Source organism: Pteronotus mesoamericanus, unplaced genomic scaffold (genome assembly GCF_021234165.1).
Source record: "Pteronotus mesoamericanus isolate MK-2021 breed Mesoamerican mustached bat unplaced genomic scaffold, CSHL_Meso_final contig_40, whole genome shotgun sequence".
Lineage (NCBI taxonomy): Eukaryota > Metazoa > Chordata > Mammalia > Chiroptera > Mormoopidae > Pteronotus > Pteronotus mesoamericanus.
In genome coordinates, this window is record NW_026555150.1 from 9,173,073 (window position 1) to 9,461,430 (window position 288,358).

At 40.2% G+C, this 288,358-nt stretch overlaps 5 protein-coding genes across 6 annotated transcripts; 3 read left to right on the forward strand and 2 right to left on the reverse strand.

Annotated features, from left to right (window-relative positions):
• Positions 1 to 35,247: 35,247 nt before the first annotated feature.
• Positions 35,248 to 128,496, reverse strand: SMARCA1 (SWI/SNF related, matrix associated, actin dependent regulator of chromatin, subfamily a, member 1). Of its 2 annotated transcripts, XM_054577000.1 has the most exons (25): positions 128,200 to 128,496; positions 123,020 to 123,106; positions 120,990 to 121,156; positions 120,573 to 120,673; positions 120,360 to 120,460; positions 117,656 to 117,835; positions 115,777 to 115,932; positions 114,532 to 114,663; positions 113,536 to 113,604; positions 109,537 to 109,646; positions 107,760 to 107,986; positions 106,637 to 106,758; positions 103,970 to 104,005; positions 102,873 to 103,025; positions 99,865 to 99,997; positions 99,123 to 99,271; positions 96,534 to 96,653; positions 83,293 to 83,403; positions 82,877 to 82,990; positions 74,441 to 74,563; positions 63,272 to 63,404; positions 60,943 to 61,061; positions 60,619 to 60,831; positions 36,486 to 36,596; positions 35,248 to 35,389 (listed from the first exon to the last, which is right to left on the reverse strand). In XM_054577000.1, exons 1-25 carry the CDS (start codon positions 128,374 to 128,376, stop codon positions 35,318 to 35,320), a joined length of 3,216 nt encoding a protein of 1,071 aa, XP_054432975.1. In that variant the 5' UTR covers positions 128,377 to 128,496; the 3' UTR covers positions 35,248 to 35,317. The 2 variants fall into 2 exon arrangements, with proteins under 2 accessions (XP_054432975.1, XP_054432976.1); XM_054577001.1 differs by lacking the exon at positions 103,970 to 104,005.
• LOC129073360 (trifunctional enzyme subunit alpha, mitochondrial-like) lies at positions 52,312 to 54,981 on the forward strand. Its single transcript, XM_054577003.1, has one exon. It carries the CDS (start codon positions 52,866 to 52,868, stop codon positions 53,367 to 53,369), a length of 504 nt encoding a protein of 167 aa, XP_054432978.1. The 5' UTR covers positions 52,312 to 52,865; the 3' UTR covers positions 53,370 to 54,981.
• LOC129073359 (trifunctional enzyme subunit alpha, mitochondrial-like) lies at positions 52,338 to 54,981 on the forward strand. Its single transcript, XM_054577002.1, has one exon. The coding sequence runs from the start codon at positions 52,338 to 52,340 to the stop codon at positions 52,812 to 52,814; it is 477 nt and encodes a 158-aa protein (XP_054432977.1). The 3' UTR covers positions 52,815 to 54,981.
• An 18,307-nt stretch (positions 128,497 to 146,803) lies between the features above and the next one.
• On the forward strand, positions 146,804 to 192,812 carry OCRL (OCRL inositol polyphosphate-5-phosphatase). Its single transcript, XM_054577004.1, has 24 exons — positions 146,804 to 147,007; positions 147,275 to 147,354; positions 151,721 to 151,800; positions 154,453 to 154,491; positions 160,350 to 160,460; positions 161,075 to 161,161; positions 161,859 to 161,979; positions 162,066 to 162,227; positions 163,703 to 163,804; positions 164,328 to 164,442; positions 165,682 to 165,798; positions 165,899 to 166,086; positions 168,105 to 168,216; positions 169,499 to 169,608; positions 171,332 to 171,467; positions 175,314 to 175,424; positions 176,024 to 176,189; positions 176,440 to 176,675; positions 184,229 to 184,252; positions 186,946 to 187,062; positions 188,667 to 188,751; positions 189,328 to 189,455; positions 190,205 to 190,316; positions 190,509 to 192,812. Exons 1-24 carry the CDS (start codon positions 146,969 to 146,971, stop codon positions 190,631 to 190,633), a joined length of 2,703 nt encoding a protein of 900 aa, XP_054432979.1. The 5' UTR covers positions 146,804 to 146,968; the 3' UTR covers positions 190,634 to 192,812.
• A 41,459-nt stretch (positions 192,813 to 234,271) lies between these two features.
• On the reverse strand, positions 234,272 to 240,118 carry APLN (apelin). The gene is made up of 2 exons (XM_054576953.1): positions 240,035 to 240,118; positions 234,272 to 234,424 (listed from the first exon to the last, which is right to left on the reverse strand). The coding sequence occupies exons 1-2, from the start codon at positions 240,116 to 240,118 to the stop codon at positions 234,272 to 234,274; spliced, it is 237 nt and encodes a 78-aa protein (XP_054432928.1).
• Between the last annotated feature and the right edge of the window lie 48,240 nt (positions 240,119 to 288,358).

Sequence of the window (288,358 nt, forward strand, 5' to 3'; positions counted from 1 at the left end):
AACTGCCTTTTGACCCAGCAATTCCACTGCTGGGAGTATACCCTCAGAATCCCAAAACACCAATTCAAAATAACCTATGCACCCCGATGTTCATAGCAGCACAAAGGACAATAGCCAAGTGCTGGAAGCAACCCAAGTGCCCATCGGTAAATGATTGGATCAAAAAAATTATGGTACATTTACACAATGGAATACTACACAGGTGAAAGAAAGATAGAGCTACTACCCTTCGCTACGGAATGGATGGAACTGGAAAGCATTATGTTAACTGAAGTAATCCAGGCAGTGAAGGACAAATATCATAAGATCTCACCTATAAATGGAACCTATTCAGCAAAGCAAGCAGGCAAGGAAAATATGACTGGCAACATTGAAAGAAAGAAGAAACCGATGGGAATGGGAGGGAGGGAGGGGCATAGCAGGGAATGGAAGGGTCAGATCAAGGAACAGGTGTGAAGGACACATGGACGAAGGCAAGGTGAGGAAGGATGGGGGGGGAGGTGGATGTGAGTGGGGCAGGGGAAAGTCATGGTGGGTAAATGGAGACAAATGTATTTGAAAATTTTTTTTAAAAGATAGAAATTTTTAAACAAAGAAAGAAAAAATATCAAAATCCATTATAAAATATTTAAAAATGTAAATCCATTATAAGGTCTCAGCAATTAAAACATTACACCAGCACAGAAATGATCAAGATCAATGAAATAAAATGAGCATTCTATTAACAAATGTATATATCTATCTAACAATGTAGTATATGATTAAATTGATATTTGAATATTTTACTTCCTGGTAAGAAAAATATTATTTTGTATTTTCTCCTAAAACTCCTTAGATTTTAAATATTGATTTTTAACTCACCTGAATTTTTGTGTATAATGTGTGAAATAGGGCTCTATATTTGTTTTATTTTAAGTAGTGAGTGTTCCATGCACCTCATTTGTTGAATAAGCTTTATCTTCCCCATTGATTTGAAGAGGTTTCTAGAAGATAGATGGAAGAGGAGGAGGAAGAGAAAGAAAAAAGAGAGGGAAATAGTCTAACCATAAAATGGTACTAAATGCATATCTATCAATAATCACCTTAAATGTAAATGGCTTTAATGCCCAACCAAAAGACAAGGGTACTTGAATGGATAAGAAAACAAGATCCAAAGAGACCCTCCTAGAGACTCACCTCAGATTGCAAGATACATACAAACTAAAAGTAAATTGATGAAAAGACATTTTGTGCAAATGGAAGGTTAAAAAAAAACCTGGGGTAGCAGTACTTATATCTGATAAAATAGGCATTAAAAATCAAAGCTAAGTAAGAGACAAAAGACACTACATAATGATACAGGGAACAATCCAACAAGAGAATATAACCCTAGGAAACATTTACACACCCAACATAGAAGCACCTAAATATGTAAAGCATGTTTTGATGAACATAAAAGGAGAGATCAACAGAAATACAGTCATAGTCTGAGATATTAGTACCCCTTTCAATTTAATGGATGGGTCTTCCAAATGGAAAATCAATGAGACAGTGGCCTGAAACAGAACACTAGATCAAATGGATTTAATTGTTATCTTCACAGCATTTCACCCCAAAGCAACAGAATGTACATACTTTTCAAGTGCGCATGGAACGTTTTCTAGGATAGACCACATGTTTGGATACAAAACAAGTCTCAGTAAATTTAAGAAGATTGAAATCATATCAAGCATCTCTTCTGACCACAATGCTATGAAACTAGAAATCAATCACAACAAGAACACTCAAAAACACACAAAGACATGGAAACTAAATAACATGTTATTAAACAATGGATGAGTCAACTGCAAAGTCAAGGAGGAAATCAAAAGATTCCTTGAAACAAATGAAAATAAAACACAACAACCCAAAACCTATGGGACACTGACTGGGAAAGCAATCCTGTGAGAAAAATTCATAGCATTACAGGCCTATCTTTAAAAAAAAGAAAAAAAAAGCTCAGAAAAATCGATATAATTTTACACTTAAGGAACTAGAAAAAACAACAAACAAAGCCCACAGAGAGTAGAAGGAAGGAAATAATAAAGATCAGAGCAGAAATAAATGAAATGGAGTCTTTGATACAAAATATCAATGAATCCAAGAGTTGAGTCAATAAACAAGATGGACAAACTTTTAACCAGACTCATAAAGAAAAAAAGAGAAAGGGTCCAAATAAACAAAATCAGAAATGAAAGGAGAAATAACAACACCAAAGAAATACAAAGGAATAAGAAAATATTATGAACAAATATGTGCCAACAAACTGAGTAACGTGGACAAAATGGATAAATTCCTAGAAACATACAATCTTCCAAAACTAAATCAGGAAGAATCAGAGAAACTAGACAGATTACACCTAGTGAAATTGAAGCAGTAATCAATAAACTCCCAACAACAAAAACCCTGGACTGGATGGCTTTACAGGTGAATTTTACCAAACATTCCAAGAACTAACACCTCTCCTTCCCAAACTATTACAAAAAATTCAACATGAGAGAAGGCTCCGAAGTTCATTTTACAAGGCCAGCATTATCCTAATTCCAAAACCAGATAAAGATTCTACCATAAAAGAAAATTATAGGCCAATATCCCTGATGAACATAGATGCTAAAATCCTCAACAAAATATTAGCAAACCAAATACAGCAATGCATCAAACAGATCATGCACCATGATTGACTGGGATTTGTTCCAGGAATACTACGTTAGTACAGCCTTTGCAAATCAAAAAAAAAGTGATTAAACATATAAATTAAGGATAAAAACCACATAATCAGCCCTGGGTGGTGTGGCCTAGTGGATTGAGTGACAGCCTGTGAACCAAAGGGTCAAAAGTTCAATTCCCAGTCAGGGCACATGCCTGGGTTGCAGGCCATGTTTCCAGTAGGGTCGTGTGAGTGGCAACCACACATTGATATTTCTCTCCCACTCTTTCTCCCTCCCTTCCCCTCTGTCTAAATATAAATAAATACAATCTTTTAAAAAACTGTTTAAAAACAATGATCATATCAATAGATGCAGGAAAAGCATTTGATAAAATACAGCACCCATTTATGATAAAAACTCTCAGCAAAGTCGGATTAACTGGAACATACCTAAACATAATAAAGGTCAAATATGATAAACTCACTGCCAGCCTCATACTCAATGGACAAAAACTATAAGCGTTCCCCTAAAGGTTGGGAACAAGACAGGAATGTTCACTTTCACCTCTCTCATTCAACATAGTACTGGAAGTCCTAGCCACAGCAATGAGACAAGATGAAGAAATAAAAGGCATCCAAACTGGAAAGGAAGAAGTAAAACTGTCTTTATTTGCAGAAGACATGATACTGTACATACAGAATCCCAAAGATTCCTCCAAGAAACTATGAGAAGTGATAAGTAAATTCAGCATATTAGTTGGATATAAAATTAATATCCAAAAATCAGTTGTATTTTATATTCAAATAACAAACAGACATATAGGGAAATTTTTAAAAATTCCTTTTACACTGTTTCAAAAATAATAATATACCTAGCAATAAATCTAACCAATGACATAGAAGACCTTTACTCAGAAAATTGTAAGACATGAAGAAAGAAATTGAAGAAGATACACCTAAGTGGAAGCATATACCAAGTTCATGTACAGGAAGAATTAACATCATTAAAATGTCCATATTGCCCAAAGCAATCTAACAAGTCAATGCAATTCCTATCAAGAGTCAAATGATGTATTTTACAGAACAGAAAAAAATATTTCATAAATGTATATGGAACCTCAAAAGGCCCTGTATAGCAACTGTGATCTGGAGAAAGAAGAACAAAATTGGAGGAATCATGCTACTTAATACCAAACTATAATATAAAACCATAGTAATGAAAACAGCATGGTACTGTCATAAAAACAGACACATGGATAAATGGAACAGAATAAAGAGTCCAGAAATAAACCCACACCTTTAGAGTCAATTAATATGTGACAGAGGAAGCAAGCACATACAATAGGCTAAAGACAGTCTATTCAATAAAGGATTTTGGGAGAATTGGACATATATGTGCAGAAAAATGAAACTGAACCACCATCTTACTCTCCCACACAAGAATAAATTCAAAATGGATTAAAGACTTAAATGTTAGACCCGAAACCATAAACATCATAGAAGAAAGCATAGGCAGAAAAATCTCAGACATTGCTTGTAGCAATATTTTATCAGATATATCTCCCTAGGAAAGAGAAACAAAATAAAAAATAAATCCCTCAATCCTTCCCAACTTTAGCTTTGTCCATGGGTTTTTATACATGCTCCTTATTTGACGTTACCCCTTCTTTTCCCCTTTCCCCCCTTCCTCCTCCCCTCATTACTAATGGTTTCATTTTTTTTTCAATGATGCTGATTATATTCCTCTTGCTTATTTGTTTTGATGATTTGGTTCCACTTATGGGTGAGATCATATGATATTTGTCTTTCACCTCCTGGCTTATTTCACTTAGCATAATGCTCTCCAGTTCCATCCATGCTGTCGCAAAGGGTAGTAGCTCTTTCTTTCTTGCTGCTGCATAGTATTCCATTGTGTAAATGTACCATAGTTTTTTGATCCACTCATTTACCGATGGGCACTTAGGCTGCTTCCAGCACTTGGCAATTGTAAATTGTGGTGCTATGAACATTGAGCTGCATACGTTCTTTTGAATTGGTGTTTTGGGATTCTCGGGGTATGATCCCAGCAGGGGAATTACCAGTTAAAAAAGGAAGTTCCATTCTTACCTTTTTGAGGAAATTCCAAACTGTTGTCCACAATGGCTGCACCAGTCTGCATTCCCACAGACAGTGAACTAGGGTTCCATTATCTCCACAACCTCATCAGCACCCATTGTTTGTTGATCTGTTTATGATGGCCATTCTACTAGTGTGAAGCGGTATCTCATTGTGGTTTTAATTTGCATTTTTCTGATTGCTAATGATGCTGAGCATCCTATCATGTCTTTGGGCCCTGTGTATGTCCTCTTTGGAGAAGTGTCTGTCAAGTCCTTTGGTCATTTTTTAATTGGATTGTCTTCCTGGAGTAGAGTTCTCTATATATTTTGGAGATCAAACCCTTGTCTGAGGTATCATTGCCAAATATATTTTCCCATACGATTGGCTCACTTTTCATTTTGCTGATGTTTTCTTAGCCATACAGAGACTCTTATTTTGATGAAGCCCCATTTGTTTATTCTTTCCATTATGTCCCTTGCTCTAGAGAACATATCGGTGACAATATTGCTGCATGGAATATCTGAGAGTTTCCTACCTATGCTCTCTTCTAGGACTTTTATAGTATTGTGACTTAAGTCTTTTATCCACCTTGATTTTATTTTAGTGTATGGTGTAAGTTGTGGATCAAACTTCAATTTTTTGCATGTAGCTGTCCAGATCTACCACCATTTGTTGAAGAGGCTGTTTTTACTCCATTTTATACTTCTGCCCACTTTGTCAAATATTTATTGACCATAGAGACATGGGTTTATTTCTGGGCTCTCTATTCTGTTCCATTGATCTATGTGTCTGTTATTATGCCAGTACTGGACTGTTTTGATTACAGTGGCCTTGTAATGTAGTTTGATGTCAGGTATTGTGATCCCTCCTACTTTGTTCTTTCTTAAAATTGCTGCAGCTATTCGGGGTTGTTTATGGTTCCATGAAAGTTTGAATGTTATTCTATATCTGTGAAATACATCATTGGTACTTTAATAGGTATTGCACTGAATCTATAAATTGCTTTGGGTAGTATGGACATTTTGATGATGCTAATTCTTTCAAACCATGAGCACAGTATATGCCTCCATTTATTTGTGTCTTCCTTAATTTCGTTCTTCTGTGTTGTACAGTTTTCTGTGTAGTTCTTTTACACCTACTTGGTTAAGTTTATTCTTAGGTAATTTATTTTTCTTGTTGCTATAGCAAATGGGGTATTTTTTTCCTGATTTCTGATACTGATATTTCACTCTTGGTATACAAAAATGCCTTCAATTTCTGAATTTTGACTTTGTATCTTGCTGTTTTGCCAAATTAACTAATTAGGTCAAGTTGTTTTTTGGTGGAGTCTATGGAATTTTCTGTGTACACTATCATGTCTTCTGCAAACAATGATAGTTTTACTTCCTCCTTTCCAATTTGGATGCTTTCTATTTCTTTTTCTTGTCTGATTGCTGTGGCTAAGACTTCCAATACTATGTTGAATAGAAGTGGTGAAACCAAACGTTCTCTTTTTCCCAATCTCAGTGGGAAAGCTTTTAGTTTTTGCCCATTGAGTGTGATGTTGGCTGTAGGTTTTTCAAATATGGCCTTTATTATGTTGATGTATGCCCCCTTTATTACCACTTTGCTGAGTGTCTTTACCATAAATGGGTGCTGTACGTTATCAAATCCTTTTTCCACATCTATTGATATGATCATGTGGTTTTTGTCCTTTCTTTTTTTTATGTGATGTATTATGTTTATCTATTTGTGAATATTGAACCACCCTTGCATCCCTGGGCTGAATCCCACTTGATCATGGTGGATTATCTTTTCAATGTATTGCTGGATGAGGTATGCAAATATTTTGTTGGGGCTTTCAGCGTCTCTGTTCATCAGCAATATTGGCCTGCAGTTTACTTTCTTTGTTGTGTCTGTATCTGGTTTTGGGATTAGGATGACAGTGGCCTCATAAAATAGTTTGGGAATCTTCCCTTTTCTTAGATTTTTTGGAATAGTCTGAGGACAGGGTTTAGCTCTTGCTTAAATGTTTTGTAAATTCTCCTGTAAAACCATCTGGTCCAGGGCTTTTGTGTGCCAGGAGTTGTTTTGATTACTGCTTCCATTTCACCAGCTCTTATCAGTCTGTTCAGGCTTTCTGTTTCTTCTTCATTCAGTATTGGAAGGTTATATTTTTCTTTAAATTTATCCATTTCATCGAGGTTTTCCAATTTCTTGGTATATGATTGATCACAGTAATTTCTTACAATCTTTTGTATTTCTGTGGTATCAGTTGTAATTTCTCCTCTTTCATTTATATTATTTACTTGTGTCCTTTCCATTCTTTTTGATGAATCTACCTAAAGACTTGTCGATTTTTGTTGGGAAAAGCCCTGGGACTGTAACCCTGCTGACAGGCAATAGGGCCCCAAGGCTGAAAATAATCAAGGAGGCCTTGGGAACACAGGCCACTGAGTAGACAAAACCTGTCCCTCTACCTCTCTCACATCATCCTGCTCGGCCCTGTGATGGTCGATTAGTCAAAGATGGATAAGATCTCTCAAGAGGAGGGACAACGTAAGCTGGACATGGTCGGTATGGGCAGCAGACCAGGACTTGGGGGACACGTGAAAGGGCAAAAAGGCCTGCACCACTTGGCTTGGCTTAGACATGGCTAGAGTCATCGTTCTATGTGAAAGTAGACTCCTTATCTCTTTGAGGCTCTACCCTGCACGCCTAGATCAGGCTTTAAACAATACTAAAGGCAGGTATAGCCCTAAACTGGATTGGGCAGTTCCTGGGGACAATCAGGCCTAGAAGTTAGTTCCCCTAAGCATGCTTTTTCCTTCTCTCAAAAGCTATGATAACCAGCTAATACTGGAAAGGAGATTTACATTATTCATAGACCCTGACCTGAGGCAGATCTCTTGTGTTCCTTCAATTTTTGTCTATGACCTCTATTTGTTTTCTGTAAACATAGCCTTTTGACATTGATGAGCTTTGCATCCATACCCCTGTACATATGGTTCTCAATAAAAACCTTTGGACAAAGGGGTTCAAGGCCTTCTCCACTAGAGGGAAGTTGCCATGTCCTCTCTCCTGGCAAACAGAGAAGTGTGTGCGAGGACTCATGTTTATATCCCCCATCCATGACAACCCCGGGACAGGCTCTGCAGGATTGAGAGCCCCACTCCCGCCTCAGCTAGCTCTAGAGAGTAACCCTCAGATCCAGGAGTGCCCCATGCTCCTGCAAATGCATCGCTCTGCACAACAGGTTTTGTTTATCTTTTAAAAGAACCACCTCCTGGATTTCTTGATCCTTTGAATTGTTCTTTTAGTATCTATGTCATTCAGTTCTGCTCTGATCTTATTTCCTTCCTTCTACTCGCTCAGGGCTTTGTTGTTATTTCTCCAGTTCTTAAAGAAGTAGGGTTAGGGTGTTTATCTGAAATGTTTCTATAATTTTAGGTACGCTTAAAAAACATTGACTATTGCTATGAACTTTCCTCTCAGGACTGGTTTTGCTGTGTCCCGTAGGTTTTAGACTGTTGTGTGTTTTCATTTGTTTCCAGAAACTTTTTGATTTCTTCTTTGACCTCATTATTGACCCATTCATTGTTTAATAGCATGCTACTCAGTCTCCATGAGTTTGAATGTTCTTGAGTTTTTTCCTTGAGGTTGGTTTCTAGTTTCAAACCCTTGTGGCCTGAGAAAATACTTCTTATAATTTCAATTTTCCTGATTCTGTTGAGGCTTGTTTTGTGTCCTATCGTGTGGTCTATCTTTGAAAATGTTCCATGTGCATTTGAAAAGAATGCATGTTTTGCTTTTTTGGGATTAAAAGTTCTATATAGGTCAGTTAAGTCCATTTGAATGATAATGCATTATTCAACTCCACAATATCCTTGTTGACATTTTGTTTGGAAGAACAATCCATTGCTGACAGTGGGGTGTTAAAATCCCCTACTATAAGTGTGTTGCTGTCTATATCTTTCTTGAAGTCTTCCAAGGTTTTCTTTATATATTTGGGTGCTCCTATGTTGGGTGCATATATGTTTAAGTCTTCTTCATGGATTCTTCCTTTGAGTATTATGAAGGGTCCTTCTGGGTCTCTTTGTGGCCTTTGTTTTGCAGTCTATTTTATCTGATATAAGTATTGCTACCCCTGCCTTTTTCTTTCCATGTCCATTTGCTTGTAATATTTTTTCTCATCCATTTACTTTCAGTCTGCATAGGACCTTTGTTCTGAGGTGGGTCTCTTGTAGGCAGCATATCTGTGGGTCATGTTTTCTTATCCATTCAGCTGTCCTGTATCTTTTGGTTAAAGCATTTAATCCATTTACATTTAAATTTATTATTGATAGGCACTTATTTGTTTTTTCCCTTTGAACCTGTGATCCTCTTTCTCACTCTTTCTTCATCTCTTAAAGCTGTCCCTTTAGCATATCTTGCAGTACTCGTTTGGTGTTTGGTGGAGGTCTACTCTTTTAGTCTTATTTTTTCTTCGGAACTCCTTATTTCACCTTCCATTTTAATGGAGAATCTTGCTGGGTAGAACAGTCTTGGTTGCAGGCCCTTGCTTTTAATCTCTTGGAATAATTCTTGCCATGCCTTTCTTGCTTGTAGTGCTTCTGTTGAGAAGAGAGCTGCTAGCCATATCGGGACTCCCTTTTATGGTACTACCTCTTTCTCCCTTGCTGCCTTAAGGCTCTCTTTGTCTTTGATATTTTCCATTTTAATGATGATGTGTTTTGGAGTGGGCCTCATTGGGTTCCTCTTGAATGGGACCCTCTGTGCTTCCTGGACTTGTGTGACTTTTTTTCTACTCCATTGAGGGAAGTTTTCCATCATGACTTTTTCAAAGAGGGTCTCTTTCCATTCCTCCTCTTCTTCTCCTTCTGGTATCCATATTATATGGATATTATTACGTTTCATTTTGTACTGCATTTCCCTAAATGCCTCTTCATTCTTTTTTAGTCTTCCTTCATTTTCTTGCTCTTTCTGGGAGCTTTTTTTCTACCTTGTCTTCCAGCTTGCTGGTTCGATCCTCTGCTTTATCTAGTCTGCTTTTGATTTCTTTTGCTGTGTTTTTCAATTCAGAAATTGTATTCGTCATTTACTCTTGTGCATTATTGATATCTTCTATGTCCTTTTTCATGCCAATATAGTTTGCAGTAAGTTCCATGTAGTTTCTCTGTAGTTTTTTGTAATTCTCTCTGAGCTCACTGAGCTCACTGAGCTTCCTTAGAACCTTTGTTTTGAACTCAATACCTGATTGTTTACTTGCCTCTATTTCACTTAGTTCTCTTTCTGGAGATTCCTCTTTTCCCATCAATTGGGCAGGGTTGGGGGTTTGTCTTGCCATTATTTGCAAGGCTCTTTCTTTTTTGCTTCTGCTTCTTAAATTGATCTGTCTTGATTTCCTGACTTTGTGGTGTGAACTTCTATGGTGGGAGACCGTTGTTTTGTTTTTCCTGATCTGCCTCTGATGATGTCAGTTGTTTACCCTGTCTGAACTTAGGCAGTTTGTTTGAGACTTCCAGCAATCTACTGTCAGTGGCTGTCCTTCTGTTGCTAATCTAGTCACTCTGCACTCAGCAATCAGTCTTATGCACTGCAGGGTGGGGTGGAGTCCCTCCTGGGGGCACAGTTATTGTGACCTCTCATGCTGTTGCTGCTCAGGGGAGTGGACTCTCTAAGCAAGATGACTGCTGCCATATGGGGGAGTCAGCACTGGGATCCTGCCAGCTACTATCTCAGTTCTCAGAGCCTCCATCTTGTCTCTCAAGTGTCTCTGGACTATTCTTCCCCCCTTTAGCAAGAGATCTCCTATCTGTGACTGCCACTCTGTACTCAGAAGTCAGGCTTAAGCTCCTCTGGGCCAGGGCAGAAACCCTCCTGGGGCTGGGTTATTATGTATTCCCACGCTGCTGCCCACGTTGGCCTAAAAGTGGCTCTTTGCATTTCCAGTGCCCATCTCTAGCAGAGAGTAACCTGGCTGCTTTTTGCAGGTGGCTGTTATCTGTGTAGTTTTTGGACTTTGTGCTGTAGGCTGGGGATCTCTGATTATGGTTTAAACCCCACTCTTGTCATGAGGACCTAACTGGTTATTTAAATATCTCTCTGGCACCACTGCCTGTGGGCACCAAGCCACCGTTCTCCAGTCTCCACTGCACTCCTTACCAGTCAGGTTGTGTTAAAGCTGATTCTTCTGTATGTCCGAGATTATAAGGCTTCTCTCTTACTATTGTTCACTTATTTGCTCTGGGCGATATCTCCACAATTTAGTTGCAATACCAGACTTTTCCTGGGAGGAGGTCAGTGTGGCTTCAATTCACTCCTCCACCATCTTGAAAAATCCTATTTATTTTTTTAATAGAACTTGTAACTTTTTATTTATGTATATTTAGATGGAGGGAAAGGGAGGGAGAAAGAAATGGAGAGAAACACCAATGTGTTGTTGTTTCTCACATGCCCCCCACCAGGGACCCTCCTCACAACCCAGGCCTATGACGCAACTCGCAATCAAACCATGGACCCCCCCTGGTTTGCAGGCTAGCTTTCAATCCACTGAGCCTTACCAGCCAGGACAAGAACAATAATTTTAAATAGAATCCCAAGAAAGTTCCAACTATTCAGAGAAAAAGAAGTTGTGTAAATTTAAAACGTGAGTTTCAAACAATATTTACTGACAAGTTTGAGCATAAAGGTGAAGCAATTTTCCAGAAAATAAAATGAAGTGACAAAGATATAGGGAATCTGAGAAAAAAAATAAAGAGACACAGAGAATCAACCCATATATTCTAACCCTTATTAAAGGAAGTTACAGAAAAGAAAATTTATAAAGAATAGGGGAAGAAATCATCAGAACGATACAAGAAAATTTTATAGAGTTTCATGAAGAACAGCATTTCTAGATCAAAAGAACCTCCCCAGTGCAATAAATCAAAAACACTCCACAAGCCACATCATTGTGAAATTTCAGAATGTCAAAAGTCAAGAGAAGATGCTAAAAGCTTCTAAAGAAAATAAAACTGATCATCGACAAAAGTACAAGAATCTGACTGGCATCATATTTTTTTTATTGATGTTCAGTTAGAGTTGTCCCCATCCCCCCTCCAGTATATTTTTCCTGCCCCATTCATCCCCTGCTACCAAAGACAATACCCACCCTATTGTCCTTGTCCATGGGTCCTTTGTATGTGTTCCCCTTTTTCCCCAGTTATCCCCTTCCCCTCTCCCCTCTGGTCACTGTCAGTTTGTTCCCTATTTCCACGTCTCTGGTTCTTTGTTGTTCATTTGTTTGTTTTAATGATTACATTCCACTTATAGGTTAGATCATATATCATCAGCCACATTGGATGCTAGAAGACAACTGAACCACATCTTCAAATTCTGAAAGAAAACTACTTTCAAATGAGAACTGTGCATCTACAAATTTATCAATCATGAGAATAGAATCAAAACAGTTTCAGACACTTAAAACTCAAAAAGTTCATCTTTCACAATTCTTTCTTAGGAAGGTACTTGAGGATCTATTCTAGCAAGAAAAAGTAATGAGTAAAAACAAAAGACATTAGGATTCAAGAACCAGTGCATGCACCAAAGGACTGCAGTGAAGAGGAGTCCTAGGATGACTGCTGTTTATCAGAACTGGGGAGCAATTAGGCCAGAAAGAAGCCATGGAAAATAACAGGAATCAACAGATGTTTATACTATCCTTAAAAAAATTGGAAGAGGAAGTAGGTGGAAACTATACTAACCTCCTCCCAGGACCAAACTGGAACTAAACTAAGTTATATATGCACATCCTTAATAACCAATTGAACACTAGCTGGAAAGAAGCCATATAACCAAGGACTTACAGAAGAATCCAAATCTCCACAATTAGACTGGTAGGGAGTGTGGAGGAGGTGAAAGAGGGCTAGCTGGGCTCCCATGGGTGGCAGCTGAAGATCCAGAGGGATATTTCAGTGGCCAGAGGGTTCCCCCTGAGAAGGGTGGGGTCTAAACCCCAAGCTGAAATCTCCAGCCTAGAGCACCAGAGCTGGGAAGGAACCCAAATAACATACAACCATGAAAAGCAGTGGTGTTTCTCTCTGCCAAGGAGAGATGGCTGGAGACTCAGAAAGCCTCTTAAAGAGCCAATACACAAAATTCCACTTGCAGCCACTTACCCAGAGATCTGGTAGACAGAGGGCAGAGTCAGAGTGGACTAGAGCTGTAAGAAGAGAGTCTGGGGTTGGTGGCTCTGGGAAGAGGGCTGTAGGGTCAGCCACAAGGATCCCTGTGCTCAGTCGTCCCCTTATACTGCAGAAGCCATCTTTATCAGGCACAGGTCTACTCCCCAAGTGGCATCAGCCCAAGTAGAAGCAATAGCCTCACCCACAGAAATCCCTCTAGCTCAACCCTGCTGAGATTAAACTGGGCTGCTGGGAAGTACTCCTGGAGGCAATTTCAGTGATTTAGCCTAACAGAAAGCCTGAAGGCAGAGATGGATCTCTGGTGGTTTTGAGACTTTTACTGACCCTCCTGCAGAACCAGTACTGGTAAAAGCTGGCCTTGGTGCACAACCGGGTTCTTTATGCACATACCCATGCCCAGCAGAAGGATCTACAAGCTATGGATCACTGATAGCTCCAAACAGATTGCCCAGAGCCAGTCACATACAGCGTCTGACATAGGACCAGAGTCTTTACAAATCTACCTAATACATAGAAACAAACACAAAGAAGCAGCCAAAATGGGAAGGCAAAGAAACAGGTCCCAAATGAAAGAATGAGAGAATTCTGCAGAAGAAAAACTGGAAATGAAATGAAATGGAGGCAATCAATTTCTCAGATATAAAGTTCAGGGTAATGATTATAAGTCTACTCAACAGCATGAGAGAAGACATAGAAACTATTAAAAAACGGCCTGTCAGAAAATAAGGATGCAATATCTGAAATAATACACTGGAAGGAATATATAGTAGGTTAGATGAAGTAGAGGATCGAATCAGTCATTTGGAGGACAAGGTAGAAAAAAACACCCAAGCAGAGCAACAAAAAGAAAAACGAATTTTTAAAAATGAGGAGAGTTTAAAAAAACTTTGGGACAACAACATCTGCATTACAGGAATGTCAGAAGAGAGTAAGCAAGGGATTGAGAACCAATTTGTAGATATAATAACCAAAAACTCCCCTAATGAGATGAAGGATAAAGATACGTAAGTCCAGGAAGTGCAGAGTCCCAAACAAGATGGACTCAAACAGGCCCACACCAAGATGCATCATAATTTAATTGGCAAACTTTAGAGAGAATCAAGATGGTGGAGGAGTGAGTGGAAGTCACAATGACCTCCTCCCACAACCAACCTGGGATTACAACTAAACTGTGGAGAAATCACCTGGAATAACTGAACAATAGTGAGAGGAGCCTTATAACCTCAGCGAGAGAAGAACCAGCTTTAGCGCAATCTAACTAGTAAGGAGTGTGATAGAGACTCAAGAAGGTACTTAGGGATCCCACAGGAAACAGCACCAGAAGGATATTGAAAGGGCTAGTTGGGTCCCCCTGAGAAGAGTGCAGTCTAAATCAAAAGCAGGGAACTCCAGCCTACAGCAGCAGAGCCCAAAAAGTACACAGAAAACAGCCAGCTATGAAAAGCGGCAGGGTTGCTGTCTGCCAGAGACAGGCGGCTGGAGATGCAAAGAGCCATTTAAAGGACCAACGCATAAATTATTTTTTACAGCCACTTACCCTGGTCTCTGGCAAAGGCGGGGGCAGAGTGGGCTAGAGATGCCTGCGGAGAGACTGGGGAAGGAGGCATTGGGGAGATAACTGAGAGTAGCTGGCAGAATTTTGGTGCTGACTCATCCCCATGCAGCAGCAGCCATTTTGCTCAGGCAGAGAACACACCCCTTGAGTGGCAGCAAAGTCAGAGGACCCAATAGCCTCTCCCCTAGGTGGGATTCTGCCCCACCCTGTGCTGCCTAGCTGCCAGCTGAGTGCAGAGTGGCAGCCACAGATAGGAGATCCCTGGCTAAAGGAGATACAGAGTGGTTTGGAGACACTTCAGGAGAGGCTAGGGACAGAAGCTTTGGGGAGAGAATGGACAGAGTAGCCAGCAGGAACCCAGGATTGACTCATCACCAATAGGGCAGTTGCCATGTTGCTCAGGCAGAAATCTCTCCCCTGAGGGGCAGGACCATGAGATGACAGAATAGCTCCACCCACAAGAGGTCACAATCAGGTTAATATGTATTAAAAATATTGGTTATATCAAGTATTGGTCACTGTGAAAGGAACTGAGTATTCATAGACGCTTTTTCTTCATCTCAAAGACGTCCCTTTAGCATATTTTGCAGTGCTGGTTTGGTGGAGGTGTATTTGTTTGGCTGCCTTTTGTCAGGGAGACTCCTTATTTCGCTTTCCATTTTAATTGAGAGCTTTGCTGCATAGAGCAGTCTTGGTTGCAGACCTTTGCTTTTCTCTGGGGACTCTGCCCCATTCCGTGATATCTGAGCGTGACTGGTGAGTGCAGAGTGACTAGATTAACAGCTGAAGGAGAGAGCATATTCCTGAAGCCTCGAAGAGACTGCATAAAGTCAGACAGGGGCAATATCTGACATTATCAGAGGCAGATCCAGAAAGTAAAAACAGCGGTCTCCTACCATAAAAGTTCACACCACCAAGTCAGGATATCAAGACAGATCAATTTAAGACAAAGAAGCAAAAAAGAAGTCTCACAAATAATGGGAAGAGAAAGAAATATCCTTACTCGAAGGGAAATGAGGAATCCCTAGAAAGAGAAACAAATGAAATAGAGGCAAGTAAACTATCAGATATTGAGTTAAAAACAACGGTACCAAGGAAGCTCAATGAGCTCAGTGAGCTCAGAGAGAATTATAAAAATCTACAGAGAAACTACACGGAACTTACTGCAAACTATATCAGCATTAAAAAGGACATAGAATCTATCAATAAGACACAAGAGAAAATGAAGAATACAATTTCCAAATTCAAGAACACAGTAGAAGAAATCAAAAGCAGGCTAGATGAAGCTGAGGACCGAATCAGCGAGCTGGAGGACAAGGTAGATAAAAGCTCCCAGAAAGAGCAAGAAAATGAAAAGACTAGAAAAGAATGAAGAGGCATTGAGGGGAATGCAGGACAACCTGAAACGTAATAGTATCTGTATAATAGGGATACCAGAAGGAGAAGAGGAAGGGGAAGGGATAGAGGACCTGTTTGAAAAAGTCATGATGGAAAACTTCCCTCAATGGAGGAGAGAAAATGTCACACGAGTCCAGGAAGCACAGAAGGTCCCATTCAAGAGGAACCCAATGAGGCTCAGTGCAAGACACATCATCATTAAAATGGCAAATATCAAATACAAAGAGAATCCTAAAGGAAGCAAGGGAGAAAGAGGCAGTACCTTAAAAGGGAGCCCCAATATGGCTAGCAGCTGACTTCTCAACAGAAACACTGCAAGCCAGAAGGGAGTGGCAAGAAATATTCCAAGTCATGAAAAGCAAAGGCCTGCAACCAAGACAGCTCTATCCAGCAAAGCTCTCAATTAAAATGGAAAGCGAAATAAGGACTCTCCCTGACAAAAGGCGGCCAAAAAAATACACCTCCACCAAACCAGCACTGCAAAATATGCTAAAGGGACGTCTTTAAGATGAAGAAAAAGCATCTATGAATACCCAGTTCCTTTCACAGTGACCAATACTTGATATAACCAATATTTCTAATACATATTAACCTGATTGGGACAATGATATTTTAATTGTTCCTTTATTATTTGTGAAACTAAACCTGTTTTTGTTTTTGTATATTTCTTGCTTATTTCTATTATTTTTAAAAAGTTTTACATGACTTTTTGGTATTTTTTATCCATTTATTATTGCAGAATTTTTTTTCCCTTAAAAAAAGTATTAACCTTTTTTTCGATGAGGCAAATACTTTCCAATTGTATTATTTGTCCTTTAACTTTTTAATGTGTATGTTACTATATAGTCTGAAATGTTTAACACAGTCATATTATCAATACTTTATAGCTTCTGGGTTTGAATATTTTAGTTCAGGGTAAGAAAAAATTAGTTTGTATTTTCTCCTAAAACCTCTTATATTCTACATATTGATTTTTAACTCACCTGAATATTTCTTGTATAATGTGTGAAATAGGGCTCTATATTTGTCTTATTTCAAGTAATAGTGCTCCATACACCTTGTTTGTTGAATAAGCCTTATTTTACCCATTGACTTGAAATATCAATTTAGTCATATATTACATTGTTAGACACATACGTTTGTTTCTAGAATGTTCATTATAGTTCATTGATCTACTTGATTATTTCTGTGCTGGTGTCATTAATTGCTGAGACTTTATAATGGTTTTATTTTTTTTAATATTTTGTAATGGACTTTGACATTTAAAAAATAAATAAAATATGCAGTAGAAAGAAAGAGAAAGGAAGGAAGGAAAGAAGGAAAGGAAAGGAAAGAAAAAAGGAAAAGGAAGGAAGGAAGGGAGGGAGGGAGGGATGGAAGGAAAGAGAGGAAAGAAAGAAGAAAGGAAACAAGGAAACAAGGAAGGAAGGAAGGAAGGAAGGAAGGAAGGGAGGGAGGGAGGGAGGGAGGGAGGGAGGGAGGGAGGGAGGGAGGGAGGGAGGGAGGAAGAAAAAGAGACACTCCTACCTTTTGCAACAACATGGATGGAACTGGAATATTATGCTCAGTGAAATAAGCCAATCGGTAAACGACAAATACCATATGATCTCACCTGTAAGTGGAATCTATTCAAATAATAAACTAACGAACAAAATAAACCACAGGCATGGAAACATGGAGCAGACTGAAAGTGACCAGAGGGGATGAGGAAAGAGGACATTGGTGTAAAGAAGGGGAAGGGACTAAACAAAGAACATATATGAATGACCCATGGACATGGACAACAGAGTGGGAATTGACTGTGAGAGAGCGGGTCAGGGTAGGATTGGTGGAGGGGGTGTAAGGGGAAAAACTGATACAACTGTAATAGAATAAACATGATGTAAACATTTAAAAAATAATAAATTTTGAAGTTAAAAAAATAAATAAAATGGCAAAGTCTAAAGACAAGGAGAAAATCTTAGAATCCACACGTAAAAAACTTAGGACTACCTAAGGAGATAATAAAGGCAGGCAAGTCCTGGAAATTAAAAAAGCAACCAAGGAAGCAATACAATGTCAATGGATGTTCTGGAAAGAACTACTCAAGAATAAAATATATGCAGGCAAGAGACATGAGAAATAAAAATCTTATAAATGGAGATTCTTTTGTAAAAACAGACTGGTGTTCTAATCATTAAATCCCTGTAAATATAAAAATAAAAGCAAGCAACTATGCAAATTAAGGTTATGCAAATTTTCCACCTTAGGTTATGTAATGAGTGGAAAAACTACCATATTTTGCTGTGAATAATGCACACTCATGTTTCTGTGCGCATTATACATGGGATTATTATACCCATGGTATGTAATCATTATACTCATGTATAATGTGCATCCTTATTTTTTCCTCAAAAATTTGGGCAAAATGTACGCATTATACATGGCAAAATATAGTACATTCCTCAACCTATCCTATATATTGGGGGGGCGGTGCTGGTGAGGTTACAGGCAATGGGAAAAAAATGGAATAAATGTTAGTTGAGCTTCTGAAGGAGTTGTTTGGTTTTTGTTTTTTGTTTTTTTTACCTACTCCCGCCTCTTCCTGCTTCTTGCCTGGAATATAGATACAATGACTAGAACACCAGCAGCTGCCTTATAACCTTGAAATGAAAAGTCACACACTAAATTTGGCAAAGCAGAAAGACAGAGCAAGCTCAGTTCCTAATGAGTTCATAGAACCCTAGCCATGTCCTGACTGCAGTCTTCGCGAGGTGAGAGACTAAATCCATATTTAAAACACTATAATAAGTTCTCTATTATCCAGCAGTCAAACAATTTCTAATCATCATTCCTAGAACATAAACTATTACAAACCTTGATGATGTGCTATATGATTATTGCAAAAATTGGAAGAGGAAAAATCGTGTTAACTTCATCTTTCATGACAGAAAGTCAGTCAGTATGACTAAAATTAATGACAAGGGAAAAAGCTTAACACCAACCTCTTGATGTGTTTTTCCTTTTTTTAAAAAATTGTTATTCTATTACTGCTGTCCCAATTTTTCTCCCTTTTCCCTCCTCCACCCAACCCACCACCCCACTCCCATAGTCAATTCTCACACTGTTGTCCATGGGTCATTCATACATGTTCTTTGACTAGTCCCTTCCCGATCTTTCCACCATTACCCCCTCCTGCCTCCCATCTGGTCACTGTTTTTTCGTCGAATTTTTTTCTTCAACCTTAGAAGGATCTATTAGAAACTGATATTCCCTGTGGTAAACACATATTTTTCCAAAGTGTATAATTTCTTCAGTTTGACTTCATTTTCTCATTATAATGTTAAATGCTAGTAAATGTAAAATGAATAGTTTTGATTAACAATATATATGGTCCAAGTTTTATCAAAAATTTGTCTGTATGTGTGCAATGAGCTATCTAGAATGCTGTTAACTTCATGTTACTAGTAGTTGTATCAAGATGGTGAGAATTGAGGTGGTTTTAGCTCTCAATTTTTTTACTTTGAACTTGTGGGGTGGCTCAGTACATGGCCCCTCCACAACCTCAGAGAACAGGTGGCTGCCTGGCCAGCATTCAGAAGGAGCGAGGAAAACAGTCTATATCTGTAGTCTCAGTCTTCTCAAGGCCCCTATGTTTATTACAACCCTGTAGCAGTTTCACAGGTACAGTGGCTCCCTCCCCACTGCCACTGGTCCCTCCTAAACCAGATAAGTAGCACCAAGACCAGAGGCGGGAAGCGGTCCCTCACCTGATCCACCACAATCAGTGCACTTCCCTGTGAATGAGTAGTAAACAGCATGTCCACAGCATGTCCTCATCTGCTGGTCCTTCAGGTGTTTTTTTCAGAACATCACAAACACAAGTACAGCTCCCTGGTTTGGAACTCCTGTGTTATAGAACTGCTTAAATGTTTTATGATGAGTATGTATCATTTTTAGGAGAATAAAGTCATTTTGAAATGAAGGGATTAGACTCAAAGATCTCCAAAGATCTCCAAGCTCTAAAAGTCTATGATTTAATAGTCTATGTAAACATATCCATAATTCAGTGATAAAGTCCTCCACATTTTAAAAAATTGTATCTCACTAAATCTTCAAGTCTCCCTTTGATCACTGATCTTTGTCCAGGCCCAATGCCTATTCAAAAAGCACTAAATGATGTCAAATAATTAACCTTAAAAGACAGTGTGTTATTTCATGAATCAAAAGCAACTTTTTTCAATAGCAATAAAAATTCCAAAACAGGAAGAATGCTACCTAATCCAAGAAAAATGAAGAAACATCAATTTACACATAAAGTAGTTTTAGTATTTAATTGTAATGATAGTAAATTGTCTACTTAGAGGTTGTCAATATAACTTACATTGGCATCCCTTTCTTCCAAACGAGGATTCCAAAAATATCTGATAGGAACATCCACTACTCTCCTAATCTTGCATGTCTTTCAAACCTGTGTCTTTGCACACACCCTAATGCTTTATACTTCATCTATAATTTGGACAAATGCCATTCACTTGACTAAACTCAACCCATCCCTATTATTACATGCCTATAACACTTGGTATTTACCTCTGTTTTAATAGTTCTTAAAGCCAATGTAGTGCAGGTTGTGCACTGCACAAAAGCACATACCCCCAGATGAGGGGGTATACGGGAGCTAAAATTCTTCCTGAGCTCAGCTGCCAAGCCACGCTGTACCTAGCTAGAGGAGTCTCCATTAAATTTTCACAAAAGCATGTTATTGGTTCACATTGTTACAATTGTTTGGATTGAAATCAGAGTTTATGTATTACTCCTCCTAAATTGTGAATTCATCAAGGACCTGGCACAGAGTAAGAACTTAATGTTTGTTTAACTGGTCCTCAATAAATATAAGATATAAACAATTGCCTTACTCTCTTGACATCACAGTGAAAACAAGTATCAGGCATTTTTCTCTATCCCCTTATTCAGGTTGAAGAAACTTTTTAAAAGTTGTACAGAAAAAAAAAGAAAATAAAACTAATATTTCATGAATAGCTACTATATGTCATTTTATATTCCAGATAACTCTATGCATTGTCTTATTAGGAGTGATAACCAAAATATTTACCAGCCTGTACAGCATTGGCACCCACAAATCAGAGGGAACACTGGCCTGATCAGAAAAAAAGCCCATCATGAGCCCCACTCACGCTGGTAAATATGAGCGAGATGTCAGCCTTGAGTATATTAACCCCACATTACAGATGGGCAAATAAATGCTCAGAGGTAAACTAATGTGTCAAGTTCACATAGCTAGTAAGTGCAGAAGCTAGGACTAAATCCTGGATAAGTCTAATTTTCCCTGGTTTCTAGAGCTCAGCAGGAATGTAGGTATTTGGATCTGTTTCCAGATGTCTAACTCAATGTTTATTCACTATATTTCACTTCCCCAAAGAGGAATAACCATTGTTTGTGACTCTAAAGTAATTACCCTCATTCTACAAGTCACACAAAACAAATAGTCATTTTGCTTTAGTGTCACACTTCATACTTTAATAAATCTGAATGGGACATTTTTATTACTTTATACTTTGAGGGGGTTAGTAAAAGGAGATAATTCTTAAATAATGCTCCTGGCCCCCTTTGCATTTTTTAAAGTCTGTAGTCTTTTAAATCTGAACTACATAATGCAGTTCCTCTCAGCAAATACACTTCATCTGCTGAAGAATATACCAAATGTAATTTGTTCTGTGAAAGTTCAGGGCAATACTTTTCCCTACACATTTTATTATTGGTTGATGAATTCTAGCTTGTTTCAATACCTCATATGTTCTCTTAAAATATGCTCATTTCAGGATCCTGTTATTTACTCAATCCTTGATCAACCATTGCATAGTACTATGACCAGAAACTATGCATCATGCCAAATCCCTACTGGGAATAAAAACATTCAACAATGTTTGGTTTGCTTTGAGGTTGTTTTCCATTACAGCCCTGTAGGAGATTCTAATAAATTTGTTTCTACTATGAAATCATTTCTTCTCTGTAAGGAAAGGGGATTTTTTTTCTACTTAGGTCAATTTTATTGTAATATAATACTAACCTATAGACAATCAAATCATTCTGATTTGTGACCAAAATTCATTGTTTTAGCAATTAAAAAATGAACCTAAGGAAAGATTATCACTTAAAATGTCTTTTTAAAGACATAATTTATTCTTTTTTACAGAAATGGTGAATGTTTTAAAAATTCAAATGTATAGAAAGATGTGTTGAAATGGCTTTAGAAGAAATAAACCAAACTATGAAATACATTATCTACAACAACACTGATGCAAATACACATAGAAAACATTGTACATATGCCTTTTGTAATATGGATTTTGTATCCTCCTTCCATGCAAGTCATGTGAATGGCATTCAAAATATTAACAGCCTGTATGGCACAGACATGCTAATCAAAACAGAATATACTCTGGCCTAGAGCAGAGCCCCATTATACCACAGATTAACCCTTTAGTTGCTGGGTAGTCAGAAGGTCTTGGGGTCCCCAGGGTCAGGTCAGCTTGTATGAGGCAAGGGGCTCAGGTGAGGAACTATTTACCAACCACTAAGTATTCAATATTGTAGTAACCAGTACAACCAGTTATTAATTACCAGGAGTATATTTTAATTTCTATTACATTTTAATATTACATTAAATATTACCATGTTATTAAAAATAACCAGTATGGGAGGCATCACATGAAAATCAACTATACCAGTCAATATACTATACTCAACATGCCCATGTATGCCTGCCTTGCCCCAGGCCCCTTGTCTAACTACCCTACCCTTAGCCCCTGCTTCCCAAACAGCCATGTTATATACCATGTTACTCAGCCCTTCACTGACCACAAATAACAAAATTCAATCAGCATTCACAAGGGCTAAAAATTCATAGGTCAGCCAGCAACCGTTTTGGGCCTGATAAAAAAAAGATGACCTAGCCAGCCAATCAGATTCCCATTCTTAGAAATTTGAGTTAGGAAACACAAAAAGACTAATCCAAGTAGAAGTTAGTCCTTTCCTGGCAAGAAACGAGAATGGGAAAGTTGATAACAAAAGTATCACTAAATACACAGATGAGAGAAGCCAGGGCTAGACACAAGCGGCAGCAGTTAATCACAGAAGTGAGTATAGCAATCAATACATCAGGAAGGGTGGCAATCCAGGTGCCAGGAGGAGCAACACGGGGAGACCTCCGTTTCGAGTTTACAAACTGACAGGTTCCCAGGAACACAACTGATAGATGACCTAGAGACATTCTCCTGGATTGAAACTACTAACAAAAGCCCACTTCTACTTGACCACCAAAGATTTGATTCAAGTACCCTAGAACAGCAGTTTTTAAAAGTGTGATTCCTGGACCAGCAGCATCAACATCACCTGGTAACTTGTTAAAAGGCAAATTACACTGAAGCAGAAACAGTAGCGGTGGATCTTAGCAGTCTGCATTTTAATAAGCCCTCTAGGTGATTCTAATCCAAGTTCAAGTTTGGGAACTAATCCCTTAAAGTGGCTTGGCTCAAAGTGTCAGCATTGACAGTGTACTGCTGCTGCCCTTAGAACATCTCAGTAGTAATCCTCCCAGAGGCAGATTCTCCAGTTGGGTCAGATTTGCTAACGAAGGCACACACTTCTCTACAATACATGTATGCCTACCAGTTCCAGGATATAAATCACCATCCTCAAACAGTTTCAGGATGCAATATATACTCTGAATCTGCAACCAGACAAGCACAGGGATTCAGGTCAAGTTTTATAACACATGACCTTGCCCTCTAGCCAAAGGGTATACCCTTGACTCATGTGCAGACAAGTCAGTTAAACCACTTACCTAGTGTACAATGTGGCCTGATGCAGATGATTTGTACTCCTCTGATTCTCCCAAAAATCTGAAGTTTGCAGCAGTTAGAAATGAAAGCTAGAGCTTATCAAAAATACCCTCAGGAAGAGAAGGATCTGTTAAGTATCATGGTAAGGCAAAGTAACAATAAAAGCAGAATGTATCACACAACATGGGGTCTCAAAAAATAAAATCAGTAGGCTATCCATTAAAGCTAGAGACACATATAGTGAGAAGCAAAGCTAGTAAGACAGAATGAAAATGACAGGGACATTGAGAGAGACATGTAGTCTTAGAAATGGAAAGCATAACTGCCTGTATTCCTGTTGGCTGGTGTCCCTACAATATCCACCTTTTCATATGTTAGTTGTTGGAGTTACTGGAATGTCTGAGGAAAGAGCTATTTAGAGTAGCTTGAGTGTGAGCAGGTGAGGGCAATTAGCAATATTAGCATGACCCAGAGTCAATGGGAGAAACTGACAATGAAAGAAAGAAACAAAGAGCTAACACACAAACCAAGGGAGACAGAGAAAGACAGTAGGGATACAAAGCTTGAAGGGCTGTGTGTCAGAGAATGGGTCATGGCCAGAACCCCTTCTCCAAGGAATTTAACCTGAAGTCTAATTAAATGAAAATGAAAGAAAGAATGTATGTACAAGTGAATAAATAAATATATTTTACATGAATACATACAGTTAATGACATTTGTCAGGATGGACCAAAGTAACTCCTCTGGCCAAAGCCCAGTGGTAGAAGGAGGAACAAAGCTTATAAGATCAAACCATTATGAGATGAGAAAGAGATGGCACCATGGGCCAGTCCTCACCCCAAGCCATGCAGTTTAAGAGGAACAGAAGGACTAGATCTGTGGGGTAGCAGGCCCTGCAACTGATCCCACCCCAGCCCTTCTGGTGTTCTGAAGAAAACTTAATGTTTCTAAGAACTCAAGTGTTTCAATTCCAGGCCAGTTTTTGTCAGAGCACCTTTGCTGGGTGGTGGCCTGGGAGGGGATCTCATTTAGGGTCCTGAAAAGTGATGGCAGTGGGAGTGTTCTAGCCCAGACACATCAATTCAGTCATAAGAGGTAGCAATGCGCAATCCAGCACCAGCAACGGCAACAGGGGCAATGTTATAAATCGTGTCAACTTCAATGGCAGCATAAATGGCACAAAAGCCTGTTCTGAAGCAAACCACCAAGGATGGGAAAAGTGAAGGTATTCGGTCTCGAAAGGTCTGGTCTAAGTTTTGACCCAGTGCCAAGAGAGAAGTAGCAGGACCAGCACATGTTGGACCTTGGGGCATTCCCAGATAACACAGTACATTTTGCTCATACTGCATATTTTCACCCCCACCATTTTGACCACAAGGACATTTTTGTTCCTCATTTTGCTCTTTTCTCTACCCGTAGTATGGACAACTCAGGTTAGAATTCAACTTCTTCTAACCTCTACTTTGACTTATAAATTTCTTTGACTGTATAAATAGGGATTTGACACCTTGAAAATAGCTGAGCCCATGAGAGGAAAGACACAATGTGTTGATCTTCCCAATTATAGAGCTGTCAAATGTTTCATTAGGTTCACTTCTTACAGTACTCCTGCTTTACCAGTTTATACCTGGAGCAGACTGCCCAAGAAAGAAAAAAAAAGCTGCCCCTGAAATCTGAAATCCAGTCTGTTGCTCACAGCTAAACTGCATTATTCTATTGGACATTAAAAATTTGTATAATACCAACTTCAAACACGGTTACTCTGCAGTACATAAGAATGTGAGATGAAACAAGGCCACTTCATAATTTTGTCTTAAGCACAAAATCAAGGCCAGTGTGCCTCCAACAAACTACTAACCACCACTCCCTCTCAGCTAAAATGAGTAACTGCTACTTATTTACCAATTATTGCTTTATCGGCTATCTAGCTGGACTTCCCTATGAAGTTTTATAGATACCAAGTCATAGAATCGTCCCTGATTTCAGACAGCATCCAACCTAAACTGAACCATCACCTCCTTAGGCCCTCAATCACCTAACCAAGCCCAAATCCTGTAATAGCTTCTTTCTACTATCCTCTCATTGGGAGACCACATGTTTCCCCATGGTGTTTATTCTCCCACCCTGGATAAGTAATAAAACGCCCTTGTTCCAGCACAGGTGTGGTCCTGGTGAGCTTTAACTGAAGAGCATTGGCATGCCTCTAAAGTGTATTCTTTTATTTTTGTATTGTTGTGCGTTTTGCATTAAAGGTTGAAGGATATAAACTTTCAGTATCATATTTATAATCTGGGGTAACAGAGTTTTATATGTTGAGCATACCATAGCTACAAATAGTTTAAGGACAACAGGTAAATAGCCATAATTATATTAAGAGAAAATGCCTACAGGTTGTATTACAATAAGTAATGGCAATTATTAAATAGAGAATCCATTTTAATAGAAACTAGGTAGTGTTTTAACAAAATAAGTGTCAATTTGGGAGTTCAGAGATGCATAAGTGGAACCTAACCAACAATACAAAGATGCAAGGAAAATAAGACCAACAACACTGAAAGGAAAAGAAATCAACAGAGACAAGAGGGAAGGAGGGAGGCGGGGGCGAGGGAAAAGGAAGGGAAGGGGAAAGTCAAGGAACATATAGCAAGGACTCATGGACAAAACCAAAGGGGAAGCGTTGAGGGAGGGAGGGGGCAAGGGAAAGTGGTGGGGGGTAGGCAGAGACAAATGTATCTGAAAAAACAAACAAACAAACAAACAAATAAATAAATAAATATAAAGTAATGGTGCCCTGTCCAGGCAGCTCAGTTGGTTAAAGCATCATTCCAATGTGCCAAGGTTACAGGTTTGATCCAGGTCAGGGCATGTACAAGAATCAATCAATGAATGCATAAATGGGTGGAATGGCACACTGATATCTGTGTGTGATCAATAATTTAAAAAAATTAAAAATGTTTTAAAAATTGGTAATTGCCAGTTTGATGTATGAGGATTTGCACTAAAGTCAAAATTGCCAGGAACAAATCACAAGAGGAAAGATTATATTCTTAAGTACTAGATGGGAAACAGCATAGATCCATCCTGAAGAACGGGAAAATTCTGGAACACCTGAGGGGAGTCAACCACAATGTCTTCATGGGATCATCAAGAAATTAATATCAGTTTCTAAGTAATAATAAATATAACTGTTAGTGCTAATCAACACAAAATAAAATGATCAACATCTAAAACAGCACATAGTAAAATTTATTAGAAAGAAAAAACTGAAAAACTGCAGGTCATTTGTAACGTTGAAAACTGTAAGAACTAACCTGAGAAAACTCAGACTTGATGAAAAATAACCACCATGGGAAAAAATGACAAGTAGTGAAACTGCTCAAGATAAATTTTGTTGTTGACCATAATTTTACAGAAAAATTACATGTTCTTGAAAATATTATATCTGTAAAATTTGAGTCAGGAAAATACACCTTGATAAAAATAATGTCTACTAATAAAAATTATAATTCAAGGTAAATTTTACTATGAAAATAACATTGATAAAGCAAATCTTTTCTGTAAAGTTAAAATGAAACTAATCAATACCAATGAAAATACTGTTGGTACATTAAAAATACAAGTGGAAAAAATGGAAATGGTTTATCTGTACAGTTTAGAAAATGATCAAGGGCCTTTAGTTGGTTTAAGGGAATCTGTTTTAATAAAAATTTGCTTAATTAAAAAAACATCAAAGTTGAAGTAGTAGGATACAGTTCAGTATATCAATGACACAAAGTTAAAAACAATAACAAATTAAAAACAGATGGAAAATTGTTTCTCTCTCAAGATGAAAAATTCTCAAACTGAAGGCATCCCTGGGCTGGAAAGGCAGTTCCGTGGTCATTAGCAATACAGGCTCCTTCTCTCCAGCTGCCACACTATCCTTGATGTGCATCCACATAATTCAAGGCGGTTGCTCCAACACCAGCCATCGAGTACACATTCCAACTAGCAGGAGAGAGCAAAGCATGAAGAAAAACTCTCCTTTTAAGGATACTTTCCAGAAGTTGCAATATCAATTGCATTTACATCTCATTGGCCAAAACTTAGTACTGGTAGTACCTTACTACAAAGGAAGCTGGATAATGTACTCTGTCAGCCAAGTGGCGATGTGAACAGCTGAAGATGTTCTTATTACTAAGCAAGAAGTAAAAGATGTATATGGAGAGGCAATTAGAAGTCTCTGTCTCTCTTACCATAATTGTGATATATCCTGTTACAGGGAGTCCCAATGTTCTTGTAGCCAAAATATATGGGGGATCCAAACTGCGGGAACAAAAGACTACTAGTTCAAAATGTTAGTAAAAAAAGCAGCTACAAAATACCTTTGTGCTCTTCATGGACATATTGGGAAGACTCAAAAGTGACAGACTCTCAACTTTCCACTGAACTGTGTACATGGGGACTCACAGGTTGTAATTTGGCATACTAGTAGAGGACTGTTATTCTATACTAAGTATAAATCAGGGCACCTGAACAGAAAAAAACCTGTGGTAGGTTCCCCTCCACTCCCATCTTGCATCCCGGCCTTGCGATGTAAATTTTCAGCATCTACCATCAAGAAATGGAGTCAATTTCCCTACCTGCTGAATCTGGTCTGCCCTTGTGATTTGCTTTGATCAGTAGAATCTAGTAGAAGTTGTGTGAAATCCAAGCCTGGGCCTCAAGAGACCTTTTAAGCTTGTGTTCTTTCTTTCAGAACCCTGCCAACCTTGCCATGTGAAGAAGCCCAAGCTAGCTTGCTGGGTAATAAGAGATAAGTGGCTGAGTTATTCCCCACTGCTCAAGCCAACAATAAGTCAGGTCCCCACAACCAGGAGTTACCTAGCTGACCAGTAATTGACCACAGACAGAAAGCCCAGCCAAGAATAAAGGAACCACCCACCTGAGCCCAAACTGAAGTGCCAACCCACGGAATTGTGAGTTAAATAAATGGTTGTTTTAAACCACTAAGTTTTACAGTAGTTTGTTATGCAGCAAAAGCTGATAGAGGATACAGAGCCTAAACAAAGTAAACTCAAACTAAGATTAGCTGTCTTCAAAGCCTGAAGCTGGCAATTCAGAATATAATTCTGAGTATTTTCCTTCAGCATATAAAGTCCAAATCCCTACATCCTGGGAGATACCATCCATTAATTATGGTTCTAAGAGGCTTGGGCAGAGAAGCTTGCCATACTCCAGCACCAACCTAGCATTGTCAAAGATCTACACATGAGGAAAATTATGGCATGCAAATTATTCACACATAGTTTACATTGCTTTGTTTTAAACTACAAAATAAACGCAAATCTTTTAAAAACATATTTCATCCATACTCAAATTTTAGGAGATGTGCACTTATAATAGCGTATGAAAGCATCACTTTTTCTTCTACTATCATGACCAGCAACAGCTGCCATATCCCTGAAGAAGACTCAAAATACTGTGACACTGTCGTATAGGAAACAACTGTTCTTAAACTGGTAAACTTAATCTCACCAATAATCACAAAATATGGTAGGTAATAAGAAATCCCAAATAGGTGATGTAATTCTCATGAGAAGTTATCAAGTTTGCATTCTATAATGGTACCTCTTGTGATACCTTTTGTTAGTCAATGTTCCAGCCATATATCAACATGTAATCAACCACAAGCTGTAGCAAATGACCTGGCTCCAGAAGCTGAGCATCTAAGCAGTATAAGCATAGTGCCCATATTGGCCTCCAGAGGAAGGGGATCAAAGCTTCCCTCTGGTCCTCTCCCTATCCCCCTAACACAAGTAATGGAGAACTGCTGAACTGATGGGTAAGATTTCCAAACACTTGTTGAACCAGTGTATAGTGGGTGGAACCTTGGGAATATAAACAATTTCCTATTGGTAAAAAGTCTCTTTTTGGATTCATTCCCTCTGGAGCTGGTAGCTGGGAGGGAGGGAAGAAGGGGTGGGTGGATGGGGGCGGGGGGGGTTGTGTGTGTGTGTGTGTGTGTGTGTGTGTGTGTGTGTGTGTGTTCTCCTCATTGCAATGGAAAACTGTGAGCTTTGACTTTGGCTCAAGGGAAATGCTAAGCTATTCATCCCACTTTGGTTCTGAGTTCCATTGTGGTCAGTAGAGTGCTGAACCGGGTTATGGGGGTTTGGAGTCAATATTACGGTTAATAAAATGTTACCTTGCCTTCTTTTGCTACTCTTATGCACATGTGTCCTTTTTGGAACACACAGGATGGTAGGGCTAAAGCAGGATTTAAGTCTTCCTGAGTCCCCTGACCCATTACAACCATAATTGCATCTTTTAACAGCACCTGGTTCTCACCTTTCCCCTAATGCTGTCATGGTGTCAGCAGATAGAGCAAATATATGCTCTGAGAACTGACATATGGAGAGCGAAGTCCCACAAAAGAGGCTGAGGTTCAGTCCTCAAACTTGAAGCTCTGCTTCTATAGGTTTAAAACATCTCCTATGTAACAGGCAGGTGTTGGTATTGGTGCAAACATTCATTTAGAGCTGGGGTAGCCTTGTCTGTAAGTTCAAATCGCAGGAGCAGCAAGGTCTCCAACATAACCTAGATCTCCCTCAAGTAAGCAGTGTGACATTTTTAGCCTACTAGATAGTTAGATCTAAATAGTCATATGGCAAACTAGGCAGTAGGCCTAGATTCTTTTCCTCTTAATCTTGTTCTAATCTGTATCCAGGGAAAAAAAGAATGATGGTGAGATAAAATTCTGGGTGTCATGTGCCTTCTCTAAAGTTTTCTGAGTCCCACCATAAGTTCTCATGTTGACTCTGATTTCAACATTATATAAATCCTTATCTACTTGTGGATTTATCTCCATTTGTGGAAAGAACATAATGGGATAGAGTAACAAAAAAATAACCCTTAATGATTTGCAAGGCCTAATTAAGAGATACTATATTCCTTGCAATGGATCTTCAGTAGGCACTGCCAAGCATCTAAACATGGTTGTGATTTCAGACTTTAGCATCTGGATGTGATCACTGCAGGGAGGTACCATTAACTAACAAAAAGGAATGGAGGTCTTTACTGCATGGGGAAAGTAGCCTCTAGGACTGAGGTAGAGAGGAAAGCTTAGTGGGAAAAAACAAGTCAAAAAGTCAAAAAAGCATTCAATAATGCCTGCACCCAGAAAGCCTTGGCTTTCAGAACTAGTCTGGCCTGAAAACTGTGGAGTGTCCTTGGCCAACAGGTGGAATGATTTCAGGATATTTCACATGAACTAAAAACTCTTGTCCAGGAGTTAATTTGAATTTTAAGAGCAATGGGAAGCAAACTAGGAAAGAATTACAAAATGAAGGAAAACAAGAAAGCTGGAAATCTTAGAAATCAAAATAGACATATATAAAGGAAAAAGGACATGCTTATAAAGATACACCCAGACCTAATTGCAATCAGCTCTCATGTAGGTAAGGGAGGCCATCTACCAACTGTAAACAATATAATTAACACACACTGGGAAACAGTATATGGAATATCATGACGATCTTTGTAGAAAATGAGTAAATTGTCATATTTCAGCAATGCTCTCATATGGCTAGTACAAAAACTAAATGGCATTTTGGAAACTTACAATTGATTCTAGGAGAAAAATGAATATGGTATCAATCCCAATTGATGATAATGGTCACACATCAAACATTCTAGCAAAGATGGGACTTTATGCAAAGAACTTTTCCTGTCCTGGATATAGAAAATAGGTTTTGTTCTCAACCACTGAAGGAGATATGTTAGTTCAAAACTGTATTCATAATGGAACATAAGACAGCTGGACATGAATAGTACTTACCATCAACCTCACATAGATATAAGGGGACCCTCAAAAATAAAACACATAATTTGCTACTCCTACATACAGACAAATTCTAATATCCATATCACAGGAAGATGATCAGACATTAACCAAGCATGTCTTAGGGGCACTAAGAAAGGAAAGGTTGAAAGTCAATGGAAAGATATAGCTTGAATCTGACCACAATGGCCTCGATGAAAATGTCCCTAGTGGGAAAACAATGTATCAGGAAAGGGACAAATAATCATGTGTCTACGACCACCGATGGTAGTGGTGGGGAGACCTGGTATAACCAGGTTTATGTAATGGTTATATGCCACAATACACAGAGAAAGGCCACCACTTTGTCCAATTACCTAAATGAACCACTGATACAGGAAAGGGGCACATAACTAGCATGGAGCACACTTAATAGCCCATGCACCAACTAGCATGGAACACATTTAATAGCCTGTGCAAAAACTTGGGAACCCTTTAACTTCTGACTAATAATAATGCCCATGATCATAGCTATTACTGATAAAAGTCTCATTTGTTAATGGAGAGGAATCAGAACCGAGTAGTGTACCAGTGCAGACTATCCTGATCCATTCACATCACCCACTAAATATCCACAGAGGGGTAAATTTTCTAAGAACAGATCAATGATACACTACCCAATCATTATTCTCCTTAAACATCCCACACCTTTATCATGAAGTAACTAAGAGTTTAAGAGAAGCTATGTATACAAGGTTAGTGTCTTAATTTGGGTTTCCTCAGAAGCTGACCCTAAGGCAAAGGTTGTAATGCAAGTTTATTTAGGAGTTGACCCCAGGAAAAGCCCATAGAAAGTAAGGAAGTGATACACGGAAAGGAAAGCAGTTAGTGTGTTATCAACGCATCTACTACTGTGGGTGACTGGAGCTTAATCTGCGGGGAACCATATAGATCATATACCTTAAAGTGATCATGCTCAAGAAGTGAGAGAGCTGTGTTACTTATACACCGACTCCAATCAGTTTTTGGTTGAGATCCACTTTCTATCTTTTCCCAAGACCTCTCTCTGATAAAGCCCTAGGTGCACTGCAGCATTATACACAGTAGCCAAGATACAGAAACAAAGTGTCCTTTGATGGATGACTGGGTAAAGATGTGGAACATATATACAATGAAATACTCAGCCATAAGAAAAGATGAAATACTGACAAACAGCAAATGGATCTTGAGAACATCATGAGAAACGAAGTTAACTCAGATGGAAAAAGACAAGAACCATACTATTTCACTCATATGTATAAAATAAAAGAGAAACCAATCAACAAACAAATGAACAAAAACAAACTCATATACACAGACAACATAAGGGTGGTTACCAGAGGGGAAGGAGGTGGGGGAAGTATGAAGAGGGTGAAGGGGGTCAAATACATGGTGGTGGAAGGAGACTAGATTTTGGGGGTGAGCACACAATGCAAAATACAGACATTGTATTATAAAGTTGTACACCTGAAACATATAATCTTAGTAACCAATGTTACCGCAATAAATTTAGTAAAAATTAAAAAAATAATAAGACAAAAACCTTAAATTTTTTCCCAAGTTTTTATTCATTGTCCAGGTTTCTTATTGCTTACTGACATGTTCCTGATTGGATACTTTTTCCTGTATTCAAAAAAAAGAAAGAAATACTGAACTGACTGACCAGAGTCCAGAACCCTCACTGTGCTGTTTTTCAACACATGGAACTTGGGAGTAACAACATCCTCTCTGGTTGTTATTTCTCCCACTCAGGTGACTGTAGCTTTTAATATCAATGGTGTGGAAAATTCCAAGATTCTGAGTTTAAGAGCTCTGGATTGAAGTTTGGAGCCACAGCACCAGCTACTGAAGTAGCACTTTGCTTACCTTCACCTCCTTTGTAGGTCTTACAGAAAGGGTAGTTAAGCCAAGGATGAATCTGGGTATCTCTGGGTCCTTTGATCTTTTATCATCCTAATCACATCTCCTACTAGCACCCCAATTTCACCCCAACCTCCAATAAAGTACAATAGTCTAACTCCTAATAGTGAATACAGGAAAAAGTATCCAATCAGGAACATGTCAGTAAGCAATAAGAAACCTGGACAATGAATAAAAACTTGGGAAAGTCCAGCAGATAGTGGGCTGATTATAAATCTATTCCTGTTTCAGAACCCCTATGAGAAGATTGAGGATGTGAAACATGTTGACTAGCACTCAGAGGTAACAGAGATTTGCCAGTGGTACACTAAATAGAATCTGATAAGAAATCCAAAAGACCTTGATAGGGGAAAGGAGCAACTCTTTATTGGCCCAAATCTTGTTTTGAAAACTAACACCACTGTCCCATATTCTCAGATTTTCTTATTGTGTGTTGCACATTAGATTCTGATCCATTTTATCTGTTTCCTTACAAACTAACCTTGACTTTGATTAACCGCACACTGTTTCAGGTGACAGACCCAGGTTCTTTCCTGAATAGAAAGCCCCTGTAGTTGAGGCAATAATGTATAACATTCCATTCCCCCCCCCCTATATTTGCCAGACCACTTGCACATATACAGGGCCAAATGACTAGTTTTGAACAATGAAACTAGTGTCACTTCTGGGTTGAGGCAATAAAGTGCCTACATGAGATTCTCCAGCCTCTCTTTTTCTCCTACAGTGGCAACTGAACAGGCCGCATGTCTCGGATGGTGCAATTACAAAACAGTGGAGTTTCAGTCACCCTGAAACCTTCAGTGACTGTATGGAGCAGATTCTCTTCCATTCTCACATCCCTCTCACCAGCAATGGAATCTGTGGTGTGAGCAAGAAATAAACTTTTGGTGTGTAAAACTTCTAACACTTTGAGATTGTTTATTATCTGAACATAATTGTATTCCCATAGGAGGGAGCCCTCCTCCTTCTGCATGCATAGTGCTTATTTCATACTCTTAATTTAGTCATTAATACATCTACATGTTAAACCCATACTCCTCTGAACTGGCTCTATTGGAGATAAGATCATGCACAGGTCAGCAAGCAAAGCTTTAACTCTCAACCAAATACACAGTAGTGAAAAGTACAATTTAGTAAACACAAATATTTTCTGCTGCACAAAAAACAGGAAATAATTAAATTTCTTATAGACATTTCTTTATTATATTTTCCCACTTGAATAGAGAATAATTTAAATGTGATTCATACTGACAGCAAGCATGGTATCAAATATTAGGGGTATTTTTCAATATTTTTCTGTTCTCACCCTTGATTCCTTTAGGAAAAAATATTTAGATGACCTCAAAGGAACAATTATTATGCTAATCACAGTATGCAGTAACACAACAATCCCATACTCAATAGAAAAGAAAGCAACAAAGAAGTGAAAAAGTCTTTCTCCTCAAATCATTTTAATTATTTTTCCACAGCCATATAAATTTAAAGTATGAAACAACAATAATACAGCTATAGAATCTAGGTTCTCTTTCAAAGCAGCGGCATATAAAACATAGAAAAGCTAAAACCTCAGCATAAGCTTCAAAAGAACAAGGACTGAGAGGATTTTGATGAAGACATGAAATGCACAAAATACAGTACACAAAAATACTAGAATGCATAAAATATAAAGCTACACATTTCAAGTAGAAAGCATTGTAAAATATATAAAATATGCAAAAAATCAAAAAGAGAAAGATTTTTCTTAGAGTACCATGAATACACTGGAACTGGCAATTAACATTTGAAGATGGGAACAAGAAAATAGCAGTTTCCCATTTAAAACTTTATTTCTAGGCTTTAGGATTTCACCTTCTTGACATCCTTCTTTCCAGAGCTCTCAGTAGCTGACTCTGCTTTTCTTTTCTGTGACTAAAATGGAAACAGATTTAATGTTCTGCTCCAATATGGACATTTTTAAATGGCCCAACAATGTTAAATCTAGGATGTAAATGCATTAAAAAAAATTTTTAACATGAATATTCACTTAAATGTTATAGTCACAATTAATGTTCTATAAGCCCAACAAACTATGTTACCCAATGTAAAATAACCTTAAAAGATGTTTGTTTTTAATAAAAGACATAAAATATGAAATCAAAAATAGTCATCAAGTGTCTACTTACACATGGTTCTATAAACGTACTCTTATCTTAAAGAACTACTTAATAATTAAAGTTGTGTGGGCAAAATATTATTTGAGTGTATTATTTTTAAAAACTGTATGATGGAAAATACCACATTTCATATATTCTGTGATGCACATTTCTTTCCATGTTAGCATCTCTGAAATCAGGATGCATCTTACAATTGATGACAAGTTATAGTTACTTGACAACAGTTTTTCTCAGTGGTACATAAAACAATGCTGTGTCTTAGAGTGGAAGGCATCTGAGACTTGATGAAATATGGTAGTTTACATGACCACACTCAAATCACATGATCTATTAAAGACTATTTTAAATTGTAGTTATACAAAGCAACCTGACTAGATTAAAATAAAGCCATCTTATTATTCAACAGTTAACTTATTAGCAATTAAACCAAAGTCTGCTTAAAGTTCTCATTTGAACTCATAGTTCCACAAAGATAAGAAAAGCTTATGTGATCAAATCGGAACTCCCCATTTCAATTTCAGCCCATCCCATGCCAAACCCCTCTTCCTCCTCCTCATGGCAACTCCAGACTCAAGATGAAGGACTTTATTTGCATTATACTTTTCTTTAAAGTTATGAGGAATGATTTTTAAATACTGGTCCCTGTTACTAGGGAGCTTCTATCCATATGTTCTATAAACAAATAGGAAATGTGGTTGTAGTGTAATTCCTTTTCTGTCAAAAACAAATTAGCAGTTCATAAAACTGGTTTTTATAATAGGTATCACTAAGGCATTAAACATAATATAGGCATTTAAATTATGTAAAAAATGGGATCTACCTAAAAGTTAGGAAAATGCTGAAAATTTTACCATTGGAGTTTTAGTTGCACGTTTCTTCTTTTCTGCTCTCTCTCTTTCCTCAATTTCCATGTTTTCTTTCTCAATCAATGAAATAAGAGTATTACAGCGTCTCTGGAACTCCTAAACCAAACAGTAAAAGATTAATTTCTGTAACCCACTTAAAGAGTGATAGTCCTTTAACTGTATCATCTCTATGGTACAGAGTTCTAAAGTTGGTACTATTCAAAATAATATTCATACAGGATATTAACAGATTCCACCAAAAATACATGGAGGGGGTAAATGTCAGTCAATGAGTGAATGGAGGAAAAAAAACTGTGGTACATCCATACCATGAAATACTACTCAGCAGTAAAAAGGAAAGAAGTCTTGGTACACACAATAATCTAGATGAATTTCAAGGGAATTATGCTGAATGAAAAAAGCCAACCTCAAAAGGTTACATACATATTCCATTTATGTAACATTCTTGAAATAACAAAAGTTTAGAAATGGAGAACATATCAATGTTTGCCAGGGGCTAGGAAAAAGGGGGAGAGTGGGTGTGGCTATAAAGAGCTAGCACAAGGGAGTCGTGGTTGTGCTGGTTACATCAATCTACATGTGATACAACTGTACCGACCTATATTCACCTGAGTGCATGTATGATCAATGAAACCTGAATAAGCTCTGTTCATTGTACTAATGTCAATTTCCTGGTCATGACATTGTACTATAGTTATGCAAGAAGTTATCATCAGGGAGGACTGGGTGAAAGGTGCATGGGACCTCCCTGTACAATTCTTTACAACTTCCTGTGAATCTATAAATATTTCAAACTAAAAACTTAAAATCACATAAACAAAAAAAATAAGGGAATATCTTATTGCCAAAACAAGTTTTGGGAGTACTCAGTTTACAAAAGTGAAACTGACTGTTTCAGCAGAGGGCTTCTCAAAGCCTTCAAGTTCCTGACAAGCACTGTCAAACACTAGCTAAGAGATATAGGATAAAACAATCTCCCAAAGCTATTTAACCAACAGAACTCTCTTCTCACAAACATATTTTGGAGTCAAAGTTCTGAGGAGCACATCTCAGGAAAAACTGCTGCATTTGTTAGTTTGGAGCAAACAATAGCCAAAAAGATTTTGCATTAGCCTTGCCACTACCTATATTTCACTGCCAACAAATCAGTGCATCCAACTATAATAAAAACAAACCATTTTTATGAATGTATGGTGAGCATCAAACATATAATTCATTAATATGAACACTCATATACATTAACCCCGTATACTTTTGCTGTAGTTTAAAGGTAAATAATGGTTTAATATTAAATAATAAATAACATTTAAAAATATGATTCCTTTTTTGTATGAGCAAAAATTTTCTGATAGAATACAAAATAGTGCTCTGGCTGGAGTGGCTCAGTGGATGGAATGCCAGCCTGTAAACCAAAGGATCGCTGGTTCAATTCCCAGTCAGGGCACATGCCTGGGTTGTGGGCCAGGTTCCCAGTTGGGAGTGTGTGAGAGGCAACCACACACTGATGTTTCTCTCCCTCTTTCTCCCTCCCTTCTCTTCTCTCTAAAAATAAATAAATATAATCTGTAAAATATACAAAATACCTCAACATTCAGATGAAAATGTATGTTATTGACAATTAAAATCCCAACAAAAAATTGTCAAAATACGAGAATAGAAAACTCTTAAAAATTTAAATATCCAAATATTTTAAAAATTTTCACTTAAACTAATGACCAAAGCAATACAAAGTAAAACAATACCATCTTTATCAAATTAGCAATAGTATGCGCATGTATGTGTGTGTGGTCTATGTATCCGGTGTCATCAATTAAGATGGTGAAATGAGAACCCTAATTCACTAATGACAAGATGCCAATGTTATGAAATGAACTGTGAATGCTCAAAATTCTTATGGTGAATTTAAAACCCCACATTGTGACTGGAGGAAGGGGGCTCTAGGAGGTAATTAAAATTAAATGAGGTCATAAGGGTGGGGCTCTAATCCCACAGGATTTGTGTTCTTTTAAGAGGAAGAGATGTTCAGAGCTATCTCTCTACACTCCAACAGAGAAAGGACCATGTGGTACACAATGAGAAGGTGCCATCTACAGTCCTGGTAGAAGGATCTCACCAGAAAGTAACACTGCTAGCACCTTGATTTTAGACTTCCAGTCACCAAAACTATGAGAAATTTCTGTTTAAACCACCTGAAAACTAATACAGTACCTTTCTAGAAAGTAATTTGGGAATATCAATGAAGCATCTTATTATTTAAAAATAACTTAATATATATAAAAAAGAAATATACACAAAGATTTAAAAAAGAATGTTTAGAGTAGTGTTATTTATAGCAGAAAAATACTGGGGACTAAATGTCTGGTAATTTATAAATACACAAACATGATACAGAGAAATAGCTGTGAGAATATTAACTACAGCGTTACTAGTAGGTTAACAGCAGAGTGTAGGACCAATGGTAACTTATATTTTCTTCTTTATACTAGTCTGTAGTTTCCAAATTTTCTGCAATGAACATTAAGGTGCTAGGCAATCTGTAACATTTTTAAGAAATGGAAAGTGGTTTTCTAAAGACAGTTTTATCTGTCCAAATAAAAGCCAGAAAAATGACATACTACTACATACAGAAATACTATCAACTATCCAAGTATTTTTTACTCTTTATAATGCAAGCCCAAAAGGAGGAAAAATACCAAAGACAGTTTAACGAGAAAAAATTCCTCATTACAAATTATTGTTTATTAAAAATAACCTTACAAAACACTTTAAGGTACATTCAAGTCTCTAGTACATATTCAATTACTCTAAATAACTCAAGAAAAATAACACTGAAATTTCCCTTACTTACTAAAACAATACAGGTATCTTTAATATGCAGACCGAATACTCTTCGTAGCTTCATTCAATAACACACATACAAATTAAACAGCATGTTATTCAATTTATCTATTATAGAAAGGGCTAAGTTGACCCTGATGAGATTTGATTGTTAGTTTCTAGGGAGACTACATTGAGTCTTTATTTGAAGCTTATTCTTGAACCATTAAGCTATACCCTCTGGCTATTATCATTCTCAATAAGTAATAGTTGCCTGTGACTGCAGATATCTTTAGATACAGATTCATGGTTCATATGGGTGATTCAGGTAAAAAATACTTTTGAGATGGTCTCATATGCAGAGAAGTAGAATATCTCAAAATAATTATAAATAGACTGTATAATAACTTCCTACCTTCACTCCTTTTAACCTGTCACTAACTACTCCAGACATAGAAAAATAAACTCACTAGAGAAAGGTACCAAGGAATGGGAGAGTACAAATGTTGCTTTTCTAGACTAGGTATTATCAGTTTCTCTAGAATTACCAAACCCATTTTTTATTCACATGTTTAAAGACTGCCTAACTAAACATTAGGTATCATAAAAAGAACACTAACTAAAACCAGAAATTATAAAAAAGGCCAGGTTACCAATAAAACAATGTTGTACGTTTTGGATAACTAAGTGACTATGAAATGACTATGAGAAATTACATGACGTAGAATGCACTTTCATCTTATGCACTTTTTCATTTTATTTACATAGTCTCCTTATTACTCTTTATCCCTATTTTCCTGGGGTTATAGGAGTTGCTCCTGTGGTCTCAAACTGTTTTTACAATTCTCTACTCTGATTATCTCTTTCTTGCACCATTTCCCCATGCTGGATTTAGGAATGAAGTTGGAGGAAGAAAAATAGCACACAAGGGGAAGAGAGACGCTAAACTAATAAAGACAACAGGAAAATGACAAAAGGAAAACAGTTCTGCAATGTTAAGAGCTGTTGTAAAAGAAGAAAGTATTTTGTGTTCACACATGTGTGGAAACACTGGATTTTAAAAAGGTTAAACAAATATCTTCAAGGCAGGACTTCTCAGAGCAGGGTTCAGTATCAGAATTTCCCAAATCTATTTGAACACAGAACCGTTGTTCGGCATATCATCTATTTGCATATCCTATTACAATGCTTTGCAGAAACCAACTGGGGAAATGCTGTGTAGTCAGGCTAAGTTCAGATCAAAGTACCAAAAAAAAAAACAAACAAACCTGAAAACGAAAAACCGAGAACTAAGAAATTTTACTTACTTCAGTTGACGATAGGATCTCACTGACTATTTTTGAGCTGGAGGAGTACTATGTTAGTCCTTTTAGATATAACTAATTGCACTTAAAAATTAAGAGAGCAGTAGTAAAGAAAAATGCAGGTGGTAATACATTAGCCAAGGGTAAGAAAAAAAAGATGAGGAACAGAGAAAAGATAGAGATACAAATGTGAGGATTATCAGCCTATAGTTGGTAGCTGAGGTAGACATTTGCCCACATATGCAGAACAGTATTTCTAAAATGTAAATCTGATCATGTCACTGATCTGTTAAATCTTTCAATGGCTTCCCACATCCTATAGATTAAAGACCAAAAATTTCAACATACCAGACAGGGGGGGCTCTTTGTAATTTTGCTGTCAGCTATGTCCTCATTTCTCAGTACTTCCCTACTTACACCCCACCATACCAACCTACTTGAAGTTTTGAATATGCTCTGCTTGTTTATACCTTTGCATATACTGTTTTCACAACTCTAAAAGGAATACCACAGACAACTCCTTCTAGTTTTTTAAGACTTGGTTCCAAGAATGGTCCCTTCTGAGAAGCTATTCTTCTAATCTAACCCTCAAGGCAAAGTTAAACACTACATTCTCTGTATATTTCTCTATATAGAACCTTTTCAAAATTAAGACTGAGAACCAAGATGGTAGAGGAATGAGTGGAAGTCACATTGACCTCCTCCCAGGACCAACCTGGAATTACAACTAAATTGTGGAGAAATCACCTGGAACAAACAACTGAACAATAGCAAGAAAGAAGCCTAATATCTCGGACAGACAGAAGAATCCGCTTTAGCACAACGTAACTGGTAAAGGGTGTGGTAGAGACTTGAGAAGGTGGGCAGGGTACCCACGGGTGGCAGCACCAGAAGGATATTGAAATGGCCAGTTGGATCCCCATGAGAAGAGCTCGGTCTAAACCATAAGTGAGGATCTCCAGCCTATAGCACCAGAGCCCAAACAGTACACAGATAACAGCCAGCTGCGAAAAGTGGCAGGGTTGCTCTCTGCGAGAGACAGGCAGCTGGAGAAGCAAAGAGGACCATTTAAAGGACTACACATAAATTTTTATTAGCAGCCACTTACCCTGGGCTTTCACAGACGCGGGGCACAGTGTGCTATAGATGCCTGAGGAGAGACTGGAAAAGAAGGCATTGGGGAAGGAACTGAGAGAGTAGCCAGGGAGATCCCAGGGCTGACTCATCCCCCATATGGCAACAGCCATCTTACTTGGGCACACCACTCTCCTGAGCAGCAATAGCATGAGAGAATCCAATAACCCCAACCTGAGGAGGGATTCTACCACACCCTGTGGTGTCTCTCAGCTGGCCTGCTGAGTGCAGAGTGGCAGCCACATGGAATAAATCCCTGGCTAAAGGGGGGACAGATTGGTCTAGAGACATCTGAGGAGAGACTGGAGATGGAGGTTTTGGGGAGAGAACGGAGAGAGTAGCTGGCAGGATTCCGGTGCTGACTCCTCTGCCACATGGCCACAGCTCTCTTGCTCAGGGAGACCACTCCCCTGAGCAGCAGCAGCGTGAGAGGACCCAATAACCCTGCCCCCAGGAGGGACTCTGCCCTGCCCTGTGGTGTCTCTAAACCAGTCTGCTGAGTACAGAGGGACTAGGTTAATAGCTGAAGGAGACAGCCACAGACAGTAGATCCCTGGAAGTCTTGAACAGACTGCCTAAGTTCAGACAGGGTCAACATTTGACATCATCAGAGGTAGAACAAGAGCGAAAAAAAAAAAACAAAACAGCAGTCCCCTCCTGTAGAAATTCACACCACAAAGTCAGGAAATCAAGACAGATCAATTTAAGAAGCAGAATCAAAAGAGAAGAGTCTCACAAATAATGTAATGAGAAAGAAATACCCCCCCACTCAAAGGGAAAGGCAGAATCCCCACAAAGAGAACTAAATGAAATAGAGGCAAGGAAACTATCAGATATTGTGTGCAAAACAACAGTTCTAAGGAAGCTCAATGAGCTCATAGAGCTAATAGAGAATTACAAAAAACTACAGGGAAACTACGAGGAACTTACTGCAAATTATATCAGCATGAAAAAGGACATAGAAACTATCAATAAGCCACAAGAGTAAATGAAGAATACAATTTCTGAATTGAAGAACACAGTAGAAGAAATCAAAAGCAGGCTAGATAAAGCAGAGGATTGAATCAGTGAGCTGGAGGACAAGGTAGCATAAAGCTCCCAGAAAGAGCAAGAAAATGAAAAAAGACTCAAAAAGAAAGAAGAGGAGTTAAGGGAAATGCAAGGCAACCTGAAATGTAATATCCATATAATAGGGATACCAGAAGGAGAAGAGGAGCAAGGAATAGAGGACCTGTTTGAAAAAGTAACGATGGAAAACTTCCCCCACTGGAAGAGAGAAAAAGTCATACAAGTCCAGGAAGCACAGAGGGTCCCATTCAAGAGGAACCCAGTGAGGCCCACTGCAAGACACATCATCATTAAAATCGCAAATATTGAAGACAAACAGAAATCCTAAAGGAAGCAAGGCAGAAAGAGGCAGTAACATGTAAGCGAGCCTTGATATGTCTAGCAGCTGACTCTCAACAGAAACACTACAAGCCACAAGGGAATGGCAAGAAATATTCCAAGCAACGAAAAGCAAAAGCCTGCAACGAAGACTGCTCTACCGAGCAAGGCTCTCAATTAAAATGGGAGGCGAAATAAGGAGTTTCCCAGACAAAGGTAGGCTAAAACAATACATCTCCACCAAACCAGCATTGCAAAATGCACTAAAGGAACTGCTTTAAGATGATGAAGAAAAAGATTCTATGAATACCCGGTTCCTTTCACAGTTACCAATACATGATATTACCAATATTTTTAATACATATTAATCTGATTGTGACAATTATGTGTCATTTTAATTGTTCCTTTATTATTTGTTGAAACTAAACTTGTTTTTGTATATTTTTTGCCTATTTCTATTAGTTTTAAATAGATTTAAATGGCTTTTTGGAATTCTTTATCCATTTTTTGATTAAAGGTTTGGAGAATTTTTGCCCTTAAAAAAAAAAACACCTATTAACCCTGTTTTAGATGTGTTGCCAGTACTTTCCTATTCTATTACTTGTCCTTTAACTTTTTTATAGGTATATGACTATATAGTCTTATGCATTTAATATAGTCATAGTGTCAATATTTTACTTTATAGCTTCTCGGTTAAAATATGTTACTTCAGGGTAAGAAAAATATTATTTTGAATTTTCTCCGAAAATTTCTTAGGTTTTACATATTGATTTTTAACTCACCTGAATATTTCTTGTATAATGTCTTAAATAGGGCCCTATATTTGTCTTATTTCAAGTAATAGTGGTCCATGCACCTTATTTATTGAATAAGGCTTATTTTATCCATTGATTTGAAGTATCAATTTAATCATATATTACATTGTTAGACATTTGTTTCTAGAACGCTCATTATATTTCATTGATCTACTTGATTATTTCTGTGCTGGTGTCATGTGGTTTTAATTGCTGAGCCTTTATAATGCATTTAATTTTTTTAATATTTTATAATGGATCTTGATATTTAAAAAAGTAAATAAATACAATCAATCTGCATTTTAGAAAATAGAAAGAAGGAAGGAACTCCTACCTTTTATGACATCATGGATGAAACTGGAGAATTTTTACTAAGTTTAATAAGCTAGTCAGTGAAAGACAAATACCATATGACTTCATCTATAAGTGGAATCTATTCAACAAAATAAACTAACGAACAAAATAAACCACAGGCATGGAAACAGGGAGCAGACTGGAAGTGACATGGGGAGATGGAGGAGGAGGACAATAGTGGAAAGAAGGGGAAGGGACTAAACAAAGAACATGTATGAATGACCCATGGACATGGGCAACAGAGTGGGAATTGACTGTGGGAAGAGGGGCGGGGTGGGATGGGTGGAGGAGGGCAAAGGGGGAAAAATTGAGACAACTGTAATAGAGTAAACATGATTTAAAAATAAAATCTATGGTAAAAAAAATTAAGGCTGAAAAGGGATATTTTCATCTTTTAAATACAGGAGTTAATAAAATATCTCTATGAGCATTACCATATTGCATTTTTAACATTTTAATAATTCTATAGTGAAGAGCAGCTCATCAATACACTTTACAGTATACCAGTTTTTTAAAAAGATTTATTTATTCATTTCTTTATAGAGAGGAGAAGGGAGGGAGAAAGAGAGGGAAACATCAGTGCCTCTTGTATCCCCCTACTGGGGACCTGGCCCGCAACCCAAGCATGTGCCCTGACTGGAAATCAAACTAGCAACCCTTTGCTTCGCAGGCCAGCACTTAATCCACTGAGCCACACCAGCCAGGGCTACAGTTTACCAGTTTTACCAATAATATATTAATGCATATTTCTCATATTTCATTAATATAATGCTTTAAAATATTAATGTTAGCTGTTAATCTACAATTAACTACTGACACGTAAAATCAAAATCTGTGAGTGGCTTGTTTTATGAAATTTTCTAGACCATGCTGCATAAGCAAAAAACAAAAATATTACTGTGACTATAAGGTGGAAATTTTCCAATTTGACTTTCATTTTTCTAAAGTACCTGTAAAGAAAATCCTTCTCTAACTGTGATAAACTAATAACCTAACACTTACTATCACTAATATACCTATAAAAAGCTGTACTGATATTTTCTAAGAAGTATTTTTCTCTTAAAATTCTAATACGGAATTTAATTTTCTTAATTTTAAATAACACTTTAATAAGTTGATTTAAAAGGAAACAGTAATAACATGAAATTTTTATTTCATTGTATACAACAGTATGTGATTCTCCCTAAGATGCTATCAGAAAAAAATCATTTAAGTTATTATGAAAGGCAAGGTAATTGTAATAATTACTGATACTTTGATTCAACTCCAAGGTAAATGGCCATAGGCAATGCGCACACAGCTAGTTCCTTTAGCTGGTTAAGAAAAGAAAGAAAAAAGCTCCCCACAAGTTAAAAGATAAGAATTTGCCCTGGCTGATATGGCTCAGTAGACTGAGCACTGGCCTGTTAACCATAGGGTCACTGGTTCAATTCTCAGCCAGGGTACATGCATGGGTTGCGTGCGAGAGGCAACAACACACATTGATGTTTTTCTCCCTCTCTTTCTCTCTCCCTTTCCCCCGTCTAAAAATAAATAAACCTTTTTTAAGAATGTAAGAATTTATTTTTACTAAAATTAAGAGTCAAAACAACCCTAGAAAGGATACAATAAATTATTATGTGAAGAACTTGTTCTTTATCTCAGAGAGTTAAATTCTGCTTTTCTCCTAAGTACTTAGAAGGACCTAAGCATATCCAAAAAAGTACTGATTAGGCTTTAGGTGCTTTCCACCTGTCCTTTCCAGTAAAGTGACTAATGTGCTCATTCTTCTGAAACCCAGATTCTTCTCAAATCTCCCAGTAACATTAGTCTATCAGTACATGAATGGACACAATATCCTGACATCCATTACCTAAAAAAGAAAATTAATAAGCTAATGTTGATAAACAGACTGGTAAGCATTATATAAAAGATAGTATATAAATATGTAGTATTATCATTTCTTCTTATAGTCATTTGGTAAAAGTCCTTCATTCTGATAGTCTTGGAATGTCTTAAGATTAAGACCCCATTTAAAGATATTTTTCTTAGGAGGAAAATGGTAGGGACTATTCATATGCTCTGAGCTTAAAAATCTAAAATGATCATATCCTTCCTACTTGTTTATGTAGTTCAACAGAGACTGATGACTTAAAGACTACAGAACTTTTCAGAGAAAGAAATCATAATCTTTTTAGCACAGAGAAATGAAACTAAAACTCTTTTTTTCTTTGTATAGCAAGATTTTTCAATGGAGAAGGGTGTCAGAGAAATCTTCAACCTTTAGCTGAAGGTTTTCAAAGTACAACGTATTTATAAATGGAGATTCACGACTTTAAGTACTTTAAAACTGTTATTTAACTCAGAAGCCATGAATTCAATAGAGATCTCAGAATAAAATATAGCTACCAAGGTTTCTACTTTTTTTCTAAGTATTTCCACACTATTTATTGGTATCTCTGGAAAAGAAGAGAGACATCTTTAAGCAAGATTATGTTTTTAAAGATAGCTTCTTCAGTAAGATATGTTTAAAGTTTAAACATCAATAATATTTTAGTTAGGACAGTGACACACATAATGAATCAAATTACATCCTCTGTATTTCTAAGATGGGATTTTTCAATGAAACCTATTATTTTAACTTTGGAAATCACAGCTGCCTCTTTCAATCTTCCTAGACTGTGATGAGATTCACTATACAAGAACAATTATTTCAAAGGAGGGGGCAAAGAGGTCATCTAGGAATATTAATAATCTATTTCTTTTTTTTTTAAGTTTTCTTTTTATTTTGGTTTTGTATCCTTATAGAATTCAGAGGTTGTGCTTTGCAGATAATGAACTAATTTTTTTAAATTTTATTTTAATTTATTTTTTCAAATACATTTGTCTCTGCCTACCCCCCACCACTTTCCCTTGCCCGTCCCTCCTTCCCTCCCTCAGCTCTTCCCCTTTGGTTTTGTCCATGAGTCCTTGCTATATGTTCCTTGACTTTCCCCTTCTACTTCTTTATCTTATTTTTTCTATTACAGTTTACATTTGATATTATTTTGTATTAGTTTCAGGTGTATAGCATAGTGGTTAGATTATATTTTAAATTGTTCCCCTGAAATTTCCAGTACTCACCTGGCAATACTGTAATGCAGTTATAATATTATTGACTATATTCCCTATGCTGTATTTTACATCCCTGTGACTATTCTGTAACTACCAATCTGTACTTCTCAATCCCTTTACCTTATTAATCCAGTCCCCAACCCTCCTCCCATGTGGCAGCCACCGATCTGTTCTCTGCATCTATGAGTGTATTTGTTTCATTTATTCTTTTACATTGTTCTTCAGATTCCATATGTAAGCAAAATTATATGGTATTTGCCTTTCTCTGACTGACATATCTCACCTCCCTAATAATTGATATTATAAAAAATATTCCAAAAAATATGGTCTAAATATATGCACATTTAAAAATATATTACCTGTACTCTAAATCCAGATATATAGGCAAAAATGATCCATTACCCAGAAGGAAAATAAAAACTATATGATAGAAAAATTAACAGTTTGTATTATAGTATTTAAATATGAAATAAACTATCATATATTTTAAAAGATTCATTAGAAATCATAATTCTACCTTGTAGAAGGTAAAGACAAAGATGTCTTTATTTTCAAAAGACAAAATGAAGGTTTCATTTTGCAGTAACCTATATAGTTAATATCTGCTCTTTGAAAAATACACATTAGAGGTAAGTATCTTGGTAAAGAAAGAGGTAATATTTTGTAGAAAGAGGATGGAGGAAAAAAAGATTACTTACAAGGGAGTTCGGAGACATCTAGTGGTTGTTAATAATACACTTGGCTTTTTCTTGGAAATGAAATAAGGATATATAGTTCTACAGTCATATTCATATTACAAAAAACACAAGATTTTCCTTGAACTTCTGAATCTGTTTCATCCTACTGTTTTTGCTTAATGATTAAAAAACTGAAAACAGCATTAAACTCTCAACCTTCTTAAAAATAGTAAAACATCACTGAAATAATACTCAAAAGTCAGCAAAAGTTCCAACACATAAAGGGACATATATGATCTAAAATATGACTCACCAAAAAATGCAAGTAGGCATTTGTCTTTTACAAGTTGTAAAACTGTTATACATCAATTATAACTTTAAAAATACATGGCTTTTGAAAGGAGTTCTCTGCTAAAGATGGTCACAGATGCACTGAGCTAAAAGGCACCTTAAAAGGCTAAGTAGCTCACTGCCAAAGTCTTCAGACAATAAAATAGAATCTCATTTTCAAATCTAATAGAAAAGCTATTCTACATTCTTCTTCAATAATCTATGTCAATGATTCAAAAAACCTTGTCAAGCAATTCTTCCCTACATCCAACCTCAGCTCTTTATTCTACAGATTCTTACCTTTTTTATTCTTTTTTCAGTACTTGCTATTGCATCTTATTAACACATGCACCTCCTCCTTTTTTTAAAACATGTATTGTGCTTTACATTTATTTCCATTAAATGTCATGTTGTGAGATCCAACGAATCCATCATTCCAGTCTCTCTAGTTCCTTTTGCATTCTGGCTTCATCCAAAGAATTTGCTAGCTCTCCCAGCATTACATATTCCATAAACTTGATAGGCATGTTCTAATAACAATCCAAGAACACTCTAAATTTATGTTAAAGTTTTAAGAAATCTCACCTATAAGTGGAACCTAATCAGCAAAGCAAACAGGCAAGGAAAATATGACCAGCAACACTGAAAGAAAGAAGAAACTGACAGGGATGGGAGGGAGCAAGGGAAGGGGGTAGTAGGAAGGGGAAGGGTCAGATCAAGGAACATGTATGAAGGACAAATGGATGAAGCCAAGGTAGGGAAGGATCGAGGGGGGAGGTGGGATGGGTAGGGCAGGGGAGAGTGGTGGTGGGTAAATGGAAACAAATGTATTGGAACAATAAAAAAATATTCATAAGCACAAAAAAGAGAAATATCTGATCTTATCAAGCACCTGCCAATATTAGCATCTTCAATATAGCAACTCAGATTTTTTCTTTTTTATTCCACTTGAACTGTGAAAATACAAAATATCTGCACCTCTCTGAACTTTTGACCAAGAAAATATTTATGGAATACAGAAACTATTTAAGGAAAATTCTCAATGTTTAGATTGTTAGTTTCTGTTTACTTTTAATTTCTAGGCTGTATAAAGCTATTTTTGTTTTAATTACCTCAGCTGACAAAAGACTACTGACATTAAAAATGTGTTGCATTTATTTCAATATCATCAGAACACTGCTAGCAGCACTAGAATTTAACAGAAACACAATTCACATTAGAAAGTATCAGAGTAAATTACAGGTAGCTAAAATAAAAATATCTCTTCTACTTAATTATTCTCTGTCACTTAATATTCTTATAAAGATTCAACTTAGGCAACAATTCCTTCTCATTAAAAGTAAATTCTTCTTCTCACTGGTGTGGCTCAGTTGGTTGGGTGTCATCCTGCAAAGTGAAATGATGCCAGTTCAATTCCTGGTCAGGGCACAGGCCTGGGCTGCAGGTTCAGTCCCCCAGTGGGGCATGTACAAGAGGCAAACAATGTTTCTCTCTCACATTGGTATTTCTCTCCCTCTTCCTACCTCCCTTCCTCTCTCTCTAAAAATAAATAAAACTTAAAAAATAAATGTAATGAGTCCTTAAGTTATACACACAGTCTCAAGTATCATTGCCTAATTACAAACTGGAAAATGTACCTCTAAAATGGAGGGCTCTAAGGTCACCATATTAACCAAGTAATCAAACTTTTACCATCATTGACACTAACATCCTCCCAGGACCAATCTGGAATTACAACTAAATTATAGAGAAATCTTCCTGAATAACCAACTGAACACTGAGTGGAGAGAAGCCTTATAACCAAGGACAGACAGAAGAAACCACTTCACGACAAAGAGACTGGTAGGGAGTGTGGAGGAGATACAAGAGGGCTGGCTGGGCTCCCACAAGTAGCAGCTGAAGTTCCAGAGGGACACTTCAGTGGTCAGGGGGCTCCCCCTAAGTGTGGGGTCTGAACCCCAAGCTGGGCTCCAGAGCCTATAGCACCAGAGCTAGGAAAGAAACAAAGATAACATCCAGCTGTGAAAAGCGGTAGAGTTTCTGTCTACCAGAGAGTCAGTTAGAAACTCAGAGAGCCTATTAAAGGGCCAACACACAAAATTTCATTTGCAGCCATTTACCCTGGGCTCCAGCAGAGGGAGGGCAGACTGGACTTGACACACTTGAGAGCCTAGGGTTGGTAGCTCTGGGGAGAGAACTGAAGGAAGAGCCACAAGAATCCCTGTGTGTAGTCATTCCCCATACTGCAGTAGCCATCTTTCTCAGCCACAGCACTGTCCTCCAAATGGCACAGGCCTGACAAGAAGCAACAGCCCAACCTGGGCTGCTGATTAAAACTTGAGGCTATATCACTGAGTAGTTTAATAACTAAGATGGATCTCTGGGAGCTCTGAGACTTCAGCCGGCTCTACCCCAGGCCCATTGCTGAAAAAAGCCAGCCTTGGTGTGCAGCCTGGTTCCTTAAGCACACAAAAAGGCAAAGCAGAGGGAGCCACATGCTATAGATCGCTGAAAGCTCCAAAGAAGTTGACCAGGACCAGGCACAAGCAGTATCTGACAAAGGCCTACTCCAGAGTCTTGATCTATGTAATACATAGAAACAAATACAAAGAAGCAGCCAAAATGGGAAGACAGAGAGACAGTACCCAAATGAAAGAACAAGAGAATTCTCCAGAAGAAGAGTTTGATGAAATGGAGGCTAGCAATTAAACACAGAGAGAGTTTAGAGTAATGATTATAAGGATACTCAACAGCATGAAAAAGACATAGAAACCATAAAAATGGACCAGTCAAAAATAAAGAATACAACATCTGAAATAAATAATACACTGGAAGAAATAAAGAGTAGGTAAGATGAAGCAGAGGACTGTCAATGATTTGGAAGACAAGGCAGAAAACTAAATACCCAGGCAGAGCAATAAAAGGAAAAAAAGAATTTTAAAAAATGAGAAGAGTTTAAGAAACATTTTGTACAACATGAAGTGTAACAACTTCTGAATCATGTGAATATGGGAAGGAGAAGATAGCGGGCAAGGGAATGAGAACCTGTTTGAAGAAATAACAACCCAAAACTTCCTTAGCCTGGTGAAGGGAAAGTCACACAAGTCCAGGAAGCTCAGAGAGTCCCAAATGGGCCTACACCAAAACACATCATAATTAAAAATGACAAGGCTTAAAGACAAGGAGAGAATCCTAAAAGCCACAAGAGTAAAACAGGTAGCTACATACAAGGGAGCACCAATTAGACTGTCATCTGATTCTTCAACAGAAACATATCGGCCAGAAGGGAGTGGCATGAAATATTCAAGGTGATGAAAAGCACGTTTTCTAGGAAAGACCAAATGTGAGGACACAAAACAAGTCTCAATAAATTTAAGAAGAATGAAATCTTATCAGGCATCTGCTCTGACCACAATGCTATAAACTAGTAATCAGTCACAAGAAGAACACTGAAAATGCACAAAGACATGGAGCTAAATAACATGTTACTAAACAATGAATGGATCAACAAGATCAAGGAACAAATCAAAACATACCTTGAAACAAATGAAAAAATGAGGACATAATACTCCATCTTTGGGACACTGGGAAAGCAATTCTAAGAGGAAAATTCATAGTATTACAGGTCTGTCTCAAAAAACAAGAAAAAGCTCAAATAAACAATTTAACTTTACGCTTAAAGGGAACTGAAAACCAACAACAAGCAAAGCCCATAATGAGTGGAAAAATGGAAATAATAAAGATCAGAGCAGAAGTAAGTTAGACAGAGTCTTAAAAAATGATACAAAAGATCAATGAATCCAAAAACTGGTTCTTTGAAAAAATAAACAAGATTGACAAACCTTTAACCAGACTCATGGAGAAAAAAAAAGAGAAGCCCAGAGAAAAGTCTTCTGCCCGGCCCCTAGCACTTGAACCTTATCCCACTTTCGTCCTCTCCTGCTCAAGATGGTGGCCTCTCGGGCAATTGGCAGCCTCAGATGCTTCACGAATGCCTCCAGGACGCTCCGTAGCCCAGGTTATATTTGCCGCAACTTTACAAGGTCCTCTGCTTTGCTGACCAGAACCCATATTAACTATGGCGTCAAAGGGGATGTGGCAGTTATCCGAATTAATTCACCCAATTCAAAGGTAAATACACTGAATAAAGAACTACAATCAGAGTTCGTAGAAGTAATGAATGAGATCTGGGCAAGCGATCAAGTCAGAAGTGCTGTCCTTATCTCATCAAAGCCGGGCTGCTTTATTGCAGGTGCTGACATCAACATGATAGCCTCTTGCAAGACCCCTCAAGAGGTAACAGAAATGTCACAGGAAGGACAGAAAATGTTTGAGAAACTTGAGAAGTTTACAAAGCCTGTTGTGGCCGCCATCAGTGGGTCCTGCTTAGGAGGAGGACTTGAGCTTGCCATTGCATGCCAATAGAGAATAGCAACAAAAGATAAAAAAACAGTATTAGGTACCCCTGAAGTCTTGATGGGACTCTTACCTGGAGCAGGAGGCACACAAAGGCTACCCAAAATGATGAGTGTACCTGCTGCTTTTGACATGATGCTGACTGGTAGGAACATTCGTGCAGATAGAGCAAAAAGAATGGGACTGGTTGACCAATTAGTGGAACCATTGGGACCAGGACTGAAACCTCCCGAGGAACGGACAATTGAATACCTAGAGGAAGTTGCGATTACTTTTGCCAAAGGACTAGCTGATAAGAAAATCTCTTTGAAGAGAAACAAGGGATTGATGGAAAAATTGACATCGTACGCCATGAGTATTCCATTTGTCAGGCAACAAGTTTACAAAAAGGTGGAAGAACAAGTACAAAAGCAGACCAAAGGCCTTTATCCTGCACCTCTGAAAATAATTGATGTGGTAAAAACTGGACTTGAGCAAGGGAAAGAGGCTGGCTATCTCGCTGAATCTCAGAAATTTGGAGAGCTCGCGATGACCAAAGAATCAAAGGCCTTGATAGGACTGTAACATGGTCAGGTGCTGTGCAAGAAGAATAAATTTGGAGCTCCGCAGAAGGAGGTTAAGCACTTGGCCATTCTTGGTGCGGGACTAATGGGAGCCGGCATTGCCCAGGTCTCCGTGGACAAGGGCTTAAAGACCACACTTAAAGATGCTACGCTGGGCAGCCTGAGCCGAGGGCAGCAACAGGTGTTCAAAGGATTGAATGATAAAGTGAAGAAGAAAGCTCTGACGACATTTGAAAGAGACTTCATTTTCAGCAACTTGACGGGGCAGCTTGATTACAAGGATTTTGAAAAGTCCGACATGGTGATTGAAGCTGTGTTTGAGGACCTTAGTCTGAAGCACAGGGTGCTAAAGGAGGTAGAAGCGGTGATTCCAGATCATTGTGTCTTTGCCAGTAACACATCGGCTCTCCCAATCAATGAAATCGCTGCTGTCAGCAAAAGACCTGAGAAGGTGATTGGCATGCACTACTTCTCTCCTGTGGACAAGATGCAGCTACTGGAGATTATCACAACCGAGAAGACGTCTAAGGACACAACTGCTTCCGCTGAGGCCGTGGGGCTCAAGCAGGGGAAGGTCATCATTGTGGTTAAGGACGGACCTGGCTTCTACACGACGAGGTGTCTCGCACCCATGATGTCGGAAGTCATCCGAATTCTCCAGGAAGGAGTTGACCCCAAGAAGCTGGATTCCCTGACCACGAGCTTTGGCTTTCCCGTCGGTGCTGCCACACTGGTGGATGAGGTTGGCGTGGATGTAGCAAAACATGTAGCAGAAGATCTAGGTAAAGCCTTTGGGGAAAGGTTTGGAGGCGGAAGCCTAGAACTGCTGAAACAGATGGTATCCAAGGGCTTCCTGGGTCGCAAGTCTGGGAAGGGCTTTTATGTCTACCAGGAGGGTGTGAAGAATAAGAACTTGAATTCTGACATGGATAGTGTTTTGGCAAGTCTGCAGGTGCCTCCTAAGCCTGATGTCTCCTCTGACAAAGATATCCAGTACCGCTTGGTGACCAGGTTCGTGAACGAGGCCGCCCTGTGCCTGCAGGAAGGGATCTTAGCCACCCCTGCAGAGGGAGACATCGGAGCAGTCTTTGGGCTCGGCTTCCCCCCCTGCCTTGGAGGGCCCTTCCGCTTCGTGGACCTGTATGGTGCGCAGAAGGTGGTGGACCGGCTCAAGAAGTACGAGGCTGCCTACGGAAAACAGTTCACCCCATGCTAGCTGCTCATGGATCATGCCAACAGCCCAAACAAGAAGTTTTACCAGTGAGCGGGCCCCATGCCCCGCTCACTCACGCACAAACCCCAACTGCTCGCCGCGCTGGTTCTCCGCCAGACTGGCATCTAGATATTCAGTAACCACAGGAAAACAAACTCTGACCTTGGGTGTGTGCCTTGATTAAAGTGCCTTCAGCTCTGACGGTCTCTCCCTCTTGATGAAGTCTGGCTGTGTTTACACTTCGTGTCGGCAGGCGGAACCCACCGTCCTTGTGAGTCTGTTAAGCCCCAAGACCCAGAGTGGCAGCATCACTCCCAGGAGGCCAGTAGTGGCCAACGGTGCTGAGGGCAACTATGCACTTGGCCAAACACAGGATAACAATAAAATCCAAATGTATTTATCAGCCAAAAAAAAAAAAAAGAGAGAGAAGCCCAAAATAAATAAAATCAGAAATGAAAGGAGAAAATAAAAACTGATACCAAAGAAATAAAAAGGATTTTAAGAAAATATTAAGAATAACTGCATGCCAACAAACTAGACAACCTAGATGAAATGGATATATTCCTAGAAACATACAATCTTCCAAAACTAAACCAGGAAGAATCAGAGAATATGAATACACAGATTACACCTACCGAAATAGAAACAGTAATCAAAAAACTCCTAACAAACGAAAGCCCTGGACCAGATGGCTTCACAGGAGAATTGTACCAAACTATCCAAGAATAACATCTCTCCTTCTCAAAGTAGTTCAAAAAAATTCAAGAGCAGGAACTTCTGGCCAACATGGAGGCATAGGTAGATACATTTTGCCTACCTGCACAACCAAAAGAAGAACAACAACAAATTTAAAATAAATAACCAGAATTGCAAGAAAATCGAACTGTATGGAAGTCTGACAACGAAGGAGTTAAAGAAGAAACATTCATCCAGATTGGTAGAAGGGGTGGAGACAGACAGCCAGGGCAGAGAGGACACATGGCAAGGCAGCGGCTGGAGGACCAGGTAGGCGAGATGGCAATTGGTGGTCCCACATTTCCATGTGGATAAAGGGAGGAACAGCTGTGGAGCGAGACAGACCAAGCAATCCAGGGTTCTAGTGTAGGATAAAAAAGTCCCGAAACCTCTGGCTATAAAAATCTGTGGGGGATGCAGCCGCAGGACAAACTCCCAGCCTCACAGAGTTCATTGGAGAGACCCACAGGGTCCTAGAACGTACATAAACTCACCCACCCGGGAATCAGCACTAGACAGGCCCAATTTCCTTGTGCGTAACAGGGTAAGTGACTGAAAGATAGGCAAGAGCCAAGCAAGTGGCATTGAGCCTTCTCAGACCCCTCCCCCACATACAGCATCACAACACAGTGACCTGGTTTTCCCCACCCCTTACCCCCATGAATACATAGGCTCTGTCCCTTGCAATGTAAGGGCACACCGAGACAAATAAATATGGCCCAAATGAAAGAACAGATCAAAGCTCCAAAAATAGAACTAAACGATGAAGGGATAGCTAACCTATCACATGCACAGTTCAAAACATTGGTAATCAGCATACTCATAGAAATGGTTAAGTATGGTCACAAAACAGAGGAAAAAATAAGACTATGCAAAGTGAAATAAAGAAAAATATACAGGGAACCAACAGTAAATGGAAGGAAACAAGGACTCAAATCAACATTTGGAGCAGAGGGAAGATATAAACATTCAACAGGAACAAAATGAAGAAACAAGAATTCAAAAAATGAGGAGAGGCTGAGGAACCTCTGGAACAACTTTAAACAATCCAACATCCGAATCATAGGGGTGCCGGAAGGAGAAGAGGAAAAGCAAGAAATTGAAAACTTACTTGAAAAAATAATGAAGGAGAATTTCCCCAATTGGGCGAAGGAAACTGACTTCCAGGAAGTACAGGAAAGCTGAGAGAGTCCCAAAGAAGTTGGACCCAAAGAAGCACACACCAAGGTATATCATAATTACATTACCCGAGATTAAGATAGGGAGAGAATCTTAAAAACAACCAGAGAAAAGGAGACAATTACCTACAAATGAATTCCCATATGACTATCAGATGATTTCTCAAAAGAAACCCTGCAGGCAAGAAGGGGCTGGAAAGAAGTATTCAAAGTCATGAACAGCAAGGACCTACATCCAAGATTACTCTATCCAGCAAAGTCATCATTTAGAATGGAAGGGCAGATAAAGTGCCTCCCAAATAAGATCAAGTTAAAGGAGTTCATCATCAACAAGCTCTTATTATATGAAATGTTAAAGGGACTTATCTAAGAAAAAGAAGATCAAAAACTATGAGCAATAAAATGACAACAAACTCATAACTACCAACAACTGAACCTTAAAAAAAATTAAGCAAAAAGCTAGAACAGGAACAGAATCACAGAAATGGAGATGGGGATGGGGAGAGGGGAGAATGGGGGAAAATGTACAGGGAATAAGAAGCATAAATAGCAGGTACAAAATAGACGGGTAAGTTAAGAATAGTACAGGAAATAAAGAAGCCAAAGAACTTATATGTACAACCAATGGACATGAACTAAAGGGGGAAATGCTGGTGGGAAGGGGACATAGGGTGGAGGGGAATAAAGGTGAGAAAAAATGAGACAACTGTAATAGCATAATCAATAAAATATATATTTAGAGAAAAGGGAAAATATTCAAGAGGAGGGAAGCCTTCCAAGCTCATTTTACAAGGCCAGCATTATCCTAATTCCAAAACCAGATAAAGACATGACAAAGGAAGAAAATTATACACCAATATTCCTGATGAACATAGATACTAAGATCCTCAACAACATATTAGCAAACCAAATACAGCAATGCATCAAAAAGATAATACACCATGAAGAAGTGGGAAAGTGGGATGTATTCTGGGCATGAAGGGTGGTACAACATTCACAAATCAATAAATGTAATTTGCCACATAAACAAAATGAATGATAAAAACCACATGATCATATCAACAGATGCAGAAAAAGCATTTGATAAAATCCAGCACCGATTTATAATAAAAACTCTCAGCAAAGTGGGAATAAAAAGAACACACCAGAACATAATTAAGGCCATATATAACAAACCCACTGCCAGCATCATATTCAACAGGCAAAAACTACAAGTATTCCCCTTAAGATTGGGAACAAGACAGGAATGTCCACTTTCACCTCTCTTATTCAACATAGTAGTGGAAGTCCTAGCCACAGCAATGAGACAAGAAGAAGAAATAAAAGGCATCCAAATTAGAGAGGAAGAAGTAAAGCTGTCTTTATTTTCAAATGACATGGCACTATACATACAGAATCCCAAAGATTCCACCAAGAAACTACTAGAACTGACAAATGGGTTCAGCAAAAGTAGCAGGATACAAAATTAATATCCAGAAATCAGTGGCATTTTTATATGCCAATAACTAACGGACAGAAAGGGAAATTTTTAAAAATCCCATTTACAACTGTTTTAAAAAGAATAAAATACTTAGTACTAAATCTAACCAAGAATGTAAAATTCCTGTATTCAGAAAATTGTAAACAACGAAGAAAGAAACTGAAGAAGATACAAATAAGTGGAAGCAGATACCATGTTCATAGGTAGGAAGAATTAAAATATTCATCCTACCTAAAGCAAACTAGAGATTCAATGCAATTCCTATCGAGAGTCCATTGATATATTTCAAAAATTTATATGGAACCATAAAAGGCCCCACACAACAACAGCAATCCTGAGAAAGAAGAACAAAGTTGGAAGGAAGAATCACACTAATTAGTATCAAACTACAAGGCCACAGTAATCAAAACAGCATGGTACTGGCATAAAAACAGACACATAGCTCAATGGAACAGAATAAAGAGTCCAGAAATAAACCTACACCTTTATAGCCAATTAATATTTGACAGGAAGCAAGCACATACAATGGACTAAAGATAGTTTATTCAATAAATGGTAATGGGAAAATTGGACAGACACAGGCAGAAAGATGAAACTAAACCACCTTTTTATACCACACACAAGAATAAACACAAAATGGATCAAAGACTTAAATGTTAGACCCAAAACCATAAAAATCGTAGAAGAAAACACAGGCAGCAAAATCTCAGACACCGCTCATAGCAATATTTTATCGGATATATCTCCCCAGGCAAGGGGAAACAAAAGAAAAAATAAACAAAAGTGCCTATATCAAACTAAAAAGGTTTTGCACAGCAAAGAAAATCACCAACAAAATAAAAACACAACCCACAGAATGGGAATACATACTCACTGATACATCTGATAAAGGGTTAATATCCAAAATTTATAAAGAACTTACAAAACTCAACACCAAAAAAACAAATAAAAAATTTGCCCAATTAAAAAATGGGCAAAGGACCTGAATAGACACTTCTCCAAAAAGGACACACAGATGGCTAACAGACATATGAAAACATGCTCAATGTCACTAATCATCAGAGAAATGCAAATTAAAACCATAATGAGATATCATCTCACACCTGTCAGAATGGCTCTCATCAATCAATGAATAAACAAGTGCTGGTGAGGTTGTAGAGAAAGCGGTACCTTTTTGTACTGTTTGTACGAATACAGATTGGTGCAGCCACTGTGGAAAGCAGTATGGAAATAACTCAAAAACTTGAAAGTGGATCTGCCTTTTGACCCAGCAATCCCACTTCTGGGACTATATCCGGAGGAACCCAAAACACAAATTCAAAAGAACATAAGCACCCCTAGGTTCACTGCAGCATTATTTACAATCACCAAGACATGGAAGCAGCCCAAGTGTCCATCGATAGATGAGTGAATAATACAACTGTGGGACATTTACACAATAGAATACTACTCAGCCATAAAAAAGAAAATTTTACTCTTTGTCACTCTGTGGATGGACCCGGAGAACATTATTCTAAGTGAAATAAGCCAGTCAGAGAAAGACAAATAACATTATTTCACTTATATGTTGAATCTATTGAGCAAACTGAACTAACAAAGAAAATGGGGACAGACTCATAGATGGAGAGCAGGCTGACAGTTAGGGGAAGCGGGGAGGTAAGGAAGTAAAGGGAATGAGCAAAAAAGATACAGGACTCATGGACATGACAACAGTGTGGTGACTGCTGTGGAGAGGAGGTTATAAAGGGACTAAATGGTAATGGAAAAAATACAATAAAGATTAAATTTTTAAAAAACTTTGCATTATCAGCCCTGGCTGGTATCCCTCATTAGATTAAGCGCCAGCCTGTGAACCAAAGGGTCGCTGGTCCAATTCCCAGTCAGGGCACATGCCTGGGTTGTGGGCCAGGTCCCCAATAGGGGGCATGTGAGAGGCAACCACACATCGATGTTTCTCCTTCCCTTCCCCTGTGTCTAAAAATAATAAATAAAATCTATAAAAAAACAGCATCATCAAAAGAGTGACAACCCATCATGTACTTCCTGATATGATACAATTAAGAAGTACATACCACCTACATAGCATTCTTGCCAAAAATGCTTAACCTAAGTCTAACAATGAGCAAACAAAAAATTGTAATTAAAAGAAACTAAAGAGACTCAACCACCAAATGTAATATGTGAACTTTGGATCATCAACTTTAAACAACTATGAAAGATACTTTTAGGACAATTGAAAATTTTGCTCATGGACTCTATACTGGATAACATTACTGAATCAATGTTAGCATTTCAGAATGATATTGTGGTTATGTAGGAAAATGTCCTTATTTTTAGATGAATGCTGATGTATTTAGAAATGAACACTAATGATGTGTGCAACTTACTTTCAAATGGTTCAGTAATATGGATATATTTATGAAGTACAGATATGCATATCCAAATTCAAAATATAGATTCTACATTTATATAGAGATTCTAAGTGTGCACATGCACACGCGCACACGCACGCACACGCACACGGTCAGGGGGAGAAAGCCATTGTGGCAAATGTTAACAATTAGAGAATCTAAGTGAAGGATATATAATATATGAAATTTCCAAAATAAAAGTTGGAAGAAAAAAGTAAGAAAGGAATACATACCATAGCAGTTCTAGACTTGATAAACCAGTCAAATCTAAACTGAGGAGCATTCCGTACACATTGTCTTAATTCTTCGTACACGTTTTCTCTATCAAAGCCCATTTTGTGTAACATACAAATCAAGAATCTATCTTCTTCCTCAGTATAATTCTTTCCTTTGCTGGTTCCATACTGAATACGTAACTGATGAAATGGAGCCTTATATCTTGCAATCTGTGGATTTAAACACATTATTGGTTTGTCTAAATGTACAATAAGTCAAAGCTAATCACCATATCAATTAAAACAATCTAATAATAATTTTACAATTATGAAATATAGTACTTTGGCATCCAGGGCTTTCTTGATACTGATCCTTCGTTGAATTCTTGCTTCCCCGCGTTCAATTTGAGCCATGATTTTCTCAATGTCCTGTAATTCATTGCAACGCTCCCAAAATACAGCTGAAAAACAGTTATTACTTTAGAATGCTATCATCTTAAGAAAAAGAATCCAAGGAATTGCAGAATAAATAATTAACAGAAAAGGATACAATAAAATTATGTTTAAAATTAAGATTCAGATATATCTGTATAATATATGTTCAATTATTAAATGCCCTAACTTTTCATTTAAAAGTAAGGCCATGGACAAGGAGGTTTTAGGTTAGTGAGTTTCCTTTCATGAAATATTATGGCATTTTTAATTATCTATCCAAAACGATAGGATTTCAAGATACTACAGATACTGATTTAGGTGATGCTTTTATTCAAGCATGATATAGAAGGGACCAAACACATAAAGTGAAACAGGAGCAGAGAGAGGGTGACCATACTAACTTAGAGAATACACTTTCCTAGCAAACAAAAGCAAAAACAAAACCATTATCAACAGATTATTCAAACATCCTATGAAGCAGCAATTCTACTGAAACCATTGCTTCACTTTTGGAACCACTCACTGACCTCAGAATATTTCCAAAGACCTGTATGTAGCTTTTTTTTTTAATTACCTGGAATAGTCTAAACAATACAAAACACTAAGCCACCCACATTTTATTAATGAGGTAAATAGCCTGGCTGCATTAATATGACTTTAGTAAAAAGCTTTTTTTAATGACAGACTCTACATTCTCTATTTTTTTTCTTTTTAAAGTCTATCAAGAAAGAAATGTTAGCCCACTCTGATTTTTATAAGCACCTGCACTCATTCATTATTCATTCTCTCATTTATTCATTCAATACATATTTAAATACCTGCTATGTATAAGATACTCATGAACAGCCAATTGTACCCATTTCTTCTCTTATTGCAACAAACTACATTAACCCATTCCAATCCCCCCACCCTCTGACAGAGCCCCAATTAAGCTGTCCTGAGTTAGTCATGCCATTAGACCTGGAGTCAAATTTGAGAAAACATCTGACATGCTATCTTTTTTAATTGTTTTCTTCCAATCTGATATACACTGATGCTATTCTGAAGAGAATTCTACTTCAGAAAATCACTTTGCACGTATCTTTTTCCACTCTTTTCATTTACATCTTGCTGCTAAATGTTCTTCCTTTCATCTATTTTTCCCCTCTCTAAGCCCTCAAAGTCCTAAACTTATATGATAAAGCTTAAAAATAATAGAAATAGTATGCTGGTATCAAGAAAAAGGAAGTTCATAAACTTGACTTATATTACATAAACTAAAACCTCAATATAATCAACCTCTAAAGTATTCTCTAATTAAACCTGGCTTTCTTCAAACACTAGCACTATAGATAATTTAAGAGCTGGTCCCAGCCTGTATTAATCCTTGATATATTTATTAGTATTGTAATGTTTCCTATAGAATTTGAATTAAGCTAAGTAGGATTTGAGGGGCTAGCATAGAAACCTAAACCTACTTTGTAACATTGTTTCTATGAGGAAAAAAAACATGCTAAACAGCTAATACTTAGATTAAAATTGAAAGCTCAACCTATTTGAAAATTAGAGACTTCCTATTTTACATATAGAAAAATTCCTAGACATAATTACCTTTTTAATAAAGTTTCAGAAGCTTGAGGTTAAATATGCTGTAATGTAGGAATTATATTAACTCTATGTGCTTCAGCAGCTAATGTAGTTCTGATCAAGACCAAAGACCCAGCTGAGTAAAAGAGGGACATGATTCTACAATCAATCAGCAGATTTATTCAAGCAGTCTTTCTAGATCTATTCCAGCTTGCCTGGAGTTAATGGAACCCACATGACATGCCTGGATTTGACTGGAAACCTGACAGTGTCTGAGGACCTAAAATGGCCTAATTGGAATTCTCTACTTAAAGGATGACCTAGAAAGACACTAATTCAATCTGCTGAACCTGAAGTCGCGGACTTACTCAGAAAAGGACCAAATTCCAGAGGTGGGAAGGCGAGAAACATATTTTGTCAATGCGCATCAAATAGCCTTGTTTCATCAGGGCTTATTTTGCTGCATTAGATCACTACTATAGGCAACAGCAGTCACTTTGTTTTGGTAAGTCTTAAAATCTTTTCATAGAAATATAATTATATTTTATACTCTCACATGCACTTTATTCATAAAAGTTTAAAAGATTTCTGAACAATGGCACAGTTAAATTGACACTAAAGAAATTAATAGGATCACAATTAAATACCACATTTGAAGTTATATACAAACCCGAATACTCCATGACCTCCTCAGGGGATTTGCCCTCCACCTCTCGAGCTATATTATCAATGTCATCTCTTCCATACTTCTCATTAGCTTTAATAAATTGGTTAAAATCTCGCTTAGTCCAATTTGTGAATCCCTGTTAACAAAAAATTAAGAATCATCAATTAAGGTTAAATTAACAAATCCATTTATTGTTCTATTTACTTCTATACAATGATACATTAAAACTGTTTAAAAGACTTAAAATGCTTCTCCTCATAAAATCCCAGATTTTTTATGTTGGAATCAAAAGTTGAGTGAGTCTTATTTGTAAGAATAACTGCTTTTCTATCATGAAGAGAATGTACTTCTCCCTATGTACTAAAAGCTGATTTATAGTTTCAAGATATTGTACAGTTTTTAATTCCATATTTTATAGATTCCTATTACATTAAAATACAAATGCATTAAAATACTAACATAAATGAGGTCCTGATATTCCAGAACTACAATTTTTTCTTCTCATTTTTTTTTATTTTTAGAGAGGGGGGAGGGAGGGAGAAAGAAAGGGAGAGAAACATTAATGTCAGAGAGAAACATTAATTGGTTGCCTCTTATGCCACCACCAGGGACTGAACCCACAACCCAGGCATGTGCCCTGACTGGAAATGAAACTGGCAACCTTTCACTTTATGGAATGATACCCATTATAGAATGAGCCACACAAGTCAGGCCTCAATGTTGTGTTTGTTTGTTTTTTTTCCCCCACAATTCCATTCCCATGTAAATTAAGGGAGAAATGTGGATGCCTTAAATTAGAAAAACATGGAGAAAAAAACAGAAAAAAATTTATAGCTTTTTATATCATTCCAAGCATCCAAGTAATTTCTCTCAAAACTATTCAAACTGGAATTCCTATAAACAGAATTGTACTGTGCCCACTCAATTTCTTTACTAAAGGATAAACCAGTTTAACCAGTGTTTTAAAATTCATCAGTATTACCAGCATGTCATTGTCAAGTCACAAGACCAATATCCTTATAATTTGTTTTCCACTCCTTATGTCCCAACCCACATAAATGTGATATCCTTGACAGTGCAAAACTCTATCCCTAGCCTTGAGTTGATAACGATTTCAGATAACCTCACATTTTTTCTTTGTACTGCCATGAGGTTTTTTTTAAAGATTTTTTTAAAATTTATTTTTAGAGAGGAGAAGGGAGGGAGAAAAGGAGGGGGAGAAACATCAACGTGTGGTTGTCTCTCATGCACCACCTACTGGGGACTTTGCCTGCAACCCACACATGTGCCCTAGACTGGGAATCAAACTGGCGACCTTTTGGTTCACAGGCTGGTGCTCAATCCACTGAGCCACACCAGCTAGGGCTGTACTGCCATGAGCTTTAAAACATGCATATATGGTCAATTTATGACAAGTCAAGGATATGGAATGGGAAAAGGACAGTCTCTTCAATAAATGGTGCTGAGAAAATCAGACAGCCACAAGCAAAAGAATGAAACTGAACCACTATCTTACACCATATACAAAAGTTATCTCTAAATGAACTAAACACTTGAACCTAAGACCTGAAACCATAAAACTCCTAGAAGAAAATGTTAAGTGGTAAGCTCCTTGAAATGTGTCTTGGAAATGATTTTTTGAATCTGATACCAAAAGCAAAAACAGCAAAAATTAAAATAAACAAGTGAGACTACATCAAAATAAAAAGCTTTTATACAGCAAATGAAACCATCAACAAAATGAAAAGGAAACCTACTAAATGGGAGAAAATATTTGCAAATCATGTATCTGATAAGAGCTAATATCCAAAATTTATAAATTACCCCGACAACTCAATAGCAAAAAAAATGATTAAAAATGGGCAGAAGATCTGAATAAACATTTCACTAAAGAAGACAGAGAGATAGCCAAAAGGCACATGAAAAAAAAACACTCTACATCATCTTCAGGGAAATGCAAATCAAAACCACCATGAGATACCAACTTGTACCTGTCAGAATGGCTATTATCAAAAAGCGTATTGTAGAAATAAGTGGTGATAAGGAAGTGGAGAAAAGAGAACCCTTCTGCATTGTTGGTAGATATGTAAGCTGGTGCAGCCACTACAGAAAACAGTATGGAGGTTCCTCAAAAATTTAAAAATAAAACCACCAAATGACCCAGCAGTTCAACTTCTGAGTATTTATTTGAAGAAAATGAAAACATTATTTCAGAAAGATATATGCACCCCCATGTTCATCACAGCTCTATTTACAATGGAGGAATAGATAAGGAAATTGTGATACATACACACACACACACACACACACACACACACACGCACACACTCTCTCTCTCTCTCTCTCTCTCTCTGAAATATTATTCAGTCTTAAAAATTAATAAAAACTTGCCCACTATGACAGCATGGATGGACCCTGAGGGCACTATGTAAAGTGAAATAAGTCAGACAGAGATCAATAAATATTGTATGATTTCTCTTATATGTGGAATCTTAAAGAAAAAAACTAAGTTCATATAGATAGAGAACAGTGGCAGTTGCCAGAGGCACTGGGTAGGTGGGTAGGAGAAATGGGTGAATTGTTTGGGGTTTTTTTTTAGAATAAATATTTTTTTAAAAAAAACAATTATTTATGGCAGCAGGTAGGGGTCAAGTCAAAGAACATGTATAAAGGACCCATGGACAAAGACAATAGGGGAAGGATTGAAAGTAGAAGGTTGGGGTGGGAACAACAGGGGAGAGTAATGAGGGGAAAGTGGGGGCAACTGTAAGTGAACAATAAAAAAATGTTTAAACATAAAATATCAAAACAAAAAAGATTAATTCAACTACTAAGAGGGACAAAAAAATTTATTTTACTTCTAATTAAAACTTCAGCAATTACTCAGTTAAGACTGTATATTCACATTATTTTATATAATCACAATATACTACAAAGCAAGTAGCATTCTAAGACCATAAATTTATTTTTGTGTTCAGGAAATAAATTTTTAAAATAAAACATGAATTTTTAAATGTTTTATTCTATGGTAATTCCTAATATTCATCCAATTGCAATAACATTTCAAACTTAAATTTATGACTTCCAGGCATCTGGTTAAAAAGATTATGAATATAATTTGTGAAAGTGTATTTAATGAAATTACAAGACATGACAAAGAAAAGACATATATAATAAATAAGATATAAATATAAAAACTATATTTGAATAATTAATGTGGAACATTTCCTAGCACTGTGCCTTCCATATTGTTCAAAGGAATTTGTTGAATAAATAAATCTTGCTGTCAACTTTTTTATTAATGTGGTATCACTCAGTACACATTTTTGTTTATTATTTTCCAAGATTTTTTTTATGCTATAACTTTCTAAACGTCTACAAATGATTTTGGAAGTATGACACTCATAAAACTCATTAAAGCTACAATGACCAGAAAGCATTAATATTTTGTTCAAATGGAAATGTGCCTATTTAGGGAACATTAGCTTTTATTTTTTTTAATTGTATTTTATTGATTATGCTATTATTGTTGTCCTGATTTTTCCCCTTCCACCCAAGCACCCCCTACTCCCTCAGGCAATCCCCACACCATTGTTCATGTCCATGTATCATGCATGTAAGTTCTCTGGCTACTCCATTTCCTATACTGTACTTTACATCCCCACAGCTATTCTGTAACTACCTATTTGTACTTCTTAGCCTCCTCACCTCTTCATCGTCCCGCACACTTTCTCCCATCTGGCAACCAAAAAGCACTCTCCATATCAATGATTCTATCTCTGTTGTCATTGTTTGCTTAGTTTGATTTTTAGATTCAATTTTCATAGATATGTATTTTTGCCATTTATATTGTTCATAGTTCAGATCTTCTTTTTCTTAAATAAGTCCTCTTAACATTTTAAATAATAATGGTTTGGTGATGATGAACTCCTTTAACTTTTTCTTGTATGGGAAGCTCTTTACCTGCCCTTTGATTCTAAATTATAGCTTTTCTGGGTAGCATCATCTTAGTTGTACATCCTTGCTTTTCATGAATTTGAATATTTCTTGCCAATACCTTCTAGCCTGCAAAGTTTCTTTTGATAAATCAGCTGAAAGACCTATGGGAACTCCCCTGTAGGTCACTTATTTTTCTTCCTGTTTTTAAGATTCTCTCTTTAACCTTTGTCATTTTAATTATGATGTGTCTTGGAGTGGGCCTGTTTGCATCCATCTTGTTTGGGACTCTCTGTGCTTCCTGGACTTGCATGGCTATTTCCTTCACCAAATTAGGGAATTTTTCTTTCATTATTTTTTCAAATAGATTTCCAATTTCTTGCTCTCTCTCTTCTCCTTCTGGTACCCTTATAATGTGCATGTTACCAACACCTGAAGTCGTCCCAGATGCTGCTGACACTATCCTCGTTTTTTTGGCCTCTTTTTTCCTTCTTCCATTTCGGATTGGGTGTTTCTTGCTCCCGTATGTTGCAAATCACTGATTTGATTCTTGGCTTCAGCTACTCTACTCTTGTTTCCCTATAAATTGTTCTTGATTTCATTAGTGTATAATTCATTTTTGACTGGGTCTTTTTATGCTGTTGGGATCCTCACTAAGTTCCTTAAGCATCCTTACAACCAGTGTTTTGAACTCTGCATCTGACAGATTGATTATCTCCATTTTGTTTAGTTCTTTTTCTGGAGTTTTGATCTGCTCTTCCATTTGAGCTGTGTTTGTCTCTTCGTTTTGGAAGCCTCCCTGTGTTGATTTCTATGTATTAGGTAGAGCTGCTATGTATTAGGTAGAGCTGCTTTTACTCCCTGTCTTGGTAGCATGGCCTAATGTACTAGGTGTCCTGTAGGGTCCAGTGGCACAGCCTCCCCTATCATACAAGCTGGGTACTCAAGGGGCACCCTTTGTGTGGGCTGAGTACACCCTCCTCTTATAGTTGTGCCCTGGTTACTGTTGGCATATCAACAGTAGGTATTTACTCAGGCTGGTCAGTAGCAAGGATTGGCTTTGACCACTCATCACCAACTTCTGCCTTCTGTGAAGGATCAGCAGTGCAGAAGCAGGGTGGTAGAGTTTTGATGTGGTCTGTAGCTGTCCACTGGGTGCAAAGGCTCTGCGGTTTCCCTGGTGGTGCAAGCCAAGGTCAGTCCCCACCTATATTTTGCTCTTATTGTTTAGCCTTGGTTACTGTTGGAAGGTCAATGCAAGGGATTTACCCAGGCCAGTCACAGCAAGGACTGGCTGTGACCACTATCAACTTTTGCCCTCCGTAGAGGATCACCTGTACCAGGTCCCATTCCATAGAGCAGGACTTAATTCCTCAGGGCTATGGTACCTGCTTAGTCCACCCCTTCAGTGTTGCTTGTGGAGGTTGTTGAGTAGTGGTGCTCCAACGTGGTTTGTAGCTATCCACTAGGTGAACAGGCTCTGGGGTTTCTGGGTGCAGTTCAGGGTCAGCCACTGCCTGTGTTCTATCTGGCGCCACTTGGCATGAGGTATAAAGCAGTTTACAGATTGCTGCTGCATGTGCTGGGCTTGGAGGTGCCTGAACATGTCCAGACTGTGAACCAAGGCCAGCTACTTGTAGTGCTGGGCCTGGGCTTGTTTATCAAGAGGTACAAGGGCTCGCTGAGGCCAGCTGCTGCTTGTTAGAGAGGATTAAGGAAGACCTGAAGCATGAACCATGACTAGCCATTTGTATGGAAAAGGCACTGTTAAAAGCTTGGGTGGGCCCATAAGGTGGGTGGGTCAGGGACTCAAGGAATCACCAGGTTATGGCAAACAGTGTTAAGACAGACTGATGGAGTCTCAGATATGGTGCCCACTTTCTCTGTGGCTCTGGGGGGCGGTCAGGGTTCAGAAAAGGAACAGTGACCTCTACCAGCAGTTCTCTCTGTGAGAAAGCTGTGTCCCAAGTCTTGCCCTGCTTCCAGACACTTCAGTTCCTCCCCTTATACCACTGGTGCCTTTCAAGCTGCTTCCCTGGTGCTGGAGCTCAAAGGTAGTGAGTCTGTGTAAGTGTGTGTGAGTCCTTGAAAAGGAACTGTCTGGGAATCCAGAAGTTTTTTCCATTGACTAAATCCTCACTGGTTTTTGCAGCCAGAAGTGTACAAAGGGTGCCCCTTGAGTACCCAGCTTGTATGATAGGGGAGGCTGTGCCACTGGACCCTACAGGACACCTAGTACATTAGGCCATGCTACCAAGACAGGGAGTAAAAGCAGCTCTACCTAATACATAGCAGCTCTACCTAATACATAGAAATCAACACAGGGAGGCTTCCAAAACGAAGAGACAAACACAGCTCAAATGGAAGAGCAGATCAAAACTCCAGAAAAAGAACTAAACAAAATGGAGATAATCAATCTGTCAGATGCAGAGTTCAAAACACTGGTTGTAAGGATGCTCAAGGAACTTAGTGAGGATCCCAACAGCATAAAAAGACCCAGTCAAAAATGAATTATACACTAATGAAATCAAGAACAATTTATAGGGAAACAAGAGTAGAGTAGCTGAAGCCAAGAATCAAATCAGTGATTTGCAACATACAGGAGCAAGAAACACCCAATCCGAAATGGAAGAAGGAAAAAAGAGGCCAAAAAAACGAGGATAGTGTCAGCAGCATCTGGGACGACTTCAGGTGTTGGTAACATGCACATTATAAGGGTGCCAGAAGGAGAAGAGAGAGAGCAAGAAATTGGAAATCTATTTGAAAAAATAATGAAAGAAAAATTCCCTAATTTGGTGAAGGAAATAGCCATGCAAGTCCAGGAAGCACAGAGAGTCCCAAACAAGATGGATGCAAACAGGCCCACTCCAAGACACATCATAATTAAAATGACAAAGGTTAAAGAGAGAATCTTAAAAACAGGAAGAAAAATAAGTGACCTACAGGGGAGTTCCCATAGGTCTGTCAGCTGATTTATCAAAAGAAACTTTGCAGGCTAGAAGGTATTGGCAAGAAATATTCAAATTCATGAAAAGCAAGGATGTACAACCAAGATGATGCTACCCAGAAAAGCTATAATTTAGAATCAAAGGGCAGGTAAAGAGCTTCCCATACAAGAAAAAGTTAAAGGAGTTCATCATCACCAAACCATTATTATTTGAAATGTTAAGAGGACTTAAAAGATTAAAACTATGAAAATAAAATGCAATAAATCAATAAATATATCTATCAACAACTGGAGAGAATCAAGATGGTGGAGGAGTGGGTGGAAGTCACACTGATCTCCTCCCAGGACCAACCTGGAACTACAACTAAATTGTAGAGAAATCAACTGGAATGAACAGCCGAGCAGTAGCAAAAGAGGAGCCTTATAACCTTGGACAGACAGAAGAATCAGCTTTAGCACAACCTAACTGGTAAGGACCTCAGTACAGATTCGAGAAGGCAGGCAGGGCGCCTACAGGCATCAGCACCACAGGATATTGAAACAGCCAGCTGGATCCCAATGAGAAGAGCAGGCTATAAACCACAAGCAGGGATCTCCAGCCTACAGCACCAGAGCCCAAAAAGTATGCATACAACAGCCAGCTGCGAAAAGTGACAGGGTTGCTCTCTGACACAGATGAGCAGCAGGAGATGCAAAGAGCCATTTACAGTGCCAACACATAATTTTTTGTTTGTAGCCACCTACCATGGGCTCCGGCAAGGTGGGGGCAGAGTGGGCTGGAGACGCCTGGGGAGAGACTGGGGAAGGAGGTTTTGGGGAGAGAACGGAGAGAATAGCTGGCATGATCCTGGTGCTGACTCCTCCCCCACACAGCAACAGCTACTCTGGCTCAAGTAGACCACTCCCCTGAGCAGCAGCAGCCGTGAAAGGACCCAATAACTCCGCCCCCAGAAGAGACTCCTCCCTGCTCTGACCAGTCTAAGCCAGCCTGCTGAGTGCACAGTGACCAGATTGACAGCTGAAGGAGACAGCCACAAACAGTAGATTACTGGAGGTCTTGAACAAACTGCCTAAGGTCAGACAGGGACGACATCTGACATCATCAGAGGCAGATCCAGAAAGTAAAAACAGCGCTCTCCTACCATAGAGGTTCACACCACAAAGTCAGGAAATCAAGACCAATTTAATAAGCAGAAGCAAAAAAGAAGACTCTTACAAATAATGGGAAGACAAAGAAACACCCACCAGTCAAAGGGAAAGGAGGAATCCCCAGAAAGAGAACTAAATGAAATAGAGGCAAGTAAACTATCAGATATTGAGTTCCAAACAACGGTTGTAAGGAAGCTCGGTGAGCTCGGTGAGTTCAAAGAGAATTACCAAAAACTACAGGGAAATTACAAGGAACTTACCGCAAACTACATCAGCATGAAAAAGGACATAGAAACTATCCATAAGAGGAAAAGGTGATGAAGAATACAGTTTCTGAATTGAAGAACAAAGCAGAAGGAATCGAAAGCAGGCTCAATGAAGCAGAGGATTAAATCAGCAAGCAGGAGGACATGGTGGAAAAAAGCTGCCAGAAAGAGCATGAAAATGAAAAAAGACTCAAAAAGAATGAAGAAGCACTTAGGGAAATGCAGGACAACCTGAAATGTAATAATATCCATATAATAGGTATACCAGAAGGAGAAGAGGATGAGGAAGGGAGAGAGAACCTGTTTGAAAATGTAATGTTGGAAAACTTCCCTCATTGGTGGAGAGAAAAAGTTACACACGCCCAGGAAGCAGAGGGGGTCCCATTGAAGAGGAACCCAATGAGGCCCACTCCAAGACACATCATCATTAAAATCGCAAATATCAAAGACAAACAGAAATCCTAAAGGAAGCATGGGAGAAAGAGGCAGGAACACATAAGGGAGCCCTGATATGTCTAGCAGCTGACTTCTCAACAGAAACACTAAAAGCCACAAGGGAATGGCAATAAATACTCCAAGCAATGAAAAGCAAAGGTTTGCAACCAAGACTGCTCTACCCAGCAAGGCTCTCAATTAAAATGGAAGGCAAAATGAAGAGTTTCCCAGACAAAAGAAAGCTAAAAGAATACACCTCCACCAAACCAGCACTGCAAAATATGCTAAAGGGACTGCTTTAAGAAGATGAAGAAAAAGAGTCTATGAATACCCAGTTCCTTTCGCAGTCACCAATCCTTGATACAACCAATATTTTTAATACTTGTTAATCTGATTGTGGCAATGATGTGTTAATTATCACTTTATTATTTGTTGAAACTAAACTTGTTTTTGCATATTTCTTGTCTATTTCTATTTTTAAAAAAAAGCTTTAAATGACTTTTTGGTATTCTTTATCAATTTTTTGACTCTATGTTTGTAGAATTTTTTTTTCCCCCTAGGGAAAAAAAGAACCCAAAAAGCTATTAACCCTTTTATAGATGTGTTGCAAATACTTTCCTATTCTATACTTGTACTTTAACTTTTTTATATGTATATTACTCTATAGCTTTAAATGTTAAATGTAGTCATATTGTCAATAGTTTATTTTATAGCTTCCAGGTTTGAATACGTTACTTCAGGATAAGAAAAATATTATTTTTGTATTTTCTCCTAAAACTCGTTAGGTTTTTTTAAATTAATTAATTTATTTTTTCAAATACATTTGTCTCTGCCTACCCCCCACCACTTTCCCTTTTCCCCTCCCTCCCTCCTTCCCTCCCTCCCTCCCTCCCTCAACTCTTCCCCTTTGGGTTTTACATACTGATTTTTAACTCGCCTGAATATTTCTTGAATAATGTGTGAAATAGGGCTCTATACTGGTTTTATTTCAAGTCATAGTGGTCCATGCACCTTATTTGTTGAATTAGCCTTATTTTATCCATTGATCGAAATATCAATTAAATCATATATTACATTGTTAAAAGATATATGTTTGTTTCTAGAATGCACATTATACTTCACTGATCTACTTGAGTATTTCTGTGTTTGTGTCATGATTGCTGAGACTTTATAATGGATTTAAATTTTTTAATAATTTATAATGAATCTTGACATTTTAAAAAATAAATAAATAAAATCAATGTGCATTTTTAAAAAAGAAAGAAGGAACTCCTACCTGTTGCAACAACATGAATGGAACTGGAGAATATTGTGCTAAGTGAAATAAGCCAGTCGGTGAAAGACAAACACCAAATGATCTCACCTGTAAGTGGAGTCTATTCAACAAAAAAAACTATCGAACAAAATAAACCATAGGCATGGAAACAGGGAGCAGACTGAAAGTGACCAGAGGGGATGGGGAAGGAGGACAATGGTGGAAAGAAGGAGAAGGGACTAGACAAGGAACATGTATGAATGACCCATGGACATGGACAACAGAGTGGGAACTGACTGTGGGAGAGGAGGGTGGAGTGGGATGGGTGGAGGGGGGCAAAGGGGGAAAATTGACAGCTGTAATAGAATAAATATGATTTAAAAATAAAAATTTAAAAAAATTAAATCTAAAAAACTAAGCAACCAAGGAAAACAGAAACAGAAGCATAGACAGAACATTTTGATGGTTGCCAGAGGGGAAGGGGGCCTGAGGGAATGGCCGGAAAAGGTGAAGGGATTAAGAAGTACAAATTGGTAGTTACAGAATAGCCCTAGGTATAAAGTACAAACACGAAATGCAGTAGCCAAAGAACTTATACCCATGGACATGAACCATGGTGCAGGGGATTGCCTGGGGGAGTGGGGGGGTGCTGGGTGGAGGGACAAAAAGGGGGGAAAATTGGGACATCTCTAATAGAATAAACAATAAAATATAATTTTTAAAAAGTTTCAGAAATCTCTCTTCATGGTATTAAATTTCTTTCCAAGAAAGGATAACAGGTATTTTGAGAATTATGACATTATTACATAAGTAAAATATTAGTAAAAAATATAATTTCAGAGGATAGTTCATACACTCAATAAAATAAATGTAAATTTTCAGGAATATTCTAGTATTTACTGTCAGGATTCATAAGTGAATTAAATACTTTATTACAATTATTAAAATACATGTCTTGTTTCTAACAACTGACACCTACATTTTACATTTACGTATTATTCCCTGTTATTTCCAAAAGGGTGTATTTTGTGGAGAGGATATTTGGTCTAAACATTTACAAAATCGCCCTGAGTTTTGTTAATGTGTTCAATAAAAGTACTAAGCTTATATAATAAAATGTTATGTGTATTTTCTTTTTTTCTATTTGTTGACTAGAAGTATTTGAGCCACTTAAAATATCTTACTTGTGTTAGAAGTTTTTCCTTTTCTTCAATCTCTTCTGCTGTAAGAGGTTCAGCTCCATCAATTTTTTTTTGCTCCTCTCTTTGAGCCACAGCTGGATTTGGGATATCAGTATTCTTTGGGACCTAAAAATTAAGAAATGAGTTATTAGTAAACTGTTCAGAAAAATTAAGGGTATATATATACATAGCAATCTTTAGTTATTTCAAGAGTAAACAATACAAAGTATGACAGAATGACACATGATCTGCTCCACATTCCTAGTACCATGTTATTACCAAAATAAAAACCTTAAATGTGCCACATGGTATTTTAAAGTTAAAGCCCATTGCTAAGTGCCACATTATATTCTAGATTTACTTATACTGTAGAACAAAATATATCCTTATAATATTATAATACATGGTAATAATAATAATATCATTATCCCCAATACCAACATTATACAACAAAGTCTCAAGCCCAGAAGAAACAAATTTGGCAGTACAAAAAGAGCCCATATTCACCTGGCAATATAGACAGCAGTAGAGAAATGGCAATGCACCTGAAGATTGCATCCAATGCTCTGATCAGTTCATTGTGCAAGAGGAAAGGCATGTTTTTATTGCCTTCCAGGGTTGGAAAGGGAGAGCATCTTCACATAAAATGCAACATGTCTAGAAGAAGTGACAGGATAATGGAGAAGCAAAACTAAAACAAAAGATAATATACACGGTGGGACAAAAGTAGGTTTATAGCTCTAAGTACATGAAACACAGAGTTTATTCTTGTATTGTTATTTATTAATTGTTGTATTATTTTCCATACAAACAACTGTAAACCTACTTTTGCCCCACCATGAATATAAGAAGGTAGGGGTAGTAGAGCACACAAACATCTGTGATTGGACCTGCAGTCAAGGAAAAAGGACTACAGTAGTAGTGACTAACAGAATTATAGTTTTCTAGGTAAAGAGCTATAAATACACTTACAACTAAAGAGAAGATAGCTCAAGTTCAAAAGACTAAGGACAGAAGCTCAGCTCTGCAAGGAAGCAGTCAGTCACCTGTATCTCAAAACAATAGCCACAGGGGCCTCAGTGTGGCACAGTGAACATAGAAAATCAGTATGGTTCAGCAACATGGAGCAGCAGTCATTGTATGAAGTGACAAACTAAGTCACTCAGCCCAAAGCCTCCCACCATTTCTATGTTCATCTGCAGTGATGACGCAGCACACTGATTTAAAAGGTATGTACATAATGTATGTATTGGTACACTTTTACAGCATGCCATTAAACATGAAAAGGATTGACAGTAAGCCTTCTGCTGTTTTGGAATGCACACCTATAATAAATGACTCATTTCCTAGGGATAATAGATGGTTTTACTACAATGTAATTATAACACATATTATTTTTCTAATTTTGATCCATACTTCATATAGATTGAAACCATATCATTGTAACTTAAAATAAGTATTTTTAAAACTATTATATCTAACAGTTGTTTAAATATAAAACCTATGAACAGGGCATTAAAAAGAAATACTGAAAAAAACAGATTGATTTGTAGTCATCAATACAATAAAATTATTAAGTATTGCCTAAATGTCTATTATGTCCATAGCACTACGATGGGTATTCAGTGAAATACAGAAGAAGTAATGGACATGATCCTTGCCCTCAGAGAGCTCACAACCTAGTTGTGAAGTTTTGAGGTGTACCTTAAGAACTCAAAAGATGTGGGGAGATGGAGAGGAGGGAAAGAATATTCTAGGTGCGAGCAGCAAAAACAAAAAAATGAAGGAACAAATGTACAGAAAAGAAACACATGGGGTTTATGTTGAGAAGGGATAACAAGGCTAGGTGGAGACAAATTTAGAAAGCTTTTTGAAACTACAGAGTAGGCAACAGCAAGCCACTGAACAAAGAAGTAAATTGTCAAAACAATACCCGCACCTTTTAGCTTTGCGCTGGATGAAGTGGGGAAGTGACTAGAGGCAAGAGAACCAACTAAACTATTGTAATCTAGTGAGGTATGATCACTTGGCTTAGCATAGTAGCAAATGGAAATGAAAAAAAAGAAGGCATAAATTAAAAATTAAATATATTCCAGTGGTAAGCATGATTAAAAATAAAATTTTTCAATAATTCAATTTTCAAATCACAGACACCAGTAATTCATTCCTATCTACTCAAAGAAAGGAAACAAATCTACACAAAGACTTTTATTAGAATGTTCTCAGCAACTTTATTCACAATAGCAAAAAACCAGGGGAAAAAATGTCCATCAACAAGAGAATGGATAAGCAAACTGTAGTGTATCTTTACAATGGAACAGTACTCATCAATAAAAAAAGAAATGAACCTCTAATAATGGAGCAACGTGAATGAATCTCAAAAACAGGATGTTAATTGAAAGAGCCTTACACATATGTATGACTCCATTTATGTGAAATTCTAGAACAAAAAAATCTAATCTATAGAGGAAAATAACAGAACAGTGGTTGTCCTGGGGTTTGGGTCTGGGGATTGACTGGGAAGGGGCACTTTCTGGACTAATAGTAATGTTGTATATCTTTATATGGGTTTCAGTTATGTAGATGTAAGCATCTGTCAAAATATATCAAATGATACACTTCACTGTATGTAAATTTTACCTTAAAAAAGAACCACATAAATACTGAACTCTGGCTAATGATAAGCATGTTGAAGTGTTTCTGGGTAAAATATATTTATGTCTGCAAGTTTTAAATGCATGAAAAAATAAGATGGATATTGATTTGATAGAAGGCTGGAGAATTGGACAAATAGGTGATAAATCAAATACAGTAAGATGTAAATTGTAAAACATATGTGGTCTGTATATGAGTGTTCACTGTACAATCACTTCAACATTTTTGTATGTTTGAAAATTTTTCATGAAAAAATGTTTGAAAAAAAATTACAGACATAGCTTTACAAGTTTAAAAGACCTTTAAATTGCTGATATGTGAAATTTGGCTTCAAATGTTAATTGAGAAAAACCTCTTTAATCATAAGATATTTATCTATAAAATACCTTTGAAATTTCTATGTCCAACAAACCATATTTTAAACAAATAAAATATTTTATAAACATCTAATTTTAAGACAGATAATGGAAAATAACCACACAAAATAAACTATGCCTAGACAGATATCCCCAACACTAAAATATCCTCTCTTGAACTTCAATGAGAACAAAATCAGAATGTTATATTATATCATTAGATTTTAGGATCCACTACAGACGACTACTTCTTCCATAACCATCAGTCATATTTTTAATACAGCAAAATTTTAGAATGCCTTCAGCAATGGCACATGTACTATTACAATTCTAAAAATTACTCAAATACCTAGTTGCTAATTTTTTTTTAGAATTATAAATGACTCACCATTCCTAGATTCCTAAATCTCCTACGAAAACATCTTCTTAATATTCATCACTTTAAAAAGGTATTCAATTTTTACCTCATGATGTTCTTATCAACATTAACCTTCTTGGAGTTATTTAAAAGTCCTATATAGTAATTAAGTATAAAAATTATAAATCAATAGTACTAACCAGATACCTCAAAGGTCTCTATTACTTGCACTGTAATTCTTACTAGGCCCCCAACAACACTTAATATAACCACAATATACAAAAAGTTACCTTTCAAAAGGAAGCACCTCAACTACTATATGGATTTCTAGTCAGACCTTAAGGAATTTGTACATAAGAGCTGTGTTCCATTGAGAACGGGAAAATTTTTTTTTGGTCTTGTTTCTTAGGAATTTTAGAAGCACTTCATAGAAATATGAACAACTGAATCAAATGTGACAGCACACAAAATGAAAGCAGTAACCCAAAATCAGCTCACTGCATTTTAGTTCTACCACTGCAAAACAGGTGGCCCACAATGACATACCAAGGCTCACAAAGATTATGAAATCTCCCTCATGTGTCAAATGTTTATAACTATTCCCTAAAGATTTTTTTTATTGAGGATAAATATTAGAAAGCTCTATAGCTCTCTTCAGCTTCAAATACGGCAAAACACTTTCAGTCCAGATCTTAGATTCAATGTAATTTCTAAATACTCCGGATTTTTTTTGGTAGTTTAGTTCTTAATTTTTTTTTTATTTATTTTTTCAAATACATTTGTCTCTGCCTACTCCCCACCACTTTCCCTTGCCCCCTTCCTCCCTCCCTCCCTCCCTCCCTCAGCTCTTCCCCTTTGGTTTTGTCCATGAGTCCTTGCTATATGTTCCTTGACTTTCCCCTTCCCTTCCTTTTCCCGGCCCCCCTCCCTCCTTCCCTCTTGTCTCTGTTGGTTTCTTTTCCTTTCAGTGTCGCTGGTCTTATTTTCCTTGCATCTTTGTCTGGATTTTTTATTATGCAATTGAAATTTCAATTAAGTCATCTCTTCCCATGTAAATATTTTAGTGAACAAGCAATTAATGAATTAAGTAACTCCTTTGAGTTGCAAGAGAAATGAAGCTTCTGAATATGTCTATCTTAAATCAAGGTCAAGGCTAAAGCAGCAGAAAGAACTGGCACATGCGCACTGTTATCCACCAAGCAGTTAGGGGGAAAAAATATCTGTATTTCATTCAGCCTCAAATAAAATAAAACTCTTTAACTATAGATATTATCAGCAATATTGCTGTTATGTTGTGCTGAATGTGTGGGGGTTGGAGAACAAAATAAAAATTCAAATAAGTAGCTCCTCAAGAGAAATGCTTTTTCCCACCTGCTTCAAAACTACTGAACCCCTCACTAGCCCCACCCCAAACTACTACAGAATTAGACTCTGAGGGACTCAAAATGGACCAAACGGTACCATGCACCATAATGCCCCACCTATAGACATCACCTCTCTCCCTTGGGCAAACAATCATTTAAGCAGAAAAAGGGGAAGGAGGGGAAGGAGTCCCCTTTTGAGAACCTTTAACTGTGTGTAGAGAATACCGGATAACTGTACCATGGCAGTTCTGTCCATCTGAGAATAAGTTATTGCTCTGTTCATTTGTGGCTCTGTTGAGTTTTCTGGAGGTATGGGGCAGGGGGATCAATGCTGGATATTCATGAGAAAATAGGTCTAACAGTTATCAATATCACACTGTCCTTGAAAGGAAGCTTTTGCATATGATTAACATGCCATGCTCTTCTCTCTCTACTCTGAACTCAAACATGAAACCCACCCAATTAAAGCACTCACCTTAGTTTAGGTCTGTAGCTTCTGGTAAAAAATAGAAGAGACAAGGTTCAGAAAGAACCAACATCCAGAATGTATTCTTATTTGTCTTATAAATCCTCAGCTACAGATGCATACAGAGAATCAAGGTAAGTCTTAAGATGATACAGAAGCAATTCAGGATGGGGCTGAAGAGAATACAGGCTAAGGGTAGAGTGATAGGGGATGATTCTCCTTCCTCCTCCTCCACCTCCTCAACATCCTCCACATCCCTCCACCACCACCGCCACCGCCACCGCCACCGCCACGGCAGCCACACTCCAAGCTACCACTTTCTTCTCTCATCTTCACACTTCCCTGTGGCTGATTTCCCTGAAGAAACTCATCATTCTCTGTGTCGTAGCCAGTGATCTTTTAAAAGTACAAATCTTATGATACTCTACTACTTACTAATAAGTTGTTTGATCTTTAGCAAATTAGTCAGACTCAACCTCTCTATACCTCAGTTTTCCCATCTGTAAAATAAGGATGTAGTCCCAGGGCTGTTATGAGGAGAATAAGCTAATCTTTTTAAAGAACTGAAAACAGTAAGCATCACAAGTAAGGATTAAATAAGTAGCTGCTATTATTATTTCACCATTAATCCACCCTTCTGTCTTAAAAAACATCTCAATGGTTTTCCTTTGCTCTAAAACTAAAGTTCAACCTCATTAATATGACCTGTAATGGCTCCACGTGATCCAACTGCAACTGCTCACCAGCTGCATCTCAAGTCATTCTCCTCACTGGCCTTCTTTCAAGTTTCTAAAGGTACAACCCTCCTTCCTACCACACCTTTGCAGATATGGTTCCCCTACCTGAGCTCTTCTCTCCCACACTGCACTTGGCTAACCCTTATACATCTCTCTGATCTCAGCTTAAATGACCCTTCCTTAGGAATCACTACCTTGGTCTTGCAGTCCACATCAGATATCCATGTTATGCTCCCTTGTAGCACCCTGTGTTAAGCATTGAAACACACAAATAACAATGTCATTACTCTGTGGCATCTGCTTAATATCTGTCTCTATTAGAATGTAAGTCCCATGTGCTGAGGGACTTTGTCTCTCTCACTCACCACTTTATCCCCAGTGCTTGGCACAGAACCTGACAGAGAAATACTCAATAAATATGTATTAATTTTTAAAAATCCCTCTTTTCATTCATTCTCCCTGTCCTATTGCTTCTTTCTGGGAGGTGAAGAAGAGAAGATAGTAAGGTGCCATAGCATGGATTCCGTATCATCTTCCCTCTCCTCATTCATCCCTTTCCTCTCTTCTTACACCTTCTTCTTTCCTATCACCCTTTGCAGCTGTCCTTTCATTCCTCCCTCTTCTAAGATTTCCTCTCTCTTTCATCTCCTTCCAGTTGGCCACCACCCAACCAGTCATTATGAGACCTCACCCCTAGCCACAAACTGCCTGTAATGAAAAGCACTGTTTACATTAAAACCAGAGCTGTGAGGAGAATGTGGTGGACACTGTGTTATCACAGGAAATAGGATTTTAGTATCTCCAAAGAAAGAGCATAAACAGTTCTATCAGCAAAGATTTCTTTTATGACTGCTCCTTGATTACCACTTGCCTCACCTCCCAAACAACATGTCATACCACTGTAAACACAGTCCTTATTTAGGGCTGCAGAAAGAAGCAGGGTTATGTCACATGCAGAAATAGCCCAGAATGTCTGAGTGGAAAGAGCATAGCATTTCAACATTGAGAACCTGGGTTTGAGACCAGCATCCTTGGCAATTCTGTGAACTATGTAAACAAGTCATTTAACCTCTCTTGAATTTGTTTCCTCACCTATTATATAGAGGTGATAGTAACACCTATTTCACAGGATTGCTGGTAATCAAATGAAGTATGAGTTCTAATATTTCAATTAATTTTTCATTAAAGTCTCACCAATAACAGTCAATAAAAGTAACCAGAAATACTAATCTAAATGTAAAATAAAATTTTATAATCTTTAGTGGGAATATATATACACACATATATATATGTTTACCTCATGAAATCTTAACTACTTTATTAATTTTACTATACTATTTTTATTTCACATTTTGTACCTATAACTTGCCTGTTTCTCTTGGTATATTACCGTTTTCATTTTCTTTGAAACAGTTTTATGCCTGGTCTGAATGTTCAACCACGGTTACTGTACTCTTCTACAACTTCCTAAGAAGGATTTTATCCAGTCCTGTTGGTTAAATACATTCAAATTTAATCATATTTCCCAAACCAGATTATAACTAACTATTTACATTCACCTTAAGCTTCTTACCCCTATTTATATATATTTAAACTTTGGTACATAAAGAGCAAGCAAAGCTTGTTTACTATTCCAAATGGCAATGCTCCCATTCTGTAATAATAGTGGAAACACTCTAGACATCCACTCTAGCTCTGAAATATAAACTAAATACCTTATATAAATGGAGCTTTTCTAGGTTCACAAAATAAATTTTAAACACAGCTTCCAATTCATAAAACTGAAAATTTTATAAAACTATCATAGTGTTAACATTTTAAAATTTTAATTTATACTATTGGTTATTATACTTTTGGTCATCCCTTTTTGTTCACTAGGAAGTCAATTTCACCACTGAGAAATAACCTTGTACACTTAATCTCTCAATGTGATAGCTTTAGTGTGACAAACATTAAATTTCATTCACAAAAATGGGTTCCTATCCACCTATATAAATAAGAATTTTGAATTCCAAAAGATCATTTTAAATGATGTAATTCATTATCATGTTTATTATTAATACCTAAGTGACCACAGTCAAATAATCACCAACAGGGCTTTTATCAACCTTGAGCGATAAACTCAAAAATATTATTTTTTAGTCATATTAAGGAAAATGATCAAACCTTCCCTATCATCTATCATATATTCATTTCTAACTAAACACATACTTAATGTTCTCTCTACACATTCTTTAACCATTTGAACACTAACATTAATGTTATTATAACTATTTTGAGATACTAAATAATTCTCCATTAATCTCATACAGTGATGATCCTACTCGTGATTCGGTAGTGTGATACTTTACTTCTAGTTACACCTCTTTGGTTTTAAAAGCACCTGTATTTTGATTTACTCTTACGCCCTCTTACATTAAAATGGAACACCTTCTAGTCTAGCTTAATAGATTATATTACCTTAAAAGATTACATTATACTAGTCTAAAAATTGAAATGTTACCTTATAGCCTATTGTCTTCCTATAATAAAGAATTTCCTTTTCCAGGAGCTCAAATAAACGTGGTGGGAAAAACTGAAAATCCTGAACATTTGGCTGTTTTGAAGGTCGTGGAGCCTGTGGGGGAAAAATGCATGATATACATATACACACACACACACACACACACACACACGTGTGTGTGTGTACATATATTTTCAGTACATAAAGTGAACATGTTTATCTTTTGCTATTTCTTTAATATATAGAAAAATCAATACAATGAAATCCATTGATATGGCTGGGCCATATCAAATACTCTTCTGTATTATTGATATAGTTTAGGTACTAGCACTAATATAAGTAAATCTGAAACACAGATCATGTTACAAAAGAATTCTGCTATAGGACATAAAAACTGGCCTCATACTGTTTTTTACCTTTGGAACCTTTGGCTCGCTGACACGTAAAGCCTCTCTAAAGTAGGCATCCACTGCGTAGTTTGCTTTGCGTTCTCGTTTAGGCGGTTCAATCCATTCCACCGTCCCGAGCTATACACAACAAACAAGAACAAGGAGTTTAATTTCCATGAACTGTTTTATAAAAAGCAAGTACATCAAGGCTGCAGAAGCATGAGAAAACCAAAACCCTTAGGAAGAATCAAAACACACAATTACGCATCACAAGTGCTAAAACCAAGTTTAGGTGCAAGGACAGTTTCCTTTTCTTTTCTTTTTCTTTCTTTCTTTTTTTCTTTCTTTCTTTTTCCTTCCTTCCTTCTTTCTTTTCTTCTTTCTTTTTTTCTCTTCCTTTTTTTTGAAGTACATTTAAAAACTTGGTTCTTCCTTACTAATTGAGAAGAATTTTCACAATTTAGCTAGTGTTTTTTGCCTAATAAATAAATACAATCTAGTGAAGAAAGAAAATTAACATTGATTCTGGTGACTGCATTAAAATAGCTGAAAAGGGTAAATGATAACTATCAGTATGACAGGCATATATCCTTACAATCAAGATAAATTTTTAAATGAGACCTCTTGGTAAGGTAGCAATGGATAAAAATCAGTGAAATCAGAATAACCTAAGTTTGAAACCAGGTTCTGCCACTTTACCAGTTTTATAACTTTGGGGAAATTATTTTTTCCACCTGTAAGATGGGAATAATAATACTTACATTAAGGATTAAAGGTGACCATATATGTGAAAACATTAGGTAAAATGCCAAGAGTCCAATGTAACTTATTATTAAACATCCAAAGTGGGGTAAACAGTGATTTGGAAGCAACACAAAACTTTATCCTAATAACAGCTAGAAAATACAATTTAAAAATAGACAGACAAAAATGAAAATACAAACTTATGGAATCTGTAGAAATGGTTTTCTTGTTCAGACATTCAGACATTTTTCTTGATTTCATAGTGCCTAGTCTAGTGCCTTTACACAACAGAGGCCATTGTCTACAATTAAGGATCTCACTCTATTTGATCTTATCTAAGGGTTGAGCTCCAACCTTTGTATCATATCTAAAGAGTGGATGACAAATTAAAATTACTCGGATGGTTAGAGATCTACAAACTCTCACAGTGTATAAAGAAGGAAAAGCTAAAGACAAACATAATGGTGGCATCTACATAAATAAAAGCCTATGAAACATAAAAGAATATAGTTCTTCATTGATAAGATTAAAAATGTGGAAATTCACAGCAAAGTAGGCTGCTACTCAATATAATTTAACAAAAATGTCTTCATTACCTATTGCATTATTTGCAAATCAGTTTCAAGGATACAAAGATAAATAATCTCTTCCATTAAGAAGCTTATAAATCAAGTAAGAAATTTTCTGAGAACCAGAGAGTACAAAACAATGAAATGAACTATACTAAAAGGAGTAGGATTCTCAACATGACCACATTCAGAGGCTGGATAACTTGTCCTAAATGCTTTAATGGAACTTCTTAATTACATAAAAAGTTAGAGTAAATAAACTTTAAGGTCTCTTTTAACTTTAGACTTACGAGATATGTAAGTCTTATGTAATGTGAATTTACATAAAATGAGAACTACCCAGGGCAATGAAATGAGTTTTGGTTCCCCCCACCAGATAGATTAATGTGGGCTAATAGTAATATTTGATAAATAATCAGTATTTTGTTTGTCTCAATTGGGGTGAAAAAAATAAATCAATAATTTAAATTAACTTTCTAAAAGTAATGTGTTTGTCCATTTAACCTACTTGTTTAAAGGTCTAGGTATTCACATTTGAAATAAGCATTAAAGGCCAATTCCTAAACTTCCAAAAACAGAATAAATCATGCTGAATTAGTTTGTTTTAGACAGGAGTACATAAATATAAACTTTTTCAGGTTAACTTATTCAGTATCAATGCCTGTCATTTTGACTTAATCTACCAGGTATGGTAGTAAAGTACTGCAAGTGGTCAACAAATCATATATGAAAATCTACCTCACTGTGTAACTCCCATGATTTATGTATAAACAATATTCTTGCAAGTCTTCAATCCCTTCAAAGGAGAGTGTGAACCTATTTTAAGAACCTATTTAGGGAGTATGAAAACAGAAGTAAAATATAATCTCAATTCAGATGTTCAGAAAAAAATCTGATTTGTCAGACATTCAATTATAAAAATACATCACCATCATTATTACAATTTCTCTGTATCATTATTTTGTTAGAATTAGAAACACAGGAAAGCCGGTTGTATTAGAAAAAGATAAGTACTTTACTAAGTCTAATTTACCTCTAAAAATGTAGAAAAGCTCCAATGATATTTAGTCTCTTCACTGTTTAATATTTTTTCACTTTGTAAAACACTCTTAGTAACAGTAAGTCCATGGGAATAACTACAACACTTATAAAATTCACACACATAATGAGATCTAAAAAGCATATTAGAAAAGCAATTTCCACCCTGTGCATGTAGGCCATCACCTCTATCTCATCACAATAAAATGTAAACAGTCAGAATTAAGGTTATAGATACAACTAAATAGACTTAAGTCAAGACACTAAACACTACCAGAAATAATGAGTGTAAAAAAGCACTGTCAGCATACTAGTTGCACTGCAAACTAAAATGGCACAACTCTCACTTTTTCATTAAAATCAATACCCAAGAATAAGTGTTTTTAAAAATAAAATTCTCTTATGTCAGTTAAAAAAAAATAACAGCTTGAAAAAACAATTTTAGCAACAAAATAATAGAATTTTAAAGTAACTCAAAAAATAAAATAACTATCCTTGGGTTCATGTTGATATAAAATAAGGACAGTGTAAGCAACCAGTGGGACAACTTCAAGCATCCCACATTCGCTTCATATGGGTGCCAGAAGGAGAAGAGAAAGAGCAAGAAATTGGAAATCTATTTGAAAAAAATAATGAAAGAAAACTTCCCTAATTTGGTGAAGGAAATAGAAATGCAAGTCCAAGAAGCACAGAGAGTCTCAAACAAGATGGATGCAAAGAGGCCCACTCCAAGACACATCATAATTAAAATGCCAAAGGTTAAAGATAGAGATGGGAGAGGGGGTTTGGGGGAGTGGGTGACGAGGTGAGGAGATTAAGAAGTACAAATAGGTAGTAACAGAATAACCATGGGGATTAAAGTACAGTATAGGACACAGAGTAGCCAAAGAACTTACATGCATGACCTGTGGATGCGAACAACGGTAGAGGGATTGCCTGAGGGAGTGGGAGGTGATAAGTGGAGGGGGACAAAGGGGGAAAATCAGGACAGCTGTAATAGTATAATCAATAAAATATAAATAAATAAATAAACATATAAATAAATGGCAAGAAGGGACAGCTCTTCCTTACAAAATCGCATTAATAAATGTAGATTTGTAAATGAAGAAAAAAATTTTAATTACCAGTAGGCAAACACAACAATAACTGCTGCAGGCAAACTCCACCAACAGATGCTAAAATCAGTGCATAGAAGTTTGAGGACTATCATTCCCCAAGATATTTTATTGTATTATACAAAAGAAGAAAGGCTTACCCTATAGTGAAGAAACCCAACAGATACCACCTCAACTAAGTGATAAAGTCATTAACATCCCTAGTAATAAGATGTAGTGACCTTTGTTCCCTGGTATGATATACAGAGAAGGACATCATATTCCTTCCATGGTATTCTTGCCAAAAATGCATAGTTTCAATCAAAACACAAGAAAATATTAAACAAACCCAAAGTGAAAGACAAACTACAAAATGACTGACAAATACTCTTCAAAAGTATCAAATTTATGAAAGACAAAGATGATCTGAGATCACAGACTAGAATAGACTAAGGAGACATAGAAACAAAAAATGCAGTGTGGATTAGGACAATGAGAAGAGATGCCACAGCCTGAGAGAAAATAATTGCAAAAGACACAGCTGATAAAGAACTATTACCCAAAATATACAAAGAACTCTTAATACTCAACAGTAAGAAAATAACCAATCTTACTACAAATAGGCAAAAGACCTGAACAGCCACCTCCCCAAAGAAGATATATAGATGGCAAATAAGCAAATGAAAACATACTCTACATCATATGTGATCAGGAAACTGCAAATTAAAACAACAAATTACCACTACATAACTATTAGAATGGCAAAAATCCAGAACACTGACAATAGCAAGTACTGCTGAGGAGGTACAGCAACAGGAACTCTAATTCATTATTCATGGGAATTCAAAATGGTACAGCCACTTTGTAAGAAAGGTTGACAGTTTCTTGTAAAACTAAATATATACTTACCATACATAAATCATGCTCCTTGGTATTAACCCAAAGGAGTTGAAAATCTGTGCCCACACAAAAACCTGCACATGGATGTTTATGGCATCTCTGTTCAATAGTTGGCAAATCTTGAGAGTAACCAGGACATCCTTCATTAGGTGAATGGTTAAATAAACTGTGGTACATCCAGACAACAAAATAGTACTCAGCTCTAAAATGAAATGAGCTATCAAGCCATGAAAAGACACGGAGGGAGCTTAAATGCATATTACTCAGTGAAAGAAGCCAATGTGAAAAGACTACATACTGCATGATTCCAACTGTGTGACATTCCAGAAAAGACGCATGCGCGCACACACACACACAAACTATGGAGAAAGTACAAATATCAGTTGCTGCAAAGATTGAAAAGAGGGAGGGATATATAGGCAGGGCACGGAGGATTTTTAGGACACTAAAACTATTTTGGGATTAAGATGGCGGATGAGTGAATGGGAGTCACGCTGACCTCCTCCCCCCAAGACCAAACTGGAATTGCGACTAAATAGTGGAGTAATCACCTGGAAAACAATGGAATGATAGTGGGAGAGGAGCCCTGGTGCCACGGACAGTGGATTCTACTCTCACACAACCCAATGGGTGAGAAGTGAGGTGGAGACTCGAAGGGTGCACTGGGTGCCCACGGGCACTAGCACGAGAGGAACATTAAAACGGCCAGTTACCTACCGCCCAGAAGAACGGGGTCTGAATCATAAACAGGGACCCCTAAACTACAGCAGCTAAAACGAAGAACATACAGACAAAACGCAACCCCAAAAAGCTTAGGGGTGCTCTCTGCCAGAGACAGGTGGCTGGGGATGCAAAGAGACATTGAAAGGGCCAACGAAAAAGTAGCAGTGGCAGCCACCCTCCTTGATCTCTGGGTAGAGGCGGCAGCAGGGGGGGCTGGTGCCTGGGAAAAGACTGGCGAGGAAAACTTTGTGAAGAGAACTGAGACAGCGGCAGTGTAGCCACGGTGATAACTCACCTCCCACTCTGCAGCTACCATCTCGCTCAGGCATAAGGGAATCAATTACCCTGCCTTTTGTGCACTCCACACACAGTTTGTGCGCCTGTGAGCTATAGGGCTGAGTGCAGACTGGCTGGGAGAGCCTTGAGGAGAGACTGGAAATGGAGGCGTTGGGGAAAGAACGGGAGGAGGAACCGGGGAGCCCCGAATCCCTCTCGTTCCAGGGTCTCCATTGTGGGCTGGAAAGGCGCGCCCGCAAACAGGAAGAAGAGGGGCGCGCATGAACCAGACTGCCCACGATTGAAACGCAGTCTGCACAGGGGGTGGGATCCTTGGCCAAAGGGGTCACAGAACTGCCCAGAGACTCCTGAGGAGAGACTGGAAACAGAGGCATTGGGGAAAGAACGGGAGGAGCTGGGGAGTCCTCACTTCTCCTTGCCGTAGTCTCCATTGTGCGGGGAGAGGCCTCACCGCCAAAGAGCCAAAAGCCGAAAAGCACACACAGAAACCCCAAAACCACCCAGTGCAGGTGTGCACACTTGCGCCGAGTGGCCGGCGAGGGTTGGCAAGCGAGTGTGTGACCCGGGCGGGGGCTCGCACTGCCTGGCAAGGCCTCCCACAGATTGGCACCGATATGGCCTGCGAGGGAGTGTACAGAGCGGCAAGGGCAGGCGTAAATTGACCCGCATGGCCCGCGATTGCAGAGCCGCTCACAGAATTAGTACATCCCGGCCAAAGGGGTCACAGAGCTGCCCAGAGTCCCTGCAGGAGAGACCGGAGACAGGATTAACCAGAGAATCCTGGAGGTGACTTCCTCCCATTTGCGTAGTCTCCATTTGGCTAGGGCAAGCAACGCACCCAAGAGCCAAAAGCAGGGAAAGCACACAATAGAAGACCGTAAACTGGCCAGTGCCGGGGAGCCCACCGGCCAGGGGTCCAGACGAGTATGTAAGGTCGGGAATAAGCCCCGGGTCTCGGGCAAGCAAGTGCAAGCCCAGGCAGGCGGGAGATCCTGCTGCGCCAGGGAGCGCACTCAAGGAGCCGCCGTGAGAATGCAGAGCGGTCCCAAAAAATAGTCCATCCCTGACAGAAGGGGTCACAGAGCTGCCCCAAGCAGGGTTCAGACACAGACAGTAGACTCCTGGAAGACTCAGACAAACAACACAAGGTCATACAGGGTCAACAACTGACGTCATCAGAGGCAGGCCTAGAAAGAAAAGTAAAGGGAAAAATAAATAAATAAAAAGACCCACCTACTACCATAGAAATTTAATCCACAAAGTGAGGAAATCTAGAGAGCCCAATTGAAGCAGAAGCAAAAATAAATAAATGAATAAGTAAATGACTTAACAGACATTCACAAAAATGGGAAGAAAAAGAAGTTTGTCCCAAATGAGTGGAAAAGGGGACTCCCCACAGAGAGAGCTAAATGAAAGAGAGGCAAGGGAACTACCAGATACTGAATTCAAAACAATGATTCTAAGGAAGCTCAATGAGCTCGGCAAGCTCAAAAATAACTACAAGAAACTGCAGAGAAACTATCAGGATCTTACAGCAAACTATATCAGCCTGGAAAAGGACATAGAAACTATCAAGAAGACACAAGAGGATACGAAGAATACCATTTCTGAATTGAAGAACACAGGAGAAGGAATCCAAAGCAGGCTGGATGAAGCCGAGGACCAAATCAGTGAGATGGAGCACAAGGTAGAAAAAAGCTCCCAGAAAGAACAAGAAATGGAAAAAAGACTCAAAAAGAATGAAGAGGCATTGAGGGAAATGCAGGACAACCTGAAACGTAATAATATCCATATAATAGGGATAGCAGAAGGAGAAGAAGAGGAGCAAGGAATAGAGAACATCCTTGAAAAAGTAATGATGGAAAATTTCCCTAATTTGAAGAGAGAAAGACTCTCATGGATCCAGGAGGCCCAGAAGACCCCACTCAAGAGGGACCCAAGGAGATCCACTCCAAGACACATGATCATTAAAATGGCAACTATCAAACACAAAGAGAGAAATTTCAAGGCAGCAGGGGGGAAGGAGAAAGTAACACACAAGGGAGCCCCAATACAGCTAGGAGCTGACTTCTCAACAGAAACACTACAAGCCAGAAGGGAATGGCAACAAATATTCAAAGTCAAGAAAAGCAAGGGCCTACAGCCAAGGCTACTCTACTCAGCAAGGCTCTCAATTAAAATAGAAGGGGAAATACGGAGTTTCCCAGACAAGAGAAGGCTAAAAGAATACATCTCTACCAAACCAGCACTCCAAGATATGCTAAGGGGACTAGTTTAAGCAGATGAAGGAAAAGAATGAGACAGAGAGGAACACAAGTACAAAGAGAAAAGATGAGTAAGTTTCTATCAGTAATATCTCTCAATGTGAATTGATTAATGCCCCAATCAAAAGACACAGGATACCTGAATGGATAAGAAAACATGACCCACACATATGCTGCCTACAAGAGACCCACCTCAGAGCAAGAGACCTACAAGGATTGAAAGTAAAGGGATGGAAAAAAATATTCCAAGCAAATGGGCAAGAGAAAAAGGCCAGGGTTGCCCTGCTTGTATCAGACAAAGTAAATTTCAAAACAGAGGCTATAAAAAGAGACCCAGAGGGGCACTTTATAATACTTAAAGGAAGAATCTATCAAGAAGATGTAAACATTGTAAACTTATATGCTCCCAATATAGGAACCGCCAAGTATATAAGGAATTTGTTGGACGACTTCAGAAAAGATATAAGACAGCAACACACTGATAGTAGGGGATTTCAACACCCCACTGTCAGAAATGGACAGATCTTCCAAACAAAACATTAATAAAAATATTGTGGCGCTGAATGACACTGAATCAAAGAGATTTAACTGACATATACAGAACATCACATCTCAAAGAAGGAAAATACACATTCATTTCAAATGCTCATGGAAGTTTTCCAAAGATAGATCACATGATAGGACAAAAGCAAACCTCAGCAAATTCAGGACAATGGAAATAATACCAAACTTTTTATCGGACCACAAGGGTTTGAAACTGGAAATCAACCTCAAAGAGAAACTTCAGAAACTTGCAAACTCATGGAGACTGGAGAGTAGTCTATTAAACAATGAATGGGTCAATAATGAGATAAGATATCAAAAAATTTCTGGAAACAAATGAAAATGAACAGACAACAGTCCAAAACCTATGGGACACAGCAAAGGCAGTCCTGAGAGGGAAGTTCATAGCAATACAGACTTACCTTAAAAAGATAGAAACATTTCAAATAAAAGACCTAACACTACAACTTCAAGAACTAGAGAAACAACAACAAATAAATCCCAGAGCAAGGAGAAGGAAGGAAATAGTCAAGATTAGAGCAGAACTCAATGACATAGAGACAAAAAGAACAATTCAAAGGATCAACCAAGCCAGAAGCTGGTTCTTTGAAAAGATAAATAAAATTGACAAGCCTTTAAGCAGACTCATCAAGAATAAAAGGGAGAGGACCCAAATTAATATTATCAGAAACAAAAGAGGAGAAATAACTGATACCACAGAAATACAAATGATCATCAGAAACTACTATGAACAATTATATGCCAAGAAATTTGAAAATCTTGATGAAATGGACAAATTTTTAGAAAAGGATAATCTTCCAACACTGAAGGAGGAAGAAACAGAAAGCTTGAACAGATCGATAACAGCTGTGGAAATTGAAGCAGTCATCAAGAAACTCCCGGCACACAAGAGTCCAGGGCCGGACGGTTTCACAGGAGAATTTTACAAAACATTTAAGGAAGAGCTAATCCCTGTCCTTCTCAGACTATTCCAAAAAATCCAAGAGGAGGGAAGACTCCCAGACTCTTTCTATGAGGCCAGCATCACCCTGATCCCAAAACCAGATAAAGACCCTACAAAGAAAGAAAACTACAGGCCAATTTCGCTGATGAACATAGATGCTAAAATCCTCAACAAAATATTGGCAAACTGCATCCAACAATATATTTAAAAGATTATCCACCATGATCAAGTGGGATTCATCCCAGGCAAGTCAATAAACGTGATACATCACATAAATAAAGGAAAAGACAAAAACCACATGATCATCTCGATAGATGCAGAAAAAGCATTCGATAAGGTACAGCACTCATGTATGATCAAAACACTCAGCAAATGGAAATAAACAGGGCATTCCTCAACGTAATAAAGGCCATATATGAAAAACCTACAGCCAACATCATACTCAACAGGCAAAAACTGAAAGCTTTCCCACTAAGATCAGGAACACAACAAGGATGTCCGCTTTCACCGCTTGTTTTCAAAATGGTATTGAAGTCGTAGCCACAGCGGTCAGACAAGAGAAAGAAATAAAAGGCATCCAAATAGGAAAGGAGGAAGTAAAGTTATCATTGTTTTTAGATGACATGACAGTGTACATAGAAAACCCTGTAGACTCTACCAAAAAACTCCTCAACCTAATAAGTGAATTTGGCAAAACAGCAGGATACAAAGTCAACATTCAGAAATCAAAGGCATTTTTGTACACCAGCAACGAAATAGAAGATGATAAAAGAAAAAAAATACCATTCGATATAGCAAGAAGAAAAATAAAGTACCTAGGAATAAATTTAACCAAAGACGTAAAAGACCTGTACGCAGAAAACTATACAACATTGAAGAAAGAAATTAAGGAAGACACAAATAAATGGAAGCATAAACCGTGCTCATGGATTGGAAGAATTAATATCATCAAAATGTCCATACGACCCAAAGCAATTTATAGATTCAAGGCAATCCCTATTAAGATATCAATGACGTATTTCACAGAAATAGAACAGACATTTCAAAAATTTATATGGTACCATAAACGACCCCAAATAGCTGCAGCAAATTTGAGAAAGAAAAACAAAGTAGGAGGAATCACAATACCAGACATCAAACTCCACTACAAAGCCACTATACTCAAAACAATCTGGTACTGGAACAAGAACTGATCCATACACCAGTGGAACAGAATAGAAAGCCCATAAATAAGCCCTGGTCTATATGGGTATCGAGTATTTGCAAAGGGGGCAGAAGCATAATATGGAGCAATAATAGCCTCTTCAACAAATGATGTTGGGAGAGCTGGACGGCTACATGCAAAAAACTGAAATTGGATCATCAGCTGACACCATACACAAAAATAAACTCAAGGTGGATAAAAGACTTAAATATAAGTCGCAACAGCATCAAAGTCTTAGAGGAGAACATGGGCAGGAAACTCTCAGATATCCCACGCAGCAATTTTTTCACTGATGTGTCTCCTAAAGCAAGGGACATAAAGGAAAGTATAAACAAGTGGGACCTCATCAAAATAAGAAGCTTCTGCACGGCAAAAGAAAACATCAGCAAAATGAAAAGGGAGCCAACCATATGGGAAAATATATTTGCTAATGATACATCAGATAGAGGTGTGATTTCCAAGATATATAAAGAACTCACTCGACTATACTCCAGGAAGACAATCGATCCAATCAAAAAATGGGCAAAGGACCTGGGCAGACGCTTTTCCAAGAAGGAGATACAGAGGGCTCAGAGATTTGAAACGATGCTCAGCATCACTAGCCATCAGAAATATGCAGGTCAAAACCACCATGAGGTACCACCTCACACCAGTCAGAATGACCATCATAAACAGATCCACAAACAACAGGTGCTGGCGAGGCTGTGGAGAAAAGGGAACCCTAGTACACTCTTGGTGGGAATGCAGACTGGTGCAGCCACTGTGGAAAGCAGTGTGGAATTTCCTCAAAAAGCTGAAAATGGAACTGCCTTTTGATCCAGTGATTCCCCTGCTGGGACTATACCCTAAGAATACCAAAACGACAATAGAAATGAACCTATGCACCCCAATGTTCATCGCAGCACAATTTACAATAGCCAAGTGTTGGAAGCAACCTAAATGCCCATCAGTAGATGATTGGATCAAAAAATTATGGTACATAGACACAATGGAATTCTTCGCAGCAGAAAGAAAAAAGGAACTACTAAACTTCGCGACAGCATGGATGGAACTGGAGAGTGTTATGCTAAGCGAAAGAAACCAGGGGGTGAAAGACAAATACCATATGATCTCACCTATAAGTGGAACCTAACCAACAATAGAAATAGCAAGGAAAATAAGACCAGCAACACTGAAAGGAAAAGAAATCAACAGAGACAAGAGGGAAGGAGGGAGGGGGGCGGGAAAAAGGAAGGGAAAGGGAAAGTCAAGGAACATATAGCAAGGACTCATGGTCAATACCAAAGGGGAAGAGCTGAGGGAGGGAAGGAGGGAGGGGGCAAGGGAAAGTGGTGGGGGGTAGGCAGAGACAAATGTATTTGAAAAAATAAATAAAAATAAATAAATAAAACTTTTGTATGATAGTGTAATGGTGGATACACGTCATTATTCATTTATCTCAACCCATACAATGTAAAAAGTGGAAGATTTGTACGATCTGAAGAGATTCCAGAGTATAAAACTCATAGAATGTGGAATACCAAAAGTGAACCCTAACATAAATGTGTCAGTCAATATAGGTTTGATAGTATCAGACATTCCACTATGGTGGGGGATATTGATAATGAAGAAGGTTGTGTTTGTGTGGGGACAGGAGGAACACTGGAACTCTATTTTCTGCTCAATTTTGGTGTGAACGTAAAACTGTTCTTAAAAATAAAGCTCTGTTTTTTCTTCAATTATATTCAATATTATTTCGCATTAGTTTCAGGTGTATAGCATAGTGGTTAGACAATTATATACTTTACACAGTGTTCCCTCTGATATTGCTGGTACCCACCTGGCACCATACAGTTATTACAATATTGCTGACTATATTTCCCACGCTGTACTTTACAGCTCCATGACCTAGGGGATACTATCCTAAGTGAAATAAGTCAGTCAGAGAAAGACAAATACAATATGATTTCACTCATATGTGGAATCTAAAGAAAAATATAAATGAACAAACAAAACAGAAACAAACTCACAGATACAGAGAACAGACTGATGGATGCCAGAGCAAAGGGGTAATAAGGGCACTGGGTGAAAAAGGCTAGGGGATTGAGGAGTACAGACTGGTAGTTATAAAATAAAGCTCCATTTTTAAAAATTGCAATGTGCGATCCCAGACTGTATCCCCTGGAACAGGGGAAAGGACATTAGGGGAAAATGTGTTAATTTCCTGGATTTGATCATTGTACTATAATTATGTAAGTTGTCGACATCAGGAAAAGCTGAGTGAAAGATATAAGTAAACTCTGCAGTATTTTTTTGCAATAAACTCTAAAGTCATTTCAAAATAAAGTTCTAAAAATTACAGCCACAATTTAATTAAACAAACAAAATAAATAAAACTCCCATTTCTTCAAAGGACTCTTGCTGTCCATGCAGTATAATATAAGGCATTATTTCATAAATGACACCACCTTTAACAAAGTCCTTGTATCATTTAAGTAACTATGTTAATATTATCACTAATATTTAGTATTAAGTGCCATGCATTGTTCTAATTACTTTATGAACATTAACTGATTTAACTTCAGAATCATTCTAAGATGTAATTAGTATAATATCCATGTGATAGGTGAGAAAACTGGGTACCCAAAGTCACTTAGTGACAGAGTTGGGATTTCAGCTTCTGAATCCAGGAATTCAACTACCCTCCTACAGTGCTTCTCAAAAATAAAAGTAATAGTCATAGCAGCAACAGCAGCAAAAATGACAATAATGGTAATGATAATAAACCAGCAAAACATATTAAAGATAGCCCTTGCATGAGGTCTTTTGACCTCCATCAAATTTCACTATATAGCAGAGTATTATAATAGGTAAGTGCCAATGAATTTTGTACTTGTTATGGGAAGAAATGCTAATTTCAGAGTGTAATGATTAAGGATAAAAAATTACCTTCTGTTTTTCTCTATAATCTTCTCCTTCAAACTTGTACAAACTTTGTTCAGTGTCCATTCTAAAATTTCTCAGAGAAGACTCTCCCATTTTCTGCAAGCGTTCATTCATCTCTGCGGTCTAAATTTGAAGGCATTGAAAATTAGAAAATCATCACTAAAATTACGTATAAATATCTGAGTATTTTCTATCTTTTTAAAAAGTCAGGTCTTGACATGAAATACTCAATGTGTTCATTATAAGATAAGGATGCAATGCTAATATCAAACTTGAATATAAATTTAACAGGTCACAAGTATTTAAAAAACTTAGATGGTTCTTCCAAAGTATTCTTCAATTAGGCTTTCTTTAAAATCTTTTGTCATTGAAGATATAGCCATATTATAGTTTCTACTGCATAACTTTAATGGGACAAATAGCTAATACTAAAATAAAGGAAAACATTGTTTAAACAATACATTTTGCATACTAACACAAGATGGCTCAATATTCAAGATATGACCTCAGGCACATGGAAAAATGCTCAACAGCACTACTCATCTGGGAAATGCCCATTAAAACCACAATGAGATTATCACCTCACATTTCTCAGAATGACTATGATAAGAAAAAGACAGGAGATAACAAGTGTTGGCAAGGATGTGGAGAAAAAGAGAATCCTTGTGCATTGTTGGTGGGAATGCAGATTAGTGAAGCCACTATGGAAGACAGTATGGAGGTTCCTCAAAAAATTAAAAATAGAACTACCATACAACCCAGAATCTGGGTATTTATCTGAACCAAAGACAGTAACTCAAAAAAATGTTTGCATCCCCAGGCTCCTTGCAGCATTATTTATAATCCCCAAAATGTGGAAACAACCTGTGTCCATTGATGGATGAATGGATAAAGACTGTATGTGTGTGTGTATGTGTATATATACACATACATACATACAATGGAATATAACTGGGCCATATAAAAGGAAATTCTGCCATTTGCAACAACATGCATGAACCTTGAGGGAATTATGCTAAGTGAAATAAGTCAGACAGAGAAAGAAATACCATATGATCTCACTGGTATGTAGAATCTAAAAATAAAAAAAAAAATCCTCATAGATATACAGAATAGAAAAGTGGTTGCCTGAGGAAAGGATGGCAGGTTAGTTATAAAACAAGTAAATCCTGAAAATAGAATGTAAATATAAAATACATATATAGAAATATAGTAAATAAGTGAACATGGAAAAATACCCCATGTAAATGGAATCAGCAAAATCCAAACTGTGACCAACACAAAAGGGAAATAACCCAGTTTCCACACCAAATAAATTACATGGGATATAATAAATAAATGGAGGGAGAGCTACAGATTTTAAAAGATACAGATGACACATCAACCAATTGCAATGCGTGGACCTTATATGCATTTGAATTTAAGAAAACTTTTTTTAAAAGTATAGCTAGGAATGAAACAATTGGAAATCTGAATACTATCTGGATATTTGATATTATTAAAGAATTATTGGGGGTTTTCAGGTGGGACAATACTATAAAAATTATGTTATTAGAAAGGGTCCTTACATTTTTTAAAATCCTCTTTACTTTTTAACTTTTTTTATTTATTGAATTTATTGGGGTGACACTGGTTAATACAATTATATGTTTCAGGTGTAAAATTCTGTAATACATCATCTGTATATTGCATTCTGTGTACACCACCTCAAGTCAAGTCTCTTTTTATCACCATTTACCCCCTCTTTACCCTTTCCTACCTCCCACCTACCCCCTTCCCGTCTGGTAATCACCATGCTGTTGTCCATGTCTATGAATTTTTTTCCTTTGCTTAATCCCTTCACCTTTTTCATCCAGCTCCCCTGCAAATCCCCTCCCCTGAGAGCTGTCAGTCTGTTCTAAGTATCTAGTCTGTTTCTATTTTGTTCATTAGGTTCCACATATAAGTGAAATCATATGATACTTCTCTTTCTCTGACTGGTTTATTTCATTTAGCATAAAGCTGTGGTACCTTTATACAATGGAAGACTACTCAGCCACAAAAAAGAAGGATATTACATTTTACAACAGCAAGGACAGATCTATCTACTTTAGCTTATGTTTGAAATTATCCAAAATAATTTGTGATAAAAAGCAAATTCAACACAAAACCACAATATTCGGAAACAGCTTATTATACCGTAACAAATAATGCTTTAATGTTTCATGAAATGTTCACAAAACATTTTCAGGGAATACAATTCTTCAGCAAACAATTTTTAATCCAATGCAAAAGATACAGTCCTGATACATGTGATTAAACACAAAATTTATTTGGGTTTTTTACATAAAGTAAACACCAACATTATTTTCAATAAACATGCAGTATAAGGTCATTCAATATTAAACTTTGGTTCTTAGTCTTTCTCACCAAAAAACTAAAGAAACCTAATTACTCCTGGATGTAAATCTACAAATTCTTAGAGAGAACATGAGTCTTTTGAAGCATGTGTTTTAAAACATGCATTAGAAACAACACAAATACAAAAAGCATGCTAAAGCACATGGATTTCAAAAGAATCCATCATCAAAACGAAATGCCATTTTAACTAACCTTCTTTTCCCCTCTTTCCAGAAGAGTTGTAATATCTTCATCTGTCAGCTCACTTTCTTTAGAAGCAAAAACATGGGTGGCTCCATGGCGTATCATTTGCAACATTTCCTCTTTTGCCAGCTTGTTAGACTGTTGGTCAATGAGTCTTCCTAACAGTAAAAATAAAAGTTTTATATATGTGATTGTACCTCAGAGAAGCATGGCATAACAACAGTTCTAATAAAACACTACTACATTTATCTATAAATAAAGCTTTATAAGAACAGAAAATTAGTGAGCTTTAAAGTTATTTTTAATGAATAGCCCTACAAGTTTTTCTTCTACCATACCTTCTATTTCAGTATGGATTTCCTTCTGTAAAATTCAGTTAAAACTGAGGACAGAAATATTTTTTTCAAGTACAAACGTCACTTTCTTAAATCAAATTTCTCTGTGTGGAAAGGCACCTTTGAGTACATGTTTCAAGTTTTTTTTAACTAGACATTTTGTCTGGTAAATAATATCAGGTACTTCAGGTGCTTCAAAAAGCATACATTTGACATTCAGCTCTAAGCCAGTAATGTTTAACTAGCGGATAATGAATGTAAGATTTTAGTTTAAGATTTAAACTAGCATTTTGTTTTAAAAATTGCTATTTTTCTGTTTGCAAATTTCTGTCAACTTTCATTAAAAGTAATCTTTCTTTGAAGACAACTGCATGTGTTTTTGAAAAAAAACTAATTAATTTTATACGTATAAATACCTTGTTGTATAACAATTGAGTCAAGTCTCAGTTTTATCTCAGCTCTTTCTACAATCCTTTCTTCAACAGTGTTGTCGGTGATGAGACGGAACACACGTACTGGCTTCTTCTGACCAATACGATGTGCCCGATCCTAGAAAAAATTATATTGTAAGATACTGGGCATTCCGGATAAAATTCATATAGCCACCATTTGCTATAAAATTCTGAAAATAAAATTAGTTCCTGATCTCTCTATACCTGCCACTTTTGAAAAAAAGGATGATGACTATGAAGGGATTAAGAAGTACAAATTGGCAGTTACAAAACAGTCATCAGGATATAAAGTACAGCACATAGAATACAGTTAATAATATTGCAATAACTATGCAGGGTACCAGGTGGGTACTGGAAATATCAAGGGGAACACTTTGTAAAGTATATGACTGTACAGTTACTATGCTGTACACTTGAAACTAATATTAAATAATGTTAAAAGTAAACTATAAAAAAATTTAAAGTAATACCTACAGACCCCTAGAAACAAAGAAATCTGCAAATATTCTATTGTACCATTAATGAAAAATTCACAGAAGGACAAAAGGCAAACCCCTACTATATGATCTAGCAAATCCACTTCTGTGTATTTATCCAAAGAAAACAAAAATACTAATTTAAAAAGAAACATGGCCCTGGTTGGTTGGCTCGGTTGGTAATAGTGTCATCCTATGCATTGAAAAGGTTGTGGCTTTGATTCCTCTTCAAGACACATGCTTTGTGGGTTTAGTCCCCGGTCAGAGCACATACCAGAGGCAGCCATTCAATGTTTCTCTCTGGCATAGATGCTGCGCGCTTGTGCCCTCTCTCTCTTTCTCCCCTCCCACCCCCGTCCCTCCCTCCCTCTCTAAAAGCAATAAAAAAATGCCCTCGGATAAGGATTAAAAAAAATTTAAAGAAATATGGACCTCTATATTCAGTGCATCATTATTAACAATAGCCAAGATATGGAAGCAACCTAAGTACCCATCAATAGATGGATAAAGATATGACATATATATTCAATGAAATATTACTTAGCCATTAAAAAATGAACTCTTGCCACTTGCAACAACACAGGTGGACCTAGAGGGTATTATGCTAAATGAAAAGAGTTGGACAGAGAAAGATGTTTGTATAATTTCACTTATATGTGAAATCTAAAAAACAGAACAAATGAACAAACAAAATAAAACAAAAATAGACTCATAGATAACAAAGAACAAACTAATAGCTGATGGGGGAAGGGATGAGCAAAAAGATAAAGTGGATTCAGAGGTGCAAACTTTCAGTTATAAAATAAGTCATGGGGGTATAACGCATAGTATAAATTGTGGGGGTATAATGCACAGATAATATAGTTTTAATTACAACTTTATAGACTTATCATGGTGATCACTTCATAAGGTATACAAATATCGAATCACTGTTGTATACTTAAGACTAATATAATATTGTATGTAAACTATAAGTTAAAACATAATTTTTTTAAAAGATAAGGACTAGGGGGAGCTGAAAGCTTCTAGATTAAGTTATTAAACAACCTGAAGCCACTAAATCCAAACATCTTCCACACAAGCAAGTTTTGTAAACTAAGAGACAAAGTAGTCAACAAAGGGGTAGTGTTTTTTTTTTAAACACAGAAGCTGATAGAGCAAATCGGTGAAGGGAGGAGGGTAGTTGAGGAAAAAAAATAAAAGAAATAAGGTTCAATACAGCCTTGCAGGAAATATAAAAGCACTAGAGCCCAGTAACACCTTCAACCCAGAGCACTGAAAGAGAATGCAACATCCCAATGCATATTTAAAATTTCAAATTCAAATCAGTAAATCATGAAACAGCCACACTCTAACAATTTTATGGAAATAAAAGTTATCGTCAGTAAGTTTTCCAGGTCAGTAACACTGTAACTTAAGAGGGCTCACTTCTACTTAGTCCTATAAAACAGGTAATTCAGTACCATGCTAAAATAATAATTATGCCAATGCATGTTGATTTTAAAATGTCCAAATGGTCACTATTTTTCAATTCTCTATTATAAAAGAAAATTAAGGACTTCTAAGCCATGCCTCATGTGCATATGACTTCCAAAGACAGTTCCGTAACTTCTTACAATTCTGAATAAACAGCTCTTTTAAATCTTTTTCCTTCTGAAATTATATTTATCTTAAAATGTGTCACATTCACAAAAATATAGATCTAGCTGAATAAATGACAACATGATGAAAGGTAAGAGAAACAGCTCCCAGGAAAAAAATTTTAATGGTAAAATAATTTCTTATACTGTCCTTAGGAAACAAATGTTTTCCTGGAATATTTTCCCTTTTTACCTTCTTACCTTCTCTCCCTAAGTTTTTTTTTTAAGATTTTACTTACTTATTTTTAGAGAGAGGGTAAGAGAGCGAGAAAGAAAGGGAGAGAAATATTGATGCAGGAGAGAAACATCCATTGATTGCCTCTCCTATGCGCCCCAAGTGGGGACCTGGCCCACAACTCAGGTATATGCCCTGACAGGGAATAGAACCAGAGACCCTTCACTTTGCAGGAGGAAGCCCAACCAACTGAGCCACACTGGCCAGGGCCCAAATGTTTTATTACAAAAGTTAAAATCCCACCTCTCCCAACTTCTTTACTGAGGATTTTAATACATTTCATTATTAAGCAGAATAATATTGAGAGACTTTTTAACCCTCTTCAGTATTTAGAGGTGGGAAAACAATGACATTTCTGTTTCATAATAAAAAGCCAACATGAACACACAAATGCTATAGTTGGATTTGGAGTATGTTTGTTTTCATTATCTTTGTTTGTTTTTGCAATTAGCACATCAATTGCAAAACTGTTTCTTTTCCAGGATAATCTATGTTAACATCTACAAAACCTTCCAAAAATTGTTACGCTTTTATCATAAACTGCCTTTGTCCTATAGCTATATAAATAACCATAGCATTCTGAGCAAAGATAAATTTCTGACATAATTAAAGATTACTAACCATAGCCTGTAGATCAACCTGTGGATTCCAGTCTGAATCATATAATATAACCACATCAGCACTGGCCAAGTTAATTCCGAGACCTCCAGCCCTGGTACTCAGCATAAAGATGAATTTGCTGCTATTAGGAACATTAAAGGCCTCTATTGCTTCCTTTTTTAAATTGACACAGGAAATGGAAGAAAAAGAAAGAAAAATCAAATTATATTGCCAGAGTTCTTAAAAAATAAACTAACATGCAGGGTGAAAACCCCACTGTATAATATTCTTCTACCTTCTAAAATATTTAAGCATTTATCTATCTATATGCTGGACTGTGTGAATTGCTACAGAAAGTACATTACATCAAGTGCCTAATCTTTATAAGCTTACATCAATAGAAGCAACCTTATAACAATCATATAAGCAAAATTAATGAAGCAAGTAATAAATCACTCAAATTATTTTAAACAATAATAGTGAAAATGTTTTAATTGAGTGAGAGCTGACATATATCTAGGGGGCAAAGCGTCAAATATCTCAACTTCATTCCCATTAGTTTATGAAGGATTAATAAAGAAGGTATAGTTTAGGAGACCAATCAGGAGGAAAAAAAGGTTTAGAAATGGGAATGAGAGCAACAGATATAGAAGAAGGTAAGTAGATTTATTTCCACATGGTGAAAAGGGGCAAAGAGAGAAGTAATGAAGAAAATCAGGAAGGTAATTATGGGATATTTAGTAAAGAGTTTAAAAATTAATGGGATATTAACATCCTTACTGTATAAAGATTTCATGCAAATTAGTTTAAAAAAAAAACACCAAGACCCCCAAAAGAAAAATGAGCAAAAAAAAAAACCCCAAAAAACAGACAATACAGAGTAACAAACACAAATGGCTAATAAACACAAGAATAATGTTCAATCTGCTAGTAATCAAATAAATACAAATTAAAACATAATACCATTTTTTGAAGATTAAAAAAATGATAATACTCAATGTTGACGGGGGGCGGTGAGACGGGCACTCTCATACATTGCTGCTGGGAGTGTAAATTGGTACAACCTTTCTGGAAAGCAATTTGGCAATATGCATCAAGAGTCTTAAAAATGTTCATACCCTTTGACCCAGTAATTCCACTTCTAGGAATTTATCCTAAGGAAATAATCAGAGATGTGCACAAAGATTTATGTATAAGGACTTTCACTTTACCATTATTTATAATAGTAAAAAATTGGAAACAACCTAAATGATAAACAGGGGGATAAATTATTTATAGTACATCCCAAGATGAAATGTTACACTAAAATTATTTTACAATGATTTTTTTACTGATATAAGAAAATATAATTTGATGTTGAGTAAAAAGTGTCAGGATACTGAACTTTATATATAGTGTATATATTATATCAATTATAATCTTTTAATGCATATTTTATATATACATTTACATTTATATTTATATATTTAATATGTACATTAATATATACATTAAAAGATTGGCCAAAAATACTTTTCTGTATTTTCCTAATTTCCTTCAGCAATTGACTATTATTGTTATAATCACAAAATACAGGAAGTTACATTTTTAATGAATGAAATGGCATGGTCAAAAGTTGCAGGCAGAAAAGGTGACTCCCACTGCCACAGTCAGTACAGCATGTAGAGGGGGCAGTATAGAAAGCAGCATGGTGTAGTGAGAGGCAATTTGGTGTAGAGGAAATAGCAAAAACCTGAACGTGAATCATAACTCTACCATTTATTACATATGTGAATCTGAGCAAGCATTTAACCTCTCTGAGACACAGTTTCAAGTAGAGAAAATTCTACAAATAAGTTACTGAACTGCCAGAAGAATTCAATTGGAACTATAAGTTGCCTAGCTTATAGTAGTTGCTTGACAAATGTTAGTTCCTCTCCCTATAAAAATGAGGATGCCAATTAAATGAAAGTTACAGGAACTGCGTCAGAGGATAAACACAGACTTAGATGTAGCAATGGAGAAAGGGCAAATCTGTGAGCTGTTGAGAAAGAATTGTTTATTAACAGCTAGTAAATGATTAAAGTAAGGAATCAAATATAGTCTTCCCCTTCTTATTGGAAAAATAAGAAGAAATGATTGTGTGGACAATGGGAAAGCGGGGGCATTTCCAAAAAATAAAATGAACAGCTCTGACTTTGCTGTATCTAAAGTGGATACATGCAATTTACATTCTCTGAAGGGAGAACATTATTTGAAGTTTTTAAAAAAACACAGAAGAATTTGGACATAATTAGGTAAAGTCCATGTTACTTATGAGCAGAGATATCAATTGTAAATGCAAATTTGACTAGTTGAAGTCAGAAAGCACTCGTCCTTTTGCCTTGGTAACATCTTTGTTCCAGGAAGAAGGGTCATCTTGAATGGTACTATATGGCTTATGCTTAAAGTGGATTTGGAGAAACCCATTCCAGGAATAAATCAGCAAAAGCCCAAGTTACCATTACAGAAAGAGTAAAATACTATAGAGCAAGGAAAAGTGTAAACTTTGAAATGTCCCACATTTGTAAATGTTAATCCAAGTGTTTCTCCAGAGTGGGTAGTAGGTAAACCCTTAATATGAAAAGGGCCTATGCTCTAGCCCAGTTTCCATGAGGCACACAATGGAGAGAGCATCCAGTACAGCTATGGGAGGAGAGTGCCATGGGCTGAATCTGTGTGGCCTAAGAAGGGACCCTAAAGCTGAGAGGTAAAAAGGCCTGTGTGCAATTGACATGAGGTATATAACTGCACTACACAATTTAAAACTGTATTCCTACCTATTATATCCAATGGCCCTCACAACATTATCAGGAAAAAGCCTAGGTATTAATATTACCCTATAATACAGTTAAAGATACTGAGGCTCAGAGAATTAAATGGCTTGCATACACTACAAAGTGGTGGTGTTGGTGCTAAAATTCAGGTCTTCTGAAACCAAGTTCAATGCATTTTCCACTATACCATGAAATCACGATCTTTGCCCAGAGCATGAGTACAGACTTAAAACAGAGGCCAAAGACAGTCCTGAAGAATCACAGAAAAGAGAAGATAAATTAGCAAAGCCCTCCCCAAAAAGTGCTTTAAAGGGCTTAAACTACATTAGACCCATGACATTCGTGAGGAAAAATCTAAGATATACAAGAATTTCCAAATTTGAGAAAGATACTGGGTGCTAGGTAAGCTTCCTCACTAGCTAAGTAACTCTTTTCTGCACACCAAACTTTTAGTATTTAAGATCCAAACACATGATCGGCACCTATACCTGTGTTATCCCATTTCAGTTTTACAAAATCTCTGTAAGACTGAAATTATTCCCTTTACAAATTACTGTTTCTCATGAATCTTTAGGGTTGCTCATAACGTGGAAAAATCTCAATTGTTAAACTCCACGAACAGTGAGGGTCTACTGTAGAAGGCAAATAAAAGAAAATGACATAAAATCAGAGGTCAAAGAGTTAACTGAGAAATAGTTAGTAATCAAAAGGTCAGAGATAGGAGTGGTTAAAGGAAGTAAGAATGTAATGATGTAGTATCCTTTAGATAAGTGAGAATGTCTTTAAAGACCTTGGAAAGAATGATTGGTAAAGAGTGAGTGGAACCGAAGCCAAAGTGAAGATCTCAGAGAGAGAGAGAGAGGAGTGGCAGTGAGAAATTCAATGCACCTAGCTATAAGCAAAGGCCAAAGTTCAAAACTACATAATGATGAAAACATGGCTTAATTGAACTCTAATTTTTGAAGTCTTATTTTATTTTCTCATCCTTACCTCTCTTTCTTCATGTGGGGTCTGTCCATCCAGTCTACAATATTCATAACCACGCCACATACAATAATCCTCCAAAATGTCCAGCAAGCGAGTCATCTGGCTAAAAATGAGAACCCTTGAACCTAAAACATTTCACCCAAAAAAGCAAGTTATTCAACTTGTGTAAAACTGACTTGAAAGTTACAAAAATGAAAGTAAACATCATATGCAATATAAATATATAGCACATGAACACTCCACTATACAAACACACACACACACACACACACACACACACACACACACACACACAGCCCCCCTTCAAAGGATGCTATACAGAATTATACATTTGTTGAGTTATGGATTTTTAAGGGCTTCAAAATTCTCCTCACATACTGAGATGATTTAAAGTCTGCCTTTACTCTGTCCTGAGGATGAGCAATGGGTCCACACAATCTTTCACTGCAGTACTCCAGTAGTCTCCCAAATAGTCTCCTCTTCCTAGTTTCTCATCCTTATTAGATTCCCCCATACTGCTGCCAATGTTCTCTTCTGAAAATAGAAGTCTGACCGTGTCACTTTCCACAGCCAACTCTTCAATGAACTTCCCTGCACCCCATTCTACCTTCAAAATATCCCAAATTTCTTAAAGCATGATTTAAAAGGCCTTTAGTAATATGACCCCCATCCATCTTCCTGGATTCATTACTGCCACTCTACCCCAAATACCATAAGCTCCACATTCCCTTCTTTCATACCTGCTTCATTGCTCTGGAAAACCCTTCCCTTCCTATTTCCCAAGGGTTACTCCTGTACATTCTCCATTCTCCAGGTGTCACCTCAAATGTCATCTCTATAACTACTTCCTCAACTCCCAGTTTCTCAATAAATCAGAGCACTTAACACAATGCACTGCAACTATTCTTCCTCACTACACTGTGAGCTTCTCCAAGGCAAAGACTGCTGTGTGTGTCTTATGCATCTTTGTATACCCAGTCTGTAGGACAATTCCTGGCAAGTAGTAAGTTCTCAACAATGTTTGCTGAATGAACAAGTGAATGAATGATGAGTGATTGTGCAAAATATTATTCATATACAAATCAATAATATTGTTTTCATGTTAATAGAAAGATTTGTAACTCACCCTGTTCTTTGAGTTTGGCCAACAGTTTATCAAGAACTACCATTTTACCACTATTGCTGACAATGTGCTCATCAGTAGTATAAGGTGGACCAGGTTCAGCACCATCAAACAGGTAAGGATGATTACAACACTTGCGTAGTTGCATCAGAATGTTTAAGAGTCGCATCTTGTCCATCTTGCCAGCAGAGTTTAAAACATCAATATCTTTCATCAGGATTTTTGTATACCTAAAATTTTAAACTGTAATTAATCACTGATTATTAGAAAGGTTTAATGCCATCAAGAAATGTCCCTTTGGAGATCGGTTTAGATTCCCATTTAAAGATAAACAAGATTTGAGAGTAAATCTGGCAGCAAAACCAAGGAAGCAGTGAAGATTGAACATTTTAACTTGTCGGTTACCTATAAACCTGTTTCCTCCTACTCTTTTCATTACCAGAAATCACAATCAGCTGATAACTATTCTGAAACTCTGATAATTATTCAATAACTACAATTGTTGCTGAAAATTGGCATGCAACCTTTACTTGTTTGAGCTAAAAACAATCACAATTTCTTACACTTGTCTTCATAGGTCATTTTTTTCTGATCCTATAAACACTTTTCATTATCTTTTCTAGACCTATATCCAGGTGAAAATAAACCAATGTATCCACTGGAACACTAAGAATATTTAATTATAATAAGCGCCAACCTGTACAGAGTGCAAGTACCAGGTATCATGCCAAGGGCTTTATAGGAATCATCTTGTTAAAGCTTCACAAAATGCTGAGATATGTAGTAGTTTAACCCCCATTTTATAGATAAGAAATTCAGGCAGCTAATTCAGGCAGAAGTGAAACAACCTACTCAGGGCCACAGAAAAGGACAAAGCCAGGGTTTCCTCTAATGTTTGAGTCCAGAAAAATACCTATTTCACCACTACCATATACTGGTTTCAATAATAGAGAAGTCATTACATATGATGTTATCTAATTTTATTTATATAAGCTACATGTTGCCTCTCTTAGCAGCATTATTACACTATTATAACATGACTAATTTATGATTCTTTGTGCCTCCTCTTACCAATTTCCTGGTTTACTTGTATTTATCAAGCCATTCCAGCTTCTATTTTTGAAATATATACAATCACTGATATTTACACCCATCTTATTATTACTGATTATTATAGTTACTACTATTTTCACTGATGGAAATAAAACTAAAAAATGTGTCAGTGACATTATCCCCTTTAACCCTTATATCATCTTGATAAACTAAGTAATATCCTCATTTTACAGAAGGGAAACTGAGGTCACATAACTTGCCCAAGCTATATAGCTACTAAGAGAAAAAGCACAGGATTCAAACACAGATTTATAGACCCCAAGGCTAATGCTCTTTCCCAAATGTTAAATAAAATACTAATTTTCTTGTTGAAGTATTTGAACTACTTAACTTACCATTTAAACATAAAATGCAATTTCTCAACTAAAGGCATAACTGAACCACTACAAATTAAATTTTTAATAACTCTTTATACAACTATTGCCCTATTTTCCCCCATTATGCCCCTCCACATCCCCTCTGGTTACTGTCAGTTTGTTCTTTATTTCAAGGAACATGTATAAAGGACACATGGACAAAGCCTAGGGGCAGGTTCAAAGGTGGGAGGCAGGGATGGATGGGGCAGGGGGAAGTGGTGGGGAGAAAATGGAGACAACTGTACTTGAGCAACAATAAATAAATAACTCCTTATACGTAAATAAATTCTAATAAAAATAAAATAGCTCACCATTCTCTCTGCATTTTACTCAGTCCCAAGTAAATCTTTATTTCCTTTTTAGGAGGCAGGCTCTTCTCTACATCAGTTTTTATACGACGTAACAAAAATGGTTTTAAAACCTAAAAAGTTATAGTTTTTATAAAAGTTTATCAGACATTTAAAACTTAAACCTAAATTAGACATGCATAATCTCATGGCACAAAATACATTAAAAATTAAGACAAGATTACTGCCTACTGAATTAAGTACAAAAGAGCCTTTAATAACTCTGCTGCTATAAAAGATTTTTAAACCTTATAAGAAACTGAATTCAGAGTATGGATCGAAGAGTCTCTAAAAGTGAAATGAAAATTCAGGCAATTTCAAAATGATTAAATATATGAATGAGGAGGAAATGGTTCAATGTTAAGGAAGATATGAATGAACAGAGAAAAAAGATGAAATAATGAGTATATACCTGCAAGGCAAATTCTATCACGAGAAAATAATAGTGCTACCATCTAAATAATAGAGTACCTGCAATGTGCCAGACACTGCACCATGAACTTCACATAACAAGTATTGAATTCTTACAATAAACCTTTCAGGGAAGTATGATTATTTTAATTTTAAAAACATCACCAAAGTTGTTTGGCTAGTAAGGGGTAGAAGCAGAATTCAAACCTAGGGTAAGCTGATTCTACAATCAGCTCAGTCCCAGATTAGCTGTGGTGAGCTGGTCAAATCCTTAACTTTTCCAAGCCTGTTTCTTCATCCATTCATCCAAAACATAAATATTTATGGTGTATATATATGCCAAGCATTTTTAAATGGGGATAATGATACCTATTTCTAGGGCTGCTGTGCCAATTTGTGGTAGTACATGTGTAGAATTTAACCACAGTAGACATTAAGTAAACTGCAGCTATTATTAGAAATCTATGGGAGGTAAGGAAAAAGAAGAAGTAAAAGCAGACTTCTGGTTTCCGATTTTAATAATTTGTCTCAAGGAGATTTTTTAAGAGTTTCAAATGCCTGTGAGATATTTAGGCAGAAGACTTAAAAGGTAGTGGGCTGTATAAGTCTAGAGCTTAGGACAGCGATATGGAGAGATAAATTTGGGAGTTATAACTATGTAGATAGTAGCTGAAACTATAGAAATGGATCCCCAGGGAGAGCATGTATGAAAAAGAAAGTCAAAGACAAAGCTCTACAAAACACTAATTTTTTAGGGACAGAGAAAGAAAAGCCAATAAACAGGATTGAGAGGAGCAAAGAGGTAAGAGAAGAGAAAATCCATCCTGTGTCCCAGAAATCAAGCAAGAAAGAGTTTCAAGCAGGAACAATCGTTAGTTGTGCTAAATTTTACAGGAAGCCAGCATACTGACCAAATGGTGCACCCTGAATACAGCAACATGAAAATCATTGAAGACTTGCGAGGTAAGTTTCAGTTGTGTGGAATGGATAGAAGCCAGTGATCAATGGATCCAGGATTGAATATGACCCACCACAGACAGAATAACCAGTCCCCAGAGCTGACCAAGTTTGATATCTGAGGCCCAGTTGTACTACAACTTATATGACAAGATTCTTGGAAGATTTGTCTTGTACTCTTCTTCTGCATTCTTACAATAAATGCCTCCACTACTTAAGGTAATATGTTTCTGACTTGTTCTGTTTAACTCTGAACAAATATTTACAGCATGATGACTGTTAGGGATTCAAGTAAATGAACGTTTAATGAGCAGTTACTCTGGACCAGGTACACAGGGCATAATATAGTGGAAAATAGACAAAGTTTCTGCCACATGAAGCTTCCATTTTGCCAGGGTAGGCAAAGAGAGGGAGAGGTGGACAACACATTTTTATTTTTATTTTTTAATTTGTGAAGAAGGCTTGAGATTCTCATTAAAAAAAGCAGACAAAACAATAGCAAACATTCACCTGTATCCACTTCCTCATAAAATTCCACTAAGAGTGTTTAAAAAAATTTAGAAGGGTACATAAAAAAAGTGAATAGGAAATTAGGTGGTACTAATGAAGAAGATAAACTATTCTTTCAAGAAGCTTAGTTATCAAGGGGGAAAATGCAGAATCACAGAGAGGAATGTAGTGCTGACAGGGTACTATTGTATATATGTGTGAGGGTGGTTAGGTATGGGTGTGGGTTTGGACTTAATAAAGGAGATATGAGGGGGGCTCCAAAAAACCTGGAATTATATTCTGGAGGGTGGGCCCCTTTTAGTAAAGGCTTTCCCTGCCAAATGAGTGTTCTAGGAACATACGTGTGTCAGTGTACCAGCTGGCATTATTGCGAGAAGCTGCATTCGGCTTCAGTGAATTTTTTTGGAAGACCCAACATGTTTGCCCATTTCATGATGGGTAATTTACCAACGCACCCGCCCACACCACTCTGAGTGTTAAGTAGTTTTTGACCAAAAACAGCATGACCTCATGCCCCTCCTTCCCTATCCACCCTATCTTGACCTAAGTGACTTCTTTTTGTTTCCCCAGATGAAAAATGTCTTCAAAGGGAAACATTTTGCCAATGTGGAAGAGGTGAAACAAAAAACAGCAGAAACACTAAAAGGCATCAAAATTGACAAGATAAAAAACTGTTTTGACCAGTGGGGAAAAAGTCTCGACAGTTGTATTGCATCAAACAGAGAGTACTTTGAAGGTGACTAAAGTTTAAACGTGTAAGAATAAATACACAATTTTTTTGTAAACAAATTCCAGGGGTTTTTTGGGTCCCCCTTGTACTTGAGAATGTTTACATGTTGAGGGAAGTGAGCCAATATGGAGGGAGAGATAGAAAATTGAGTCAGTAAAAAGGATAAGTCATGGGAAAAAGTCCATAAGGAAGCAGGAAGAGATGAGATCCATGGTTCACTTTGGAAGAATTAGCCAATGCCCAGAGAAAGAACACCTATTCCACTTAGAGAGAAGATAACACACATGCAGATATCCTTGGAAGATGGATATCCTTGAAGAAGTTCCTACCCTAATTATTTCTATCTTCTCTTTGAGAAGGAATATGTCACTTGCTGAGAAAGGAGGAAGGCATGGAATACGTGGGACAAAAGTCTTGGGGAAATTTGGTAAGGTGTGAAATAGCTGTTATAGAAAATAGGAAAGAATGTTGAAGGATCACTAGTCTCATCAGACCTCAGCTTATGCTACAGAACATTAAATCGTAGTGGCTCCTGTTGAGCAGTTCCAGCACAGAGCAGGTCACTCTGCTAGTAAATGGTAGAAGCAGAATTTAAACCCATAGGGCAGAGACACAGTTACATTATTCCAGTATAGGGCTTTCAGGGCAGAAATTGCAGATCAAAAGAGTAAGGAAGTTTGGGAGTATTGGCAAAAAATCAGGTTCAAGTGATAGAAAATGGGCTCATGACTGGATACAGAAAAAGTAACAACAGAAATAGGCTGATAGATGAAAAGAAAAAGCAGGAGTCCAGGGACTAGAGGTCTCTATAAGGCAAGAGAATAAGTACAAAAAGAGTTACATGAGTGAAAGTGTTAGAAGAATATGAGAAGTTATCAAAGAATGTAAACATACAATCAAAGAATTGAACATACATGTGAGGCGGAGTCAGCTGGTGATAAGCAGATGACAGAGAAGAGAATGGGTAGAGGATGGATCTGCAAGATAACTTGAGCCTCAAAGGAAGAGTTCTACACATGACAGTGGAGAAGCAGTGGCTCAGAAGGAGCATTGGAGAACTAGGAGAATACTGATGAGCTTTTGAAAACCTGAGGGATATATAGAATGAATAGTCTGTACTGCAGAGAATCACATTATCCATTGGGGCGAGCAGAAGCAAAAGAGCTATTCCACAGAGAGGCTGAGAAAATAGTGCAGTTTGTTTCCCAAAGAAGTTGTCAGAAAGTTTGAGAAGGAGAAGCGGTGAGATTGAGCCAAGAGGCAAACCCACAGTTCAAAGAGATTCTATGGCAGTTTGTTTTCTGGCTTGCTAATATATACTGAATTACTAACTTTTCTTATCTGCTATTACTTACTGCGTGAAGTCTTTCCACAAGTTTTTGATCACCAAGACAATTTTTAGTGTCAAACCAAGAATCAAAGTCCTGTGTAGGGGTGAAAATTCTGCAGTAAGTACACAGTTTCATTTTTTAAACAAACTCAATATTCTGTAAATTCTTATACAATTGATATAGCAATAATTCATTTTAAAAGCACTTTCAAAATGTTAACTGTAATGGCCAATATTATTTATTTCTGAAAAACAGATAAAATACTGGAGTAGTTAACAAAATTTGAAGCCCATTATACAGGAACTCAGTTAGCAATTTTTCCTTAAAACACTTTTATTAGGCTTCCCGTACCTTAGTAGCGTTATATCCAGTAGGAGGATGAATACAGACTTGAAAACATATAGTGGCAATGAAAATCGTAAACAATAAAAAACCAAACAAAAACAAGATAAGGAATACAAACCAATGGATAGCTGAACTTGGTACCTTTATGATCAATTAGTATCAGTAATGAGGAAAATCAAGCTCCAAAGTTATTAAATCATTCAATTCATAACCTTGTGTTAATGATAAAAATATAAATCATACATTTACAAAACTTATTGTTTTCCAATCACTCACTATGAGCTCTTTAGCACTCACCAAATGTTAATCCTGCAATAACCAAAGGTCATTTTAAAGACTCCATCTGCCAAACCAGTATACAGAAAGCCCTTCCAAACTAATTAAAAGAAAATTGTGGATGCACTGCTCTGAACTCAGTCTATCTCAAAGGTGTGGCAGCAATGTTATATAGGCAAAGTTTAACAGGCAGGATAATCTCAAAGAAAAACCACATTATTTCTCTAAATATTCTCACTTGAAAAATTTGTACTTAAGAGCTCTTTTCTGAGAAAACCGAAACACACAAATAATCACAAGTGAAAAAGAATTATAAATTTTCATATACATTCTATGCTTTGAAAACATATACCCGTGAACATAAGAAAATTATACTTAAAACATATGACTTGAACTTACATCTGCAGAATTAAAGACATCAGGCAATAAAAAGTTGAGTAATGCCCAGAGTTCATGCAGGTTATTCTGCAAAGGTGTTCCAGTTAGGAGCAAACGGTTAGTTGACTTGAATTCACGAACAATCTCTGAAAGCTAGACAAATAATAGTTACATTAAAATTGTTTTATTTATTAGAATACTCGACGTTCGGGTCTGTATCCAAACACTTTTTTAAAATAAAATAAAACTTAAACATTTTTCTATGGAAAAATATCCTAGTTTAGGTGACATTACTTCAGTAAAGCAAAACTGAACAAAATATTCTAGGCATTTCTACACTTTCAAGGATGCAGATCATACTCATACCTGAGACCTTTCCCCACCTCAAAAAATTTACTTTCTTCATTTGGAGTGCACAGAAACAGTGGAATTCAGGCTAGTCACTTTACACAATAATATCTTCTTCACCCTGTCAATCACGTCATGCCCAGCCAACCTAACTTCACAGTCACAAATTTTAAGCACCAGAGTTGAGCCCAATTTCCCTGATGTCTTTGATTAACTTTAAAAATATATCACCACAAAAATGAAAGCACAAAAATTGTAAGAGAACAGTAATCCTATCAATAAAACTACACATTTTTATAACGCTCTCAAATAAACAATTATTCTCTAACATGTATCCTTTTATTGGGCATTAGTCATAATTTGAAATTACTATGATACACCTGGTGATTTAGTTCCAGTTCTGTCCCTATTTCCCCCAAAGTAGCCCAGTGACCCAAAGAGAGGTTCATCATAATAACTGATGCTTTGCCAAGTGTTGATGGAGTTGAATAGCAAGACATATGGTGTTATTCAATGTTAACACCACACTCTAATTCACACAAGTCAGATAACTCGGGGAAATGATTTTTTTCTAATCCATGTGAACACAGAAGTACTCCTCAATAAAAATAAATCAATGCAAATGACATTTGCATGCCAACTATTACCAAAATATCAAAATACTGTTGCAGAACAGGTAGGCTGAAATAGATATAGCAAATAAATACCCAATTTTCATTAAATTAAAAAACTAGACTCTATTTTCATTTGTCTTGTATTCAGTATTTTAAACTTTAAAACCATTTTAAAAACTGATTTTCATTCATATTCCATGAATAAAATCACAATCTTCCAGTAGTTCTTTATTTTGAAAACAGAGAAGCAAACAAACATACATAATAGTTAAAACTTTAATAAATGTACTGAGAACTGGCTTACCTTAGATTTTTCATTCTTTATTCTGTGAGCCTCATCAATGACTAGGTATCGCCAATGAAACTTTTTAAATACAGATTTTTCTTTAATTACCACCTCATAAGAAGTAACACAAACATCCCACTCTCCTGGCATCATTTCATCACGAATAAAAGCAGCCTAACACAAAATAACGTTCCTTATATTAGAGTATGCTGACAAGATTATCACAGAATTAAAACATTAGGAGAAGATTAAGAATTCTACAAAACGCTGGGAATCATCTGGACTCATGCATTTTTGATAGGAAAACTGAGGCTCAAATTGTCAATTATTGGGATGAGATGCTAATATATTCATCAACAAAAGAGAAACAAAGGTTTATCTTAAACAGTTATAGCATATTCAAAGAACTGGGGAAGTTCATATCACCAAAAGATGACTAAATTAGTAAGCTCTCTTTTCATACCTCAAGGGGTCCAAAAAGACATGGGCAAAGTAACTGCTTTCTGAATGCTATATTCTTAGCAAGATCTAAGTATTACCAATATGCCATAGTTTCAACAAATGGAAAGAACTCAATATACATGAGTGATTGCAACCTTCTGAGATCTCTTCTATGTCCTTTGTTTCTAGCAGGAACAAGTCATATATTTTGTTAAGGGGTCATAAAAGCCTATTCATGTTTTTGTGAGCTTCCTGATGTTGTTATGAGGCTATCAATGTGATTTTATAAAGGGAACCTACTCTATCTAGTAACAATTCTATTTAAAACCATGAGACTATTTAAAACTATTTTTAAATCTTCACAGGCAGTGGCTGACATGGTAGCCAAGTGGACTTACAGCATTTTAACTTGTATAAACTGAATTCCAGATGTTATGGATGAAAATAAAATCACAGACGTTAACAGAGAGCAGCAAAATCTATTTGAGGAGGAGCTGATTAGTATTATCAATCTGTAAGTACAGTACACAAAACTGTTCACTGCAAAGTCTTAACTTCATAAATTCACAGTTATGTACCAACACATTGTGAACTCATTCAACAAATATTCAGAGTCCCACTATGTATAAAAAAGGATTGTATGGACTGAAGTTGAGGAGAGGGGGAAAAAAGCCTTTGTAGAGATGTCAGTTGCACCCTGGGAAATGATCATATTTAAAAAATTAAGACATTAGGGAATTGGAGACAAAAAATAAAGGGGACCAGGGGGCCAGACCCCATTCTGTCCTGCAAACACCTAATCCTTGTTTGATTTTGTGAAACATGCAGTTTAATGTTTCCTTCTATAGCCTACTAGATTGGCAAATGGCTAATTTAAATAAGATCCCAGAGTTTCTTATATCCTCTAACAATGCATGCAGACATATTTTTTCCATTCAAAGACCAAACCTGAAAGCTGTGTCTATGCATAAACACAAAACACAAGGCACTCTGTACAAACAGAAAAGGTTCTATTCATGTGTGTGTCCATGCATGCGTGTCCATATATACAAGACAAAGTCAAAAGTCAAAAAGTTAAACGTAAAACATTAAGTCATGCAAATTTACACATTTCTGGTGTCAAAATAGCATAAATGATAGTTATTGATGATACACTGTCAATGAGTAAGTTTTAAATGAAAAGTCACCTAAAAGTGCAACTCAAACATGCTACTTAAAATAAGCATAATAATGGATTGTCTGTTATTAATATGTAACACATCCACTACACAGGAGTGTTGTGAGAGTGAAATTAATATATAAAAAGCACTAAAACAGAGCTTAACCTAGAGTAAGCACAAATTATGTGCTGTTTAATAGTAGTAGTCAATTTAAATGTCTTGTGGCAATAGCATGCAACTTAACCTCAGAAATAATGCTATTCTTGATTGCCTTTTTAAACCTGTTTCTCACTTACTCTTGCATCCTTGTCTCCAATGAAACAAATAACACGGAGAGATGGGACCCATCGTTTAAATTCATTCATCCAGTTGTGTAAAGTAGACTTTGGAACTAAAACCATGTGAGGTCCAGGAATGTTTCGGTAATGTTTCAGGTAACCAAGCAGAGCAATCGTTTGTAAAGTCTTACCAAGACCCTGCATTATCATCACAAGGGGAAAAAATCCATAAACATTTTTACTTAATGAAATATTTTGTTAGTAACAAGGACGTTACAAAAGACATTTGTCAACTATCTCATATAGGGAAAAGTTAAAAGACTGGTTTTCTTTAATAAATAACCATCCCAATAGTTACTGTGAATACAACAAGAAACCAAGAACTTTCAATTAGAAAGTTGCTCAACAAAGCAATTCTCTACTTAGGAGACTTTTACTCCTAAAAAAGCAAGCAAACTAGTGTACTATGTAATTTTTTCAGCTAGTTGCAAAATTAAGAATTTTGAGTGTGTAGTTCACAAAGACACACTTCTTTTGCCACCTTTAGATACCAGTCTTTCTTTCCTATTGTCCCAACATTATAGCACAGGCATGAAATATTCAGACTATGCATTTCAAGGGGCATGTGGCTCTGTATGAGTATCTCATATCCTTGAAGACCTAAAGAACCATAAAAGAACAGAACATAACAGAACTCTTAAGCCATAAAGGACATTAAAGATTATCCAGTCCAGTAGACTTTTAAAAATAATACATTTACCACCTATGAACCCTCCACCTAACCCATGGGAAATGGAGCAAAGTCCTATGCTGGATGGCCTTTTAAAACAATTTCTGGCTTTATCTCTATGCAAAGGATATTAGTTTATTTTATAAACGTAAACTTAAAGCTATTTTTATAAGGTTTATCTTGGTATTGCACTTAATGAGATGGGTTTTATGTATATTACACATCAAAAGCTTAAAATACTTGTAATCCTTACCCAAATAACTCCACTTCTAGGAATCGTATGAAAATAATTTGAAAAGTATAGAATAACTAAATTACAAGGGTTCTCATAATAGTATTATTATATGCCACACATAGACATACACACAATATATCAATTGATCCAAATAACCAGCAGTAAAGGAGGAGGTAAATAAAATGATGGTACCTCCCTAGGATTAATTATTATGCAGTAACTGACAATTATTTTTTTAAACGTTTAAAGTATATGGAAAAAACATAAGAATGTGAAAAAATTAAAATTCCCAATTATATATACAGTATGATCCTAACTATGCAAAATAAATATATCTCAAGGAAAAAGATGAAAAAGAAATATGCCCAAGTGTTAAATTAGGTTAGTTTTAGGTAGCACAATTATAATTTACTTATAACACTTTTCTTGGGTTTTTTTCCAATTTTTCCATACTCTTTAAAGTACCTTTCCTTTTTTAGTAAGTCATATCGTGTGTCAGCATAAATTAAATGTTTAAATATTTAATCTGAATATGAACATATTTAATATGAATATGTTTATGTTCAATATGTTTCAGCATGAATTCAATAAATTCATGTTTAGGCAGGCTGTAGCCAAGAGCAGTAACATAAATGAGCCTCACTGGGTCATATAGATCTGGAACTCCCTTTGCCCCCTCTTAAATCCCATCTTATTCATTTGGTCTTAAAATACCAATCTAGGCCTTCAAATACTCCCCTGATAGGCTGAATAAGCATCTGAAATAGCCTTATTATTTTCTCTTTGATAATTTTATTTATATAATTTCTTGGCTTACTTCCTGACTCCTACCTGGTGCTCAAATGTCAAGGCTCAACATTGCTCTTTACTAATTTTTCTTTATTCTATCCATTTTCTGGTTGCTCACACAGGGAGGCACTTACATTTATTCACACATGCATTCATTTGTTTATTGCTTGTTTTATTCATTTATTCACTTAGTATTTGGTTTTTACATACTGCCTCATTTCTAAAAGGATTTCAGGTAGCCTACAATGAAAACCTATTTCAGATGGCCTATGATGAAAACATGGGACAAAAATTAATGGCAAAACAGAAATTAAGAGAGATCAAGGAAAGTAAGACTAGAAGATAAACAATAGGATAAGGCACAGAGGACACAATAAACGGAGTATTAAAAGTTAATGCGAATGCTCCATTTTGACATTCATTTTGGCTCTGAGCTTCCTCGAAGCCAAAGTGCAAACAAAAGCAAAAATACAATGTTTTTTTACATACCATTTGAAGAAATCTCAATTAAGAATTTTGTGGCTCAGCTGGTTGGAGCATTGGCCTATAAAAAGGTTGCTGGTTCAATTCCTGGTCAGGGGACATGCCTAGGTTGCAGGTTTGATGCCCAGTCTGGGCACATATGAGAAGGCAACTAATCGATGTTTCTCTCTCACATCAATGTTCTCTCCCTTCCTCTCTTCCTCTCTGTCTGTCTCTCCCCACCCCCCCCCCCCACCACCCGCTCCCTTCTCTCTTTCCAAGCAATGAAAAAATGTCCTTGGGTGAGGGAAAAAAAAGTTTTTGGCCATCAAAAGTGTATCTTAGAGGTTACTTAAAGAAACAATTCTAGATTTTACAAATGCCTTTTATGTTACAATAACTAAGTAAAATTAGCCTCCAGGCCTCAGAGGGGCAGTGCAGCTCGGTTATTTCAAATTTATAAAAAAATTACTGATAACTGACAATTTTGGCTACCAACTCCTTACCATTTCATCAGCCAAAATACCATTGACTCCATTTTCATATAAAGAAATCAACCAGTTCAGTCCTCGAATCTGATAATCTCTCAGTGGTCCTCCTTTCACATCTGAAAAAAAAAATCAGTAATGTCAATGATGTCTCATATTTCCATTAATACAATCAAGTAAACTTCTTCTAAAACGAAATTGAAAAAAACACCAACATGATAAAGTACTCACATGAAGGTGACACCTCAAATCTAACACACACGTTAGATGTCTTCCGACTCTCTGAGAGCAGCTCTTCATCTTCTTCCTGTTCCGTGCGCCTGTGGCGGTAGCTGAGGTGAAAAAAGAAACACCTTCTTATTGAACCCAAATGCTAAAGTGCCAATTAAGTCAGTATACATTGCCAATATATTTTATGGAAAAAAACAAGTTATCTAGGGTCTTGCTCAGAAGTTTGTAGAATCAGCCTACATTTTTACTAATTAACTGCTAGTGAGAAAAAATATTGCCTACAAAACACACTTGCACTAACAATAACCTTATTTTTTGAACATAAAATTATACTTAATATATGAAGAGTGTATGAGGAGAGGGAGAAGGAAAGACAGGAGGAAGAGAGAGGGAAGAAAGAGAGAGGTGCCAACATACTCTCCAGCAGAAATTAAGCTCTGTTTGTCATCTTTCTTTATTCGAGGACGTCCCAATTTCATGTTTAGAGGAGATGTTGGAGATTTCTGTGCTGAAGGTTGAATAAAATGCGCAAAAAGTTCTGTTTGCTTCAGTAAAAATTCAAATCTCTTCGCTCGGTCTGCTTTCTAGATCACAAAACAAAATAAAAAGTAATAATTTTCTTTTTCATGCATTCAAAGTTATTTAACAAACACTTATATTGTACTTAATTTGTACTATGTTCTAAGCTTTAACCATACTAACCCATTTAATTTTCTTAATAAACCTGTAAGATAGGTACTAGTATTGTCCCCATTTTACATATAATAAAACTGAGGTACAGAGAGAGTGAATAACTTGGCTCAAGCTCCCACAGCTAGTAGGTAGCCAAATCAGATGGTTTGAATAAAACCGAAATGATCTGCCAGGCTCAGTAAATACCCCAATAAGTGGTACCCTGCTTAAAGAATTGGGTTCAAAAAGCAAATCCCTCTTACCGAACCATAACAATTTTCTTTCCTAAAAAGTTTACAAAATTAAATGTATCATGCACCCCAGATATAGAAATATAAATTAACTATGGTATACATATATACACATCATAAACTGAACTCTCAAGAATTTTCAAGTTGCATTTAGAAACAATTGGTATCTTAGAATAATGTGTCACCTTGTCTCAAAATATTTTCAATGTTATGGTGCAACAGTGTAATAAACATTTATCTCTTCAATTACAGTGATCTGGATATTTATGATAACAGTATACAAAGTTTCTCCACAAAGTGAGCAGGAATTTGGAGGAAAATGCACACATGCACACACACGTGAAATAGTATATTAACTATTGAAAATTGGTATATAATTTCTCAATAAATTGTAAAAGGTCATATAATTTGTACCACATAAATGCAATAAAGTTTTTTTCACTAAAAAAACTTACAAGACCAAAAGATGTATTTATTACTTCATTCTAGATAAAGAAAGGAAATGAAGGGTTCTTTTTATTCACAGAATAGAGGATATTTGATTGCTAATGAAGAATGCATAATTAATAACACCAGAAACTTACAAGAGTTTATTAACATAAATACAAGAATTAGACAAAATATATTCAGACCAGTAGCTGGAAGGAGGCCAAAACCTTTTCGTTTTATGTTACCATCCCTGGAATGCTGTTTTTAGAGCTGTTAAAACATTAACTATCTATGTTAGATGTGGCATTAAACATTAAGGCATGGAGCTCTGTAAAATCACTATGAACCCAAAATATACTTTATCACTCTTTATTTTCATAATATTACCACAAAAAAGAAACCCTCAACAAAAAACCTATATTTTAACTACCTGTTAATTTTTCTTTTGAATTGACCAAGTTCACTGGTCTTAAAAAAAATCCCAAGCATAAAAATCTATAGTTAGATTAAACCTAAAATATGGACTTTAGTAACTAAAAATTAAATAATTAAATCTATAGCAAAGCAGTAGGTGTGCATAACTAAGATTATACTACTAAACACATAATATTTTCATGCACTGGGCAAATGTCCTTCCCTCCAAAAAACGTATTACCATATTACGTTTCACAATATGTAGCATTCATATATCCAAAGCAAGGAAAGAGGGAGAAAAATATATCAGTCTAGCTTCATGACCTGCTTTCTTTCAGCCAAATTGATATTGCCACAGGTATTTCATTTAGTTGATAAAGTATTTCTAGCACAAAACACCTTATTATGGAGTAAAAAGCGCTGAAAAAAATGAAGAGATGTGGCTTCTAGTCCCAACTATTCCATAGTTTCTCTGCTCTTTTATTTCCTCATCTGAAAAGAGGAGATTCATTTATTCAACAACAACAACAAAAAAACCCTATTACGATATTAAATTGCTTTCTAATTCTAAAATCTATCATTCTGTAGTCATTATATATACACATGTATTTTTTAATCCTTCATATCTCCTCTATAAAAATCAACTACAATATTCACTATCCTACCCAAGAATATATTTACCATTTTCTCTTCATATTCTGGGTCCATTTCCTTTTCAGATTTAGAAGCTTTAGCAGCAAGTTTGAGTTGAAATGGAGAAACGCTTTTCTAGAATTTCAAAGAAAACCAATCATCAAATTGCAAAGCAAGGTCTTAAAAGTGGTCAACATTCTCATGTAAAGAAATTAAGAAGTAATTAAATGTAAAATAAATAAATCAACATGGGCCATGCATGGATCAATGATGAGAGCATGCCATGAAGCAGGGCTTATGATTAATCCAGTTCTGTGCACCTGAGGTCCAATAAAAAAAAAAATCCAAAGAATTGTGAAAGCCAGAGAAACAACATTAATTGAACCAAAACCCAAAAGAAGAAGCATTGAGTCTTTTGCCTATTTTTTTAACTTAAAGTGTAAGAAAATGTGTAGCCATTGCATAGGAGATTTTAAATCTAAAATACACTAAAAACTAATAAAATTTTAAAATATAGAATATACTAATACTATCAACCACGAACCAAAAAATTAAAGGAAAATAAATATTAATACTAACACTTTATGTAATGGAAACAAGCCAGAGTTTCAGAAGAATGTGATTTCTGTTCCTGAAAAAACACTGTATTTTACTGTTTCCATATTCTAATTAGAACATTTAAACTTTTTATGTAATAAAGTGTGATCATTTATATTTAAAATAATGAAATAGTAATTTCAAACTTTTGGCTTATGTTAATTTTCTCCAACCAGGAAGAAAACTATTTTAACTATTTATATTACATAAATATTTTGTAGAAGCAGTTTCTCAGAGCTAGTAACTATTAACCTTTGGTATTTAAAAAGTTGTAATTTAGCCCTGGCTGGTGTGGCTCAGCAGATTGAGTACCGACCTGCAAACCAAAGGGTCACTGGTTCAATTCCCAGTCAGAGCACATGCCTGGGTTGCAGGCCAAGTCCCCAGTAGGAGGTGCATGAGAGGCAACCACACATTGAGATGTTTCGCTCCCTCTCTTTCTCCCTCCCTTCCCCTCGCCAAAAATAAATAAGTAAATAATAAACAAACAGTTGTGATTTAGCGAAAACTTTAAAAATCAGCTACTTAGAAACACTGAAATTATCTGGGGGCTTACGTCATGCATTCTATCCTTTATAAAGACAAGCTTGTACTTGTAAATATAAATAAGTATATAGAATACAAGTCCTTCCCTGTAAGAAATCAAGAAAGAAAAGAGTAAAAACAAATATACCCTTCAGTACCAAGGCTGAGAGGGTATTTCAGCTTTAACAAAGACAAAATACAAATCTGTTTGTGAAAACTAAAGAAATTATGTTCATTTTTATCATGAATTTTGTCACTCTTCTCTTGAAAACTTAAATCATTAATCAAAAACAGAATGTGATCTTAAACATAAGAAAAACATGGCTCCAATAGTAAATGTATTTATTTCCAAGATTTACTAAAATTTCTATTCTGAAGAAATCCAAACTAAGATCAAGAAATTTGACCCTGGTCAGAGTTCAACTTTGGGCAACTGATCTGATATTATTTAGTTATTCTTAACCCAAATAACAGGCGTCTTGATTTGCAGAATCTCAAATGTATATACCATCTATGTAAAATGTTTTGAATGTAATCCTGGGTGGATGAGAATAGAAAACTGCTGAAATCCTCTCAATCCCACACCTTTTTTAATCCTCACCCAAAGATATGTTTATTGATTTTAGAGAGAGAAGGAGGGAGGGAAGGGGGGAAGAGACACAGAGTGAGAGAGAGGGAAACATCAAGTGGCTGCTTCCTGCAAGCACCCTACCGGGACAAACTGAAACCTAGGTATGTGCCATGACTGGGATGGAACCCATGACCTTTCAGTTTACTGGACAGGATGACGCTCAAATCAACTGAGCAGCCCACCCAGGGTTCAACCTCAAACTTTTAAAATGTCACATATACTATAAATCCTATTCTATTTTCAAAACAACAATTAAAGGAAATTTGGGTATCAAACCCCACACCTTTATTATTCCTTGAAATGCTATATGAAGTCTAATTTTCAAATTTCAAAACAGTGAAAATTACCCCATACACACAAATATATATGTAAGAATGTGGGACTTATAGAAAACTAAGGCTTTAATATTAGGAAAAAACATTTTACTCATTACTTTTTTAGCTTACCTTGCAGTAAAAGCCGTAAAACTTTAATTATATGCTAATTAAAATTCCTAATCTTGAACAGTACTATTAAAAGCTGTGGGCAATTACATAATTGGCACTATCTTCCACAAGAAATTTTAAACCTGCCCTCAAACCTTCTTATTTGCATACATATGTTTTCAAAAATACACTTCTCATACAAGAAAAGATAAAAGGTGCCTATGCTATTGTAATAAATTCCTCACGGGTTTTATCATCTGGTAATCTAGATACCATGAGAATGTAGCACAAAGTCATCAAGATGCCCTGTCTTAAAAGACCATGACCTTTTCCTTGATGTTTTTATTACCAAAAATACCAACTCCAGTTTACAGATAATCTAACACTGAAGTTACACAACTATTACTTAAACCAAGTAAGTTTAAGAACCAGAAGGAAAGCAAAAATGCCTTTCTGTAGCTAAATATCAGAAGTTAATTCACTAAATCTCACCTACTTTACACATCATTGAAATACTCTTTCGGAGCCTATTGTCTTTTATTTGATATACAATTCTTAGCAAATTTAATAATCTGGCTTCCCATACTACAGAGGATAAAAACAGCAGCAAATGACATGAGAAAGACCACTAGAAGAAGCACACAGTCAACAGCAAGAAGGGATGGCAAAACCCAGGACTAAAATGTGAGAGTTCCTTCCACAGCAAGTCCCTTTTCTCTGGTATTCTGGTGTAACTATTTCCCTCTCCCTGCTGCATCACTTGTATTTTTGTATTTTACAGTGTTTTTGAATGATATTATGATTTTGTTTCATCTATGTCCATTATTGTAAACAAATTTTTCTAATGAAAGTAGGTGAAGTATTTTTAAAGTGATACAAAACAGCCTGATAATTGAGGGAAGAGGCTGAGAAATTATTTTAACATCAACACACTAGAAGTGTCTGGGAGGCAGTTACTTAATTGAGGGTAAACAACCTCCTAGATCTCAAATGCCTTTGTAACACTGTCAGAGTAGAATAATTGATGGATATGAAGAAAAGGTTAATCTGCCCTTTTAGTACATCATTTAAAGGGTCATGGTAGTGTACAATGTATTTAGTTTGTTTGTGGTTTATTTGTTTGTTTTTGCCAGCGGGGAGAGGGTATCAAATTAGTTTATCTGAAGGAACGGTACAAATGAAAAAACTTAAGTAGATGTTGTGCTACTATTTAGATTTTAAAGGAAAAAAATTACAAATTAAAAAAGATGTAATGAGTAAAGTAGTAAGTTTCAGATACCCAGAAAGTTCCTGCCACACAGCACTTCATTTCCTTATGCTGATCGGACAAATGAGATACTATTATTATTATTAAGGCATTTTCTGATGAGGCTACATAGTTCATGAACATATATGTATCAACTCAGTGCTTATTATGTAGGGGGGGGGTTATTGATTCCCAGTCTTTTCATAATTCAAAAAACTTATACAACCTGGAAATTCAACAACCTTTACTGTCATACAAAAGACAGGTTAGCAGTGACATTTGCCCAGTTTAGGGACTAAAAGACACATAGATGTGTTTCTGAATTTCCCAACACTTGACATATACTGACAAATGGTATTAGGCCCAGCTTTAATCACCAATATTGTCTTACTGGTCCAAGTTTCACGTGGATCTTAAAATGCGTGTGTTTTCTCGTGTCCATTTAGCACTACAGTTATCTTTCTGTTTAGTAAACCTTGTAACAGTAAAATATGTCACTTAAGCAACTGCTGAATTTAAAATTGCTCTAATTCACAGCGAAAGATGTTCCTTCAAAAGCTTTTTATTTGGTTGTATACTCTCATATAATAATTCCAACAAAGCCACTTGAGATCACTTAAGCATAATTTTAATTACCTACCTTTTTTTAAATTGTAATATGTCTATTTATAAATGGGAAAAATCCACCTGTGCATACATTTTTCATTCTACAATTTTATTATGTATCAAAAATCCTTATGCCCCATCCTATTTTTATCTCAATTTTGCAATGTGCTTCATAGTTTTATTAGCATGTCTTGACGCACATGAAATACGCCTTATGGAGATAATATATATTTTCTACATTTGTCTTTAGTAAGTGTCTGAGCAGTCTCCCTATGTACGTTTGCAGCAGGTCATCCTGGCGAAGCGGAGTGAAAAAAAAATTAAACGTGCCTGTTTCCAGGAGCCAGCAGCGCCTACTAGGAGAGGAAGGAAGAAGCCTGAAAGGCTTGGGGGCCGGATTGGGGGACCATTTGGGTGGCCCTGGAGTGAAACACTATACCGTCGGGGGCGGGGCAGAGGGGTAAGGGTGCACACGTTGGAAATTTTCCTGAGCCAGATTCTATCGTTCCTCAGTATGGGGCTTGAACTGGGGGGAGGGGAGGGAGTACGACGCGGAGAGTTCATTTACTCGGGGTGACACCCCCACCTCAGCAGGCGAGGACCCAACGAACAAGGGATCTTTTCCCTGCCACCCAAAAGGCCGACATTGCCAATCAAAGCTGTAGAAGACTCTGCTATCGCCCTCCGCCTCCCAACCACCAGCACCTTGAAATTCAATTTTAAAAAATAAACCTCAGCAAAACCCCTCTTGCGCGAGTGTGGGATTGAAGGGCCCAGATTTCCCAGGCAGAGGCCGACGGGAAGAGGGGAAGAGGGAGTGAGAGGAGAGGGAGAGGCGGAGGCTGATTCCTGCACGGCCCCATCCCCCACTCTGCGCGTTACCCCAGTTCCGGGAATGTGAAGGGGGCTGGGGGCTGCCGAGGGATTCTCAAGCCCCCAAGCCCCCGGATAACGGGCGCCCAGCACCCCGCGCCGCGCCCGCGCCTCAGCCCCGCCCCCGCCCTCCAGGCGGTGAGAAGGAAAGGGGGAGGGGAGTGAATGCTAGACTGCTCCACCGCCCCCCAACTCCGCGCGCCCGCGGCCCCCATCCCCGCCAAGCTTGCGTGTACCTGTCGGCGCAAAAAGGTCAGGATTTGGATCCCCCCGAGGGATCCGATACAGGATTTGTCCACCCCACACACACCCCCTTCCGATTTACCTCCTTCTTCTCGCCTTTCTCCGTGGCCACGGTGGCTTCGTTGGCCGCGGCGGCCGATCCCTCCTCCTTAGAGGTGGACGGCCCCGGCCCCGGCTGCTCGTTCTCTAAGACCACGATTGTGGCGGTCGCATCAGCGGCTGCCACGGTGGCTGCCACTGCGGCGGTGTCCTGCTCCATGGCGTTGGAGCGGGAAAAGGAGAGGGGCGAGAAAGCGGACGAGGGCTCCTGGGCGGCGGCAGCGGCTGCACTGGAAAGAGCTAGATGGGGCTGGGGTGGAGAATCACTCCGCTTCCAACCCCTTTGCTCGGCCCCCCTTCTTTAAATAACCCTCAACCCTGCCCCACTTCCGTCCACCCACCCTACGTCATGGCCTCCCCCGTCACGCTCCCCCCTTCCTCCACCCCCCCCGAACGATCGCGAGACTCCCCCTCCCCACTCAGAGCCCGAGCTGGCCCCGCACGACCAACTGTTGCCTGAGTGTTGGGCGCGGACTGGAGTGGAGGCGGGAAGCCAGAGCCCCCGGCCCTGTGCAAATATGCTTTCCCACACGCCCCCAAGAGTCAGCTTGAGCTCCCCTCACAGATGTATGCACAAGCAATCCTCTTTCCCTTAAATCTACTCTTTGTACTTCGGTGCTTTCCTCTTCTTGCACAAAGAACTTTTCCTCTGCTTACAACTGTACTGTAAAAGGTCTTTCTCACCATTTGCAAAACCCAGACACACACACACACACCACCAGCAACCCCCACTCTCCGCCGGGGACTGCCCTTTCCCAGGTCTCAGGGGGACTGACTGGTGGTGCTATTCCCTCTTCATAAATTCTGCAGAAGGAAAAGCACTCCTTGAATCTCGATTGCAACTGCAAAAATTCTCTTACAAGGTAAATCGTGACTGTTGGGCTTTATGTATGTTTTATTTTCAATTCTCAACACCTCTCAGATAGCCAAGAGGCTAGGAAGGAGCCTTTCTTTGGCCATAACGACTGAATTGTAAAAATCCTGGGGGCAAGGTCAAGGTCCCCACAAAACCTGGAGTAACTCATGGTAAGTTACTATGCTGGTAATTGCTGGTAATTGGATTGAATTACTGTGATTTTTTTGGTGTGTGTTCTGTGTGTATCATCCTTATTATTTAGTAAGAATTCAATACCAATAATATCCATGATAATGAATACAATAGCATTTTGTGAAGGGTGCAACAGTGTACAAATGTCAATTCTCAAGTATTATATGAGATTCTATTTCTCCTCACTCTTTATTTTGATCAATAACGAGAAGATTTACCTCCTAGTTTTTAAATTTCAAGGACAAAAGATAACAAAACATAAAGCAAACAGAAATCGCAAAATCTACAATTTCTGAAATGAAGCAAATACTTTCCAAAGTGTAAAGAAATCATGATTAATTTCCCTCAACGCACCTTTGTAAATTATCAATTTGAAATCAAGTGTGAATTCTGCAAAAAGCAAGAAGGCACACAATCCCCTCCCCCCTGCAAATATATCCCTTTTCCTGGGGATAATACCCTAAATTTCTTTTTGTTTTAAAGTTGTATGTTTGCCCTGGCTGCTGTGACTTAGTGGATTGAGTGTCCACCTGGGAACTGAAGAGTCACCGGTTTGATTCCCAGTCAGGGAATATGTCTGGGCTCCCAGTCAGGGCATATGCCTGGGTTACTGGCATATGCCTGGATTCCCACTTCAGGGCATATGCTTGGGTTGCAGGACAGGTCTCCAGTAAAGGGGCATTCGAGAGGCAACCTATTGATGTTCCTCTCCCTCTCTTTCCCCCTCCCTTCCCATCTCTAAAAATAAATAAAATCTCTTTAAAAAATAAAGTTGTACATTTAATATTCTAAAACCTTGTAACATTTTAGGTATTATTGTTCATTTACACCTTAGTATTAGTGAGTGTGAGATCCTGTCCAGGGGATTGGTTTTGAACACAGAAAAAGAGGCAAAAAGCAAGACACTAGTGACTGAAGGAGCGTGTCACTGGGAACGGAAAGGAGGGGCTGGCGGTGCTAGCTAACTTTGCTCTGATTTTACTCTCATTATGTTCTCATTTACTTTAAATTTTCTCCCTGGTGGCCTTGTTTCTCATCCTTAAGTATACAGGTGTACTATCCAACAGGTATAGGGAGTATCAGTATAAAAGTGATATATATTACTGGAGCATCAAGTTTAGTAAAAAAGTGGGACAAAATTAACTCACTTAACTTATCATCTTAAACATCATATTTTCTATTAAAATGTGCAGACGTGTTAAGGAATGACCTGCCCACTTTGAAGTGTCTCCAGATAAGAGCTTGAGACTTCCAGTTAGACATCCTATCCCTTCCCTACTACTTGTTCAATCTTCTCAGTCATTAAGGGTTCTTTGGTGAGAAAGTTCAAGAGCACGGAGAGAGGGATGCTGAAATGCATGCATCCACCTGACTTGAGAAGGACCCTTCCAGACAAAGGTAGCGGAGGATTTCTTTTTCACCAAAGTGCAGCTATGGGAGGATAGAATTCCCCTTTCATTGTCTGGGACTTCAAAGGGAAAGGCTCAAGAAATTTGTGTATTGATATGTTCCTGATTGCAAAGGTACTCTGTTCCATTGTATTTCTCATGGCCAATGTACATTATTTCAGTTACATCATGGGCTAAACACATTTTTGTGAGGAAATCTGGAAAAGTCACATCCCTTTATAACACCTCTTCTGTGCGAACATGCGTTCCAAGTTCCAAAAAAGAATTTAGAAATTAATTTCGGGGGCAGAATATATTTGTACATTGGCAATGTTCTATGTACATATAATGCGATCCTTTCTTTTCAAGAGGACATGGCTGAAAGTGCTACCAAGTATATGAGTTTAGCTGGAAAGGTCAAAGCTTGATCCATAGACCTTGCCACAGGTTTCATGTAAATATTGCCCTTTGGCTTGTGGCAACAACTGCTATTTACAGAGCATGTGCTATCCTTATTTGCAAATCTGCCTAAAATTCACGATCTGTAGATTTTGTTCAACAACAGTTGCCTGGTTTCTGATTCTTCTCAACACCTTGCTCTATCTGCTACTACTTGCCCTTATTGTCTTTTCATTTGAAATGGTCTTTAATTGCTCTACTCCATTGAGGTTGGAGAACAAAGGAAAATGAATCCTAGTCTACTGAACAATACATCCATTTTGTCAGATTGTGAATATTTTAGTAGTCATTTTTGTATATCCAAACTTGTTTGGTAGCTATCAGAATGCATACCTAATGGTGGTCTTAAATAATTTTATAAAGTTAATAAAGGCAAAGTCAAGGGCTTGGTGTTCCTTCTCTTATTCTGCATCTGAAATTTATCATTGAAAACACAGTATGGCTTACAATCACATTGTGATCCCACTGATCAGTGTTCTTCAGAAATTGGTACAAAAGATTCTGGTAGCAGTTTCTTGCTTACAGATACTGCTATAGTAATCATTCTGCTCATGTCAGTAGCTTTCTCACCATTCTTTTCAAAGACATTCATAATAATCGCATTTTTGAAAAGGTGATGTTTCCTCAATGCTCTGTATATTAAGGAAAAGGTAATGGTAATACTTTGTGTACCTCTATCATTTTTTGAGCACCCACTATTTTGTCAGGCATTGTGCTAGATTCTTTACATATGATATTGCTAATCCTGGTAATTTTATGAAATAACTATTGTTACCCCTATTTTACATATCAGAAAACAGAGTTTTAGAGAGGCTAAACAAGTCATCTAAGGTCCCACAGCTAGTGAGTGACTGAAGCCAGATTCAAATCTCAGATTGTCTGATCCAAACCTTATCTTCTCACTTCACCTTTATTAAGTTCTCTGTCATTCACAGGGTTTTCTCCTTGACAGTAGAAATCATATATTGAGAAAACGACTGAGAAATATTTTTGCCATTGTTTCTATGGCATTCCCTCCGGGTTTATAAGGAAACATTGTCACTCTTAAGGCTCTGGTAGTAATGTATAGCCAGATAATTTTTTTAGGTCTACATAAAAGCTATTATAAGGTGGAAGCTGGAGAATAATTTGAGATTCTTGCATGTACCCAAAGTAATTATTGGAACACAAATGGGACTCAGAACAGTTAGAATGCAGGAAGGGGAAAAACCTAACAGAAACAACTTAGATGTCCAAGAAAAACTCTTTAGCAAAATATTGTACAGTACATCTCTAAGTGGAATACTGTGCAGTCATTATGAATAATTTTGTAAATATATATATAGATCTGATGACACGCAAATATGCTTCTAATATTTTTGAGTGAAAAAAGGCAAACAAGAAAATAGAATGTCCCATTTTTGCAGAAGAGGAAGGAGGAGGAGGAGGAGGAGGAGGAGGGTGAAAAACTATTTACATGAATAAATTTCCACAAAGGAAAATGTCTGGAAGGTTCTACTCCAAATATTAACAGTAGTTACAACAAGGTAGTAGGATTATGAGTGCCTTTTTATTTTTGATTTTATATTCTAGTTTTCCTTAATGAATGTATGTATACTTATATAATAAATAAATAACATTTTAAAAGATTATTTGAAAACTGTTGCTCAAAAATAGACCTGTTGAAATAGTCCCAACAGACGGAAACAGTAGAAGCAAGTAGAGTGAGTCAAAAGAAAAAATAAAGGAACAATTTTATACTGAAGAGATACTGCAGTTATTTAATGTGTAATATAACAAAAGAAATATAAATCACAGTGGTGTTTACAATGTTACTTGGTTAAGGAACTGTTTATGACATTATTATGTTAAGTTGTGTGTCAGAGGGACTGAGCCCACACCCCAGGCACGTGCTCTGACCTGGAATCCAACTCATGACCTTTCAGTTTACCAGATGACGCTCAACCAGCTGAACGACGCCAGCAGAACTTTTCTATTTTAAAAATTATCACACAAAATCTAGCTCAGGAAAAGAATATGGCTTATTTTTAAGTATTTCCCTCCATGAAATGCCACATACCCATGCATGCCCTACACCATGAAGCACATGCTAAGTAATCTGAATTTGGTTTGCATTGTCTTGCAATATTGCAAATGTTGAATATTATTAGAGGCACAATAGCACATTTATTACCAGCTTGGGCTCTACAGTCAAAAAGATTTGGGGGAAGGGTGGGAGGCAGGCTTGGGTGGGGCAGGGGAAAGAGGTGGCAGGAAAATGGAGACCAATGTATTTGAACAATAAAAAATAATTTTAAATTAAGAGAAAAAAAGATTTGGCATTCCAATTCTACCAAATTATTTAACCTCTCTATGCCTCAGATTTGCATCTGTAAAATAGATATAACGATGCCTAACTCAACGTGGTTTTATGAGGACTTAATGTAAAAGTATAGGCAAAACATTTAGCATGGCCTTGACATGTAATATGCACTCAATGGATGGTAGTTAACAACAACAACAACAAAAACATGGTAATGCTTTGAGCTTCAGATTGAGTGAGCCAAGGAAAAAGCCAGGATATGAGAAAGTCACTCTGGAAATCAGTCCTAAACTAAAATGGAAATAAGGCAAAACTGTTGTTTGCCAAGTTAATTTTTTCTGTTCATTTTCATTTATTAGGGTCAGCAATTTGGAGCAATTACACTTCCTCAAAGGTAAGCAGTAAAGAAAGGCAGTAAATGAGAGAGAAGAGGGATGACAGGATGCATCCCTACTTAGACTCTGACCTGTTAGAGGACAGGGACCATATCTGATCCATCTTTTTAAAAAAGCTACATAAAATGACATGGAAGGAAGGAAGTCTGGGGGTTGGCTCCCAAGCTACATTGAGTCTTCCACCCTCCACACATACCCTTAGATTTTATGTTGCCCCCTGTGGCTTATCCCACTTTTCTTCCTTAATTTTATCCTAGGTGTCCGTTTTTGCCAGATTTCACATGCATAGTCATACATTCATAGAACACTTTTTTAAGACTCTTTTGCAGCTTACCCACTACACGTAGAACAAGATATCAAGGACTATGATGATTTGCAAAGAAAATGGATTAGGCCCTTGTCCTCAGCCTACACCAAGAGTCTCAGACTTTAACACATCAGCATTGCCTGGAGGACTTGTTAAAACACAGAGGGCTAACCCCACTCCCAGAGTTTCTGAATGGATAGGTTTTGGGTAGGGCTAGGAATTGCCCTTCTAACAAGCTCCCAGATGATGCTGATGCTGATGCTGGTGATCTGGACCCCACTTTAGAACCAGTAACCTCGAACAGGGATCAGCAAACTTTTCCTGTAAATGGCCAGATAAATATTTCAGGCTTTGCAGACAGTAAGGTTTTTGTCACAATGACTAAATTCTGCTGCTATAGGATGAAGGTAACCGTAGAAAATAGATAAACACATGAGCATGGCCAGGTTCCAGTAAAACTTTACTTATGGACACCAAAATTTGAATCTCATATAATGAAATATTATTCCTTTTTTGATCTTTCAACAACTCAAAAATACAAGGTCTGTCCAGAAAAACTGCAGCCATTGTTAATATAACGAGAACAGTTTGTGCGACATTGATGTAATGTGCAGCCAAGAAGAGTGGACTGGAATGTGCATGCATGAACAATGACAACTTCACTGTATTACTCAGTGGGGGTGGTAGACATCATTGAGTAAGCATGTGTACTGTGTGGCTGTCACCTTCAAAATGACTGAGCAAATGGCCCTAGCTGGTGTGGATCGGTGGATTGAGTGCCGGCCTGCAAACCAAAGAGTCACCAGTTCAATTCCCAGTCAGGGTACATGCCTGGGTTGCAGGCCAAATCCTTAATAGGGGCACAGAAGAGGCAACCACACATTGATGTTTCTTTCCCTCTCTTTCTCTCTCCTTTCCCCTCTGTCTAAAAATAAATAAATTTTTAAAAAATAACTGAGCAAATAGAGCAACGAATCTGCATCAAATTTTGCATTAAGCTTGAACATTCCTCCGTGGAAACTATCTGGATGATTCAGAAGGCTGCAGCTATAGGCAAATGGTGATTGGCAGCTTCATCATGATAAAACACCACTCATGCATCACGTCTCGTGCACAGTTTTGTGGCAAAACATCAAATCACCCAGGTGACTCAGCTCCCCTACAGCCCCTGATTCGGCACCCTGTGACTTCTGGCTTTTCCCAAAACTAAAATCACCTTTGGAAAGGAAGAGATTTCAGACTGTCAATGATATTCAGGAAAATACAATGGGGCAGCTAACGGTGATTGGGAGAACTGTGTGAGGTCCCCAAGGTGCCTATTTTGGAGGGGACTGAAGTGTCATTGTCCTATGTACAATGTTTCTTGTACCTTCTATCTTCTATAGTAAATGCCTCTATTGTTCATATTACATGGCTGGATACTTTCTAGGCACATTTTGTATAAGAACTATTCTTAGTTTGAGGGGCATCAGGCTGTGTTTGCTGACCCCCACGTGAAAGAGACTCATTATCTAAAGGAAACAAAGCGAACACAATTTAAAAAATAAAAACATACAGCAATAAACACACGAAAAAGTGTTTGACCTTAATAGTCATCAGGGAACTGCAAATTAAAACCACAGTGTGTCCTAGCCAGGTGGCTTAGTTGATTGAAGTGCCGTCCCACACACCAAAAGGTTGCAGGTTCAATTCCCAGTCAAGGAACATACCTAGGTTGTAGGTTCAGTCCCTGTTCAGGACTCATACAAGAGGCAACCAATCAATGTCTCTCACATCGCTCTCTCTCTCTCTCTCTCTCTCTCTCTCTCTCTCTCTCTCCCCCCCCGTCTCTCCCCCCTCCCCCTTCTCTCAAATCAATAAACATACCCTCGGGTGAGGATTAAAAATAATAATAAAATAAAATCACAGTGAGATACTTCTACACATCCACCAGAATGGCCAATTGTTTAAAAAGATTGCCAGTACCAATAGTTGGTAAGGATGGAAAGCAATGGGAATTCTAATATAATGCACATGAGAGTGTAAATTGCATACCCACTTTTGAAACCAGTTTGGCATTATTTACTAAAGCCGGATACATCTGTATCCTATTGTGGTAGAGAAACAGAGATGTGCCACCCATATTCTCCTTCAAGAAAGGCCACTCTGCACAGATACAAGGAATACTAGCAATAGATAGCCTCCAGGTGCCAGTTTCTTGAGGGTCTGCCTTAACTGCAGAGAGTTGCTTTACCCAAGGTCACACTGTTCCTAAGGTGAATGAGCAAGGTAGGAGTGGAAATGAGTGAGGCGTGATTGCAGAACACAGGACTGCTTGTTCTAGCTTCATGTCAGGTTGACCCAAGCTTTGTCAGATTTGTATCACAGTTCACCCTTTCCCTCTGCACAGTTGTACTTCCTTTGCTTTACATTTATTGATTTTTGGTCCCTAATAAACGTACTGTACTCAACACTCCATTTCAGCTTTTGCTTCTGGAGAACCCAATATGCAACATCTTTGACTCAGTAATTCCATTAAGATAATATACCCTAGATAAAATAATTCATATGTGCACCAAAAGCTATGCACAAGAATTTTCATAGCAGCTTTTATTTATAATATCCAAATACAGGAAGCCACCCAAATATCCATCAATGGGAGAATGAATGAACTATGATATATTCATATGATAAAATAATACACATAAATGAAAATAGCAGCTATATACAACTACATGCATGACATAATATTCAGTGAAATAAGCAAGATGTAAAAGAGTGCATACTGTATGTTGCCATTCATATAAAGCTCAAAAACAGGTTAACAGTATGGCTGTATTCACAAGTGATAAAACTGTAAAGAAAAGCAATTAGGTGATTATCACAGAAGTCAAAATAGTGATTAATTTTAACAATCAGTATGACTTGAATCTTGACCAATCCAAACAAACAGAAGTTTTATACTTCATCAGAGTATGCTGGCTCAATATCAGCCCTGGTTTAATTCTGGGTGGGGAAAGAAGGGGTGGAAGGCACCTGAGAGGGAGATTTCCAAAATGCTAACAATGTTCCATTTCTTGACCTGGATGAAAGTTACATGGGCATTCACTTTATTACCATTTGTTTATATAAAATAATTTGTTTATGGGTGTGTATCTATACACACATATATACACATATAATACATATATAATATGCACATTGAAAGAAAGAAATACAGACATACTATAAAAAATATAAATGTTTTATAGTCATTTTAATTTTAAAAGTATAATTATAAAGCCCTGAGGAGATTGTGGGGGAGTAAAGAGTATAATGATCAGAGTGATCATGTACTTAAGCATTCTGTAACAATATGATAACAAAACAAACCAACCTTGAAAAATTCCAAGAGGTTCTACAAGAGGTACACAGAGACACTGTTGTTCAGAAGAGAGAGCATTCTTTTGCAGCTGAGAGTTGACAGGACAAAAGCTTCACAGAGGAAGGACCATTTGAGGTGATCACTGAAGTATAGAGAGGATTCCAGTGGGTACAGTTGCAGAGGAGGTTGGATGAAAAAATGACATTAACAAGATGGAAATAAGAAAAAGCATGTGATCAAGAAATTACATACCAGTCAAAATGATTACAGTAGCATCTCACAACTTGTTTTGCTGCTTAACAACCTTAGGAAAATTCTAAACCATGCATTATTTTCTCTAAGGAATAGTTACAGTTTCCACAGATACCTACTGAATAATTACTCTGCTAGGTGCTAAGGGATACAGCCATCCTAACAAGTCAGACAAGGTTCCAAAGATTATACTGCTTATATCAGGGTTTAATTTCACCATTCTTCCAGAGAGCAGAAAACAATCTAGGCTCATCCACACAATGGGTGTGTGTGTGTGTGTGTGTGTGTGTGTGTGTGTGTGTGAGAGAGAGAGAGAGAGAGAGAGAGAGAGAGAGAGAGAGAGATTTCATGATTAAACTCAATCAGATTTAGGGTCACTCTCTCCCTCCTTCATGACCCTTGTATTGATTTTGAACACCAGACTTTATGTATGATTAAAATAGTCATAGTGAGAAACTGGTGTCCACTTCTTAGGCTTATAATATATTCTACACTGGCCTCCCCTGAGATGTAGTCACCCTGTCATCCCTCCACACTGCCATCCATTAAAGTGGCCACCTCCTCATCAGAACTCTAATGGCATGGTCCTTACTGTTACCCAAAGCTGCTTCCCCTCATCATGACCACAAGACCCCAGCTTCTAAGTTCTCTTTTTCTACTTTCCTCCTTCTTCTAGGTAGGAGGCTCTTACTTATTAGGGTGGAAGAATGGGATGAATAACCTAACGCGTCTTGCCCAGCAATCACTCTTCCCTAAATTTTCTTGTTACACTCTGGACCGAGACAGAAAACAACCTAAAATCCAAGAGTGTTCTGCCTTTCCTGTGTGACACCAACAATGGAGGTGAGCCAGCCTCATGTGTCACTGCCTGCCTTGATAAGGGTCACAGTGTCAAGGGTACAAGGGAGTTCAGCTCATCTTCATGGATTGTCTCACTGGATCCATCAGTGTAGATTAAATGTCACAAATAAAAGCTGTTTTTAAGACCTGATTGTAATTTTTTTATTTTCGTACTTTAAATAATATCAGCTTACTTACTTTAATAATTTCTCTGTTTTGCTTCTAAATGATGAGATTAAAGATATGGTTTTGCTTGGCAGATATGGATAATTTTCATTCCCAAATAAGTGAAAAACTGGGTTGAATTTAGCCATAAATCTATTTTCTCTTTTAGGATTTTCAAATTACTAGGAAGATCTTTATGTGCCATGTAAGAATTTTGATCAGATAAATGCAGCTTATGGGTCTGATGAGTAGCATCTTGAGAATTTGTAGAATTTTTATCATTTTTATGGCTTATATTTCAACATCGGCATCTCCTTGATTCTTTGTAGATAAATATTAAACAACTTATGACCAGTTTTTTTTTAAAAATTAGCAATTTGTAAAGATCAAGACAAAGATGGCAAGTTAGCACTACTCAACTGCATGGTTAACAAAGTATCTGAGTCATGAGCACACACATCTGATTGCCACTAACCACTGCACATGTTCAATTTCTAAGGGAAATAAATGCTAGATAGAGCATAGTATTTTTGAAGAGTGGTTTTGGGAGGCAACTCTGAAATGGTTTGTTCAGGACAGACTCCTTGGAACATTAAATGCCAGGCTAACCCTGTAGTCTTTCGGTTCTTATCTCCAATTTCTGAGGCAAGGAGGAAAGTAGGCCTGGGTAATTACAGACTTGGCTATGGGATTCACTAAGCAGACTGGAGAGCCTATCCTAGGAGAGTGACATAGGACAAAAGGAATTAAGAAACTAGCCAGGGGAGAAACACAGTAACAAAGGGAAGGTGCCTGTCACCATCTAATGAGCCTTTCCCACCCCAACTTCTATAAGGAATGAAAAACATTAATGGAAATATGTAACTAAAAATGAGTTCTTCTTTATGATTTTCTGTATGGAAAGAAATATCTACATTGGACTTTTGCATATGAAAAGCAAGCCTTTTCAACTAGTGGTGGTTTAAAAATCAATGAATCATTTATGCCTCTGCCTGGCCTGCCTTCCAGGCTCTGGCTGCTGACTCACCTATGCAAAATCTTCCTCCCCAGCCCCATCTTTGTTAGGCAGGCCTGTTTTTGCCTTTGCAGGCCCAAAGCTCTCTTATTTGTGAAGGCTTCAGCCTGCATTATATTAAACATATTAAAATACATCTAAATCCTGCATTAAAAATATTTATATTTTGCTATAAATTTTTGAAAGGGCTTTTTAAAGTTTGCTCTTGAAATTATTTGTGCATAAGTAATTTAATTGATACTGTGATTTCTCTATAATCATTACACATACTTGGAAATTCTTGAAGAGTGAAACAATCCAACCTAAAACTTGTTTTCAAAGACAATAATTTTTTTAATAAATATAAAATTTAATAATTAATGAACTTGGAACAATGTTATATTTTGTAACCATTTAATTATATCATTATTATTTTTGAATTTACTATTTTACTACTTTATTGTCTCTTTTTAAGATCTAAATTTTTTAAAAAAATTATTTATTTATTTTTAGAGAGAGAAGGAAGGAGGGAGAAAGAGGGAGAGAAACATCAGTGTGTGGGTTGCCTCTTGTGCACCCCCAACCAGGGACCCCGCTGACAATCCAGGCATGTGCCCTGACCAGGAATTGAACCAACAACCCTTTGGTTCACAGGCCAGCACTCAATCCACTGAGCCACACCAGCGAGGGCTAAGATCCCAATATTTTATTTTGTCTCTAAAAAGCCCATAAATGCTAAGCACTTAGTGATAGTTATCTAATGGATAAAAGACAGGCACTGAGCACCCATTTAATTGTGTGTGTGTGTGTGTGTGTGTGTGTGTGTGTGTGTGTGTGGTGATGATGGTGAAGGTGGTGAGCTTTGTGTTTTCTTGAAGCTAGAGTTTCATTTATTTGTGTTTTGTCTAATGACCATTTGTTCTTTGCATTGGATGACTCTTGCATGTAAATATAAAGCATAAGACCTTTATTTGGTTAAGGCAAAATGCCATCTGATAGATGAGAATGATCAGAACTACGAGGGAGAACCCCCCCAAAACAGAATTTATTTGTTAAAAATTGTGTATTTATTCTTATATGTTTAAACTTCAGTCACCTTCAAAGTACTCTCCATTTGATGCAATATACTTTAGAGACATTTTTTTCACTGCTCAAAACAGTTTTCAAAATCATTGATGTTGATGCCTTTTAGTGCTTCTGCTGTTTTTTTGTTTGTTTGTTTGTTTGTTTTACCCCTCCCACATCAGCAAAATGTTTCCCTTGAGGACTTTTTTCATACAGGGAAACAAAAAAAAGTTGCTAAGGGGTGAGATCAGGTGAATAGGGAGGGTGGCGCACAGGGGTTATGCCGTTTTGGATCAAAGACTGCTGAACACTCACTTGGCAGATGGATAGCAGGAGTAGAGAAAATATACCAAGAAGATGTATATAAATATACCAAAAATATGCATCTGTGGTGTGGGAAGGCACGCTCGTAAATCACCCATCATGAAATGGGCAAACACATTGAAAAGTTCTTCAAAAAAACATTCACTGAAGCCAAATGCAGCCTCTCACAACATTGCCAGCTGGTGCACTGATACAGATGGGTTCCTAGAACACTCACCTAACAGGAGAAGCCTGTACTACAAGGGGCTGCCTGCCAGAAGGTAATTCTGGGGTGGGAGTTGGGTCCCTCCTTGTATACGTTAAGGAATTTACTATAGAATTGACAAAATTTAAGTTATGGAATATAAAAGGTGAAGGAGAAGCAGAGTTCATGGATAAACCTGAAATTTCAAACTTGGATACCTAGTTAAACAGTGGTATCATTAACAACCACAAGTAAGCCAAAAGGCAGTTGTGAATAAAAAATGATTTTTGGCAACTTACAAAAACGAATTCACACATACAGAAGCACATAAGTAAGTGTAGCCCCCCCTCCAAGTGATTCCCCCCAATGGAGATATAACAACTTGCCACAGGATCGGGCCTAGGGAAGTGACTAATTTTGTCAAGGTTGCCTTTGTCCCCTCTGCTAGCTTTAGGCTGAGGGGATTCCTATCTTCACCTAACTTTGACTCCAGCTGTTTCAGTGCATCCTAAACACCACATTAGACTCCCTCACCCCATGACCTTCTGCTGTGCCTACTATACTAATTCCCAAGCCTGGTGCATTTTCTCTACCCCTGCTTTCCATCTGCCAAGCATTGCCAAAGGAAGTTACAGACGCGTGCTCATTAGGATCACTATAGAAATTCATGCCATCTGCCTCCCATCAGCCTCTCTCTGTTGCTCTAAAACCCTTTATTAACTGTCCTGCATTCACTATCACTCTCATCAGTGCCTTCCCTCCCTCTCCGCCTACTTAAATTCTCAAACCCTCCTCTACTCCCAACTTCAAATTCATCAGATTAAATGTGATAATTCAGGTATCGCAGGTACCATAGCATCTGGCACATCAAAAGTTCTAAATAAACACTTACTGCCCTGACCGGTGTGGCTCGGTTGGTTGGGCGTCGTCCTGAAAAGCAAAAGGTTGCTGTTTCAATTCCTGGTGAGGACACACGCTGGGGTTGCAGGTTCTCTCCTTGGTGGTGCACATACGACAGGCAACCAATTGATGTTTCTCTCTCATATTAATATTTCTCTCCCTCCCTTTCTTCCTCCCTTTCTCCCTCCATTCCTCTCTCTCGAAAAATAAATAAATAAAAATTTTTAAAAAGAAATTAATAAATAAAATAAACACTGTTATTACTATTAATACTGAATGAACAGCAAAATATGTTGGTTAAAAAACTCAGGCTTTGGATTTAGACAAACACCAGTTTGAATCTCGTTTCTGTCAATTACTAGTTGATGAGCAAGTTGCTAAAACTCTCTGAGTCTCGGTTTTTTCAACTTTAAAGTGGAAACAGTATCACTACTTTATAGAGATTTAGTAAGAATTAAATGAAAGTATATATGTAAAGCCAGGAGGAGAGTGTCTGTCACATGAGTATCCAATGTTAGCCACCAGGATTAGGTATTATTGTTGTTATTACAACATCCACTTACTACTTTCTTCTGAGAAAAATCATCATTTCCCCTGTGAGAGACCACAGTTTGTAGTGTCCTCACCTCCATTTCTTCACAACCTCTTATTATTTACAACATGAGCAGGACACTGTTTTAGGTGTTGGAGGAGGGAGTGTCCTCTTCTCTAAGGTTGATACCTCCATCTCCACCTTGGATCCTAGTTCTTCCTAATCACCAAGGAGTTTTTCTTGCAGCCTTTCTGTTTTCCTCTCCTCTTCTAATATCTTAAATGTCCTCCTTTTCACTGGCGCCTTCCCCTTTGCTTTAAAGTGGCTTCAGGCACCCTGATCAGGTGGTTCAGTTGGTTGGAGTGTCCTCCCATAGGTTAAAAGATTGTGGGTTTTATCCTGGTCAGGGTGTGTTTGGCAGGCAACCGACCAGTGTTCTTCTCTCACATCAATGTTTCTCTCTCCGTCTCCTCTGCCCTGTTCTTCTCTCTCTAAAAATCAATAAGCATATCCTCGGGGAAAGATTTAAAAAATAAAATAAAGTGTCTTCAGGTTTTCCCAAGTATTTCTGTTTGACCCTTCTAACTAATTCAATTAAATTTTATTTCACTCCTTTTCATTTCCAAACTTCTTCAATAGGTGGTCTCTCATCTCCATTTCCTCATGACACAGTCCCTTCTCAATTCTCTGTCACCTTGTTTCTACCCTCACCACTTATTGAAACCACTTATTTTGTGGTCTCCAGTGAACTCCGTGACACTTCATAAGAAAGTCTCTCAATCCTTATTTTCTTTGTTCTGTTTTCAGCATTTGACATTGCTAACCCTCCCTCACATATTATTTCTCTGTTTTTCATTCTCATCAATTGCAAACAATTTAAAATACAGGAAAGGACATGAAATACAAAACCAATATATGTAGCAACCACCCAAATCTATCAAATCTTGCAACATCAACTTTCATATCATGTTTGAAAAAATAAGTATTACAGATATAATTGATATTCCCTGTATGCCTCTCTCCAGTCTCAGTACTCTACCTCTGTCATATTTGGTGATGATTATGCCCTTTCATGCTTTATATACTTTTACTATTATATCTATGTAGCCATAAGCAACATACAATATTTTCAGACTTTATATAAATGTTATATCGTACATGTTTGCAATTTTCTCTTTCTGCTCAACATTGTACTTTTGAGATCTAACTCTGTTAATATATATAGTTTGAGTTATCTATTGTAATTTCAAAATAGTAATCAACTTCATGATTATTATGATTTATTTATCCATTCACCTGCTGATGGACATTTAATTTGCTTATGTTTTTTTTTCCCTGAGATTGCAGATAATGCTGCAATGAACATTCTTTTACATGTCTCCTTGTGCACAAAGTATAGAATTTTACCTGGATCTGTAGCTAAAAATTGAATTTCTGGGTTGAAGTGTATTACACACAATTTTATTATGTCACATCAAATTCCTTTTTATAGCGGTTCTTCCAACATACACTCCTTGCAGTGTCCAGAGTTCTATCTGTTCTACATCCTTAACAACAGTTGGTTTTATCTAAATTTTAATTTTTGCCAAGCCAATGGTTGTGAAATGGTAGCTCATGCTTTTAATTTTCAATTTCCCTAAAGAGTAATGATTTGAAGCATCTTTTTGTGTCTTTATCGGCTTTTTGGGTTTCCTTAACTATGAGTTTCTTACTCATGTAGTTTATAGATTTTTCTGCTAGTTTTCTTTTTTTCTCACTGATTTGTAGGGGTTCTTATATATTCTGGATACTAATTCATTCATTCATTTAATCTATATTTTTCTAGCATCTACTTTGTTATAGAAATGGTTCTAGGCACTGGGAATGGAATAATGAACAAAACACACAAAGATCTCTGCCTTCATGGAACTTACATTCTAGTTGGGGGGAGGTAAACAATAAACAAAATTAATAAGTAAAACAGGTAGAATAATGGATACTGAAAAATCCTCTGGAGAAAATAAATAGGGAAGAGTGATAAGGAGTATGTGTGTAAGGGATTGGAAAAGGAGATTGTTGAACTACAATTTTAAATAAAGTTGTCTAGGAAAGCCTCACTGAGAAAGGGATATTTGTGCAAAGACCTGAAGGAAGGGAAAGTGCAGGCAGGATAAACAGCAAATGCAAAGGCCCTGAGGCAAGAGTGTGCCTGGCAACAGTAAAAGACAAATACCATATGATCACACCTATAAGTGGAACATAATCAACAAAACAAGCAAGCAAGCAAAATATAACCAGCAACATTGAAATAAAGAACAAACTGACAGTAACCAGAGGAGAGTGGGGAGGAGGATAAGGTCAGAAAGAAGGGGAGGGGTCGTCAAGGAACATGCATAAGGGACCTGTGGACAAAGCCAAAGCAGGGTAGGATCGAAAGCGGGAGGTGGGGATGGGGGGGAGCAGTGGGGGGGGGAAATGGAGAAAGCTGTACTTGAACAACAATTTAAAAAAGAGTGTGGCTTGCAAGTCCTAGGAATAGCAAGAAGCAATGTGACTAAGCAGAGTGAGTTGGAGAGAATGGTAGAAGAGAAAGTCAGAAAGGTGATAACTGGAAGTATAGAACCTCCCAGGTTATCCTTTGTCAGTTATATGTATTGCAAATATCTTCTCCCAGTACGTGGCTTGTCTTTGAACTTGTTTAGGTTGTCTTGGAGTGCATACAGTTTGGAGTGTAATATAGTTAAATGTGTCAATCAATTTCCTTATTGTTTGTGCTTTTTAATATCTTTTAAAAATAGTTATTTTTTAGAGAGAAGGGAAGAGAGGGAGATAGGGAGGGAGATAGAGAGGGAGAGAAACATCAATTGGTTGCCTCTTGCATGTGCCCCTATGGGGGACTGGGCCCACAACCTAGGCTTGTACCCTGACCAGGAATCAACAGGTGACCTTTCGGTTCATGGGCCAAAGTTCAGCCAACTGAACCATGCCAGCAAGGGCTGTGCTTTTTAGTATCTTAAGTAATCATTCTCATTCCCTATCCCAAGGTCATATGGATGTTCTCCTATTTTCTTCTGAAAGTTTTAAAAGGTCTGCTTTTTCACATTTAGATCTTTAATCTACTTCGAATTGAATATTCCCCTCTATTGTGTGAGGTAGGGATCTAATTTTATAATTTTCCATGTGGAGGATCAATAGTCCCCTCACCATTTAGTAAATAATCCATTTCCTCCCACTGATTTCAAATGCCACATGCTGCATATCATCTTTCCATATAAATACGATCTGTATCGGGGCTCTGTATTCTGTTCCATTGGTCTATCTACTTCTGTACCACACTATGTTACTGTAGGTTTAAAATATATAGTCCATTGTAGATTCTTGAGCAAATTAGTAACAATTGAAGCATTCCTCTGGGAATAATATCCTTACAACTGCCAACAGAATAAAATGGTCAAAGGAAACATCTATAACAAAGGCTTACAGTAAAGCGATGGTGATGCGAATAGAGAGAAAACACAGAATCTAAAGCTAATTCCAAAGAAAATATTAACAAGGTTTGTTGATTGATTGGGTACAGAGAAATGAGGAGAGAGGAAGAAAGCATAAACCTTTAAAATTTCAAGCCTGGGTGACTGTGAGAAATTATGATGAGTTAGTTTTGTTATTCAGTGCTGTGATAACAATGGGGTATATTAGGCAAGGGGTCAGGGCCAGGGACATAAAATTGGTCGCTGCTTGTATAGAGGTGACCTGTAGGGGGCACGAAGGTCTGAGCTTTGGGAATTTTTCCGATTTAGAGGGTGGAAGGAATCAGGAGAGGAAGGGACATCGGAGAGATAAGATAACCGGCGGGGTGCATTATAACCGTAATAAGGATATTTTGAATGGTTGGCTCAACACCTTTCAGTTCCCTCGTAGGCATGACTATGTTTTGTTTCTATGACAATCTTCAAAGTCTCAAGAACAATTTTGGTGTCACGGGCAGCATTTAAAATGTATCCCTTGTTGGACGTGGTGGAGACGCCTCCTGTCCGTCGGGTCTCTTGCTGCAGTTCCTCAGGATGGCCGCAGGGGGCGGACTCTGGGGCGGCCTGGAAAACTGGGGGGGCCTGAGGCGCCGCTCTCTCTCGGGTCAGGCTCTCAGCTCCCGGCGAGCGGCGCGGAGCTTTCCCTAAAACGACGAGCAGCCGAGGCGCGTGGGTAGGAGGACGTGGGAGGCAGTGTCGTCGGATCCACCGGCAGTCTGCAGCCACACTGAGACCGGAGGCCGCCGGGATGGAGCCGCCGCTCCCAGCCGGAGCCCAGCCCCTCGCAGTATCCGCTTGAGAGAAGGGGGAGGGGAGGCCGCGCTGGGCGGGGGTAGGGGGTCGGGGGTGAGGCGACTGCGGAACGCAGCTGAGGCGGGAAGCGGTAACGGTCAGGCCCGGAGGCCGAGCCTAGCCAGGGAGGGGGTCCTCGCAGGAGGCAATGCCTCCGGCACAGGGGAGGGTGCGCAGAGGGGCGGCAGCCTCCCCCGACTCCGCACCGCGCCACCCCTCTCTGGCAGCACTCCTAGTGCAGACCCTTGACTAATGCCCACATACTGTCGAGGGTGTAGAGATGAAAGGACCTGTCCGAGAGCCCTGCGTCCTGACCCTAGCTCAGAGGAACGGGCAATATGAGTAAGTAACCGCCTGATTCCCTCAAAGGAGGGGAGCCTGCCATTACCTCCCAATCCCAAACCACGAGGAGCCACCCACCCTTCTCCCCCCCGATGCCGCGTGGACAGCAGGTTAAGGGCCAGGTGTGAAGTGCGAGTACTCTAACCGCGGGGCTTTGTCCCCAACTTCCAAGCCGCTGGATTGCTGCCGGCAGTGTGGCTCAGTGGAAGGACTCAATGGGTGGGGAAGCAGGAAGCCTGGGTTCTTAGTTCCTGCCCCTGCAACTGACATGTGTTGTGTAACCTTGGGCAGGTCAATAAAGCGTTCTGGGCCTTAGTGTCCTCATCAGTTAAATAAAAACATTAACTGCTTACCTTATAGCCTTTGCGGTTGGAACTGAGAGAATAATAAATGTGAAAGTGGTTTAGAAAAAGTAAAAGTGATGTAGAATCACTTCATTGTTAACCTTAACAGAAGTGCCTTTTCTTAACCCCATTCAACTTGTTGCTCTAGTCTTCCCACCCCTTTAGTCCACTTGCTCGAAGACATAGTCATTAATTCAGTAATGGTTTACTGTAGCCCAGTAACTGCCTCATTTATTGACCTGTTAGAAAAAGTCATGAAATGTCCAGAAATATAAACGACATTTGGCATTTTATCTTCCTTCCACTCTGCTTTGCACATAGAAGCTCAGTAAATACTGTTGACTGATGGATCAAAAGATTATTCTGATAAGCTATCACTGTAGCTGCTGGTCTCACTCCCTTGCAAATGATGCCTCATTTTAAAGGTATCTATGGTGACCATTACATTTCATAGGCCCCTAACTATCCCTGTGTGATCAAGCCATCTCCCTTGGTTGTTCACAGGTTTCTTGACATTAGAGTTTATAAATTGTTGATCACTTAAATCCTGCCAATGCCTAGCATTGGATTCTACCTAAAAACAATTTTTCTCAGTCCCTGCTTTTAGATGGTCCAGACTCAGTCTATAACTATGATGTCTAATTATACAGGAGAAATTCCCACTGGCCTAGCCTGCCCTTTTCTGAGACTCTTGGTGCCAGCCTAACTGGACAATCAGCTGGTTCTATGAAGTAGCTCTCCCCTAGGTCCTACTTGGTCAGTCCTGTTGATGTAAGAAACTCCTATTATTTTTCCCAGATTTCATCAAACCTGGGAAGGCCAATTTAACGAAAGTCAATTTATAACAGGAAAGTGGACTGCCACTGCCAATTCCTAAGGCTGGAAAAGGGTGGAGAGATGTGATTCTTGGGAAAATCAGTAAATTATTTGTGTCTTGGTTTCCTCCTATGTAAAAAACAAAATTATGAGGATTAAACAAAATAGTTACATTGTTGAGATCACCACAGTCCTGCATGTACTCCCTTGGTTCCATAGTTTTGGAACTCTGTTCATCTAATAAGGGAGTGAACAGCTGGCCTTGAGATAAATGCCTCCATCTGACCTCTTGTACTAAAAGAACTTTCAAACTTGGCAGTGGTAGCTCTCCTGACTACTTGTGTCTTTCCCGCATAAAATCAAATTTTTGTGGTCTATACCTGTATAAGTCACAGGGGTATAGCAAGAACAAACACTTAATGGCTTGATCTGTACCAGGTAGTCTTCTAAGCACTTTTCAAGAATTAGTTCACTTAACCATCATGTGAGCAGTACTGTGAAATAGTAATATTTTCATCATCATCCCCCTTATATAGATAGAAAAATAAAGCACAGAGAGGTTAAGTTACTTGGTCACAGTTGGGATGTAGAATAGCCAACATTTAAACCCATGTAACATAACAGAATTAAATTGTCTGAGAAGTTTCTTTAGAAATCATTTATTAGAGACACCTAATATTATCATACCATCTGTAACCCTCAAATTCTTATCTCTTGGGTTCCTTCTCTGAATTGGGTGCCTGGAACTTTTTTACCTTTGGCTTATTTTAATCTTTACTTCTGTAGTTATTGCTGTTGATCATGGAGAAATTTACAAAAGAGGCTAACATTGTAGTTAAAAATAACATTTTTTTGTAAACAAACACTTTTATTTTTTTCAAGAAAAATAGATTATGATGCAACTTCCTGTTTCATCTTTAACCTTTCTTGAACAAATCAAAATATTTCCTAGGGATAATGCTGAATAATCCATATTTACAATTTGTCACTCTCTTCTGTTTGACAACTACCAAATTCTTGTTTCCATTGTTTTGCCATGTGCCTATTATTTTTTATCTTTCTGTTCTGAAAGGAATTGTTAGGTAACAATTTTATGATTATTCTTAGCCCTACTTTCTACAGTTTATTTAGTGACTAACACATAGATAGTCAATAAATATTTGTGGAATTGACTTAAATTCCCAGTGTATCTTTGTTTTCAGACAGGCTTTTTTTAGGGGGTTGCATTTCTTTTTTTTAAATTGAGATATAACTGACATACAACATTATATTAGTTTCAGGTGTACCAACGTAATGACTCAATGTTTGTACATGTTGATAAATGATCACCACAGAGTTACATTAAAAAAAAATAAGTCATGGGTAATGTAACATATGTTCCCCCCCCATGGCTTATTAATTTTATTACTGGGTTCCTGACCTTTTGACCACCTTCACCCATTTTGCCTACCTCCTGCCCCTGCCTCTGGACCACCAATCTGTTCTATATGGGTTTTTGTTTCTGTTGAGATCATACAATGTTTGTCTTGCTCTGTCTGATTTATTTTACTTAGCATAATGCCTTCAAGGTCCATCCGTGTTGCCTGTATTGTGATGGTTTTTAACAACACATTCCAGTTGAAGCCTTACTGCTAATGTTTAACACCATTTCTGGTCTAGTTACTTTAAGATTGCATTGGTATGTGTTCGTTTTCCTGAAAGTAAGTTCTTCCTCCTTGACCCTTGCTTTGTCAGCCTTTATCTAGTTTCTGGTCTCCATCTGGGTTTATAGGACTCTGCTCAACTCATGAACTTTGTAGATTGAAAGAGTCACGTATTCCCCTAGTCACCTTGAAATACAAATGCCTACAAACTAGGATCATAACAGAAAGACAGCATTATTTTTCTTAGTTTATTTACCTTAATTCTGTCTAAGCAATTTCTTTCCCCCGGTTATCTCCTTAAAAGTGAACGCATTTGAAAAACTTCATAAAGCTAAAACAGCAAGTCCCCCAAAAGATAACAAATAGAAATCAAACCCTTCAAAACAATGTCATTTTTAATGTCAGAAGTTGAACAGTTATATTTAGAAATTCATCTCTGTTTATAGCTTAATCTAGTTGTTTTATTCAACCACTATTTATGTATTAGGCAGGAGATAAAAGTGAGTATGACAGGATCCTTGCTTTAAAGGAGCTCACATCAGTTTGGGAGATAAATATAACTATAATGGAGTGTGTAAGTGCTCCCTGATGGGCAAGTAAAGGAGGGGACAAGGCCTCTGGCTCTGCTTGAGGGAATTGGAGGAAGTGTCACATAAGAGGTGATACCTGAAGCGGGTCTTAGTAAGAAGAATGTTCCTGGCAAAAAGAACCCCCTGAAGAGGGCTAAATTTGGGGGAAGCAGGGATGTGTTCAGAATGGCCATTTACTATTAGGTTATACCTTGATTCTGGGCTACAATGGATAAGTAGTAAATGAGAATTAATTTCTTCAGGAGTACATAGGAATTTGAAAGTCTCACTTTTATCCTGGAGGGCCAAGTTTTTCAGTCATGTTTACCTAGAACTACCAGCATGAAGTTGGAAAAGCAGAATAAAAAACTCAAGGGATGTAAAGACAGTCTGGTGATATCTGCTACCTTGTTGGTCACTGGGGTTATTTTCACCAATCCACCTGGCTAGGCACCTCCTCTTAGTCCTCCATGAACCTGTATTGTTCGAAGAGAGAACCATTTTTTGGTCAAAGCCATGGAGATATCATTGGAAAGGTAATTTATGAAATTTCTAATTGATTCATTCAACAAACTTGAGTGATTTAGGTGTCAGGCACTGTGCTAGGTGCCAGAAATACTATGGCAAAAACATAGCTGTAGTCCCTGCCCTCATGGAGTTCACACCTAACTATTAGTTCTTCTCTCTGGTATGCATACTCCGAAGGTATGTGCTGTATTTCATGCTCCTAAGATTGTAAGTTGTTCTTAGGATATAGACTATTCTGTGTTCTGTATGGCATCGAACAGTGTGCGTATTTAGTTATCGATCACCACAAATATCCTTTTAGACATGGAGCAATATCTAGCTGTCATGATGCTCAGATCCAGGGACCAAGTTACAGCAAGCCTAATCAATACAGACTAGATTTGTGTAACAGCACAGCAGTGTATTTTGTTGTTAAATGTTTGGATTTTTCAGTAGCTATTCGTTGATGCATTCTTCTGTTTCCTAGGTTAATAATCCAGTTGCACGCGAAGGAACAGCTTGTTCAAGATATCATTCCTATAAATAGCCACTTTAGATGTGTTCAAGGTACTAGCTTTAATTGCTTAGCTAGATTTATAATGTTTTTCTATGGTCATTATCGCCTTGTATAATACCATACGTATTTAAATTTGTCACTCTGTGAAATGAAACATGTTACTCTTTGCATAAATCTACCATTGAGAAGATGATAAATGCATTCTCTAAGAGAGCTGAAGGGTTATATTGAAAAAAATATATATGTAAAATATATATTCTCAACTGCTTCCCTGACTAGGGATTAGAAATGTATGTAGTCTGTTACCTATGTAGGTAGTCTTTTATGCTGTCTGACTTATATGTGGATCTAAGTGACATTCTTGGGTTTAACTGACACACTGCTCATTGTAAAGTATCAAGGTTGTTTGGATTCACACACATTCAGAACTTTATCCCCTTGCTGTTTGAAATTAAAACATTTGGCAATATGCCTTGAAAGATCATAATACCGTATACTCAATTGTGCTGATTCTCAAACCTTGGCAATGGTAAATCATAAGAAAAATGACTCAGGGGATGATATATTTGGCTTTTTGCCCTGAAATTTAGAGACAGAGAACAAAACATCTGCTATTTCATCTGCTACAATGAGAATCAAAAAGTTGGGAGGTTTGTGTAGGAGGTGTTGCTTCTGTCTTCTCACATTGCTCTTGAAAGGAAATTGATTACTAGAGAAAAATGCATTATGTTTCCAGTGGATGTGTTGGCTTCATCAGAAAGAAGCATTCTCTATCAGCTGTAGCTCCTTGGAGAACTTGAATTCTACCTTGCATGGATCCTTTCTTAAACAACATTGAACTTTTTTTGATCACAAAAGTGATGTATGTACTATTAAAAACTTTAGAAAGAACAGAAAAGTATAAAGCAAAGCAAACTCCCATCCTTTAGAGGTAAACACCTGACATTTTCCCTTTTCCTACACATACAACTTTTAGAGTGGGTGGGACTCAGACCATATATGGTTTTTTGTCTGTTCCTCAAGCCATCGTATTATAAGGGCTTTTCCATTCCATTAATAGCTGTATAGTATTCCGTTTTATGAATGGCTCATAATGTAATCCCTGTGTTTGACAATTGGGTTTTTTCCTGCTAGTATAAATAGTAATGTAATAAACATCTCTGTACATAAATCATCCTACATATCACTTATTTCCTTAGGATTTATTCTTGTAAGTAGAAATACTAAGTGGGTGTGACGTTTTAAGAGAGCATGTATTAAGAATTAAATATACCTGCAATAAATGGCATCCATATTGTATAGAAGAATGAAGCCTTAGCCATTCAGCTTGCCCTGTGTGAGAGAGACATATTGAACAAGGCACCTGCATACCTCACAAGTTGCGGTTGTCACTTCACTTTTCATGGTGTAGCATCCCTTGTTACATACCCAGCCCTTTAAGGAGGAGAAAAGCCAAAGAACATGACTTTAGATTAATATCCCATTAACTCTATACCTTTTTGTACTACTTCTAGAGTCTCTTTTACCCTGCTCTCTTAGTATTGTTTTTAATAAATTACACAAAACAGAGTATTAGGGTAGAAGTTTGGAAAACATGCGTGCTCACAAATAGTAGTTCCCCATAACAAAAGAAACAGTTACCTCGAGTTTTCATGTATTTTGTTTCCTGAGCTGTGCCTCTATTTTGGAAAGTCTAGAGATACTCAGGAAGAACAATGGTAAACATATAATAGCTGTGTCCTGATACCCTGTTGTCCCTTGCTTCATCATGCTGGTGAAAGTATTAAGACTGTTTTTTAATGTTAGACAATTTAGGTCCTTACCAGTTGCTTTCGTTATGCCTGACAATGGAGCTAAATACACAAATACACGTATCTAGTAGGAACTAGAAAAGGCTGAGACTACTCCATATGGCCATAGTAGATCTAGGCTAATCTGAAGGAGTCAGTATCCAGAGTGCAGCTAGCCAGGGAGGTCTGGCAGTTGCTGTTGGCCAAATTCAGGGAAATCAGAGAGGAAGAGATGGATTGGGTCTAGACGCTGAAGGTAAGGAAGGAAGTCCAGGAGAGCCATGGAGGGAAAAGAGAACTCTGAAGTTCAAGACTATGCTTTGCCCCAATTTATACTTCCTTGTTGGGCCTAGGAGGTCTTGCAAGACCCATATGTATTAGTTACAGCCTGAAGGTAAAGGACTTTGTGTATTCTCTGTTCCTATATGGGGCAGGGGTAGAGGTAATGGTATCATTGGGAAATTTTGAGAGACTAGAACTGAGTTAAGAAAGTAATTCACCTCTGGGCTTTTGGGGTCACTTCCTTGGCTTCTTATAAGAATTATTTAAATGACACAAATTATATGAAATTTGTGTGTCATAGTTGGGGGCATTTAAACTTGTCTTCACTTGAAATAACATGTTACTTTGCCTACTGTTCTAATTCCTTGACTTGCCTCGAGGAGTTCCATTCAGTTACTTGTTCAGTTCATTTTTCTTTCAGTTGAATTGCTCATGATCTTTAGTAACTTAGTGCTATTATAATCGTTTTTACATGTTAAACCAAAAAGCAAAGGATTTTTAAAAAACGTGTTCTAAGACCTAGGAGTGGTGATTGAGAGAAGCAGTTATTTAGTTAGGCATATACCGTACTCTTGGTTATAATGACTGGTTTTCTCTTTCCTGATCCTGTGCTTTCTTCTTTTCCCTCAGAAGCAGAAGAAAATCTTTTGATTGATATACCTTCAAACAGTGAGTATCTTTCTGAGTGGAGTTGATTTTCATTCAACAAACATTTACTTGAATACCCACTATATTTAAGACACTTCTTTGGCACATTTCTTATCTTGCCATCTTATCCTGTATTCTCCACTTTCTTCAGGCAGCAATGCAAATGACCATTGCTTCACAAAAACATTTAAGCTAAGCATGAGAAAAAGCAGGTAGCTGGCAATAATCTTTTAAAATTTGAAAATATGATGTGTTTCTCTAATGCTGAAAACTTTTCTGAGCTACCAGTATTGGTGCTATCAGTTAAATCATTGCTATGGAATTGATTGTAGGAAGGGCCAGAAAATGTTTGAAGTACATAAGGTTTATGAGTATTTTTTGTTGTTTTTTTTAAACTGCTGTTATAAGATTTTTCCTACCCGTTTATTATTTTTGCATGTTAAGTCATAATGTTTTCCTTTATTTGTTATATTATTTTGGAAGGCTATAGAGTCCCTCTTGTACCAGGCATACCTGTTTTTTTTCTTTTTAAATAATTTTGGGCTTTTATTTAAGCTCCATCCCCTCAAGGCATCCCTTTATCAGAGAGAACATCATCTTCTCTCTGTTTTCATTCTTTCATTTATATCTGTTTGAAGCAAATCATCATTGGCTTTCTGTGCAAGCTGTTCTTTGCTTATCTAATTGTAGTCTGTTATGGGGAGGAGAAAATGGACACTGTATGGCTGCTATGGAAAAGAGTATGTGACCACATGAATCTGAATTAAACTGGTTGCCTTAGCTTGGTTGAGTCCTTGGATGAGTGGATGAGTAGGCCTTGGATCTTATCTTGGGACTGTGGATTATACACATTTTTGTTTAGACGTAGTCTCTGTCCTTGGTACCATTAATTTGCACTGAACAGTTTAGGTGAGCTTTGCCTGGATTGGGTTATGTTATTCTTTCGTCATGGAGTTTGGAAGTCTTAAGGGCTGATCCTGAAAGGCTAAGTAAACTCAGTCCCTGGTTTCCATAACTTCTACTGCAGGTATCCAAGAGAGCAAATAACTAAATACTGATGTCTTCTCATGCTTAGAAAGAAGGCAAAAAGAACACTAAAAAAGCAAAATTTGAGCAAAGGTAGTTCAGCAGTGACTGACATTGATGCTGAAAGAAAATACTGAAATATCCTGTTCTTGGTGTGGAAGTAGGTATATTATCCAAAGCTGAAAAGTTAAACTGAACTGTGCCTTGTCTCTTATAAACACCTAGTCTGTGGCATTAGTTTTGTTGGCCTCTCCTACATAGAAATTAACCATGTGTTACTCTGTCCGGAGTTCAAGTTACTGGATCAAGTTACTGGAAATAGTTAGGTAAGCATTTGAATAAAAATCCCTTTTTATTTCTGCCCACTTGGTAATATTTGCACTCAAACCAAGTTTTATCCTGATCCTTGGGCTTTTACACATAAACTTTAGAGCACACAGTATGTTGCAGGAGGAGGACCCTGGGTTTGTTAGTGTAAATATATATTCATCCAAAGCTCAGAAGAAAGGTTTGGGTCACTAGCACATAGATGATATTTGAAACTGAGAGAGATGATGTGATTGCATGTAGAGCTGTGCTATTAGATACAGTTGTGACTAGTTACATGTGCCTATTTAAATTAATTAGAAAAAATTAGAAATTCAGTCCTCAGTTGCACTAGTCACTAGTGCGGTTATAGAACTTGCCCATCATCACAGTAAGTCCAATGGCAGTGCTGTTATAGAGTGAGAAAAAGGTTTAGGATTGAACTCTAAGGAACTCTACTTTTTAAAGGTCAGACAGAGATGGAGATACCTCACAGGGCACTGATAATTCGTGACCAGAGAGAGAAACAAACTAGCTAATTGTGGTGTCATAGAAGCTTTTGGAAGAGATCATTTCAAAGAGTGGTCAACCATTGATTTCTGTTAATAGGTCAGATGAGATGACGGAAGAGTACTCATTAGGATTTACCAATGAGGTGGTTATTGGTGACCTTAACAAAGCAATTTCATAGGGATGGTGGGAGCCAGTCGTATTGGAGTGAATTAAAGAGAGAAATGGGAGATGAGAAGTAGCAACTTTGGTTTTTTGAAGGCACTTGACTGTGGAGGGGAACATAGATATAGACTAGAGTTAGGGAAATGTGGGGTCCAGGAAGGTATTTTTGTTTTTAAAATGGGGAGGATTTAAAACATGATTTAATTTAGTGCTGATGGGACGTAGCCTATGAAAGGAACAGGTTAATAATACTGGGGTAGGTATCTAGGAATGATTGTGAGTGTGAGATTCCTGTGAGAATCAGAGGGGTTGTAATTCAAAGAAAAGGTGGCCTTTGATAGGAGTACTTTTCTTCTTTGTATCAGAAGGGAATAGAGAAGGTGAGTGCAAATACGGGTAGGTTTCCATGTGATGTCCTCCATTTTCTCAGAAATATGAGGTAAACTAATCAGCTTGGAATGAGAGGGCTTGGGAAGAGGGGGATGCAAAGATTGAGGATAAATGAAAAGGTGTAAAACAGTTGTTCTAAATAGTCATAAGAGACTAGTTGACCATGGGAGCTTAGATTTGCACCCTATCATAGAGTGCCAAGTTGAGGTAGTAGTCAATTTATACCGGCGGGGGGGGGGCTGTGTGTGTGTGGGGTGTGTGTGTGTGTGTGTGTGCGCGCGCGCTACTCCCTCTGGTTGCTCAGATAGAATTAAAGAGAAGAAACTGAGTTGGATTTCTGGGGGTTGGACGTTAGCCAGATAGGCGCTGTGGAGGAACAGAATGGTACGGCAGTTCTGGGCTTTTGGAACAGCATAACGATGGCATTTGTTTGGTAAAAAGGGAAGTGAAAGCAGGAGGCAGTGTGTGAGTGGGTGCTGAGAAAGTGGAGGGATCAATGGTCTGGAGGTTCCTGTACGAGCAAGTAACCTAGAAGGAATAACAGGTCAGAGTGGTATATTTGAATTAAGAGATTTATGAGGCGGTGGTGTTTCTAGGATGAAAAGGCTCAGGGTATAACTGAGGAAGTCCCAGTAGGGACTGAGAGAGTAGTTGGCTGAGGTAGAGGGGCAAGGTCATTGGGTAAGGAAGTTGAAGGCATTGACTGTGTTTTCTGAGCTAATTTTGAAGGGACCCAAAATCAGGGTAGGAGTTTGAGTGGAGAGGAAGTCTTATGAGTCAAGTATTGAACCCTGGATTCAGAAGTTTCCAGGAAGATGGTAAATGATATCATGGCGTAAAGAAGGAAAGACGCTGGTATAGCCCAGTGGGTAAGCCTCAAAGGAGACAGGATTTTTCCTGAGGAAAGAGAAGGAATGGCCTAGAAATAGCATTAGGACAGATGAGGACACCAGTCTTAAACCACAGAGGGTGTGAGAGACTCCATTTCAGAGGGCTACAGATGGTGTGCTGTACTCAGGGACCAGCCAGTTTGCAGGGGACTCTGATTCTCAATCTGGATGCACACAGAGTCACTCAGGGAGTAATTAAAAAGCTACCAGTGCTTGGGCTTCACCCCCCAGAGATTCTGTTTTATTGGCTTGGGGTGGGGCCCAAGCATCAATATTTTCTAAAAGTGCCTCTGGTACTTCTAATGCAGCCATAGTTGGAGACCACTGAGCACTGCAGGGAATGTTCAGGAAAGTTGAGATTCTAGGAGTGTTTCCTGATCACAAAGAGTCCAGAGGGTTTTGGAAGGGAGCCAGGTAAAAGGTAGGGTGGTGGGGTAATTTGTCCACTTTCTTGTGGTAAGAGAGCATCTAATATTATTTTGTAAGCAATTTCTGGAATCTTCTGCCCATTAAATGGGCTACTTTATTTTTTATCTGTGCTAAAATATATCTGTCAAGGATTGTGGGAGAGAGACTGTATGTTCTTGTTCTATGTTTCTATCAGATTGAAACTTTTCATTTTTATTTTTTTACTGCTTTTAGCATAAATTATCTGAGAAAGAAAGGACTACTGGTGCCCTGAAGGAGTTTTTCCCTGTATCTCAAGGCTGCTCTTAATTGGCCATCTTTATTCATATGCCCTCTTTTCTTCTTCTCCTTACAGTGGCACTGTCATTAATTTTCTTATTTTTGATCCACTTGGGTGCCTTCTTTTTTATTTATTTCTCTATTTTTATCTCTTTTCTTTTCTGATCACTTAATCTATGGAGATAGAAACTTAAGGAAATGCAGAGGGAAACAAGAGAATCAAAGGTTCAGCAGTGGATTTCCACCAAAAGAAACTAGGATTTTCATTTCATTTTCTCATCTCTCTGTTATTTACATGTGTGAAAGAGTCCAGTTAAATGCTCATTTAAGTAAATAAATATTAAAGTAAATATTAAATACCTTGTGTGTGTGAAGGCTGTTGTCATGTCGTTGCCAGCAAAGTGACCAACCGTCCCTGTTTGCCTGGGACTTTCCTGGTATTAGCTTTGAAAATTCTGAGTCCCAAGAAGCCCCTCAGTCACAGACAAGCCCCGGAGACCACCAGAAGTGTTGTGTTGGGTAACTGGTATGTGTGTGCTGCCTCTTGCTCTCAAGGAGCTTATAGTTTCCAGGGGCATGAGAAAGCAATACATGTAATAAATCAGTTAAAATAAAAATGTAAACAACTGCATAGGTCTCCTAGATCATCATATCCAGAAGATTGATATAGAAGATAACTATAGGGCATCAGAAAAAGGGAGATAGTGTGTTGTTTACATAAGAAACTAAAATCCTAGATAACTTTGCTGTAATTATACTATTTTCCAATTGGTTGTACTTGAACCATACCACTCTTGGACATAGGTCATTATATTGTTTTGGTAAGATTATTCAAGACACGCATTTTTCACTAGTAATGAGGTATAGATGCTGCTTTTCAGAATAATTCAAACTAATCCCGTTATTCTTTTCTTTTTAATTAGTTCGTAAATTTGATTGCCTAGGTACATTCTGCACCTAGGAACAACCATCCTATTCTTTTTTTTTTAATTGTTCAATTACAGCTGTCCCCATTTTCCCTCCATTACTCTCCCCTGCCCTGCCTCCCCCACATTCAACCCTCCCTCACATTGTCCTTGTCCTTGGGTTCTTTATACATATTCCTTGACTTGCCCCTTCCCCTTCTTGCCCCATCATCCCCGCCTCCCTGCCCCATCGCCCCTCTGGTCATTGTCAGTTTGTTCTTCATTTCCATGTCTCTGGTTCTATTTTGCTCGCTTGTGTGTTTTGTTGATTAGGTTCCACTTAATAGGTGAGATCATATGGTATTTGTCTTTCGCCCCCTGGCTTATTTCACTGAGCATAATGCTCTGCAGTTCCATCCATGCTGTCACAAAAGGTTTCTTTCTGCTGTGTGGTATTCCACTGTGTAAATGTACCACAGTTTTTTTGATGCACTCCTTTATTGATAGGCACTTAGGCTGTTTCCAGCACTTCGCTATTGTAAATAACACTGCTATAAACATTTACTCTCTTCACACTTCAGATATTCTTACTATATGAACTGGATTTGAAATGGTAGGAATTTCCAGTTAGGAGATAGGAGGAGGGTGGTTTGAGAATTGATCTTTTGCTGGAATTTAGAGGTCCTTGCATTGACATCTGAGCGATATATCAGAACATAGGCAACTATGATTTTAGTGTGTATCATATCACTATATTGAGCTTCTCATTGACAAAGTTCACCAGCCCCTTAGATTTCCCTCTCTGCATTGCCCCTCACCCCACATAGCCCCCACCACCACCATACTGAATCCCTTGATCTTACAGACATGCGTCCTACATTAGAGGTCTGGAATATTTGTGATCTGGACCTTCTGCTATTAAACTGGTAAACTGAGAATATGATCCCAAGGAAGCAGTGTATTCTATAGCTATACGTGTACAGATTTCGATTCTTTTTAGGTGGCTGCAAAATTCGGGTTCAGGGAGACTGGACCAGAGAGCGCCGCTTTGAAATCTTTGATGAGGAATACTGTTTGAAGTTCCTGTCACAGGTCCATGCTGCTCAGGAAGGTAACTCAAGACGTAGCAGTTTTCTTTCTACTATTTGAATAGGAATGAAATTCTGACATGCTGATACCGAGGCAAGCAAACATGAGCAAAGTACCTCACCCAGTGAGCCTTGATAGCTGAATTTTTAAAATTCAGGAATGAATGCAGGGATGAGTTAGGGAACAAATCTATTCAGCTTTAAGGATACTGAGCCCGTTTTTAGAATCTTCAGTGTCAGGGCATGACAGCTTACTGCAGACCGTATTCTGCCTTCTGCCCCCAGACAATCCCTGAGCTGCCCTCATTTTCATTTTCTTTTTTTTAAATGTTTTTATTATTAATTGATTTGAGAGGGGGAGAAAAAACGGTATGTTGTTCTATTTATGCATTCATTGGTTGATTCTTGTATGTGCCCTGACTGGGGATTGAAACTGCAATCTCAGTGTATCAGGGTGGCGATCTAACCAACTGAGCTTCCCAGCCAGGGCTGCCCTTATTTTCTTAGTCTCTTCCTTTATATTCAAGAATGCTCCTAGCCCTTGGATTTGAGAAGTGCTGAGTGAATGGCTTTGGTTTTGATAAATTCCCTCAATGAAGGGCTCCCCAGTTTCTAACCATGACCCTTCTCTCTCCAGCACAGTCACAACTTTTTGTTCCAGAACAAAAGGACTCATCCAGCTGGTACCAGAAATTAGACACAAAGGACAAACCTGTTTTTTCAGGTACCAAAAAGATTCCCCGCCGCCCCCGCCCCGGTGCATTGATCATTGCAGTCGGTAGATTTTATCTCGACAGATAATATAATGTGGATTAATGGTCAGTGTTAGGCATCTTCTGTGGAGTGGTTTTGTGGAGTCTGTGTCCACTATACACTTTAAATCCTTTCTTCGTTGCATGTTAGCTCTTCAGGGGCCAGCTTAACAGTGTAATTGAAAACAATGCAAGCTCCAAGGCCACAGTGCCATGGTTTGAATCCCAAATTCTACAGCTTAAGTTATATGACCTTGGTCAAGTTACTCAACAACTCTGAGCTTCCTGTAACCTGGGAAGATTTTTAATAGCACTGACCTCATGGAGTCTCTGTGATGATTAAGTGAGATAATGATATAATCCCTTACTATCAACCAGGCATAGTGCTAAGTCTTCAATAAATGTTAGTGTTCGTTATTTAAGGTTAAAATTAATGTAACTTACCATTCTAGTTAATATGTCAGTGCTTCAGGGACAGATGTGCTTCTTTCCCCAATGTAAGTTATCACTACCTTTTTGTTTGGAATTTGCCATTGAGCAAGTAGTGATCAAATAAAAAACACTGTTCAAAGCAAAGCCCTATTTGTCCTGGATAAGTTGGACGTTATCACTACCCCTGACCCCTGGCCCCTGCCCCTGCCCTTTGACTCTGGGTTCTGTGTCCTTCAGGGCTTCTTGGATTCGAGGACAATTTTTCATCTATGAATTTGGACAAGAAAATAAATTCACAGAATCAACCTGTGGGGATTCATCGGGAACCCCCACCACCACCCCCTTCAGGGAACAGAATGTAAGTCCTATGTCAAAACATTTCCCATGGGAAAGATTTTTCTATTTTAGACAGTTTCACTTTTGAATTTCTCATTTATTTGCTAGGCTTCCACGTGACAAAGAAGCTTCTAACAAGGAGCAGCCCAAAGTGACCAACACCATGCGGAAGCTCTTTGTACCAAATACCCAGTCTGGGCAGCGGGAGGGTCTCATCAAACATCTCCTGGCAAAGCGAGAGAAGGACTATGTCAACATTCAGACTTTCAGGTTAGTCTCTTTTGTACTACTGAAGTATAGCACAAAAATGGCCTTTCAATATTTAACGTATTTGTTTAATTATCTTAATTAAGAGTCAAAGCATAATAAAAAGGAATGGTAAGCTGGTTCAAGCCCCTGTCTCTATCCAAAATAATGCAAATGCTACAATTTCCCTTGGATTTACCAACTACTAATGATACTATGTCTACTAATGTTTCTGTCTACTCTTAGGGAACCAGATCAAGCTCACATATACTAGAGCAGTGATTTTCAACCAGTGTGCCACAAGAATTTTTAAAACATGAATACCTGACTATTTAGTCAGGGACGCTGACCTCTTTTCCCTTAGATTGTCAAATAATAAAAATGACAACAGCCATTTCAACAATAGTCTTCCAGTGTGAATGATTCAAAATTATACCTGTTTTTTGTCAAATTGGCAAAAAAATAATTTTTTGGTATGCAGAATTTTAGTAATTAGTTTGTGTGCCATGAGATAAAAAAGGTTGAAAATCACTGTAGTAGAGAATTGTATCCTAGCACAGTCCATAAGCAAGTGTGTTTATTTATCTGGCCTGCTGAATTTTTTCCCACCAATATTGGAAGATTAAAGTGCACCGTCACCACTAGACCTTAACTTACTTACTTTGGTAGTTAACTAAAGAAAATGTCACCTAACCCTCTTGCTGGGGAGGTCTGTATTAGAATCTTTCCTCTCCTATTTTTCATGTCGCCTTTACTTGTTGATATCTTCTTTTCTGGACCCAATCTGTGTGGTGTGTTGTGGCCATGCGTGTATCCCAAAGTACAAAGCAGTAACACTTTTCTTTGTTATTTGTGAACAGCATGTACCCTTCTACTCCAAGATTCCAGTCCCATCTGTTATCCCATTATGCCTCATTTATTTTAGTTCAATCATAACTATATCCTTATTCTAAAATCAGTTCCTCGTATTCCCCATGATGCTTACATTTGTGTATAAACAGTTAAGGCAATCAGGAGTTTTTCCTTCTGCTTTCTCCCTTAAAACTATATCTGCCTCAACAGAATTTTCTACACAGATGTCCTTGTAATCCTGAAAGTAAGTTTACAGATTCAACTACAGCTCCTTACAGAACATTTATCCATGGTAGACACGCTTGCCAGCATGAAGATACCTCTTTCCCTCAACAAGCTCTCCCTTCAAGACTGAGTTTGGATGGAGTTCAATTAATTAAAAGGAAATATGGTAGAGCAATTAACTTTGTGTTTTTAAAATAAAGACTTGGTTCCTTTCTGTAGGTTCACCTAATGTAAAACTTAGAATAAGTTCACTGCCTTTGTGTTCTACATGCAGGTGTTTTTTTTTTTCTTATGTGTGTGACAAAACATTTGAGAAATTATGTTGGCTTCTTGTGAACATACCCTTGTATAGAAGTGATCAGAGACCTTTCACTAGTTCGTCCTTGACCTTTGTTTTCACTTTTTTTTGTATTATGTATTAGATTTTTTGTTGGAACTTGGAACGTGAATGGCCAGTCTCCAGATAGCGGGTTAGAACCTTGGCTGAACTGTGATTTGCATCCTCCCGATATCTACTGCATTGGGTAAAGAACGTGTCTGGAATTTCCTTTTAGCTATATGTTTGGTGTTAGTTTATGTGACATTTTGCCTTCCTTTAAAATAAAGACTATTTAGTAAAAACCTAGTGTAGACTATAAGTGAGTTAACTTGTGGGTCAAATTTGTGAGATCAAAAAGGAACAGATACCTAAAATGGTATAAGGAAGCATCTAGTCCCCTCGAAACACATAGAAAACAATATTCTTCACAGAAACTGAAACATGGAGCCAATTATAACAGTGACAATTCCTAGGATATGTAAGCAAAGCTCTACTGTTATCCCCTGTGGAGGCTTTTTTGTTTACATCTTGCATAGTCCATGTATACACTTGTGGGGAGTCTTTTGAAAAGAAAGCTACTTGCCCTTACTGATCACCGGGGCAACAGAGCAGTTCTCCAGAATCTCTCTCTCCCATTCCTTTTTTCACCCAATGTCTCAAAACTGGGGAGGAGGTAGTCAAAGATAATTATGGGATACATGTAGATTTCACATCCTCTTGTTTCTCAGATTCCAAGAGCTGGACTTGAGCACTGAAGCCTTTTTCTACTTTGATTCCATGAAGGAACAAGAGTGGTCCATGGCTGTAGAAAGGGCTTTGCATTCCAAAGCTAAGTACAAGAAAGTAAGTCACATTTAATTATCTTTTTTCAGTATGTGACTAAATAGAACTCCCTAGAATTTATTGTTATGTATAACTTTTCCAAATGAATGGTTTAATTGAATTGTTTCCCTTGCGTAATACTGGAATAGGGGAGACTATTCCTTTTTATACTTACCTTCTAGAAAAAAATTCCCTGAGCTTTCTCATCCTATATTTTCGTTGCTCGGGTAGCTTTTAGGAGAAAAGAGAACTTTGTTCTTATAACAATAATTAACTCAAAATAATTACTAATAAGGTCATTGATTTGTGCAGCAGGAGTTTGAGATTGAAATTGTTCACTCACGTGGTCAGAAATGGAGGCTTTACAGAAAAGCAGTTAGAAGCATGTGGGTGCATAGGGTATGTTTTGGAACAGAGCAAGAGTACGAATGTAAGAGAATTTCAATGAGTTCCAAATTTGGTTGTAAGTCAAGAGTACAGTTGACTTCAGCAGGGTGGGCCAGTTTGTTGGTCTTTAGAGGGCATAAAGTAGACACTACCAGAAGAGTCATTTCATTTATTTATTTTTAATATGAAAAATAGAGACATTTATTGAAGAAGATACAAGATAAAGAAACATTGTACACAGGACAATGACACGTCAATCCCCTTCAGAGTATCATTTTAATTGGAGGGTTACCACACTGAGTCCTTTAAAAGGAGTCATCTGCCTGAGTAATTTTTACCTATATCTTCTAACAGTTGATGTAGATAATAAAAATCCTGATGATGTTATTTTCATATAGATCCCTGGCTGATACATATTTCAGAGATATATCTAGCTGTAGTTCATAGACTTAAGATAATCAAAATAAAAAGGACGGATGTTTTACAAATGTTCATTTCTTAGGAAGTCAGAAACTAGGAAGGAGGGCAAAAGGAACAAGCTGGGATAGAGGCTTTCTCTTACCTATTTGAATTTTTAATGCTCCCTACTCCTGATAGGCTAAAAAAGTGATGAAAATACTGGCTCTAGAGCTGAGTTCACTTATTGTCTCCTGAAGACTTTTAACTCTTACTGGTCAGAGCCAGATTAGAGCTTCCCCAGAGAAAGTTTATTTCCTCCTTTTTGGGGTCCACTGGGAAATTAGAGGATTTAGATTCAGATTTAGGCATTAATTATGTCTTCTTGGTGGAAAATTAGTTGTGGGAAGTTAGATATGTGGTATCTAAAAAGAGTGGTATTAACATGAACCTTTTCTAACTCCCTGGATCTCATAGGTTCAACTAGTTCGCCTAGTCGGGATGATGCTCCTGATATTTGCCAGAAAGGATCAGTGGCAGTATATCCATGATGTTGCTACAGAAACAGTTGGAACTGGAATCATGGGGAAAATGGTGAATTCCTTTGGAAATGAACTTGATGATTATTTATGTCCATGTGAAGTTCAACTGTGATTCGTGTCTTTGTACTAACAGTAATTACTCTTGCCAACAGGGAAACAAAGGTGGGGTAGCTGTGAGATTTGTATTTCACAACACTACATTTTGCATTGTCAATTCCCACCTGGCTGCGCATGTGGAGGACTTTGAGAGAAGGAATCAAGATTATAAGGACATTTGTGCACGAATGAGTTTTGTGGTCCCAAACCAGACCCTCCCACAGCTGAACATTATGAAACATGAGTAAGTGGTTAAGCCTCTTTTAGCCTTTGAACAGTGGGGCTGAGGAAAGAATAAACAGGGGAAATACTGTAGAACCATGAAGAGTAAGGGGTTGCCATCGAGGGATGGGGTCACAAAGAAGAGAGGGTTGGAGGAATAGCAGATTCCTTGAGGCAGAGAAATTAAATGTGCTAGCAGAGGAAAGGTTAGTTCTGTTAGAGGACATCTAGAGTAATGCAGGAGAGGTCTGTCAATTGGAGTCAGTTTTTACTGTTTTTTAAAATTATAAAATAGAAATGTTTGTTCTAAAATGTTGTAACAGATAAAATTAAAGGTAAAAATCCCTGATGTCTTATCTTCTACTCTTCCCAGCTAGTCCCTCTCTCCAAAGGAAACCAGTGCTAACAGTCTGGTGTGTATCCTTCTAGGTCTCTGCTGTCCAGTATGACAGCCAGTAGCCATGGGTAGCTGGGGTACTGAAAAGCAGCTCGGATGAACTGGGAGGTGCTGCAAGCATAAACTATACAGTGGATTTCAGAGACTTGGAAAAATGTGAAATATCTAAAATTTTTAGTATTGATTACATGTTGAAATGATAATACCTTGCCTATTTTGAGTTAAATGAAATTTATTATTAAAGTTATTTTCACTTGTTTCTTTTACTTTTTAAATGCAGCTGCTAGAAAATACAAAATTACATTTGTGATGTGCTTTGTATTTCTTTCGAATAGTGCTATTCTAGACTTTTCTGTATGCACGTGCATAGCCCCACATAGTTGTTATATGGGGCTATATTATCCTTTTTATTGTAGATCTCTTTTGAAGCCAGTATATATAGATCTACATTATTCTTTAATAGCTGTAAATCATTAAGAATAGGGGTGGTGAAGATTTAAAGACCCCGGTGGACCAATATGAGAGAAAGATTAGTGAAGAGTGGGACTTAATAAGGATAGAAGCAGAAATCAATTGAGGGGAATAGGTTGGGTGGTAGAAAATGATTGGTTGTAAAGAAATTAATACTGGTAATTGAAATTCTGAGAAGGCAATGTGGTTTAGAATAAATGGTTTGAGATGGGAATTGTAGGAAAACAAAACATAATTTCAGGGTATTAGAATCAATGGAGAGTAGGGCAATTGAGGGGAGAGCAGGGAAAGATAGTGATGTTGGCCTGTTTCCATACTGTGTCAACAATTAGGGACATAGGAAGTTCTGTTTCACAGTGGTAAAGTCAAGGCCTTGACATTAGTGGTCATACAGTTGCCCGGAAGTTCGATAAATTTATTTCCCCAGGATTTCAGAAATTTCGTGTCGCACTTAAGATGTGCAAAGAGACTCATTTACTGTTTGAGATAGCTCGCAGGAGAATCTATTTTGGTGTGGTAATTTGAGAGAGGTCTTACCTCTGGGGTTCTCAGTACCGCTGGGGGGCTGTTGGTGTGATTGGGAGCCTGAGGATCTCATGGGAGCCTGTAGATCCCACCACATTCCAGCCTCCTTTCTGCCTGGGGTTTGGAGTGCAGATCTGGAGCAGGGGTAGACAGATGGGCTGCAGCAGAGAGCCCTGGACCCACTTTTCCTAGTGAGCCCTGCCTGGAAGAGGTGTCATTCAGACCACGTAGACCTTAGTGGAGAGTCTGCAGAATATCAGGGCTCATAGAGGCAGAACACATTCAGATTCTCTTCCCCTAGAGACCTGGCAAGGAGCCAGGCAAAATTTTGAAGCTAGTCCAGCAAATAAACTATATACTCTTCTTAGGCAGTTAACTCCTTGGCTTCTGAATCCCATATATGTACTGTGTTATTGCCCCATCTTTGTTCTCCATGTTTGGGGTGCCTGTCCTCCCACTAACTTTTTAATCTCTAGTCCCTCTCAGGTGTCGATAGCCCTTGCCCCAAAAGGGTCATTACAGCTTCAACCTCTGGTCAGATAGTGATAAACAAACCCTTATCAGTAATCCACCCATTTTTCTTTTCTCTGCGATTGTTTTTTATGCTAACTATGGCTACTTCCTTTCATATATTTCTTGATACTCAGTGTTGTCATCTGGTTGGGCGATTTGAACTATAGACTTTGCATGCCTGATGCCAATGAAGTAAAGAGTCTTATTAACAAGAATGATCTTCAGAGACTCCTGAAATTTGACCAGGTAAGTAAATTTTCATTTTGTACGTACTGTCCTAGATAGCAGATAAAATTGTTAGATTTATGAGATAGACGTGTGGGAGGTGAGTCTTACTCTAGGAATAGATGGAAAGGTCTCATTGTGTTGGGAAACAGTGTGACTAAGTGATGCAGTGAGTACACACAAGGTTGGTACTGCTCTAGAAGAGATTTGTGTCGGTGATTTGGAAGACAGGTGGGATGAATTGGAGAACAGTTCCTCGAGGAAGTGGGCCTTAGGCCATGTCGATGTGGTTTGGCAGATGGAACAGGGAAAGCTGCTCTATGATTATTTAGCACACTCAGCAACAGCTTGGAGATAAAGGAGGGAGGCCTGTGAGGGGATTGGGAAGCACAAAAGAGAAGTTTGTCTGAGACAAATAACAGAGACTGTGGTTTAATGGGAACTGATGAGAAGTTGGAGCAAACTGGGTTATCGATGTTAAAACCTGTGGGGAAAGCATTGACTTGGTTAACGTTTATAGGAAACTTGACATTCAGGGACCTAGTTTTCTGTAAATTTACCTCAGAACCTAGCATATGACTTGAATTTTTGTTTTGCCTTATGGATACAGGATGCTAAAAGTGAATGCTTCTTGAAGAAAATGCTTCAACTTGATTTGAATGTCTTTAAATCGTTATGAGACTTTTTCTCATATAGTCAAATTTCAGGTGTCTTGGAGTAGAATTTTTTTGTTGCTGGTTTTTTTTTTTTTAGTGAGCCTTCCTTGGTTGTGTCTTCCTTCACATTGAGGTTGGCTAGTGGATTTCTGTCCATGGCTTCCTCTATTCCACCTCCAAAGTGGGTACAGTTGGAATAAATTGTTAGTCCTATATCTTTCTGGTAAAATATTTGAGTGAGGATGACTTTCAAATCAATCTGTGGCTATTCACTGAATTTGACTTTTGCAATTATCCAGTCGACATTTGTGTGCTTTTTTTTTTTTTTTAAAGTAAAATTGTGCTAGCTGGTTCTTGTCCAACTTCAGGGAATTTAGGATTATTCAGATTTGATTTTTCCATTTTCCCTGACTGCTACTACCAATAAATAATTAGCAATGTGCTCATAATGAGCATCCTATCTGTTGGTGAGTTTGGGTTCTATGGAAATGGTGTAATGTAATTTATAAGGTATAGAAATTTTTTATATACTCTGACAGTTGCAGGGGTTATTATGGAAGTAGCTACTTAGAAATGGCTGATCAACCCAATTGTTACTTTTATTAAGCGTGCTCCCCTGCTTACATGATGCTTCTTTCTATTTCTAGCTAAATATTCAGCGCACACAGAAAAAAGCTTTTGCTGATTTCACTGAAGGGGAAATCAAGTTCATCCCCACTTACAAGTATGACTCTAAAACAGACCGATGGGATTCCAGGTAATGTGGTAAGAATCTCCTCACGGAGTAGATTAAGGCCTAATCTTTGTTCTGTCCCTCAATCTTGATGAAGGGCTAGGAACTTTTTAGGTCATGCCAGAAGGAGATATAAAAAACCTGATGGTTCACTGCTATTACAGAAAAATTTCTATTCATGTGTACTCAAAGGTGAGCATATCTTTAAAAAGCATCATATCTATATCAGGACTGTTGAAGTTTTACAGGCTGTTTGCAGTACCTTATTTCTGTCACCCTAGCAGACTTGCTTAGATTTTTGACCTTCCTGATCTTACCCCTATTTCCTTACCTATTGCCCTGTTCTGTTTTTTTCTAAACTATTTGTTAACTACTTGACTCAAGACACCAGAAGATGAAAACAAAGAGCAATGAAAGTTCTTCAAGCGCAGTGGTTCTCAATCCTGAATACACATTAGAATGTTTGGGGGACTTTAAAAAATACTGATGCCTGGGCCCAACATCTGCAATTGCCAGAGAACCCTAAGACCCACTGCCTGGGGACCCCTTTGATTTCCTAATTACCTCCAGTAAAGTGCCATTTGTACATTTTTGGTAACTATTTGTTTTCCACTTATGGTCTATTTCTTTGTTTCCTATGGTTTCCTAGCTGGCTGAGCCCAGATGCTTGAAGGAGAGAATCCCTGGGCATGTTTAGCTTCTTTACACTCAGAGAACACTAGAATGGGGTGGGAGGAGTCTGTACTCCATGGGAGCTGGTCAGAACATGAAAAGTGACACTGACAGAAGATCTGTACACTTGGCCTTGTTTTTTCCACTCACCTGACTTGAGAGTCAACTGTAGAGTTGCTGATAACTTATTTGTGTCACCTTCTGGATAAGGCGTACAGGGTGTTGCTTATCTTAACAGAATGCTGAGTGGGCTTTTCCCCAACCCTTGCAATTCTATGGGCTCTTATGTGTTCAGACTTCCATGCTTGGATGTTAGTTCATTTCTGTTAGAAGAATTTAGACTTGTCCATGAGAGTCCAGGTTTAACCCTAGCTGGTGTGGCTCAGTGGATTGAGCACTGGCCTGCAAACCAAAGGGTCGCCGGTTCAATTCCCAGTCCAGTGTAGGGCACATGCCTGGGTTGCAGGCCAGGTCCCCAGCATGGGGCGCATGAGATGCAACCACACATTGATGTTTCCCTCTCTTTCTCCCTTCCCCTCTCTTAAATCACATAAATAAAATCTTTTAGAAAAAGAGTCCAAGTTTAAAGGAGAAATCCAATTATGCATCTCCAGAGATTAAGCCCAGCCTAGGAATATAGGATTGGAATTTTAGATTTTATTAGTTGCCTATCTGTTGTGAAGTGTCATTGCAGTTTATAGAGCAAAGAAAGCGGACATTTTCTGAATATAATTCTGACCTTCTGAGGATATTTAAGAAAGTACTAATATACTTTCCCTCAGGACAGTGTTGTTGAAGATGTAATCCTAATTTTAAGAGCACTGTTTATTTCATCAGATAAGTGTTCATTGAACACCTACTTTGCAACTGATACTGTGGTACAGGCTGGGAATACAGTGGCAAACAAGCAGACACAGTTCCTTCACAGAGCTTGCAATATAGTAGGGAAGATTGTGCTTGGGTTGTTAAGGAAGAAGTGTATAACAGGAAGGCCTAACCCAGGTTTGAAGCAATGTGGTAGGTATTACATTCTTGCGTGGTATGCTGTCATTATAATTCCTTCCTTTATTTGCAGTGGGAAATGTCGAGTTCCAGCCTGGTGTGACCGAATTCTTTGGAGAGGAACAAATGTTAATCAGCTTCATTACCGGAGTCACATGGAGCTGAAAACCAGTGACCACAAACCTGTTAGCGCCCTCTTTAATATTGGGGTAAACACTTGTTTGTTCGTTCATTTGTGTGTTAAGTATCTATTCTTAGGGCACTATTTAAACTCAGAACAGATCAATAATTCCCTGAGTCATAAATGTTTCCGTAACCAAACAGTCATTTGCAGTATCAAGAAGTTAGTACCCTCGACCCTCCTAAATGCTGTCTCTATGGCTCTTAAATGACACAGATATTTCTCATGCTACATAATGTCTCGTTAGTAACCTCAGCCTCTTAAAGTCCTTATACATAAAAAAGAGAAGCTAGGTTTTAAAGGATGAATAGCTTTTCATCAGATATATAGTGAGGAGCTGAAGCAGCAGAAGAAAGGTTCCAGGTGGAGGGGTGGGAATGGAGGGGCAAAAGCACAGACTGGTCAGAATACAGCCAATTCTGTCTATACCTTAAGAAGCACGTTGTCAGCCCTGCAGTGAAGTCTTCCCATCCAGGAACACAGGCTTTACGTTCTTCTTTAACCCTGTTGTATCCTGGGCTGGATTAATGGCCACTTATTTATTTATTTGTTTGTTTGTTTTGTTTTGGTCTCTTGTGAGGAAAGTTTTGTTTTTACATTTATATTCTAGCTGTGTGTTATTAGTATGCAGGTTTTATCTTGGGACCATGTTGATTTATTACAGCTAGTACATTTAGATTATTTCTTGTAGATTTTCCAGACCTGTGGTCATGTAATCCGTCAGAATCTGTATAGTGCAATGCTTGATAGGATGGACTTTATAGTTAGACTGTAACTAAAGTTAGATTCATGTCCCAGCTCAACCACTTGCTGTGTAACCATGGGAAATTATGTAACATTCCTGTGCCTCAGTTTTCTCCTCTACAAAATGGAGATAAAATGTACATACTTATGAGGGTTAATGAGGTTAAGACATTCTACATTTTATTGAGGCACTCATGATTTGACTTTTGTGCATTTTGAAATTTTAAAATAATAATAGTAAATGTTCCTCAAATAGTAGGTAGTATGTGCCAGGGACTGTGCAAGGCAATTTACACACATCTCATTTACTTCTTCCAACAATGCTTTGAGTTAAATATTTCTCATTTAACAGATGAGCAAATGGAGAACCAATGCATTTAAATAGCTTCTTTAAGAGCATTCAGCTAGAAGAATTGCTGAGATTCAAATCTTAAGTCTGTTTAACTCCCAGGCCTTATAGATGTTCTTTCTACTACCCCCACCATGCTTCTATAGTTCTATAGAACTTACTGAGTAGAAATGTCTTCAGATATGTTTGTATTTTTTTTCAGAACTTGGGACTACTCGGAAAACTGCATACATATTAATACAGAGCCCCCAGCAGGATATTTAAAATTTTTCCATGCTTCCTGTGTATTTTTGTGTATCTTTAATAAAGTTCTATTTTTCTAGTTTTTAATACTTTTTAAATTACATAGGAATTCCAAAGTGCTTTCTCTTTAAAATTAAAAATATTTAAGCAAAATTTACAGATAAGCCTGAAGTTCTTCAGTTCCTATTCTAACACCTCATTCCTACCTTTGCCCAAACTTCCAACTCCCAGCTAGGGCATCTACCCCTTACGAACTTATCTTTCTGGACCAGCACTGTCTAATAGGTCTTTCCGTGATGCTGGAAATGTCCTAGATCTGTCTTGTCCAGTACAGTAGCTACTAGCTGCAGGCAGCTTTTGATCACTTGAAGTGTGACTAGCATGACTGAGAATTAAATTTTCAGTTCTGTTTACTTTGAAGTAATTTAAAGGTCCCTATGTGGCTACTGGCTATTATATTGGACAGCACAGTTCTAGATTTTTGCATATACTATTCTGTTTACCTGCAGATAACATAGTATTGTTTGGTACATTGGAGTGTATATACCATAAATGGTCTCATACTGTATATGTTGGTATGCAGCGTGCTTTTTCGAAAAAAAAAATTAATGGTGTGTTTTGGAGAGCTGTTCATGTTATTATATAAATATCTAGTTCATTGTACTTTCTTCTTAATTCCTAACTTTGTCAATAATTTCCTTTTCTGAAATGGATTTATCAGGTGGTAGCATTCTATTGTGTTTTCCCCTTCATTATCTGTAATGTGCCATTAAAGGCTGCGATCATGATAACCCACCGAGAAAAGCTTTGATTTTATTGAGTAAACCACCCCATATTTTGGGTTCTTACGCATGCTATGATTAGAGGCTTTAAAAACCACATTATAATTTTACCACCATTCACATCAATAACTGTTAACAAAGGGACCAAGTACTCAGTGGCCAATTAATTTCAGAAGACTTGCTGTGGGCTGGCTGAGACTAAGCTGAGGTAGGGTTCCCACCCTTGCGCTTGGTAACGGGATCTGTTGTATTGGCTCTCAGACTTTGTGGACATAAAAATTGCCTGTAGAGCTTTCTAAAATGCAGATGCATGGATGCCAGCCCCAGAGATTTTGATTAGTAGCCTGAGGTGTCTGCATTTTAAAGACCTACCCGAGTTGAGCCTGTTGCACACCTGGCATTTTGGAAAGGGTCTTACACTAGAAGTTCAGGTATCACCTTTGTCACCTCTGATATTAACTGGCAGTGGGCAGATTAGTTGATCTCTTGGTATTGATGTTCTCAACTCTCAGAATCTTTGCTTTGGTAGCCTCACGGGTTATTGTGAATATAAGATGACACATGTAAAATAGTTTTTGAAATAAAAAGTTGTAGAATTTTGTGTAGAATTTTGAGGAAAAGGTTCCCTCCTTCCTTTTGTGAAATAAAAAGTCGTAGAATTTTGTATTAAAAAGTATAACATTCCTTTGAACCTAACAGTGTAGTATGGACCCCCGTGACACTAGTGATTGCTTGCTCCTCAGTTCTCAAGTGTTCTGGTTCAGATATGTAAAAACTTCCCAAGCCTTTGAGATGTTTGCTCAGCTTTGATGTTTGTATTTCCCATGTTTGGTTTACAACCTTTACTGCATTCATATTGAATTTTTGAAGTTTTATATTCTAAAAAGAAACTGGGGTCTCAAGAAGTTAAAATGCTGCATTACTTATGTTCATTTTTGGCATTGATTTGTATGAAGTTTTACTAGTGAGAAAACACAGCTCTATCAGGAAGCTGAAAGTGCTGTATCACGTAGATGGAGTTTTAATCTCTTGGTCAGGATGACTTGTCTGTCCGTCATTATGCTGTTAGTCTAGCCCAGGATATTTTGGGTCAGCCCTTTTCTAAAGTGGCCATAGGCTCCATTTACCAACCTACATTTATCATTATGTTTAATCTGAGCATTGATGTTATGGTTCTTGGTATTGTGCATAGCAATTAATAGAGTTAAGCGCTTTAATCATTTTTTCTGCCTTTTCAACACTTTATGATCATTTTTAGAAACAGTAAAACGTATGTTTTGACAATGTCCTTTTGTACAATATAGGAAATGATTTCACGGAATCATCACATTTTCTTCACCACCAAATAACCATGGAATGAGAAAATATTCTTCCCAAATATTTATTATTATTGCCAAGCTTCTTAGCATGGAGGTTTAACGTTTCCAGGAAGTTAACCAATTAACCTTACCTCTATCTTAAAGTGTGCGACTCTGTAATGCCTAGTTTAATTTATGTTTCCTTTAGTGACCTTGTAAAATTGTTAGACTTTTAGAGATATTTAAGGGGAGAGCCCATAAGACTAAAACAAGGGTCTGTTTTCTCTCAGGTAGAAGTTTTAGATGGAGTGAGATAGCAGAAAGTGTTTGAGGATGTTGTTTGAACCACAGTTCATTTTAAATGATTGCTGTAATGACCAGTTTTAATCGTTAGGTAACCTCAAAAGAAGATGAGCTAGGAGCATGTAAGACTGAAAAGATGGTTTGTTTTCATTCAGGTGAAGGTTGTCGATGAAAGGAGGTATCGGAAAGTATTTGAAGAGATTGTACGCATCATGGACAGAATGGAAAATGATTTCCTTCCTTCCTTAGAACTCAGCAGGAGGGAGGTGAGCAAAAATACACCATGACACCTTCTGCTGCCCATCATGGTTAGCCCAGGAAAAACCATGTGACTTAGATAGGGCGACACAGCAAAGTGGTGAAGACTGTGTCTGCTGAAGTCAGACTGCCTCCATTCCAATCCCAGCACTTCTGTCTAGTAGATTTATGACCACAAGCGAGTGTCTTATCCTTTCAGAGCCACAGTTTCCTTTTCTGGAGAAAGGGGGTGGTTGTGAGGATTACACAAGTTAATGTAAACATGTGAAGCTCTTAAAACAGCACCTAGCCCAAAATAAGCCCTCAGATTTTAGCCACTCTTATTTAGTATTTTAGAATTCCTGGCTAATTCATATCTCAAGAACCAGAAACAATCAGTATAGCCTAGAGAAGTAGCAAAAACTGTGTAACTTCTCCTCTACTTGTGTGAGTGTAATAATATACGAGAGGGGATGGCGCACAGCTGGCTGAATTGATGAGTGTGTACGGCGGTTGTTCATCTGGTTAATAAGTACCTCATTCTTTATTCCTATTTTCTATGGAATAATCCAACTGACTTACTTCCCCTACTAGTGATGCATGTTTGTGTCTGTCTGTTATTCCCCAGTTTGTGTTTGAGAATGTGAAGTTTCGCCAACTACAAAAGGAGAAGTTCCAGATCAGCAACAATGGACAGGTTCCCTGCCATTTTTCTTTCATCCCTAAACTTAATGACAGCCAATACTGCAAGCCATGGCTTCGGGCTGAACCTTTTGAGGGCTACTTGGAGCCAAGTGAGTTTTTCCTTTACTGTTGCTTGTGATGTACTATCTCCTGATATCTGCTCCCTTTGTTTAACTTCTTGTTTTCTAACCACATGTCTCTTACCTTCACTGTTGTTATATTGGAGGTACCTCTTTTGTGTGTCCATTCTCCCCTTTGTCCCTTGATCGTTTCTTAGAGGACACTTCTTCTGTTAGTTCTCATCCCCATTTTGTTTTTACATTGGATGTTTCTCTTACCATGTGTCATCTCACATTTCAGATGAGACAGTGGACATTTCCCTTGATGTGTATGTCAGCAAAGACTCTGTGACCATCCTGAACTCAGGGGAAGATAAAATTGAAGATATTCTTGTCCTACACCTGGATCGTGGCAAAGATTACTTTTTGACCATCAGTGGAAATTATCAACCAAGTTGTTTTGGTACATCCTTAGAGGCTTTGTGCCGAATGAAAAGACCAATCCGAGAAGTTCCTGTTACCAAACTCATAGACTTGGTAAGTGACATCCTAAGACATGAACCTCCTTTAGATATAATTTTCACAATACTTAAGTAATGTCCTCATTGTCTCTTTGCTTTCTTTTTTGTCAGGAGGTGGGTGGGGTGGGACTGAGGGGGAACTTTCATGTGATAAATAACAACAAGACTGTCACCTGCTCTAGTTAACTTTCATTAGATTATGCCTAAAAGGAAAGAGGAAAAGGTAATCTGTTACTGGCTCTTGGAAGGAATATAATAGGTAATATTAAATTCACTGAATTAGATGAAAGGTTCCCTTCTTGAAGACAGAATGCTTGTTTGTTACGTTCTTCATACTTCCAAGCCACTTGTATAAAGTGGCATGTATGCAAGGTACAGTAGGTGGAAGAGGCAGGATTATGCTCAGTAAACAAGGAGAAAACTGAGGCACAGAGACAGGGACTTGGCCGAAGGGGAATAATTTAGTGACACATCTATTACCCAGATTCTCTGACCTCTTCTCCACTGCTTCTCATTATGCCTTATCTACTCTAAGTGAAACTTGGCTGCTTATTGCAGCCTAGACCTATTGGTCAGCCGCAGAGTATCTGCCTCAGAAGCCCTGGGGGTCATTACGCAAGTACAGGTCCCTCGCCCCACCTCTGGCAACAGAATCAGAATCTCAGGGTGTATGGCCCAGGAATCTGCACATATAAGTATTCCAAAAGATTATAATGTGCCCAGAAGTTTGATAGATGTTTAATGTGATTCAAGAATGGAAAGAAGGAGGATTTTCCTTCCCCATCACTAGGCCGTAATATTTGTGCTCCTATGGAAGAAATGCTTGTATTATCTTTAGTAACATAAATTGATTTAGTAACAAGTTCATCCTGTTTTCTTCTAAATGAATGTATTGTTGGATTTGTATGCAGACCTCCTTAGGCTATTAAAGTATATTCTTTATGTCTTACCAAAGAAAATTAGGTGACGTGATAGCCAAGCGTTATCACTACCATTATAATTCACTTGATCTTTTGTCCTGGCCAGAGCAGTGATTTTATCATCTAGCCAGAGGGCTGGGCCAGCACGCAGGCTGCTGGCTTGTCTGAGTGTGGTCTGTTCTGTTGCCATGGAATTGTTTTAGCTATGACTCAGAGGGCAGATTAAAACACTTGAGTCCAGCCCCAGCATTCTTTCTTGGAATTATGCTTGTTTCCCTAGAACCGTCATGGCTGAGCATATTACCTCTTTTCAAGAGAGAACCATTTTCTTTAGAAATTCATATGCTGACATTCTGTTATTTTTTTATGGTGCTTGTTTTTTTTTTCTTCTACCACTATATACCTGTCTTTCAAATTTAATATTTAACCTTTTAGAATATACTATAAATCAGGAGCCCCAACCCCTAGGCCACAGACCACTATTGGTCTGTGGCCTGTCGGGAATCAGGCCGTACAGCAGGAGGTGAGTGAGTGAAGCTTCATCCCGCTCCCCATTGCTCGCATTACCACCCTGCCCCATCCATGGAAGAATTGTCTTCCATGAAACCGGTCCCTGGTGCCAAAAAGGTTGGGGACTGCTGCTCTAAATGAAGTTGTTTTTCCTTTTTTTCATACCCTAACACCATTTTACAGCTTTTTTTCAACGTTTTATTATGAAAATGGCAAATGTGCAGAAAAATTGAATGACAATACCATGAACGCCCACCCTCCCACATGCCTTATTTACATATAGGGGTAGGCAAAGGTAGATTTATAGTTGTAATACTAATAAATAATACAATAAATAGTAATACAGGGATAAACTGTGTTTTGTGTATTCACAATTGTAAACCTATTTTTGTCCACCCCTATAGATAGAGATAATTTGTTTTGGCTGTATCATTTGAAATTGAGTGGTGATAGTTCACTTTCACCAGTGAATATTTCAGCATGTTTCTCTTAAGAAAAAGGACAACTTCTGTTATACACAGTATCATTATTATGTCTGAGAAGACTAAGCAGTCCATATCTAGATTTCTTCGGTTGTCCCAAGATTTTTTTTTTTTTTTGGTAGCTTTCTTAAAGCTAAAATCCAATCTGAATTCATACAATACATTTGGTGAGGTCTCTTCAGTCTCTTTTAGAGTAGAAGAGTTCTCCCCCTTTTTTCTTTAATGGCATTGAATATTTTTAAGAGTCTAGGACAGTTGTCCAGTCAAGAATATACCATTTCCTATATTTGTTTGTTAACCTCTTGCTAATTTTTTAAACTTATCCCTTTAAACTTCCTCCTCCCACTTTATTACCAGTAGACTGGAATCTACCTTTACTTTTGGTCAGAGTTGACAAAAGCATTATAATACCCTTTACTGTAATTGTCCCATATAAAAGTAACTGGAGCAGGCTCAACCAGCAAAAAGTTTTTAATTTTATTTAAAATATTACCAGGTAATTGAACCATGTTTGACCATGAATAGGAAGTAATCAAACTCTTTAGTGAAGTTAATGGCCCAGCCTTTTGTGCACAAATGATTTAAGGTGTAAAAAAAATAGAGCCCTGGTCATTTTTTTTTTTTTTTACAAAATTGCTGAGTTCTTATTAAATTGCATGTGGGTGGTTCATCATTTATTGTTTTATTTTGTAGGATTTCGGGCGCTGATTCTTTTCACAGCCTGTTACATTTTCACATTATTAAATTCCTGTATTTCATTAATGAGAAAATTGACCATATTAGTTTGGGGCAGTAAGCAAGAATCTAACATTATCTGTACCCCCTTCATAATATCTTTCCCACTTTTGATTTTTGCCCTTCTAAAATGCTTTCTTAGTTTTTTTTTTCTTCCATGATCCAAGATATTTCAAATCCCCTGAGATGATGCTATTAACAATGGCACCTGTTGTACTCTTTGTATTACTTACTCTAAATTTTTAGTGAAATCAGAACCCAGTTCAGTGCCTGTGTTGACTGTCCATATACCGATTCGGAAAGACTCCTGTGCCACACCCTCTTCCCACCAAATACAGAATTCAGTGGCTGGCATAAGTCCTCTTCATTTTTCCCGCCCATCTCAGTGACAGTGACTTTGCCACTCTTAGAATAGTTGGGATTAGTCTGAGTGGCAAACAGGAGCATCTGTAATTATCTTTATTCTTTTCCAGAATTAAGATGGACTTTTTTGGTTTGTTAACTAGCATATAATTAGCATATACTCATCAATATTTATTCATTACACATTGGATATGAAGTATTATGGAGTTTATGTGGGTTCTGAAATTTAGTGGTGATGAAAGTTCACTTGTATGTACAGTATGGCTAAATTCTCAATCAAGGTTAATAGGGAGTTTGGTTAATCTAAACATTAACCACCTTTACTGGCTAATGTCCAATGCATTTGGGAAGTCAATATTTTGGAATGTTCATTTAGAATGGGAGTTATGGAGCTTGTAATTTGTATTAACAATAGATTCCTTTCCTGTGCTGTTTACTCAAGCTGTTATATGCTATAAAAGCTTATTGATTAACCAGCTAATCTCTGTAAAAATCAATCTCAGAATCAGGCTATTTTGGCTTTAATGAATATTTCATTCATGTAGCATTAACATAACTAGAAATTAGTTCAGCACTTAAGAATAAAGTGGACTAGGAAAGCGTTTTGAGGTTTGTCATAGAAGTATTTTGAGTCAAGTTCAAGTATTTAAGAAATGTGTATTAATATATTAAGTGAGCAGGCTCTTTCAGGTATATAAGAAACATAGTGAATTAATGTTAGAAGGTGAAAGTGAAAAGTTGTAAGAATTCCCTGGGAAGAGTGTATATTACCAATAAGAATGTGTGAAGCTGGGTAGGCAGGGCCGGGGCAGCAGATAGAGTGTCTCTAAGTCAACAGAGGAGTTTGTGCTACATCCAGAAGGCATCTAGAACCAGCAGGAGTGGTATGAGCTTGTAAAGTGACACACTGGGAGGAGTGTTCCAGTATTGCTTGTAGACTAGACTAATGGAGAGGAGACCAGATTTGACTGTGCCAGATCTGGTTAAAGGCTTGACTTGTAAATACAGGGATAAGAAAAGTTGAGGGATGGGTGGACAAACTGCATTTGCTTGGGGACATGTCTATTAGGAAAACAGTCAAAAATTTAAAATAACAAGAATAACAACTTGGTAGTTAATTCATCTCCAGTGATTTCTGTACTGGGTATTTTCTTTGTCTTACTGATCTAACCACTCATTTCTTATCCTGTTAGGTGTATGGTTTTTGTTTCTTTTCTTTAATTTCACATGAAGTATTCCTTTTGAGAACTTTACTATCCATTCAGTTTTCTGCTTTTAATTTTTAAATATGAACCTGCCTCTAAATGACATTATTTTAGCTGCATTTACTACTGGGAAAATTCCTCTAAGGATCAATGATGGAGTACAGAATGATTTGCTATACATTTGCAGTGTGCCAGTGTTGCCCCACTGGCAAAATCCTGAACTAGATTCCCTTTTTTAATGTGATCAATGGTGTAGCGCTGTAGCCTTTTGCAGAGAGTGGGCAGGTCAGTTGAACTAAGTAATTAACAGTAACCATAGACTCCCTTAGGAGTATGCTGTTTATTAGTTGGGGCTAAGTGGTGCTATTTTCAGACTTGAGCCTAGTGTTAAAATACCTGTAATTTATATCTACTTTATGCCTATAGCCAGCTCACAATGTAAATTTACTGACCATCTAATCAAGGTTCTTTTGATTCTTCTTTCAGATTTTTCTTAGAGGTATACATTCATTTTTTTAAAAAGATTTTGTTTATTTTTAGAGAGGGGAAAGGAGGGAGAAAGACAGGGAGAGAAACATTAATGTGTGGTTGCCTCTCATGTGCCCCCTTCTGGGGACCTGGCCCACAACCCAGGCATGTGCCCTGACTGGGAATTGAACCAGCGACCCTTTGGTTCGCAGGCCAGAGCTCAGTCCCCTGAGCCACACCAGCCAAGGTTACATTCATTGTTTTTTTAAATATTATTTTCTGATTTTTATTTAGCTGTTTACTGTCTCCTGCTTGGCATACCTTGTTAGCCTTTTGACATTCTTTTTGCCTCTATATCCCTACCCTTGCATTTTTCTTCTTTGGAGCTGTCAGATTAGTCTTTCTGTAATACAGCTTTGGGGCCTGTCACTTCCTTGCTTAAAGGTAGTCAGTGTCTCCCCCATACCTGCTGAATGCAATCCCAATTGCTTTACCTGTTAGTCAAGGTCCCCCAAAATCTGACTTCCACATACCTTTTCAGATTTATGTCCCACTGTGTTTCTCAACACGCCCCCCCCATATTCCCCACAAACCCAATGACTAAATGTTCCCTAATCACACCTCATGATTTACCTTCTCTGCACATTTGTTTATTTCTGCCTCCTATATTTGTAATGTGTAATGTCCTGACCCCATTGCTGTGAATCTTTTAAGGGCTAGTTAGGTCCCGTCTCCATTGTGAAATGTCCCCTGACAGCCTCAAGTGAAAGCTCTCTCTCCTTCATTTGAACCCTGTTTTGTTTGAACATTTATTGAGAACTCATGTTTGTGAATTACGACAAAATCAGGCCATAAAGTCTGGACTCCTCATCCCAAGTCAGTTGCAAACTCAAGTCAGGGACTGTGTCTTTCTCCTCTGTAACCTCATTTCTCATCCTCTCCCCCCACCACAAAGGCATTAGTACAGTACCTTGCACTGCTAGTGGGCACTGTTCAGAGAAAACTGCTTTGAGGGCCTGGTTTGACAGGTTAGTATATAGAAACTCTACCTAGCTTTACTCATCATATCCTGTGGCATGTGTGGGAGGGAAAATTGAGTTTGTCAGACAGGTTGGATTCTCCATTTAAGTAGTCTACATTTTTTAAAAGTCCGTGCTCCAAAATTGTGTTAAATGAGATGTGTGGCACTCAGAATTAATTTTGACATTAAAAAGTATTGTAATTATAAATACTGTATACTTTATAAAACACTGTTACTCTTATTGTTATTATTTAATTTTATGTATGGTATTTAAAAGTCCAGGTAACCCACAAAGGGATGTTTAATTCATAATGTATCTAATAAGAGACTAAGAACCTACGCACCATATATCATAGTCATTTGGGGAAAATGCACTCAGCGTTACCACTCGAATGGCAACAAACACATAACTCCCCCACTCCCTCAGCCCTCAGCACATCTCTTGACAGCAAGATCAGAGTTCTCCTTTTACTCTCAGACCTTAGCCGTGTGATTTATATTCAAGTTCTTGGTGTCCCGTGGCAGGTTTGGGAGGATTCCAGATGGGAGTTGCTGGGGAGTGTGAGGAGCTTGGAGAGACCCAGGCCTTTGGCTGGCCTACTGTCCCACCACCCCTGGGTTTAGCCTGCCTCTCTGACCCTATGAGGTAAATATTGTTGTCCCCATTTTAGAGACGAAAAAACTGAGGCTTTACAATGTTTAGTAACTTGCTTAAAGTCTGTACAAAATTAATAAGGGGCAGAACAGAGATGTATACCCAGGACTGTCTAACAGCAATGCCTTTACACTTTCCGCCAACTCTGCTGCTTGTTGCTGGGGTTTCTCACTGTCTTTAGCTTGCTATGGAGTTGAATACATTCTCACAGCTTTTCCCTGCTTCTCTGGCCGGAAAGGAGTCAGATTGTCTTTTTTAAGTTGTCTAAGGGAGCACAGTGGTAATGACTGTGGAGTCGGACCTGAGATCTAATCCTGATTCTGCCACTTATTACCTAATAATGTGACCTTGGGCAAATAATGTAACCTCTCAGAGCCTCAGTTTCCTCATCTGTAAAATGGGAATACTACTACTTTGCACTGTTTCCAATACATAGCAGAAGGCTCCCTAAGTGATGGTGGTATAGTTACTGTTGCTGCTGTTACTGGATTTAATAATAGCACAGAAGACAGAGATGCTTAAAGAGCTTAATTCAATGCTTCTTCCCTCTCCCCCTGCTTTTCTTTTTTCTCTTATGCCCTATAGGATAACACAACAGGGGATAAAGATGGATGTTCTGGCCCACAAAGATCTGAAATGAAATTAATGTACATTTCAGAGGGACCTCTGTATTTGGGGCCTTTGAGGCGGGGAGTGGGTATGGGAAGATGGAAGGAAGTGTGGCTGCCAGGGTGAGAGGAACGGCAGTTGCGAGGAGAGAGACCTGCCATCTCCCTCTGAATGGCCACCATCGGGCTCACAACCAAATTCTTCCATTGAAGTGGCATTAGGTTGCAGCCACAAGCTGCACAGCACAGCAGCAGTGCCTGCCTCCAAGCAGCACGTGAAAAGGAAACGTCAGCGGGCATTTGGCCTGGTCGGCTGGCAGCTGCCAAAGGACACGGAAGTCTAGGACTGCACATGGATGTTTCTTGACTGATACTCTCAGCAAACTGCACAAAAATTTAATGTGTACGTAACAGAACATGGCATAGGAGAATGTGTTCCATCTCGACAATCATGATTTATTTGAAGAATTTAAAACTGTTTAAAGCGTATGTATCTAGTAAGCTAGTTGAGTGCTAATAATACTGATCTGTTTCTAATTCTGTAAATTAATTCTAATCATTTTCTATCTGTCAATTACTTTCTTTTCTTGCTCTGCTCTCAGGAAGAAGACAGCTTCCTAGAAAAGGTAATGCAATCTGTTGGTGGTTATGCATTTCTCTGCGCTTGATTAACATTTAACTGTGGTCCTTGGAATTTGTCCCTAGGCTTTCCCATATCAGAGACCTCTGACTCTGTGAAAATCCCCCAAATTTAGTTTGTCTAAAGTACAGGAAAGATAATTAGTGTACTGGTCAAGTCATTAAGACCCACGACATAAAAGCAGTAGGACTCAGGGTCCAGACTTGTAGGTTTGAAATGAGAAAAAAACTAGAGTCATCTGATGTATCTGAAAGCTCATGAGATGGAGGAAAGATACCATTTAGCTGTCCTCCATTTCCAATGATGGTAAAACCAGAAGTGGATTACTCGTGCATTAAGAGTGATTTGGGGTTAGTGATAATAGTGATTAATTCCCAAAAGAATGCCCTAATATGGTCAAAAAATAGAGCATAATAAAAGAATCATAGAGCTGAATGAGCTCATAAGGGATCATCTGCTCCACCTCTCGTCCCTCAGACAGGGTCAGGTGTTTTCTGCATTCTATTGATTAGGCAGCTAAGGCCCAGCACAATGGAAAAACTCACTAGAGTCCTAATGCTCCTAACATCAGGCGTGTGAGGAGTGTGGGGCACAGGGCACTGGAACCCAGGTCTGCTGAAAGCCTAGTAAAGGAACCTAGTGAAATGCTCCCTCCGCCTCTTCTAGCTGGAGAGTGCCTGGCTCCACACGGGGCTATCAGCAGAGAAACACGGGCTTGCAAAACATTGCTAAAGCACATGCATACAGTAGCTAATGTGACCTCCCCATTTGGTGCAATTAAGGTGTTTTCATGGTGGGGAGGGTATGCTGGTTTTTGTGCTTTGGTTATTAGCACTAAGGTTGCAGTGTGTGGGCTTATCAGGCAGCAGATGAGTCTTGTTAAAGGAAGACCACGTGTGCCTGGTTTCCTTTTGAAAATTAGAGTTTGGAATAATTTGTGGACTTTTTAAAAAGTACTGTTTCTTGTGCATGATCTCTCTCCAGACTTCAGAGACACCAGTGTGACATTTCGTATTATCATACATGAATTTGAAAATGCATAGTGGATGGTGTATATAAGCTACTGACATTTTATTAACCTTTTTAAACCACTAAGGATTGTGAAGGTTCAGCTTCCCAGCCCACTTCCTGTTAATAGCAGGTCATGTTCTGTCTTTTCATCTTGGCCAGTACTTTGTGTGGCCTGAAGGCCTTTGTACAGGAAAAGTGCCAATTGGATGTCAGATTTTTTTATAAGTACTTGAATAAATGCTGAATAATTTATATATGGCAAGTTTGGTGGCATCTGCTAAAGAATTTGTACATGTGTTGAATTTGGTCTAGAAAATGAGCAGAGCACATTATGGACAGTGTTTTGGTTCAGCTATCATGTGGATGCCTGGATTTAATACTCGCAACCAGAAAGAAGTTAGAGGATGAGCCACTGGTAGAAGTTCTGGTAGCTCTAGGAAACATGAATATCAAGTAGTAGAAGCCTGGGGAAAGAAAGAAAAGAAGCAAAATAAGTGTGAAAAAATAGATTTTTAAATGGTAACCAGCTGTCATACTCCTTTCTCTTTCTCATTCCCTTAGAAAGACAGAGTGGCTTTAAAAGGTCACCAGTGCTTACTGAAGAACGTAATGTTAAGAAGAGCCCTTAGCCCTGCTGTAGTGTACACAGTCTCTGGAAGTAGTAAAATGCTTCTTTTCTTTCCCTTAAAGCTACACAGCTGGGGGTTGTGCATGGAATTTGCAGAATTTCCTAAAGTTAAACATATAATATAGGACCTTCAGCTGGAGGTGGAGGATGGGGGGGAAAGACGCAATAAAATTGGTCACTGTTTACTCCACTAGGATTTTTCTGAAGGCTGCCTTCAGATGCCTTTTAACTCATTTCACACATCTTTTTCATATAATTTATATTTGACAGTATAAACATAAGATAATTGAATTTATTCCTCCACTATCTTCAAGGTCAGATTTAGTTATTGAGCCAAATTATGTCACTTTAGGGTTTTCCTCTTAATTCTCTTAGGAGAATCTAACACTTTTCATAGTGTTTCTGGCTCTTGGTATGCTGTATGCAGTTTACTATTTTTGGATCTTAAGGCTTATATGCCTTAAGTGCCTTAAGATTATGTGCCTTAAGATTAGACTTTCTGTCAAGCCTGAAATAATTCATACATGTAGGTCTAATGTGGAGAATTGTCTTTAATTGCTGAGGACCAGTGAACCTCATTTAAATCAACAGTGAAAATTGTAATATTTGTGGTAAAACCTAAAACAAGAATAAGTTAAAAAGTCAACAGAAACCTAAGCAGATTCTGCTCTCTCAGAGTACTGTGTTGCCAATTGTCATTTAATGGTCCACAAGTCTCTGGTGGTGTGTGGACTCTATGGTGACTGAATTGCTGGAGCGCTGGCTCTCAGTGTCATCCTTGAAAGGATTTATAACACACAATGCAGCCAAGTGATAAACCTAATAAACCCAAGTGGGATGCTTAATGGTGAGGTGAAGCGTCTAGAAAAGGAGATCCTTTAACTGTGGGAATTAGTATCAAGTACCTTCCGACCAGGGGTGTTCCCGGTGAGAAGGAAAAGAAAAAAACAATCCAAAATCTTAAGAGATATAGATCAAGTTGTACGCATATAAGCAGAATTTGAAGGAGAGTAAGTTACAAACAGAATTTCATCTCTTAGGAGAAATCCCTTCTGCAGATGGTTCCCTTGGATGAAGGCACCAGTGAGAAACCCCTTCAGGTCCCCAAGGAGATCTGGCTTCTTGTAGATCACTTATCCAGAAACGCCTGTCACCAGGTAAGTGAGAGTGGGCTTGCCCTGCATCTTCGGAAGGTGTGTGAGTGCAGTGGGAAATGATAATACCTCACATCTGTATAGAGCTTCCAGCTTTCCCGAGCTGCCTCCACACAGCAGCACTGTCAGATTGCCTGGGAAGATAAAAGAATCCCTGTTAAATGTGAGAGCTAAAGCCCGCAGGCCAACTGATTTACCTAGGATCAGGGCATAAGCGTAGTGGCAGAGCTGGGTCCTAACCTAGTACACCTGCATCCTGGCTACAGATGCTTCCCCTGGACCACTGCGTCCCTGAGTCAGCTATGCCCACTTTAGTTATGCCCACTTGCACAGGCAGTGCAAGTTTTAAAGTTCAAAGCAAACTTCAAGCCCATTTTCTAAATTTGCTCCTCATTTTTCTTTTACATTCTATGTAATATACTAATCACCCCCAACCCGTTCCCCGCAAAAGAAAAATTTCTTGGGACCAAGGAGAGGGGCAATGTTGTCTGTCTTACTGAAGATAATAGAACCTGAGAGCAAGGTTTGCTGTGGACATGCCATTTACTCCTGCCCCAGCATTCTGTAATACAGGTCTCCCCGTTCTCCGGAAGTAGAGCATTCCTAGGAAACCTTTCTTAAGCCAAAATGGTGTAAAGTGAAGAAGCATTAATATATATAAAAATATTTTTGTTGCTAGACCCCCAAAATGACACAGGGGTGTCCAGCCTTTTGGCATCTCTGGGCCACACTGCAAGAAAAAGAGTTATCTTGGGCCACACACTAAATACATGGTGACATGAAATCACACACACAAAAAATCTCATAATGTTTTAAGTAAATTTACTATTTTGTGTTGGACCGCATTCATAGCCATCCTGGGCTGCATGTGGGCTGCATGTTGGACACCCCTGATACCAAATCCTGAGAAATATCATGTAAAACCTAAAATAGCACTAATATATAGTAAAATCAGGAATGCATAAAATAAAGAGATAAAGCAGATGCTCGCAGACACAGTTCAAAACTATGGTGGCTTTAATGCTTAGATGCCGAGTGCGGTGTCTGGGGAAGGAGCTTGGCGAGGCCGCTCTTCGCTGCTTGGGGTGTGCCCTGCCTGTATAATGTCTGGCTGCAAAACAATCCCTGAATGCTGTTTTTGCCTTTTTTCATAAAAACAAAAATTCTCTTTGGATTGCTTTGGCTTAGCAAAAACGGGTACTTACGGTAGGTCTTTTGTGAAAGCAAAGTGGCATAACATGAGCTTTCAAAAAGTGGGGGATACCTGTATCAGTGTTTGAATGTGGTTCCACTGTTTGGATTCTGCCTTCTACCTTGTCAACAGGCTAAAAGTGGGAACACCCGGTTTCCCGATCTAACCATGCAGTCCCCTGCCATATCAAGTACAGGCTAAAACCTTTGAAGATAATTTTCTGGTTTGAAATAAAGTTTTACACAAATTACAGAGATAAGAATACAGGCATCGTTGTCACACCTCCATTCCTAATCATGAATGTGCACACCATCCTTCCCTTTACTTCCTGTTGTTCTCCTGATCCCTGGGAGGTCTTCAGAACCTTAGGACCTTTTATCTTGCCTTGTTCCATTCCTTGTGACCTCTTTGGTAGGAGGATCTGTTTCAAACCCCTGGAATGCAGGAGGAGTTACAGCAGATCATAGAGTGTCTGGATACCAGCATTCCTGAGACAATCCGTATCCTTTTCGACAAAGATTTATGAAGCTGGATGAGTACTTAGCCAAGCTCTTCTTCCTACTTACATTTGACTTTTTGTGCTTCCATCTTTTCTTCATTACTGTCTTTTATTATAAGGTAGTCATTTACTATACAATTGTTTCTCAGTTTCTTTTAGGAAATTTTGACCTTTCTTTGTATCAGACTCTTACTGAAAAGACGGGATACGTAACAATGACTTTTAATAACTATGGAAAATAGGTCCCACAGCACGGGCACTGTTCTGCTTTGGGCAGTTGATCACTCCTGCCACCCCATGTGCTGTCACTGTGAGAAGGAGGAGGACGGGACTAGTTTCCAGGACTGATCCAGTGTGGACTGTCATTCTGCAGCCTGTAGTCCCCTGAGACACAAGTTGGGCCTAACCTCCTAAGAGTCTGATCAATTTCATAACAATTCAGCTGCAACAAACATGGACCAATAAAATAATCAAACCCCGATTAGGATCAGTGTGGGAGCCTGTGGAGGGGAGCATATCAGGTATCTGTGTGCCCTTTTTTCCCGGAGCTCCTTTCCCTTGACTGAAGTCTCTCCAGCTGGCAGTAATCACTCTGTGGCTGAAGCACTGCTCATTTTCCTGGAAGCTCTGCCAGAGCCCATCATCTGTTATGAGCTGTATCAGCGATGCCTCGACTCTGCTCAGGATCCCCGGGTCTGCAGACAGGTGAGTTTTATTGCTCTGAAGATGTGTTTGGGGCAGGTTCCCCCACAGAGCAATCATCAATTTACAAAGCCAGATGGGGAGCCAGCTATGTGTTAGGATGGGTCTGGATCTGTTTTTCATGGCTTGACACCAGCATTGAGAGATAGAACCCTTAAGTTTTAGGTTGCGTTATTTCCTATTATATTTTGAACCCTTTCAATTGGCCAGTTGAGTAAGGTGGATACCTCTTCTCTGGTGTAAGATGGCTGAAGCTGATCACACATGGGATTCTGGCTAACACTACATGTGAGCCGTTGTTCTTTTTGTCTGCTTGGTGTTACAATAGCTGAGAATACCTCTGAATTAGACTAGTGAGTATTGGGAGGAGCTCCTACCCGTGCCTAATGACATTGCAGAGAAAACTATTCAGCTAGGCATATGCCGTGGGTACCTGCTACTTTCCCATTGTGGGAAATGAGAAAAAGCCAGATTAATACCAACCTGCTTATGACGTGAGGTGTACATGTGAATGTGTGATCATGACATGGCCTGGTCATTGAGTGGAGGAAGGCCAAATAGTACGACCCTGATAATTTCTGACTTGGAAATTATCATCTGGCAGGTACTGCGTTGGTCATAAGTAAATCGAGAGGTGTGGCAGATGAATGGGTCCTATAAAGGTTGGATTATAAACTAATTTTATGGCAGCTCTAAGCTCTTCTTACTCCTTCCACCTATTCTCACTGCCTACCCCTCTTTTTAAATGGCAGGTGATTTCCCAGCTTCCAAGATGCCATAGAAATGTTTTCCGTTACTTGATGGCATTCCTTCGAGAACTCTTAAAATTCTCCGAATACAACAATGTCAGTGCCAACATGATTGGTAAGACTACTTACTAAGAATGGCCACAGCGGGTGTTGGTCAGCACAATCTGTGTATGGTGTGCGCATGTCCAAGAACAGTCACTTCCTTCCCACTGCCCTCGTCTACAGGCCCCCCACCCCCATCCCTGAGGCTTTCCTTACGTTGTGTCTGACAAGCGGTTTTTCCCTTTTTTTTTCTCTTACCCTCCAGCTACTCTCTTCACAAGTCTTCTCCTAAGGCCTCCACCTAACCTGTTGGCAAGACAGACTCCAAATGACCGCCAGCGTGCTATCCAGTTCCTTCTGGGTTTCCTGCTTGGGAGTGATGAAGACTAATAAGCCCGTTTCTCTTAACTACCCCCGCCCCAAGCTTCTAGAGGTGGAAGGTCTTGGGCACCAAGTATTTTAGAACGATTTGCCAAGTTATGCCACAGGAAGGGTCTGTTGCAGAATTTTGAGGCTGTTGGCATAGAAAAGGAAGAGTTTCCTAATCCCTCCCTTACCATATATGCTACACAGCAAAATACTTTTAGACTTATATTGCCAAGCCAAAGTTACCATGTTTTGGTGTTTTCGTGTTCTCTCTTTATAAGGCAAAGAGATCTGTATTTACACTCCTCTACATGAGGATGTGTTTGTTGCCCTCTGCCCAACTGTCATGATTGTCCTTAGCACCCTAGGTCTAGATCCTGAGATGTTCCTGTTCTAGGCCTACAAGCACTACTTGATGTAGCTCACACTCGAGTGTAGTCCTTCCTCTGAAGCACTTTTGCCCTGCCATCCCCGTATCACCACTTTGCACTCCACCTCACTAGTACTGTCACATTGAAGGAAGTCTGAGTGAGGCTAATGACTCCTTAGACATCCCCAACAGTGAGTTGACTGTCTACATGTGATTGTTACATGCATTTGCATATTTCTACTACAGTGGTACCTGTATATCTCTGTAACATTGATCTTCTCATGGATCTGCACTGGGTGGAACTGTGTTCTCTTGTCTCAGACCACATTTATTAACAAACTATTTCAGATGACATCCCACTGATGGGAGAGAATCATAATCAGAATGGAAGCACTTTGAGTGTTCAGGAGTGAAAACGTTCATGTTTGGCAGCTCCTGCTTCCTACTGCCCCTTTCTCTTTTTCAAATTTTGCATTAGAACTAATCCTGGGTGTCTAGAGGACCCATCCGCCACCTAGAAAGCCATCTCTGGGGCAGTACTTGCACCACAGTCAAAAAGCAAGTCTGCACCTCAAGCAGGTCTTTCTAGAGATACTGCTCCTTGCCCCAGCAACAGTACTGAACTCCCTTCTCTGGTCTACTGACATACAAGGGGTCAGATGTCACCCCCTTCCTCATCAACATTAACTGGGCTGTACAGCCAGCTCCCTTTGGCTCCCAGCCACTCTGTCCAGTGCTGTGTAAGAGATTGTGCAGTGGGACCAGCCAAGCACCTTTCTCGCGCACCTGAGACAAACCCCTGAGCTCTTCATTTGCTCAAGGTTTGTGGGGCAACCTCTAAAAAAAAATTAATCTCTCTTGGTTGGCAAACCAGCCACTAACTGCAGAACTGCCTGATGCAATTGGCTTCCTCTTGGTTTTCTTTCGTTAAAATCTCCACTTATCCTTGCCTGTTACCATTCAATCCAAGTTGCCGAACAGGCAGGCACTGTGTCAGGTCTTGGGCATTGACTCCTGACTCTTCTGGTGCATCAAAGCAGAGAGCCAGGAGAAACACTACAGCTGAATGGTTCTCTGGTTCCACCATCTCTTACAAGTTGAGTTTTGGGGGGAAGAAAACGCATACATCCTGCGATAGATTGGTTATAAACCCTTCCTAAGTGGGAGTTACGGAGCTAGGAGTCAAGTTATTGGTGCCAAACTGCTACAGATCTGATAGGTTAGGGGCCGGGTGTTGACTTAGTCCATGAAAGACAGAACAACACTTTTGTCATCTCCATTAGGCCAGAAAGTGATCATATGTAAGGCAGATTATAGAAGCCAGGCAAGGTCATAACACAAAGATAGGGCACTGTGCTGGGCACATTTTCTAGTATCTTGCCAACCGGGACCTTTGGGTGGTCAAAGATGTGGTCAGCGGGGACTGTGTGCAGCATTCTGGCTCTTTCCTGATAAGGTAAATGCACTAAGTTAGTTCATTGCCTCAACCTTTTTTCCAGCTCTGGTCCTGGGATGTACGTGGGGTTGAGGACTTGAGACAATCTCTAGGCAGGGGAGACAAGATGTAGAGCAGACATAAGAGACCTGCCTCCCTACTGTGCCTCCGGCACCACGACCTCTAATTCCTAAGTACCTCTAATGTGCTACTCCACAGCAGCTCTGAAGTAAGGAATTCAGATCCAACTGGTAGGGAAGGACTCTGCATCTATGGTTTTAGGGGGGAAAAGTAGTTCAGACTCATGTGGTAATGTTACATTAGTCTCCCGTTCACTGTTTTCTGGTTCTTACTCTGTAATTGTTTGTTATATTTCCCAAAAATGTCTTGGTCACTAAGCAAAGCTGCTAGTTGGATTCTGTATTTTGTGTTATCTTTTTTTATTATAATTTATTGCAATTTTTTCTGAATAAATGTATGTTGTGTGAGAAGTCAAAGTGTGATCTTGCTGAAGAAGACGGGAGGAGGGAGGCTTATGTCCCTGGGTCCCAGTTGACTGCTGCAGTCCCCCAGCTATACCTGTACTGCCGTTTCCTGTCTTACAGAGAAATATCAAGAATTCTCACTATATTTTCCCTTGGACAGGGGAAGCAGCCACATATTTTCAGAGGCCAATAAAGAAGTCACAGTGCTTTCAGAGGCCAGCCAAGGATCCTTATTGTAACCCTAGGGATTCAGAAAACAAAATAACATTGTTAGGAAAAGAATGTTGATTCTTTTTAAAAAAAGATTTTATTTATTTAGTTTTAGAGAGGGGAAGGGAAGGAGAAAGAGGGAGAGAAACATCAATGTGTGGTTGCCTCTCACGCGCCCCCTACAGGAGACCTGGCCCACAGCCCAGGCATGTGCCCTGACTGGGAAGTGAACTAGCGACCCTTTGGTTCGTAGGCTGGCGCTCAATCCACTCAGCCATATCAGCCAGGGCGAATGTTGATTCTTAATACATGTAACTGTCTCTCTGGATCAAATCCATGAGCACTTCATGCCCATAAATCGGACAAAGTCTAACATACACGTTTTGGGAGAACCCAGTTGTCCTTGCCAGTGTAGCCTGAGTAGTTGCAACATGCCCCCTAAAGAGCCTGTTGTCACCTAATTTATTTTGAAACTTTTGAAAACCAGTTTTGAACTTTTATTACCTTCTTGGGGTGACAAAGTCCATAAGTTCAGTACTTGTGGGGACTCTAATATGAACTCTAGCACTACAGGAGGAAACCCCCAACTTGAGCATGATACAGTTACTCCCCCGCCATTTCTGTTAGGAATTTGCACATTCTGATTCCATTCCCTTTGAGACTGAAGAGGCCTCAGCTGGAGGTTTCTTTTCAACGAGGGCCCTCTCCCAGTTCAACTGTGAGCTCGACCCTAATGAATGTGCTGATTCAGTGTTGTCATGAACAGTGTTTCTAGCCTCACCCAAAGACTTGGCAGAAGAAGATGTGTTTTTTTCTGAGAGTGATTTTCCCCCAGTGGATGCAGACTGACACCCGGTAGTTTTTTTACATGGCAGCAAGCAATGTGGCAGAGCAGCCTCAGTGACCACCTTTCCAGAGTTTCTAAACTGCATCCCTGGCTGCTGTTTCAGGAGAACCCTGAGGGCCTGACTGCAGGGCAATTAAAGACGTGGTTCTTGGTGTAGCCTAATAATCTAAGGCCACGCTCTTCCACCATAGGCTCTTGGAGTGTTAGGGAGAAAACCTTAGTGATGACCTAATCCAATCTCATTGTTCTGATGGGCACAGCGGGGCTCAGAGGGCACAGTGGGGGACTGAAGATCATTTAGGTTTCATTTGAGTGATTACACAGTATACAAGTATATGCAACCCGCCCCTTCCCCCCAAGAAAAAGCCAGCCTTGCAAGATGTTGCAAAGAACTTTCCAAGCAAAGGAAAGAGCAAATGCAAAAATCCTAAGGCAGCAAAGCATCTTGCTATGTTCAGGGGATAGTCAGACAGAACACAGGGTGTGGGTGAGGGGCATGCTGGGTAAGAGGTGGACAGGGGCCTGATCACTCAGGCCTTTGGCACCTGGAGCAGGAGGCTGCCTTTTATTCAATGTGCAGTAGGAAGCCATGGATGGCCTCACTCAGGAGTGATGCGACTTATTCTCCTTCCCCCAACCTTAATCATAGTAATAACAACTAACAACTATAGCTATCATTTATCCCAGGTGGTATACTAACACATTTCACCTCACCTTTCCCCCTGATAACCACCTTATAAAGTACTACTTTATCCCACTTTCATAGGTGAGGCTCACAGAGACTACCTAACCTGGTACTCGACTAGTGGCAGAGCAGAATATGTCCCCAGACCAAAATTTGACCCTTCAACGCAGCAACTGTCTCCCCAGCTGGAGTAGAGGTGAAGGTGGCAGTGCTCCTTACAAGCCCTCTCTTGTAGCTACATCCCAAGATTTTCAGCCAGCTGGATAACCTGCCAGGGGCCCAAATTCAACCTGACTTTGAACCCGATCAGCTTCTCCTGGCACCCTCTTCTCTCCCATCACCCAGGCTTGAATCCCTGGTTATTTTTCGCCTCTGCCTGACTTCTAATCAGTCACCAATTTCAATTCATAAATGTTTACCAACCACCTGCTGAGTGTACACCACTATGCAAGGTTCTGAAGAAAACCAAAGTCAGTAAGACTGGTTGTCATAAAATAAGACATATACAGTGTAAATTGTTTAAAAGAAGGAGGAAGGAAGGGAGGAACAGAGGGAGGAGGGAAGGAAGGAAGGAAGTGGGAAGGGAAGACAGAAAAAGTGTCAATATCATGGGACATCCACAGAAAAGGGGCCAAGGTCAAGTCATTCACAGTGTCCCCCATCACAGTGTCCCTTCCTTTTCACTGCTCACTTCCCACGGCCCACCACCAAATTCAAACCCTCATTACCTTAGGCCTGGTGTATCCCTCCCACTGCCATTAAATCTTTTTTTTCAACTACAGTTTACATTCAATATTATTCTGTATTTTTCTCAGGTGTACAGCATAGTGGTTAGACAATCATATAATTTCAGAGTGTTTCCCCTGATATTTCCGGTACCCACCTGGTCCCACATATAGTTATCACAATATTATTGACTTTATTCCCTGTGCTGTAACTTACATCCCTGTGACTATTCTGTAACTATCAATTTGTACTTCTTAATCCCTTCGCCTTTTTCGCTGAGTCCCTCCCCTCTGGCAATCATCAGCCTGTTCTCTGTATCTATGAGTCTGTTTCTATTTTGTTTGTTGATTGTGTTCTTCGGATTTCACATGCAAGTGAAATCACATGGTATTTGTCTTTCTTTGTCTAATTTAATTCAATTAGCATTCTGAGGTATCCTTTTTAATCCCGTTCTAACTGATTTCTCAGCTGCCAGTACGTCTCCCTTTTCGTCTGTCCTACGTACATCACTGCCAGGCTAATTTTCCCCACACACTACTTTCATGTCACTCCCCCAGTCAAATCCCCTCCAGGTCTCTTACCCCCACTTACCACAGAAGTTCTTGTTCTTCACCCCAACAGTCAAGCTCTCCTTAGCCTCTTCCACTTGGCTCTCCGAATCTCCTACTTGACCTTCTCATGCCCTCTCCTTCCCTACACTCACAAATGCTTTCCATTTTGTTCAGTGTGTGCCAGCCACCTGGAACCCTCTAGCCCCATAGCCACTCCACCTTTCCATACCCTATCACACCCAAATGCCACTTCTCCCAGGAAGCCTTTCCCCATGACCCCTGTGTCCCGTGAACCCTTAGAACTTTCCCTTTGTACCACTATTTTAATAGCCCACATACCCAAAGATGTTGCTACCCTGTCTGGGACTAGAAACTTCGTGAAAGTGGAAACCAAGCTGGGCATACTTTGGGTTTCCCCATGATGTTTTGCAGAAAATAAATGCTCAACAATCCTTGGTTAATAAATAAGGATTGTTGCTCAAGGCAAAGACACAAGTCTGTATACTTTAGGTGTTCCTGAAATGTATATACATTTAATTATTCATACTGACCCTCTGATCATTTTAGAGGAACTCGTGTGTGTACTTAGTAAGTTATATTAACATACTCCAAGAAAAGAATAGCTTTTAGCAGCCATCCAACACTTTTCTATTGTAGGGAACAATATCAGACTTGCTGAATTTGCTTTTTAAAAGTAGTTCTCAAAGTTCCTCAAAAAATTAAAAATAGAACTACCATATGATCAGCAATCCCACTTCTGGGTATATATCCAAAAGAATTGAAAACAGGGACTTGAACAGATATTGCACACCCATAGCAAATTTCATAGCAGCATTACTCACAATAGCCAAACCGTAGAAGCAACCCGCTTGTCCATCAGTGGGTGAATGGAGAAACAAAAGGTGGCATATGAATACCATGGTATATTTTTCAGCTTTATAAAAGAAGGAAATTCTGATACATGCTGCGATATGAATGAACCTTGAGGACATTATGCTAAGTGAAATAAGCCAGGCAGTCACAAAAAGACAAATACTATGATTCCACTTAAATGAAATATCTAGAGTAGTCAGATTCATAGACACAAAATAAAACGGTGGCTTTCACAGGCTGGGAGGAGCGGGAAATGGGAAGTTGTTTAATGGGGGTAGAGTTTCAGTTTTGCAAGATGGAAACGTTTTGGGGATCTGTTGCACAACAATGCATATACGTCTCACTACTGAACCATACACTTTAAAATGGTTACAGTGGTAAATTTTATTACTTTATTGTTTACCACAATTAAATTTTTATCACAATTTTAAAAGGTTAATTTTTAAAAAGTGATTTTCAAAAGGCAAATTTGATCACATTACCCCCTGTTTAAAACCACTCATTGGCTTCCCAGAATTCTTATAGGACCCACAGGGCCCAGCAGGTCTCCTCCCACATCCTTCTCCCACATCCTGTCACCCCCATTCTCTTTGAGTCAGCCACCAAGGGCATCTGTCTGTCTGTCCGGGACTGCTCTCTGTCCCCCGCTCCCTCTCACTCCAGAACCAACTCCTCCTCTTGTGCTACGTTCTCGCACCTCCTCCAGGGCATGCATCACAGTCTGTAATTATACATTAATTATTTATTTGATCAAAGTCACCCTCTCCCACCAGGTCAGGAATTCAGTGGAGGGATAGACCAACAGGCCACTTTCTTTTCTTTTTCCATTTCCTTTCTACGGCATCCCCAGCACCTAGCCTAATGCCTAGGACTCAAAACTCTGTGTCATCTACAACTCTAGTGTTGGCAAAGGCAAACAAAAACATGCCTGCCTGCTGCTTGCCAAAGGGTAAATGACTGTCACCTTTCTTGAAGCAATACGGCAGTATATATCAAGAGCCTGGAAACATTCACAGTAGTAATTCTGCTTCGCCTAAGTCCATTAAGGTTAATCCAAGCATTATTCATTACAGCAAAAAAACTAGAAACAACTCACATAGCCTTCAGAACGGGAAGGTGGGAAAACATTGTAGATTTTTATGGATAACATGTAACTGTGTGGTAATGCATGTTAACTACATTTATTGTGGTGATCATGTCAGACTATATACAAATATAGGTATGTTGTACACCTGAAATTAATTATGTCAATTATAAATGAATTATATGCCAGTTTTATCTCAATAAAAATAAACTTAAATATTATAATACATAGGCACAAAAATGGTGGAAGTTGATGCTCCGTTCTGTAAAGAACAGTCCTCCCCAGCTGGTGGTATTGCAGTGGCTCCAGAATATTATTCAAAGGGAGGCTAGGGACTTTGTTTTGAAACTGCAGTTGCCCTCACACGGCAAGCAGAGTTTAGGTTTTTCCTTAAATTTCGTTTGTAGTTGGAGTGACTGGGCATGCTGAAGGAGATTATGGTAAAGCCCCCAAGCCACCGTCTGGTGCCAACCTAAATGATTTTTATTTTTACTTTTATATTTATCTGGTTTTCTAAATGCTTCACAGTGACCATGCATTACTTTTTATATCAGAAAAAAGATTAAAGAAAACATTATTCCATAAAAGAAAGAAACGTCTGTGTGTTGGAATGAACAGACACAGTGTCTTGCTCAGGCATGTGGGCGGCTGGAGAAGGCCTCGCGGGCACAGAGCCGGACCCACTCTGCCCTACTCCCTCGCATCCCAGTCCTGCTCTGTTCTGGCATCTGTAGGCTTCTCTTCTCTAGTTTCTGGCACGTCAGACCAGAAGGCCACCAGGCAGCCTCGGAGCTCTGTAGGGCCTGCCTTTCTAAGCCATGTCCACTCACAAGACAACATACCGTGGCCCTGGCTCTGAAAAGCAAGGATCATTTACAGTTTGTAGCTGTGGCCAGCAGATGGCAGAGGAGAATGACATTCCCAGCTGTAAAACTGGTATTTAAACCTGCACTTACTTTTCTGGTTTTGCAATCATTTCTTTCTATTTTGAGGAAGTTGTCTGTTCTCCTTAAAAACTATGTGTGGCCTAGAAAGTCAACAGCCACCACAAAACATTTTTTCAGGGCTAGACTGAGATCGTCTAAAGGCCATGGAGGTTTCAGCCCTATCTTCCACCGAAAACTGGGAGGAATTAAATAACATTTTCCTCTCTTGGTTCTTTTACTGTCCCTCAGTGTTTCGAGTTATTTAGAAACTTTCAGCAAGGGTAGAGAGGTAATTTTGCTGCTGAAAGCTGATGAGGTAGATCTTCTCTGGAGAGAGGTAAGCTGAAAGGAAGGACGGAGGCGATGGAAGAACTGAAGGAGGGGAAGGTGCAGATATGAATGGGAGGGGAGAGAGTGACCCCTGGCTGGGTGACCGGAGAGGAACCAGAAAGAAAGCAGACCGAAAGGCTTGTAATAGGTTGAATTGTGCCCCCCACCCCCAACAAATTTCTTATGTTAAAGTCCTAAACTCCAACACCTATGAGTGTGACATCATTTGGAAATAGGGTCATTGCACATGTAATTAGTTAAGTAAGATGAGGTCATACTGGAGCAGGATGGGACCTAAGTCCATATGACTGGTGTCCTGATAAAAAGGGAATGTTTGGACACAGAGACACACACACAACAAGAAGGCCATGTGAAGATGAAGGTAGAGATTGGGGTGATGCATTGATAAGCAAGGAACAAACACTGAAGCTGGCCAGCCAACCACCAGAAGCTAAGGGAGAGGCCTAGAACAGAGTCTCCCTCACGGCCCTCAGAAAGAACCAACCCTACAAACACCTGGATCTTGCAGTTCTAACCTTCAGAACTGAGAGAGAATCAATTTCTGTTGTTCAGGCCATTCAGTCTGTAGTACTTTGTTGCAACAGCCAGAACTGACTAAGCTCTTTAGCATAAGGCTTTCAGGGGCAAATGAGAAGATGGAAGAAAATGGACAGAGTTCCTTGACTCACCCACAGGACTGTATGACAAGTAGACAATTGGGGACCCTGAGGGGAAGGAAAAGGGAGAGGGCTTGAGGGACTTCAGTCTCAAGCTGGCATCTAGATCTTTATAGAGGCTCAACCTCAGATTCTGAGAAGTATTAATTATAACAACAATAAAGCACTTTGCATGCATTATTAATTCATGTAGCCTGTGTGACCAGCCTGTGAGGTAAGTATTATTATTATTCCCATTGTATAGATGAGGCACATGATAAGTTGTATATTTCTCCAAAGGCCTGGGCCCAGGGGCCATGGCAAAGGCTGATGGCCAAAAAAAGCCTGCTAGAAGGCATAGCACATGCCATATCCAGGGGATGGCTCGTCATCTCCAGCCAGATGGTGCTGGAGACACCAGCAGTGGGTCATTGATCGCTTCAGCCTTCCCATCACAGCCTAGGGTGTCCCAAGGCCACCACAGCAAGTGCCTGTGATCTGAGGGCTGCGTGTCCTGAGCTGGGCTCCTTAGAAAACTTTTTAAATTACTGCAAACCAGCCTTGCACTCCAGCCCACAAGGTCACTGGAGACTCTGATGTCTCTCAGCTCCCCTACTTGGGACATAGAACCTCAGCTCTGGCCACACACTCACAAGCTCTGGTGTTGAGGGGAGAGAGAGTCGGGACATTAGATAAGCTTCTTTCTGACGGGCCGTGACCCCAGAGGAAGTGGTGACATGCTGGAGAGATGGGCAGCCATTTCTCAGGGTGGCCAGGCCCACTGGCTGGCAACAGGCCCACTGTGGGGGGCCCAATTGTGAAACCCACCCCACCCCTCCAATTTTCTGGGTGGGGAGGTCAGTGGGGGGAAGTGACTCAGACACAACTACCTTTATTTGAAGGGTGGTCTCTATCAAATACGGAAGGCTGGGGATTTCGGAGACTCTAACCTGTTCCACCTGGAGCTTCTTCCCGAGTCCTAGCAAGAACAGACACCTCAGGGCCTAGTTGTTTGATTCTTCCTATGCCATCTTGGGCTACCTCTCTACCAGCAGGTCCACTGAACAGGTGTGTTGTTTAGATCCCTAGGAGCTGAAAAGTGCCATTACCACTCCTGAGGTGTGGTCTTGGGCAGGGGGAGGATCCCTGTGCCCTGCCAGGGCAGAGATCAGGAAAGGAAAGCTTTCCCAGTGGTCTACAAACTAGTCTCCCATCTCACTTCAGTCTGCAGTATACTGTGTGACCACTGGGAGGCACTGTTGGGTCACAACAAGCTCTAACAAGTCAGGCCACCATTCCAGTCCCAGCTTTCTCGGGGTGAAAATGCTGCCAGGGAAACCTGTGGCTTTCTGGGATGTTTGGGATTTTCCTCCATGGTACAAAGGAAATGGCCTGGTCAGTCCTGGAGGCATGGACTGGATGCCTCATGCTAGCTGTTGCAAAGAGCAGTGTAGAGGCAAAGAAACAGGGGTCTGAAGGAGCCCTAGCTTGATTCCAGGCACCAGGCCTTGGCTGATTAGCTGGACCAAACAAGGGGTGAGACCAAAATGCAAAACAAAGTAGGTGAGAAAAGGAGATGAACCAGGCAGGAGGTAGATGGAAATCTGGATGATGTTTTGGTTCCCAGGTTCAGGAGTTTTCTAGGATGTTTTAGGAAGGATCCATGACCTCAGTGTGTGTGGTGATTAGGCTAGGGTGCAGTTAGAGGACCGAACACAGAGCAAGCAGCCCAACGTGGAGATTGGGAATTATATTTGACACTTCTCTCTCACCTTCCCTCATCCATATCATTCCCTTTCAAATTTTCCCACTTCTGTCCAATCTACTTCTAACTCCACCCTAGTCTAAGCCTCTATCATTTCTTCTTGATGAATTTAAGATAAAGTTGCCAGATACTATATGCCTAATTAAATTTCAATTTCAGAAACGCGAAAATTATTTTTAGTACATCACATACAATATTTGGGATACACTTACACTAAAAATTGTTCTCTCTGAAATGCCAGTTTCACTGGCATCCTGAGTTTTTTTCTCTTGTTTTGTTTCTAAATCTGGCAACATTCCCAAGAGCCTCCCCAGTCTTACACTTCTATAACCCATTCTCTGCAAAGCAGCCACAATGAACTCACAGAAATTCACATCGAATCACATCACTACCCTACACAAAGCCCGTCAGGGATTGTCTACCCCCGCCCCACCGGGATCAGCTCCGAGCCTCTGTGTGGCACACAATTGCCTCCGTGCCCTGACCACCAGCCAGCTCTCAGCTTCATCTCCCACTACCCTGCCAAACCCATACGATGGCCCCAGTATACAAAACATCCTGCAATTTCTTACATGTGCCCCCATGCCTTCACACATACCCACCTCTGTCTTGAAGGCTTTTCCCCCAGCCACACAAAGAACTCAAAGTCAGTCATCAAACTTAACCACCACCTCTTCTTTCCAAGTCCTTCCCAACAGGTCTCCATTTCCCCCAAGCCAGGCTCACCCTCCTTGTGCCACATAATGATCTTTAACAGAGTACTTATTTAACTGTATCAAAATGATCCCTTTGTGTGTTTGTCTGCCCCACTAAATTACAGCCCCTTCAGGGATGGGCCCTAGTGTTATACATCTTTGTACCCACAATGTATGACACAGTGCCTGGCCCAGAGCGGGGCCCTCAATGAATGCGTGAGGCATGAATGAATGAACGTAAGTAATTCTAAATTTCCTAAATCCTAAGTGGACCACTAACAGCGACTGCAGTGACAGAAGAGGACACCAGGGGGCAGAATAACCTTAGTTTTGTTTAGCTTGTTGGGGGAGTGCTGTGGAAAGCTGCCTTCCTGGCACTGGTTTCCTCTCTCCGGTTCCAAGGAGAGATTTTGTTGTTTTCTTTGTTTTTAAATCATGGAAACATAAAACAGGAAGGGATCTTAAAAGACCATACGAACCAGCCCTGTGCTTTCACGTAGTTAAAAAAGTCTATTTCCATTTAATACCTCCTTTCAGGTAGTTAAAAATATTCTTCAGTTTGTTACAAATCAATCACAGAGAAGTGAGGAAACTTGCTCCATGTGACACAGTGACTGAATTATACAGGAGGCTCTGCTACTAGCTGTGCAACTTTGGATAAGGTACTTCCCTTCTCTGAACCCCTTTCTTCAGATATTAAGTAGGGATGATAACACCTCCCTTGGGATCGGAGTGGATCAGATAAGATAGCATGTAAGAAATATGAGCTAGCAGAGTGCTCCCTAGGTAGAGGTATACAATTAATGTTGGTTATGGCTACTGATATTAGAAGATCAGCAGACATTACAAAGGGAAGGGGGAATTGAGGCAGGTTTCTCGGGGGAGACTGATCGGCTTGATCTTGACTTTAAAAGAGGAGAAGAATTTTGATGGTCACGTGGAAGAAGATATTTGCAGGTACGTCTTGCCAAGCATTTTTTTTTAAGGAAAGCCCTAAATTTCACTTCCATTCCCCCTCATGGGTGGTCTACAGAGATGGTCATGAGTGTTGTCTGGCCCAAGAAGAGCATACCTGTGAGAAGTCACATGGGAAAATGAAGTGATCAGATGGCCCTCCTGTCTGAGATGAAATTCAAACTTCCTCAAGGCAGGGAAGGGCTAATCTTGGACCAAGCTGTGTGGCCTGCCACCAATTTGTGACCCAGGGTGGCCCTCAGAGGCCCTGAGCCGGTCTCTTTACCCCCTACCCTGAGAATTGGTCCTTGAGAATGTGCTTCCTGGTTGTCAGTAGATAAATGCTACCCCTTCCAGGAAATTGTTATGCATTTCAATGGGAGCTTTCCAGAGACAATGCCTTACCTCCCAAGGCTTCCAAACTTTTGAGCAGCAGGAGCTCTTGTATTCTTGAAAACTGAATGGATTCCTTGGGCAGTTTACATCTTCATTGTTGGTTGAATCCCAGGACCCAGGAAGCACACTTTCCTTCTGTCTGAATACCCAGAGCTCACTGGGTCTATATGCAATCTTGGGGACAAGCAGGGCCAGAGGGAGAACAGCTGGTAGTGCCCATCTGCTTTTGCTCTTGTTTGGACAGACGTGGTATACATGTCGTTTCTCTGCCACTGTGCATTGGTCAGGATCGGCTAGGTTATGCTGCAATAACACAGAACCCAGAACATGGTCAGGATTACTCACATGGCCCAAATTTAACTGCAGCAGAGGGTGGCAATTGTAGAGGAGCAAATGGGTATCTGTTGAGCACAATCTTTGCCACACACTCTCTTCTGGGCTGAGTCTTGCTGAAGAAGGAAAGTCTCCAAGGTCAGAAGAACAGCTCTGAGATATAAGTAGAAATCATACACACCTGGGACTGCCTGTCAGGCAGATTCAAGGAGCTGAGACCTGGAACCTTATTCTGAATAGGATTCTTGGTGGTGGGAGTGTGAGAGGGAGGGTAGGAAACTTGTCTCAATGTGAACATAAATATTTCATCACAGATATATCAATAGATGCTCAGGAAATTTAAATGAATTGGGCAGAGACCAGGCTTTTGATTCAATTTTTAAAAATTGACATGTTGAGCATTCTCCTCCCTGCAAGAGCTCTGTTTCTTTTTTTAAAAAAATGTTTTCCCCCTACATATCAATAGGAACAAGGCTAACAAGGTGCTGTCAAGTTGGAGTGTTCAGGAACCTGCTTTAATGGCTAGATAGGTCTGCCCTGTGGGCTGCACAGCCATGGTTGATTCCTAAGTTGCTGGAGAGTCTGTAGTTTTAAACAGATGTATTCTGGTTCATTTGGTAGCATTTGGGAAGCAGTAGAGCAAAACCACCATGTCAGCCCAGCCTCCATGTGGATCAATTCAAAGTTTGAATTGGTGAGGTCCAAAATAGATAGGCTTTGCTGTTCTGAACTGTCCATAACCATGATGGGAACATATATGACTGGATGCCACATCTTTCCTTCATTCTGATAGCATGTAGGTAATTGGGCAATACATTTTTGACAGAATGTTTTAGGCAAAGATCTCAGCGATTTGAGATGCCATTTAACGGCCTTCCTGTGGCTTACAGGGCCTGCCTGCCCCTCCAACCTCACCCATCTCCGTAAAAACCGAGACACACTGGACTCAGTTCTGTCAAAGAGATCCCAAGTCCTTTGCTGCCCTGCACTTGCTATTCCTCTGCCTAGAATGTTGTTCTCCAAAACGTCTGCAGCCTGCTTCCTTTTTATCTTTCAGGTCTCAGTTCAAACGCCACCATCTCATAGAAGTCCGACTACCCATTCAAACTCATAGTCTCCCAGCCACCAACCTATACATATACTCACTATCATCACCCAATTTATTTCTCTGGTAACAATGATCACAGACTTAACCTACTTGTTTCAATGACTTACTTATGAATGGCTTGGAAGTAATTTCTCAAGGCTGGAACAACTGGACCATGATTTTCCCCAGGGAAAAAAAGGACTGAGGTATCTATATCCTTTATCTGCCCTACAGGAAGCAGATAAAGACATTGCCAGCTTTATTTTTAAGAATATTTGAGTCCTAAAGAAACGGGAGAGTTACCAAAGCCCTGGGTGGAAGTCAGACATGAGATTCAATTGAGTACCTACTGTGTATGAGTTTACCACTCACTATGTTGTAGGTGTCTAGGTGTTGTAGGTAGGAATTAAACTCTTCCCCACAAAGCATTCCAAGTATCCACGCACAGGAGATTGTTGGTGTGTTGTGATTTATAATTTCTGTTGTTTAAGCCACCATGGCTATGGAAATAGAAGCTGTGCCCTGGGTTTCCAATGTCCCATCTCCCTCTGACCCACCATGAGAAAAATTAGCAAGGCCAAGACAAAAGCCTGTGTCCCAAATTTTTGCTTCATATTAAATCTTAGTCCTTTGGAGCCTGCAGATGGCTGCTAAGTGGTCTCAATCCCCATCCAGGTAGTTTAGCTTGTTCCCGGCGGAATACATGTGACTGCTGGCCATGTGGATGCTAAGACCACATGACTATGGAGACACAGTACATGAGCACACAGGGCGAGCACGTTACTGGGTGGGGGGGAGCAGAGACAGTGAGACTGATTCTTTGCTACCCTGGGATCGCATTAGCTTGGATGTGAGATGGACCAGGTGATTTTTCAAAATGACCAATCAATTTCCCAAGCTTTTGCAGGCTTTTGATAGCCACCCCCTAGTTAGGCTGACAGGCTTTATGGTTCAGCACCTCCCCCTGTACCCCCCCAACAATCCAGTACCAGAGTGGGGAAAGGCGAAGTGTTAATCCCCTTGGCAGACCAATACTGTAATCTCCTTGGGTGTGAAGCTGTAGCTTCCGGGCTGAGCAAGCAGGTTTATGTTTCCCAGTTTATTAAGCTCAATGTATAGTCCCCTTTGTTCTCCTTTTCCAGCTGAATATCAGCAGTAACAGGCAGCCTTGTGCCCTGCCTGCCTTCGTGGAGCTTGTAGTCCCTGTGGAAGACACAGAAATCAAGTAATTGCACTACTTATTCCCACTCATCACCATCGTCATCATCATTATATTCATAGCAGTAATAGTTAACTCTTATATTGTGCTTACATATTTTGTTCTGGGCATGGGGTAAGGGAATATAGATTATCTCCAGTAGAGACAATCACCATCTAGAAATAACAATACAAATAATAAGTGAAACTTATACAGTGCTCATTATGTACCATGAGTTGTTCCAAGCACTTTACATCTGTTAACTTGTTTAAGCCTCATAGCAGCCCCGTGAGGTAGGCAACATTACCATTCCCATTTTTACAAACAAGGATGCTGAAGCTCAGAAGGGCCAAGTAAGTTGCTCTAGGTCACACAGCCAGTGACTGTGAAATGAGCTATTGTTAGTCACTAACCAGGGAATTCCCCTGTTTCTGTTGCCTTTGTTGTTGTTGACCTAGGTTGCTTAGGAAGTGCTACATCAACTCCTACTGCTGTTTAGATCCTGTCTGCTGATAGTGGTGATAAACAATGCTGTAGGAGACCTGTATGTGCCCAGAACACTACTGAACTTTCTTATTCATTTTGAATGTGATTGAATAGCTTTGAACCTGAGTCAGTAAGGTCCTTCCTCAAGAGTGGTGGTTGCGGTAACTGATCTTGGCAGGGAAGTCATAGCTATAAGAATTTTTCTTTGTTCTAAATTAGGTTCTCACACTGACCAGTCTAATGGCTACGTTCCCAAATGCCATGCTTCTCCCTCAGGAACAGCTGAGTGCATGACAATGTAAATATCATCGTGTTTTATCTAAATGCTCAAAATAATTAAAATCAACAAATTCTTCTTGGATGCCAACTATGTTTGAGGTACTATTTTTGGTATTGGGGCTACTGCAGTGAGCAAAACAGCTTAACCCCTACTTTCATGGTCCATACAATGTGATAGACAGGAACAGACAATAAAGAAAATTAATAAGTAAAAAATGCCATTTGGTGACAAATGCTACTAGAGAAAAAGAAAGCATAGGAGAATAGGGAGAGCTGGGCATCGGTGCAAATGTAAGTAGGGTGGACAGGGCAGGCCTCACCGAGAAAGTGACCCATGAGCAATGACCTGAAGGAGGTGAGGGTGTTCCTATAGCCTAGCTGGAGGCCCTTGTATACACAAGTCCTTGGGCCTTGGCCTCACTCGCCACTGCCTAGGAAATGGATCTCCTTTTGTAGACTTTGTGCGTTCTGCAGTTGTTGACTGGGACTCAGCATAAGCAGTTCAGACAAAGGACACGCACTCTCCAGGAACACCCATTCACTCTGCCAGGGCTTGCGGAAATGGTGTCCCCCTAGTGCCCCTCCTGCAACTGAAGGGGCAGTGGACAACTGCAAGAATCTCCTCAGAGTCTCAAAGAGGCAACCCTCCTCCCCAGAACATTATCGGTTCCCTGCTGAGAATCTCAGCTGATGTCTGTCCTGGCTTTGTATTTTTAGTGTGAAGGCAGCCCTGACATATACCCTCTCTCCTCCTCCAACCCCTAGCAGCCTGTGCTCTGCAGAGTCACCTTCCTGATGAGGGTTTCAACATTTACACTAAAGAGATATTTCCAAAGCCCTGGCTGTGTGTGTGCGCACATGTGCATGCATTTGTGCATCACAAAGGGAGCTCTATCTCAGACCTTCACATTTAATCAATTCATGTCTTTTGCTTTGAGCACAGGACTAATGAGTTCATAGTCATGGGTTCCAGTTTCTTTCATTCATTCAACACCACAACGTGAGGCTGCAAGCGTGACTCTAGCATCAGATCAACTTAAACTTGAGTACAGTAATCCCCCCTAATCTGCAGGGTATATGTTCCAAAACCCCTAGTGGATGCCTGAAACCACAAATAGTACTGAACCCTATGTGTACTATATTTTTTCTTGTACATATATACCTGTAATAGTTTGATTTATAAATCAGCACAGTAAGAGATTAACAATAACTAATTAAATAGAACAACTGTAACAATATACTGTAATAAAAATTATATGAATGTGGTCTCTCTCTGATAACTGACTTGGCTACTAATTGACTAATGGGTGGGTATCGTATGCAGCACAGATATGCTGGACAAAGGGATGATTCACATCCCAGGTGAGATGGAGCAGGACAGTGCTAGATTTCACTGTGTTACTCACAACAGCATGAAATTTAAAACTTATGGATTGTTTATTTCTGGAATTTTCCATTTAATATTTTGGACTGTGGTTGACCATGGGTAACTGAAACTGTCGAAAGCAAACCACAGGCAAGAGAGACAATGGTAGTAGTCCATCCATATTCTCGTTCTATGACCTGAGACAAGTCACAATTAACCTGACTATGCATTTTCTGTAAAATGAAACTAAAAAGCAATAGTTTCCTTTTAGGGTTGTCAAGATTAAATGAGATAGTTCTTAAAAGGCACCTAGAACAGAGCCTGGCACATAACAGGTGTTTCATAAATGGCAGCTGTTATTCCTACTAATTAGCAAGGACTTGCGACGCAAGCACTGTGTGGTGGGCACTGTGCTGGTTGTGGGAGAATTAGGAGGAAGAATTCAGAGATGAGTCAAAGGCCAACTTAGCTCCATTTCTTACCCAGCCCCCAGTTCAGCCACCTCATCCATGAGACCTTGCAGTTGGGTGTGCAAGCCCCTGGTGTGGGTCCCACAGAATCCAGGACGAAGGGTGTCACTGGCTTGGTGTACCACCCATGCCTCCATCCTCCCCACTCCCACTGCTCCTAGAGCCATAACTGAGTGTGAGTCCAAGGCCACCAGCAAAGCGGGGCATACATTTCCTGCTGCACATGGGACGGGGGTGGGGCACCAGTGATGTACAGATTGCAGCTACGTCACTGTTTTATGGTTTCTTTCTTAAGAAAATTATTTATTTATTTGTCTTTAAGTTTTCAAATACATTTGTCTCCATTTACCTTGTCACCACTTCCCCCTGCCCCACCCACCCCCACCTCCCCCTTCAATCCTTCCCCACCTTGGCTTCATCCATGCGTCCTTCACACCTGTTCCTTGATCTGTAGGTCACTGTTTTATTATTTTCCCACCTCAGCTTCGCAGTCACTGACAAATCATCATTTCTTTCTACTTTTTCTTGGGAAGTGACTTGCTCTCCTTGTCGGAGACTCATCTTATTATCTTGTGCCCTTTTCTTTTTGCCACTTGCCTACTCCTTGATTTCACACTCTCCAATTCCTGTTCTCAGCCACTATTAGCCTCAGTGGTCAGTGGATCCTTCATGGATGACTTACTGGCCCACAGGGCATGATTGGTCCATTGTTGGATGTTGTTGGGAAGAGGAGGAGAAGGGAAGGGAGAGGAAGGGGGAAGACAAGAAGAAAAAAGAGGATTTGGTCTCTGCTGTGGCTGATGGAGTGTATCATCTCCTGCAGGAAGGAGGGAGGAAACCCAGGTGCATTCAGTACTTAACCCAGTGTGAAACTATGCAGCCTGTACTTTATGACGTAAAAGAAGACGGGAAGAACAGTGAGAACCACAGCAGAGGAAGTGGGACTGGGGCTGGACTGTAAAGGAGAGGAAGGATTGGGATGGGGTGGGCAGACTCAATTCCCACCAGGTGGGATGCAATCAGCTGTCTGTGAGCTGGTGGCAGAGACCAGTAAGTGGTGAGGAGTGAAAAAGATATGGGTCAAGCCCAGGCAAGAGGTAAAACATGCAGGTGGGGGCCAGAGGTAGCGGCAGAAGAAAGGCACAGAGGGACCTTTTGCTAGATGGTTGCAGAGGCCATGTGGGCAGGTCTTTTTCTCCACACCTAATTAGGTTCTCCTTTTACCCTTCATTTTCTGCACCACTCCCCCTAATCTCTCTCTCTTCTTTGGGTCTCTTTGTGGTCCTCCTTCCTTTCTTTTAAGTCTCAGTTATTTCATCTGCAAAATGAGATTGCTTATTTCGGAGGCCAGTGCTGTCACCACTCCTGCTTTCCATTCCAGTTCTGAAATCTGATTCAGTAAGAACTGCTGCTTAAAGGCTGCTCTCCCCAGCCTTGGTTCTGTCCGCTTCTGCAGATGTTTGTCCCAGAGGGGAGGCATGAGGAGCCAGGCCTTGGGTGCCCTGCTCCTGTTTGCTGGGGTTTGTTTCACTTCTCACCCAGGCTGGAGACGAGTGAGAATGCCAAGTCTAGAAGTTGCTTTTCTTCCAGGATTAAATTGCTTCCTCTCAACACCAGTCCCTTTAAGATGATATGGAAGCCAGAAGAGAATACCCTTGATGTTGTTCAATTCAGAAATCTGTCAGGTGGGATAGAGCCCAGAAGTGCTGGACCAAAGGGCTCTGTCTGTGGTAGTGTGTTGGTGCGGGTGCTGCCTGGACTTTGCTTTGTATTTGTTTTTGTTTTTGTGTGTGTGTGTTTTTTTTTATGGTAAATGTTCTCTGATATAAATACAGACAGAGAAGGGAATAACAACATTCAGTCCCCAAACAAACAAAACAGGAACAGCACTTGCCTCACATGGGGGATGGCTCTTGTTGCAATGATGCAGCTCAAGGGGCCTTCACTGTGGAATTTCCGGCCTTGAACATGATGGATTTTCCATTCTTGTCCCTGAATGAACATGTACCTTAACACCTAGTAGATGAAAGCAGGATTCGGCAAACTCCCCTGGAAATGGGCAGCACTGTCTCAGCTGGTACTGAGGGCCATACCTCCCTTCTTGAGTCAGGCCTGGGCCGAGTGCTGCAACTACACCCATCAAAGTGCCATGAGGCCCATCGCCCCCAGATGCCTGAAAGATTAGCTTGAAACCTCTTTCCTTCTGTACGCCATCTTGGACTACTGCCCCTCATATACAAAACACTCCATCCACAACAGACTCATCTGTGTTCTTCATGAGGGTATCATGCTTTCTTGTGTCACTGACTCTCTGCTTATTCTGTTCCTTGGACCACTCTGCTCCCAACCCCACACCGTTTTTGTCCATCCAAGAGGCAGTATAATATAGGGGTTATGAGCATGAACTCTGTCTAGGTTTGATTCCAGGCTCCATTGCTTACCAGCTGTGTGGTCTTGGGCAAGCAGTGAACTTCTCTTTGCCTCCACTTCCATATCTGTTAAATACAGGTGATAAAGGCACTTACTTCACAGGACTGTGGTTAGCCCTAAATGAGTTACTATTTGCAGTGCACTTAGAAGAGTATCTGGTACATAGTAAGCACTATATAAAGTGATAGGAATTAATATCCAAATTTACCACCTTTCAAACATCTGGTCAAATTCCACATCCTCCATGAAGTCTTCCTGATCCACCTTAGTGGAAATGTTCTGTCCTTCCTCTAACTTCCCATAGAGCTTTCAGCTGAATCTGCCCTAGGGAGCTAAGTACTTGGTGTCTTAACAATGTACGCATAGGCATCAGCTACCTGAGGGCTGGGACCCCTTATGAAACTTCCCCAGGACCTTACACTCAGTAGGTGCTCAATAGATCCTTGGTGAATGATTGAATGGAGTTGAGACGTGGGGATAACAGAACCCAGGGAGAGAACAGAGCTGTTCTTCAGCCATGGTTGGCCTCCCCACAAGGACATGAGGGACCCATCACCAGCAAATTATGTGTGAAACAGTTGGGGCTGGCTCACATGGATCTACTGCTATTCCTTGATCAGGCCTTTCTCATGAGCATGGACAAGCCTGTGACACAAGTCCACAGGAGACAGTGTGGAGGGATGCACCAAGCAGCCTCCACCATGTTGTCCTCTGAAAGTAGCACTGACGTACCCTGGACCGCATCCGGACTGCTCTATGCCCACTCTAATACTGGAATTCTCAGTTTACAACAGCATGGCCAGATCAATCAGGAACTCAGAGCCAAACCCTACACATATTCTTTCCTTGACATGCAACCTATTGCTCCCCTTCCCATACAATTTACCCTGTTCCTGTTGACCTTTGGCCTCCAGAGGCTTCCAACTTTCCTTCCTTCCTTTCCCTCTTGGCCAGGGACTATGGACATATCCAGCACATTTTTGAGTCAGGCCCATGTCTATTGAAGCTGCACTTGAATCTTACCAGGGTGCTGAGCTGTTTTCTCGGTGGCTCCAAATTCCCCCATATACCTTTAACTACTCTACTCTCCTATTTTTGTTCTTTGCCTGTGCCATTTCTTGCTGAAATGATTTCCCTGTGGGCTTTTTCTGTATACTTTACAGCACCTAGAATTGTGGGAGTGGAGGCTGGCCTTGCACATAGTAGAGGCTTTCTTAATTCTTTTTGGTTCACTTGCTGAATTAAGGGGTGGGAGGGAAGAAATAAAACTACAGTCACTCTGATCATATTTTTCTGAACTTTTAAAGTTTTGATCATACTAGTGCATGCCACAGCTACCAGGGTCGTACATGCCCCTTCAGATCTAAATGGCATTGCTCTGAGTTCTTCTCCACCCCTGTGGAGACCCATGTAAATCAAGAACCATGTCCAAGGTATTTGTGAATTTCTTGGGGTGGAAGAATTAGGAAGATTTATATTCTCATGGCCTCCTGTGCCACCCAGGTTCCTGCAGCTTTGGGCATGACCTCTGCTTTCACCACATTGACCAAGGCATGAAAGCTAGAGCCTTCCTCAGTTCCCTGAGAGTAGAGTTTGCTAAATGTGGGTGAAGTCCTGGGTACGGGGTCACATCACACACAGCTCACAGACTTCCTGTATCTCTCTAGCTCCTCTATCCCTCTGCTCCTTTCCCTTTCCCTCGAGGATTTCTGAAGTTACTCCAAATTTTCACCCCTCCCTAAAACCTTGCTACCTGTTAAGGGTGTGAAGGTCAGAGATAGGTATCACTTTCTACCCTCAAGAAATTAGCTAAGTATTTTTATGGACATAGGGAGTGCTCTGTGGATTCTTGTCATTAGCAATAAAATTTTCCCACCTTATTACATAAGCAAGCTCCTTTCCCTCTCTGGGCCTCAGCTTTATGATCTGTAAAATGGACTAGAATCACTAGGTCAACCCAATAGAAATATAATGCAAGCTACATATGTAATTTTAAAATTTCTAGTAGCCACATGGAAAAAATAAACTGGTACAATTAGTTCTTTCTTACCCTTTTGGGTAGTGATGGGGGAGCTACCAAAGAAATGTTTAACAACATCATTGAGGTATAATTGACACAATGAACTGCATATATTTAAGGTGTACAGTTTAAGTTTTGACATATGTATACACCTGTGAAACCATCGCCACAATTGAGATAGTGAACATATCTATCCCCCCAAAATTGTCCTTGTATCCCTTTTAAGTATATGTGTTTAATAGTGTATTTTATTTAACTCAGCATATGAAAAATATTGTCATTTCTACGTTATTAAATGTGAAAATTATTAATTAGTTATTTAACATTTTTTATACTAAAAGTTTCAAATTCCAGTGTGTTTTATACTGATGGCGTGTCTTGTTTCATACCAGACAAATTTCAAGTGTTCCATAGTGACATGTAGCTTCTGGTGACTGTTTTGGACCACAGAGATCTGCATGATCTCTCCATACCCTTTATTCTCTCTCATTGAAGGGCTCCTTCTGTTTGTACCTCTTCTGTGCATCTCTTAAAGTGGGTCCTCATCTTTCATCTTCAGACTCTATAGCGTTCCTGTCCCTGGATCCTATCAGCTGGCCATGTCTGAATGGACTCCAGGTTTGTGGTATATATCTAGGAGGTGGTGAATAGGCTGCTTCCCAGCATTCAAGGTGGCCTGAACCAAGCTGCTGCTGCTGTGTGCCCAGCACTTGTGCTGGTCCCTGATGCAACCTTACCAACTGGACCCACAATCACCCACAGCCCAACTGAGACATCCAGGAGAAGGTCACTCATTGGGACCCCCTTAGGCAATCAAATTCCAGAGAAGGCTCTGGATGGGGCGATTTCTGCCAGCAGCAGAGCTAAGCACAGTGGCTATGAAGTATGTTGCTAATAAAGTACTAAAGTTCACAAATGAGTGATTTTTATAAATGTTGGATTCAGGATTATTCCTGTTATAAATAAGAGTGGAGCAAGAGTTCCCCCTAAACAAGGTCACTTTCACTCCAAGAGGCCTTCTTAAATGGGAGAGGAAGAGTGGGGTTTGTAGCTTTTGTGCTGAGAATTGTACATGACTCCTTACTTGTCTTCCCTATGTGGAACTGTTGAGCACCCATTAAGGATTAGTAACAGGTGTGGCCTGATAACTACAAATTTGAGATGGGACTTATCACAATTGGAGTATATCAATGGTAGCATGTTTGGAGCGTGTTGCAGTGCAAAAAAGATTGAGAAGCCCCAGGACAGGGTACTAAGAGGGGATAGGCTGTCCAGAGTGAGAGGCCTCTGGATCTGAGTGTTGTTCACTGGGGTACTGATGAAAGGTATGGAGGCTGAGCAGTGGCCAGCAGGACCTTGCCTTTCATTCAGGTGGGACCCAATGAAAAGGCAAGAGAACGAGCACTTTTGCCAGACCCAAAAGCCTTCAGAACCATCCTCTCTTTGGACAAAGGAAGCATAAACCTAGGATCAGGCAGGGAGAGAGTCATAGATAATCACCATAAACTAGCCCAGCTTTCTTTTAGGCCAAAGGGGCACCCTGCTGTGGGTTGAGGGAGCTGCCTGACTTCCTCAGGGACAGGGAAGGAGGCTGGGAATGCGGGATGGCCATTTGGCCATTTGGGGCCAGAGGGAAGCTGCAGCTTTTGCTTTTGCAGCTGCAGCGGCAGTGAAGAAACGGGAGGGCATCCTGAGGCAGGAAATGCCTATCAGTGTCATCCCCAGCTGCTTCCGGCTTCCTTCTTCAAGGATCCCGCTGGCCTCTCTGTATCCACGCCAACCCCTCTCTCTTGCCTTAAGTTCTGGAAGGCAGCTGTGCACCCCCTCAGGGCCCACGTCACAGGTCCCAGGTCCACTGAGGGACTGTCAGCTCCCCATTGTTCTCAAGGCTTCTCTGGCATTCCTTTGGCTCATGAAGGGAAATGCCTGAAGCTTCACCCCCAACTTATCAGAGATGCTTGTCCCCCCAAGGGACACAGCTCAAGTGGGTCTGGCTAGGCCACATCATAAGTACACCTGCTGGAGGCCACAGACTGAATCTGAGGGGATAACTAGGCCCCTGTTTCATGGGCTCATCCTAAAGACCCCAGAAGGGTTTCTTTTCCCTCTCCCTTCTGAGCATATGCAGTTACTCCACAGTTACACACAGCCACACCCTCTATTCCCAATCCTACTCATTTCCACACAGTTCCACACATGCCTTCATATGCATACTCCCACCTAACCCATTCTCCTAGGGAAGCTATCATGCATGACAGTGGCAAAAGTTATTGTACTTTTGCTGTGGGCATATATGAAGACTCTTCCAGAAAGCCTTCCCTGACGACAGGCAAAACTTACTGGGTGGAAGCTGTGCCTACCCCCACCTACTATGTGCCAGGCTCTAAAACCCTGCCCTCCTGGAGGGCATTACATTCCAGTGTGGGGAGAGGAGAACAAGTAAACAAATAAGTAAAATGTGTCCTATGATGCATTGTGATAAGTTCTATGGAGAAAAAATAAAGGACAAAAGAGGAAGAGAGAGTAAGGAGCGGGTTTGTAATTTTAAATATGGCAGGTTGGGAAAGCTTTACTGAGAAGTTGACATTTAAGCAGATACTAAAGGATATGAGGGAGAAGGTCATGTTGATATCAAGGAGAACATTTTAGAACAAGGGAGTAGCAAGTATAAGAGCCCTGTGGTCAGAATGTGCCTGAAATGAGCAAGGAATAACTAGGAGGCCAGCGTATTTGGAGTGGAGGACTCAAAGGAGAAGCAGTAGGAGGTGAGACTAGTGACATGAAAGAGGCCAAATCCTGCAGGACTTTATTTGCCATTGTAATGAGAGAGATGGGAGCTCCCAGAGGGTTCTGAGCAGAGCCCTGACATGATCTGGCTTAGATTGTAAAGAATTATTCTAGTTGCTGTGTTGACAACAGACTACAGGAGCAATACAGGCAGACACAGGGACATAAATTAGGAGCCTCTTGAGATAATCCAGGTTAAAGGTGATTGTGTTTTAAACCACAGTGGTAATAGTGGATGTGGTGAGATCTGGGAAGAATCTAGATATATTCTAAAGGTAGAGTCAACAGAATTTGTCAACAGATTAGCTGTGGGTAGGGGGTCATTTGAAAGAAAGAGAAAATCAAGGGTGACTCAAAAGGTTTCCACCTGAGCCACTTTGCAGTGGTCATTTACCACCATTTATTGCAGGGGGTAGAGAATCAGGTTTTTACTGGATTGGGCAGGAGAACCAGGCACTCAGTTATGGCCATATTAGGTTTGAGAAGATTACCTTACATGCAAATGAAGAGGTGAGTGGGCAGCTGAGTCTGGAATTCAAGAGAGAACCCTATACCTTTCCCATGCGTGTCTTTATGCTTTTATGGTGCATTCTGTTTATAAACAATTTCTAGAATTGCTTTATGAATGTTTAAATTTTATATAAATAATACCATGTCCAGGTGATTGCTGAGGGGAGGGGAGTATAAAGGAACTAAATGGTAATGTAAAAAATATAATAAAGATTATATATTAAAAATATACCATATCCATATCTTTTTGCAACTCGCTCTTTTTGCTCAACATTAGATTTTTGAGATTTCTCATGTTGAAATGTATAGTTCTTTCAATTCAATTCTATAATATTTTATTGTATAATTATGTCCCAATTTATGTTGACATTTCCCCTATTAATAATAGATTTAGGTTGTTTGAATTTCTGGATGTTTTTTCTGCTTCCATGGAGTGTGATGCAATGCTTTCTCATTTTAGGCACACAGATACTAAATGATTGAGGATTTCTGTTTACCTCCACCTGTGTGTCTGGGATTACTAATTCCCAGACAATAGGCAACAAACCATATCTGTTGATTTCATTGTGTTCTATTCACTATGCTGTGCTCAACCTATTTTCTTCCTGGTGATATTTGGTTGCCACATAGCCCAAGCTGCTGAAAAGTAAGTCATTATTTGTACTTTTCAAGTTACCCCAAAACTTAATGGCTAAAAACAATGAGCATTTATTTCCTGGTTCGTGTGGATCAGAAATGGGGTATGGACCTTCTCTCTGTCTTGGGGTCTCTCACAGGTTGCAGTCAAGGTGTCATCGAGGGCTGCAAGGACTTCAACACTCAAGTGGGATGGGATCACTTCCAGTTCACTCACAAGGCTGTTAGCAGGAGCCTTCAGGCACTAACTGGCTGTCATTTCTTGCCAGCTGTCAGCTGCTCTCAGTTCCTTGCTATGTGGAAATCTCCATAGGGCAGCTTGCAACATGGCAGCCGGCTTCCACAGCACAAAATGTGGTGAGGGGTGATGAGAGTGCAAGAAAGAAAGGAGTCATGGTCTTACAATCTAATCTTGGAAATGACAGCCTATTACCTTTGCCATATTCTATTTGTGTGAAGCAAGTCACTAGGTCCAGCCCATGCACTAGGAGAGGGATTAGGCAAGGGAATACCAGGAGACTAGGATCATGGAGATCCTGACTACCACAGAAACCAAAGGACTCAGGTGGATGTGAGATCAATGGAATCATATGCCTAAAGAGACATCAAGAAGAGTTAAGGTGAGGAGGAGTTGGGGGGTGAAAGTCAGAGAGCAGGAGTAGGAGGATGGATGGACTATGGGTTGAGAAAATGAAGGCATCTGGTAAAGACCATTTGTCTTAGAACTTTGGTGGTGAAAGTGAAGTGTGTATAAGTGAAGGGACATATCAGTGGAGGGACAGGGAAGCTCCAGGCAAAATTTGAAGGCCAAGGAGAAGGAACCATTGTGGAGCCAGACCCCTAGGATGGAAGGAAGGGCATCCTGTAATCTACCACTGAGCACTTATATAGCACACTGTAGGTTAAAAGCACTTTTACGTATACATTCTTATTTGACCCTCATGTTAACTCAGTGAGGTTGTCAAAGCAGGTTATAACATTATCCCCCATTTATGGATGAGGAAACAGGTTCAGAGAAGGGAAGTGGCTTTCCCAAGATCAGATAGCCAATCTTTGAGCCAGGACTAGAATTCAGGTATTCTGTCTGCCAGTGTTTCAAGTTCAGTGCTGGTTCTTCCCTAGGCCACAACACTGTCAGCATGTTACTCCACTGCTCAAGAACCAACCTGGCTCCATTGTGCCTATGAAGTTGAAGACCTATCCTCACCTCAAGGGGACTGAATGAAGGACTATAGTTTCAGTTTAAAGCAAGGCAGACTATAGGTATAAATAAGTAAGAATTCCTTGGGGATCAAGGGGCTATAACTCAAATAGGGCGGCTTTGAGGTGTGAGGAGGTGTAGGGAAGATCCTACAGAGTGGTCTGGCGAGATAGAGTCCATAGAACTCTGTTTAGGCCCAATGAGAGTGTGTGTACAGAGAGCTGCCAAGTCCATGTAGACCAAGCAAGGCCTCTCAGGGGAAGCACATGGGAATCTGACTCTCTATGGAGCTGCTTGATTTCTTGTAACAGCCCCTCAGCATCATGGGATCTGCAGGCAGATGACAAGCCTAATAAAAGAGTTTCCATCTAGGTCTAGAAAATTCCAGTGAGACCTGGGAAGCTGCTTTTATCCAGCTTCACCCAGGCCTGTTTTCTCCTTTCACCTGGAGCCTGCCCCGCTTTGGGCAACATTTAGAAACTTACTGGGGAGATGGCAGTGTCCCTTCAGAGGATCTCTGCCTTGGGCCTCACCGTATCCCAAATTATGGCCTTATCCCTCCACCAGGAGACCTAGAGCACCTTGAGACTGGGGACTGTGCCTCTCCTGCCTAAGCCCTGCCCTTTGTGAACCACAGGACACATACAACTCACTCTGACCCTGGGACAAAGAGCCAATGGCAACCTACTGGTCACCTGGAACCACCTGAGCTACAGGGTGCTCAGAGACCTTCTAGAGCCTCATTTTTTTAGATAAGAAAATTGAGGTACAGAAGATTGAGGAATTTGATCCAAGATCACAAAACTACTTAGTGGCCAAAGGGGAGGGCCATAGTTTGAAGGAAACTCAATGCTAAGGAAGAAAAAACTGTTGTGCAGCTAAGTAGGAGTTCTAAGCAGAATGTAAATGAGTTGATCAAAGCAATACTTGAGAAAGTTTGGAAGTGGCACACAGTAGGTTCTTAACAAATGTATCATAAATAAATAAAAACTATTGTTTCTGCAGGGGCAGGAGGAAGGACCAGGCCACAGAACTAGAAAACTCTGCCTTCTCTGGGTCCTGCTGGGTCCAAATCAGTGAGTCTGGAATAGCCAGGCAGGGCTTTCTTCCCATGTGACTCAAGTCTGATCAGAAACTTAGGTGGTGGCAATGTGGGGAGGTTAGAGGAAGGGAAACCAAACCCCACTCTTACTTGAGATGAAATCCCCCACCCCTTGTTTTCTCCATGTATTTTTGTTGAGTGCTTACTTGGTAACAAACAGTATTAGAAACACACACACCCCACTGACACACAAAATCCCCATGAGGCAGGCACTATCAACACCTCCACTTTACATTGTCAGGAAACAGCTAATAGGTGGACATCTGGCTTTAATGCCCATGCTCCTAACCACTAAATTACACTGACTTTTGGCTGAGAAGGGCAACTTGTAGTGAAGCTGCTGCCACTGCTAGTGGTATAACAGGACATGGTTTGGAGTTGTCAAAGTCCTGCACGCTTCCACACAACCTCTACATGTCATGGGGACTGAGGTGCTCAAATGAAGGGCCTATGAAGCCACTGGCCCCAATGAAGATTTTTGACGTGGGTCTCTCAGACCTCTATAAGGACAGCAGTGCCCTAAGAAGACTATGCCATGGTGGGAGTGTTTGAAAAGTAAAAGAAGAATGTACAGGGCAGCCAGCCTTTCTCTCTATTCACTTAACACTTATTAAACACCTATTAAGTGCCTGTGCTGGGGGTTGGGGCTACAGCAGTGGGCCAGAGAGGCTGTTTCTGCAGTCACAGAGCTCATAATCTAGAGTGGGAGAGCAAGAGCAGTCACACTGCAGTGTGGCAGGGCTAGTAGAAGGCAGTGGAGGGCTGTGGGGGCACCGAAGAGGGACTAAACCTAGGTCTAATCCAAACCCGGTCTACGGTGCCAGGAAAAGACTTCCTGAGACTTGACACTTTCAGCTGAGATCTTGTTTGACTCTCACCACAGCCCAGTTTCCAGAGAGGGAAACGGAGGCCCAGAGCGGTCAAATGATTTTCCCAGGAACACACAGGCAATGAGTCACAGAGCTGAGACCCAGAGTTAGTGCTCAGACTCCCAGTCCAGTGTGCTCCCCACTTCAGCAAGAGCAAATGCAGACAAGCTCCAATGATTGAGGGGAGTTTTGCACTGGAGGAGAGGTGTGAGGCAGGCAGAGCTGGAGGAAAAGTAATCCTGCAGGACATGGAATCCAAAGGAGGGGATGGGTGTGACCAGGGAGAGGGGTACAACCTGAGAGAGTTCAATGCCCTTTGAGCCCCAGTAAAGTCTCAGGAAAGCCTCTGGTAGCGGCCTGCACACTTGGCAGTTCCCAGGGCTGCAAAGGAGGACCATACCCACCAGACTCAACAACTAGTGAGGCATATCTTGCTGCTGCCCCAGACCTTCCACTTGACAAACTTGGTGTTTCTCACTCTTGTCCCTGAGATTCTAATGCAACTAGGAATCACAATTACTACCCCAAACCCCTTCATTCCAGCTCATAAGATGTTCTCCCTTTTGTGGCCAGCAGCTCAATGTGGTTATGAAGAAATAGCATGCATTTGGCCTTCAAAACTGAATGTACCCTCCAGTCATCCTGGATGGGACAGAGTTAGATGTGGATATTAGTTGTGAGGGTGCCGGTAATAAGGGGTTTATGATGCTTTGAATGCATCTATCTGCCTGAGCTCAGTGTCACCAGAGATAGGCCAGGGGTCAACATTAATCCCAGAATCCCCTCTGGAACTAATCCACTAATAGACCCAAGCTTCTGTTAGCCCCCAAAGTTTCCCGTTTCTCATGTGCTAAAGGAAGATACTTGTGCCTGTCTAAATAGCTTGTTATAAAGAAGAAATAAGATGACATCTAGCTCAGAAAACATGTTCTAGCACAATTTCTAGCACATAGTAGGTGCTCAAAAATGTCGGTCTTGGAAGCTCCATTCTAAACATTTTGGTCTGCCTTCTTTCTTCTCCAGATCGTTATTGTAACAGAAGCCCCAGTGGGTCTTTGGGAGTTCAAAGAGCCCAAGTTAGAGGTCATCAACAAGTTTATAACACCCTGGGTTTTATAAGGAGAGTCCTGGGTTTTAGTCCTGGTTACAGTAATAGCTGGCTGCTGGGACTAAAGCAAGTTATCTCTCCTCTCTGGTTCTCAGTTAACCTCTCCATATGGACTATTGAAGGGCTGGCCTAGGCCAGAGGTTTTTCAGATTATGTTTCACAGAAGCCTAGGTGCTTTGGGGGACACTAGTGGAGGAAAGAGGGATAAAACTGAATAGGTGAGGCTCTGGATGCTCTCAATCTTGCTTTGATGGGCTTCATATATGTCACAACTTTAGAAGTAGTTTGAAAATTCTGGCACATGCTCCTAGCTTCGCTAGGGGGAGATGTTGCCTTGGCTGCTCCCTCAGCCCAAGTGAGTGAGCCCTACAGCTTGGAAGCAGCAACACCAAGAGATGCTGTCTACCCAAAAGGTGCCCCAAAATCCATTTCTTCCCATGCCAACACGCCTGAGTCTGCTTCCTGCCCTAGCCCTTCTCCCTGACAGTCCCAACTGCCCAAACCCAAGCTGCTTTAGCCAAACACACCAAGGAGCAGTGTGGTGAGGTAGCCTGGGGAATAGAGAAGGCCTTGGAGGGGGAACAAGCCTGGCTGGCTCCTCCCCTTAGGAGGGAATGGCAGGGGCCAAACCCCCAGAACACTGGTCCCCAGCCTACCTCCCAGAGTGTTCTCGCTGAGTGTGGAGGGTGGGGGTCTAATCTGCATTTGGGACAAAGCCTCCCGGGTGCTTGAGCATTGTTGCCATGGAGACTCAGAAAGGTGTTATTAGTATCTTTTCAACTCAGTGCCCTTGTGTGGTCTGGTCCCGTGCAATCTTAGCAGTAGCACACCATCACCCTGGCAACCCATTAGCCTAGTGTTGTTACCATGGAAACCCAGCAAGGTCAATCAGCCTGGGAACTTCCCTGAGGAGATGTACTCTGGGGGATCTGCCCATGGAGGTGTCCACTCCGCAGGCCTTCCAGTGGACAGTGACCCACTCCTTGGACACTCAGGGTAGTTTAGGATCTTTTCTGGAGTGAGCTCGGAGTCAGTGTGACAGGAAAGAATTTGGCCCTGTATTGGCAGAGTTATCCCTTATTGCTATGGAAATACTGCTTTTAAGTATCTCAAAGCACGATGCAAAACTACCTCCTCCAGGAGACTGACTCTGGATGGAAAGAAGCCCATGAATCTGCCCTTCATTCATGTGTCCATTCATTCATTCATTCATTCAGCATTTATTGAGCACTTATTAAATACCATGAAGGCTGTGTATGCCCTGGGCTCTAACTATAGGAACGCTTACTCACTCACTCTCCTCAGCTAAGAAGAGTACGGGGGTGAGGGGAGCCATTTAACTTCCAGATTCAGTCTCCATTTATGCCTGTCTAAATAGTTTGTTATAAAGAAGAAATATAAAGGTTTTGGTTAACGGGATCAGAGGGTCTGTGTGTGGACCGGGGTACTGGGAGAGTGTTTGCTTTCTATAGTCTCCTGTTTTTAGCCTACCCTCTGCTGAAATTGTCAGGGAATCAGGACCTCTGTGTGGTCGGGATTACTAGAGGTTTGGCTGGACATGGAAGAAAACAGGCTTCCCTAGGAACTAATGAGTTCCCCATCACTGAAGGTATGCAAGCAGAGGCAAAACAACCACTTAGTGAATGTTGTATAGAGACCACAGAGCACAATGTTTAAGAGCGCAGGTTCTGAAGCTAGACTGCCAAGCTTTAAATCTTAGCTCAGTTAACTAGCTATGTGACTTTAGGTAATTAAGTTGATTGAGCTTTGGTTTCCTCAAGTGTAAATTGGGGATGATAAAGAGTTTCTACAGTGTGGGGTTGTTGTGGGGATTAAATAAGCATAATACATGTAGAACAAACACTTAGAGCAGTACCTAGCATATAAGTACTCAATAAATATTAGCTTAACCCTGGGATTCTATATGACTGTTGGTTACAAATCTTCTTGAACACCTTGGGGATAAAAAAAGGATTCTATCCTGCTTGGGAGCTAGCTCAGAGGAACACCTAAGAGCTTTCCACTCACCCCTTGCATGATTCCCTCAATCATTTCCTTCTCAAATTGATTCTGGATTCAGTGACTTAATTGAGCTTTAAGACAACACAAGAGGTACAATTATCACCCTCATGTTATAGATAAGGGAGGTGAAGCTCAGAGGGGAAGCTCATTTCCACCAAGTGGCAGAACTGGGATGGAAGCTTCCTCTCTAGCACATTACTTCACAGTCCTCCAGGTCAGCTCATAGGGAGGATAGCCATGGGAAAGGACAAGTCATACAGTGAACATAGAGGAGCCCTGCCTGGCAGTAACCTGTGGAGAGCATTTCCCCACTGTTTGCATTTCTGCAAGGAGGAGCTGAGCCCAAAGGCCAGGGAGCAGAAGAGGGTTTTCCTTGAAATGCTGTGGGTGTGACTGGTGTGCCCCACCCACAGGCAAAGGACCAGGCTAGGCCTGCTCCTGAGAACTTACTTGAACCTGAACTTGAATCCTCTAGAGCTCCCATCCCTCTGAGCTCACTCAGGAAGTTGGGCCTTTGTACAAAGTCCAGGGGTGTCGTTAGACTGATATCCTAATGGCTCAAGTACTTATCTGGTGGCTGATGGCCCTACCAAGGGATTTTGCTTGCTGAGACTAGAAAGGTGGACTAGTATTTTCATGCTATTTGGAGGGGTGATGATGAAGGGCTATTAAAAAAAAAAAGACATGCTCTAGCTGGTGCAGCTCAGTGGATTGAGCGCTGGCCTGTGAACCAAAGGGTTGCCAGTTCGATTCCCAGTGCAGGGCACATGCCTGGGTTGTGGGCCAGGCCCCCAGCAGGGGGTACATGAGATGCAACCACACATTGATGTCTCTCTCCCTCTCTCCCCATCTCTAAAAATAAATAAATAAAATCTTCTTTAAAGAAGACAACTTTCTCTTAGGCTTGAAGGTAAGGGGAATACCATAGCTCATGGTCTCCTGAAGCTCCAGGTTAAAAAAAGAAAGAAACATATATTGCCACAGAATGTGGGAAATGCACAGGGGTGGCACTGAATCTTTAGTAACCAGTATGACGTGGGCACCAACTAATCAGAATGCTTGCTGGCAAGAAACACCCAGGAAAGGGGTACCAGCACACACAGAGGAAAAGAGCAGCCCTGGTTTGAGCCTTGGCCAGGACAGGAATGTTTCTTTTTTCCTCTCCTGTGAGTACATGCAGAAATCAGATTTGCTCCTTACCTCCGAAGTTATCAGATCTCTCACAACAGCTGCGAGTGTACACGGTGTACCCGCTAGGGGGAAGACTAGTTGAATAAGAAAGTGCTCCTTGGGAGCCAGACAGCCTGGGACCACCCTGTATGGATGCAGACAGGGCCTGGCCTGGACTCAGAGAGCCAGCTGCTACCCTTTGCAATTACAACCTGTCACCCAGGGGTGATGTTCTCTCCTTCCCCCATCCACATACCATGCGATGGCAGTTAATATACACACGGACTTAATACAGTACAAATGCACATAGCTGCCCAGTCAGTGTTCACGCATAGAGGACTCACCTACACTCATGACCTGTAGATTCACCCTCACCTCCTCTCACTCGCACCCACAATAATCACTCACAGACTCAGAATCTTGTAGCAGAAGCAACTAAAAGAGTCTGCTTTGACTAACTCCATTTACACCCCTGCACATATATCTTAGTTTTTGCTCTTTCTCACATCTTAAATGGAACAGGACAGATGAGGTGACTTCAGAAGCTTCCCTTAAAAAGTGGTCCCGTCCTTGGCCTAGGCGCAGGCACTAAGAAGTCCCTGAAGTTCCCGGAATCTGCCAGCAGGGGGAAGTCTCTCACTCCATACTGAATTTCGAAGAAAGACTAATAAGGGCCTGGAGAGAAAGAGAGGCGGAGCCTAAGGAAAGTCGTACTAAGAAGCTTCAAAAGTGCCCGGCCAGGTTGGCGAGCCTGTTTCCTGTCTGCAAAATGGGTTTAGGAATAAATCAAGTCTGCTCCCTCCCTCCTGGGGTGCTTGCCCTGAAGCCCTGTGGTCCTCAGAGAGGTTCTCAGGGAAACCTTTCTGACCCTCACCCCTACCGTTTGCCAACTAGATTGTGAGTTCTCTCTGTAATAAACTTCCTAGAGCCCTTACTATAGTCCTGGCTAGACATTCCCTGATGATTTTTTAAATAACATCTGGTCTTCCTCACCACGTGGTAAGGAATGTGGCACATAGTAGGCTCTCATGAAGCATTTGTGGAATGTTGAAAATGAATTTTTGTAGCCTTTTAGAGTCTATAAAGCACTTTCATACGCAAACCAGAAATCCTCTGAAGTAGCCATTCCCCCCCCCCATTTTACACATACATCCAAACATTTTAATTTCAGAAACAACTTTAGCTTCACCACAAACCTGTGAGGAAGCTAGGGATTATTCTTTCCAATTTAGAAACAAAACTGGGGCCCTTTCTAGTGAAATGAGTAACCCAGACTTGGTACTTGGAGGAATCGGGATTTTTGAGTCTCCAGAGCCTGCGCTGGAAGGCACCACCATTAGATTCCCCATCATCACTGTGGGTATGGTCACCTCCATCATGGTTATGGCCATCTCAGTCTGGGGATAAAGTGTATGGTTAGCAAGCACATGGGCTTTGTGGGGAAATGAGCCTGGCTTACAATCTGGCCATCATCTGCCAGTGATCTTTAGGGCCAGAGGAATATCTGGTAAGGCTTCATGGGGGAGGTTGGCTTGACTGGCACGTGGAGGGCTGGGGGAACTTGAGGAGGCAGAAGCCAGGGAAGGGATGTCTGGGGAGACCAGAGAAGCAAGAGGAGCACTGGGAAATGGAGTTTGGTTAACTCAGGGTGAGGCTTTCCCAGCTTCTGCTCCCTGAAAACTGTTCACTTCCTCACACACCTGCTGGGGTCAGGAGAGCACCAGCCTGTATAGAGGGCACTGTGGCAGCCACTGGCAGCAAAGGCCATCACACCTTCACCACATATCCTTCCCTTAAGCCTCCCACAGGCAAGTAAGGAGCAAGTCTTCTCTACTGTTCATGTGGTGTCCTACCCAGGTTTAGGCATTTATTTTTAGCTGATGCTTTAGGATATTATTTTGATTCAGTCCCTCGGTAGAGGAAGGTAAAAATGGGCTTTTCTTATGCTTGGGTTCTGAAAATGTTAGCACAGATTGAGGAGAGATAGAGCTACTTTTGAAACTTCTACATGGCATGAAACTTGCAACCTGACAAGCAATTTGCGAATGGGGATAAGGGTGGAGAAGGCTGTGGAGCTGGGGTAGGTAGCCCAGAGTTCCCTTGGAGTGGGGAAGGAGGGGAATCAGATTGGAACTGCTGGAGAAAGCAGCATCTGAGATCTCTGACTGGATGGAGGTAGAAGGGGCTGAGTGGTGAGCCCTTCTTCTTGAGACCCCATCCCACTGGGACCCCTCCCCATCCATCTCCATGGGATCTCTCCTCTCCCTGCTTTATCTTCCCTTATATTTCCACACCCTTCACGTCTGAGGAGTCAGGAGTTCCCAAAGGAAGTGAGAGGAACTCTAGGCTGTGAGAAAGTTTGAGAGCCTAGAGACAGGGGAATGAAATCTCGTAACTATGCCAGGGTCACTGGTCCCTATCCCCCACACTTGCTGTGGACGAAGCCAGAGACACAGCACTTCTGCTGCCCTGGGATTGAAGGTGCTAGAATTAATCCCTCCCCACAGCAGAGAGGTGACTGCAGCCCTTGAGAGAATACTTGGTATTTCAACAGTGCCTTTGCCTTTCTTTAAAGCAATGCCACCTTAGTCTTCTCAGTTCATTTTCACATACCACAGAAGATCTTCAGATGAACTTAGCCTCTCTGTAGCTCAGTTTCCTCAGCTATAAAATAGGGTAGTGATGGGGACTAAGAAAATCAAGACAGATGTGCTTGGAACAGTGCTTGGCACATAGGAAGTGCTCTCTACCTGTTTGCTGGTATCATTTAGCTATGTCCCTTTAAGCAAGCCACTTTCCCTCTCCAAGTCCCACTTTCTTCATCTTTAAAAATGAAGGGGCTCAGGGAACTGAGTAACTTCCCAGGTGCCTGCCAGCTCTGACCTTCTAGGAAGCTACATGTCTGAGGTATGGAGAACAGAGATTATTGTTCTATGAAAATACATGAGGGAGGACTGGGATCCCCAAAAGATGAACTGACCTGCCCAGAATCACACAGCCAGTTCCCGGCCAAGCTGGGGTTAGGATCCAGAGCACCGAACATCTAGTTTCAGGCTGCTGGGCTGGCCTGCCTGCAGCCTGCCAGTTCTTTAACACCCAGGGAAGATCAGAAAGCATTTCATTTGCAAGATGGTGAAAGTATAAAATGGAGGTTCCTGCAGCCTCTAGGGCTAAGGGAAGTTTGTACAGGCACACAACCCCGGTGTGGCCTTCCTCACTGGCCAAAGTCCCTGATTTCTCTTGTCTTTCTTCTTCCAGAGCACTGATTCCCTCTGGAGGGTGGCCTGAAGCATCCTCACTGTTTGTTGGGATCTCAACAAAGCCCTATTCATGGTCAGATGCTACACACAGATACACATACACATACCTTCAAGGTGGCCTGGCAGGTGGGGAGGCTGAGGACCAGAAAGGCCCAAGGAGACACTTTGCCAAACAGACCAGTAAGCCCCGGGCAGAAGCAGACTCAGCACTGGAACTCAGGCTTCTGCATCCCTCACCTGAGGGCCTGAGGGCCAGGCAGGTCTCCTGCAGCAAGTGCCTGGCTTTGCAATTGTAGCCCAGTTTCTACCCAAGCTAATGCTACCACAGAGAGGATAGAAGGCTAAGGGTCTGACCTGCCCCTGGGGAGGTTCTATGGGTTGTTTAGGACATTGGAAGTTTCCAGTGGCCAAGGTGGGGTAAAAACCCCCATCAGGAGAATAGCAACTGATGTAAGCTGAGAATGCAGTCAGGTTTGAGGCTTGACTTGCCAATTGGTGGCTCTGTGAATTTGAGCAGCAGACTTGACCTTCCTGAGCCTGTTTTCCCATTTATAAATTGGAGATAATGATGGCTCCTGTCCACTTAGTGTTTTAGTGTGAGGCTTCATAGAGATAATATTAAGTTCCCACTAGTGAGCTCCTATTGTGGGTTGGGCATGGTGCCCAACACTTTACCTGCATCATCACATTCAGTCCCGACCAAAGTAGAAAAGTAGACAGAATATCCCACCTGGTGTGGAAACAGGGATCATTGAGATCAAGACGCTGGCTTTCAGATCTCACAGATAAATAAGTAGTGGTGCCAGGATTGGAACCCTGATCTGACTACAGACTTCCCCTTCCACCGAAAGCCCTTTTTGTTAGTATAATTATTATCAGATAGCATGGCCTGGAGGTCAGCTCATGGCTTTACTAAATCCCCTTAATTTTAGACCTTGTTGCAGAATGTAAGCCCAATGGTTCAAGGGTTTAGTTGAAGGGCTTGCTGATGCTTCCTGTGAGACAGCGTTCAACAAACTGGCCCACCACCTGTTTTTATAAATGAAGTTTTGTTGGAACACAGTCACATTCATTCACTTACACTTTGTCTATGGCTGCTTTTGCACAACAATGGCTGACTGGAATAGCTGGACGAAGATTGAATGGCCCATGAAGTCAAAAATCCTTACTATCTGGCCCTTTACAGAAAAAGTTTGCTGACCCCTGATTTATCACATTTAAGGAAATGTTCTGGATACAGCTCTGGCCTTTGGCTGAAGTCCAAGGCAGTAACAAGGGAAGTCCCTTGCCAGGCTCCCTTGCTGAGCACCAGTCAGTACGAAGGGAAAACTGACTTTTCAAAGGAATCCTGGCGAGGTCTTTTATTTGGGGGATTCCAGAGAAATGCTGGCTGAGTCAGCAGCCCCCTCTAGGTCCAGGAGCAGAAGGTGGTAAGTCTTTCACTGACATTCACTTTGCCATTTAGTTGGCATAGGCTTGCACTGATCAGAAAGAAACTTTGGATTGAGAAATTTCAGTTGAATAACCTTTAGGCCTGAAAAATAGAATTATATAAGCATCTCAGAAAGACCACTCAGGCCAGGTCCCATAGTTCAAAGTGGCTATGGCTTATTTTACACCACACCTGAAGGCCTGAAAAGCTGTGTGTGGTCTGAGTCTGTTTGCCTCACTAATCTCTGTCATTTCACAGGCTGCCTAATTTCCTGATGGGTTTGAAGTACAGCTGTTTTTCAGGTTGTCTGCCACCCTCCTTCATTCTCTAGGTCTAGGACCTATGGTCCAAAAACAGTTAAGTGAGCTCCTTTTATTCCTCTGCATTTTTAAAAGCAACCCCCTCCTCTAATTCTATTGTATTTATTTGATCGAGTCAAGATATCGCCAAAGGGTGGCAACCCATATGTCCTGCCTTCTTTTGGCATGACACCAGTTCTCTTTCCCTTCACTTTGTGTTCCGTGGAGCTCAGACTTTCAGTCGCCCAACAAGCATCCAGTTGATTATAAGAGCCCGGAGGACACTGGTGGCTTCTCTCCCTTCATGTCTCCACCTCCACTACTCAGCATCCTCCTGCCAACTTCACCAAATTAAACTGGGCCTTCTGGAGCCAGTGTTAGTTCATCAGCCTCAATGTGCTTTTCTCTGACCCTACCAGCCAACACCATGTCATCCATTTCTGTTGTACTTACTGAATACCAAACATACTTCACACTTAAGGCTGTTCTTTAATCACAGGATCTTCTGTAGTACTGCAGAAAAAGTTTGCATTCTAGAATTCAAGGTCCAGGCTCTAGATTCATGTACTGGCTGTGAGCCTTTGAGCAAATTACTTCACCTTTTTGAGCCTGTTTTCTCATTTGTAAAATGGGTATCGTGGTCTTTGTTGCCTAATTGTTAGGATGATAAAATGAGTTGATTTTTTTAAGGGCACTGTAAACTGTTAAAAGGTTACACACTTATTGGTCAGTATTAGGTTGTCCTGCTTTGCTACCTTCCCTTTCTCCTTGGTTTCATGTGAAACTAGAGCTTTGGGAGTGATTAGGGAGGTAAGAGATGAATCAGCATAAAGCCAGCCCATCCAAAACCTCCTTGCCTAAAACCAATTACACTGACAACCAATTTACCTAAAAGTCAAAGTGGTAATTTTGAAAGAAGTCACTTTGTACAAATTTTTTAAAGAGGCACTTCAACATAATGTCATATTTTTAAATCACTCTGTCATGATCTGCAGTATTTTGTCGATGATGAAATCATTTTGTTATGCTTATAGATGGCTTTTTCTATTTTATCTCCTATTGAGCAGTTTTATGACTTCTTAGTAAGTTTGCCGAAGACCTTCTCTTAAAATTGTATATTTATAGCAGTAAATACTTGTCAAATCTGTAGCATTTCCCATAAGATTTATCAAATGCACCTTTTTGTTCACTCCCAGCTCCTTCTTGCTTGGTTTTACTTTGCATCCTATATGCTTGTGTGCACCTTACGAGTTGATTAACCAAATTAACATGTATCTAGTGTTCCTTTCTGTTCTGCAAGGTAATGGCATTTTGACAACAAGCATGAAGAAGTGAGACAGATAGGACAGAATTGTGTCAAACTCCTTGCATTTTATTTTTCAGGCTATCTCATTTATCAAGCAACTCTATTTTGTGAAACAAAATGATATACACAAAGTCATTTCCAAATGTATTTATTACAAGAATTATAACATTTTTCAAGAAAGGAAAACTGGCTAAAAAGTCCCAAAAGTGTTCAAAAGTAGATAAAATTAGAAGAGACCCACCAAGGATACAAAACAATTTTTAGTAGAAATCCCACCTTTAATCACAATGTTCTTAAATAATTTGCTTTCTAAAAGTCCTTTAAATGACACTGCAAAAAAATTAGGACACTCAAACAGATTCCAAAACACTTGAAAGTGTACTGTATTTTATGTGAACTGGCCATTCAGCATAGATACTCTTTTTGTGAGTTTGTGGCAAATTGGTCTGTGGCCATTTGACCTGGAACCAATTTGGGATGCAGGCATATTGCCTTGCACGTGCAATATGTGGGCATGGGGACAACCATGGACCTCAGGGGGCGGGAACAGCTCTCCTGAACATGACCTCCCTGAGTAAGGGCAAATTGTCATTTTTAACTCTTTATTACAAGGACATATTTACACAGAACAATCTTTACAGACACAGTGAACACAATTATGGGAAGGGGACAATTTCTTAATGAAAAGGGTCTTAATATCTTTGTATAAATTAGTATAAGAATCATACACAACCACTTTAAATAAGAGCCCCCCAGTCCTCCAGTAGCCTCTGCTGCCCTGTGCCATCCTCTTTTTCCCCTTCCTTGTGAGCCTGGGGAGCTGATAAGATAGGAGATACAGAGAAGAGGAGTGGGGAAGAAGGCCCAGCCCCTGGTGGGGCCATCAGTGGCAAAAGAGGCTTTCTGGGTACTGGCCAGCTCCTACTCTGAGCCTGAGGGTTGTGGGGGGAGGTGAGTGCTCAGCCAGGCTCCCCAGGGTGGGCCTTAAAGCAGCAACAGCAGCAGCAGCAGCAGCAGCAGCAGTAGCAGCAGCATTAGCAGCAGCAGAAGGGTGAGAGGTGGGTAGGCAACATTGGGGTTATTGTGGGGCTTGGGGGGCCCTGACTCCCCCTGCCCCCAAACATACATAGGTGGCTAACAGGCTCTTGTCTCCCCTTTTCTCCCTCCTAGGAGTCCTCTTGAGAAGGAAGCCTGCTCAGACCCACACTTCATCCCATTCTTCCTTCCTTCCTTCTCTCCTTTTCTTCCTCCAAAGGGAAGGTCACCAGGAAAAAAGGTCCAGCTAACATGAAGGGAAGGCTATTGAGTCCAATTACTTAAGGCCACCTCTGAGCTCCTAAAAACCAATGTTGGGTCTCGGTGCCTGAGCTGCCCCTATGAAAATACCAGAGGTATGGCAATGCTGAAGGAATGGGATCAGCTGGCCTGTTAAGGAATTTTTCAGCCCAAGTTGGGAAATGAACCAGTAGGGGCATGCCAGGGAAGCGGGAGCAGCTCTGTCCCTGTGCCACCACCAACAAGCCACCACCACCATGGGGCAGTTCACAGCACACTTGCGTCTTCCTCCTAGTTGCCCCCAGCCTCAATCCCAAGAAAAGGCACTTAATAAGTTTTGAAAAGACATCAAGAGAGAAGGCATCATCAAGTGGGAGTTGGGAGACCTGGGCCCTCATTATGGCTCTGCGGTGACCCTCAGCAGGTCACTATCCCTGTCTCAGACTCTCCTTTTGTAGGAGTTTGCATAAAGAGGCAGAGCTAAATGATCTGTTAGGTTCCTTTTGGCTCTGATATTCTGTGATTCTAGGCAAAAAGACTTCTACCTGGCTTTTGCTCCTGGGAAAGTAAAGAGCCACCTCAGGTCCATCATGATCCCCTCCTGAGCTAGAGCTTGAACTAGCTGTTGAGGGGGCCAGAGTAAGTTGGGAAACGGTGAGTTAGGAGTAGTGTTAGAAGTCACGGTAAGGCGAGAGAAGTGACAAAGTACTTCATGCCCCTCTCCACTTCTTTAATCAGGCCAACCATGGGGATGAAGAAATGGCCACGAAGCTGTTCCTCCTCTTCTCCAATGCTACACCACTTCCCTTCACTACAGCACCAACCCCCCACTCCAATGTCCCCCAAGGCACCCTGCTTGCATCCCAAGGCCCCTGGCCTCTAAGTAGAGTCTCTCATTGCTCATTCCTTTACTCTCCTGTGGAGGCCTGCTGACGGATCCAAGTGGCACCAAAACCTGGGATCTGCTGGAGCACAGTGAAGAAGAGAGTGTTTCCATGCAGCCCCCAGGGCAAACCTGAGGAAGGGAGGGCTGTATGAAGGGTTGGGGTATTAGGTGAGAGAGTGGAGGCTAGGACAGGGGAAGTCCAGAGGAAAGGACGGCCTTCCAGTGCTGGGTTCCCACAGTCAGTCCAGAGAAGGTCCAAGAAGAGGGCTGAATGGATCCTTGGGGGCGCAAGGGAATCATTGAACTAGGGGCAGGGCCATGTCATCGAGGGAGGCTGGTGGGTGAGAAGAGTTGGGACCATCAGCAGCTAGAATGAGTGCAAGATGACAGGAGAATGGATATAAGGGCTCCAGAGAAGCAGACCAATCTGTGGAGTAGAGAGAACTTCACGGAGTGAGTACTTGAGGGCCCCTTCAGTCCTAAAGAGACAAAAAAAAATGACCACAGAGAAATAATTGGCACGTCCTAGGTCAAAGGAACTACCCAGGAATGGAGAGGAGACATCCTTCATCTGCCCCTTCCTCACAACCCTAAGCGTAAAGGCCGAGACCTCTGAGTTGGTGCTACCCTGTTCTGGATACAGAGCAAGACACCGCAGGCCAGGCCTCAGGAACAGGTTTAGGCCCTGCTCTCTCTTCTGCCACCTTTGATGTTTCTCCCCTTCCTATGCTCTGGGCAACTCTCTTCCAATTCTCTACCTGCTAACCTCTAAGGCTCTCTGCACCCCTTCCTTTCCCCCATCTGGTGAGGATCTACACTGTATACCTGTAGGCATTCCCTGGGACACCCAACCCCAGCTCATCAAAGACCCCTAGGACTTCTAGAAATCTCCAACTAGGCCAGCCTGCCCAATCCCAGGGTGGAGGAGAGCCAACATGCAACTGCTGAGGAGCTAGGAGGTTGGCCCCCAAGCGTCCAGCCCCTCTCTGGACCTTGGTCATACTCTGTAAGCCACTATGTTGTGTGTGGAACCAGGACTGCTTGTGTCTGGCCAGTGATAAGCACAGGGTCACCCAGCTTTCAGGCTAATCCTCACCTCGCCCTTCTACACCATCCACTGATCAGAGGCTCAAGTACCTGTTTCAGAAAGGCATGGGGCCCTTATGAGAGAGGCGTGGCCGCTGGCGGCGCAATTTTCTGCGGCCTCCCTGCCAGGGCCCCGGTCCATTCCTTGATCCTCTGGGCTGCACCAGGTGGCGGACATTGCCTTCCTCCAGCCCCTTCCCGGCAGAAGGCTGCAGCAGGGGCCCTGCGAGAAAGAGAAAGCCTGTTAGCAGGAGACCTCAGGCCACAGGCCCATAGTAGGGGATAATCTCTCCATAAAGTGGCATTCTACATAGCTCTTCTTTGTTTTTATCTTCTATCTTGATGAACAATTTGTAATTTCTCCACTGTCCTGGGAGCAAGTGGAACCCACTCATCACATCTTGAAATTTATAGAGCTGAATTTATGTCCTTTAGACAGTTCTATCATGTTTCTGGCAGGCACAAATGTGTTCTTTGTTTAGAACATAACTGGGGGGTGCAGTTTGGGATATTATACCTGTGCTTGGCTGGGGAACAGCAGGCAATAAAGCCCCTATTGCTCCCTTATAACTGATGCACTTAAAACATTTCAAATCTACAACATATTAGTAAAATGAATGCCTCCACCACCATGTACCCATCACCCAGATTCAAGTTATTCAGATGGAGTCATATATGCCTTTGTTATCCCTTTTCTTTTTTTTTTCTTTGCTGAAGTATATTAAAGCTAATCCAGAATTGTACTCCTAGGTCCTTCATTACACAGTGGCCCACTTTTGAGTACTGGAGATCTCACACCTTGCTCCTGGCACCTCATCAGTGTTTAGGCATTTCCTGAGCTCCCTTCTGTGGCCAGCCTGTGGGCACCCTGTGGGCATGGCTTGGGGGGGGGTCCTCTAACTTATGTGTGCCTCGTACTGGATTCTACTCGGCCTGTGACCAGATTTACAGGCCAATAAATATTCATGAATGAATGAACAAATGAGTGAATGGTCACCTCAGGCAGCTAGTCTGTGTATGAGGAGGAGGTTGTGCTGCTGTAGTTGGCATCTCCCCACTGGATGCACTCATTTCCTTTCATTCTCATACCACGCTCCCATTCTGTGTCTGATGTAAATTCCTGACATTTCAATTTCAGCTGGCTTCTCTTCTGCCCTCTGGGACCTGCTCTGTATCTGTCCACATTTGGCTTAGAGTAGAGAAGCCTTCTGCTTGCAGACCAAGCCCTGGCAGTACACTCTAGGTTGTTCTGGGTGTTCCTGGTTTTGATGAGGAGGAAGGCCCATGGGCCAGCTCTCATGGATGCTGCAGTCCATCCAAGAAAGTCTGGAAGCAGGCAGAGTGGGGAGATGAGATGATACTGGGCAAGAGGCAGACTGGAAGAGTGCTCCTGCAATGCCCATTATGGGGCTGGCTTGCAGAAATATGGCTTCCAAGGCCAATGATCAGGAATTCCAGCCTCTCCTCCCCAACATCATCGGATTCACCTTCAGCTCTATCCCTGCTCTTCAAGCCCCAGTTCCATCACTAGTTCAGTTTCCACATACCTCCCCACCTTATTGGCTGGTAGCTTTGAGTCATGCCCCTGGCCACTCCTCCTTTTCCTCCTCCCGGCTTCCAGCATCCTTCCTTGGTTCCTTGGCTCTTGTGATTCCTCCTCCACTTGCACACAATTTCCAGGTGTTTATTCTCCTCTCGGGCAGAGAGGAGGTGAGGTTTGTCCTTAGGGCCCTCCCTGTCCAGGCTCCTGGGGCCCACTGCTCTCCACCCGAACACACACACATGTACTACACACACATGCACACTCTAGTCCTCTACTCTCCCTCCCGGCCCATTATAACCTTGCTGTTTACCAGTCACACTTCTGTGCTTCTGGTCAGGGTGGGTTAATATGTCAGCTCCTCCCCTAAACCCATCACCTAATGAGAATAAAAACACAAATCAGACTTGTACTTTAGGGCATTAGGCATGGACGGGGCCAGGAGGCCATTTCCATCTGTCATAGAACTACCTACCCTCTTGGTGCCATCGGCAACAGATCTGGGCTGGAGAGAGGAAGGAAGGAAGGACCTTCACTAAGTTCCTTACCCCAGTTGCTCCAGCTTCTTCCCTTTGTTTTGGGGTCCCCTCAAGGCTGTCCCTGCCCACTGAGGCAGATAAGAATGATGCCAATTAGGAGTCAGTACCAGAGAAACACTTGGAGCAGGAAGGACTGTGGTGAGGGCATGGCCAGGCACAGCAAAGGACCCTAGGAGCCTTGACAATACAAGTGAGACCTTGGTTCTTGCATCACTGCCCAACTACTGGGGGTGGAGTGGGTATAGGGCAATAGCACAGGCTATGGCCCCAGGGGTACAGTAGGTATACAGAAGAGAAGCACAGTGTCCAGATTAGGGAGAGGGTTTATCTCCAAATGATCATCACCCATGACTGTGAGTGTTGGTGGGAGAGAGGGCTAGGGGTGACGGGTCCTAAGTAGGGGGCACAGAAACACAACGGGGAACAAGGATGGTGGTTCAGACTCTGGCCATGGAGATGGCTAAACTGTAAGCCTGCAGAGAAGAGCTCCCTGAGTTGTCTGAGCACTCAGGCAGGCCACAGAGAGCAGCCACTCAGAAGCTCCTGACGTCTTGCATCCCATCCATGGAAGGGGTGGCACTCACTGTCCTTGTAGCTGGAAAAGTCTGCAGCTCCTCACGCACCCTGATCCCATCACCCACCTGTTTCCTACTTTTGATTCTGAATCTGGCTCACCCTAAGAGAAGCTGACACCTGAAACCTGGGCTTTATCCTGTCCAAAGGGACTTTTAGAGGCTGTTGATTCTCATCACTACAGAGGTCCCGGCTATACAAAAAGAATTCCCCTTTAGAAATGGGGGCCATTCTCAGTGCACTTAAATAGTTTCTTTCAACTCATTTTCTACTTAAAGAGAAGCTGGAGCAATCCCCCAAACAATCTCCAGTCTAGAGGGACTGGAGCCCTCACTCTCCAAAGTACCATCAGCAATGAAGTCCCAGCATCTCTGCACTGAAAACCACAGTCAAGGAAGAACAGGGTTTGATCTTCAGGCAGCCTGAACTCCAGGTCTGCCAATGCACAAAGAGATACATGAGACTTTTCAGGAACATGCCAGGCTCAGCAGGAATGACGCACCTGTTTTTCCCCTTGTCACCCAGCTTATCTTACAATTGTTTAAAAAAACCCATGTGGGTGCTCTGGTAGGGACCCTGCTGGTTATGTCCCCTCCACCATTCAGGGTCCTGAATGCGTTTCCAGGATGAGATCTCCTTTGTTTGCCCAGCCTTCCACTCAGTGCCCTGAACAACCTTCTCACGTCAGCTTTGCTGTGTTTGGACGCATTATGCTCTGACAGCCTGGCCCTCCATTTCACTTGCATTGCCATCGAGAGGCCTGACTCAGGTTACATGGATGCTCAGCTCATAGGAATTGAGGATAGAGTGGTGATGCCCCTGCCCTGAGTGGGAGGGGTACAGTAGGATGTCCTCACACTATCACTGTGACTGCAGGGTTTGAGCTGGGGCTGGGGAGGGGAAGGAGAAGGAGGAGAAGGACAGAAAGAAAGGTACTCAGACAAAGACCAAGGAACACTTGGCCCTGGCCCAGCAGCTCTGAGAATCAGAAGAGCAAAGTGTACCCCAGGTCAGGAGGCAGTGGAGGGGTATGTGTATGCTGGGTAGAGAAGGGGGAAACATTCCAAGTTAGGATGAAGTTTGTTTTGGAGGAAGCATGGTTTTTAGGCCTGGGGCTTTGACGGGAAACTCTAGGTCAGGAGACCATGCAAATCTAGGCCAAGGGCAAGGTGGTTATGGGGTTCCTGTGTCTGACCCAGGACAGAAGTCAGGAGAAACAGGATATGGGTACCAGGACCCTTGGCTTGCCGGCAACCTGAATGGAGGTGCCGTCCCTCAGCTCCAGGAGAGGTCATGGGTGGATAATGCACTGGGAGCCTTGGAAGTGTCCTGTGCTAGACTTGAGCAAAATGTTAGAACAATATATTTACCCAAATCAGGAGAGGTAGATGATAGATAGCCTAACAAAGAAGGGTTAATTAAAGCAAGCAGTGGCAGGGGCTGGGCCAGACAGTGTTCCCTCCATTTGAAACCAGCTGTACCCTTTACCAGTACTGCTCTAACATCTGGACCCCGAAATGGTTCTAGTGGTGGTCAGTTGGCCAAGGGTCTCCCCATAGCCTCTGGGGAGCACCAGGTGTGCAGATGAGGCAACCCCAGCTTCCTCTGGAATGCCCTCTCTGCACCCACTCTTTCTTCCCTGAAGACATCCCCTTGGACTAGTTACCAGTAGTGGTATCAGGTGTGTGTCTTGTCTTGCCAACTGCACTGGATGGTGGTGCTATGGAGAACAAACCCAGATGGTACCTTTCATGTCTGTTGCTCTCTTCCTACCATTGCCCGACAGGAGTTTCTGAGGAAAAAGCCTGACCCCCTCTTACCAAGGACATGGCTGACCCAGAGCTGGGGCCCTGAGAGGAAGACCACTGGACAACTAGCTGAAGGCAGGTGATGCCAGACCCAACGAAAGCACCTTTCAAAGAAGCCAGGCAGTGCTCCCAGGTCCAAGGCAGTGCCATAAGACAAGAACAGAGAAAAGAGGAGGCCTACAAAGAGGGAGAGGTGTAGCTCCGTCAGGCCCCGCAGAGCAGGCCACTCTGCTCTGGAGGGTCTGGAACCAAGTGGGGCCCTGTGCCCTTCCTCTAGGAAACTTGCTGCCCTGCCCTCTCTTCCCCTCTGCCCCCATCTCCTTGTGACTCCAGCCCTGACACAGGCATTAGTCCTCCTGGTCTTGGTCTTTACTTCTGTGGTGCCAGGCAGGCAGCAATGACAGCCAGATCACGGGACTACAGCAGCTAGAGGTGGGAGATGGCAACCTCAGGAGATACTGACACTCAGAGGACAGGCTGCCCAGAGTGGGACTGCTGGGGCTTGAGGAGGGGCAAGGAGCACCAGTGCCAAGTATGCCAGGTGGGGGATGTGGTGCAGAAGAGGGCAAAAGGACTCCCCTTCCCTGAGCTGCATGGAGGTGTCAGGTTAGGCACAGTCTCCTGGCTTGGTGCCTGGAGACAGGGGGACTAAGGTGAAGCATGCCTGTGCCTGACCTAGGATATTGAAGAACAGAGTCTGGGGGCCTCCTGTGCAGGAGTAGAATAGACCAGACAGGACCTTGGAGTGAGGGTGGAGAAGAACAGCCTGGCCCTGCCCAGCTTGACCAGTGGGAGGCTGCTTCTGCTCGCATGCAGGCTGAAAGGAGCAGCAGTCAGGCTCCACGCAGCTGGGCTCTACACCGCCGCCCCCGCCCCCGCCCCACTCCTGCCTATGCAACAAGTGTCACGTCTGCATTTTGGCACATCATCTCCAGTGGCCTGTGCTCTGCGACCAGACCAGCCGGCAGTTCCTAACCTGCAGGGTCGAGGAAACTTGCAATGAGAGAGCGCAGCCCACGGGGCTCAGGTCAGTTCCCTCCACTGACCCACGAAGGGAGCTGGACATGCCCCCCTCCACCAGCCTCCACCACGTGGGATGTGGGGCGCCAGACACGGGGAGCATGCCTGCGGCTCTGAGCTCCTAGGACTGTGAGGAGCAGCCAGGAGGGGCAAGGCGCCGGGCGGGTGAAGCCCGATGCCGCATCCAGTGGTCCCTGGCCGTGGAAGCCCTGTCAGTCGGCTGCCAGCGCGTGGCTGCTCCTGCCCGGCAGCCGCCCGTCTGCCTCCAGAGAGTGCACGGGTGGGGCGAAGGGCAGAGAGCGCGGCAGCCAGAGAACGGCCAGTGGGGCGCGGACCTACAGGAGGCAAGCACTCACCTCCGTACACCGCGGTCAGGGAGAGCCAGAGCAGCAGGAGCGCCTGCACGCAGAGCCGCAGATTCATACTGGTCCTCCGGCCGCTGCGCCGCAGGCCTGGCCAGGTGGCGGGGAGGCGGAGAGTTTGGGAGTCCACAGGCCCAGAAACGCTCTAGCTGCGGCTGGTGCGGGCTGGTGAGCGCGGAGCTCGTGGGACTCCTGGGCCGCTCCGCAGGCTGGCTGGCTGTGCGCTTGCCGCCTGCCCTCGCCTGCCGCCTGCCTCCCTCGTGCGGGCAGCACCGCCAAGCTGGCCCCAGCGGCTCTTGGGGCGGTGGCAAACTCTTTCCAAGAGGCAGGCTGCTCGGCCGCGGCTCCAGCTGCCCGAGGTCCAGGCTGCCAGTGAGAATGCTCCCTGCTCACTCTCGGGGCTGCATTTTGTAACTTGTGGCTTGGCTAAGAGCCCACTTGGTCATGTGGTCATCCAAAGGGCTGGAGGGGGGGCCAGGAAGAGAGAGAGGGGGCGAGCCTCCCGGCACACATTCTGTAGCCCCAGCCAGGGCGCTAGAGGGAACCTCGAGGTGGCCCCACAACAAAGGCTGCACGGCCCGCCGACAACCCATAACTACTTCCCAGACAATGCCCGCCTGGCTGGGGGCAAGAGGGTTTGGGAGACCTGAATGATTTCACACACAGGAAGAATTTGGGGCGGTCGAGGGGCACACTTAACCCTTTCTCACATCGATTCCTTACCAGCTGTCAAGGAACCTGGGCGCTCCTAGAGGGACCCGGCCAAGGCTGCTCCAACTCTAACCTTCTGTCATCAGAAATATCTCTTGACCCACTCCCTTCCCCTGCCACTCGCATCAGCAAGGTTTTGGCGAAGACACCCCCCGCCACACACACACACTGGCCCTCGTATCTCATCTCCTCTGCAACTTCAACTGGGCTTGCATTGAGGATGATTGTCCAGGCTTGTGTCCAAGACCGCTTGCTTAATTGCCCAGAGCCCCCACGAGGCACCCTCTACCTGGAATGCCCCTACTCAGCCCATCCTGCTCCTGAGTTCTTCATTCTTAAAGCAGTACTTCAAATCTCAAATCCTATCTTATCTAGAAGATTTGCCAGGATAACAAATACTGCAGGAGGGACTGCCCCTGGGTCCCTCCTCACTGCTGGGACATGCAGCAGCTCCTGTTGCATCAAGAGGAGGGCAGTTTACCCAATTCCAAACCACCAAGACTGGATTAATTTTGCATGTCTTTGGGATTCCCCTTTGTAACTGTGTCCTGAAGTGGTTTGCCTTCCCAGACTAGACTGTCAGCTCCTACAGCCCAGGAGCTCCCAAGGGAAGGGACTGCCTCATTCAAGGGACTGGGAATCCCCTAAGATAGACCACTGTCTTCTCATTTTTATGCATTTCTCCAAAGTCCCCCATATTGAACTCTGCACATAGGTGGCACTCAACACATGTTAAAAGACTAAATCGAAAGATGTTTCCCCATTTCAGTTGCTCAGGTAGTTTGCTTGAAGTGTAAGTCCAGATTTACACAAAAAAAATACATTGGACAGTGTATATGTGTGCCATAAAAGATACAAGACACCATGGTATTTTTAAAATATGTTTGAAATGTTAAAACAATCCAATACATACACAATTTATTTATAATCAGTCTCCACCATAATTGTCAGCTCCACAAGAGAGGGATCTATGCCTTGTTGTATCCCCAAATCTAGAACAGTGCCTGTGGGACATGGTGCTCAATACATAATTTTGAATACATAAATAAAATTTTCAAAAATATCCTTTTTTCCTAAACCAGGATAGTGGGAAGGGAATAAAATAGGGTTCTTTTTAGTAGTCTGTGGCTCATTAGTAACATTCCAGTAGGGAAAAGGCAGAGGCATGAAGCAGAGCACCTCTTCATCCACGAGGTCCAGGCTGTGAACAGCAGGCATTGGTAGCATGAGATCATCTTCCCCACTCTCCCCTGAAAAGAGTCTTTCAACCAGAAGGAAAAACACCTGACCTCTATCTACCCTGATCTACTATAGGGCCATACTGTCATCGCCTAAATTTACCAGGTCTCATGGGAATGATTATCTCCACCTTCCCTCCTTCAGGGTTGTTATAAGATTAAATGAAATAATGTACCTGAAGGCACTGTGCCAATGGGAATAAACCCCTGTAGGGCCATTTTTAGGAAGTGTGATGTTCCAACCCCTGACTGAGTAAGCCCATGCACCCCCGAGTGACTCTCCCCTATAACTAGATTAATAGAAGTATTCACATGCAATTATATCTTTACTAGGGCATGTATGGACTATTTTCTAAGTGGTTAGAACTGTGCTTTCCAATCTAGTAGATACAACATTTAAAATAATCGAAAATTTTAATCTCCTCAGTCGCACTGGCCACATTTCCATTGCTCAGTAGCCACATGTAGCTACAGTATTGGACAGCACAGAAAAGATCCTTTAATTCATTGAAGAAAGTTCTATTGGACAGTGCTGGGTTACAGCACCTCATTTATTCTTCCTTTTTTCTATAATGTTTTCCTCCATCATACCTAGTCTTCAAAAAGCAAAAGGGAATACAACAGCAAACCAATTGTGTTCAAGGCAAGCAACACAGTAAATAGAAAGCATGCATTTAAAGCAAGATTTAAAAAGCTGAACATGTGGGTGAATCATGTTTTAATCTAATCCTTCTTCGTATTTAACCAAATTGCATCATTTTTCCAGTTCCAGATCCAAGCTATCATCTTTTTCCTTTCTCAGGCCACTCTTGCCCATGGTGATTTTGCCCTCTTCATAATAGCTATGGCTGTACCTTTCATTGGCATTTACTCTTGCAATGTGTTGAAAGTACTTTTGTGTCTGTATGCTGTGCTCTGCAGGCTTGTAGAGAGGGTCTCCCACCAGTGTACCCATTCTGGAACTGAGGCCCTTGAGACAAGGAATGCAATTCTGACTGCTCACTCTGAATCCCCCATGGGTTCACATACATGTCAGTATCATTCAAATGTCCAGTTCTCATATCTGCCTCCACCCACCAGACTTGAAGGTCACCAAAAATGTAGTACTTAGCACAATGCTTACCACATAGTGAACACTCAGAAACTCCTTGTTGAAAAAATAAATAATTATTGGAATAACTCTGTGCTGTCTTTTGTTCAGGAAGATGATACTGTTGAGTTAATATCAGCAGAATAAATGTTTTTGAGGTCCTTCTTTAGGGGTGGGAAGGCGGTACATGAAATCATACTCACTCTCTTGCCTTGAGGCAGCAAGCAGCTGTGAAGTACATTGCTGTATGTGGCTTGGGCCTGTGTGCAGGGGCAAGACTCAATTTCTAACCAAGGTTGAGGGTAATCTGAGGGGCAAGGGTAGGATTCAGTGTATTATTGGGGACAGAGGTGAGATAGCTGACCTATGTGAAGCCAGCCTGTGGCTTGGAACCCTCATCAGCACTATGCACAAGCTTTTTAGTTCTACTTAGCATGCTATGTCATCACCACCAGTTGATGCTACTCAGCTGACTCACTCAGCTCTCTCTTTTTTGGGTTTGAGAGAGCAGTATGGTGTATTACAAAGAACTCAGCTTTCAGAATTTCAAATAACTGAATTCAAACCCTGTTCCTCAGTCTCATTTGTTTGCTGTGTGACCTTGGGAAAATTAGTTAACCTCTCTGAGCCTCAGTTTCTCCAGCTGTTAAATGAAGATAATAATAGTACCTACCTTGTTATGGTTGGAAGATTAAATGAGATAATGCAAGCAAAGTACTTAGCATGTACCCCAGCCCATAGCAGTTGCTCATTCAATGTTAGTTTTTTCCTCTTCCTGACATGCCCCCCAACTCATCTTTAGGATCTGTCCTTTGGCCTCTTCAAGAGGGAAAGGCTCTGACTTTGCCTTGCTCCATGCACACCTGTCAAAACTGCTCCCTGTCTTATTCCCCCCAAATGCCAATCGCTGCTGGAGCTAATCTGATGAATGCACTTGATCCAGGGAGTTAATGAGTAATAGTGGTTTGAGGTTTTGCCTCCTAGGTATAGGATTGATTTTAATAGGGCCTTTGGGGTATAATGTCCTACCCCAAGTTCCACCCTTTTGAGCATGGAGACACTTTAATGACTTTCATTTCACTGCTCCACATAAAGTTCACCTTGCTTCAAAGTCAACCCAAAAAGGGATTCCCTCTGGCAACTTACAATACAGCTTTCAACCTGCAGGTCCAGCCACTGAAGAAGACAGAGTACAATCCTGCTGCAGCCCATTCTTGTTCACCTGTCCCCACAGATGATAATGATGATGATGATGATATAGATAAAATTTATTTAGCATATACTTTACATGTATTAACTCATTTAATCCTCACACCTATGAAGTACTCCTATTCTTTATCAATCTCAGTTTACAGATAGGCAACTGAGACTAACAGAGATTAAATAATTTTCCCAGGCTTGCCTAACCTCAAAGCCCATACATTTTCCTCACTGGGCTTCCAGAAGCAAATTCTCATATCTCCGGGCTCATATATCACTAAATTTGCACTTCTAACAACTAACTTATACTGTCTTAAATCGAATTAAGAAGCAGTGAGGCCTGGTCGTTAAGCACATGGGTTCTGGGATAAAGCAGCTGTCACTAAATAGGTAACTTTGGGTTAATTATCTGGTCTTTCTGAGCTTGGGCTCCTCATCTGATAAAAGGATTAGTCTGTAGCTCCCTAGGTTATTGGAAGGATTCAATAAATCAGTACTGATAAAGTACTTAGTATATCCCTGGCTGTCATGACTCAGTTGGTTGGAGTGTCATCCCATAACCAAAAAGTTGTGGGTTTGAGTCAGAACACCTTCTTAGACTACAGGTTCAATCCCCAGTCCGGGCACATAAGATCCCCAGTATGGGCACATACGAGAGGCAACCAATTGATGCTTCTCTCTCTCCCTTTTTCTCTCTCTAAAAGCAATAAAAAAAATGCCCATGGGTGAGGATTTTTTTTTAAAAAAAGAAAAAACAAAGTACTTAGTACAGTGCTTGATTCTCCTACTAAGGCAAGCATTATGTAAATGTTATATATTTTCATAAGTATTTGTCTATATGTTATTCTTACCAACACTATGAGATAGCACAACTATGTGTTCTCACCAGCAGTACTAGTGCCCAAAGCAAATACTTAACAAATGTTCGTTGAATGCAGGAAGGAATTATATAGTCACACCAATAATAATTCTGTGTTTATAATACATACATGTCCTTATTTGGATACTTTTATTTGGGCAAAATTATCCCAGCTTGTCCAACAGGTCCTTCAATGGGTCAATACTAACAGTTAGAAATAACAAAATTGTGAGCAACCTTTATCCCCAATTGTAGTGCTTGTTTTTACTGGAGTAATATAGAAAGTAGAGTGGAAAGAGGACATCTGGAGAATGATGAGCCTGGCTAGTGATCAGGGAAATCTCAAAATAAAAAGAGCCTCACCCCTTCTTTATGCACATAGAGAAACTGAGGCTCAGAAAGGAACAGCGACTTGCCCAAGGTTATACAAAAAGCTGGTAGCAAAGTCAGGACTGGGATCTAGGTCTAAGTAATGCACATCTCCTGTTTTTCCCTCTGTGCCTTCAAACATAGAGATCTTACTCATTGGCTGAGCAGTGTCCCAGCAGGTTGTGAAGGCACTCAAAATGGCTATAATTGGGCACAGGGCCCTTTATTCCACAATCCAGCCCTGCTGGAAAACCTCATAAATAGAGTCTTCCCAAAATCACAATTTTTCCCCTAAGACATAAGCTAAATTAATGAGCAAAGAAGTTCAGTAACAGCAAAAAGTATTGAAAAAGAGCCTCGAAGCTGCTCTTCTCTGGAGCCACTTAACAGGAACTTGAAAAATGGCAAAAAATGCCAGATGCTTAGTTGATACTTCAGAAACTAGCTCTACGACAAATGATTTTTGCTTGGTTAAGCACCAGCACAGAACATGAATTTTCACTGTTTTATTACTATTTGTCTTTCTAATTTTATTGGCTAGAATTGAGCTTGCTTTTATTCCACTAAGATTATCATCTTTTAAAACAGATTTTATTTACTTATTTTTAGAGAAAGGGGAAGGGAGGGAGAAAGAGAGGGAGAGAGACATCAATGTGTGGTTGCTTCTCACATGCGCCCAACTGGGGACCTGGCCTGTAACCTAGGCGTCTGCCCTGACTGGGAATTGAACTGGCAACTCTGTGGTTCACAGGCTGGCGCTCAATCCACTGAGCCACAGCAGCCAGGGCTAAAGTTGTTATCATCTTAATAGTCGTTTATTATTTGGGCTAGAGTTATTTTTTTGTTATTGCTCAGTAATGCACAGTGTTTTTTTCTCTTTATCTTTTGATCCCCTTTACCCATTTCTCCCCCCCTCCATCCCTCATCTCTGCCAACCACCACTCTGTTCTCTGTATCTATGAGCTTGTTTTAATATTTTTTTTTATTTTTAGATTCCACCTATGAGAGGGATCATATAGTATTTATCTTTCTCTATCTGACTTATTTCACTTGTATAACCCTCAAGATCCATTCATATTGGCACAAATGGCAAGGTTTCATTGTTCTTTTATGACTGAATAACATTCCATTATATAGGGTCTGACAGAAGTAAGGCCTGCTTGGGTGTGGTTGGTAGAGTAATAATATGGGTGTAATAAATTATAGCTTTAATTTGAACACTTCACCTCAAATGTCATATGGTGTGCTTGAGTGTGATATTGTTATGTTACAGAATTACATGCTTATGATTTTGTAATAAAAGATTTTGTAATAAAAAGGGGCATTACTTGTGCCAGACCCTGTATATATTACAATTTCTTTATCCATTCATCTGTCAGTGGACACTCAGGTTATTTCTATATTTTGACTATTGTAAATGCTGCAGAAAGCATGGGGTTGCATATATCTTTTTAAGTTAATATATTTTTTTTCTTTGGATGAATACTCAGAAGTGGAATTGCTGGATCATATGGTAGTTGTATTCTTAATTTTCTGAACAGCTTCCATACTGTTTTTCATAGTCACTGCACCAATTTACATTCCCACCAACAGTGCGCAAGGGTTCCCTTTTCTCCACATCCTCACCAAACATTTGTTATTTCTTGTCTTTTTGATAATTGGTATGAGGTGATATCTCATTGTGGTTTAGATTAGCATTTCCTTGATGATTAATGATGTTGAACTTATTTTCATGTTCCTGTTGGCCATCTTTATGTATTCTTTGGAAAGAATGTCTATTCAGATATTCTGCCTATTTTAAAATAAGATTGTTTTTTGCTATTGAGTTGTATGAGTTCTTTTCATATTTTGTTGGGTTTTTTTTTAAGATTTTATTAATTTATCCCAGGGAGAGGGGAAGGTAGGGAGAAAAAGAAGGAAAGAAACATTGATGCGCAAGAGAAGCATTGATTGGTTGCCTCCTGCACACTCCCTCAACCAGAGACCAGGATGGCAACACAAGCATGTGCCCCCACCAGGAATTGAACTGGTGACCCTTCGTTCCATGGGATGACACCCAACCAACTGAGCCGCACCCATAGGGCTCTTTCCATATTTTGGATATTAGTCCCTTATCACATATAAAATTTGCAAATATTTTCTCCTATTCAGTAGGTTGTCTATTAATTTTGTTGATGGTGTTCTTTGCTGTGAAGAAGCTGTTTAGTATGATGTAGTCCCACTTATTTATTTTTGCTTTTGTTGTTTTTGCTTTTGGTGTCAGATTAAAAAAATCATTGCCAAGATCTATGCCAAGGAGCTTACTGCCTGTGTTTTCTTTTAAAAGTGTTATGGTTTCAGATTTTACATTCAAGTATTTTACCCATTTTTTGTTAATTTTTGTGTATGATATAATATAGCAGTCAAGTTTCATTCTTTTGCATGTGGCTTTCAGTTTTCCCAACACTGTTTGTCGAAAAGACTATCTTTTCTCCATTGCATATTTTTGGCTACTTTGTCATAAATTAATTGGCCATATATGTGTGGCTTTATCTCTGCACTCTCTATTCTGTTTTATTGATCTATGGGTCTGTTTTCGATGCCACTACCATACTGTTTTAATTACTATAGCTTTGTAGCATATTTTGAAATTAGGGAACATGATTTTTGCATCTTTGATCTTTCTCAAGACTGCTTTTGCTATTTCTGTGTGTGTGTGTGTGTGTGTGTGTGTGTGTGTGTGTGTGGTCCCATACAAATTTTAGGATTATTTGTTCTATTTCTTTGAAAGTTGCCATTGGAATTTTGATAGGGATTGCACTGAATCTGTATATTGCTTTGGGTAGTATGGGCACTTAACAATATTGATTCTTCTAATCCCTGAGCACATAATATCTTTTCATTTTTTGTATCTTCTTTAATTCCTTTCATTAATGTGTTATAGTTTTTAATATACAGGTCTTTTACCTCTTTGTTTAAATTTGTTCCTAAGTATTTTATTCTTTTGACGCAATTGTAAATGGGATTGTTCTCTTTCTTTTCTTTTTTATCCTTACTGGGGGACATTTTTTCATTGCTTTGAGCCAGGGGAGAGAGAGAGAGAGAAACCTCAATTGGTCGTCTTCTCCTATGTGCCCAAGCTGGGAATTGAACCCACAACTTTTCAGTCTACAGGACAATGTTCCAAACAACTGAGCCACACCTGCTCCCAGGATTGTTTTCTTGATTTCTCTTTCTGATAGTTCATTTTCTGGTGCATAGAAAGACAACAGATTTTTGTGTGTTGATTTTGTATCTTGAAGCTTCACTGAATTTATTAGTTCTAGCGGTTATTTGATAGAGTCTTTAAGGCTTTCTATATATGATATTATGTCATCTGCAAATAATGAGTTTTACTTCTTTCTTTCTAACTTGGATGCCCTTTATTTTTTTTCTTGCTTAATTGCTGTGGCTAGGACTTCCAATACTATGTTGAATAAAAGTGATGAGAGTGGGCATTCTTGCCTTATTACTGATTTTATAGGAAAAGCTTCCAGCTTTTCACCATTGAGTATGATGTTAGCTGTGGTCATGTCATATATGGCCTTTATTATATTGAGGTACATTCCATATATACCCACTTTGTTGAGAGTTTATCATAAATCAATATTGAATTTTGTCAAATGCATTTTATGCATCTATTGAGATGAACATGTAATTTTTATTTTTCATTTTAGTAATATGGTATATCATGACTGATTTGCAGATGTTGAACCATCCTTGCATTTCCAGAATAAATCCAACTTGATCATAATGTATGAGCTCTTTAATGTATGGTTGAATTTGGTTTGCTAATATTTTCTTAAACATTTTTACATCTACATTGATCACGGATGTTGTCTTGTAAGTTTCTTTTCTTGTGGCATCCTTGTCTGATTTTGGTATCAGGGTATTACTACCGGCTTCAGACCACAGCTGCCAACACAACACTTGCCATAGAATACATGCTTAAGATATATTCAGCAATCAACTTTCTTATTTTGGGTGTGTGACCATTTTAATCACAGGAAATGATGTTAATTATGCAGAGCCTAGACTGGAACTTAGTCTATGAATCAAAAGACACTTATAATCATTTGGATGAAAAAACCTGGCTGTTGGGATTTGTTAGACTTTGCTAGGGTTTCTTCATTTAGCTATATAATTCTCTCCTTGCTTTGGTGTCCAATGCCTCCTGATCATGGTCACCAACTGGATCTAACCCTGGCTACCGATGAAGATCTTGTCTTACACAATCGCCCTTTCCCCAAGCACACAGACACTAACCATTATTAGGTATTGCTTTTGCAAAAATTAGAGAAGTAGCCATTTTGCAGCATAACTATACTACCTCTATTCACATCCTTGGCATTTAATACTATTCTCAGTCCCATTGCATGTTAAATCCTTCCACAGGGCACCTTTCAACCACTCCCAGATGGGCTCCAAATGTCTCAGAAATGCTTATTCCACTTATATGTTTCTTCCAACTTTTTTGCAAACTACATATATTCTCAGATTATCTTATCAGAGATTCCCTCACAGACATACCTGATTTGACACAATAATCATGTTGCTGAAAAATATGACAATGGAATTCATATAATCAGCAATGTTTAAAGTGTCTTCAAAAAGTTTTCTGTTCACTAGTTAAACAGGCCCTAAGAAGAATCCTTCAAGAAGGTGAAGAACTACTCTTCTGCCCTGCCACCATCCCAGCCCCACAGAGTTGCCACCTTTTCCATACATCCTGTCAGATTGCTTCTGATCCTTTGGCCTCTCCCAGAGCCATGCAGGTCACTGCTTCTCTTGTTAGTCTTTCAGAGCAGTTCCATTTCCTTTGCACATCCTCAGTGACGTCTCCCAGGAGCCTCCATCCTTCCTCTCCTCTAGATTCTATAAATATTCTGGTTCCCCATGGGAAGCATTCTCAAGCAGCAAGGCTCTGTGAGCTAGGATAGCCACACCCAAATGAACAGGTTTATCTCCAAGTCCAGTGGGCTTTTGCACCATTCTTTCTCTTGTTTTGCTGGCTAACCTTATCTGTGATAACATCAGGTAGGATGTTATACCATCTCAAATCTGGCAACTTAGTGTGCTGAGCCAGAGAAGGCTGTTAGAAACTAAGTATTGAATCTATGACCTGTTTGGTTATGGGCTTAGAGCTTTATGATAATGAGGTTAAAGTCAGAGGGCTAATATAGGGCAGCTTTGCTCTATCCCAATTCTAAGTTTGTACCCCTAAAGTGATCAGAGATTGGCACCAGTCACCACATAGATCCTAACCCTGGCCACAGACTGAGATGTTCTTGGCTTCTCACTTCATTGTTCATACATTTCCTGAACACATAAAGAGTGAATTCAATACTATACTAACCTGAAAAAGGTAACACTTTTGAAAAAAAGAAACAGAAAAGTAGCCATTGCACAGTTAAATCCCATGTATTAGTTTCCCAAGGCTGCTGTAACAAATTACCATAAATTTAGCATCTTAAAACAATGGAAATTTACTCTCCCTTAGCTTTGGAAAGCAGAAGTCTGAAATCAAGATGGTTGTATTCCTCCTTGCCTCTTTCAACTTCTGATGGCTCTATTAATTCCTTGGCTTGGGGCTGCATCATCTTCACATGGTCTTCTCCTCTTCTGTCTGTGTGATTTCCCACTACCTCTTGCTTTTAAGGACACGTGTCACTGGATTTAGGCCCACCTGAATAATCCAGGATGATCTCATCTCGAGATTCTTAACTTAGTTACACCTGAAAAGACCTTTTTTCCAAATAAGGTTACATTCACAGATTCCATGGGTTAGGAAGTGGACATATATTTGGGAGGTCCACCATTCAGTCCACTATACCCACAATACCTCCATTCATATCTCTGCCATGCTGAAATACAAAGAGCATGAACTTTATGTTAATTTTATTTTCAAATATCTCTCAAATCAATATAGTCTTTATGTTTCTGCTGTCTCATCCTCATTCAAACCCCACTATACCCCACACATCATTATCCATAGCAACTAAATTGGTCATGCTGGTTCCACTGTGCTTTAAAGTCTTCTCTGGCTCCCCATGGCTCTGAGGATCAAGACTCAACTACTGTCCACGGTCTTCAAGGCCCTTCATGATCTAGCTCTCATGCACCTTGCCAACCTCTTTTTGCTTCATCCTCTCTTTCTCCCTGCAAAACCATATACTTTGTCATCACAATGCCTTCTCAATATTCCTCCCTCCTCTTGGAGAACACTCATTCCCACCCCATCTTCTCCTGGTTGATGTACATCATCCATCAGTTAAGCTGTAAGGTCAAATAACTCTTCCTCGAGAGATGCTTTCCCTGGCCCCCAGACTGGCTGAGATTCCCCTGTAATAACAGCTTTCATAGTTTTCAATTAGATTTGTGTTGAATTAATGTCTCTCTCCAGCCAACCAGCCCCCAACTAGACAGAGCTACACTGGTTTCATCAGTATGTCTTCAACATGTAGCTAGTGTCTGACATATAGTAAGGGTTCCATCATTATATAAATAAATATATGAATTAATTAATCCATATATCTATTCTGATCTCCCAAGTTCCTTTCCTTAAAAAAATGGAAGAAACAAGACCTCCTTCACAGGGTTGAATAAGAATAAAAATGAGTTAATAGAGAGGAATGGGCTTTATAAACCATGAGATTTCTTATGAATTTGAGGAATCATTATGATATTGGTCAATGTAACCACCCTTATGGGGAATGGAGAGGTGCACTGAACAGAGCATAGGGGCAGCAGAAGAAACAAGGGTAAAGGTGAGAAAGGATATTTGAGGTGTACATTCCTCTGTGTGAGAAGAGTTTCTGTGGCTCTGCTGAGTAGGATTAAATTACAAGAACACTCAATTCCTCTGCTTTAGACTTGAAGCTCATAACTAACCACCCTCTGGGATCAAAGGAAAATGCCACTCTCCTCAGGTATAAATACTGCTTGAAGTCACCCTGGGCATTTAATGTTTTAATTGTCTTCCTTTAAAGCCTCTGTTCAGGTGCTGGCTGAGGATAGGGTGACAGCCTCCTGGCCTGGGCCCATCTCTATCGGTGCCTCCCATGAGGTGATCTATCAACCATGGCACTAGCCTAAGGCACTTGCTCAGATGACAAATGACTTTGAAGACTGTCTCTCGGCTTTTTATTCTTTGCCTGCCTTGCCTTCTTGGCTTTCACTGCTAACAGGTGGGGAGGGTATCACCTCCTTCCTCCTGCCCCCCTACCATGTTCATCTAAAATGCATCCCTGGAGGCTTGACATTCCAGGTCTTCAGTTTCTTACATTGATTTCCCCAGACCCCATCAAGTCATAATCTCCTTTCCTGCAGGGAAAAGACACTTCCACCTCTTCCTCCATATCCTCTTAGCTCCTTGCATTTGGGTCAAGAGACCTAAAAAGGTCATTTCTCACTTCCATCTTGTCTTCCATTGTTTTCTCCCCTGAGATGTCTCTGCATTCATGGCCCTGAGATGCATCACTGGTCTGGAATGTGCACAGCAAGCCAATCCTCTGAATCAGAGATTTGGAGAAATTGGAAATAACAGAGCTCATTAGGCTGTCATTTCCCCAGTTTCCTCCACTGACTTGGACATGTTCCCACTAGCTTGATGGTGTGCTTCCCTGCTTCATTGTCCCACTGAGCTTTGAGGCTCTGTCTACATGGTCCCAGAAAGGTGAAGAAAAAAGACATGAATCTGAGTAATTCAACCAAAATCCCCAGTATTGTCTCAATGATTTGGACATCGTTGTATAAAACACTATTTCAGTACAAGGCTTCAGGATAATTCCCTCTAATAGATACCACATAACTGGAGCTAGAAATGACATTGCAACTCATCTGTTAAAAACCTGCTACTTTTGCAGGGTACAAAGTCAATATATCCAGAAATTGATGACATTTTTGTACACCAACAATGAATTATCAGAACGAGAAACAAAGAAAAAAATTCCATTCGCTATAGCAAAAAAAAAAAAAAAAAAAAAGGTACCCAGGAATAAATTTAACCAAGGAGGTAAAAGACCTATACTTGGAAAACTATAGAATATTGAAGAAGATACAAATAAACAGAAGCATATACACTATTCGTGGATTGGAAGAATTAACATCATTAAAATGCCCGTGCTACGCAAAGCAATCTATGGATTCAATGCAATTCCTATTGAAATACCAAAGGCATATATCACAGATATAGAAAAAAAATACTTCAAAAAATTATATGGAAACAAAAAAGACTCCAAATAGCCAAAGCAATCTTTTTTTCTTTTGTTTTTTAAAAGATTTTATTTATTTACTTTTAAAGAGAAGGGAAGGGAGAGAGAAAGAGAGGGAGAGAAGCATCAACAAGTGAATAATAGCGACTTCCAGTCAAGATGGAGGGATAGGTAGACATGCTTCACCTCTTTGTGCAACCAAAAAAGAATTACAACTAAATCTCAAAACAAATAACATCCAAAACTGTCAGAAAAATGAGCTGTATGGAAGTCCAACAACCAAGGATTTAAAGAAGTCACATTCATCCATATGGGTAGGAAGGGTAGAGTCATGAAGGTGGGCAGAGAGGCAAGGAGACTTGGTGTGTTACCGAGATGCTGTGGCAGCAGTGGAATAGGCATGGGCGGTCCCACATTCATGTGTGGTGGATAAGAATTGGAAGGGATACTTTGGGAGCGAGCAACCCGAGCCCCAGGCCAAACCACACAGCCCAGTGTTCCAGCACTGGGAAGATAAATCCCCATAACTTCTGGCTATAAAAATCAGTCGGGGTTGGGGCAGCAGAAGAAACTACTGGATTTTCAGCAAACTCCACTTAAAAGGCCTGCACAGTCTTAAAACCTATGCAAACTTACACATTCTGGGATTCACCACCAGGGCAACAGCTGGAAGGGTGCCAGTTGCACATGGAGAGTGGGTGAGGTGACTGGAAATGGGGCGAGTGTCAGGAAAACTTCCAGAAGCCAGGCAGTGGCAAAGGCCCCTCTGCAAGCCCTCCCCCCACACAGAGCCACAAAGTGGTGAAGCACATTCCCCAACCCTGACAGTTACCGAAGTCTCCATACCACGCAATTTACAGGTTCCTTGTCAACAATAGACCACACTACTAAGACAGGGAGTCAAGGCAGCACTATGTACTACATAGAAACAAATACAGGGAGGCTGACAAACTGAGAAGATGAAGAAGTATGACCCAGATTAAAGAACAGAACAAAAATTCACAAAAAAGAACTAAATGAAACGGAGATAGTCAACCTATCAGATGCAGAGTTCAAAACACTGGTGATCAGGATGCTCGGAGTACTCACTGAGTACAGTAACAACATAAAGGAATAAATGAAGGTTACACTAGGTGAAATAAAGAAAAATCTACAGGGAAACAACAGTGAGGAGAAGGAAGCCAGGATTCAAATAAATGATTTGTAACATAAGAAAGAAATAAACATTCAACCAGAACAGCAAGAATAAAAAAGAATTTTAAAAAGTGAGGATTATATAAAGACCCTCTTGGACATCTCCAAACGTACCAACATCTGAATCAAAGGGATGTCAGAAAGAGAAGAGGAAGAGCAAGAAATTGAAAACTTATTTGAAAAAATAATGAAAGAAAACTTCCTTAATTTGGCAAAATAAATAGACATACAAATCCAGGAAACACAGAGAATCCCAAACAATTTGGACACAAAGAGGGCCACATCAAGACCCATAATAATTAAAATGCCAAAGGTTAAAAGATAAAGAGGGCATCTTAAAAGCAGCAAGAGAAAAGCAGAGAGTTACCTACAAAAGAGTTCCTGTAAGACTATGAGCTGATCTTTCAAAAGAAACTTTGCAGGCAGGAAGGGGCTGGCAAGAAGTATTCAAAGTGATGAAAAGCAAGGACCTACAACCTAGATTACTCTATCCTTCAAAGCTGTCATTTAAAATGGAAGGGCAGATAAAGTGCTTCCCAGGCAAGGTAAAGCTAAAGGAGTTCATCATCACCAAGTCCTTATTATATGAAATGTTAAAGGGACTTATTTAAGAAAAAGATCAAAATCATGAACATTAAAAAGACAACAAATTCACAACTATCAACTGAATCTAAACAAACAAACAAACTAAGCAAACAACCAGAACAGGAACAAAATCATAGATATAGAGATCATTTGGAGGGTTATCTGCTGGGAGGGGGAGAGGGGATAATGGGAATAAAAGGTGCAGGGATTTAGAAGCCTAAATTGGTAGGTACAAAATAGACAAGGGAATGTTAAGAATAATATAGGAAATGAAGAAGCCAAATAACTTACATGCATGACCCATGGACACGAACTAAGGGTGGGGGATTCCTGGAGGGAAGAGGGGTACTGGGCAGAAAGGGCTGGGGAGAAAATTTGGGACAATTGTCAAGGAATTGTCCCAAATAGGAAAGCAATTCCTATAGGTGCTTTCTATGGATTGAATTATGTCCCTCCCCCAAATTGATATGTTGTATCCTTAACTCCCAATGTGACTGTATCTAGATCTTTAGGAGGTAATTAGGTTAAATGGGATCATATGGGGAGGACCCTAATCCCATAAGACTGTGTCCTTGCAAGAAGATTTCTGACATGCTGCTCTCTCTCTCTCTCTCTCTCTCTCTCTCTCTCTCTCTCTCTCTCTCTCTCTCTCCCCCTCTCTCTCTCTCCCCTCTGCCATGGGAAGACACAGAGAGAAAGAGGCTGGCTGTAAGCCAGGAAGAGACTCCCACCAGATCTTAACCATGTTGTCACCATGATCTCAAACCTCCAGCCTCCAGGACTATGAGGAACAAATTTCTGTTGTGTAAAACCTAGTCCTTGATATTTTGTTATGACAGCCTGAGCAGGCTACTACAGCACTTAATGCATGATAAATGTATTTTTGAATGAATGAGAAAGAAACAGAAGACAGGGAGATGGAATTAATAGGGAGAGAAGATGCAGTAAGAAAGCAAGAGACAAAAAGAGAAGAATAAGAAAAACAAGGAAACTGGAGGAAGGAGTCAAAGGATGGGAGTGAGCTCATAAGGGAGCCAGTTTTTCAGTGGAGGCCATGCCCATGCCAAGGGAATGACTGCCAAGATGGAGGTGGGTGAGTACAGGCCCTGGGGCCAGGGCTGAGCATCCAGGCACATTATTTTATACACTATGTATTTTCCCCCTAGAGGGGCTATGTTGTTCTTTCCTCAGAAGCTCTGGGTCCTTCAGTCAAGGACACAATGCCTGGGGCCCTTTGGAAGGAGGCACCTTGGCTCTTTGGCTGGGCAACAGATGAGTGCCCTTGATTCCCTGGTCAGAGAAGGCCGCTGTCCACACTCAGCTGCAGGAAAGACAAGGAGAGTATTTACCCAATAACCTAAGTGTCCTCAAACTACTCCACTCTCAGCTGTAGCCATGTCCTAGGCTCTGTAACCCAGAGCCACCAGCGATGTTTAAACCCGGACCATGAGAATGAATCCTCCACCCTCATTTTCCACCAGTGGGGTTAAGGGTGCTCATTTATGAACTGGGATCTGACAGGTGGCTTTTGAAAAACTCACATTCTGACAGAATGCCCCCAAAAATGAACAAAAAGTTTCCTGTGGCCTAGGGCTTGTGCAAATTGGTTTCAGACTCTGCCACCCACTGCAGCAGACAGAGGCAGTCTTTCCAGTAAAAAGACATTTCCTGGCAGGGAACCCAGACAGATAGGCTGACAGGTGGTGGTGGCAAACAGGGCAGCATCTACTGGACTCAGGAAGCCAACAGGCTCCATCCTTCCCAAGGGGGCTGGGCAGTGCCTGTTGTTGCCCTTGAGCCTGCAACTGCCTCTCTATACTCCTGAAATCTTTGCTCTGCACTGCAGCCCCAGTCAGGGGCCATTGTCTCCCTGGACTGAGTCTGGGCATCATGCAATAGGTCCTTCTCCTACTTGGGATCAGGTGAACAGTGCTCCCTGTGACAAGGGGTTCCTGGCTCCAGCTACCCAGCCCAGCCCTTAGAATCAGGACTCCTGACCAAAACAGGGCCAACATTTTGAAAGGAAACCAGTAACATGATTAAAACACATTTGATCACTTTGTGGGGGCAATTTGGAGTGGGTGGGGAGCTGATAGAGTTGAAGGGAACTGTGGCTTTGAGGGCATTCCCCTGGGCAATCATCAGTGCTTGCAATGCTAACAATCATTGCTAGGCCCTGCCCCAAGGTTAGCTGGGTACAGGGACATGACAGAGCCCTGAAGTCTGGTTCTTTATTCTATTGTTCCCACTCAGTCAGAAAGGGTTCCTAGCAAACATTCTGCTAGCCCTGGCTTTCTCCGTTAAATGGAGACCTTTGCTCTGCTGTCTCTATTCAGGATGGAGTTTTTGTCCATGCTAAGACCTTATTGACAACATCTACATTAGTATGTCAAACCACCATCCTGGCAAAAAGCTGAGCCAGCATTTAGGTTGAGACTCATGGAGGAGTGGAGATTTGCTCCCACCTAAGCAGCCACAGTTTCCTAAAAACTGGGATTACCCCAAAGTTGGCACTCTCCTGCCTGGCTTCTTAACAGTACTTTTCAAACATTATCACCTGGACAAATTACTTGGGGTCCTCATTAAAATGCAGATTCTGAGTTAGAAAATCTGGGTAGGACTTGAGATTCTGCATTTCTCACAAGCTTCCAGGTGTGATGTAGTTGCCGCCCTGGACCACACCAGGAGAAGCAAGGGGTAGAGTAATACCCTGAACTGCAGCAGCACATTAAAATCACCTAGGGAGCTTTAAACACTTGAACTTCACTAAAAGAATGAATCTTAAGTGTTCTCACCACAAAAATAAAAGGGAACTATGTGAGGTGATGGGCATGTTAACTCCATTGTGTGATTACTTCACAATGTATGTACACATTAACTCATCACATTGCATACCTTTAAAAAACATTATGTTATACAAACAACATATATACAACTCTTATTTGTCAATCACACCTCACTAAAGCTGGGGACAAAAGTAATTAGGCCAGGCTCCACCCTGAGATGGTCTTATTTAGTTTGTCTAGTATGGAGCCAGGCTTTTTTTTTTTATAATTAAGCTTTTCAGATGATTGTAATTGGGCAACTAAGATTGAGAGCCACTGGTTTAAGCAGCTGTGAAGAGAGACTTAAGCTGTAGCCAGGGACATTGGTTCCACACTGAACCAAACTGGGGGGTTCAGTTTATGACTGAGGTTAGAAATTCAGTTTGCTATAGAAGAATAATATAATTGGTCCATGTGGTTTCAAATATTCCATCTTACCTCACATTCATTCAGTCATCAAATTTTTATTGAGCCATTATACTGTGCTGGGCACTGTGCTAGTTACTGAGGATTGAGCAGTGAATAAGACAACCTGGTGTTGAATACAGATACTAACCAAATAATTGCTGAAATAAGTGCAAATATACAATTAGATGAGTGCTTGGAAGACTCTAATTCAATGAGTACCTGAGGAGAGGAGAGGCAGGAAGATGTCAATTAACTACCTACAATCTGAAGGATGAATTGTCACTAACTTGGTGTAAGGGAGTGGGGTGGGGGGATGAGGGGATGTTCCAGGAAAAGAGACTGTCAGTAGGGCAGTGTGGAGAGAAAGCAAAGTCAAAATAATCACGGGGCAAGATGAAGCTTGAGAGGCAGAGAGGTATCTATGTAGAGCAGAGGTTCCCAGAAAATTAAAATCCCTAAAGAACTTTTAAAAATATACCCAACCTGGGTTCCAACCCCAAGATTCAGATTTCATGGTCTGGGGTAGGACCTAGGTAGCAATAATCTTAAAGTCTCCCTAGTGATTCTAATGTTGAGTTAAGGAGGGGAATCACTTGATGTAGAGTCACAGAAGGCTTTTGACCTTTATGTTAAGAACAGTGAGAAAGCATTGGCATGTTTAAGCAGTCAGGTGACATCAAATTTGCCTTTTAACACTATCAGTCAGGCTACAGAGTGAACAGATAGGAGGGGGCAGAGTGGATATATGGAGAAGCTATTTCATTAGACCAGGTGAGAGTTGATGGATAGTAGCCAGGGCCAGGGTGGTAGTGGCAGGAGAAAATGAATTCAAGAGCTACTTAGGCAGTGAAATCAGCAGGACCCAATAATACATTAAACATAGGAAATAGAGACACAGGGGAATAGTGAAGAGTAACTTACAAGTTACTGACTTACACAACTCAACAAATGGTAGTGCCACAGAGATAGAGAATACTGGAAGAGGACCGCATTTGGAAGAAAGGTCATAAGTTTGGTCCAAGCAGACCTAGCTATCAAGTGTGCAGTTGGATAAGCTGTCCAAAGATCAGGAGACCAGAGCTAGAAATAAAAATTTGGGATCCATCAGGATAAGTATGTAAAGCCAGGGACTGAATGAATCACTTGGGTAAAGGTTATAGAATGACAAGAGAAGAAATGGGGGAGGCCTTGAAAAACTCCAACATTGGATAGGTTACTCTCCCAAGGTCCATACTGTCAGGTTATGTTAACCTTTTCCCCTCACAATTGCTGTCATTTCTATCATTCATTAAAAACTTTTGGAAAAATAGTTCATGCTCTTCCTCTTTTCCAAAAGCTCTGCATCATCATGGATGACTTCAATGTTCATATGGATATCCCTTCCAACACCTTGGCCTCTGTGTTCCTTGACTTTCTCATCTTTACTGTCTTCTGCATTTATCCTCAAGCTATACTCTCACACAGTCATACCTTGGGCCTTGACATTGTTCTCAATTGTGCCACTTTAAAAATCACTCTTTCAAGCCCCAACTCTCTGCTACATCCATATATTCTAGTTTACTTGTTTAACTGTTCTCATGAGAATTGTTCTTCAACCTCTTTGGGATGTGTCCAGTCTACTGGTCCTTCTACTTTTCCTTACTTTATCAGCCCTCTGTTTTCTTCACATATTCATTATTCAGCAGGAAGTCTATGGCCTATCCCTTCAATACTATGGTGACTAAGCCATCCCTAATGATTGGCATTGTCACCTGTGCTCCCAACAGACCCTGGGTAGGAGGGATAAAGATTGAGGTCTTCATATTCAGTGAGTATGCAGAGGGCGGCTTCTATACTGGTTAAAATGCATATCTGGGTACTCTTGGAACCAGGAATGGTGACACAGGTAAAGGAGTTGCCATTTTGTTTTTAAAATGGACACATCTGCTTTTCATTCTTGCCTGGACAGAAGGCCACCACCCACCTCAATTTGCTAAAATGCCTAGATGGGGGGGCCAATACGTTCCTTAAAGAAGTAGATGTTGGTCAGCTTAAATGTTTGAACATGTATTCAGATGGTGCTCTATAATACTGTGTCTTGGGGAATGAAAGCATGATATTTACCTGGGTGGTTGGAAAAGCAGGTGTCTGAGTGGCATTGCCTTGGGTCTGGGGCTGAAGCTGGGACAGATTTCCAGTCAGAGAGAATGGCAGAGGTAAAATTGAGGAGGTAGAATGTGTGCAGCACTCCCAGGGGACAGTGAGCAATCTAGTTTATCTGGTGTAGGGTGGCCAGGAAGGAGTTTGATACCCTGCTACCTGTTTGGATTCCATACTAGGCCTACTGCTCATTTGACAAACTAATTCATAGGCATATTATAGTGACAAAAGGTGAGACTGATGGGGAGAGGGGTCCTCCACCTGAAAATGACTTACCCACTTAGCCTCAAACATGCAAAAGTGTAGGCTTCCTTTGGAAGAAATCAGCTGGGAGAGCTGGGACCATCACAACCAGATAGGGATGCTTTAACCTGCAGCTCTTGTCCTTTTTTCATTCCATGGACCCCTTAGCAGTCTGTTGAAGCCCGTAGTCCACTTCTCAGAATAATATTTTTAAATGCATAAAATAAAATACAAAGGACTATCACAGAAACCCATCATATTGAAATATAGCTTTCAACATATTTTTAAATTTTGTGATGTGTGCCTCATTATTAGCACATTAAATAACAAGATCTAAATATAAGTCTCACAACTATCATAATTTCAAAATAGTGATGAGTATATTTTAAGAGATCTGTTTCACTCTAATGTATTTTAAAAAAATGTGTGATTTCTGTGGATGACCAAGTCACAGGTCCTCTAATATTATGGTGGATTGCTGCCTGCATTCATGATCAAAGAAAATGCTACTTAAAAGAGAGCACAAATAAAGATGCATTTTTCTGCATCCAAGTTTATGAACCCTCAGAATTTTAGCCACAGACTCCTTAGAAGACCAGGGCCCTAATTAAGGATCCATGTGGACTCTCTGGTGCTTCTTTGTGCGAATCACCTTTGCCTCGAGATCCCTCATGGGACGTCTCTTTTGGAGAGAGGGCAGGTGTAGGACTGGAGATTTATTTTTTAGAAACAGCCTGGATTTCTAGTCAAGATGGCAGCATAGGCAAACATGGTACTCACCTCCTCCTACGATCACATCAAAATTACAGCAAACTACAGAACAACCAGCATTCAGAACTGCCAGAAATTGGAATGAATGGAAGTCCTACAACTATGGAATTAAAGAAAAATACACATCAAGACTAATAGGAGAGGAGGAGATATGGAACGGGCTGGTCCTGAAACAGGAAAAGGCTGTGTTCATGCTACCCAGCACTACCAGAACCAATTAAGTGGAGACAAGGATTGAATCTTAATGGGCACTTTATTCAGATGCCAGTGATTTGAGAAGACAGTGGATTATGCACCCTAAAAACTGCCTTAACATTTCATCTCAAGCCAACGTTTTTATAAGAAGAACAAAAGAGTAGGTAAGGGGTTTGGGAAAAGGTTAATCAGATAAGAGTTGCAGCCTGACAGTGATTTTTCTAGTATTTTTTTATGTGCTGATCAACAATTCTTTATCTGAGTCACAGACATTCCCTCCCTGGAACACAGTGGCTCAGATACCAGCTTCATTGCTTGCAGACCCTCTAGGGCACAAAGGTTGAATTGCTTGGTGACCTCCTGGAGTCATATAGGTCATGTATTCCAAATCCTGGTATAACAGCCTTCTAAATGAACTAATCACTTAAGCTTATCAACTAAGGCTAAAATATTTAACTGTTGAATTCCTCTATCATGAGGGCATCATAACCCTACTAAAGGAAGTCCTGTTCTGTGGAGTAGGACCCTGCACAGCTGATCCTCCAAGGTGGTTGGAGGTCAGTGGTTAATGGTTAGAGCCAGTCCTTGTGGCTGATCAGCATGGGTAAATCCCTCCCATTGATGTGGCAATAGCAACCAAGGCTCAATTACAAGAGGAGGCTGTACAGCTCACATGGGGACACACCTTGAATACCCAGCTTGGGTGATAAGGGAGGCTGTGAACAGGATCCTGTAGGACACCTACTATAGTAGGCCGCATTACCAAGACAGGGAGTCGTAGCAGCTCTACTTAATACATAGAAACAAACACAGGGAGGCTGCCAAAATGAAATGACAAAGAAACATGGTCCAAATGAAAGAACAGATCAAAAATCCAGAAAAAGAACTAAACAAAATGGAGATAAACAACCTATCAGATGCAGAGTTCAAAACACTGGTTATAAGGATGCTCAAGGAACTTAGTGAGGACCTCAATAGCATAAAAAAGATCCATTCAGAACTGAAGGATACACTCAGTGAAATAAGGAATAATTTACCAGGAAACAACAGTACAGTGGATGAAGCAGACAGTTGAATCAATAATTTGGAACATAAGGAAGCAAAAAACAACCAATCAGAACAACAAAAACAAAACAGAACTCCCCCCCAAAAATGAGGATAGTGTAAAAAGCTTGTGTGATAAGTTCAAGCATACCAACATTCATATCATGGGAGTGCTGGAAGGAGAAGAGAAAGAGAAAGAAATTGGAAACCTATTTGAAAAAATAATGAAAGAAAACTTCCCCAATTTGGTGAAGGAAATAAATATAAAAGTCTTAGAAGTATGGACAGTCCCAAGGTGAACCCAATGAGGCCCACACCATGACACATCACAATTAAAATGTCAAAGGTTAAAAACAAAACAAAGACAGAATTTTCTAAATATATATTTTATTGATTATGCTATTACAGTTGTCCTATTTTTTTCTCTCCTTTATTCCCCTCCATCCTACACTGTGCCTCCCCCCAGCATTCCCCCTCTCTTAGTTCATGTCTATGGGTCATACATATCAGCTCTTCAGCTTCTCCATTTCCTATACTATTCTTATCATCTCCCTACCTATGTTGTCCCTACTATTTATGCTGCTTATTCCTTGTACATTTTCCTCCATTCTCCCCCTTCCTCCACACCTCTGATCTCCATTTCTGTGATTCCGTTCCTGTTCTAGTTGTTTGCTTAATTTGTTTTGTTTTTGTCTTTGTTTTTTAGGTTCAGTTGTTGATAGTTATGAGTTTGTTGTCATTTTACTGTTCATAGTTTTCGATCTTCTTTTTCCTAGATAAGTCCCTTAATATTTCCTTTTAACAATAAGGGCTAATGATGATGAACTCCTTTAACTTGACCTAATCTGGGAAGCACTTTATCTGCCCTTCCACTCTTTTTTTTTTAAAGATTTTATTTATTTATTTTTAGACAGAGGGGAAGGGAGGGAGAAAGATGGAGAGAAACATCAATGTGCTGTTGCCTCTCATGTGCCCCTCACGGGGGACCCAGCCCACAACCCAGGCACATGCCCTGACTGGGAATTGAACTGGTGACCCCTTGGTTTGCAGGACGGTGCTCAATACACTGAGCCACACCAACCAGGGCTGCCCTTCCATTCTAAATGATAGCTTTGCTGGATAGAGTCATCTTGGATGTAGGTCCTTGCCTTTCATGACTTTGAATACTTCTTGCCAGCCCCTTCTTGCCTGCAAGGTGTCTTTTGAGAAATCAGCTGATAGTCTTATGGGAACTCCTTTGTAGGTAACTGTCTCCTTTTCTCTTGCTGCTTTTAAGATTCTCTCCTTATTTTTAATCTTGGACAATGTAATTATGCTATGCCTTGGTGTGTGCTTCCTTGGCTCCAACTTCTTTGGGACTCTGAGCTTCCTGAACTTCCTGAAAGTCTATTTCCTTCATCAGATTGGGGAAGTTTTCCTTCATTATTTTTTCAAGTAAGTTTTCAATTTCTTGTTCTTCCTCTTCTCCTTCTGGCACACCTATGATTATGATGTTGGAATGTTTAGAGTTGTCCCAGAGGTTCCTCAGTCTCTCCTTATTTTTTTTTTTTTGAATTCTTGTTCATTCTGTTCTGGTTGAATGTTTATCTCTTCCTTCTGCTCCAAATCATTGATTTGAGTCCCGGTTTCCTTCCCGTTATTGTTGGTTCCCTGTATATTTTTCTTTATTTCACTTTGCATAGTCTTCACTTTTCCTCCATTTTGTGACCGTACTCAACCAATTCAGTAAGCATCCATATTACCGAAGTTTTGAACTGCATCTGATATGTTGGCTATTTTTTCATTGCTTAATTCTATTTTTGGAGCTTTGATCTGTTCTTTCATTCGGGCCATATTTCTTTGTCTGAGAGCACCTGTTTCATTGGAAGGGGCAGAGCCTTAGGTATTCACCAGGGTGGGGCAACCCAGGTCACTGCGTTGTGACCCTGTGTGTGGGGGAGGGGTCTGAGAGAGAACAATGCCTCTTGCTCTGCTCTCAGCTGGCTTTCAGTCACTTCATCCACTACCCACAAGCCAATTGGGCCCTTCTAGTGCTGATTCCCCAGTGGGTGGGTTTGTGTACATTCTAGGACCCTGTATGTCTCTCCAATGGACACTCCCGCTGTGAGGCTGGGAGTGTCTCTTGCCACCACAACCCCCATAGGTGTTTACCTCCAGAGATTTCTTTTTCCTCCTTGGAACCCTGGATTGTGTAGTATGTCTTGCTCCCTAGCTGTTCTTCACAGTTTATCTGCCCGCAAACGTGGACCGCCCAGTCCGCCAGCCACTGCCTTGCCACACGTCCTCTCCACTCTGGCTGCCTGTCTCTGCCCATCCTACTGGTCTGGATGAATGTTTCTTTGGTTCCTTGGTTGTTGGATTTCCATACAGTTCAATTTTCTAGCCGTTCTGGTTATTTTTTGTTTCTAAATTTGTTGCTCTTCTTTTGGTTGTGCAAGGAGGCAAAGTGTACCTATCTACACCTTCATCTTGGCTGGAATACCCAAAGACAGAATCTTAAAGGCAGCAAGAGAAAAGCAGGTAGTTACCTTCAAGGGAGTTCCCATAAGACTATCAGCTGATTTCTCAAAATAAACATTGCAGGCCAGAAGGGACTGGCAAGAAATATTCAAGGTGATGAAAAGCAAGGACCTACAACTTAGATTACTCTAGCCAGCAAAGCTATCATTTAGAATCAAAGAACAGATAAAGAGCTTCCCATACATGAAAAAGCTAAAGGAGTTCATCACCACCAAAGCAGTATTATATGAAATGTTAAGGAATCTTCTTTAAAAAGTGTTGGGGACCACTTTGTGTGGTATCAGGAATTGTAGCCCTGTGTGAGCACAGCCTTGAAAAATGGCTTGTAAGCTTCAGCTGGAAAACTGGAGATGCTGGGTGGCAAACAGGACCTGATACTGGCACCAACGGTACCCTGGGATATCTGGCCTAAAGAATGCATTATGTTTACTAAAGCTTGCTCTGTTCTGCACTGCCCTGATAAGGAAAAAGCAAGTGTTTAGTCTCAAAGCAGGAGAAAAGATTCCTGAGCCCCCAAACCTTAGCTTAATAATCATCTGGTGTCAGTACTTCTAACAGACCCTAACCTAAGGCTGATTTTTGTATTCCTATTACTGTTATCTATAGCTCTCTGATATGGATTGATAAACTTTGCTCATATGCTGTATATCCCTGCACATAACATTCTCAATAAAAGTCATTTCAGAGAAGGGCTCAGGGCATTCCCTACTAGAGGGAATTGCCACCCCCGTCTCTTGACAGGCAAAAGTGTCTGAAACAACTCGTTATTTCATCTGCAGAAAATTGGGGGACTCTGTGTGATGGGGTCCCCCACAAAGAAGAAGAAGAACAACAACAACAAAAATATTAATGATAAAATGGCAGTAAGTACATATTATCAACAATTGAAACTAAAAAATGAAATAAATGAACTATCAGAACAGAAACAAAATCATAGATACAGAGAACATTTTGACATTTGTCAGATGGGAGGTGAGTTGGGGAAGGGGCAAAAAAGGTGAAGAGATTAAGAAATTCAAATTGGTTGTTAGAGAATAGTCATAGGGATATAAAGTACAACATAGAGAATAAAGTCAATAGTAGTCTAATAACTGTGTATGATGTCATATCACTTACTAAGTTATGTAATGTCTAGCCAATGGGGTGTACACCTGAAACTTACGTAATAATATATGTCAACTATAATTGAAAAAAAAAAAAAAAGAAACAGCCTGCAGTACTGCCTTCCCTCATCTTCACTCTTAAAACTGTGTCTTTTGGTTTTCTTTTGTGGCAGGTAGAGGACTTTCCGCCTCACACAGGGTTCCTCTTTCAACACATGTCAACTGAGCATCTGCTGAGTGCAGGGCTCTGCGCCATGCCCCAGGCATGGGAAATGGATACATAAAGAGATAGTTATTAATAATAACAACTACCACTTACCAAATAACAACTACCACTTACCAAACATTTGTATATACAAGTCACCATGTCAGCACTTCATTCAGGCATGCATTTGTTCATTCAGTAAATATTTACTGAGTGTATACTATGGGTCAGGCACTATTTTAGGGGTGGTGGGAGTGGCAGTGAATAAAAGAGGTAAACTCCCTGGTTTCAAAAAGCTTATACCCTAGTGAGGAGGACAAATGGTGCACAAAATAAATAATATAGTCTGCCAGCCTGTGGAAAGTGCTGTGGAGAAAAACAAAGCAGAGAAGAGGGAGAAGGAGTACCCAGAAAGGTGGGAGCAGTGTCCAGTGGGTTGACTATGGAAGGTCTCACTGAGGACATTTGAGACTAGACCTGAAGGAAGTGAGGGGTGAGGCTTTGCAAGTATTTGAAGGAAGGGCATTTTGGGCAAAGAGAATATCTGGGCAAAGACTCTGAGGCCTGAATATAGGAGAGGCTGGCAGAGCTGGAGGAAAGAAAGAGCAGTAGGATATGTGAACAGAGGACAAGTGGGAAGAGGGGTGCCAGAAGGTGCAGGATCATGGTGGCCATTGTAGTCACCTTGGCTTTTACCCAGAATGAGATGGGAAGCTTCTGGAGGGTATGAACAAAGCCTCAGCCTCAACAATACTGTTAGGTGACAGTACCATTATTCCCATTTTTAAGTGAGGAAACTACAGCTCAGGAAGGCTGAGTGACTTGGCTAGTGAGTGGCAAAGTAGAAATATAGAGACGTCACCCCTCTTCCTCCCTAGCCCCAGGCTCAGAGGAGAACCAGCATGTTTCTTACTCCCTTCTCCTACTTCCAAACTAGTGTCCTTATGTCATTACCCAAATATCATACTCTGTGTACCTCTTCTTTGTTGTATCCACTAACTTCTGCCACTTTACTTATTGAGCACCTGCTATGTATCAGCTACTCTTTTAGATGCTGAGCATAAAACAACGAATAGGAAAAGTCAGATCCTTGCTCTCATGGAACTTTTATTTTAGTAGGTAGGGGAGAGAGGTACATAAGGAATTTTTTTAAAGAAAATATTCTTTAGTAATAAGAGACATGCAGAGAGAAGAGTGGCTACTTGATAGAAGTTGCATAGGGCAAGCCTCTCTGTGGGAGTAAAAGTTAAATTGAGATCTGGGGAATACCATTCCAGGAAGAGGGAGGTATGTGAGCAAAAGCTAAGTTAGAAAGGTGCTTGACATATTAGAGGAACATAGGACAAAGGCATGGGTTGTGGTGTAGGGAGAGGGCAGGAGATCCAGTGGCAACATAGGGGCCAGTTCAGGCAGGGCCTTGTAGGTTATGAGCACATGGAAATCCACTGGAGCATTGGAAACAAGGAAAAGAAATGATCTGATTGATAATTTAATATCATGCTGACTTCATACCTCATACAGCTGTTGTGAAGGAGAATGGGTTGTTGGGGAAAGGGAGGATGAAGAGAATTAAAAGGATTTAGGATATGCTTGGAGATAAAAATCAACCAGGCAAGCTGACAGATTAGCTGTAAAGGGAGAGGGAAAGAGAGAGTTGAAAGATGGCCTCCAACTTTTTGACTTGAGCAGCTGTGTGAATGACGATGCCATTTACAGACCCAAGGAAGTCTTTGGACAAGCGACTTTGGAGGAAGGCTCAACAATTCTGTTTTGAACATGTCCATTTGAGATAGTAATGTCCAACAGACAATTGGATTCACGAGTCTGCAGTTCTAGAAAGCAGTCTAAGCTAGAGGAGAGATAGAATCAGAAATATTGCCACCATATATGCCCACCTGTGCCAAGCACAGATTCTGGCAGATAGTATGTGGTCCAAAATTTTTTGGTTGGTTTGATAAATGAATTAATGGATAAAATGTGTTCTTAAGGCTTTGGAATCAGATAGACTTGAGTTCAAATTTAAATCTTGGCTCTGCTACTTACTAGATTGACCTTGAATGAGTTATTAAACCTTCTGGAGTCTCAGTTTCTTCATCTATAGAATGAAGACAGCAATGACACCATTCCATAGGGTTATTGTGAAGATTATACTAAATAGGCCATGTAAAGTACATCATAAGCACTCAGGAAATTGGTGGCTGTTATCATATTTGAAACATAAGGTAGGCTTCAAGAGGGCAAGCCTTCAAGGGACCCTTCAGAGGGTGGGACAATGTGGCCACCATTGTGGGACAGGCAGCAAGGCCTAGTGGTTAGGTGTCACCCTCTTCAGCCAAATCATCTGGGTTCATAATCTTGGCTGAGCCACTTGCTGGTTTAGTTAATCTCTATGTGCCTCAGTGTTTTTAAAATTATTGTCATTTAATCTCCAAAATAGAGATAATAATAGACCTACCTCATAAGGCTGTTGTGAAGGATTAAATAAGATAATCAATGGAGAAGGCTGACAATAGTGCCTGGCTCATCCTAAGGGCACAGTAAATGTTAAGATGTAGAAGGGAGGTAACTGCAAATAGGCTTCAGCTGTATCATTGACCTCCCTCCAGAGAAGACAGTATTCATCCCTAGCCAGACAGCAGAGCCCATTTCAAACAGTTTTTCTCTCCCAATACTCTCCTTTCTACCTTCCTGCTCCACCCCATCTGCAGCCTTCCAGTTTCTGCAATTCTATGAATAGCTTGTAAGCCTTCACCAGGGTTAGTGTGGAAAAGGCCAGATCCTCCACTCAAGAGCTGCAGAAACATAGACCCCCTTTCACTTGGGTAGAAGGTGTTAGCCACAGCCTACAGGCAAATTAGTCCAGGTCCCCAAGCTGCCTGAAGTTGTCTAGGAGCAGAGAAAAATAACAAACTAGCACAGTCCTAAAGGGCCTCTGGGCTTCTTTTCCATTCAAATGCTCCCTTTGTTGCTAAGAAGCAAACATACCCTATCTCCACTGGCACCAGCCTGCCCATTGTTTTCCTGAGACCATCCCAAGCCAAGGGCTACAGCTACCTCTGTCTTACATAAATGGCAGCCTGGATGTGCCATTGCAGTGGCAGTATCACATAGCCCAAATTCTCCACATCAAAAGACTCTAGAACAAGGCCCAGGGTCTGGTATCCTGGGCAGAAACATAAAGGACCCAAAGGAAGTCACCAAAAGCATTTGGCCTGGCTTTTTCTGTGTGCCTAGCTACCTATGGTGAATACCGCTCAAGGCCTCACATATGAGCAATGGGTACAAGGCAAATCTACTTTAAGTTCCATTTGAGCAAAGTGGTGGGCCTTGTGGATTTTTCCTACCAGGAAGATACAGCTGAGACTTCATAAACAGATGGCCTTTCAGGCAGACCAAGATGATGGGTCTGGCATAGAAACAGTTGAGGGGTCCTTTCTACAAAAGGAAAGAGCTTCTTTGATAACCTTGAAGCTTTTCTCCTTAACATAGCCAATAGACTGCCTGCCTCTGGCTTACTCAACCTCTCCCTCCCTCCTCCTACAGGATATCTTCTTGGGGGGTTTCTCATCACCTCAGTGGTCATGTTACACTCACCCAGCTGAGCAAGAGTAAAGAGGATTTCCCAGTTCTATCTTCATCCACACATTGTTATCTCTAGAACCCTCTCTCAGTGTGTTGTCTTCTGCTCAATGATTAATGTTCCAAATTTTCATATGCTTATCACCACAAAGGAAATTTTAGAACTAGAAAGGGCTTTCTAAATCATTTCGTTCTAACATCTTGTTTTTACAAAAAATAAAATTAAGGCCCAGAGAGGAAAAATTTCCTACCCAAGGCCGCAGCTAGTAATTGGCAAGGGTAGACCCAGGAACCCAGATTCCTGACTCTCAAATCAGAGCTCTTTGTACAATGCTTTCTCTGCTTTCTCTAAACTCGTTTCTCTTTTGCTGTCTACACATCACCTTAAATCTTAGTGGCTTACAACAACAGCAATCATTTTATTACATATCATGGTTTCTGTGTGTCAGGAATTGGGGAAAGCGTCAGCCAGGCAGCACAGGCTCAAGGTCCCTCTTGAGGCTACAACTGGAGAGTGACTGTAGCTAGAATTGTAGGGGGAGTCAAGATTGGGCTAGAGTACTTGGGGACAGTCCAGGCATCTCTCTTTCCCCATGTAGTCCTGAGACTCTTCATGTAATATCTCTATGTGAGTTAGTCTGGGCTTCCTCACAGCATAGTGGGTGTCAAATAAATCACAGGGTGGCTCAAGGCTTCAAGAGTGAGTGTTCCCTCTGTGATTTCTAGGGGAACACTTTGTAAAGTATGTGATTGTCTAACCACTATGCTGTACACCTAAAACTAATACAAAATGATATTGAATGTAAACTGTAATTGAAAAAAATAAAAAATAATTCAAAAGAGTGAGTGTTCCAGCAAGTGAAAGTGGAATCTATATCTCCTTTTACGACCTAGCTTTCAAAGTCACCTAGCTTTACTTGTGCCACAGTCACAAGCCTGCCAAACTTCTGCTGGGGACAGGGGAAGAAAGAGCATAGATAGCCCCTACATCTCAATGGATACAGTGTCAAAGTTACATTGATAGAAGTGCATGTGGGGCAAGAGAGCTTTTTTCAGCCACCTCAGGAAAATACTACTGCCCATCCCAATCTTACTTCCCACTTTCCATCTTCCTATTTTTCCCTCATGTGAACCTTCCACTTTGGCCAACAGGGCTGTTCCAGGCCCTTCTGGAAATCCTTCTGCTGTCTTGGTTTTTTAGTTTGGCTACATACAAGACACCTGCCCAGGGTGCTTTCCTCTCTTCTCCAGTGCTTTCCTTAAAATTCCCTAAAGACTCCAATGAACACCACAAGCAGTAGTTTCCCCCTCATTCAAAGCATACAGACATTTGCATGTTTAATAGGCCAAAGAGTTTCTCCACACTTGGTTGTAGCAGTCTGTGAGTTTCCACCTATGAGCCCTAAGCATCTGGATTCTGCTGGATGAACTGTCTTCCTCATTCTTCCAGGGTCACAGAGCATCAGGTTCACATGGCTTCTGGCCATAAGGGCAGGAGAGAGCAGTAATCATAGTGCAGTGCCTCTTCTGGGTTGGGCACAGAAGACTGGGCTCTGAGCATCACACCCTGGCAATCAGACAAGGGGTGGCAGTAAAATGTGTTGGCAAGAGCCTTTGGCTGGGGATCAGGAAACCAGTGTCCCTACACCGGTTCTCTGGCCAATTTGATCTGATCATAATCTGTGGCAAACCACTTACTCTCTCACTGGGCCTCAGTTTCCCTACCTCTGCAATGTGAAACCTTGAGCTTGCCCTTCTAATCTATCTGATGAACAGACAAGGAGATGGGAACAATTCTTTGAGAGCAGAAAATGCTTTTAACACACTAGTAATTCTTGTACTTGCTTCTTCCTTCAGCTACTAATTCCTTCCTCACCAACATGGAAGCTCTAAGAGGTGGGTGACTTGGTAGTGAGTGGTTATGGAACTGGCACTGGCCAATAGCCTTTCCTTAGGTATACATATGATAGGATTCATCAGGCATAGCTTTGCAATGTGACCATTCCCTAGTGTCTGAAGTGCCCACCCTGGGCAGAAGCAAAGTTTGAGCAAAGGTTTTAACACAGAGCTAACAAGTCTACCCTGTGCTGCTCCAATATCCCCAGCCTATTCATACTCCCAGGAAGCATGCAGAATCTGGAAGAAAGCACTCCCTAAAACCTCCAGTTAAAAAGTTCTTTGTTAGGCTACTAATTTAGTTGTGTGGCCTTGGGTAAATTACTTCCCTTCTGTGGGCCTTAGCTTTCTTAGAAGAAAATAGATTCATCACAACCCTTGCTGCTGGAGAAGACCTTGATGATTTATTGACTCCATCATATCTATTGCGCAGGCATGGCATGTGGTCTCTCTGGGACTGGGACACATTAAGTCAAAGAAGCCTTCATCAAAACAATATCTGGTTTCCCCAAAATAAAGGGACTCCCCAAGGCTCCTTCATCTCATGGAATGTAAGAGCTGGCCGAGGCAGAGTTTGGGCCCAGAAGTTAGCAGACCAGAGAGGCAATTCTGGTCACATGATATGACCTTAGTGAGTCAGAGAATCTCAAACCTTCGGGACTAAAAGGCACTGCCAAAATCGTCAATCCCAGTGACTGTCATCCTCCAAAATGAACAATTCCAGATGACACTCAATTGAGGGACCCACTCCAGTGTTTGGAGCAATTCTCTGCTTGTCAGCTGGAACTTCATTCATCTTTCTTCTTCCCACTCTAGAGAGCATATCACATCTCTCAGTGTATCAGAAGTGCTTGTGCATGTGCACAAGGCTGGTCATTGCAGCATTGTTTATAATAGAGAAAAATCAAAAGCGACCTAAATGTACACCAGCAGGGAATTAACATATTTAAGTTAGGGAGTAGCCATAGTATGAAATGCTATGCAGATATATTTTTAATGCATAAGTGTTAAGAACCAAGGAGTAGAACAATATGCATGATACAATATATGTTAAACATATACACATGCAACAATCTATTTCTATAGGTAGGTACATATGCATGTAACATATGCACTGTATGTGCAGAGTTCTCCACAGAAATAGACACATAGAATATGTAGATATAAAAATAGAGGTGGAGATATATAGATATGTAGATTTATTATGAGGATTTGGCTCTTGCTATTATGGAGGCTGAGAAGTTCCATGGTCTGCCATCTGCAAGCTGGAGGTACAAGAGAACTAGTAATGTAATTCTAGCCCCAGTTTGAAGGCCAGAGAATTCAGGGTGCTGATGGTTTAAGTCCCAGTCTGAGAGCAGGAGAAGACTTATGTCCATCTCAAGCAAGTAGGCGGGAAGGAAGGGAACAATCTGTCTTTTCCTCTGCTTTTTGTTCTAATTAGGTCTTAAGCAGATTGGATGATACCCACCCAGATTGAGGAGGGAAGTCTACTTTAACTGAGTCCACTGATTCAAGTGCCAATCTTATCCTGGAACACCCTCACAGACACATCCAGAAGTAATGTTGAATCTGGGAACCCTGTGGCCCAGTCAAGTTGACACATAAAATTAACCATTACAGTATGCAACCACATAGACAAGAGTTTAGATTACTGAAAACCCTAACAGAGGTTGCCTTCAGAAAAGGGACTGAAAAGAGAAAGGTATTTCAAAGAATTCTTCCTAAATACCTAAATTGTTTAGATTTTCCCAATGTGAATTTTTGCATCAATGTATTTTCTGAGTAAAAAAATTCATTTAACAATAATGTATATGAAAAGGGATACAAACAGATTAGTGGCTGCCAGGGATAAGAGATGGAAATTGGGAGAGGATGGGTGTGACTCTGAAGGAGTGTAACTCCAACGATTTCTTTTACAGTGGCAGTTACGTAAAACCATACATGGATAAAATCACATAAAACTATACACACAATATGCACACACAAATGAGTGCATGGAAAACTCATGAAATCTTAAGAACGGTTACAGTTCAACGAAAGGTATTGTACCCGTTATTTCACTGGATTTGATATTGTGCTATAGTTATGTAAGTTAGCATTTGGGGATAGGTGCATGAAAGGGATATGGGATATATCTGTACTGTTTTTGCAACTTCTTGTGAGTCTAGTTATTTGAAAATGAACACTTAAGAAATGGGAGACACAGAGAACTTTTTGAGGTGATGGAAATGTTTCCTCTCTTGAATGTGGTGGTGCTTACATGACTGTACATGTTTGTTAAAACTTTTTGAACTGTACACATAAAAGGGTAAATTTTATTGCATGTAAATTATGCCTTAACAACCCTATTTTCTTAGCATTATAGCATCGACCTTTGCTATAAGTTGAAATCCTAGAGAGCAGAGGTGGCATCCTCCAGGTTCTAAGTGTATGTGCCTGACAGTAAGAGAAAGCCATCTCCATGTTTGCAGAGTCACAACAAACCCAATTTTTATAGAAGACACATACAAAAGGACAAGTGGGTGAGAGTGATACTATTGTAGGAAGAACTGTTCTAGCTTATTCACACAAGTAAATCATTCACAAACTTTTGCATTTTGTGTTTAATAAAAAATTGCTCTCAACACACTTCACAATAGTCAGAAATGCTTGTGATGGGTCCCTGACGGATGATCAAATCCCTCTAGTGATGAGGAGTCCCCTCACTTAATACTGCAGCCTATACTATTGTTGGGAGAACTGTAATAGAAAGTTCTTTATTAGGCTACTAATTAGCTGTGTGGCCTTGGGTCAATTATTTCTCCTCTCTGGGCCTTGGTTTCTTTAGAAGGAAGTAGACTGGCTGACATCTCTTATCCCTTTGGGTTATAACAATGAGTCAATAAACAATTGGAATTTCCCTCCTTGTAATTATTGACCTGGTTCTGCCTTCTGCAGTCACACAGAACTTGGCCCTGTGTGATAGGAACAGCCAGAAACACATTAGAAGTCAGCTCCCCTGTGCCCTCCACATTGTCTTCATAGCACATGGAGAGACAGTATGGGACAGGAATGGGAGGATGCAAGATCCAGTCAGGTAGCCAGGAGACTGACTCTGGACTCTGCTACTTCCCAAAACCTCTATCTGTAAAAAGGGACCAATTATACCAATCTCCTGGTGGGGAGTGGGGCAAGGGTAGTAAATGATGTATGTAAACTGGAGTGTGTAGTTGGCAGAACAATGTGCTCCCTGACAAAAGATGTCCACATCCTAATTTTCAGAACCTGTAAATGTGTTACGTTATATGGAGAAGGGACATTATGGTTGCTAATCAGCTTATCTGACTTAAAACAGGGAGATTTAGGCATTATCTCAGATTATGTATATGGGCCCAATATAATCATTAGGGCCTTTACAAGTGGAAGAGTGAGGCAGGAGAGGCAGATTCAGAATGATCAGACATGATAACTACTTGATATGCCATTGCTAGCTTTGAAGATATAAAGGTGTCATGAGCCTAGGAATGTGGGTACTTCTAGAAGCTAAAAAGGCCTCCTGAAGGAATATCTTGGTTTTAGCCTATTGACACCCATTTTGGACTTCTGACATCCACAGTTGTAAAAGGATACATTTGTGTTGTTTTAAGCCACTAAGTTTGTGGCTTATCTGTAGTTTCATTTTCCACAGTTTCAGTTACCCACTGTCAACCAATGTCTGAAAATATTAAGTGGAAAATTTCAGAAGTAAACAATTCCTAAGTTTTAAATTGTGTGACATTTTGATTAGTGTGATGAATTCTCATGCAGTCCTGCTCTGTTCTGCCCAGGATGTGCATTATCCCTTTGTCCAGAGTCTCTATGCTGTGGACACCCTCTGCTTGTCAGTCAGTAGCCACTGGAGTTGTCAGATCAACTATTGTAATATCTCAGAGCTTATGTTCGAGTAACCCCTATTTTACTTAATAGTGGCCCCAAAACACAAGAGCAGTGATGCTGGCAATTCAGCTATACCAAAGAGAAGCTATAATGTGTTTCCTTTAAGTGAAAGGTGTGTATATAAAGGAAAACAGATAGTATATATAGAGTTTGGTACTATCTGCAGTTTCAAGCATCCACTGGGGGTCCTGGAAAGTATCTACCACAGATAAGACAGAACTACAGTATTTTGTTACAAAGGCAATAGCAAACTGACATAGGATGGCTATGACCCTCTCCTGACTGGTCTCCCAGCTCCTACTCTTGCCCCTCTCCCATCTGTTTCTCACAACACAGCCCAAACAATGTTTCCAAGATCCTCATGTAACCAAGCCACACCCTTTAATACAATTCTTCTCCTTCTTCTTTGAGTGTGTCCCAGGGCCTTAGAATCTTCTGTCCTTTATTTAAAGTGTCATAGTTCCCTGGGCAACACTTGGTCAACCTTCATAGATTTGCTCAAAGATGAATATGCTGCTTCCTCAAGGCAACCTTCCGTGATCCCCAGTCTTGGTCAGGTTCTGTGGGTAAGTTCTCTCATGGCACTCTGTACTCCTCTGCAGCACTTGTAGGTTTTCAAATAAATATATGTATTTCTCTGCCTTGGGGTATATTACCTGTATTTTTCCAGAAGGCTATAAGCTTTCCAAGGACAAGGACAGCACCTGTCTTACCTCACTTAGTCCTGTATGTAGCACATTGGAAGCACTGAGTAAATGGCAGTTACTTTTAGTTTTGTTTTCCAATCTTTACCATTCTGGTCACATCACACTCTCTACCTTGCAGCCCTCTTTAAAAAGTGGTACCGCTGTCTTGACCTAGTCCTCTAGGGGTGGCAAGAGCAGCACAAAGTAGAAGCTGAGTATGCTGTCACTGATTATTGGGGGTGTGACATTTGTATTTATGCAGCTAAAGGCTATTTTCCTTTGTCAATAACTGTACCACACTCTCAGATCCAGCTGAGCTTGAGGTCACTCAGATTACCCACCTGCAACCCCAAGTTTTGTTTCCATCAAAACATCTGTTAAGATACCTTTTCCTGTCCTGTTTTTGTAAGGTTGCTTTTGTATAACCCAAGTGTGGAGCTTTCCCCTCATTCCTGTGTGGTTCCATAATCTAGTGTTGGGGCCCTTGTTCTAATGTGTTTAAATCTTCCTGAGTTCCAATTCAGTATATTAACCAACCTTCCCAGCCTTGTGTCATCTGTACACCTGAGCAATGTGTCTGTGTGCCTGCCTCTAAATCCTAGATAACAATGTAGAGCAGGGCAGAGCTAATAACACGTCCCTGGAAATGCTGTCAAAGACCCCCTGGATCTGGCACCCATTGCAGGGTGTTGAATTGGCAACAGAAACTGTGCAGAAGTCAAGTCCTGGCTTTGCCACTATTGAGGCTGTGAAATTGGGAATAATAGTACTGTATATTAGATTCCTAGGGTCACCATATCAAAGTACCACCAACTTGGTGGCTTAAAACAACAGAAATTTTTCCTCCTCACAGTTCTAGATGCTAGCAGTTCAAAATCAAGACCACACTCCCTCCAGCTCTAGGTGGCTCCAGGTATTCCTTGTTTTATGGCAGCATAACTCCAATCTCTGTCACATGGCCTTCTTCTCTGTGTGTATCTCTGTGAATCCTCTTCTCTTCTTATAAGGACACTAGTGCTTGAACTTAGGGCTTACCCTGCCCAGTATGACCTCATCTTAACTAATTATACCTGCAAAAACCGTACTTCTAAATAAGGCCATATTCTGAAGTTCTGAGAGTACATGAATTCTGGGGTGACATTATTGAACCCACTACAAAGAGTAATACTTTTTCATAGGAACTTCAGGAAAGCCCAGGAAGATAATGTAGGACAGGGCTTTTCACAGTAATGTGCACACAACTACCTGTGGATCTCATTAAAATGCAGTTTTGAGTCAGCCAGCCTGGGTTGGCCCTGCATTTCTCACAAGCTCCCAGGTGATGCCCTAGTTGTTCCTCTGTGCTTTGAATAATAAGGATGTTAGTGAAAGAAAGTGCTTTGAAAACAGATGTCCGGTATGCTTATTTCACTTCTTTTGTAATGAGTTTTTCTCATTGTCCTGTTTCCCACTCACCTGACTCATATGAAAACTATAGAAGATAGAAAACATGTTTTAGTTTGGATTTACCTCAAAAGCAGGCCCACAGAAAAGAACTTGGGTTTAGGTAGTTTATTGTGGAGGTGGTCATGTGAGGCACATGTGTAGAAGCAGGGGAAAAGAGAAAAGGCTGAGAAACCAATGAAGAGGGTGTTAAACAGCAGGTGGCCCTGGGGACAAATAGGGCTCCATCATGTGTATGGGGGGGCAGGGAGCAGGGGAGTGGCTGAAACACTATGGGAGAACTCCTCAGAATTGTCCTGCTGCACTGCTGGGATGGGGTGGGAGGACTAGGACATATGTGCACTGATTTCCACTCCCCATCATTTGAAGGCTGTCCTGGGGCTGGGTTCCTGTGTGCAGCTGGACAAGCTCCCCAATGCTGGAGAAAGCCCTCTCTCTCCAGTGGAGAAACTGCAGGCTCTCGAGGTGAGAAATGTGTGCCTGCTGGAGTGAGCCCTCGCCTGCAGCCACAGGTGACCTCAACTAGGCTGAGATGGGGGAGGGAGGGAGATCATCATCACCTGCTACAGAAGCCTTCCAGGTTTGCATGTCATCTGTGTCTCTAACATTCTATTTTGAGCACATGAGCTACCCAAGCAAGCTCTCAGTAGTTATGATTAAGACCGTCCTCCACACCCAGGGGATACCTTGCCCACAAGGGTGTCCTGGGAGAATCTGTCAATGGCCTGTCAAAACCCACATGTGCCCTACTCCCCTTCACTTGCCTTTGCATGGGTAAAATAGTTTACACTGTTGTATGCACGATAGGTTAATGGACCTATGCATCAGGGTCATATTAGGGAGGGGATACTACCATCTTTCACAGTCTCCACCTTCACCTAGTTCAATTGAGCTGTACTCTTTACATTCAGTATCACGTTTTATCCACATCACAACTCTATGAGGTAGTTGCCGTAATTATCCCTATCTTATAGCCATATATTGAGGGCTTGAAAAGCTAAGTCACTTGGTGAAGGTCACTCACAAAATGGCAAAAGTGGCATCCAAATATAATCTATCTGATGCACTATACTCTGTGGATTCCACAGGACAAACCAGGTAATAAGCTCCAATGATATTTAAATACAAATCTAAACTACATTGCTAGAACCATCTGTTGGATTAAATAGTGAGATGAACTACTTTTATTTGTATGCAGCTTCTATTCCTATTATAACACAGTAGATCTATTAGAGTGTCATTCTTCCCTTGGAAAAATAAGTTACTACACATAAAATACGTGTATTCCTTTTTATAAGTTAGTGTGTTTACTTTCCTCTGTGTTGGTATTCACTGGGATGGATGAATTTTTCTCAGATAATTGGTAAATGAATAGATCCAGACTCTAGTAAGCAAAAGATAGCATGGATAAGTGAAATTAATTCAATATCATTAGTTTAAAATTTTTCATCATAGGATTTCCTTAACTAGTGATTTTCCCCAATGTATTGAATATAGGATTCCACTCCAACACACATTTCAGGAACACATTTACTCACAAAATCAAAGAGATATATACTTTTCTGCTATATTTAAGGCCATTTTCCCTCTCTTTCCTGGCAGCAAACTTCCCAAGAGAAGGGATGGTAGATTTCTCTGCACATGGTATAGATAGGGCCGGAAGTGTGTACACAGAGAGGTTGTCAGCCCCTAAGTTTGAGTAAGCTGGTCCTTGAAAAATGAGCCCATACAGCTCTTGTGGAAGGAGGAATGAGAGTGCGGGGAGGGAAATATGAACTTTTCTGCATTTCTTCAACTATGACTTCTTTCTTTTCACACACTTATCACTCACTGTAGAGAACACAGAAAAGAAAAGGCCTTACTCTCTGCCTTAAAGGCACTAACAGTTCAGTTGGAGATACAAGCAGAACACACTGGAAATAACTCACATACAACCCATGAGAGGTGAAACATAGTGTGAGAGAACATGGCTCTTACTCAAAATGCTGAAAGGGATTCGGAGGAAGGGAGAGATGGGTATGGACTGGGAGATAAGTAGGTGCAGTGAAAAGAGCACTAGGTTAAGGGGGTCAGGAGACCTGGGTTCTAGACCAGTTCATTGCCCAACCCTCTGTGTCACCCTGTTTGTTCACTTCTCTCTCACATACCCACCCTCAACGAGCTTGCAGTCTAGCAGGGAACATGGGGCCAGAACTCCTAGAACTCATCTGGGATAGATGTATATACACTATCCCAGAACCAAGGAGGAACATCATTCACCCAACATCTCCTGAATACCAGCTAGGTGCCAGGCACTGGGAGGCAAGTATCAAACAGGTATGCTGAAACAGTTGCAGGTCCCCAAACCCACAACGCTACTCTTGCTTTTATATGTACTTTTGCTCATGTTGTTCTATCACCCAGAGTCACTCTCCTCATTTTGTCCATAAGGAAAAACTATTGGCCCTTGAAATGCCTGGCCAGCAATCACCTCCTTTGTGAAGGTGTCTATCCTAGTCAGTGCCCTTAAGGCACTGGATGAAAATGGTCTCTGCCCCACCTACCCATCTCTCTAACTCAACTGCAAACACCCTAAGGACAGGAACCAAGATTTACCTTTATACCTAGTAGCAGCACTGGGCCTAGCCCAGAGCAGTTGCTCCTTCAGTAAATGTCAAATCACGCACTGTCAAATGTGTGAGAGTGGGATCTTTGACTCCATCAAACTTCAATTTGCTTCACAGTTACCCTTGTTCAAGAGTGAGCTTAGAAGCATGACACACTTGTGGGCTTTGCTGACTGTGTCACAGTCCAAGAGGTTCTGAGAGACATTTTACCAAATGGCATATTAGAGAAGAATCTCAAAATGGAGACCAATGTCCTGCTGCCACCCCCTTCTCAGGCTCTGGTCAAGAACCCAAATTCCAGAGGGAACCATTTAAAAATTAGAACCAGGTCCTAGCTGGTATGGTTCAGTGGATTGAGTGCCAGCCTGGAAACTGAAAGGTCACTGGTTCGATTCCCAGTCAGGGCACATGCCTGGGCTGCAGGCCAGGTCCCCAGTTGGAAGCATGTGAGAGGCAACCTATTGATATATGTTTCTCTCACACATCCATGTTTCTCTCCCTCTTTCCCCCTCCCTTTTCCTCTCTCTAAAAATACATAAAAAGATAATCTTTAAAAAAAAATCAGAACCAGGCATAACTAATCTGGCGGCTGCAAAGACCATTGGGTTGGGGCAGCCCATTGTCTTAGTTCAGGCTGCTCTAACAAAAATACCACAGACCAGGTAGCATAAACAGCAAACATTTATTTTTCACAGTTCTGGAGCTGGGAAGTCCAAGATCAAAGTGCTGGTAGCTCAGGCCTTCTTGTATCCTCACATGTTGGAGACCAGAGGGAGTTGGACAAGAAACGAACTCCCTCCAGTTTCTTCTTACAAAGACAGTAATCCCATTATAAAGACTGCACCCTTATGATCTGCTCACCTCTCAGAGGCCTCACCTCCTACTATCATCATACTGGGGACTATGGTTAACATACGTATTCCAGGGGCACACAAACATGCAGTCATAGCACCCATCATGTTGCACATAGATGCCACCCCCACCCCAAATTGTGCAATGCAGCAGCTTGGTACCGCAAATAAGTAGAGCAGCAAGGCTGACAAGCCCTTGATGGAGTATCCCTCAGCTTCAACGGTCTGTCTCCCTTATACTCAGCCCTTGCTATGGCCAAAGGGAGGAGGCAGAGAAAATAACAATAGAAAATTCATAAGCAGAATAGTAAGCATAATCTATACACTTGCAGAGGCTGAAAAATATATGTAACATCCCAGAACACAGGGTCCTTTGATTGGTTAAGGGAGAAGTCTGGGCTAATGAGGGCAACAGAGTAGATATGGCCATTGACCAGTCAGTGTGCTTGTAAATTAGCACACAGGACCCATGGGACAGTTTGTGGTAGCTCAGGGACAACCAGTCATTTACACCACTGCAGCAGAGACAGCTGGGCACACAACGCAACACAGTGCTATGTTTTGGTCCCACTTTCCTGTGCTATCTTGGAAATGAGGTAAATGTGACCCTTTCCAACCAGAGGGGCCATAAACACCACACGTCAGTCATCTGTATTCCTCTAGGAGCCAGTTGGGGTCAGTTCACCTAGGCAGAGAAGAGAAGAGAGCCCCAATGGAGACCTGGCAACAAAGACCACCCTTCAGTGAGACAGCATGATGCTGTGGTTAAGGCCTGAGGCCAGAGTCCAATGCAATGATGGGGAGGAGGTTCCAGCCCAGGCCCCTTCTGAACACCATTACTACTCCATTTTTCCAATGCAGGAAGGCCCAGATCTGCATTAAGGCCTGTAATAAGATGGCAGACAGATGAAGGAAGGGGCAGAAACCTGGGACAAGCTTTTAAACTAGTGTCTTTGCAAATGCCTTGGCTTGTTTATTAGTATGATGTCCATGACCACTGGCAGCCCATAGTTCAGGTCCTTAGAGTCAGCCTGTGGATAGGATTCAGGTTAAATATGAAATGGAATCTGGTGTCAGCCTCAGTCTGTGGCTGGCAGCCCAGCACAGCTTAATGGGTGTGATGCAGCCTGGGCTCACATGCTTGGCTTCATTAACACCAAACTCTGACCAACCCCAGGCTCAGTTTCCAGAACAGCTTCATTTGAAACTTCATAAAATGCCAGTAAACACACTAATGTAATACACAGATGAGCTACAACTGGACAATTCAGCATCAGCCAAGACTGAGATTAAGTCTCTAGAGGGCCTAGGAGGTTAGAAATATGGTGAGGAAATAATCAAGTGAAATTCAGTCTGGACAGGATCCAACTAACCTCATATGAACACTGCCAGATTCTCCCACAGTTGTCAGGAGGTGAGAGAGCTTCAGAGAGCAGCAGGGAAAGAGAGACAAAGGGACAGGATGTGGCAGGAGATTAGGGTGGATGGCCCTGCCTTAGTCATTTTGGGGTGAGTCTGTAGAGATAGCATATGTACCAGGGAGTAGGCTCCTGTCCATGTGGGTCTGGAGGAATTCCAAGGAGATCCAGCAGGACTGAGGAGTTCTAAGGGGAGCAGAGTTTTAGGGGTACTGGACAGAAAAGGCATTATGAATGAGTCATGCCTGAGACAGTTTGCATCAGAAGTACCAAGATCTCTGGTGCCATCTGTCCCCTGGGGAGCTTCACAACAAGCCTAGACCCCAGGAAAAACATGAGTCTCTGAAATCAGACAGAACTAGGTCCCACGGCTAGCCCTGTTCTGAAGTTGTAGACCAGTTATCTAACTTCTGATAGCCTCAGTTTCCTCATCTGCAAAATGGGATGATATTTGAATTTCTTCATAGAGTGTCCTGAGGACAAAATAAGACAATGCTTGTGAAGCAATAAGCACAGTTCTCAGCACACAGTGTCAGCCAAGAAGAGGAGTAGGAAACCAAAGACTGCATTGCTGGAGCCCTCACCATGGTGTTCTTCCACACCTTTTCCCCTCAGGGCCTACCCAATCTGGGGCTCCAGACCAACCCATTCTCTTCTCAGCATGAAAATAACTGGTCTCTCCAAACACTGGTCTCTGTCAAGCCTCAATTGCTGAAAAAACTGACACTGCCACGTTAATGGCCGATCATGGTTGAACCTCTTGCTCCATCCATAATCCCTACCATTAATGGAGACTGTCATAACTTCAACTAGTACTAAAAGTTTGAATTTTAAGCTTTTCCTCAAGGATTTATAAAACAAATCCCAGTGTGTCCTTTGTGAGTAACAGATCATATTTAAATGTCTGGGCAGGTTAACTTTGGTTGATGTGCCCAGTGGGGGCCAAGACTATGGATTTTATTTGAGTGCAGACCAGTTTTTTCTTTCATTCTAGTCCTAGAAATGGACTAAGCTCCAAATCTCTAGCCTCAACATGATCCCCCACCCCTAGCCTACTTGCTTCATATGGAGTGTGAAGTGCTCAGATCAAACCCATCCCCAATATAGGAAAAATCACCCAAAGACATCTCATGGGACTGACATTGGTTTATTGGTTCCTTGTCTCTCAATTATGAACCCTCACTGAATCTGAAGTTATACAGAATACTCTCCCCAAAAAAATGATAGAGTTTTGGAACCTGCCTTCTGGGTACTTGCAGGATCAAGCTGGCAGTGACAACATCTAGTAGTCCAAAAGCAACACATGAATGGATATGATGTTCTCTCTTGTTAGAGCAAGACTCAAGAACCTAAAGGGGTGTGATGTCATGGTGAGAATGAGCCTGTGAGTAGTGCCCAGGCTGAAGTAGAGACAGAGAGTATGCTGCTGCTCTCTCATAGATCCCATGAGTCTTTTGCTTTCCTTGATGGACTCAGATTATGCTAACCTTCAGCAAGAGGGCCAAGTATAGGCCTGCTGGTAAGACTCACTGCCTGAGAACTTGGCCCAGATCTCCAGCAGAGAGACTGACCTCCATCTGGGCTGTTTCTTACCATGAGCTCTTCCTGCATGAGACTAGGAAGTGTCCTACTGCACATTTGAGGCCCCATCCAGGCCCTTGGTCAGACCATGTGTCCAGAGTTCTGGTTCAGAACATGTTCCTCATAAATAAGAAGCTTAGAAAGAAAATGTGGAAGAGCTGGCTCTAGCCAGCTCTTATCACCTCGGTCATTCCAATGCCCCCCTCAACGCCAAAGTCTTCTCCAGCCAGCTGTAGCCAGCTAAGATCTTACTCACAGCTTTTTTAAAGAAAATGGGTCCTTACTGTCTGGCCATTTCCAAGTAAATACTGGTTCCTACCTATTGCTTAAGGAGCTGTGTATCCCCATCAGTCTGGGAGCTCTCATGGACAAGGCCTATCTTTTTCTCCTTCTTGTGCTCCTGGAAATAGGGCTCTTGCACCCAATGGAAGGTCTTTGTTGAGTGCTCATCATATGCCAGGCTGTAAGCTAGAATAGTACAATAAACAAAACAAAGTTCCTGCTCTCATGAAGCCAACATGTTAGTGGAAGACAAAGGCTATCACTAGGAGGGAAACCCCAAAGGCACTTGTTTAACAAACAGGTATTGGGCACCTGCATTGTCCCAGGCTTTAGACTAGGTTCTGGAAGCACAATATCAAAGCAGACCTGGTACTTGGCCAGGAGGAGCCACCAGCCAGAACAGCATTGTGGCCACCCTTCCAGAGGAAATGTTCTCTTTTAGGATCCTGGTTGGAGATGGCTCCATTGGCCCTCGTCAGCTGCCCACTACTCACTGCCCTATCCCTTTACCCTTTTCTCTACCACAAGCAGCACAGGTTGGCTGAGAACTCACAGAGAGCTATTCATCCACATAGCTACAAGGAACAAGACTAATGATTCTCTGGAAAAAAAAAAAGGAAGGATCCCTGGCTGGTGTGGCTCAGTGGATTGAGTGCCAGCCTGTGAACCAAAGGATCACCAGTTCGATTCCCAGTCAGGGCACATGCCTGGATTACAGGCCAGGTCCCCAGAAGGGGGTGCGTGAGAGGCAACCACACATTGATGTTTCTCTCCCTCTTTCTCCCTCTCCCTTCCCCTCTCTAAAAATAAATAAATAAAATCTTTTTTTAAAAAAATGAGAAGGTGGTTTCTAGGTTTGTCCCAGACCAAAGGGTGTAGACCGGAGAGAGAAGCAGCAGCAGCTTTCGTTTGGGGGCTGTTGTTAATATCTTTACCTATATATACTGACCATCTGACCAGTGGATGAATCAAAGTCCACAGCCCCTCCCCCAGCAACACCCACAACATTGCTACTCCAAATGCATACTCCAGCAAAGCAGGGGTTTAGGAGCCTTGGCCCTACTGTGGAGCTTGATGAGATCGAGGCAGATTGTCTAGCCTGGAGTTCAGCTGGAAGGGGAGAAACAATTGCGTTGGGAACAAACTAGTAAAGACTGATCCCAATTGGAGATCTTAGAAGGCTGCAGAGATGGTGTTGTGGACACAAAGATGCACTGCTCAGATCTCTCTCAGACAGAACCAGCTTCAGGGAGCTTAGTTCACTGACAGCCCCAGCTGCTACTCTTTTGGGTCTTTGGTGGTGTTCACATCAAGGCCATGTTTCCCCCAGGCTTCTCCAAGCCAATGAGTATGTTAGGCAAGGGTATCAGGCATAGCCATTCCTGTGACATGGATCTCCTCCAACAGGCAGACCTTGCTTAGGAATTTCTCATCAATCTAGCCAGGACTTTCTCAAAACTGTGCTGCAGTCTGAGACTCTTCCTTCCCAAGCCTCCATCCTTTCCTATCTCCTTTTTCGGGTGTCAGCCCTGCACTGTGGTAGAAAGGCTCTCCCTGCCTTCTCCTACTTCCATGCCTATATCTTTCACATGTTCTTCCTCCAATAAATCACTTGTACATTTAACACCATCTTGCTGTCTGCCTCTCAGAGGACCCACACTGACAGAAGACAAAGATCCTGTAGGTCAAGACAAGTAACCTAATAGATATATATGCCACCTGCAGCCCAGAAAGTTCAGTACCCACTGGCAGAAGAGTATTGTTTTCCCAGGTCTAGGAGAGGGGGCTGACATGGGCTACTTTCTGATGACTTAGGAGTCCCAGACTCACACAGCTCCTATCCTGCTGAAGAAAATTTGTACCAACTCTCCCCCTCAGCTCAGATGTCTCCAGTTTTCTCAAGTAGCAGTCTTGAAAAATTCTCCCTCAACATGTTAAAATATTTATTCATTTTAATTCAAAAAGAAATTCAGATATACCTCACTTTACCCAAGAGCTGTGTCCTTGAGAAGTTGAGTGCAAATTAAATTTTGGTGAACCAGATCCTATTGTACATACCACAGGAGGCTCACAATTAAAAAGAACTCTGCAGTTCATCAAAAGTCAGCATACCACATATCTGAGTTGACAGTAAAGATGATGAAAAAGGGTCCTCTTTGACCTGCTACCTGGCATTTTCCCCAAGGTGGGTATACTGTGAAGAAGTAGAGCAAACAGTGATTGCAGCCAGTCCCTGGTCTTGGGGAGCTCTGAGCCCATTGAGAAGACAGACAGGATCCAACTGGAGAACAATAGACCACAGAGAATGAATTTGAGTAATATTTGTGTGCTGACACCATTGTTAGTTCACTAGTCCTGAGAAGCAGGAATTAATTTAGACAAGAATACTCAGGGAGGCCACTGAGGGTGGGCACCTGAGACTGGGTTCCAGGTATCAATACCATCACTACACAGAGCTGTCCCGTTCCTGTCCCTCCCTGTCTATGCCAGTTGCCCCAGAGCTCTACTCTGCTCCCTGGGCCTGGCCACATGACTGGCTGCCTGAGGAGGCCCTGGCATGGTTCCCAGTGCCAGAGGTGGGGGTGAAGATGTTTGGGCTAGTTGGAGTACAGCCAGCCCACAGGGCCCAGCTGCAGGGCACAGGGCCAAGTTGACAATGCTAGCCTGTAAAGACTGCTGCCATAGCCTCCAAAAACCAGTTGAGGTTTTCTCCTTCTTTAGGGTTTAATAACTATTTCCATTTCAGTTATGCCTTTTGTTTGCCCCAGTTTTCCTTTTCTTTGTAATAGGGTTAAAGGCTATGTCTGGAGGTGAGACAGGGAAGGCAGGGCAAGAGCCAAAAGAACAATTAAGTCAGTAGAATGTGCTATGGGGTCTCCAAGCGTCTCTTATAGCACCCCTTACTCCCATCCCTGGAACCTGGGACTACAGAACTCCCTCCCAGAGCTTATTTTCCATGGAGGAAGAGCAGCAGCGCTCCACCTCTATCCTTTTCTTTCCCATCATGACTTCCCTAAGCTGTGGCCCATTCCCTCAGCATTGAGCTCTCTCCTGGTAAATCAGGATGTTAACCCTATCCTGCACTGCTTTCTCTTCTCATTGGAGACTCTC

What these genes read in the sequence shown, in the direction of transcription:
- LOC129073360 (XM_054577003.1), top strand. Translation starts at nt 52,866, where the DNA reads ATGGGACTCTTACCTGGAGCAGGAGGCACACAAAGGCTACCCAAAATG.
- SMARCA1 (XM_054577000.1), bottom strand. Translation starts at nt 128,376, where the DNA reads ATGGAGCAGGACACCGCCGCAGTGGCAGCCACCGTGGCAGCCGCTGAT. An exon ending in ATTTGAGGTGTCACCTTCAT is followed by an intron (nt 120,461 to 120,572) that starts GTGAGTACTTTA and finishes TTTTTTTTTCAG; the next exon opens with ATGTGAAAGGAGGACCACTG. An exon ending in TGGAAAGAGGGGAAAAGAAG is followed by an intron (nt 96,654 to 99,122) that starts GTTAGTTAAAAT and finishes CTTCAAATTTAG; the next exon opens with ACCGCAGAGATGAATGAACG.
- LOC129073359 (XM_054577002.1), top strand. Translation starts at nt 52,338, where the DNA reads ATGGTGGCCTCTCGGGCAATTGGCAGCCTCAGATGCTTCACGAATGCC.
- APLN (XM_054576953.1), bottom strand. Translation starts at nt 240,118, where the DNA reads ATGAATCTGCGGCTCTGCGTGCAGGCGCTCCTGCTGCTCTGGCTCTCC. An exon ending in GAGGTGAGTGCTTGCCTCCT is followed by an intron (nt 234,425 to 240,034) that starts GTAGGTCCGCGC and finishes CCCCTGCTGCAG; the next exon opens with CCTTCTGCCGGGAAGGGGCT.
- OCRL (XM_054577004.1), top strand. Translation starts at nt 146,969, where the DNA reads ATGGAGCCGCCGCTCCCAGCCGGAGCCCAGCCCCTCGCA. An exon ending in CAGAGGAACGGGCAATATGA is followed by an intron (nt 147,355 to 151,720) that starts GTAAGTAACCGC and finishes TCTGTTTCCTAG; the next exon opens with GTTAATAATCCAGTTGCACG. An exon ending in GATTGATATACCTTCAAACA is followed by an intron (nt 154,492 to 160,349) that starts GTGAGTATCTTT and finishes GATTCTTTTTAG; the next exon opens with GTGGCTGCAAAATTCGGGTT.